Source organism: Sparus aurata, chromosome 7 (genome assembly GCF_900880675.1).
Source record: "Sparus aurata chromosome 7, fSpaAur1.1, whole genome shotgun sequence".
Classification (NCBI taxonomy): domain Eukaryota; kingdom Metazoa; phylum Chordata; class Actinopteri; order Spariformes; family Sparidae; genus Sparus; species Sparus aurata.
Genome location: NC_044193.1, coordinates 17,808,608 through 18,078,627, shown reverse-complemented (window position 1 = coordinate 18,078,627; position 270,020 = coordinate 17,808,608). Strand labels below are relative to the sequence as shown.

General features: G+C 42.1%; 12 protein-coding genes and 1 long non-coding RNA gene across 37 annotated transcripts; 7 read left to right on the top strand and 6 right to left on the bottom strand.

Annotated features, from left to right (window-relative positions):
* Nucleotides 1-2,280: 2,280 nt before the first annotated feature.
* avpr2aa (arginine vasopressin receptor 2a, duplicate a) lies at nt 2,281-22,427 on the bottom strand. The gene is made up of 7 exons (XM_030423726.1): nt 22,061-22,427; nt 20,974-21,051; nt 11,897-12,282; nt 10,082-10,327; nt 9,700-9,846; nt 7,655-8,198; nt 2,281-4,298 (listed from the first exon to the last, which is right to left on the bottom strand). Exons 3-7 carry the CDS (start codon nt 12,278-12,280, stop codon nt 4,099-4,101), a joined length of 1,521 nt encoding a protein of 506 aa, XP_030279586.1. The 5' UTR covers nt 12,281-12,282; nt 20,974-21,051; nt 22,061-22,427; the 3' UTR covers nt 2,281-4,098.
* A 21,309-nt stretch (nt 22,428-43,736) lies between these two features.
* Nucleotides 43,737-50,533, bottom strand: idh3g (isocitrate dehydrogenase (NAD(+)) 3 non-catalytic subunit gamma). The gene is made up of 13 exons (XM_030423034.1): nt 50,377-50,533; nt 50,066-50,113; nt 49,723-49,734; nt 48,498-48,595; nt 48,298-48,413; nt 48,140-48,200; nt 47,842-47,974; nt 46,438-46,571; nt 46,223-46,325; nt 45,974-46,120; nt 45,746-45,840; nt 45,165-45,225; nt 43,737-44,726 (listed from the first exon to the last, which is right to left on the bottom strand). The coding sequence occupies exons 1-13, from the start codon at nt 50,512-50,514 to the stop codon at nt 44,625-44,627; spliced, it is 1,248 nt and encodes a 415-aa protein (XP_030278894.1). The 5' UTR covers nt 50,515-50,533; the 3' UTR covers nt 43,737-44,624.
* Nucleotides 50,534-50,666: 133 nt separating this feature from the next.
* On the top strand, nt 50,667-57,464 carry fam3a (FAM3 metabolism regulating signaling molecule A). Its single transcript, XM_030423035.1, has 10 exons — nt 50,667-50,983; nt 51,573-51,604; nt 51,727-51,834; nt 52,166-52,189; nt 52,289-52,415; nt 52,771-52,829; nt 52,938-52,988; nt 53,101-53,185; nt 54,733-54,859; nt 56,185-57,464. The coding sequence occupies exons 2-10, from the start codon at nt 51,592-51,594 to the stop codon at nt 56,281-56,283; spliced, it is 693 nt and encodes a 230-aa protein (XP_030278895.1). The 5' UTR covers nt 50,667-50,983; nt 51,573-51,591; the 3' UTR covers nt 56,284-57,464.
* Nucleotides 57,465-59,133: 1,669 nt separating this feature from the next.
* Nucleotides 59,134-104,788, top strand: wnk3 (WNK lysine deficient protein kinase 3). 6 transcript variants are annotated; one of them, XM_030422361.1, is made up of 25 exons: nt 59,134-59,726; nt 69,874-71,074; nt 82,171-82,343; nt 83,188-83,408; nt 84,271-84,428; nt 84,639-84,727; nt 85,285-85,504; nt 85,722-86,046; nt 86,547-86,662; nt 86,797-86,988; nt 87,507-90,818; nt 91,051-91,094; nt 92,290-92,425; nt 92,513-92,629; nt 92,737-92,838; nt 92,930-92,978; nt 93,398-93,550; nt 93,646-95,774; nt 96,007-96,253; nt 99,082-99,167; nt 99,255-99,592; nt 99,705-99,940; nt 100,030-100,125; nt 100,213-100,376; nt 101,546-104,788. In XM_030422361.1, exons 2-25 carry the CDS (start codon nt 70,352-70,354, stop codon nt 102,119-102,121), a joined length of 10,002 nt encoding a protein of 3,333 aa, XP_030278221.1. In that variant the 5' UTR covers nt 59,134-59,726; nt 69,874-70,351; the 3' UTR covers nt 102,122-104,788. The 6 variants fall into 6 exon arrangements, with proteins under 6 accessions (XP_030278221.1, XP_030278222.1, XP_030278219.1 ...); XM_030422362.1 differs by having other exon boundaries at nt 87,504-90,818; nt 96,007-96,112; XM_030422359.1 differs by having other exon boundaries at nt 87,504-90,818.
* Nucleotides 104,789-105,884: 1,096 nt separating this feature from the next.
* phf8 (PHD finger protein 8) lies at nt 105,885-116,348 on the top strand. Its single transcript, XM_030423320.1, is given in 23 exon segments — nt 105,885-106,194; nt 107,036-107,331; nt 107,521-107,606; nt 107,695-107,821; nt 108,145-108,305; nt 108,421-108,562; nt 108,770-108,956; nt 109,058-109,220; nt 109,314-109,401; nt 109,808-109,914; nt 110,018-110,109; nt 111,138-111,227; nt 111,361-111,399; nt 111,401-111,643; nt 111,759-111,841; nt 111,931-112,100; nt 112,278-112,363; nt 112,967-113,088; nt 113,401-113,732; nt 113,855-113,950; nt 114,042-114,151; nt 114,237-114,597; nt 114,688-116,348. Coding segments are annotated over 22 exon segments (3,072 nt in total). The 5' UTR covers nt 105,885-106,194; nt 107,036-107,233; the 3' UTR covers nt 114,777-116,348.
* Nucleotides 116,349-116,968: 620 nt separating this feature from the next.
* huwe1 (HECT, UBA and WWE domain containing E3 ubiquitin protein ligase 1) lies at nt 116,969-159,507 on the top strand. 12 transcript variants are annotated; one of them, XM_030424175.1, is made up of 83 exons: nt 116,969-117,055; nt 118,902-118,971; nt 122,498-122,547; nt 122,736-122,805; nt 123,571-123,669; nt 124,427-124,633; nt 124,756-124,908; nt 125,004-125,066; nt 125,233-125,310; nt 125,435-125,485; nt 125,580-125,748; nt 125,835-125,935; nt 126,149-126,299; nt 127,293-127,420; nt 127,548-127,688; nt 127,826-127,931; nt 128,082-128,189; nt 128,270-128,371; nt 128,541-128,621; nt 128,833-128,939; nt 129,733-129,910; nt 129,998-130,089; nt 130,173-130,375; nt 130,531-130,588; nt 130,682-130,858; nt 131,028-131,273; nt 133,338-133,471; nt 133,555-133,667; nt 133,758-133,940; nt 134,043-134,259; nt 134,367-134,489; nt 134,619-134,856; nt 135,315-135,662; nt 136,019-136,081; nt 136,470-136,592; nt 137,264-137,359; nt 137,497-137,766; nt 138,198-138,350; nt 138,460-138,587; nt 138,667-138,748; nt 139,161-139,337; nt 139,483-140,034; nt 140,229-140,424; nt 140,591-140,758; nt 140,868-141,016; nt 141,082-141,169; nt 141,379-141,602; nt 141,705-141,916; nt 142,016-142,198; nt 143,164-143,336; nt 143,425-143,564; nt 143,757-143,832; nt 144,128-144,226; nt 144,350-144,477; nt 144,581-144,740; nt 145,031-145,259; nt 145,387-145,565; nt 145,670-145,759; nt 146,242-146,402; nt 146,524-146,566; nt 147,354-147,725; nt 147,943-148,153; nt 148,370-148,494; nt 148,586-148,806; nt 148,946-149,337; nt 149,523-150,183; nt 150,329-151,049; nt 151,145-151,236; nt 152,023-152,179; nt 152,284-152,416; nt 152,608-152,822; nt 152,916-153,160; nt 153,940-154,042; nt 155,008-155,157; nt 155,265-155,510; nt 155,602-155,719; nt 155,810-155,950; nt 156,038-156,325; nt 156,528-156,633; nt 156,916-157,033; nt 157,456-157,637; nt 158,341-158,531; nt 158,629-159,507. In XM_030424175.1, the coding sequence occupies exons 4-83, from the start codon at nt 122,761-122,763 to the stop codon at nt 158,729-158,731; spliced, it is 13,833 nt and encodes a 4,610-aa protein (XP_030280035.1). In that variant the 5' UTR covers nt 116,969-117,055; nt 118,902-118,971; nt 122,498-122,547; nt 122,736-122,760; the 3' UTR covers nt 158,732-159,507. The 12 variants fall into 12 exon arrangements, with proteins under 12 accessions (XP_030280035.1, XP_030280033.1, XP_030280036.1 ...); XM_030424173.1 differs by having other exon boundaries at nt 130,173-130,393; nt 133,761-133,940; XM_030424176.1 differs by having other exon boundaries at nt 130,173-130,393; nt 141,103-141,169.
* A 16,729-nt stretch (nt 159,508-176,236) lies between these two features.
* Nucleotides 176,237-220,305, top strand: l1cama (L1 cell adhesion molecule, paralog a). Of its 4 annotated transcripts, XM_030422895.1 has the most exons (30): nt 176,247-176,401; nt 195,370-195,402; nt 198,838-199,193; nt 200,523-200,537; nt 202,146-202,248; nt 202,747-202,949; nt 203,927-204,049; nt 204,495-204,665; nt 206,738-206,852; nt 207,197-207,381; nt 208,266-208,397; nt 208,508-208,654; nt 208,753-208,864; nt 210,523-210,683; nt 210,777-210,936; nt 211,112-211,236; nt 211,360-211,461; nt 211,827-212,024; nt 212,114-212,184; nt 212,275-212,500; nt 212,598-212,713; nt 213,575-213,791; nt 214,120-214,242; nt 214,528-214,704; nt 214,796-214,909; nt 215,015-215,164; nt 215,563-215,694; nt 216,677-216,749; nt 216,923-216,934; nt 217,329-220,305. In XM_030422895.1, exons 3-30 carry the CDS (start codon nt 199,064-199,066, stop codon nt 217,570-217,572), a joined length of 3,837 nt encoding a protein of 1,278 aa, XP_030278755.1. In that variant the 5' UTR covers nt 176,247-176,401; nt 195,370-195,402; nt 198,838-199,063; the 3' UTR covers nt 217,573-220,305. The 4 variants fall into 4 exon arrangements, with proteins under 4 accessions (XP_030278754.1, XP_030278758.1, XP_030278757.1 ...); XM_030422894.1 differs by lacking the exon at nt 195,370-195,402 and having other exon boundaries at nt 176,237-176,401; nt 217,329-220,303; XM_030422898.1 differs by lacking the exons at nt 195,370-195,402; nt 200,523-200,537 and having other exon boundaries at nt 176,237-176,401; nt 217,329-220,303.
* On the bottom strand, nt 219,730-225,410 carry ribc1 (RIB43A domain with coiled-coils 1). Of its 2 annotated transcripts, none has more exons than XM_030422901.1 (8): nt 225,133-225,410; nt 224,415-224,633; nt 224,059-224,276; nt 223,820-223,934; nt 223,413-223,531; nt 222,692-222,817; nt 220,728-220,894; nt 219,730-220,569 (listed from the first exon to the last, which is right to left on the bottom strand). In XM_030422901.1, exons 2-8 carry the CDS (start codon nt 224,611-224,613, stop codon nt 220,488-220,490), a joined length of 1,026 nt encoding a protein of 341 aa, XP_030278761.1. In that variant the 5' UTR covers nt 224,614-224,633; nt 225,133-225,410; the 3' UTR covers nt 219,730-220,487. The 2 variants fall into 2 exon arrangements, with proteins under 2 accessions (XP_030278761.1, XP_030278760.1); XM_030422900.1 differs by having other exon boundaries at nt 220,398-220,569; nt 222,581-222,817; nt 225,133-225,406.
* A 41-nt stretch (nt 225,411-225,451) lies between these two features.
* LOC115584935 (structural maintenance of chromosomes protein 1A) lies at nt 225,452-236,181 on the top strand. The gene is made up of 26 exons (XM_030422899.1): nt 225,452-225,891; nt 226,493-226,681; nt 227,125-227,237; nt 227,630-227,833; nt 228,224-228,462; nt 228,556-228,814; nt 229,063-229,203; nt 229,296-229,378; nt 229,492-229,591; nt 229,959-230,066; nt 230,191-230,376; nt 230,831-231,010; nt 231,113-231,259; nt 231,458-231,595; nt 231,687-231,803; nt 231,890-231,996; nt 232,087-232,228; nt 232,343-232,488; nt 232,598-232,751; nt 232,844-232,951; nt 233,171-233,327; nt 233,452-233,606; nt 233,755-233,906; nt 234,040-234,109; nt 234,217-234,327; nt 235,290-236,181. The coding sequence occupies exons 1-26, from the start codon at nt 225,783-225,785 to the stop codon at nt 235,368-235,370; spliced, it is 3,696 nt and encodes a 1,231-aa protein (XP_030278759.1). The 5' UTR covers nt 225,452-225,782; the 3' UTR covers nt 235,371-236,181.
* Nucleotides 236,182-236,555: 374 nt separating this feature from the next.
* On the bottom strand, nt 236,556-261,959 carry LOC115584933 (dihydropyridine-sensitive L-type skeletal muscle calcium channel subunit alpha-1-like). 2 transcript variants are annotated; one of them, XM_030422892.1, is made up of 45 exons: nt 261,530-261,959; nt 259,599-259,704; nt 256,994-257,133; nt 256,337-256,470; nt 256,041-256,193; nt 255,724-255,929; nt 255,458-255,561; nt 255,217-255,362; nt 255,053-255,134; nt 254,807-254,967; nt 254,393-254,618; nt 254,088-254,295; nt 253,887-254,007; nt 253,291-253,405; nt 253,105-253,204; nt 252,951-253,020; nt 252,457-252,589; nt 252,225-252,354; nt 252,027-252,086; nt 251,236-251,342; nt 251,017-251,104; nt 246,718-246,825; nt 246,543-246,595; nt 246,311-246,457; nt 245,861-246,062; nt 245,599-245,757; nt 244,031-244,141; nt 243,845-243,928; nt 243,110-243,157; nt 241,927-241,953; nt 241,708-241,833; nt 241,556-241,621; nt 241,340-241,431; nt 241,102-241,261; nt 240,864-240,991; nt 240,633-240,729; nt 240,395-240,497; nt 240,180-240,281; nt 239,963-240,096; nt 239,529-239,654; nt 239,145-239,356; nt 239,003-239,061; nt 238,857-238,903; nt 238,695-238,769; nt 236,556-238,131 (listed from the first exon to the last, which is right to left on the bottom strand). In XM_030422892.1, the coding sequence occupies exons 1-45, from the start codon at nt 261,709-261,711 to the stop codon at nt 237,820-237,822; spliced, it is 5,550 nt and encodes a 1,849-aa protein (XP_030278752.1). In that variant the 5' UTR covers nt 261,712-261,959; the 3' UTR covers nt 236,556-237,819. The 2 variants fall into 2 exon arrangements, with proteins under 2 accessions (XP_030278752.1, XP_030278753.1); XM_030422893.1 differs by lacking the exon at nt 243,110-243,157.
* On the bottom strand, nt 247,426-248,339 carry LOC115584938 (uncharacterized). Its single transcript, XR_003984625.1, has 2 exons — nt 248,095-248,339; nt 247,426-247,553 (listed from the first exon to the last, which is right to left on the bottom strand). It is a non-coding gene; the product is annotated as an uncharacterized LOC115584938 (long non-coding RNA).
* On the top strand, nt 248,418-249,889 carry LOC115584937 (kelch-like protein 10). The gene is made up of 3 exons (XM_030422902.1): nt 248,418-248,653; nt 248,902-249,388; nt 249,463-249,889. The coding sequence occupies exons 1-3, from the start codon at nt 248,532-248,534 to the stop codon at nt 249,574-249,576; spliced, it is 723 nt and encodes a 240-aa protein (XP_030278762.1). The 5' UTR covers nt 248,418-248,531; the 3' UTR covers nt 249,577-249,889.
* A 1,409-nt stretch (nt 261,960-263,368) lies between the features above and the next one.
* On the bottom strand, nt 263,369-267,113 carry tmem9 (transmembrane protein 9). Of its 4 annotated transcripts, none has more exons than XM_030423946.1 (6): nt 267,017-267,113; nt 266,623-266,769; nt 266,011-266,102; nt 265,573-265,681; nt 265,083-265,214; nt 263,369-265,015 (listed from the first exon to the last, which is right to left on the bottom strand). In XM_030423946.1, the coding sequence occupies exons 2-6, from the start codon at nt 266,713-266,715 to the stop codon at nt 264,857-264,859; spliced, it is 585 nt and encodes a 194-aa protein (XP_030279806.1). In that variant the 5' UTR covers nt 266,716-266,769; nt 267,017-267,113; the 3' UTR covers nt 263,369-264,856. The 4 variants fall into 4 exon arrangements, with proteins under 4 accessions (XP_030279806.1, XP_030279808.1, XP_030279805.1 ...); XM_030423948.1 differs by having other exon boundaries at nt 263,369-264,994; XM_030423945.1 differs by having other exon boundaries at nt 266,963-267,099.
* Between the last annotated feature and the right edge of the window lie 2,907 nt (nt 267,114-270,020).

The window sequence follows — 270,020 nt, the reverse complement described above, 5'->3', positions numbered from 1 at the left end:
CAGTCAAATTGTTGCAAATAAAAGCAACGGGGTGCAGAAAGGCCTACCTTTTATGTGAGGAAAAATGTCTTTCCCAAAATAAACTCCCAGCTGCTTTGACAGACAGAAAGTATGTTTAAAAAATGATCAGGCTGAAGGGGGAAAAGTGAGGCAAAGATAAGATGTTTGTGTTTTGGAGGCGTAATAAATGATCTGGCTCATTTTTCTTTTGCTGTTCACAAAGTAAGATGCTCCAGTGCCCCTAGACACTGGGGTTGGTTGTGTAAGTTGGTTGGGGCCAGAAATGCCTCCCAGTGTCTTGGAATGAGCTTATAGCAGCCTCTGCAGTCATCAGATCTGCGGAGGGGTCTGGAGTTAAGCAATGCAGACACATTGCTCAGTGCAGTAAAGCTCCCGGCCCCAGGTCTGATTTATGCCGACTTTGGTCAAGGCTGGGGGGGCTCCGTCATTCTTCAGAGCCACTGGATGTACTCCTTGGCTGACCCGAAATTGATTTGAAGTTCACCTATTTTCCTGCCCTTGTGACAGCCACACAGAGGGCTCATTTATTTCCCTTATACACCATCACAGCCATGGGGCCTGGCAGGAAGCTCTGCCCCCACTGTAATGAAGTAGTGACCTTGAGTTTAGACATCAACCTTGCTTCAGCCTGGAATCCATAAGCATCAGGATATTCAGCATAAACACACCCACAGTGACACACTGCAGGATTACAAAAAAGCAGTAACCTACCCTATAGACCATCTATCATATGCTTTGACAAGGAGGGGGTGATGGTGGTAATAGCTACTGTCAAGTCTTCCATCCTCTGGAAACAAGACAGAGTCACAGAGAAATTCTCTGCAATGATAGATCTAATTTTAGTGGGTGTATGTGCCAGCAAACTCATCCAAGAACATTCATTATTTAGCGGGAGTAATGCAGTCTAATGCACAATGAAAGTGTGCTCTGCCTCTCCCATCAATCTGAAAGACTGGATGGATGTGAAGTCTGACCCCTTCAGCAGAGAAGAATCATCCTTCGACCTCTCAAACTTCCTGACAGGAAGAGGAAAATACATGAACACCCCGAGGGTTTGGGGGAAGTTCATTTATTTCCTGATACAACAAAGTGAGGCGCAGGACGTTGTTAGTCTAGCGTTTGATTTGGCAGAGAATCAAAGCAGTGACTTGCATCGCGAGAGCGAATTCACAGTGGCGTGCTGAAAGCCCGAACACCCTGGCCGCACAGAGGAAGAGGTGAGGCTTCTCCTCTGACACAGACGAGGACTCCTGAGACACCATGAAAGCATCCCAGTATTGTCCTGTGGACACACAGAACACCGCTCTCTCATGAAAAAAGGATGTGCTGAACTAACTTGAAATGAGTCAGTGGCACTTTAAAGGAATAGTTCAAATCAAAATCAAAAACGCATTTTTTCCACTCGCCTGAAGCACTATTTATCCGTCCAGATAGTTGTGGTGTGAGTAGCCAAGTTTTGGAGATATTGGCCGTAGAAATGTCTGCCTTCTCTCAAGTATAATAGAACTAGATGGCACTCGCCTTCTGGTGCTCGAAGCGCCTAAAAAATAAATTTGAAAAACTTGACATCAGCGTCCCTTCCCAGAAATCATGACCCGGTTACTCAAGATACCTCATTGTGAGCAATTTCATGTTGGAGCGATTTTGTTTTCATGTCACCATGTAGAAGGAGGTTTGCATAGACTCACAGATGAGAGGCTAGCTAACTGAGCTAGCAAATGTTAAAGCCCACAATTAATGTTTGCATCATCACTGTCATGAGCAGAGTAACTTGTAGCTTTAGTTTCAATGCATTTGAGGGGAATTCATAATTGTTTTTATTTTGCATCACTGCACGCTGCCTTCCCAGTATCACAAGACGGATTTCAACATTTTTGTGCATTTCAAGCACGGCAGATGTGGCAAGACAAACCAGACGGAAACAGACGGAGAGGGAGACGCAAATGGGGAAAAAAGGAGTATAATGACAAAGGCCTTGAATGAAACTGAAGCAGGCCACATTGCCGACCACGCTGAAGCAGATTCTGAGAAGCAAGACATTCCCCATGAATGACCTTATTCAAGTGAACAGTTTGAAGCTTTTGGCTCCAAGACATAATACTTTTTACTCTCACAGTTTGAGTTTGCTTTGTGGGTGCAATGAGCAGCAGAGGCCCAGTGCCACCTAGGTCCATTACAGTCAAGAGATTACATGGACGATATCTCCAAAACTTGGCAACTCAAATTAAAATAAGTTAGATGTATGAATAGCACTACAGATAAGAGGGAAAGACATATTTTTTAATTTTGGGGATGAACTGTCCCTTTCGAGGACAGAAATGAACAGTTTGACTACATCCAGTAACTTCTAATCTTACTTTATACACACAGAACGTTATCACATCTACTATACAGTGGCTTATATAATCGTACTTCTTGTAAAAAGAAATATCATAACATTACTATTTTAAGTCATGCAGTGGAGGGGCATAATACATTACTCTTTATGCAGACTGAAATGTGAAATAAAAACTGTACATGAACATAAGGCAGTAAAAGGAACAGAATTATATATATATATATATATATATATATATATATATATATATATATACATATATATATATATATCTGTGTATGTATATTTCATTTATACATTAATAAATAAAAGGATATAAGAAGACATGGCTCGTGACATAACCTATGATTCCTGCTCTGTTTAACAATAACATGGCTGACATCATTCAGAGATTAATCCAGTGAGGGAGGCCCCTCTGCTAATGTGTCCGGACATTACAGGCACTTGGTTTGACTGCATGGGAGGATAACATTTCTGCTATTGAGACCTAAATTGATTCTACAGCTAAGCTTTAAAAAAATATTTGGTTTGACATCTCCCTTGTTTTTTTCTAGTACACATATCGGACCAGCATGATTAACATTCAAGATTTATCTTACACAAAAAAGTAATGATAACTATGTGCCCTACATTTTCAATAAATATACTTTACATTGTTCATCAGCGCACATGGAATGCTGTTGAGTGTTTATTTTCCTTCCACTGTCTCCGGATTATCGTTCACCGAGAGCGTATGGCAGGAAGGTAAATCTGTGTACCTCATATGCTGTGTTTGCACAAAATACAATCACATTATTGTGTCCCGGTTGGTTGGAGAAACCTGGCTTGTTTCTTTGTATTATCCTGGGTCTACCCCCTCCTCCTGTCTGCTGCATTAACCCACATTGCTCCAGTGTCTCGTAGGGCAGTTTCTCGACTACGCTGCGCTGTCCTCATGAGTGAATCTCCATCCATCCTGCTAACAAATCACTATTGTTCTTCGGAACTCCTGAGTGAATATGAATTCAGCCTCGAGCATCCTTCAGTAATCCACTTTCTGTGTTTTAACAAAGTTTGTTCACATTATTAGATTTCAACTGCAGCCTTCTCAGGGCCGCTCCTTCAGTTGTAACATCCATGTCATCCCGCCGTCTGTTCTCAGTCCAGCAGCTGTCTCGTGCACTCTTGCTGTCGGTCTGTGTCTCTCTTTCCATTTCCCTCAGCCTACTGCTTTGTTTTCTCTCCACCCATAGCTTTGTCTGCTGCTTTGTATATTAGGCATGCCGTAAGGCCATTAATGCCATGACCCACCCCTTGAATTCCTGCGGCTCTGCTCTGTCTGAGCAGGGCAAGTTTTTCCTCATAGTTCATGTGTTCAATCAACACACAGAGTCCTACTCCACCACGGCTGAGGTGAAAATCTTTTTTACTCTCAAGGCGATTTTGAATTGCAGATGCTGTCACTGACTGCCGCTGTACAGTATATTCCACAGTGCCCTCATAAAATGGTGTTGACATCTTCAATGACAGCCCTCCTCCTGCTCGGGTGGAGAGGACAGGTGATTACAGATAGAGGTCCTGTTGACAGTACAGCTGTCCTTTGTTGTTGGAAACATCTGGTAGAGGTCAGCACTCTCCGGAGGCGCTGACGGTGGCCGAGTTGTGTGCAACGGCACGTCCTTGCAACAGGGCGCGTGTGCACCCGTGCATGTCTTTTCAAACATGTCACTGTGTGTCATTCTCTGTCGCATCAGTCTCTGTCAGTACAGGCTGTCCTTGGTGGTGGAGGTGTGCGTGGTGGTGGAGTCATCAGGAAGGGAGCCCCGGCGGCCGGGTCTCGACCGACACTGCAGCAAGCTCTGCAGCTCTCTGGACACGCTGCTGGAGAAAGCTGTGTAGATCCATGGGTTGGTACATGAGTTCAGACTGGCCAGCAGCATCAGGATGGTGAAGGCTACTCCTGCAGAGGACAAGCGCAAAAACATTTCAACATTGAATTTGTTCCCTGTTTTACTCTTTTTTATTGTTCTCATGTCTGTCATGAAAAATCTGGTGCCTTCTGGGTATCTATGAGTGAGATCAGTTCTATGCAGAACCAAACCAAAATCTAGCAGATTTAACTATATTGATTTGATATGAGATTCAGCTTGATTAAATTGGGCCTTGGAAGATGTTTGCGCTCTGGTTTCTTATTTAATTATTATTTCTTATTATATCTTATTTTTACTCGGTTTAATCACATAATACGTGAACTTGTTTTTAATTTGCCTATTATAATTTTTTGTCCTTGTTTCTTCACCTTTTTTTGTATGCACTGTGACAGTCACAGCACTGTGAGCTACAGCCCTGTATGAAATGTGCTAGATAAATAAACTTTATTATTATTATAAATACATGCCAATGCAGAGACAAGAGCAACTGCTTGTAAATAAAATGGAAATTTTCGCATATACAGTTTTTGAGCTAGATAATTCTTCCAACTGGGGTCATGGTGTACATCACATTGTTCTCTCTTATGAAACAAACATTGATATGTACAACAACTGTCCAGTCTGAACATAAACTATTCATGAGTATTGTTTTTGTAAACTATTCATGGTTATTGTTTTTCATTGAATTTTCTCCAAGAATAGCAACAGGACTGTAAATATCTGACAAGTCCTGCAGACATCCCTTTTCAGTTTTTCCACCTCTAATAACTAGAATGCCACTCAGTAGAGTGCATATGTCTGCCAAAGCCCAACTAATCAGCATCAAATTGTAGTTTTGCATAGATACCACTCACTGAAATATGCTTTTTTTTTTTTTCTTCAAGATCCACACATTATTTCAGGAAGAAATGAAAAAGAATTGTGAAAAAAGTCCTGGATTCTGGCTCTATTCTGGGCCGAGACCCATCCTACATCCAAGTAGAAATCCATTCATTCAGTTTTTTTGTGTCCCTGCTTTCAAACCAACAACAAAACGAACACGGCTGAAAAAGGCACAAGTATTTTATGTAATAACTAGAGGGTGCTTATTTCACCACGGCCACTTGAGGACAAGTGATGAGGAGAAACGGATTTTAGATGGCAGAGCTGATAATGATCACCTATGCGGGCGGGTGTGTTTGTGTGTTTGAGATAGCTTGAGCTAGTTTGAGCTGCCTGCCAGTAAGGACTCACTCACGTTGATGCAAACGCTGTGTATATGCATGTCGATCGAGGATGTGTGCCTGCAAGCTTGCCTCATTCGTGTGTCTGCTTGTGATTTCCACTGTGTGTGTGCGCTGCTGGCATGTAATCATTATTGGTGAAATGTCAACATCTGGTGGTGTTGCAAAACCAGCAAGGGATATAAACTGGTTATTTACTGGCCTCTGTTGTTTGTCTTTAGCTTCAGATCAAAGGACACCCACTCAGAGCGTACTATCAGCCGCAGCTTACGGCGACAATAGCCTCACCTGCTCCATCACTGGCTGCCAGCAAAGACATCAACAGATCATGTTCCCCGTGCCAAAATGTGCAGAGGCCAGAGATGTAATCCAAGGGTTTCTGGTTTTGAGTCAAAACAAACATAGTTTTTGACCTTGGGTTTCACTCACTGTTACCACATCAGAGCTGGAGCTAGGTGTCTTCTGAATAATGAGTGAGCTCGTGTTTAGAATCACTACGACGGACATCAGCATTGATCACATCCGAGGTTGTTGTTAGGAAACAGACCTGCTTGTTTTGCCTATTTGTTTTTTGGCCGCCTGCAGTGCAAACCAGATGGGGTTTGAACATTTAGGGCAATTAAATGGATAAACTTGGATAAGGTGGATTAACCCATCTGAGAATAAACAACAAAGTGATTCACTGGTAATGGTTATAACCCAGATGTCTGTTTTTGTTGCTTTTTGAGGCTGAATTGCAAACACATACTTTGTCAATCCTCATGATTTTCCCCACAGACTGGTGTTTTTTTTATTGCCCTCTCCTGGTTTTCAACCGAGGTCACAATTCTGCTGTATTTTCTCCCAATTTTTCACACTTTTCTCCCTCTTTAAATATCGCAACCTGTTTCTGGCACTGTACAGCATGCTGTCTCCTCTACTGTTGCACCACGTCCCCCTCTGTGAGTAGGAGACGGACAGAGAAATGTACAGGAGAAAGAATATTTTAACTAATTTCATACTTGCTGGAGAGAAGAATTCCTGTTTCTTAGGTAACATTTTAAGTAAAGGGGCTGTGAAATCTGCCGCTTTGATTCTTCTGTCAATCATGGGGGTCGCACCCACTGAAGCTGGAAGCATGGGGCAGTGCCGGGCACAGACTCTCCCATCAGAGGGGGGAAAAATAAAGTTTACGCTGCCGGCATTCCATTCAGTCCTGCTCATTAGTGCATAGTTGGGTTCAGTATACTAGCAGGTAGTTTCTAAGTGCCTTGTCTGTGTTGTGTGCTTAACTGTGTGCATCTCTCGTGATAATTAGGTGATAACTAAAAATGCTAATTGATTTACATGAAGTTCATTGTTGTGAAGATGTGAATTGCAATCTTAGCATTCAAGTGTTTAGCACACTAGCTGAATGGATATTACTAGCCACATTTGAGGTTAGATTGCTATGAGGTTTTTGGTTAATGATAAATGATGCTCTCTTGTTTATCATGGATATGTTAAAATTATGGTTATGTAATATTGCTGTGATTTGAATTATACGAGCTATCTAATCTACTGTGATTGGTTTATCTAGGCTGGCAATGTCATGCATGATAACGGCCAGCTAAACAATGTATGTTTGACTGTGTATTAAGATTTTACTTACTTATTATTTAGTTTTGTCATTCTTTGAATGTCATCAAAAAGCAGGAAACACGGTCCTTAGAATCTGCATTTTCGGGGGTAGGACCTGAAGTCCCCCAGACTTCAAAATCCTCGCTATGTTTCAGTTGAATTTTGTGTCAGGAGTTGGAGAGGAAGTTGGTGGCGTGACGGTGGTTGACATTGTGTTTACATTTGTGAGTGAGAACTAGTGGATACCTTTAACAAGACGTCGACGGGACAATTTCCAGCCATGTTAGTGGCAACAAAACCGGATAGTTATGGCGAGATGTCCGGACATATTTCAGATGTGTTTGTGGCAACAGAACTAGGTACGCCAAAACATGATCTTTTTCTAACTAACCAGACCTTAAGCAAATTTTGAACATAAAAGTACATGAAGTTGCAACACTGAGGAAGATAACATTTAAATGTGTCAAATGTAAATTTTTAGCACATCCTTGGTTTGGAGGGATGTACGACGCCAGCGTTTATTCATTGTGGCGATTGGGTTGATATGCACTTCTGTGACTGACCTTGGTTAGGAGGGTTTGGGTCCCAGGCCGCCCACAGCTGGACGATGAAGAAAGGTGACCAGCAGATAGTATAGACCAGCACGATGACCAGGGTCATCCTCACTGTCTTGGACATGGCTTTAGTGATGCTTGGAGGTGGAGTGGCTGGAGGGAGAGGGGGTGCGTAGTCGAGGGAGCAGCGGGGTGAGCCTGAGTTCAGCTCGTAGGACGTGTATGACTCGTGGCAATCTGAGCTGCTCAGTATTTGCTGCTGCGTAGGCGATGCTGTTGTGTCGTGTTCACCACAGCAACTGTTGTATTGAATACCTGATGCTACTTGGCTGTTATGGTTGGTATTGTGAGGGTTGTTATTCACACCCTTTAAGAGCTGTCCTCCCCTCCCCCCTCCTCCTCCAGATGCCCGGGTCCCCCTCTCCCTCGCCCGCTCGTCCTCCTTCTTGAAGCCGTGGAAGCGGAACAGGATTTCGTTCTTCTTCATCTCAGCTGTCACCATCCTCTCTGACTTCAGGTAGATGTTGTTGTGAATCTCTCGGAAGATTCTTATCTGAAAAAAAAAAGAAAAGAGGAATATGTTTCAAGAATAAGCAGGTGATGAGAGAAACAAGACAGTCCATGAAGACATTCAAAGACTGCAGTCAAAATGTGTCGCCTTCCCCTCTGATTGCAAATACCAGAGCGCAATATTAATTTCTACTGCTTTTTGTTTTGCCTCCTTAATTGCTACACGTCTTATACTTGGAGAACTTCTGAGTTTTGTACACATGGAGGTTATAAAGTATATGTTGGGAGGCTCCACAGGTAACTTTTACAATATATATGAAAACTCCAAATCTAATAAATGTCATTACAATGCTAAAACTGAGCACGCTTCCACAATTTTTCTTATTAAAACCAAATTTCAATGCAGATTGGCTACAATTTTCCACGACTAATATATATATGGCAGATTTTTTGTTCTTTTGTATGTATTTATAGATTATGTTTTGATCTTTTTTAATGTTTGTTTATGTATGTTTAAAAGTATATATTACATTCTTCATTTTTTGTAATTTGCATTTTTCATTCACAATCTGTCTTTCAGTCTCTCTGAAGGGCGTAGAAAGATGAACAACATCTGAAAAAAGTCCCTCGCGCCTGGGAATATGAGGTGACACGTGGCAGATTCAGATGTTTATTTTGTTTGCATTTCTGCTTTTTAGAATGGGCCGTGACAGGAAATTTGACACGAAAGTGAGAGTGTGTGTTGGCCTTCACCATCAGACATAAACCTGTTTCAGACATTTTTTATGCAATGAATCAGAAATGCCACCATAAAGATGTTATTGCAGCGAAATGACTCTTCACGCTCCCCTGAGAAACTAAAAACAATATTTGAAATCAGGTAATATTTCAAGTTATGATTCATACCCGCAGCTAATTTCTGCTTTTTTTTGTGCTTGTTTTAAGTTTCTGTCAAACGTTGCTCTTCTTTATGACAGAACAGAGTAAGACAATGCAATCGACAAAGCCATACAGTTATACCATTAAACTATATGGACTTAATCAGCTGAGTCGGTCGACAGTTTCAGCATAACTTCCCCTCTCCAGGAACAACATCTTAAATACTTCTGAAAAAGTGTCTCTCGATTTGAAATTTGAGAAAGATAAAGGTCAAGGATTCTATGTTTGGCTGAGATCTGGTATATTCCACTTCCTGGCAGGAGATTCTCACAGTGGGCAGATTTTCTGAGCAGCCTTCTCAGCAGTGGTCTTCCAAGTGCCGTGTTAATTAGGGGAAATAGCTGGACCCTGGAAATATCTTTCCCTAAATAGAGCAGCAGTGCTGATGAGAGGCAGCCCAGAATGCCGGTCTGCCTTGGGATGCTACATAACACCAGCCAAAGTCCCCCATGGGTTACTGAACAATGGCTGCCAAGTGCGCCCTCCATGTAAACAAAACAGAATTTCATTCATGCCACACGCTTCATTATTGGATAATGTTGCCTGCAGCCAACCTGTGACTCCTTGTGGACTGTGCAGTGTCCAGCCAGCAAAACCAGTATTACCTGACAGATGGTAATGATGAGGGCAGGCAGGAGGAAGACTGCCACGGTCATCCAGGTGACGTAGGCCTTCAGCCCCCATGGCTCGGCAAAGTGACCCCAGCACTCGTACTCTCCGTGATTCACTTCTGTGCGAGAGAAGATGAACACCTGACAGACCGAACAAAAGGAGGTGGTCAGCACACCCGCAGACATGACTGTCAGCTTCCTCTTCCATTAGCTGAACTGCAATGACCTCATCAGGCTAAAAATAGACCAACATCTTGAGGTCTATTGTAGAAATCAGGGCGTGAACACCCGCCAAGCTCTCATTTCCTATTTCACCATGTGCCTGTGTGAGTGCGTGTGAAGTATTGTTTGCATATGCGTGTTCACCCCTCCTTACCTGCGGTATGCTGAGGACTAGTGCCAAGCCCCAGGCCACCATGACAGGGGTGTTCCAGCGGGACATTGCTCCCCCACGGTAAGCCTGCAATGGGCAGCAGATGGCATGGTGCCGGTCTACTGTCATGGCAACAATCATGTAAGAGGAAGCAAACATGCCCACAATCTGCAGGTACTTGATGGACCGACAGAGCAGGTCAGGCCCCTGAAACCTCTCTGTGATATCCCATATTAGCTGGGGAAGAACCTGGACACACAGAGTAAAGAAAACACAGTTATTTATATAAAAGTGGCAGTACAATTGAGAGTTTTTTTCCAATCTGATAATCTGATATAACACTAAAGGGAAAGGCTGGGGATATTCTTTATTTCTTGTTATCTTATCTCCTATCTCATTGTCAGCAAATGCCATGAAAATATGTTAACAATTAATTATAAATTATATCAAGCCTGGTTTAGCTTATCTCTGCATGCCACCGACCTCCATTGTTGTCAAAAACTACTTTCAAAAGCCTCAATGAGTCACACCATTGCATTGAGTGACACATTCCGTAATTACCATGAACATGAGCACTGTAGTTTATTTTGACTCAGGCTTACTCACGTACACCTGCTGCTACTGCTGTAAACACTTCCTAGATCTAGAGCACCAAATGTTCCTTAATCCGCAGCTTAAAATAGTCCCAAACAAATGTGCTTTTTTTAAAACTCCTGTTTGACTTTGATGAAAACTACAGTTCCCAGTTGTTTTAGGAAATGACAGAGAATGAAACCACATGTGGTGGTGGGAAAGTCACAAAGTATTGAACGATGGAGTAACCCAATGTTGGTTTTGGTCATTTTTTTTGTACGTCAATGACCCATAGACTGACATAAATTAGATTACGAACCAGAGTATGATGACAATTTTGTTTTTAGATGTTTTATTACTGAAAGTGTTTAAAAACAACCATGACAGAAATAGCCAGACATGATGTAACTATGTTATGGATGGAATGATGGAATGAAAATACCCTTTTTGCTGGAGACCCTGGATCTTTCTCAAGGATCCTGGGGGTCTCTTAACCCTACTTTTTAAAATGACTTTTAGGTCCAGTGTCTATTGGCATCTAGCAGTGAGGTTGAAGTTGGCAATCACCTCATCCTCCTCTACAGTGGCCACTTAAAACATGAAAACCACTGAGGCCCTAACTAGAGCCAGTCTTTAGTCTGTCTGTTCTAAGCCATTTATGGATCCCACTGCTATTGTTGCCACCCTCCTCTGGCAAAACTACACTATGAGTTAAGAGTTTGAGTCAAGCGTAGAGAACACAACCAACCAAGGCAATCAATCAGAGGCAGAGTAGGGCTCATCTTTCAAGGAAACCAGTGAGATCAATAATAACATGAATATTATATTCTATTCATTCTTGGCTACTGTGGAAACATGATGGCGCAACATGGCGGGCGTGGAAGAGGACTTACTTTGGAGAAGTAAAAAGGCTCATTCTAAGGTAACAAAAACACAAATACTTTCAGATCATTACACACTCATGAAGACCTAATTATGAATATTATATTCTAATAGACCCAAAACACCCCCTAAAGTTTCCTAATTACTACACAGTGGACCTTTAAAAGGGCTTAGAATGGTCATTCTGAGGCCGCAATTCAATTACAATTAAGTTAAGGTACATTTTGCAACAGGTGCCACTTCTGAGAGCAACAGTGTGCTTTTTTTTTTTTTTTCTTCAAGTGATGATTGCTTCATCAAATCAACTGGGTAAACTGCAAGTTTTTCTGTTTACTTAATGGTATCAATAAGTTGTGAACTGACCTGAAAGAGTGCCACCACCAGGTCAGCCACGCACAGGTTGACCATGAACACGTGCATTGGCGCATTGTGCTTTCTTCTCCTCAGCAGCACCCACAGCACGAAACTATTCCCCAGGGTGGTAAGAGCCAGCACCAATGCAAGGACTGTGATCTCTGCCCGGGCCAGGCCCAGGTCCCTCACCCTGGGCTGGGGTAGGGTGTGAGGCGTGGTGGTTGAACTATTCTCAGGGAAGATCCCGAAGAAGGATCCCCCGCCGTGAGAGCTATTGAGGGAGTTCAGTTCAGAGACAAACAAGGACGAGGAGGAGAAGTTGTTCCTTCCTGCAGCAGCCAGAGAGGAGAGGGCTAACCCATCCCAGTCCGTTTCCAAACTGATGCTTTCCATTCCTGCAGGACAGAAACCAATAAAATGTGTTATGTTTTTTTTAATTATGCAGTGGTGCAAAAACAGCCATCAGGAGTCACGCTGTTCAGGGTCACAAGCTGTTGAGGCTTTTTACAGTGAAGATTTAATCAACAAACATTTTAATTGTTCTGTGTTATATCAGTATCAAGTTACATGACCTTATCTAACCGCTTAGAAACTACACCAAAACAATTGGACCTTCTTCAAAAAAATACAAGTTGATGCAGAGATAAATGACAGAGACTGTTTATTTTTCTCTTTGTTGCATCTGTTGCATTTTTCAAATGCTAAAAAATGGGTTTTTTGTGTGTTTTTGTGAAGTGTTCCTGATAAATAATGAGAGCCAGAGGACCTTACCAATCATGCTGTCACGTGAATATTGTTGTGTTTTCGTGCTGCTGTCTCCAATTTTTAATAAGTCCTCAAGTGTGTTTATCCATCTTTCAAAGCTTCAAGTTCTGTTTGACGCAAGTTCCATGGCGGTTTATTTTCTCTCTCATATTTTCTCAAGGTTGATTTGACAGCTTTCTCCTCTATCCCACCACTCTTATTCTTTCACCTCTGCTCTCATAATCGCTCTCATCCCATGCTTACCCCCATACATTCCTGTTTTTTCTCCTGTTTTTGTTCCGTCCCCTCTCTAACTTTCTCCCATACAGCTGGGCATTCTTTTCTCTGCCCCACCGCCCTTGCTCACACTCTCTCTTGATCCAAATGAATCTTTACGTTTATTTGTCTTTGCTTATAAATAAATGGCTGAAAAGAACCAGAAAGTTGATAGGAATGACAATTTCAGAAACAGAGTCATGGGATGCTGGGGGGGAGCATCCCCGGTCAAATAAACTGCACGTAGGACAACGTCTGGGAGGGAAAATGAAGGCAGATGAAAGAAGAGTGGAGAAAAGGAAAAAAACGCCCCCAAAAATGTATAGAAATGTGGAAAGAGGACGATAAGATAAGGAAAGAGAAGGTGACCAAATATAACTGCGAAGCTGTAACTTATCACACTGGGTGTTAGAGACACTGTGGTTATTTTGACTAATGTGCAAGGAGTGGTTAGGTATACAAAGGTGCTGAATAGGTGCTTGGAAAATTTTCCACTTCTGAAAATAAAAGAGAAACTACAATAGGTGTCTAGAACAGGTTGCAACATGTAGTTAAAGAGGCCATTAAGATCGTGAGTGTTAAACTGGATGATCTGTCTCACATCAGAACAACTTTGTAAAGGCTTGAGATTTTTTCACCTTGTCCTCTTGGTAAAGGGATAATTTGAGTTCCCACCCTTTTGAAGGCCAGTAATAGGTTAAAAGTGTAAGAATTTATTTGAAAACGTTCCAAAAAATTAACCAATTATTAATAGAATGTGAGGAAGTAACAATTTTGATGTTGCGACGCCTGTATATTGTGTTGCATAGATAGGCAGCTATAGTTAGCAGCTATAGTTAGCAGCTATAGTTAGCAGCCATTAGCGGTTTATCTGGCTATATACTGCCCCCTCTCTGTTTTGAGTATGAATCCCACAGGTGGCCAGTTCTTACATATTGCACCTTTAATATTTTTTTAATTGCTCAGGTTAAAGAACTGTTAAACACACAGTATGTAGCTTTATGATAACGTCACCTTGTCTTCATTGTTAATTTGACCACTGTTACTGATGAAAATCTCAAAAAGACTCAGGCAGAAATGCGACGATTTTCTTCCTCACTGGCGTATAATCTGACGTTTCTCTGGAAGTTATACAACAGGTGACTTAACAAAGTACACAACTCCACATAATATTGAGCATAGGTCTTGTCATTTTTCAACATTTTAATCAGTTCAGCAATCCAATTTGTTCACAAAAACTATGATGTAAAATGTTTGCCAACAATATTTTTCACATGACTGAGACGAGACGCAGAACTAAGCATAGATCCTTGATAATAAAAACTTTGACAAAATGTGTGGTGGTTAATAGACATGACAAGATCAGACAAAAAGGTCGGCAAAAAAACCAAAACACAGTGCAGCAAAGGGAGACGGAGAAACGACCTGTGGCTACAGATTAAGATGGAAGAATACAACCATCCTGAAGAGACAGTTGAGGGTGTTCCACTGTAATAATAATGCCACGGTGAGTCAGTGTTAGCTGACTTAACTGTAAGTCTAATGTTAACTAACTTTCAGGATTTCAGGCTCATGTTAGATCAGTCCATGTGTTAGCTAACGTCTGTTCACTAGCTTCAAAGCTTGCGAGTGACACATGCAGACCTTTAAAATTAAGATTTTTGCATGCTTTGATTGCTTTATCATATACTGTCCTGTTTTTCGGGTAAAAAAAATATTTGTTGCTCTTGTAACATTTACATTTATGGCCCGAGAAGTTTGTTCATTTATATTTGGACATCAGCCTGATCAAACTCTCTGGCATGAGTGAAAAAGAAATTGCCAAAACACAAAGCTGCTGAGGCTTATTAGTCTTACTAAATGCTTTTGAAAAGACAAAAGGTTTTGACTAAGAAGTGGCTCACATGTTTGGCTTTTTGTTGACTAAAACTTGACTAAAACTACGAAGGATGAAATTGACTTAAATGTGGCTTAAACTAAGGTGCATTTTTGTCACAGACTGAAACTAAATCTAAAACAGCCGCCTAAGTGAACAGTGATTTTAATGCAGAAACGTTGCATATTAAACCTTATAAAGCTTACAATGACCTAGCTGACCATTAGTTTTCCATGCTGGGGCCAGATGATGGGCTGAACATACTCTAAGTTTCTGGCTGTCACTTAAAGTGATTTTATTATGTTTTTTGCACCTGAGTCTGCGTGCCAATGTCACTCCTATGTTTTACCTGGCTGCATGAGGGACAGTAAAGTTGAAGCTGAAGTCATGTTATTGTGCAACTGAGTGTGACTAACAAGACATTACAAGGTTGTTCTCACTCCTCCACTGAGACTTAATGGCCAATTTGCTAATAATATAGCGTACTCACTGCTGGGTGCGTGAGATAACACAGCTGAACATATTGTCAAATGTTACATGCTGGCTTTGCCAAAGGAATGTATTCAGATGAATGCATGACAGGCCGGGCCAGCTGGACCACTCAACCCAGCGTGAAGGTAGAGCCGCGGGTGACAGGAAGGGAATCTGAGTGGAACCGCTCCTCTTAAGTTGGACAACGACTCTTTGGTTTAAGTGAATCCCTGCGGCCACACCAGACAGCCACAGCACCGCCATAAATGGCAAAACCAAGCGCAGCCTTTGTTAAGTTCCTCTGTTGAACTGGTTCTGCTCGAATTGTTCCTGCCTAAAGCTCTTCTGGATCTAAGCTCGTAATATTCTCTCTTATTATCTGTTTATTATTTTCCCGTTTCAGATTTTAATTTGAGGTTTAGACAACGAGGCCTTTTTCATCAAGGAATCTCCTGGCCTCTCTTTGTGCAGACCTGAGGAGCCTTGTGCCCCTCTCTGTAATTACAGCATAATTCATCAGAGGATTCTTTGTGCTGCTGCGCTCCTTTTTACCCACATATAATCTCATTATGTATATTTGCCCATGTGACTTATTTCTGACCCTTTTTCATGCCTCTGTGAAGATAAGGTGTAATGACTTAGAGAGGTGATATAATACCATTGTGGCCTTAGAAATGAACCCCTGGTATTAGAATAATGCCAAATGAATGGCTGTGAATTTGTTTCAATAAAATTAAATAAACGGATAAATAAGTGGTAGGAAGAATTGTCAGTAATGGTGTCATCGGCTGATCATGTATGGGAAAGAGTGTGAGGCATTTCCACACAAACAGATCCGGAAAGGATTGCTCCATCTCTGCACTGATGGATTCTGAATTAGCCCCTGTTTTCCTGAACTCCTGAAGGACTTAAAGTATTTTCTTATGTCTCATTTGCATGACTTGTCCATCCAATAAATCAAGATGGATTGTCTTAAAATTGCTCAACAGCTCAACTTCAGGAGACCCACGCATAGCTGAAAACCTCTGGCAACAAAGTTTCCTCAGAGGAAATTCCTTCACATTGAGAAGGTAAATATTGTCTGCAGGACTATGCTGGATGCGGCTTAACGTATTCCTTTACGTACCCTGTCTCTGGAAATGTATTCTGATTTGCTCTCTCTTTAATAACGCAAGCACAGCACGGCATTCCCGTCCGTCTGATCGACTTAATGTTTGGCACAAATTATTCCATCTCTCTATGCTGGATGGACTGTGGACACTGCTTTTAGTAGTTAGTGGAGTGCATCGCTTCCTCCCTTTACTTTAAAGCTTTCACCATGATTAATGACGGAGTAGATTCCTGTCTTGCCTTTCTCTCTAGATGCAAACCCTCTTGCAACCATCCATTTTCATGTCCTCCCCATCCTCTATCGCTATCCCAGATCTACAGTGCCTCAGGGAGAACTGAAGCAGGTAGTTAAAGTGCGTAAGAAAACATTATAGCTCCCAACTGTTCAAATCTCTCAACATCTCAGTGCTCTTTTCTGGCTGTTCACACATGTTTTCGGTCATTTCCTTTGACAAACTACGTCAAGTTCTAGCTCTGTTGTGGATCTCTCTGTGTGAAAAGTCCCGTTAAACCATTCTTAAGCATGTAAGGTACCAAGAGATACATTTTTCAGATGAGATAATAATCACTTCAGTGTGATGTGTGTTTTTTGTAAAAATGACAAAAGAACCCAAAAGAACCCAAATGAACCCAAGCTTAGGGGGTATGTTGGTCAAAAATCTGATGTGACATGAGCACATACAGTATAATGATGAGATTCCCTTGCTGGAAGGATTGCATTTGATTTTAAGCAATGGAAACAATATTGGACAAAAACCTAAAGGACAATAACAGTATGCAAATGTTAGCACACTATTCATTGTGTAGAGTGTTTCTTTGTATATTTGTATGTTAGTGGAGCAGGTTCTCAGGGAAAGCAGGTGAACAGATTTAGGTTCCTGAGAACCGACACCACAGACAACGTGGTCATCATCGCACATCAGAAAAGCACAGAAGAGGTTGAACTTCCTAAGGAAACTTAAGAAAGGCTCAACACTAGGTCTAAATTCTTGGGATCTTTGTCAGAGGAGCGATAGAAAGCATCCTGGCTGCAAACATCACAGACTGGCTTTGTTTGTGCACGGCCCAGGACAGAAAGACCCTACAGTGGGTAATTAAAAGAACATTATTGGTACCCGTCTGCCGAGCATTAGTGATACCACTGAAGTGACATGTCTGCACAGCACCCACCCCAGCCACAGTCTGTGCACCCTGCTGCCATCTGGCAAAAGATACAGAAGTATCCGCTGACGTGCCACCAGACTACAGAGCAGCTTCTTTCCTCAAACTGTAATGGTCTGTAACTCATCCTCCACACTCCATTGTATAGAATTTTTTTCTATACTTTTTTTCCTGTAGTATCGTAAAGTAGCGTAAAGGCACTAATCTCATATGCATTATACAACCCTGGTGTTGGTGTTGGTCATTTTTCAGAAAAAGTTGGAGCTTTTCCAGGCATTTTCTGTGCCAGCACAACGTTTGAACCTAAACATAAGTTAAGCCACAATGGAAAAAAATATGTATTTTGAACTTGTCTTAGGTTTTGCTGAAAGCTACTGATCTAACCTTTGTTCTGGCAATTGGATGATCATTTCTGGCCTTTATTTACAGGTCTCAAACTGCCACTGTTGTCACTATTTTTTTTATCACATGGATATGAATCAGCAGACTCAAAACATATTTAGCATAATCTGCCCACGGTAAAAATCAAATTTGAATTAATATTTGACTACATTGCATTATTGCTGCGTGGTAATGTAGAGCATGGATTGATTGAAGTCTGCGACTGCGCCACACAAAAAATGTAACCTAATGATGACCTGAATAATGTAACAACAATCCATCCAAACCTAATCTACACTGTGAAAGCCTACATGACTCAATCAAGCTTACAGAGCTCGCTGACAGACTTTCACATTGTGTGGAAATGAATGGAATTCAATGGATGTCTGGAATGGAAGTCAAAATACTTTCAAATTTAGCTGTTTGCACTGTGATTGTGCTTCACGTGCATGTTTTTCTCATGATTTCATAAGAAACTACTTTCCAAGAAATTGAAAAAATAAACAAACATGAGTTTACTGTGTCTTGATATCTAGTTATCCTGCCTGTCTTCGGTTCTGTCTTGCCATCTCTTGCGTGGCCTGGAAACACATTGCTCTCATCTTTGTGCATTTGAGCACCTTATTTGCATTTAAAGACACTGACAGCGTGGATGAACCTGCCTGGCAGATCTAAAGCTAATGAGTAGCTAACGTGAAATGGTAATGGCAGACAAGCAGGTGCTCAGGCGCGAGGTGCAATACTCCAGACATAATGAAAGATCCATCACTTCCCCGCCTGTGTTGTGTGTGCTTGTCAGTCCCCCGATTAGTTCCCTTTGACCAAATTTGACCCAATCGGATTAATTAGGACTGATGTATCCTCATTTGCAACCTGGTGTGCGCTCACACAACCTGTTGCTAATTTCTTTCTCTACTTCATTTTTTTATTTTTTTCGCCCTCACCTTTTGTTTGTCTATTTGTTTTTCATTCATCCACCCTCTCTGCCTCACCTGTCCTAATCAATCCACCCTCTCCTGTCATTAAGAATCCAAACTACAAGCAGACGGTCTCTGACATGGTTATCGTTTTTTGTTCGGTTTTAATTATCGTCCTCATTACCAGACCTGGCAGCAGGAAACAGCCCAATTTGCGTCTAATCCGGCTGGAAATAAACATATGAATCAAGCATTAGTTCACACCGTGTGATATACTGAAGCTTTGGTATTCTGCTGCTTTTCTCAGAAGGGCGAAAGACTTTATTTGCATATGGATCAATAGATTCTTTCGCAATAAAGACCCGGATGAGTCATGTACTGCCACACTTTGGGCTGTGCAGCATTTCATCTGCATGATAAAGAAGGCATGACCACGCTTTGGTCTTTAAGCCTCGCATATCAGTAGATTGGATCCCCAAAGGTACTCCAGAATGCAGCAAAAGATCCCCATAAATTAGATCCCCATTGACACTCTCACATGCAGCATGAATTCCCCATCTGAACACCTTGCCTCAATGACAGATGGACACTCTGCATATATTTTCGATTTCAAGAGGCACCTGCAGTGCTTATTAAAAATCATATTTGTATCTCTGTGTTCCTCTCTTTCATGCCACTCAGGCTCCCCACTGCAGCCCACATGAGCAATACAAGTAAACACTTTCTCTTGCCCAAACAACCCATTAAATGTTAATCATGAGGGACCACACCTCATTGAACTCACTGATACAGTCATTACGTGCCCACATTTCAGTTGTATGTGTGCGGCACTGCTCATTGAGTTCTGTATTCACAAACATCACTGTGAGTTTATTTCCACAATACAGTAGTCGGTGGACAGATCTTACTGGCGTTGAAGAAGGTCCAGGTCCCCTTATCAGCACTGATAAAGCCTGTTCATAAGACCACTGAATGTTTTTCTTGTTATGTATCATTAACCAGTGTGCTGCCAGCAAGCTTGTGCCCTAAACAAAACAGGGACCTTTTTCATGTGACACAGCAGATCTAATATTCAGTAGAGTATTGCCCCTGAAGGGTGGAAAATGGGTCACAGTGTGACTACGTCAGCTAAAACAGGCCTGTGAGATGTAGTTTATCAGATCAGATTTGTGCCACATGATGAAATAAAGAAAAAATAAAAGCAGTTGGAGACCAGAGTAAATTGACTGTGAAAATAACAGTAATGGTGATGATTTTTCCTGATGGGGGCTACAATCAAGGAAGTCATTTTGTGGATATTTTAGATTGTGCCAAAAACACACACACACAAAAAAGTGCATGATTAATGGAAAAAACCCTGAAGCGCTTTACAGCTTGCAGAGATTACAAAATAATAATTCAACAAACTGTGATTTGTTGTTGAACTAACAAGTTAGTTTAATTGTGATTACACCAGTGGAAACTGACTGTGTGATTGTAGAGATACAGGCTTTTCACTGAGAATTAACATTTGTGATCAGAACTTCTCTGTAAAGGACAACTTTTCATTTCTAATTTTCCATTATTTATCGTCCAGTGTGTTGGATTTAGTGGCATCTAGCGATAGGCCTCACCTCACCAACCTCAATAGTGGCTGACGTGACAGAGCCCTCTCTAGATTAAAAGTTTAGTTTGTCCATTCTGGGCCACTGTACAAATATGACGGAGTCCGTCACCTTTGTCATTACAAAAGAGGCTCTTACTAAGGTAACAAATAACACAGTTGTTCTTAGTTTCAAATGATTATTCACGAATGAAAACACAATTATGAATGTTACACTTCATCTCTGACCCTAAATGCCTCGAAATCCTATATACCGGATCTTTAAGTAATTAGTTGTTCTGTTATAAAAATGGTTTAAATGTCAAAGCAATAACTCAGTTAACTTAAAAGCAGATGTGTGTGTACTATAAACAGGCAGCCTCACATTTCGTTTATTATCATCATTTTGATTTACCTTTTAAAATACGGGCAGGACAGACATACAGACACACACACACACACACACACACACACATACATATGGAAACAAGACACACAAATACACACACGCACATAAAAGAAGGAGAGCACCCCAAGGTGACCGTATATGCCTTTTGTCGTCTCTCACCTTGTTGTCAGTGCATGGTAAGCTTTCTCACGCGTGTCCTTTTCTCTCTCTTGGTGTATTTTGCCCCCGTCTCGGTGACTGTGGGACAAAAGCATTAAGAGCTGTCACCATTACAGTCCATTAACATTGCATGCTAGAGCAGATCACATTAACAAGCCGACAGTTCCCTGGAGCTTTTTAATTCCACTAAAAAACTTTGAGCATCACATGCATTTTAAGTTTGGCTCTGAAATAAATCATTTACAATCAATAAATACTTGACATTCTTGTAACATTCTATAATATATCTTCAAATCAGCACTGCAACACATGATAAATATGTATTCAAAGTATCAATTTTTAAGCTAAAGCTTTGTGAACAACGTGTCTACTTATTTGACAAATCAACCAAATGTGATCTTTATTGATCTGAAATAAGCAGACAACAATGTTCAGAAAATTTGTTTGGGAAAATCATATATATTATGAATCATTCAAAAATCATTCATTGTCATCTTATCATGTTATATACGCTTTTCTTTCATGCCGGTAATTGTTTAATAAAGTATGAGGCACATTTCAATCAATACATTCATTTGCTTCAGCCATAGGTGCACTTCAGAGACAGGTGTTCTGTTGTGGATCTGTTTCTAAAAAGATTTGTTTTCTTTATGCTCAAAATCATTGATTGTCAAACGACACAGTTCTTCTTTTATTATAAGGATTTTCCTTTGGGAAATGCAAGACTGAGTAAAATTTAAGTGAATTCAACAATAACAACATGGGCAAACTTATAAGAAAATTAAAACACTTCTGAAAAATAACAGTCAAAAGGAATAGTAAAATACTATATGCCGTGCTTAGGTTGCATGTCTTGTGCAGACATCAGATACTGCAAATATACGACGAGGTGACCTAGATCAGTAAACAAATGTGATTGCGTTTGAGAGTTTAAGTTCCCACACACCTCTAAGTTTTAATTGTTTTTTAATGAGCAGAGGAGAATTATTGGAGGATTATAACTCTAATTTCAGTAGCAATATCACTTGTCTTAGCCCTTCAGCAAGAAATCAAACATTCACCACAGAGTAAATAAAAAGCCACTTACTTGTGATCCCCTTCAGTGGTTGCAGAGAAGCTGCCCCAAAACACTCACATCCTCACTGCTGTCAACCCGAGTCCCTCCGCTCTGAGTAAAATCAGCTGACTGCTGAATGAATCAAGCAGGACGCACAAGAAATGCCACTTAATTCTCCTTTAACTGTCAGTGTGCCAAAGGGTTCTGTGCAAGTCCGTTGTGTGCCTGCTCACTGTATTGTCCTCGCTTTGTTGGACTTCACATGTGTGTGTCAGAGTAATCCATTTGATAGCCATGTGTGTGTGTGCGTCCCGGCTCCTTGTGCGTCATGTTATGCCTCTTGCAATGTGCTGTGCCTCCAGCGGCACCAGCAGAAATGAATCTGAGCTCCCGTCTGCTCCTACCTCCCCCCCCACTATCTCCTCCTCCTGGGTCAACCAGCCTGTCCTCATAGGGCTGAGGGTGGAGCATGCACAGCCAGCAGCGGAGGGAGGGTGTTAGACATACCTATAAAGTGTGTGAGTAAGAGAAAGAGGTGTGTACTGGCTTTATCTGCATGTGCATATGTGTGTGTGTGAGTGTACATGTGCAAACTTGTTAGGGTTAATATGTGCATATGTGAATGTGTGTATCAGTGTGACACCTCCCATCACTGTAATGATTTATGGCCCGGTGTAAGGCATTGATACACAAAGCCAATGTTTTTATTCTAAGCTCTGCACTGTTTTGCAGTCTCTTTCCTCTTGTCTTGTTGCTGGTGGTGGACAAGGGCCAGTCTACTTCAACCCATCCAGGAATGCTGTTTGGCTGAGTCAGCTGGGCCAGCAGCAGGTCACGCCCTTGGTGTACAGAGGGAGCAGTGAAGGTTACTATGAAGAAAAAAAAAATGTGCTGTCTGTCAGTTTTAATGTCAATGCTCTGTCTCACACGCACCAAACACACACACACGTGCACAAACTTTGAACACATGCACAGACTAACAGGAAGGTTTGCTGATGTACCCAAATTTATTTTGACAAGTTAATTGCAGCTTCCCTGAACTTTTTTCCCCAACAGCTGCAAAGAACAAGAAAACAGCAGTTCATTGCCATTTGCAAGAATTATATAATTCTCATTCAGTTGCCCCCAGCAGCACAGACACACCTAATATACCCATGGGGCACTGTCTGTCCATCAAGCCCAAAGCCATTGATCCCTGGCCAGCAGAGACCGAATTGTCCCATGATGTCAGAAAAGCTGGCGCTTTATCCTCCAGTGGTGCCGCCAGGTTCACATCAAATGTCTCCCTCCTCAGTCCAAACTGTCCTGTCCTGCCGCTGTGGAGGTAGGGCTGTAAGCTCCCTGAGAATCACTCTAACATGATTATCCTGGCTCCTCTGGTCTTAGAGGACGTTTTATCACAAAGAGGTAGAGCAGCAGAATTAATCCACAATCCACTTTGTCTGTTTAACAGCTTCACATGACAGCTGATGAGCGAGAAGAGAGGGAAGGAGCGAAAACAAAGGCTGGACAATGAAATGGAAACAGATGGTAGTTTGAGTTTTAAAGGGGCAATATTAATATTTACATTATTAATGAGGTAAACATATTTGTTTTTTCCATATCCACTGAATAAACAAGTTGTTTATTCTGTCCACAGAACACTGTTTGAAGTTAAAAAGATGGCAGGGTCCGTCAAATATAAACAAAGTAAAACAGTATGAAATTGGGTTGTCCTTTAAGGTGAGTTTGTTTATTCAGTTTATTCAGTCATAAAGACGAAGAAAGTAAACTACATAGTGCACCTTTATCACCCTTTGTAGAAAAGAACACACTGGGAGCACATCTACCTTCATTTTATTACTGTCGTCTATCATGACTAAGAACATCTCTTCATGCTCAGTCACAGAGCGGCACTAAAGTTTAAAAGGAATGTTGGGACCTTTAAATGTTTCAATCTATGACAACCTTTTCCTTTGAGATTTCTGGCTGGACATTCTCCCACATGTTGAGGCTTATTTCCAGCTCCTAGCATTGTGCCAGAAATAAAAAATGACAGCTGTTTTCCTCTGGGAGCTGAATCTCTTCTTGAAAGACCTTTTAGTGATTCCTCTCAGGGTTTTTCTTAATTTGAACAAAGGTGTTGACAAGTCTAAAACATCTTGATTTTTTGGTAATATGAACCAGCCATGTGGTCAACCGGGGGCCCTTGTCTGCCTGGGGAATAGAAAGATGGAGGCAGTCCTGGAACAGACAGATCTGAATCCAAAAACAGTCACTCAATCAAGTTCGCTTTTGGCTTATTCTCTTCAGTCTGTCAGATTCCGCAAACATGGCTACCCTGAGCACAGAGAAATGGCTTAACTGGATGTTCACCCAGAGGAACAAAAAGTCCGACAGAGCCATATGCCTTCCTGCAGGACGGCCGGAATTAGGTCACTCCTGAGGTGAAGAAGTACACGTAGTGCAGAACAACACCTGGTCTGACAAAAGCTGGCCCTGAGTAGTTCAGTCAGGAACATCTGAAGGAATCATTAACTGTCAGCCAACCCACGAATAACAGAGAGAGAAGAGGAATTTGGGATTCCTCTTGTGTGAATCCATAATAATCAGGAAAAGATACTATGGGATGATTATTCTGCCCATAAAGAGTAATTTTATTTCTATCAGAGGCCCTATTACTGTCATTATCTTCCAAGCTCTTTTCCATGAGATGCTACGAGCATGAATCACTTTTACAAACCTGTCACTGACTGCTAAAAAGAACACATTCCTCTTCAGTTTTGATGATGAAGTTAATGCTTTAATACAGAGTCACAGCAGTAAGCATGTTATTTGAGTAACTGTATCAATACCACAAATGAGCACTTCTTTATCTGTAGTGTTTGTTCACCTAAATCACATGTTGTAACATATTTTTATTTGAACAGATTTTAACTATCCTATTAATCTATCCTTTTCATGCAGTGAAAGTGAAAGGAATCTTTTATTTGGTGTTCAAGGAAATGAAAAAAAAGAACATTCGAAAATAAATTGGTGGGAACATCTCTTTCCAGAAGCAGTTTTCCTGCTGTAATATACAAAAAGGACATTTTCTTTGGTACTACCACTGAAAACTGTTCCCAGTTTGGTGTGACGCCGCCTTTCAATCAAATGGCTTATGCTTTGAGAAACAACAAAAAAATCCCATTGGTGTTATATAGAGGAGGCAGGAGGAATCTATTAGCACCATCAAGACAAAAAACTGAAACTATCTGCATGGCTAAATACCACCAGAGATAAAGGAAAAAAAGTGCTTTATTTATAATTTAGGTGAACTCACCCTTTTATGTATCCAGCCAGGGAGTGGCAATGAGATGTCTTTAAAGGGGACCCCACCGGTTTTACAGTTCATTTACATGTCTTTGTGAGTACAACTGGATATGTGAAAAAAAGTATAAAGCCCTCCAACAGTGTCAGTTGAGACTGAAGTCTGAAAGTGATAAAAAAAAAAAAAATCTGGGGATGTGGAAAGAAGCCAGGTTATCAGGCCTCCGTTGTCCACTTCTCATCTCTGCTTGAGGCGAGCGGCTCAAGGGCTTGAGGCGGCATTAGCTGCTTGAAGCGCAAGACAATCACCAACCAAGCTGCCAGCAGTTGAGTTGCAGTGGAACACACATTTACATACATACATACATATGCAAACACACACATGCACGTACACACACACACACACACACACACACACACACACACTGTCATCAGTTTGGTTTAAATGTGTGTCTTGCTGTTTTTTATGTTATTTTACAAAATTTTCAAATGAATTTGGAAACATTTTGGCAATAAGTATTTAATTAGTAACATAGTTGTTTGTCAGATTTTATTGGGCATTACATGATAAAAACAAAAGTGTGCTGAGTGACAAGATAACATGTGTTATGGCTAATTTGCACAGATTTAAATACACTGACAACATGGCTCACCCTTCGGTGTGCTCTTGGCTGAGAGGTATGACAACCATGGCTATATAAGACCTAGAAGCAAAGGAGACCTACAACGAGTGAACAGGCTTTTTTAATACCAGGTCGGATAAGTCATAAAGTTAAAACTATTCTTGATGGTTGAGTGCTGAGGATGATTTGAAGAGTCTTTGCAGTCTGGTGGTACGGCACTAAAATCAAAGTTTAGGCTACAGTTATTAATTCTACGTAGCTACAAACAGATACATTACCCGGTTGCTACGCCTCCTACCAACAGCTGTGATTAAAACAGAAAAACTGCAGTGAAAACATATTGCCTCGTTCTTCTTCACTTACCTTCAAATTGAAAACATGCTAGTCAGCTCAAGATCCTTACAACACGAGTGAAAACACTTCCACTTTTTTCACAGGGGCCGCCAGAATCAACAAGGAAAAGGGGATAAAGTTCCTTGTAGCAGCTTTAAAATGAACTAAATTCATTGATTCATATCCACATTGTCTTTTTACATTGTTGTGTTTTAAAAGTAAATGTGTACTGGCGGCTGTATTTCATGTCATACATCAATTTTTATGAGTCAATGAAATGTTTTGCATGATGCTAAACTAAAGAAAACACTTAGCCTATTAATGATGCACTTTGGCAGGATACGATATTGTGGTTGGGATCAACTTTGTTGTCTTTGAACCACAAGTGCTCTGTAAACAAACAGCGCGCTGCTAGAACACTTAGACGTTATGAATATGCTTCTTGTTTCCCCCCCGTTAACTTTAAAAGACAGATTGTCCATGACATCATTTGTTTATGAAATTTCAAAGCATTAAGCATGCAGTGGTGAGTTTATCCATCATATCATAGAAAGCTCTACATATGGTCACAGTATGATAGCCAGGACCACTTTTCATAGAGGGATACGACTATTATCTATGTGTGATTTGTCATTATGATAGCTGCAGAGGACATAGATGAATAAGGTGAATGACAGACCTGTGATTCTCAGTGCCAAGTTGGAAATTAATGAAGGCTGCTCAAGACTGATCTGATCCACTGGCCCTCACAGATACTGATGGATCACACATGGACGTCAAACAGGAAAGACAGAACGAAAAGAATTGACACCAAGCGCTCTAACTATAGAACAATGAACATTGTGTGGGCTTCAACAAATGTGTGGGAAAAAAGTAGAGAGATGGTGAGAACATGACAACAGAAATGAATATATATAGGCCATGTGTGCATGTGTAATGTCAGGCTCTGAGCCAGTCTGGAGGACCAAGATCTGCTCGATCCAGGAATGGATGAAGGAATATCAATTTTATTCATAAGTTTCCTGGAGGGGTTACTGGGGAAACAATTAAGGGTGAATCTGGACACAGCGTTGGAGGCAAAGCCCTGTTCATTCCTATTAAAAGCTGCTCAGTGATGTTTTGACTGCAAAACAGCTGGACTTCCCAGGTATGAAAATACCCGGATATTTCATGTTGTGCGGCCCACAGAGCACGCCATGCTCATTAGAAGAAGTGAAAAGCATTCATTTCCTGGCATTTCTGATTCTCAACAAAAACGTATCCAGTGTTAAACAGATGCTTCCTTCACAATGTAAGCATACGATAAAAAGTATTTTGGGGCCGCAGTGCATCACATGATGACGTTATTACGCAGTGCATCACGTGATGATGTGCGACTACGAAAATATGTTTAGTTAAATTTTTTTTTTTTTAGGTTGATTGAATTGTGTATAGTAGAATCACCCACTTCATGATTTCAAGTGAAAAGACTCCAAGACATTTTGAGTTAAATCCACAAGATTTAAATAAAGCTTGTATATTTACGTCAAGTTAATGAGAAAAGATTAGTAGACTCTGTTGGACTTTTTACAGGGCAGCCTATTCGTGATCCTTTGTTTATTTGCTATGGACGTGCCGGAGTTGCTCTTCCTCAAAAAACTGTTTCTGAAACACAGGCGATCTCTTTGCTTCTCTTTCATCAACATGCTGCATGTGACCAACTTTCCTGCCACAGGAATCCAACACAGACATCCCCATAGATATATAATGAAATATTACAGCAGATAAAAACACATGATGCCATCAAAGAAAAGCTGTGATGCCGGTTATATATTTGAGAGAAACTTTATTGCCCCCAGGATAATTCGCTTTGCACAAGGGGCATAAAAAAGTATCGAACAAAACATCTATAATCAAACATGACAGCACTTAATATAACAAATAATCATTGTAAAACTAGGCCATAAAACACATTTATCGGGGGAATCAATAAAGGACACAGAAAATATGAAACTGCCACATCAAAGTCTGTGGATCATCTTGGGTTACAGGGTCTTGATTTTTTGGAAAGAGACAATGATGTTAAAATTGCTTCCCCAATGTTAAATCTAGTCCGTCCAGCTATAGACTCCTGTCGGACCAAAGTCGTTGTCAGAACAGGCATCTTCTGCAGAGAGTTCTGGGACACGTTTTTTTTTTTTTTTCAATTGTCAAAAATTCAAACCTGTTTTCTTTCTCATCTCTCTCGTCTGTTTCTTCTCCTCTTTGTGGCCCCTCACTTAATTTGTAGGTCTGTTTTTTTTGTTTTTTTTCTGCACCCTTACTGCTCGATGGCAGTGATGGATTTCCTGTGTGCACAGCAAACACACAAAAGGCTCGGATAAGGGAAGGGTAAACAACAAAGCAACTGTATTGACAGGAAAGAGGACACAAAAAATAAAGAACCAGGTAGAGAAGACGCACAGAGGAGAGAAAACAATAAATACAGGTCAAAATCAGTGAAAGACAAGATGGCTGAACAATGTGCGGAAGAAAGCTTTTGTGTTTTAAACTCAGCATGAGGATGCTTTCAAAGTGTTCTGATCCACTAACGAGAGCCGTCTTTAGGATGTGCCATGTAAACCATCAATCAGGGGAGGCTGCAACAAAAACAAACTATGAAAGCTCTCTGCCCAGGAATGTTTTTCTCCCTCCTTTTCCTCTGCACGCATTATCTGTCCGTCCTTCCCCCCCGATCCTACATCCCCTCTGAAGAAGTGGTTGGGAACAGGAGAAAAGGGGATAGGCTGTAATTCAAGCGTGTAAGATGGATGGAGGGCAATGGAATGGTAGATATCTGCATCCTGGAAAAAGAAAAACAGACAACATGAGGAGAAAGAATTAGAGGGATTAGGTTGGAAGGAAGAGAGCAGGATAAATTAAGAAAGGAGGAGGGGATGGGGCGTGCTGTCTGCAAGTGTTTAGTGAACATAAAGCAAGACCTGGGAACACCGGTGACGTCACAGTGGAATAAAGTGCATGGTTCAGGAGCACTGTGTCCAACGAGCCTCTAACGTGATCGTCCAGAGAAAAACAGACTGTAAGCACAACGTGATGGTGTGGTCATGTGTGTGCACGGAGCGTGTACATGAGTGCAGTGTGGCGCATGTTTCCATACAGATGGAAGTTTGTTTAGAGAAGCGTGAGTGTGAGAAGTGGCTATGCAGATGGAGATGCAGATGTGGTGAATAGCACTCTGTGCGCTTCGGGGGTCTCTGGAATAAACTGGCGGTGTCAACGATGTTTCTTGCCGTCAGAACTTCGTCCACTTTGTCAATGTCAGCCAACACCCCCCACTGGATCTGGATTCATAACATGCTGTGTGTGTGTGTGTTTGTGTGTGTGTGTGCAGCAGAGGACACAGAATCCTTGACGACTTATTGCATCTTTATTTATATTTTTATAGTTCAGTGTGGACCTGTTTCTCTGTACGTGTGTGCGTCGGAATGTGTTTAGGTTACTGTCTACATTTGTAGGGGCCCCAGTCCCCAAAGGGTCCCCAAAAAGTAGGCGCTCGATTTCATACTTTTCTTTTTGCAAAGTTTAATGTGGATATCCACTCAGTGTCTCAATTGAAGCAATAAATTCCTCAGTGTGTCCCCTATTTCCCCCCCTTGATTTTGCTATGTGCATGAACCGTTTCCAAAATCCCCATTGCCACAAGAAACAACCTCCAAGTCATTAACCTACATGCTAAAAATGGCAATAACACTAACACCAACCTGCTTTCTAAAGACATGAACATAAACAAGCTAGCAGCTGTTACTTTTTCTTTCTGCCATTTTAATGCAAGGTCTCACCTCCCTTCAAACCAAGTTTCCCCAGACACTATTTTGCAGGGTCATCTTCACTAGATCCGAGGTTAAGTACTGTCCAGGATGATTGTGATTGGTTTAAAGACATGCAAATAAGCCAGAGCATTTTTCACTATCCCAAGATGCAAATTGGTGCTGGCACACCTTTCTCTAACACTTAAAGAGCTGAGTGGATAAGTTCAGTGCTATATTGCCAGAGAAGGCTGAGTTCTTCTGCTGTACAGCCATGCCAGCAGTGCCTTAATGTACTAGGATGCATTACGTGTGAAAATGTATGCTTGTCCATAACATCCTCTGGACTCATACTTTTCAATTTCCGCTGTTTAGACATGTTAACTAGTTTACAAGCAAGTGACAAGTATTGTTTATGAGCAGCAGTTCACCCGCTGGCTACCCGGAGGCTAATTCCAAGCTGAAGTTGCTTGTGGTTTTTTCTTATCTCACTGGGGGAAAAAGAAGAGATTTTGCAACAGGAGAATTCAGCTTCCTCTGTCAATATAACTCACATTTTGCTTCAAATGACTTTCAACATTTACCATCAATACTGATTTAAGACATCCATATCAAAAGATTATCCCTTTAATTCAATTTCACTTTCCTGTTCTCCACCGCAGCTGTGTTCTATTTGCTCTGGATATCTGTGTGTTTTGCTCATACGTGTATATTTAGCATGTATATGTACACACATTGCTCGGGCCATTCCTGAGTGGTTCTGTGGTGTGTTGGGGTGCGCTGTCCTGCTGGGAGGGGGGTTGCCGTCAGGGGTTGCCGATGCCATGGGGGGCTGTGCTTGGTCTGCGATAGTGTTTGGGTGGTTGGTGTGTATCGGATGGTGCCCCCTTGGGAGCCGTGACCCGGGGTTTCCTGGCAGATCATTGCTCTGTGGCAGGGTGGCCAGTGTTGTTTGCTTCGCCTGTCGGTGGTTTTGATGCTATGGCTGACCAGCACCTATGTCTGTATATATATGAAATGTAAATATAGTATATATGTTTAGTATATATACATACATACATACATACATACATACGTACATACGTCTGTAATCGTGTTTGTGTGTATGCATATGTATCTATGAATTTGTGCATGTATGCAATTTGTGAATGTATAATAATAATAATAATAATAATAATAATAATAACCATAATAATAATAATAATGATAATAATAATATCACATGTCTACTCAAGAATAAACCAAAATGATTACCCAGTCCTGGGGTTCTCTCTTGTTTTGGGAAATTTTAGTTGACATTGTATTTTCATGCTGCATAGTCCGAAAACAATTTCTCATTGATCACATTGCCACAAACACACAGAGAACCTGGAGTCATGCGGCATTCCAGCAAAGGAGTAATTGTTGGTTTCTGGAGCTCTAGGCCAAATATAATCAAGCTGCCACGTGCAGTCAGCTGTGTGCTTTGTACTTGATTGATACTTTGAAGAGAAAGGGAGGGTACATGGGAGCTTATTAGCTCAATCTTGCTGCGAGGCCACCTATGGCCGTTTACTCTGGCCGTGTACAAATCTTGATAGAGCGCAGATTCTTAACAATGAGGAGCAGCAGTGTGTGAGGAGAAGGATGGCAGTGGAGTAGAGATAACCACCAGAGGAGCTGCAGATATTTGTTTAGACAGATCACACCGAATCCTGGAACATCCTTCTGTAAACCCCATAAGATGGAGTGAGTTAAACAGTGCTACAGAAACTGGAAGAGACAGATGAAGACTTGCGGCTGGAAAAAGTGAAACAAAGCACCGACAATAGACTCATATCCATTTCAGTCAGGTGAAGGGGAAACTTCAGGAGAAAGTATTTATAGTGAATGGAAGCAACAGAAGAGTATGAAGGCAAGGTGAAACAAATATGTCTGGATGTTTCACCTATCAAACAAACGAAGGTGGAAGATGGCTCGTAGCCCAAATGTCGACACACACACACACACACACACACACACACACACACACACACACACACACACACACACACACACACACACACACAAACGCTCCCCTTAAAAGTGTTGTGCTTTCTATCAAAATGAGCATTTGTTTATGTCATATCAAGAAACCAGCGGAAAAAGAACTGCCCAAATCCAAGGTGGATGTTTACGTGCGTGTGTGTGACGGCGAATGCCCTCTCAAACATGCGTGTGCAACGTACCTACTTATCATGCGTTCGTGAGAGTACCGACGTCATAGTGTTAATGATGATTATGATGATGGTGTTTATTTATCTGCCGAGGTGGAAAAAGGTAGACAGGGGGTTGAATGAGTGTAGTGTGAGGGGCCGCCGGGAGCGGAGCGCAAGCCAGGAAGAGAGAGGGAGCAGGGAAGATGGAGAGTGGGGGAGAGGGGTGAATAGTTCTCTGTGTGGGGAGCGAGAGAAAAGAGAGAGCCTCTTGTGGTATGTTTACATGTCAATGTAGTTCCTCGTCTGATTGATCGTATCTGTGTGTTTGTGTGTGTGTGTGTGTGTGTGTGTGTGCCCCTATGCTATAATTTAAATGGGACCATTATGTCTATTATGCATTAAGTGTCATGCAATGATATGTTACCGCATGCAATTTCATTTAGTAAGTCTTTGGACACTGTAAGTAATGTCTGGCCTAGATTAAAAGGCCTGCTCCTGGTTATTACACCTCTGTGTGACAGGCAGTGTAAATCTGAGCTTGGCAAGGTGCTGCTTTGGACTGAGAGACACCAGTGGAGGTATATTTAATAGCAGAATGAACCCACTGTGCTTAATGGAAATTAAAGGTAACCAAAAATAATAGGAACTCCACAATAACCCAACTGTGTTTACATCCAAGATAAACAAAAGGTTTGTTCAGTGCTTGAACTGACCACTGTAAAGCAATCAGTCTGCTGAATTGGACAGATGTGTTGATACGACGGTGTTATCAGGAAACAACCCATTACCAGCAGCCGCACTCTGCTCCGCTTTGAGACACGGTTCACATAATATGGGAACAATTTCTGCAGCGCAGATCTCACTGTTTCCTGAGTTTAAATCCGCTAAGGAGCTATTAAATCAGGCTGGATGTCATTATTCAATAGGGAGAGAATGGGGGGGGGAACAAGAAATAAGAGAGGAATTCAGGGATGGAAGGAGTGGAGGAGATCACGGAACGGGGAATAGAGAAGGAGCCTTGTTTTTTTGTCTTAAAACAGGGTTTAGATGCACTGTTGACATTTATGCTCTCATCAGTGTTTAATCACCTGAAAGTAGCAGTGTTTTTATTACCTCAAGGCCCTGACACACAAAACTGACTCTCAAAGAACTGCAACGAAGGCTGCCTTTTGTTCTCATCAGTGTTTAAGCCACACATCTCCTGTGTCTCTGCCAAAAAGTTGCACCTGAACACACCGCAAAGACTACAGACAGCGCCCAACAAGCTGGAACGTTCTGCGCGTGGGTGGAAACAAATACCTCTCCACGGAAACACAAACCATTTTTTAACACCACCCTCCCTAATCCAGAATATGTCTGATAAAACATTGCAAATTGTGCTGGTGAAGGAAAGAGGAGAGAAACAAGGAGACAGTGTGCTAAATGGTTGCAAACATGAATACTCCAGCAATGTGCTCAAGGGACTTTACCTCTTCTCTTTCCATCTCCATCTCTTCCTGCACTGATCTGCCTACCTGAACAGCCAGAGCAATTTCTTGCAGTGTCGAGCCGCCACAGATTCTACATGCTCAATCAAACCAAATTTTTAGCGCCGCCATAGGGGAGAATGGGACGAAGGGGACTCGGTTACATTCTGCAACTTCACCGCTAAATCCTACACACTGGACCTTTAAGGAGGAAATTATTTGGTCATGATGTGAAAGACTCCGGCACGACAGCCTCACCCAAACCCTAACCCTTACCCTAACCTAACCATCAATACAAACTTTGCCCCTAAACTGAACGAAGACCTCGGAAATCATGTTTTGCCGCATTAGGACAGGTCTTTGGTGCTCATGAGGAGTATTAGTCCTGACATGGTCAGTGTTTATGCCAGACAAGGTCCCCAATAGGTAACAAAAAATGTACATGCACATACACACACAGACATCCTTGTTTCATCACTTGTTCGGACATTAAACAGACTCCCTTTACCTCTAAGCCCCTTCCTTTCTTAACCCTACCCCAAGCCTTCACCCTGAAATTTAATGATTTACGTTTTGGGATCTAACAACATTCGGGTCCCCCTTTGAATGCTGTTGGACCCCACACCGAGAGCGCATATGTAGAAGAACAAGACCACACACGCACACTCACACTCACCCACACACACACACACACACACACACACACACAATGAGAGACACAAACAACCTGCATGCATAAAAGAGGACGTTTAGGAAGATGGTGTTCGTCTCCTGTTTCAGTCAATGAAACATTAAGTGGGTCAGTCACCATAGTGTGTTTGTGAGGTGTCAGGTTTGTCTTCACGGAGAGGCCCTCCTCACTTGGGGATGTTTCAGTGAGTGTGTGTGTGTGTGTGTGTGTGTGTGTGTGTGTGTGTGTGTGTGTGTGCATGTCTACCTATTTCTGTTTGTTTAATGAAGTCTTCTCATGTGTTAAAGGAGTCTTAACACTTGATCAGTCTCAGGGTGTCAGCCTCACCAGGATGCTAATCTGTCAGAGTAACTTTGTTAGATCGCGTCTAGACATACACATACGGTTAATCTTGTTTGTGCTTGAAGAAACATCTTGCACAACTGTGAGCAGATAAGACTTCACATCAAGCAAAGACTGATGGTGCCAATCTGGAGCATATACTGTAGCGTGACCGTGTTCATGGCAACGTTCCCACAGCTTTTCAAGGAGCGTGACCCCAGAGTTCCCAGGGAGAGGAGTTGAGCGAGCTCTGGAAACACTGCAACAGTTTGACCATTCAGGCCATAAAAAGATCTTGGTTTACCAACTGGGACTCCTGGGACAGAGGTGTCATTTTGACTAAGGTGCTCAGGATGTTGCAACAAACAACTTCGTGGCGTAACAGACCTTGCGTAAATCGGGTGTTCCTGGTGACCCACCATGAGCTCTGCCTCTCTCTCTCCATCTGGTATTGCTCGCTCAGTCCGGGTTTTTTAGGAGGACAAAGCTGTCACATGGCGGTTATGAAGCCACATCAGTGGTCCAACTGGGATGGATGACAAGTTTCACTGATTGACAGCAGATTAACTGTTCTCTCCCCCATTTCCTTTCTGCTGGGATGGCCAGAGAGTTCTGTGAAGGAGCACATTTCAGTTCTTAGAAAAACGCCATGTGAAAACTTTCACTGTGCCTAACGGCTAGTTTGGCACGTAAGAATTCATTTAGGACAGTTGCTCTCCTGTTAGCAGTTCTGGGTCAGGCCTGTTTGAGCTGACCAATCAGAGGATGCTGGGTATTCAGAAGGGGGGGGCTTTAGAGACAGGAGTGTCTCAGACAGAGGGGGATTGCATGACAAAACCTTTGAGTATTAAAGGATGTAAACCTACTCTATTAGTAACCTGAAATGAAATGATGAACCTGAAAATGAGCTTAATATGTCTCCTTCAAGGTCAGTAGACTATATAGACATATAGCTTGCTGCATTAGGGATTGAAGGGAGGCTGCAATGTACACCAAAGTACACACAAAGTAAACCATCCCTGGGTGGCCCCAGCTCTTCCTCGCCCTTCAGCGGATATGAGTACAATAGGGCTCATATAGGGTAGAATGTAGCATAAACAACGCAGGCTGGCTCATAGTCTCATATGTTTGCCATCACACAAGCAATTAGCTGGAGTAAATCCACAGCTATAAATATAAACCATGTCATTTGTTGTTGATGTTGGGGCATTTTCTCAAGAGTGAAGACATCCTGAGGCAGACCACGATGTCCAAGTACAGCCAACAGTCTGGATTAACCTTTCATGAGGGAGTATATGGCTGAATGGGTGTGAAGAAGGGTGTAAAGAAAGAAAGAAAGAAAGAAAGAAAGGGATATATTTAGAATGTGGTCTTTGTGTGTTGTCTGTGAGTTTAGTGGAACAGATCAGGGATTAGGGCTGATTTATGTGTCAAATTTCCATGGAAAATGAGCCTTAGCATAGGGAGAGATCGGTCCTCATGATTGTCCCGACTGCCTGCCATTAAGTGTCACCCCGAGCCCTGTCTCTCTCCAGCATCTTGAAATCGACCTGCCTGCTGGGTGGACTGTCTCTCCTTAAACAAAAGCTTTACAAGCACCTTAAGAGAATCACATAAACACACATCTCTTCAGAGGATTCTTTCCACGATTATGCGTAATCGTTCCATGAGTGATATCGTAGTGTTGACACACAGGAGAGTGGAGGAGAAATGTTTGTTGGCTTGATGTTTGCTGAAATGAGCCAGAACACCACAGAGCCAGTAAGTATGCAGACACAGTGTGCACACTTAAAGTTAGTGCCCTTAAGTCCATATCCTGCGCATGAACTTAAATCCTTTCGAAGAAACATACATTACTTACTTGGAAAAATTGCAGCATGAGGTCAAAGCCAAATCTGAGAAATGAAGGCATATGTTAAATGTATAGTCTCTTTTCAGCCGGGCTCTGCGGTTTGTTTTTCTAAGATTAGGCCATAGGATGATAGGAAGCCATGGATAAGGACAGTGGAGGGGCTTTGAAGTCAGTGAAGCGAAGGGGCCGGGCAGGTATGTGCACTCGAGGGGCTGCTGAAAGAAACATCGGGTCAGTGGCAGTGAAAGAATGTGAGAAAAAAATAGTGGCGAACGTTCAGCCTCAATAACAACAGTGTCTATTTTGAGGATATCAGTGTTGAAATTCATTTAATTCATAAGCCAGCCTATTTATCAGTTTAGAAAAGACATACATGGGCATCTTCATTCCTTTGTGATTCTCACAGCTGTTCTATAATATAACATCAAAAGCAGGATAAAGGATAGAAATAAAAGTCACTGTTTCAATATTACCACTTTAATTTTAAACTGAAGAACTTGTCCTACGTGCTTAAACCTAATGGCAGTAGATCAACTGAGAACAGCTAATTCAGAGATAGAGGATGCTTATGGCCTCATTCCCTCTGGATTAACTCAAAGACGGACTTGACTATTCAAAGATGCCGAGATAAAACAGGTGATGGAAAGTAGGCCATTGCTAGACTGCGCTTTTGATATATATTTTCTTGTCTTAGTTGGCTTTGCAGTGGGTCACATCAGGTACGTCGCTGATTAACCTGCCTCGAGGCCAGATGCTCCTGCTGACGCCTGCAGTTGGTTCACGAGGATGAAACATGCCACAAAAACCCATCAGCGACACGAAAACGCATCAGCATAAAGTCAGCATAGTCATTTCTTTCATTAGCACATATTCAGTACATTTTTGCCTTGATATAATGAGCAGAGCATCAGAAACCCACTTAAGGTCTCGGCATTCCAAACCCCCCACTGACAAACAATCCGACTGGCTGTCGCAGTGAATGGAGACATACAGTATAATCAAATCTGTGTTTTCTGGTGGATTTAAAGAAATCTGTTCTCATCAAATCCCTTTAGAGATGCTTCATCCTAGAAGGGAGGGCAGAGTCAGCCCAGTCACCAGGATATTACGTTAGCAGTTGACGTTTCCGCAAACCGTAGTAACGTCCAAGGTTGACAATATAATGTGACTGGATGCGCCACCCTTGGTACACATTAGCCACCTGTTTCAGCAGAAGGTTGTGGTTTTATTACATCCAAAAAGGCTGCTGAATAGGCAACCAGAGTTTAAGTCACAGCACAGGATATGTTAAGGACACCTGGAGACATTTCTTGCCGTTTTAGTGGCATCAAAACCAGGTGTTTTTAAGGAGCCTTGGACACCTTTTCATCCGTTTTTGTAGTGTCAAAATGAGATTTTATTTTCATGGAGAGCAGTAGACATTTTGAGCTGTTTTTGTGGTGTCAAAACTGGGTATTTTTTAAGGACAGCGGCGGACATTTCCAGCTGTGCTTCTTTCAATGCAACCTGCTGTTTTTTAAGGAGTTGTGGACACTCTTCCATCTGGTTTTTTGGTGTCAAAAACCGTGCACTGTGTTTTTTTAAGGAGAGATGAGGGCATTTCCAGTTGTGTTTCTCAGGAAGTTGGATCATCTCCATTTGTGAGTGTGATGGCCAAAATGATGCTTTCCTAACCCGATCCAAATGGTTTTTGTGCCTGAACCTTAACAGAGCATAAACAAATAGTTGTGACAAAAGCAACATAGAGAATTCAAATTAAACAAACTGAAAATGACAACATAACATCGAGTCCCGTTTTAACTTACCTGCGGCTTTGAGATGTCCAGTTTTAACTTTATCTGTGTTTGTGAAAAGTGCTTGGCTAATATTCTGGCGATTGGGTTGGGAGATTAGGCCGTAGACGTCAAAATAGAAAAAGGGAGAACTAAAGACAAATGAATCCTGATTTTATTCCACAGCTGCTGATAAGGCAAAGAGTGTCAGTAGTGTTAGAAAGGATTTGTATTTTGATAACATTTAAATGTCATATTTCCCAGCTTTAGAGCTTTAGAGGCATTATATATCTCTTTTAAATGAAATGTTGACTCTCTTAAAGGCAGGTGTCTGGCAACAGGTGGGAACTGGGAGATCACTCGCACAGCTGAATTACCCGATGTGGACGGGCCTCAAGAGGTTTGTTTCATAAAGCTACACGACTGTCACTGAGAAATTTTCTTTGTTTTGGCAACCAAAAGAACAAACAGTTTTCAACGTAGCAAACGTTGAGCTGGTGAGTGGGGGGTTGCTGAGTTGTCAAAGTGCCAAGAAGCTCCGATTTCAGGGGAGCAGAGTTGTAATGACATCAGGGCAGTGTAATGCAGGTTGTCATGAGTGCAGCATGCTCGCCTTGATGTAATGTAACTCTGGCAGTGCCACCTGAACTCACGGAAAGGGCACAGATGGTAAAACATTTCATAGATTTAGAGATAGAAAGATCAAAAGAGGAGAGGGAACAGGGGAAATATTGGCAGAGCTGCAGGAATGGTTTCAGACGGAACAAATAGTCCGTCAATAACCAATCAATCACCGCCTTTTCTCCCTCCTTCTTTTTTGGTATACATCTGGCCAAAGTGCTGTGGCAGTCTCAACTGTTGATCTTCGATGAAAGACCGCATATCAACATTCTCAGAAGACCCAGCCAGAAACACAACCACTAATTTATCATAAACATAAAACCAAACAGAAATAGCTCACAGGCTCTCTTCGCTCTCGCTTTGCCAAAAGTCTTTCAGTGCCGGGGAGAGGGGAAAAATTGTGTGAGGTGGTTAAAGAAAAGTGAGCAAGACAGACAGGTTCCCATTTAGACACACAATGCAATAAGGCACCCCATACGCATGCTGACACCCCCCCACCCCCCCAGCCTCATGCAACATTTAACCACAGGCCAGAATACCAGGGCAGGGCCATGCAGAAGGGATTGTTGGTGTAGTACAGGTGGGATCAGTTTCCCTGCCTGGAGCTAAGAACATGCCTCCAGTAAAAGCATATACAGATGTGCACACATATATAAGACATACAGTATGCAGGGCAACTATGCACACACACAAACACACAGCTATGCCTGGAGCCTCAGGTTTCCTCCCCAGTGGATAAAGCAGAGAGCAGAGTGGACTTACAAATGCATTTCACAAGGCACAAGGTAAGTGCTGTAGTCACATAAAACAAGCATGTGCGTCTCTGCACAAATAGGTTTTGACCATGAGCTCAGAGCAGGGAGCCCCCTGCAACTATGTAGGGCTTAGAGCGGTATCAGGGTGGCCAAGTTTGCCAGGTCACACAGACTGTCGTAACAGCATGGATCGAGCAGCACGTTGTCTCAAACCTGCTCTTAAGACTGACCTTACAGAGGTAGTGCAACCCAAGCCGTTGGAGGGGTGCATAGTCTGCAGGCAGATGAACGAACAGTCCTCGAATGTAGTGGAGCAAACATATCAGAAGATGGAAAAATAAGACCATTTTGATGGACATCACTTCACTTTAAAGGTCCAGGATTCCAGAAAGTGAGATTTTTTTGATTATAAAGCAGGTCTTGGTCAGTCGTCCACCCAATGTCGAGAAGAAAGAAGCAAAACAAAGTTGGTGGAGGTGGGCAAGTACAGGTGTATGCCTAATCAGCTTAGTACACCAGTTGCAAGAAAAATACACTTTCTAACATCAAAGTATGCAAAGATTTTCTGATAGACACAGAAAAGAATAGTATGAACCAGATTATAATCAGAACATGGCACCTTTAAGCAGAGCTGCGATAATAAGCATCGTTATGATGTCACTAGGTGGTATCGTTATCGTGTTTAAACCTGCCTTGTAAGAAAATAGCAGTGTGCAGCTCCTGATAAAGAGGCGGGCAGGCGTCAGATGCTTTATTGGCTGCTTTCATTTTGAAAGATAAGGTGGCGATGGAGTGTGTGAACAGTAAACTGCACAGCAAACTCCCTGGTTATCAAACTAAACAGCTACATATCAAATGTGTCTTCCTCCCACTCCCAACCAAAACCTCACCATCCTCTCCCACCCTGAATTGGCCCGTCACCCCCTTATCCTCTGCACTCTCTCCCCATCGTCCCCCTGCATGCCATCCTTCTTGACCTCCTTGCTGCACCCATTTCTGCCAGTTAAACATCAGCACTAACTACTCCCAACTACTCATTCATAATTCTTCTCTGATTTGAGCTATCGTTGCAGAGGAAGACACTGAGGAGAGGACACACAGAGAGCCCAAAACACACACAGCCAGGGCTTAGTAGTAGAGAATAGCTGACCGCTGACGTAGTTTAATGTAGCTAAGGCATAGCTGTGTGGGGGAAACGAGCCCCATTAACAGAGAGCAGAGCTGGCTGACTAGATGCAGCTGTGCTCGGCTGAGCCTGATCACAGGCAGGTTGATTGATTGCAATCACCTGCAAGGCAGTGCGTAGAGCAGAAGAGCCGATCAACAAGAGAAAAAGAAAAGAAAGGCATGTTCATATGAAGTGGAAATTACCCATCGGGTCTTGGATTAGAGAGTGAGTGTCAGGGGGAGAGCAAGTGAACTCCGGATATGATCCGGAGCGAGCCAGGAGAGAGTAATGGCCAATAATAAAAGCACATGTTTTAATGTCTCGTGGTTTGACTCAACCTTTCGGATTAGCATTTATCTTAGAACGGCGGATGAAAAATACTAAACATGGTCTTTCAGAGAGGCGTGAGAATGAGAGGAACGAAGGAGAAGTTGGGCGGAGATGCTGCCAAAAAAATCATCTAGGCTGGTAAAACTGCCAACAGCTGCAAGTTTAGTGAGTGCTAGAGAACTCAAAACACACCTGTATGATGTAGACGATAAAAGAATGACAGGGAGAGGCCTAAAATAAGATCCCAGAATTTGCCTTTATCAATGTGGTTGGTCAAGTGTGTTTATTTACTATAGCCAAGAAACCAGACCGTAAGAATTGACAGTGTTACTTTTAAAGCGTCGCTTGACCCTAATTTCTCAAGTACAACTATTTAGTTTTGAGGCAGAAATTTTAATCAGCAAAGAAAGATCTTCATTGACTGATTCTTTATGCCTAAAAATAAATAAATAAACAAACTCTTCAACTTTAAAGGACAACACAAGTTCACTGTTTGACTTTGTTTATGTGTGGCGGACCCTGCCACCTTTCTAGCTTCAAACAATGTTTTGGGGACTTTATTTTCCTCGAGAACAGCTTGTTTACTCAGTTATGGAAAAAATAGATATTTCTTGGATAGATTTTTTGTATTATTAGAGTAAAATTCTGAGTTTGAATTTCTTCTCCAAAACAACATAGTGCCCCTTTCGCTTATCTAGGCATCTAGCCTTGCTGATAGTTTTGGTTCAATTTGTGCTAATATCAACCAGATATCAGTCTGTGTGTCAGCCGAGCAATAAAACAGAGACAAATAAAACTGTGTTTGTTTCGATGGCAACATTTTCAGTGACAGTGTCCAAGTCAGTCTGGATAATCGCAACATGCTGCGAACGGTGTTTCATGGGGTCTATTTTGAGCTGTGTGGATCATCCAGAGTATCAACATGATTTGTCAAAGCTGTGAACATATAATGAAATTCCGTGTGCCTCTTTTGCTTTGGAATGTCAGCACAAATCTCAGAGATAGAGATCTATAGAACTGGGGAGATAATACCAAAACTATCCGAGGGGGCAGATAACAATTGGGGTAGGCAAGATTTTTGTTTATTTTTATTTGAGCGAACCAACCCTTTAAAGGCAGATCAAACTCTACAGCATGTTGGGCCCCTTTCACAGCCTTTTACTGTACATGGGCTGAATAGTGGCCCATAAAGGTCAAGTGGCCGGTGGTGTGTTGCATCTGCCTCGTGGCGTAGCTCCAGCAGAAGGGTGGGGGGGGGGGGGGGGGGGGGGGGGGGGGTGAGGTGTGACGAGGGAGAGATTGTATATCTCCATGTACAGAGATGAGGAGTGAGGTGAGGTACGCTGAGGTAAACAGCCAAAGTGGAATAAGATGATGAGAAAAAGCTGGCCCGGAGTGGAAAACCTCTCACAGCAGGCAAAACAACAAAAGATTGATTCTAAACGAAAAAGAGCGATGACATTTAGGAGCCAACTCTCTGTCTCCGCTGAGTGAATAACTGACATGAGTAGAGAAAGAGAGAAAACAGTTAAAAGACAGCCAATTGGCAGAGGCAGAGGTACACGCGTAGTGATTCTTGCATATTTCACACACTGCACACCGGATGATTGCCCATGATTGTTGATTCCTGATGACAGCTACGTCCCAAAAAAAAAAAACGCAAGAGCCTCATCACAAGGGTTTTCTTCGTTCAGTATGCAAATGCAATAACAGAGGGAACAGTTTGTAACTTTCCCACAGAAATGGACGTATGATAAATTGGCAAACGCAATTACAATGGGATGTACCCCTGAGAATGCAGAGAGGCGGACTGGGATTGTTTGTACAATATATGTAGGCAGGAGGTCACTGCTGAATGATGTGCCACTAATGTCCTCCTCCTGCAGCTGCTGGATCAGGGGACCCACGCAGCGTTTCTTAGTACAACCGTGGGGTCCGAGTATTTGAAAAACTACAAGAAACCGCAATGGGCAGTTTGGTTTTACCAGGTGGAAGTATTATAAATTATTTGGTTTTATGCAAAATGAGGAGGATTTCAACAGAGAGCAAAGCCAGAATCCCTCACAGAGGCCTTAGAAACATAGCAAGAAGCCAACAGCCTGATTCCTAGAAATCACACACAAGAAATATCTTGTTCCCGATTGCATGATACAGTCTGCCTGCCAGAGATTCTTGCATCCCATTTTTCCCAGCAGTTTTTTTCACAATGCGGTTGTTGCAGTAATAACATGTATGTGTAGCGATCCAGTGCTAAATTCTGAATTTTCTCCTCGTCAGAAGGCGTATGTTACAGAGCGCACATGCTCAGCTTGCTCATGTTACAGTCTAAAAAAGTGCTGTTGCCACCTTGTGCTGAAATGCAAAACAGCAGCTTGTCATCCAATGTGGTAAGTAAGACATTGATGGGGCGTGAAATTGTAAAGCAAACGGAAGGATCAGTGAACTTTAAATCACTTAGAGCCAAGTGAGCTTTATCCCTAACAAGAGGTAAGAACTGAGCGGTGGCAAAGAATCAAGCTAAACCTTAAGGTAGAGTATTTCTTTATTGATAATATTTGTCTTATACTGTATTTATATCCAACCACATTTTCATATCAGGCTTCAAACCTTTACCTCTTGACCCATTATACTTTAAGACAACAGTATATTCTTATGATTTGATCCAAACTTAGCTGAAAAAAATATTATGGCACAAGCGTGACAGTTCAGCGTCAGCATTTAGTAGATGCACACCTCCACCAATGATACAGCATATAGGTAATAGCTACATCAAACAATTTTTTATAGTACAGATGGTCTGATGTGAACACACAGGAAAGTACAGTATATAACAGGCAACTTGATATTAAAGTTACAGTATGCCAAATAGAGGTAAAGGCTTTAAATGAAAAATGCACATTTTGGTTGATCAAAAAGGCTGTGACATAAGAGACGTCGTTTGGAAAATAAATAATGATCCCCATTGAAGAACATAGAGTGGATGATGTATGTACATATAAGGATATTTTATATACTTCTGACCCGAACAAAAGAGACCTTTTTGTGTTTCATAACAATTTGTAAGAAAAGAGATTATTCAGCTGAGTAAACCTGATGAACTCATGAAATATCACCTCCCCTTACAGTAGGGTTTATTATCTAACAGGAGTGATAATGGAATTTTATCAAAAGTAAACTGTTTAAATCAAGGTCATTATTATATGTGAAACAAGCAGGTATGGATAAAAGGTCCTTTGTACAGTCATGTGGTCAGTAAGCTGAGTGTATAAGACAAAAAAAAAAAACTTCTGACGTAAGCGACAAGACAGACACTATGGTAACCGACATGCATGGACATCCTCTCTCATTCTGTACACCTGTCCCAGGTACAGAGAGAGCTGTTCAAACTCACACCTCTGATGTGTGTGCATGTTTAGAGCTCCGTCGTGAGCTGCCCTCCACTCTGGATGATCCTCATGATGGTCTGGACCACCTCTGATGTGGTGCCCTGACCCCCAATATCAGCTGTGTGCAACTGCAAGAAACAAAAAAAACAAGAATCACCAAATGCCATTAAAATCTGGGATTGCATCTTATTCTATTTGTACGGGTGTTTTTCATTTTTTCTCAAGTGTCTGTACACAAAATGTTTTTAAGTACATATTTCAGCAAACCAGGAACCAGGCTGCCTTGGATGATAAGCAGACCAGGTCTTAAAATACACTCTAGGACTGTAATTAATGCCAATGCCACACAGTGTAAATGAGATTCCATACCGTGTAGCACTTCATAAGAGCTTTGTGACATTGAAAGGACACAAAGCGGCTTTGTGTGAATGTACTGTGATGCCCACTAGGATGCGTGCCAAACCTGCCACCAGGTTCTCTAAGCCTCAGTCTCAGAACAATGACCAGTGAGCTTCATGGCAGAGAGGCAGGTGAGGAGAGAGGCCTTTCAGTGACGGAAGACTTACCCTGGTTTCATTCATGGTTTTGAGGACTGCATGTCGGATCATTGTTGCGTGGTCATAAAGCCTGGAGAAGTTAAAGGAGAAAGATTTTTTTTTTTTTTTAAGTATATTTTTTTGGCCTTTGGCTTTTATTGGCAGAACAGCTGAAGATATGACAGGTAACATGTTGAGAGAGAGGGGGAGTGACACAAAATTCTAACTGATTACTGTTTACAGTCTGTCCTAACCCCAGTAAGGATTAAAAAAAGAACTTTCCGCTCAAACTAGACTTTCTTCATCACTAAAACTAGAGTTTTTAGAAAGCTGCCTGGTTCTGTCAACTGACTGCACTTTTCATGTGATTTCAGTTAATTCAATTCAGTTAATTTAATTTATAAATTTGTTTCTTCTTCTTGATATTCCATAAATCATAAATTGTAGTTGATTGAATAAAACCCAGAATTCCCCCCCGCCCTTTTTGTCATTTGTCCTCAGCACACACACAAAAACAAAATATGAACTGTGGACTTGGAGACTCATTACGCCCCTAGTCTCAACATTACCTCTCAGATAGAAACACAAGTATTTTATCTGAAAAAGCTTACTTAAGGTGGTCCAGCATCATGCAGCTGGCCAGCAGCATGGCAGTGGGGTTCGCAATGTTCTTGCCTGCAATACTCTTCCCTGTGTTCCTTGTGGCCTGAAAGACACAGTAAGGAAGAGACCAAACTTTCAGTCAAAATATACCAGACAGACATAATTTGGTTATTTTTCATTCATCAGGAAACAGAGGGGACGGTGTCCAACTAACTGTGAAACCGCCAAATACTCACCGTTTCAAAAACAGCATAGGCGTTGCCATAATTAGCCCCAGGCACGAGGCCAGGCCCACCCACCAGGCCTGCACACACGTTGCTCACAACGTTCCCATACAGATTGGGCATCACCATCACATCAAACTGATGGGGCTTGGACACCAGCTAAAAACACAAACAGACAAGGCGGCAGGTAAATCATTCGGGAAGGCATTATTTAGAAACTTTACCAAAGTCGAGAGGTGTGTCATCTAATTTTTTTTTCACCTGCATGGTTGTGTTGTCCACGATCATGCTGTCAAATGTGATGTCTGGGTAACCGGAGGCCACTTCTCTGCAACACTGCAGGAACAAGCCATCACCGAGTTTCCTGTTGGAGCAGAGAGGGAACACTCAACATTTCCAGCACTAACAAACTCACAGCATTACATAAGGCTCGGGAGGACAGACTTGCATTATACAGTTACGTCAGAGTAACTCACATGATGTTGGCCTTGTGTACAGCAGTGACCCTACGACGGCCTTTCTCTCTGGCCAATTTGAAGGCATAGTCAGCGATCCTGAGGGAGTTGTTCCTAGTGATGATCTTGAGACTCTCCACTACCCCTGATACACTCTGAAGCAAGACAGGGTGAAGGGTGACTGAATCATGACAACTTAAGTTCAGGTGCTTGCTGTTAATAATGCGGTAACACTGTTCTGAGTCATTTGTGAAGTTGCATTCATTTGTAACTGTGCAGAAGAGACGGATCCCTCTTCTGTGTAAATGATAATATCAGTCAAAATTGTACATCAAGGTAGAAAGAAGCCTTTTGCAAATTGCATACTGTTTTAAAAGTTTATATACAGTTATTATTTCATGAGGTGGATCTGTAACATGTATTTTAAGCCTCACCAATCACTTATCTCTCACTTTACTGGGTCAGAATTTGTACTGAGCATCCAAGGAAACCCTTGGGATACTTTGAAACATGTTGTCATGTAAATAGTTGTTGAAGAATGTTTCACAGTAATTGTAAAATAATATCCTCTCTTGTTTTTATTTTCTAGCCAATAACCAGCTGGTGAGGCTGAAAATACACGTACACAAAAATGGAATTAAAAATGCATTTAGCTGCAAGGGCCAAACTTAAAAAAACATAAACAATGAAAGTAGAACCATATGGAATAAGGATCCTTTTGTAATGTTCCCACAGAATTGGACACATGACAAATTGGCCAGTGCAATTACAATGAGATGTGCCCTTGAGACTGCAAAGAGAAGCAGACAGGGATTGTTCAAGGTCAGTGCTGAATGATGTGCCAATAATGTCCTCCTCCTGCAGCCGCTGGCCCAGAGGGACTGGGCAGTGTCTTCTCAATATGACTGTGGGGTCAGAGTATTTTAAAAACTAGAAGAAACAGTGATAAAAATTGTTTGGTATTACCAGGTGGGACTATAATAAATGAGAGCAAAGCCAAAATCCTTCACATCATTCTTAGAAACAGAGCCTGAAGCTTATAGACCTTGATTCCTAGAAATCACATAAAAAGTCCAACAAATATCTTCCCAATTGTGTGATAAAATCTGCCTGCCAGATATTCAAGGAATGTACAAAATGCTGACAATGAAGCACAAATTGCCTAACTCAACGTCCGGTGAATTCAACAGAAGTTTTCACATTTTTTTCAAGAAAATACTGGACATGAACTGGGAGGTCCTAGGTGAATTAATATGGAATGAATATACGATAAATAATCGCTGTACGTTAAAAGATGGGAAGTACTTCACTCCCATTTTAAAAGAGAAGAAGTTGTGAAGAATGAGAGACATGAAGAATAAAGAGGTGTCTGAGGGTGCATGTGTTTCAGTAGACAATCGAACTGATTATGTTGTGCTGTCTGACCTCGTGCTCCAGACTGCTGTACTCTCCCTCTGTGTTCTCCCTGATGATCATGATGTCAATGTTCTTGTGGCGAGTCTGAACTCCAGGGAGGGACTGGCAGTGCATCACATTCGCATAGAGGTCTAAGCTTGTGCTTTTGATACACACACGGAACAGGAAAGGTGGGGACGGGGTCAGGAAAAACAATGGGTCAACTGACAATTCCAGACACAAAGGATCAAATTATGTAAAAAATGTAAGCTATGTGAGGAAAGAGAGGCCTCATCAAAGAAACTGAATATTGCATTATGACTCTTACCGGAGGAGATTGTTCCTGGATTTGACAGATGGCGCCATGGTATGTTTGGTTTCTATGTTACCTGTCAGGAGTACGTTAAAGTTACATTTTGGTGTCATAGTCTTATTTTGAAATTAATTATGCTCAGCTTTTCATATTTGCTTCATATATTTGCTTACCTTTGAGGGCAATTCCATTACGACGGATGGCAGTGATGGCATTATTCATGTCATCGTCAGTCTCCAGAGCAGAGTTGACATTCACCACCTCAAAGTCCACTGGAACACAGCTGAACCTACAGTATGAATACAAACCACATGATGAGGCACTGATCTGTAGTCAGCACTTTGAACATGGTTTAGTTTTAAGTTTAACCAACCTGAAAACCTCTCTGACATGGTTCAGCAGCTCTGGACCAATTCCATCTCCAGGTATGAGGGTCACAGTGTGTCTGCCTCCATACTTTGCAGGAGGCGGCTGTAACAGTTGCATTTATACATAATTAACAATACTGAACTTAAAGAAAAACACTGGGGCCACTGCAAGATTTAACCCCACTACAAATCACATGTGTGTTTGACATTCAGATTATGATGTGTTAGGGGTGGTCAATATAATCTACCAATACTGGTCTATCTTTTGTTTTATCAAAATTTGCATTATGTTGTTTGGTACACCCCAAATATTAACCAATAAACTGTTTTGAGGGAGATTATAATGCAGAAAGATATGCTGTAATTTATAATAATTACATTCCCAGTGAAGTTTACAGTTTCAGTGCACTGATGTCATTTTAGACAGTAAAGTCAATTGTTGAACTGTAAAACACCCTACCTCCATTACATATCTTTGTCACAAGTGTTTGATATTCACCAATATAATCATACTGGAATATCTTTCTCCTTAATATTAGTATATCGGCCCCTAAAATAGAGTTACAGTCGGGCTTTTAGTTTGATTATGTAGCCAAAAAAGTATACAATTCAAAATCTCCCAAGCGGAAGATGAACAAAACAGATTTCCCAAATGGCCTCTGGTGGCCATCACTTAATAATATGGAGTAATGTAAAATTAGATTATTTTTTTTTATTGCACATTTTCTGAATAAATTCAGATTTTATAACAAGGTGAAATGAAAAATATATATTATCAGCCTTGAGGGTAGGAAATCTTTATAGAACATTTGGAATTATTTAGTATATATTGACAATACAAATAATCTTTAGTTACTGGGCTAGAAAATGCAAAATCCCCAGTACAGGTCTATGAGGGCAAAGCAACAAGGAGGTATGTTTGTGAGGGTAATGTTAAGCATTAGAATTTAACGGTGTTATTTAGAACTAGGCAATATATCACAACTGCTGTGAATGAATAACATTTTTTGAGATGAGTTGAAAAAATGTATTATTTTTGTTCGACATGTGTTATGACATGAGCTTACTGGTACTGTGATGTATACTTATATTAACAGCAGGTGTTCTGGTACGTTGTAAAAGATTTTCTTTTTCCACACCACACAGCAGAAAAGGTAATATTCTTTCTTGTATGTGAATTGTGAAGCGATGCACTGTAGTTCAGAAATGATATCAGAGTACAATACTTACTATATTTTCTCCCTGTTGTTGAAGATGGACAGCAAGGAAAAGCAGAAGGACAAGATTGAGTTTGACAGCTACATCCAGGCAAGTGAGTACAGATAAGTTTTCCTCCCCCAAGAGTGTGAAAATATAGATACAATAAACAGCAGTCTCAGATAAGTAGGCAACCACTGCCAAGAGTGCCCAAAAGCCACAAAGCCTGCAAATGAACAGTTTATGATAAGCAGTGATTTATGTCATCACTAGTACCATCTATAAACTAATTCAGTGTCACAGTATCAAATCCTCAAAACCACATCTATTAATTCTGATGAGCTTGAAACCCACAGAGAAAATCTGATTCACTTACTGTAAGTAAGGTCTTATTCCTGTGACTCGTCAGAGTTGTTCCAAATACCTGAAATACAAAATAAACATATAGTTTAGAGTGTGTTTGTGAATGGATTTAATAACCAGAGGAGCTCAACTTTAAAACAGCCAACTTCATCTCATTCTGTCCCTGTCTACAGTTAGGAGGTGGAAGAAGCCTGCTAGCTTGCCAGTTCATCTGTATGACAATAACCACATGACCTTGCGCTCAGATAATATAATGTACTTTAATACGGAGCCACACAACAACGACCACAAGCGACGTGACAAAAGCGGAGTGTGTTGTCTTACTTTAACCGTATTCCCAAGGCGTCCACCCCAGAAGGGATTTATGATTTTAGACATCGAGAGCACAGCACTGTGGGCAGCCATCTTGATGGTGAAGCAAGTAGTCGCGTGCACGAGGAGGAGCAGTTGTGCTCGCTCCATATTTTTTAAATTTATTATTATTCATTTTTTTTTTGGTCAATTGAAATATTTATTTATTCATTAATGGATTAATGGGTTTCGTGGGAATTCTAAGGAAAAACAGATGTGATGTATTTCATATATTTCACCATAATAGAAATTAACGTGAGGTAGTCATGTGATCATCCCCGCGCAGACTCAGTAGGCACAGACTGGGGGTTGGTAATATATCCGGAAGACAGGTGGGATAAGCCGAACATTTTCCATGCCTGTTTAAAGCGGAATATTAAGAGTTTTGCAAATGGTCGACTGAGCATTTGGCTGCAGTATGTCTTCTCATTAAAGGCTGCTTTATACCAGAAGAGCCTCCATGAGGAAACAGCGCAAGAAATAGTCAGAAGTCCCGGGTGGCAAGAGCAACAGCTCTTCTTTACCGTTCATTACATCATAGCAAAGGGGCAAGAAAAGGCAATACTCGCCTGAAACTACGGTAAGACATTCTCATTTGAAGTACATACAAGTGTAAGAATATATCGTCAAAGGAGTTGTCACTGTTATCTTGTCTTTGCAGCTGTTTAGTTTCACGTCTTCTTATTAGACGTCATGTCTGCAGAGCCATCTTACTCGACCACTGTAACAAACTCAAAGCTTTCTGTTTAAGATGTCGTCCTGAACTTTGAATGAAATGAGCCCAAAGTCACTGTGTTGCCAACGTAGGGATTTTAGTGGTAAAATGTACGTTATTGTTCACGGGTTGTTCTTTTTTTGTGTGTGAAAGAGTGCCCACTCCCTAAATGGTGACTTTACATGATCAACTGTTAAAAGCTATATACAAATGTACACAAGTAATGATATTGTATAATAACTTGTTTTGAAAATGCTTGAAATTAAATGTTCTTTAATATGGTATTTGTTTATTCATCTCCTTCACTGTACTGTTTATGTACCCATTGTGTGTCCTGTCTTTTAAAACGTCAGTTATTATAAATTCAAAATTAAAACATTTAAAAATGTTTTGAAAAACTGAACTAAACTTCAAACCCCCCTAATGTTGCTCTTTATTATTGGTCTCTCTCCAGGTTTATGACACTGTGAAACATGAGATTAACAGGTTGGTTTTATATATATATATATATATAAATCCATATTTCTTACATCCCAGTGTGAGCTTGTTAGTTTGCAGGTAGTATCATGTGTCTTGAGTAAACTGTCATGCCCTGTTTCTCTGGGCAGGCCCTCTTAGAGCCGTGGCTGTGCTGCTGTTAGTCGGGCTCACTTGGCTTCTAGCAAACACTTTATTTGGAGGGGAAAGTGGTTCATCCGTGCGGCATTTCTTCAGCGGTAAGAAAAATACTTCTGGAGTCATTGATTCATTAAGAGACAGACAACTACATATATGTGTATGTGTGTTCGAGGAATTGGGAAGTTTCTCTGTTTTTATATAATTGAAAATGTATTATCTTTAGGTTGTTTACTGTTTGTTTAGCAAAACAAGCAATTATAAGGCATCGCTAAGGGCTTTGTGAGACAGTGATGACATTTTTGAGAAAAATGCCAGACTAATTGATAAAGACAAGTTTCTGGTTTAATCATGATTGATGGACCACCAGTGTATACAATGATCAAACAAAGAGTTAAAGTTATGGGATTAATGCTGTGTATTTTGTTTTAGGTTCCAGTGAGGAGCCAACACCTGGTAAGTAGAGGAAACTGTATATAATGACTACGTTCCTGTCAGATATAATCATGATAATGCTGAATCTTTATTACCGCTAACTAATGTATCATATTTTAGCTGAATCCCGCCCTCGGAGGTATAAATGTGGACTCTCAGCTCCGTGTCCCCCAAAACATTTGGCTTTCCGTCTGGTGTCTGGCGCTGCCAACGTCATTGGACCCAAAATCTGCCTGGAGGACAAGATGTGAGATTCAGTGCTTTCCAGTTCCTTTCATCTATGTCTTTGTCTCCTGTGCTGTCTCTTTTCTTTCTTTTTTTTTGTTTGGGTTTCACGCTCTGTTCTTTTTTCCCTTTCTGCTGTCACAACCAGGCCTCCGAGTCTGTCTGTGGAGCTGAATGCAAGTATTCTTTTCATTCTGTCTGTCCCCCATTTCTTTGTTTTTTGTCTGTAGTCTTGGTCCTGTTCTATATGTTGTTGTTTTTGTAAGTGCCAGGTAGAGTATATATGTTTAGAGCTTGATTTGTTTCCGCAAGGCAAAGAAGTGTTCTTCTAGAGTGTTTCAGTGAATGCTTCAACCTCTTGTGTTTCTGTCTCACAGGTTGGTGAGCAGTGTGAAGAACAACGTTGGCAGAGGACTAAACATAGCTTTGGTAAATGGTAAGAGCGTCATCCTCCACCTTTTAACCTGTCTGTACTGCAGTCATATTTAAAGCTCCTGGTAACTGATGTTATTTTCAACATCTGACTGGTGTTTTTTTGCTCCAGGGGTGACAGGAGAGCTCTTGGACACAAAGAACTTTGACATGTGGGCAGGAGGTAATAAAAACCAGACACTAATGTAGAGTATGTATTTCCCATCTGGTACATATGGCTTAGTATATCTAAGCTATAATCCCCAGTGCGTAGCTCATTTGATGTTTGTTCTCAGATGTTTCTGACCTGTTGAAGTTTCTCCGGCCGATCCATGAAGGAACACTTGTGTTTGTGGCCTCATATGATGATCCAGCTACAAAGTAAGAACACCCCTCTTTTTTTTCTTTTCTAATAATCAGGGGACACTGCTACAGAGGATTGCATTTTGGGACAACCACTTTTATAAACCATCAGCTGATGCTTAATATTTCACTTTCTATCACCTTTCATAGCACATTTCAACTTTATATACTCCACATGTGTAAGAATCAGTAAACATATTGATTTATTGAATCGTCTTCAAATTCTCACATGTGATAAAAAAAAAATATTTTTTGCCACAACTTGGAGTTACACCAGCAGTTACGAGACTATTTATCTACCTACTATTTTCCACCTCAGACTATTAGCCAAAGTTAAGCCGTATCTGGCCCACAAAGATTTTGAAACAGTCATACATGCATTCGTAACAACTCAGCTTGATTAATGCAGCTCTCTGTATGTGGATCTGAATCAGTCAGCTCTTCATAGATTACAGCAAAATGCTGCTGCTCGGCTTTTAACCAAGACCAGGAAACATGAGCACATCACTCCAGTTTTAGCCTCACTCCACTGGCTTCCTGTCTGCTTCAGGATTGATTTTAAGATGTTATTGTTTGTTTTTTAAGGTTTTAAATGGCTTTGCACCTTCTATTTTAAGTGAGCTCCTACATGCTCACTCTGCGGTTAAAGCTTTGAGGCCGTCCTATCAGATGGTTCTAAATGTTCCCAGAGCCAAACTCCAAAGCAGAGGTGGCCAAGCGTTTTTGGTGGCTGCTCCTAAATGATGGAACAGTTTGCCTTTAGATTCTTGAGCTTGTGAAGCACTTTGGTTAACTTTTGGTTTTGGTTTAAATGTGCTATAGAAACAAACTTGACCTTGACCCTCCAGGCCTCCCTGGAAAACCACTTCTCCAAAACACATTAACGCACGCTGCCTGACTACACTGAGTGCTTCATTGCTCTCGCTGGCTCGCCGGGAGATATGTGTGAGCAGTGACTGAACCACTTTCAATAATCAATCTAGCGTTTTTTCTATTAAATACATAAATGAACAACTCTATTATGTGAAGGAGTGGAAATTACTCATTACAGCTACTCAAATTACTGTGTTCAGTCTTTTATGAGTATTATCAGAGGTGGATTTGACCACTGAGCCTTTGATTAAAGGCCTGCTATTGTTATAGTGCTTTGTGCTGACGTAACTCACTGCTGTCGAGCTAGCATGTTAGGATTTGGACACTCTTGCTGTAATTTGCTTCTATTCTTGTGAGACTAGCACACTGGTTCATTTGTTATTGAAGCCTTGCTGCCTTTCTGCTAAGAGCATGGGCATGATTATAAATCCCTCCCTGTTACCATCAATGGTATCATGGCTTGTCATGGTTGTAAAGTGGTTAAACCTCCTTGTTGAACCAGAAAATGCCGTTGAGATGTTGTTAAAGCCCAGGAAGAGCTCACTGAGAAATGGTAATGGCCTGCATGTAATTTCAATAAAATCTAACCGAGGTTAAGCACATGCATTAACCTATAACCCTCTTGTTTAGGAGACCAGCCAAGCCATGTAAATAACATTAACCTGCTGCTGTATCCTCACTTCTGGTAACAGAATGAACGACGAGTCCCGGCGACTGTTTGAGGAACTTGGGAGCACGGCAGTGAAGGAGCTTGCCTTTCGAGACAGCTGGGTGTTTGTTGGAGCTAAGGGCATTGAGAACAAGAGTCCCTTTGAGCAGGTATGTTACTGTTTTTAGTAAAGCTGAACAGTGGCTAAGAATTTATCTACAGTTTACTGTTTACAGATGCAGTGTAAAAAAGTTATTTAAAAAAAGCATCCTCCCTGTTTCATCATATAAAGTGCAGCACAAAAAGATTCTCCAGGTAATATTATGAAGACTTGCTGCTTACAGTTAGAATGATATCATGGTAGATGCAGTTACGTGATATCCAATAGATAAAGGAGAGGATACACCCACAGTATGTACTGAAATCACAAGAGGGCTGTCCACACCAAGAACGATCACTGTAACAGTATCTATAACAATAACGATGTGAGCATCCACACTGATGGACAACTTTCTGTCAATTGTATTCATGCTTTTGGCCCAGCCAATAATGGGAATTAATGGACTACGTAGAGGCCAGCCTGCGGAGGGTTGCCTCTGCTGAGCTTACCCACCTTTTTGAAATCCAACAGGGCTACTCACTGAGACATACTCCAATTACAGAGTGTGTTGGCACTAGCAAATGTGTCAAACATTTCAGTTTCAGACCGTGGAAAAGTGATTCACACCAGTGTATACATATTTAGTGTTAACAGTTTGCGTGTTGATGTTCAAACAACAGGATTTCCCCACATTATAAAAACTACAGAATGCAGTTTTATTAAGCTTTTCTACAAAGTATTATAGGATCAGAAAGGAAATACATAGTATCTGGGAGGAGATATGATGGATCTGGAAGCAAACGCTAGGCTAGATAAGGTGATCATGATGAATTTCCTTTTATAGGGGTTAATCATAGGTATCCTCACGAGTGACTTGAAAAAGCCTTAATTTTATGATTTTGCATCTTAACAAAACGTTATATAAAGTGATTCAAGTATTTTTTGGTGCCATTTTATGAGTTGTATTCATAGATTTTTTTATTATCTGAATATTATTGTGAATTGCAGGATAATCATGACAAAAAAAATGTATATTGTGCAAGACTAACTTACAATCCTGGCTATAGACGTTGCTGATTTTCCTTCTTTTCAAGCTTGTGCTTTTTTTTAAATTATGTTGCATGGTAATGCAATTAAAAAAGGGCGGTTTGGAAACTTCTAGGGTTTGACACATTAATGGGCTCATATGAGAGTCAGAAAATTATGAGTCTCATAACTTGTAGTATACTTTGGAAAGCTTCTATTGCCTTTACCCATACAAATGATCTATGACCATGAGGGTAAATTGTTTTTTGTTCAGCTCTCTGTATTCATCATCAAGCAGCTACTATGCACTGAGAAGCTGATCCCAGTGCTGTTTTTTCAGTTCTGTTTGCCTGTGCTTGTTCCCATTAGCGCATGAAGAACAGTAAGAGCAGCAACAAGTATGAAGGTTGGCCCGAGTCTCTGGAGATGGATGGCTGTATTCCCCTACGGGCACCACTGGAAGGATAACTGTGCCTGATACTCTCTCACATTCAGTACAGTAACAAATGGAACAGCAGCAGTGGAAAAGACTTTTAAAGAGCTGGTAAAGGAGCAAAAACATCCAAGATCTTAACTACAAAAAAACACTTTTATCCCCCCCCCTCCCTCGTGGCAGAGGCCTAAGCTGACTGTAAAGATTGACCAGGGACTTGATTTATTTAAAATTGCTGGAACCTGTCAAGGATTTGTCAAATAAGCGTTGTGAGCCGCTTTCGAGCTGAAATAATGTTTTTAGGGAGAAGGAAAATGTTTGTTTGGTTCAGGGGAACTTGAGAGGCCAAATGTTTGACAACCAAAGTGTAACAGCAACTTGTGAATGACTACAGCTGGAGTAGGTCTTCCAAAGCCATTGTCGGAAAAGGATGTATTTCCTCCCTGTAAGCCTGCCTGTAGGGTGTCAATTTTCTTGAGCAAGAGGAATATGAGGCGTCTGCTATTTGCACGACATTGGATGTTAAGCAGGCAAAAGAGAGAAAAAAAAAACAGTTGGGCAGGGCGTTACAGGATGCAATTGGTTTCACATTAGGGCTTTGGGAAACCTAATCCATGCCAGTATAGGAAAAATATCTAGGGTACGTTAGTAGTTTAAATACCCTATTAATCACAAGGTCTGTGGGCAGATTTTATATTTAAATGCGTTTAATATATTTTCATCGTGTGGTATATATTTCTGTGAAATTGTTATGCTTAGTGTTCGATGCCATTGTTTCCTTTGAACTTGATGCACTCCGATTATTGCTTGCCACATGTTTACATTTCTTTAGTTGAATTTAGCCTCGAGCTTTTTCCGTTGATGATGCTATTTATTTTTTATCTCACTCATAGTGTGGATTCACTATAACACCCACCATGTTTTCAATGTTTTTCTCAGGCCTGCAAGCATCTTTCACTGAGTGCTTTGTTTTAAGGAATCAACATAAAAGTGTGTGGTTGTGTGTGTATTTTTTTTTTTTATTCTAAACGTTGAGTGTGTCTTCTTACAAATCTCACATGTAGGAAATGCATACAAATAAAAACATTATTTTATATGTGTGTGTTAGAAATCCATTTTAGCTTTTTTTTCCCCTCCAAGTGTAAAGATTTTTCTACAAGGCATTAGAGTCTTTATATTGTGACAACAATGCTAATAAATAAAAATCCAAACACTACTCTGGTATTTTCTTAACTCCATGGGTTCCTCTGATGAAGTCAACTTGCCTGTTGGAAGAAATGCACCAGAGGGCGACAAAAGTCCAAGTCTCACTGGGGTTACTCAGTTCATCCTGCTCAAGGCATTTGCTTCACTTAGCAGATGTCGTGGTGGGATAAACACTGCGGACTGAAGGTGGAAGATTTCAGGTCCGACGGTGAATTCAGCCACAGAATAGAATCTAGTTGAAGGTTGAATCGACGGTCTGTAACGTAATGATGACAACCACGATCAGTGTCATTGTTCCGTTGAGATGTGTTATGGGCCCTTCAAGTGTCGTTGGAAAAAGTCGGGAATTCGTGTAGTTTGTATTTATATTTTAAATGAGTCCAGTGTAGTTAAAGCTGCACTGTGTGGAATACAATAACTGAATAAATATACCAGCCTCAATGGATAAAATAATTTACTTTCTAGCTTCAAACGATCCTCTGGGGACCTTGTTTTCCTCTGAGAACAGCTTTTTTTTTATTCAGTTGTGGGAAAATAACATTTACATAAATAACATTTATAATTACCTCATTAATATTGTCAACATTAACATTCTGAGTTTGAATTTCTTCTCCAAAACTATGTAGTGCTCCTTAAAGGGATGTGGGTTATGTGACAGTTATTGAGGTAGAATATTGATTTAGTTTAATGCCAAGATTATTATCTAGGCTCCATCATCATCATAAGTGCTATTATGTGGGCCAAATTTCATATTCAATTAAAGTTAAAGATGAGATCCACATCATTACTTCCACCTGTGGTACTAAATTGTCACTGCAGCTTTTTCTATGTACATTATGAGCAATGGATAATAATTAAAGAGCTTCTATAGCACTAGAAAAACTTTTTTATTAAGATTAAAAAAAAAAAAAAAGATTTTATGCATATAGTTAAACATGCTGACCAATTGTAAAAAAGTAACAAAGTACATTTAACGAAGTACACTACTGAAGTAAAATTGGGATGTACCTGTACTTGAGTATTTCCATTCTATGTTACTTTATGTGTACCGCTCTACATATCAGACAAATATTATACTTTTTATACCCTTGGTACAGTATATGCATACAATTAGATATATGTGTAGATAACTTTTACCTCTACTTATGATACTTAAGTACATTTGATATCAGATGCTTTAAGACTTTAATTGAGGTACTATTTGTACGGGTGACTTTCTTACTTTTACTCAAGTGTGACTTTTGGGTACATCTTACAACACTGTATGAATTAAACTATTCATAGAATATTACCATGGTTAAATAAATGAAAATAAATGTTAATATGAAATAATAACAATAACAATAATAACAGTAAAATGTGATTTAAAATATATAGAAAATATAGTAAAAAAGATCTCAATAGCTCTTCCCCTAATGTAACATGCACGAATTGTATCTACACTGATTTAATATTTTCTCTTCCTGGTTAAATAAAAAAATCAAACCACAGCAACCATAACAAGTTTTTTTTTTATTTTTTATTGTCACAGCAAAAAAAACCCAAAACGGTTAAAATGCTCGTTTGTTGTTGAACTGCTAAAGGTTACGAGCGGCACTTGAATGCAGCACCAGACTCACGTAACAACAGGCCTCGTACATGAACGCGCGTCAGCAGCGCCCTCTGGCGGCGCAGTGAGCTCACTGTCGGTGTCCGTCGTCCTCAGGATGATGAAGAGCCCGCGAGCAGGCAGAACGCGCACCGCACACACGAGAACCTGCTGAAGGCCGTCGGAGTCGTGCGTTGTAAATTATGTACATAAGTTCCTGATATTATTCGGGTTCACATGAATGGCCGGCCGCACAACTTGGAGCCTTTAAACCGAGAAGCGAGCGTGGAAATCTGTACACCGGCGGCAAACACCGTCTGGACTGGAACACGTACACCAGGAGCTCTGTGCCTGGACTCACACGGACCGAGACTCGACGGCTCCGCTGGGGATTCTCGACTCGACAGCACCGCGGCGAGCGGACCCCATACACAGAGAGACACATTTTGTAAAGCTTGTTTTTTTTTCCTTTCTCTCTTTTTTTTTGTAAATGTATTTTTTCAGCGGATGTAGAATATTTTTTGTAGGCAGAAAGCCCAGTGTAAATCTCGTGTAATAACGTTTGTACAAAGCTAAATGAATATAACAGAATACCAGTGAGTTAGCTAGCTATCGGCGCAGAGGGGCTCGGGTTTTTAAAAATAAATATATCGCTGGACCGACGAGCTACGATGCTGCATCTGGGTGAGTAACGTTAATGTTTGTTGTTACATTCAGTTGCAAAGGCAAATAGTAACGTACGTATCTCCAGGACAATGCTGCTCAATGAGAGATTATTGTTCTTATTTTATCCCGTCTGTTTTGAGCATTTTGGGTAACGTTATCCCTCCTCTCCTATGGCTGCTTAATACCTTTAAATAAATCATCCTGTGTACAAACACTTGGGTGCAGACCTGCAGGGGGGCGAGCTTACAGGCCCCTCGGACACCAACTCTCCAGCCCCTTTATGTTTGGTGATTAAATGCCATTAAACGCCAGGAGGTTGGGCGGCTTTTTGATTTGAGCTGGTGTCAGTCGTCTCAGTCCCTGTGCTGTCCCTCTTTCCCTCCCTCGCCCTGTGTGGTGATCGTACTTTGTGTCTTTCACCGTTTGCATGGCGTTTCTGGAGTCAGCTGAGCTGCCGGCTGGCCAATAGCTGCCCCCCTTGCAGCTTGCACATCCAGGCATCACTTTGTGTGTATATATGCTGCTGTAGCCTATAAATAACAGACATATTTCTTCAGAGCGTCTGTCACATCATCATGGGCTTATTTTGCTTTGAGCAATTTTTCACAATGAATGTGTAAAAATCATCCCCAGAAACTCAATCACAGGTTCAGTGTGTTGGATTTATATATGATCTATAACACCGAGCGTCCCCCATCTGCTTCTCCTGTATGGATATTTTACAGGTATACGTCGAAACTTTGCACCTGAGCCATGGCGATGCACTAAGTCATGAGGGAGGATGCTTCCTCTCCCCCTAAAAATGCTGAAATCAACACTTTGCTGATCTCTCCATCAGTCCAGAGGCCATTCGCATGAGCAGAAAGGAGCTCAGCTGTCGATATGAGCTGCAGGAGTAGTAAAGCCACTTTAGCAACATGTAATCCTGATTCATCATTGGCTGATTAAGGAGCCTTTCTCTCACCTGGATTAGAGGAATCCTTTGGTATGGGACGGCTCTGCTCGCTGAGAGAAGTGAAAGAGAACAAAAAAGGGGGGTTAGATAACACATATTCTCTCTGTCTGTGTCTCTCCCTCCCTCCCGCTGAACAGTACTGTGTGTGTGCTACCTACACTCCACTCTCCCATGCTTGACCTGGATTGGACAAAAGTCCTTGTTGTGTTTTTCAGCCTTGAGTTTTCCCTAATGGGACGAGAACAATAATTGTGTGTTTGATTCCAGTGGCCAGCGTTGGATATTTTTCATCAGATTTTGGAAAAAACGTCAGAAGACGCGCATGGAACCGACATGTGCTGAAGCCACTCGTGCAGTCATTGAGGAGAAGGAGTAGTTTTAATTAACTCTGACATTGTCTTTTTCTTGCTCAGTTGCACTCACACACTGATCTTAAATTACTGTGCTGGGTTCAGATGAATGATGTTTTTATTTAGGGTTATTTTCAAGATCTGCTCATTAATAAATTACCTTGTGAGCTCAATGTGTAGTGCTCTCTCTCCCTCAGCTGTATACATTGCATAGCACTTGTCTTGAACATTTTAATTTATTATAATAGTGCCACACAGTCACAGTCTGAGTTTGAGTCCCTCCTGTGTTCCACACAACAGCAGCAGACAACGTCGGCTCTTTGAGGGTTTACACCTGACACTTCAGGTGATGTATCGTCATGTGACTTGGCTCATGACAGTAGCCTTGCCTGTTAGACACGACCTAACTGAACAAGCACGGCCTTTGTTTTTACCTGCTTAACTGTGGTTCACAGCTGAGCTGCACAGTTCCGATGTAGACCCGTGATCCAGAAGAGTTGATGCTTGGAATGGAGTCCATTAGAATTTTGGCCAGCAGCTCTCAGACCTTGTGTTCCCTCTTCCCTGTCTCCCCACATCACTCAGCCTCCACCTCCCCTTTAAATCTCTGTGGGACTAATGCTGAACTGGAGAAAAGGACTGGTTCGATTTGAGTGTTGCATTAATCATTGGTGGAAAAGCTGTTGTTCCAGACAGGTATTGGTTTGGATTCGATCATCAGGACTGTGGGGGAACTCCACTGCTAGATCAGCGAAATACAACACCATTTATTCATTCTTCTCTCAGTTCCCAATCTCTAATCGAGTGTCTGTATCAGATTAACCTCCCCGTCTGGCATGTCAAAGCTCAATCAGTATAATCAACAAAGTGATAATATGCAAAGTAGTGTAGCCAGCAGCTGATGCAGGAGCATTATTTAAAGACTGCAACACATGCATACTTTTGATGAGGTGCTCTCATAACTTAACACTTGAATTACACCTGACAATGCACCTGTACTAACTGGTTTCTGACTGTGTTTCTCTATACATTTTCTAAATAATTTCTCTGAATAATTTAGCCAAAGTTAAAAGAAGCACAGGAAACAGTACAAACTGAGTACAAGTCTATCTATTAGTACAGCTGATATTGAATTATTGAGTATTTTATGGATTGTTTGAAACCGTCAATCACACTCTTCAACAACCAAATAGTATTTTAAATGCCGCTGAAATGTGTTGCTCTTTGCATCATGCATTATGGACATTGCGCTTGGTCCAACAAAACATTTTTAAAAGCTAATGAATAACATGGAAAACAATATACAACGTAAAACAAATCACAAGGCTACTAAAAGGAGCTTTCATGTTTTGTTGATTCTGGCCGCCCCTGTGGACAAAAGTGGAACTGCGTGGATCTAGACCTGGCTACCACATGCATTTGTTTTGAAAGCGAGTATTAGTATCACTATTCTCTCTTTTAAATACAGTTTTTGGCAGGATGCATGACATTGTAGCGATTATCTGTTTTTGTGGCTGTGTACGATTAATGACTCTAAAATGATAAACTTAGTTTTAGTGCTGGACTGTAGCACCAGATTACGGAACAGCTTTTTTCCTCCGGCTGTGAGATCCCTTAATTCATTTTCAGCACTTCATGCCTCATTCAACCTAGATAAGTGGGTTCCAAACCTGCTGACAGACATTTAAAATAACTACAATAACTATAGGAAAAAAAACCCATTCTTCTTGTTGATGGTCTCCTTTGCTTATCTAGGTCAAATGGTGGCATCAGTATTAAATAACCAATGAAAAGTTCCTGTTAATACATAATTAACAAAATACAAATTTTAACCGGCTAGTATTTCTGCTGCAGACTGGTGAGGGCAGCCGCGTTTATTTGTAAAGCTCGACCAATGTATCAGCCAGCCAGTATAATTCCCCAATATTAGACAGCAACATATTACTGTCGGGGTAATTTATAAATTTCACTTCAGAGGAAAATTTACTGTTTCATTGCATTGATGTAAGTTTTGACAAAGAAGTTTACTGTTACACTGTAAATCCTCCCGCCTCCGTTTCCAATCTATCCGTTACACAAGAGTTTGATAACGAAATCTGAGGGATCATCGCTTATCTATATATTTTGTGTATATGAGAACACCAGCCGATACATCACTATCTAGATTTTTTCTTTCCCCAGTATCAGTAGTGGCATCACCCACAGCAATCGAGTTATATCAGTCGGGCTCTGTTTAATTGAGTCGACTAATTCTCCACTAATTGCACATCTTAGAACTGATGCTGCTTACGAGTTTGCAATTTAATGTATAGTTATGTTAGTTAAGTTGATTTAATGCAACAGACCTTGTTCATTTAAAGTTTTAAAAAATGCTGACCTTTTTAAAATTGGTCCAAGTTTACTGAGCCACCACAAGAACAATTTTGCTGAGTAACAAAAACTAGTAAAAAAAAAAAAAAAAAAACCCAGAAGAAGTCCATCGAAATGTCTTTAATGTCCCTGGGTAAGACCTTCATATTGTTTGTTTTTTTGTCCAACCAATGGTCTAAAACCAACATACATGCAAGTGACGCAATCACATAAGACGCAAAGGTTGCAAATCTGATGATTGAGAAGCAATAATTGCAGAAGATGTGGCATTTTTGTTGAAAAGAAAAGTTAATAACCATGAATCGATTGACAAAATAGTCGATAATATATGTTTGGTTGATTGCCCGATTGATTTTACTTTACTTAGAGTACTTAGTGCAGTTAGAGCGTTAAAAACTCACTCCGCTCCCCCTGAGCCCACTGCGCCCAGTCTCACTGTGACACTGGACATAGCAACGGAAACTATTCCTAGGCTAATGTAAACGCCTCATGTTCTCAACCATTTCTAACCTCTAAAAGCATTCCTCCACTTCCTCTCCTCTTCCTCTCTTCTTCATCCTCTCTCCTCTCCTCTCCTCTCCTCTCCTCTCCTCTCCTCTCCTCTCCTCTCCTCTCCACGCACAACTGTAGGTGCTTTTGTCCGGGTCAAAAATTTAGCTATAGTCACTGCTTTCATTCACACAAACATTGGCACATATTTTATCAGGCAAAATCCCCCCCAGCCCCCTTTTTGTCTGTGCCACCCCCCTCTCTTTATCTCTCTCTTGTTCTCTTTCACACACACATTTTTCCCACCCCTTCTACTAGCCGGCCCCCCTCGCTCCATCTCTCCTTCCCTCTCTCTCGCTCTCTCTGTTTGAAACTCTGCTGTCCGCCTGCTCCCACCAACTACAATCCCTTCCTGTCCCCCTCGCCACTTTTTATTCACTCTTTTCATCTGCACGTCCCCCTCGATTGCAAAAAAACAGCGCTGTCTGTGCGCGCACACACACAGAGACCCCCGGCTCTTCCTTTGTCTGCCTGCCTAATTTTCCAGCAGCAGTTTGGTTCCAGGGGATTAATGTGTATATCCCCATGAAGTAGGGATGAAAAAAAAAAGTGCAGTGGGCAGATAGGGTCGCAGTGTATTTGTTGTGTTTGAAGTTATAGATCGTGTAGGGGATGCAAGACTGGTGTGTGCACTTTTGTTTGTCTTTGGCTTTTTTTGCTCTGTGTCTCAAAACTTTTGAGCGCAGATGCCAAAAAAGTTTCTCACAAAAACAAACCTTTGCCTTCAGTGTTTTTTGAGAAGAGGATAGAAATCACATCTTTGGCAGTCATGAAGCAAAGGTGTCAAAATGATTTTCACTGCACATTTCAGACGTGATTAGGCAGCTGCAGGTGTTCTCTCCATGCAGGAGCCTCACAGAAGCCTGGAGGGCAGGCGGAGTGCAGCACGTCAGATGTTCGGTTCTCATGTACTCCAGCGCTGATAGAAAAAATTATCAGACAGTGATTCTGACGTGTGAACTCGATATTTTTCTGCACGCTGGAGTCGTCAGAAAAGATGTTCGCCGCTTCAAGCTACAACTTTGATTTCGTTATCTTTAACTTTGGTGTACCACTTTTGCCCACATGGGCAGTTGCTTGGTCAATTTGGCTGGTGTCAGGAAATTCCTTTCAGCATTCTTTCATTGAAAGGGGACATGCGGTTTGGGTGCGAGAGAGGGTTTGCTTTGGATGTGTGTGTGTTTTTGTCTGTGTATAAAAGATAGAACGAGTGTGAGAGGCACAGAGAGAGAATGAAAGAGTGAAACACAATTGTTTGTTCAAGCCTGCTTGTGTGTGTCTTATATCTGTATCTGTGTGTGTGTGTGTGTGTGTGTGTGTGTGTGTGTCTATGTCTATGTGTGTGTGTGTATGTGTTTGGAAGAGGAGACTGGGCGGGTGTGAGAGACAGTGATGGGGTTGAACGTGTTTGATGTACTGTGATAACTCTGTCCGGTATGTGGCTTTCATGGGAACTCCTTGCCCTGGGGACATGGGCGAATAAGCTCCTGTTTAAAGGGCAACTTCCCTCTCTTTATCGCCTGTTGTTTTTCCCCCCTTTATGTCCCCCACATCCTGTTAGCCTTCACCTTTTTTAGTCTCACTGTAAGCTACAGTATGAAGTACAATGTGGCCTAATCCAGGTCAGTTCTCTTTAGTTGTGGTCACTGTGAAGTTAGATAAGTCATATGTTCTCTTTCTGAAATGAGTGGTTGATAGAAGATAGTTGTCGCTGGCTAATTGATCAATATGAAAAATAAAATAAAAATGGATATAAATGTAAATCTTCAGGTAGCTAATATCTGAGTTTAAACATTATCAGGCCTAATAGAAGGAATTCTGTGTGACAATATTGGACTAAGAGGAATTTACATGCTAATAGGGCCGTAATGATAATTGGATTAGGTTACTTGACAACTTTTAAACTAGTTTAAAAATCAATTAATCACTGTAAGTCCTTTATTGAAGACAGAAAATCAAAATGTTCAGATTACAGCTTCTTAAATATGAATATTGCCTGGTTTCTTTACTCCTCTATGACGGTAAACTGAGTATCTTTGGGTTTTGGACAAAACAAGATATTCAAAGACGTTGTCTTGGGCACTGACCATTTTCTAACATTTTATTGACAAAACAACTTATCGATTGGTCCAGAAAATAATCAACAGATGAATCAACAATGAACATAATCGTTAGTTACACTGGCATTACAGTATCATGGATTTCTGCAATATATATTGCAATATGACACAATACAGGAATTTTTACCAGAAAAGTTGAATAACTCAATAGAGGCGATGCCCCAATGCCACAGATAGTCACCATAGTTACAACCACTGAGTGGCAGAAAGGCTACTGAATAGCAGTGTTGCTAATACTCATCAAGTGCTGCAATCATAACTCTCAGCTTGAATACTACAGAAACACAAAAACACATCTAAAATGTGAAAGAGTTGAGTTAATATGCCTTAATCGACATTGCATCACCTGCAAAGCGACTATTACAGTAATATATATATAAAAATGATAAATTACCTCAAGCATGTTTTTTTGCATTATATTCTGTAAAATAATACAACACCGATATCTGTGATTGTCCAAAATGGTCAACCAATATATTGGCCAGGCTCTCGTCACTCAGTAACTTTTTGACATTTCACAGTCAAACAACTAATCCATGTGAAAATATTTGACAGATTAATGGATCAAATGAAAATAATCCTTAGTTGCAGCCCCAGTATTAGGTGTGGAGTGTGTTGTGGGCGGCCACTAGCTTGATAATTATTACCTCCTGTCTCTTGGAGCTTGTGTCTGTGTCTCGGGAATGCGGCCGGACAGGAATTCTTCTTGTTCTCCAGGAGCCTCCTAGCAGTTGGTTTCATATCAGCCTATTGTGTTCCTAATGTGACTGACAGCTACTAGCATTGCCTCTCGGACTCTTCTGCTTTGAGTCTGGAGAGACAACAGACTTGATGTGAGTGTTAATGACCGCGTGATGAAACATATAATAGCGGCTGCAAGCTGCTAGACGAGCCCCCCAGTGGTCATGGTGGGCTTTGCTCATTAAAACTGAAGAAAACGTCTGGATTTGCTGCTGTGACTTTGACAGAGCCTGGCTGTCAGTGCAGATTTCAGGGGGCCGGCGTCGACTGTATATGTGTGGTCCTTACAGCTTCATACCCAAGTGTCCTGTAACCCTAGACTGGAGTGCAGACAGTGCCACTTGCTCAGTGGTAAAGTAATATGTGTTGAGTTGTAAACTAATATGCAAAGTGAGTTAATCCCTTGACCTGGACTGCACTTTTTACTTTCATTTGCTGCACCATTACACTCCCAGGACAGCCATATGCCTTCATTACAGATTTTGTCGTTGTTATGCATTAGCACGCTCTCTTCCTGTAAGTTCAGCTGCTGTAATCACAAGCTTTGGGCTTTATTGCAACCGTAATTGCCAACCCAACCCTGCCTCTTAGATATCCTCTTAGTTCAGTGTCTTAATGAAACAGCTCTGATGCAGCCACTGAGAGATCACTGGGCGTCAGAAGGCGGAGGAGATATGATAACTCCCAGGGACAGATGGAGAGTGATAGAGGAGAAGTAAAGATGAAGATGTCACCAGGATGATGTACTCGCACACATACACACAAACCTAAACTGTGAATGAGTCGCAGCATTGCAGTGTCAGAGGAAACCTGCTGTGTTCAGTTTCAACTTCTGCTGGCAGAGGATAATACTGACCCTGCCTAAACGGTCGACCGGGTGTGCACTGAATAATACTGTGGGCTGATGCCTGCACTGATGATAATCGTAATCAGAGTTGTGTGTATTTATGAGCCCTTTGTTGCAGATGTGTGGTAGTCACTCCAGCAGAGTTCGACAGTCCCCCTGCGTATGAATTATTCACACTCAAGCGGCCCATAGTTCATCATCCATATTTAATGGTCAGGATCGCATACTTTCTGTTGACTAATGGAATACACAACTTAAGTCACAAGACGCTGATAAACACGCACTTGATGACTGATGAAGCCACGTGTGATTCTTCTCCACGCTGGCAGGATATTCCTTGAGGATGTCAAAGTTTAGCCCATAACAGAGATGAAGCCTTTGTTTGGCAGATTTAAGCTGATTAAATGGTCGCTCTCCTAAATGGGTTTTGGGATGTTCTTACCATGTATGGGTACAAGTTGGGTTGACATAGTTCACCACAGAGTTTGAATTAACATTAATTACCGCGGGTCATCTTTGCAAGTGGTCGTGGAAAAAGACCATTTTTGGACATTTCTACTTTCTGAGGTTTTTGCCCTGCATCTGATTACTGTAAACATTGTACCAATTATGGAATCTACTCACATTCTCTTTAATGACCGCCTTAAGTTTCACAGGCCATCAACACTTTACATTCTCAAGTGACATATGGTGTCTCTTTGCAATAGATAGCAGTGGCTTCCTTCGTTACAACAAAGAGCTGCTGAATCAGTTACAACGCTTCTTCTGTATTTACACACTATATATCCAATCCAGTTCAGGTTACACATTACAATACAAACTACAAGGAGATTTTAACTGGTTATGAAAGTGTCTCAATTTAATACTGATGCCTGTATTGCCCCTCTTCAACTAAGGCAGTCCAAGAGCCGGCTTTGAGCTGAGGCCTATTCTCGAAACAGCATTTCACCAGGCAAAGAACTGCTTATGTCAGGGGTGGGATTTTCATGACCAAGCACTAATTAAAACCTTATGATGGAAATTTTAAAAAAACAGAGTAGTGTGTTGTCTGACTTACATACAGATGAATGAAAAGGCTTTTCACCATGGATCAATACGAGTGCCGTCAAATACTTGCTAGCGAAAGGCTAGGGCTTGCAAAGTCACACATTAGGAGCTTACGTTCAGTGTTCACGAGAATAAAAAATGTGGTCGGTGATAACCTTTCTTCCCGAGGATAGTTGCCATTCATATTAATCAGCAGCACAAATGCATCGAACCAGTTCTGTTTGGATTCTAATATAAGCATGCAAAGCCCGGAGCAGGACATGTAAAACGTAAGTGCAGTCGACCGTAGTTGTTCCTCGTGATGCTGGGAAATATAAGATGTTCACAGTCATGTAATGACATGAATCTATATGGCTATGGTTCTATAGCTCATGGACAAGGAAACAGGTTCTCAGGTGGTTCGCAGTTCCAAACGAACTTGAGCACAGCCAAGAACTACCTTGGTTCACGTTGGTTGAAAGGGGGTATATATGACCTACATATTAGCAAATGGGCGGCTATAGCTGAACGGGTAGAGCAGGTCGCTAGTGATCGGAAGGTTGATGGTTCGAATCCCGGCTCCCCTGGGGTGGAGCTGAGCTGCATGTCGAAGTATCCTTGAGCAAGATGCTGAACCCCAAAATTGCTCCTGATGTGCAGTTGGCATCTTGCGTGGCGACCTCTGCCATCAGTAAGGGCCCTGTGATGAGCTGGCGACTCGTTCAGGGTGTATTCTGCCTTCACCCAGAGAGACAACTGGGATTGGCTCCAGTAACCCACCTTTTTATTTGAAAGACAAACTTAACAACAAAGGCAAACACCTGTTGTATTGTATTGCATTGTTAAGATGCTAAACGGTACTTTCCTGTTTGACTGACTTCCTGTGCAAACTGTCACTCTGCCCACTGTGCTCAGATAATAAATAACTAGGGATAAAAGGGCATTTTTATCTGAAAAAATAATAGCATCAAAATAAGGATAACATAAACATCTGCTTTGCAAAATGTGACTCTACATCAGGCCAGCTTTGGTCCTGCTCTAATGTATAGGGGACCCTCTGACTTTCCCTTTGTAATGTATGTCATTATTACAAATAGCATGCCACTTCCATCCTTCTGAAGAGAGTTAAAAATGGCAACAACATTGACAATAATTCTCTTCCCTGCCTGCCTGAATATTAATGTTTTGTTTTGTTTTTGTCTTGCAGGGTTTACTTGAAGACATTCACACAACAGTTTGAAAGAAACAACACTGCAGCTTCCCAACAGGCTTAAAAAAACTCCCGGTTCAGTGTGTGTTTGTAAGAGCTGGGAGACGTGCGGTTTACTTTTTTTTGATTAGCACTGCACCTAAGTGGGTTTTGAAGAAAATGTAGGAAATGGTGAGGAGGAAAGTGAGGACAGAAACTATTCACTAGCCGCTGTGGTCTCACCCACCTGTGTACTGTAACACTTCTAATAAAAGGAGACGGGAGACAGAAGGCGGAAGAAAAGGAGGAGAAGGTTTGATTAAGGTCGGCCTTTAGTCACCTGCCACACTGGAAAACAACAGCCTGCTAGACTAGAAGGGGCGAGTGGGTGACCACGGAAAGAAAGAGAGACGGGGACTGACGGAGGAGCAAAGGTTTGGAGGAGGAGGAGGAGGAGGAGGAGGAGGTCTAGGAGGAGTGGGAAAGGCCATTCCCCATGGCTACTGACCCAGGAGAGCCCACCGGCACCGAGGACTCCACGGAGAAACCTGATGGACAGAGGGAGGAGGACACGGAGCGGGAGGGCAGGGCTGACCCACAGAGGGGGAGGACACACAGCACCCCCTCGGACTTCCCCTCCTCCCAGACTCAGGAGAGGAAAGCTACAGAAGGAGAGGATGGAGGAATCCGAGGAGGAGGAGGAGGGGAAGCCAGTCATGCGGGTGAGGAGAACCAAGTCAGACCTATTTCATTCTCTTTGCCCTCCCTACCGGTTGACACTGGCCAGAAACGACTGAGGAGAGAGAAGCGCTTCTTCAGGAAAAGTGTGGAGATTTGTGAGGAGGACGATGATGTGGAGGTGCTCCCTGAGGCACCCCACAGTGCACCCCACCTGGAGCTGCGCTCCTCAGACTCGGTCTTCACCAGCACTGCCCAGCAGCAAGGGGTTGCTTCATCCTGTGCTGCATTGGGCCACGACCCATCCTGTCCCAGCTCCAGCCAGGAGCCCGGCAAGGATGCCCCTTCTTCCACAACCCCTCAGAAGGGGAAGGAGAGGGACCGGGAGCAGGAGGAGGAGGCGGAGATGAAGGCAGTGGCCACCTCTCCTGGAGGCAGGTTCCTCAAGTTTGACATTGAACTGGGCAGAGGAGCCTTCAAGACTGTGTATAAAGGCCTGGACACAGAGACGTGGGTGGAGGTGGCTTGGTGTGAACTTCAGGTAAGAGGACTGTTCTCTCTCTTTTTTTTTTTTTTACAATCACAAGGCCAAATATTAAAACATAGTAATAAATTCTGCATTAGCTGAAGATAGAGTAACGTGCAAGATAAAAAAATCCCTGACATATACATTGCGTTGAAAAATGTAGATAACCCTGAGCGGTAAATAGACGTACTTTATATCAGCAAATAGCATTTCCAATTTGTGCGCTTTGGAGAGCTTTAAGCCCAGTGTTGTTCTTTTGAAGTGAATCTTATTAGACATGTCCCAGGAGCTCTTCCTCCTGACATCTCGAAATCTCAGCATGTCGTCTGCTTGCTATTCATACTGCGAGACTGCAGTTCAGCAGAGACTGGGCTGAAAAGGAGGAGCATCACTTGTAGTTGAGTGACAGCACAAAGTGAAAGTGGTGGCTTTTCCTTTTCTAGGACTGTTATGAATAATAGAGTCGTGGGCTGTCAGTGCTTCTGCTTGTTGTGATAGGTTATCCTATTAGAAACAGCGTTTTCTGCTGTAGTTTGAATTATATTAATTCATTCACGACACCTCAGGGACACTCTGTTTTAGTTAAGAAATGTCTTGATAGGCCTGGAGGGTGTATGTTCACTCTGCCTTCTTAGTTTATGAAATTGGGATCAATCAGTCAGCATGCATCATGAGTTTTAAAATCAGAAATCTGTGTTCTTAAAGGATATGTCTGACACTTTATTGTTAATTAGGCAGGTTTGATAATGCTCTCGAGTATAGCCGAGGCTAAGGGTACATGTCACAGCTTACTTTGTCTATTGTGTAATATAGTGAGGTATGAAATGTAAATCGTCATGTGAAAGTGAAGCTCTGAATGGGAGGCATTTTACTGCACTCAGAGCAAAGAGATTGAAAATTGCAGAAAATGCAGATGTAACCCGAACAAACACTGCTGTAAGAACCTCTTTGTCATGTATGGACATTCCAGTGGGAGGGTAATCATGAAAACTGGTAAATATCTAAGACCACAGCTCTTTCAAAGTCTTTACATACTGGAGACAACCCGATTTATCATGCTGGGGAGTAATGGGAAACATTGTTAGATGGTGTGAATTCAACATGTGGTGGGAGACAGACTTGTGGAGGAGAGGAGAAATGCATCCCTCTGACTCTTGGCCCCACAATAGGGAGCTGTGTTGTGGTAAGCCATCTGATTTGACTGCTGGCTTTGTGTGAGAAAGTCAGTCATGTGTTTGGTTTGGAGATAATTCCAAAACAAGAGCCTTGGCTAATCCTTGAGATCAGACTGTCTGTTGGACTAACAAGCAGCAGGCGTGCCCCCATCACCTTTTCTGGTTTTATTCGAACACCTCAGTGAATCAGGTTCGCATCAGCAGGTGGCATCTGCTGCTTGCTATATTTTTCTGCCACAACTCCTGTTCAGTCCTACTTAAACACACAATGTGGGCTTTTTTTTCAAGAGTTGTGCTCTGCTTGCAAAGTTAGCCTGTTTCACCTTGAATAATAATGTCATCATTAATATATTTTGCCAGCCGACAGCATTCTTTAATGACACCAGCGGAGGCAGCCCAGTGAGCTCGAGAGCGTGAGCAAATCTGAGCTGGAAAATCATTTTTTTGAAAATGAAAGGACAGTAGGCTTAAGCTGATTTGTGCACCCATATTGAATCTGTGATATCCAATTTTGCCTCCGCTAATGCATTGGGTCAGAGTTAATCTCATGTAGAAAAGCTATTTTTTACTGGATATTTGTCTAGAAACATGAAGCTATAACCAGCTACATCAGTCAGAAATAAGTGAGATAATTAGAAAGACTTTATGCATAAATCGTAGTCTAATTAGATTGCATATACAAACAGATAGGAAGATACCATTTTAGAGAAAAACAGAGATTGTGACTCACAGAGTGATACCAATGAGAAGGGAAAAAGGCTGAGTGAGAAATGAGGGAGAGTCACAGGAGGTGATGGTGATTCGGAGAGAGAGACAGACAGAGGGGGAGACATCGAACCAAATAGAGGATTACCATGGCATCCCTCCCAGAGAGCAGTCGTGTAGCTAACACTAACTTACCACATGCAGAGAGACACATGGGAACACACACACACACACACACACACACACACACACAGTGGCCTGGTCACACGCCTATAGATGGATCCAGTGCCACATTCAGAGCAACATTCTAGTCACACAGGTCACATGATCTGTCCTATTTACTCCACTTAACCAAAGCTTATACAGTGCAAAGAGGCGTTAGCCTGGACAGTCAGGATATTAATGATTAGATATATTGTGTTGATGATGATGATAAATACATGGCAAGACAATGGTCTAGCGATACATGCTGATATCATTATGTATTTATTCATTGCTTTGTGATATCAGTTTCACAGAATCAGACAATAGCTGAGATGAAGCAATGTTTAAAAAAGTGTAGACTCTTAGCTTGACGCCTGTTTATCACACACGCTGACTGCAGCTGGTCCACGTCTGCCATCATTACATGTAAAATAGCCATAAAGTGGCAAAGAAATCTTCAGTCTGTGTCAATTAAGTTTACAGAAGTTTACACCACAAGGAGTCATGAATTAGTGACTCTGGTATTTCAAATTGTCAGGGGAATCTGTTCCCTTTTCTAATAAAAAATAGTCATATCTGGCAACATATAGGAAGCGGTGCGATATATTGCCCTATCAATATTTTGTTCCACCAGTAGTACAGTGGGGATTTATCTCGATTAATGATTTACAATAAATTGCAATATTCTTGTCAAGTCAAGTTTATTGTATCATACAGAATGTCTCACAGTGCTGTACATGTAATAAAAACAGCAAATAGACAACATAAAAAGTATAAAAGTGAATTAGTCGCATATATTACAAACAGTAATGAGCAGCTAAAGTAGCATACACAATATACATATATGTGACCAAGCCCACTTAGGCGGAGTGTAAGTTGCAAAGCCAGTGTGGAAAGTATGTAGGGCAGATGAAGTGAGGTCAAAGGTTGATGCTAAATTATGTGTTTTGATTTAAATATTGAAAGTCGACTGAGCTGGCCTTTGAATTTGTGTATGAAAACGACTCTAAACAAGATGAATCTTGGAAAGAGATGGCCTGTCCACCAACTGATGTTTTATTTATTTTTGGAATAGTTAGGAGAGCAGCAGTTTGAGATTGTTGAGCGCTCGCACGTATGTGAGGAGTAACTGGGGGTGATAAGTAGGATGGTGCAAGTCTGTGTAATATTTTCTAAGTTAAAAGTAGAATCTTGAAATCAAATCTGGCGTGTACATGAAGCCAGTGGAGTAAAAATCTAGTGTCTAAAATGCAGTGTTGTGCCTGAACGCATTCAATGAACGATCGTTCATGAACTTGTTCATATTTTGGGCGAACGTGAACTGAACGCACGTATTTCTGCCTGATGAACGTTATTGTGAACGCGTTCATTCTGGCGTTTGTGAACGGCGCGTTCTCACAGTTTAACTTTGTTCAAGACAGTGCCAGATTTCCATCGAGCCTTCCAGGCGAAAACCGGCTAAAACACACCGTGAACAGGCCTTAAGATGGAGCGGAAAAACACCCAATCTGGCTGTTGTGTATAAAAAGGACGCTGGACGAGAGGTTTGTGCAACTCGCTTTACTTTCGATCCAAACGAAACTTAACTATTTCATACAGAAACAGCTGCACACCAACCATGCAATGAGGCTTTACCAAATGAACACAGATTAATTCGTCCTGAACGGACAGAACACTGGCAACACCAGCCACCACAGAGACGCACCTCCGCATGCGTCATCAATGTGCTAAGCATGGGAAAAAAACAAATGAAGGCTTCACATCTGTTTTTTTATTGTGATATATCTAAAAAGTTTTGGAGTGATGTTGTCGGATCTAATTTTTTTGATGCTGCTAACTCTGTCCATTCTCTTACCCTTAAACATGTTATTTGCTATGTTAACCCAGAAGATAATGCTCTTGAACACATGATGAACTTTGTTATCCTATGCAAAATGTTTTATTCACAAACAAAAATTTGCAAAATCACTACCTAAATTTGCTCCTTTTCTCCTGGAACTGAGCTATTTGCTTAAATCTCTGATTTTGTTACATTTTTTAATTATTTATTTACTTATTTATGTATTATTTTATTTTAAATTTTTAATTTGTACTATATCCTGTACCACAAACCTGAAACGGCACATTAAACTTAAGCACCCAGCGAGCCTTTCAAAGTATGTGCAAGTGAATAAAAAATCAAAAGACACGGCAACGGCGAGCCAAAACAGATCCTCTACCATCCAAATTGCATTAACGCTGTACAGTAGCGGCTCCGCTGTCTTCATCTCCCAGCAGCAGCTGGACAACCTGGTTTTGCAGAATATTGTGGGAGAGCTGCAGTTTCAGTGTTAAAACTGATAAAATAATAGCTGTTTGTGGTTCTATATGGGCTGTGGCAATAATTTTGAAAAATAACAGCTTGCATCAACATATTGAAAAAAAAAAAAGAACTATGAACTAGTTCATTTTTGGAACTGTGAACTTAGTTCAAAATTTTTAGTTATGAACTATGAACTGAACTAGTTCATTTTAAAGTTTGTGAACTGAACTTTGAACTAGTTCATGTAGAAAGTGAACTTTCCCAACACTGCTAAAATGATTTGATTATGTCTGTCATTAAGACAAGCATGTTTTATACGCTGACTCAATTCTTTACGCTTTTATAATTTTAAAATTTAAACGACAGTCGTTGCCAATTAGAAGCACAGCTTCCAGTAATAAAATAGCCGGCACAGTAGACCCTCTGTCCATAATACCAAAACACTACGGACAGTGCAGTGCTCGTAATTTGCAGGCAATGAATGGGATAGCAGGGTTAATTGCCTGTATGTGACCAACCAATGCACCATTTGATGCCTTCTCCACTATCCTGTGAGACCACAGCCTGGGAGCCCCTTGCTCCTCTCCTACTGTGGCCACAAAGAGAGGGAAGCCAAGGGATTAGCTGTCCAAATGCAGCTTCAAAGAGTGTGTAATTAAAGTTCACAGTACGGACATCTCTCATCTGTCCTCTGCCTTTCCCTGGGAATTCCACACCTAAAAGGGCAGAGCTGTATATCTGATGTTTCTACAGCTTCAGTCATATATTTTGCCATCCATCACCCTAAGTGGCTGTATTTGTCCATGTCTTGTACATGTATTACATTTCTGCATTCAAGCTGTTTCTGTCTGTCCGTCTATGTCAACATATGTCGCTGTGTATGTGTCTGCCTGTCACCCTACCCCTCTCTTCCTCTCCCACCCTCCATCTCTCCCTCCATCACTTTTTGTCTGTGTGAGTGACCATGCAGAGTGATCCAGGGGAGTTAATTACAGTGGGTGCTGGAACAAAAACCCTGCATAGACAGCATAACTCGGGCAGCAGAAACCAGACTGGTTCAACCCAGTCATCCCAGACTGGACCAGCTCAAATCAGCCCAGCCAAGCCACAGTCACACTCATAGGACCACAAACACTAGAGCAGAGTCTGTAGTACTGAAGATTGCCAGGATAATGATTACCACCTTAAATATTTGATATCTTTAACATGTGTTGTTATAGAGGCTTTTGGAGTTATGCTTGCAGATAAATGCCAGCTTAGGAGGCTGCCTTCTGCAAACACCAGGCCGTGATTCTGAGTAAAAAGGCTCATCCTTGTTAAGACCATTAGAGAACTGGGACTTTGACATGGTTACAGGTAACATTAAAGGGACAGCCCACCTGTAATGCTCTTTATACATGAAGATTGTTTTAGAGCTCAAAAAGCCAAAAAAATACACCTGAAAAACTCAATAGCAATGTCTTGTTCTAGAAACCATGACCCGGTTACTCAAGATAATCCACGGAGCTTGCCGTGAGCATGTAGAAACTCAGGGCACAGAAGGAAACGTGCACCTACTCATAGACAAGAGACTATCAGACTAAGCTAATTAAGAAAGCTTGCATTACATCTCAGCCAAGGAGGACACCATTGATGTTTACATTCTGTGCTGTCACAAGCACAAGCCTCTCATCCCTGAGTAGATGCACACGTCTCTCTGCACTAGTTCAGTGTTCAGCCACTCTTGTTCCTCTATGTCCAATTAGGCCCCCAGTTTGGCAGCTGACATCTTGATAATTAAGCCATTGACAGGGTTGAGAGATACTCTCTGGTCACTGCCAGCTGCCAGTCTCTAGTTATAAACCATATCTGCTTTCGTTTCCCTTGATGAGAACAAGCAATGCAAGCTCTAATGAAAGTATTTTAGAGAAAAAATATCTTATTTACTAAAGGTTTTTTTTTTGTTCTGGGAAATAATTATTTGGCTGTAATGAATTTTTACAGCAAAAGGGAGGAGTTGAAGATCTTGGTTGTGTCTGATTATGAAAATCCAGATGGGCAAGGCCAGGTAGAGCAACAACAGACTATTGATGCATGACTAAAATTAGGAGAGACAAAATCAAATTGGCTACAGCTGAACAGACTAGACTAGGATGGAATCGATCCATCCACTCTGACCTGATGAATGCTCAACCAGGGCACTGACAGTTGGCGAGTGTCCCTCAGGCTGTTACCTAACCAGCTACAGAAATGTAAATGTATTGAATTTTTGAGCCATTACCACATAACACTGGTATAATTACTAAAACTACTATAACTATAAAACCTAATTAGAATTCAGTAAATCTGAAGAACCTATGAATGATCAAAGGTGACTATTACCTAGAGCATTACAAAAAAGAGAACACAACACAAAAAGGGAAGCTAGACTTGAGGTAGAATTGATCTCTATTAATAAACCTTTGCACACCTTTGTATATGAGGAGGAGGATTGTTTACAGACATAATATGACATAAAGCAAATATTTTTTATTGATGTGTGGTACCATAAATGAGATGTTGTCTTTGTATAACACAGGTCCTAAAGCTGTAAAACACAAAGATATGAAGATCTCCTGCAAACAAGTGGTCACCTAAAAACAAAAACTAGTGTGGTGCACTAGAAGCTCGGTGAACTTGGCCCACTGTCCGTGGGTTCTAATCCATCGGCCAGCCCCTTTCCAGCAATTTATCTTGTTAGTCTATTGTAGCTTACACTAATCTAATCCTAGCCACCCGCCACCTTGGATTCTCAAACACTGACATGCTTACTCCCACACTGGGAATACAGTACACTACTATTATAAATGTACAAATATCAACCTACAACAAGGTTAATGCTCCCCTACTTGTTGTTTGTGCCCTATTTTCCCCACTGTAGCTGAGGCACTCTCCTTCTTCAGACAAGAGTGTAGCCAGGGAAGCAAGTTCACCTTGTGTAGTCTGTATGATATCTGACACTTGTGCAGTGTTTGCCAAAATAGATGTTTTAGGGCTCACGTGCTTTGGCATTCATGACCCCTCAGCCTCTAACCATCTACCAAATGTGCCTTGTAAGCCCTATCCTGTACATTTCCTGTTTTATGAGGCTACTTAACCTGCTGCTTGACCTTCTGCACCACCAGATGTCTGATCCAAAAAAATCCCACGGTGCACAATCAGGTCATAGGTCTTACTTTGTTTACCAAGGTGTAGTGCTTAGACTCTGGTCACTGAGGCGCCATGTGACAACATGCATGATCAAACTGACTGTACTAGTTTGGACAAGATATAGGAATAGCAACACCCTGAGTATTACGGAATAAATCACAGTTAGACATGTGTGAAACTTCTCATGTTCAGTATTTGTTGGAACTGTATTGATATAGCAAACTGAAGTCTCAAAACTACCACACTGCTGAATCAATATATTTCTGACCATAGTTGTTAGTTACACTGGGGGCATGTCCCTACAACTTTTTGAAATGGCCAGTTTTGGCTCCATCACTTTTAAAGAGCATAATTTGTTAGAGAAGAATTTCAAATAGTTAACATTTCTTGGTGTAAGCTAACAAATGAGAAAGCTTTGCTCTCCATGAGCACCTGCTGAACTGGCCACTACGTATTATAGTGCGAAATAAATATATACCATTTTAACCCAGGACCTTATATGAAAAGAAAACTGTAAGCTAAGGCTAATGAACGCTTACAACATGCGCAGGAAAACTGCTAAGAGATGCACAGTCATGTACATCATATACTGAAAAATCGGAATGTAATACATTAGATTGGCTGATCAGTTAGCTAGCTAGGATGGCCAAAGGTTTGCATGGTGTTGCAGCTTTGGATGTGACTGATGCATATGGATGACTGTTACTTGAGGAGACAACATAGTTTGGATTTTTGGTATAGTGGACCTAAAGTAGCCTAGGCTATGCCCCTTCAATGTGCCATCATACAAATAATTTCCAGCCATGAATATCAACCCAGACCACACACTTAGATTGCTTAAAGTCACAAATGTTTTAGTCGACCAATTAAAAAAACGATTTTTATTTGAGCCCTTAAGTCCCCAACACTTTCCAACAAGCGAAGCCCTTGTTTCTGACAATCTCACAAACATTAAACGTCATTCATTTATTTGGGTCATATTTTTTGGTGTTCTTGTTAATTTCAGAATCAGAAAAACTTCACAAGACAAGGGAAAATTGTCTTTGACATGGCTCACACAGTACACATAGGAACATAGGAAGACCAGACATTTCATAAGGTATCATTATCGGAATAAACCTAATGAAAACAGCACCTTGTAGCTGCCTTGTGTATAGTCTCAGGTATTTCCACAATTACAGCTGCCCCCAGAAGTCCATGGTATAGACACTGGTATAAACTACACTTAACAACAGCTCTTGGCATTCACATATAAATATACACTTATCTGTATATCTAATTTATGCAAACTATTATGTTTATTCTTTTTATATTACTTTGTGTTTGAAAGTATTCACGCCATGAGGCTTCAGAAATGGAGAACAATCAGGCTGATTTACAGGAAGAAAGGGCTGTGTCATTGGCTCCTGAGCTGCACTTTCTCTACCTCACTTTCTGTCTGTTTCTCCCCAGCTTCCCCATTTCCATCTGATGGTTTTTTCCCTTTTTCTCCCGTGGTGTGCCATTTTGTTTGACAGATCTGTTTTTTGTGAGTTGCTGCTGTGCCAAAGTTTGACTTATACGCTCTAGCATACAATTCTAGATTATTGGCATCATTTTCAAGACTTTATTGTGTATTATTCACTTACATTTATCACATAGGTCAGTGTTAAGGAGGCCTCATAACAGCTGTAATTGTATTTGGGTGAGTTAAACTGTCTTGGCGATAGAAAAAGGACTGTGATTTTATAATGGCACTTGAAGAGCGAGTATAGCTGTTGTTGTGCCCCAGTCTTCAATATGGGTGTGTACGTGTGTGTGTGTATGTGTGAGCGAGTATGCGGATGGCGAGTAGGTTTGTGTGAGCCTGTCTAGACACAAGCTCACCAGCTGAACTCTTTGCGACCTTTGCCAAATGACGACCCTAAGGCTGTCTGATGCGACACTCAGAGGGAGACATGATAAACGCTGAGGAGGCAGCAGACAGGGACACACAGGCCAGAACTCTGTCTCAGCATGAGCCAGACAGTGAAGCAGACTGATGCTCTGACTGAAGATTGAGACAGAGGCAATGCTTCATCTCCCTTCAAAATAAAGCAGAAAGACAACACATGTAGATATGGTTAGCAGGACTGGAGAGATAAGCAGCATTGACACCTACGCTGGGTTAGACACACCTGCTCACGATCAGGTACACACAATTGCATAAGCATGCTTGCACGTAGCTACATGAGGCAGTTAGTGTTACAGGAAATGAGAACAGGGCAGACCTAGGCTGGCAACTTATTCTTAGCCATAAGAGTGCAACTATGAGCAGTCCTTTGGTTGATGCTACTTCCCTGCTGCGAGGGGAGGGGTGGAGGGAATGCTTCCAACGGTACTTCCAGAAAAGGACACAGAACCAGTATATACACAGAGAGCAAAAGATATATGGGAAGATGAAACACAGACACACAGGGTGAAGGTGCATGATGATATAAAGGTTGGAACTGCATCACATAAAAATATTTTTATTTTCATCCAAACATTTGCAGTACAATGACTCCATTGGGGGAGCCTGGTGTAAAGCAAAAAGCTGAACATCAATAGAATCGATCAGTGAAAAACCAGTGTTATGATGACTTCTATTTATAGTGAGGCCTGGCTGTGACACGGTGGTGGCTGCCATCCGACTCCCCTATAGATGTTAAGTCAGACACGTTGTTTGGTTATTTTTCTTTGCTTATTTTTTGCTTTTCCAAAATGGATTAAAGCTCTCTTCAAACTTTTCAGTACCATCTAATATTGCCCACGAACAGCAGGTCACAAGGTCAACAAAGGTCAAAAGACCACAGACCTGAAATGCTTTGTTATTTGTACACATGGATGACAACAGTTGTTTGTGACAAGTCTAAAAATAGGCCCCGGCACAGTGGGGACAGTCAGGATTTCATGAATGCTTTGATTACGAGCACTGTGTTTAATTATTTAATTTTATTTCACTATCACATTACTTGCGTATTCTTGAACACTATTTCCAAGTGATCTGATATTCAGGTGATTTAAAGATGTGTTTATTTTGTTGTATGTATACAGTAGATGTCAGCAGGGTTTAAGAAAATATAATTATGCATATGAATACACAAGTAGTAAGAGACATAATACAACATTACAACATTCAACTGCAGAACTGAGCAAGTGCATGTATGAGTCTTAGGTTTTAAAAATAGCCTATGCCCCAGTGTAACAGAATTAGTCAATGGCTGTCTCAGTTCCTGTGGGATGCTGCCAGTGTCAGTGAATTGGATTTCTGCCGCGTCCATTCTGTCCACCATACTAGGGATGTGTGGCAGATACAGTACAAATGTGTTTTATAGAGCTAAGGCTTGGGTGTTGTCTCAGCACTGCTGCAACTCTGTATTGCTAGTACCATCTAGTGGCAGTAGGTGTTAGTGCACATTAATGAATGTAGTGTCAGGTAGCAGTATTATGTTTGCACAGCTTGTGAAAATAAATGAAATAAATGTTTTGTGTTGGAATTGCCAGTCAGTAAATAGAAAATTCACACCAAATAACTTGTTGTGTTCCACTCACCGTAGGACCGCAAGCTGACCAAGGCGGAGCAGCAACGCTTCAAGGAGGAGGCAGAGATGCTGAAGGGGCTTCAGCACCCCAACATCGTCCGTTTCTATGATTCCTGGGAGTCTGTGCTCCGCGGCAAGAAGTGCATCGTTCTGGTCACTGAACTCATGACTTCAGGAACACTTAAAACGTTAGCACACCCCCCTCATATCTATTATTCTTTACTGGATGACAGCTCATTATCGTTGTCATTTGGTTAAGTCATTTTATCATTTCTATTAAGCGTAATCTTTTAGGGATAGTCTCTGATTGACATGAAATCCTCCAATCCTAATATCCTTGTCTGTATGTCTTGGCCATGTCATGGCATTAGCTTGAGTAAATGTCACCCACAGCTAGCCGCTGTCTACTGCAAATGATTATATAGTAATGAGGCACTCAAAATAACTGGACAATTCTTTGCTGATATACAGTATACATCATCATTTACATGTCAGGAAAGGACTGGAAAATGCAGTACAGTTTCTCTGACTGATGTCATCAGCTACAGTTCAAACCAAGCTGTACTCCCGCCTTCATAGTTAGCGAATATCAGCACCATTGTGTTTTGTAGATATTGGAGTATTTTGAGAGTATTTGTCTGAAGATTCCTTATATTTTAGTATGTTATACTGTAAATGGAGTTTGCAGTGGTTTGAGATTGTCCCAATACTATAACTGTCCCACGGTTTCATGGTGTCATGGTTTTACACAATTGTTATTATCAATAATAGTGACTCTGACAGCTACGAAAACAGAAGGTTTCTTTAGTTAATAATAATGTCCTAAAATACATACAAATGTATGTAAACTTGAACAAATATACTTAAAAACAAATGCTAGAATTCAGTAGTGTAGAAACATTTAATTGAATCAAATCAATCTAAATGTACTATGTAAAACGTATTTATTGATATCTAGTTGTCTTGTCAGTGGTTGTTTACAGTATTTTTTGAAGTCTGACTACAAATCCTGCTTTTGGTCTGTCTGCACAGTTACCTGAAGCGCTTCAAGGTGATGAAACCGAAAGTCCTGAGGAGCTGGTGTAGGCAAATCCTAAAGGGACTTCACTTCCTTCACACCAGGACTCCTCCGATAGTCCACCGGGACCTCAAGTGTGACAACATCTTCATAACAGGCCCAACAGGCTCAGTCAAAATAGGCGACCTCGGACTGGCCACTCTTATGCGGACCTCCTTTGCCAAGAGTGTTATAGGTAGGCCACATAGGTAGATCAACTATATACAAGTACAACGTCAGGCATGTCATAGGTTTTTCTCTCCCAGTATGTGTCTGCTCTGTTGACTTTATCCATCAACACTTTATCCTTTATATGTCGCAACAACCAGGTGCACTTAGAAGCTTGTATGAAACAACTGCATAAGTAGGCCTACATTAAATAGGAGAGGCCGCATCACTTTCACTGTCCTGTGTTTACAGGAGGGATGTAATTGCAGAGAACATCTCTCTCTCACTCTCTCTCTGTTTTTTCAGCAGAGCATGTGTGAATGTGAGTACACAGGGGGGTCGAGTGAGAGCAGATTATCCACTAGTTAATTAATCCTAGATGGCGTTGTTTTCTTGGTTGGATAAAACAATTAAAGCAAAAAAAAATGCTAACATGAGTCATCAAATATACCATACCTACCACCCAAGTAAAGTCTATGTGTGGAAGCACTCCGTCAGCAAACCCTAGTCAGACCCTATAGATATACTTTTCATTGCATTCAGCAGTGTACGGATTTTTATAGAGGGCCTCAGATGTCTCGGCGTATGGATTATTATTGACAGATTAACTCTAAAATCCATGTGGGCAACACTTAACATAAACAGAGACCACTGACGTGATGTTGGCTCTGTAAGCCAGCTTAATCAATGAACTGTGTGCACCATTTAGTCAAATAAAGTTTAACTCAGTATGCAAGAGTAATTGCCAGGAATATTGTTATCAGACTTTCAACTGAATGTTAATTCTTTCATTGACTCTGGGTATTCTGATTCTAAATTCAGATTTTAAACATTGATAGCTGTGAAACGGTATTTTAGCTGTTTAGTGAACTACCATCTGGTCTTCACAGGAACCCCAGAGTTCATGGCTCCAGAGATGTATGAGGAGCACTATGATGAGTCTGTGGATGTCTACGCCTTCGGGATGTGCATGCTGGAGATGGCCACTTCAGAATACCCCTATTCGGAGTGCCAAAATGCTGCTCAGATCTATCGCAAAGTCACAAGCGTGAGTCTCTCTGACTGCATTACCCAGCACATTTGTGGTGATGACATGTGTAGACCTAGTTCTTTAGTAATTCTTTATTCATTTTAAATGCAGCCCCATCTATCAAGCTCCAAGTTCAAAATGCCTTCAATGATTATATTCAATATTCCAAAACCTGATTGGGTAAATCCTGCTAGTTCAATTGATTAAATCTGATTTTCTTTTCGGCAGGGTATCAAGCCAGCCAGCTTTGATAAAGTGAATGACCCAGAGATCAAAGAAATCATCGAAGGCTGCATTCGTCAGAACAAGAGCCAGAGGTTAGCAAGTTTTATTATTCCTTTTTATTTCTATTATACCCATAACATGACATACTGCACTGTCTGAAGCAGAGCATGTGAGCGGAGCTGAGCGGCGAGAATTTCCGCTCCCCGCTTACGTGGGTGTTCACTCCTTCGCTCCATCGCTCAAAGTTAAACCAGACAGCTCCGCTCACCTAAAATTTCATTCAGGTGAAATCGCTCCATGCTCGCTCAAATTTAAAAGAGGGAGCAATTCCTGACGTTGCACCTATATGACCTGTCTGCTTGCTTTTCGAAATATTTTACAAACTCCATCTCTCAACGAATGACCTCTGATGTAGGCTAACCCTTGAAGGCACACGTGAGTCTGTGTGGACTTGTGCATGCCCTAGACTCGTGGAGAGCGGTATCAGAACGGAACTGGAGCGAAACGGAACCATCGCTCTGGCCTTTGGATTAAAACACGCTCTGCGCTCCGACTATATTTCGCACACTCCGCTCCCCGCTCGCTCTGCGCTCCGCTCACATGCCCTGGTCTGAAGCAGGATTTCTGATTGTTGTCTTTTGCCTGACAGACTCTCCATCAGAGACCTCCTGAATCACGCATTCTTTGGGGAGGACACAGGGGTCCGGGTGGAGCTGGCAGAGGAGGACACAGGCACCCAGGACTGTCTGGCTCTTCGGATTTGGGTGGAAGAGCCCAAGAAGCTAAAAGGGAAGCACAAAGACAATGAGGCCATAGAGTTCAGCTACGACCTGGAGAATGATAGCGCCGAGGAAGTGGCTCTAGAGATGGTGAGACTATGGGACAATCCTTACTTGTAGAAATGGGGGCAGTGAATGTCCAGTGTGGGATAGGATAGACTGGGAAAAGGCTTTGATGCTTCAAAGCTTAAACAAAGATCAGGTGTGGGAATTCCTTCAGCTCATTTATCAGTCATTTCAAGCTCCCTCCTTCTGACCTAGATTCACTTAGCCTATCTTTAGTCATAACTTTCTCTCTTTCTTTCAGGTGAAGTCAGGATTCTTCCATGAGAGTGATGCCAAAGTGGTGGGAAAATCCATCCGGGACAGAGTAAATCTGATCAAGAAGTCACGGGAACGTCGCCAGCAGCAGCTGCTCCTGCAGCAGCAGGGCTTTGAGGAAAGAAGAGACTCCAATCTCACCTCCTACACCTTTGCTCATCCATACTGCCAATCCTCACTTGGACCAGGACAGGCAGCTGGACAGATAGGAGGGGCAGGAGGAGGAGGGCAGGAGTCTGAGGAATTGCCTGAAGTGGACCAGCATGTCAGGCAGCAACATATATTCAGTGGGACAACACTTGGTCTGCCAGGTAGAGTGTGCACCTTCATGATATAGTTTATTTGCCAGGAGTTTATTAGAAAGGGATGCTAAGACTGCTATCAAATCATCCCAAAATTAACATCCTATGTCTTCTCTTAAGCACCTTTCCTTGATTTTGATGGTAAATGTCACAAAATCAAGTAGAGATGTGAAGGATTATTCATAAAGACTTCACAGTGCGAAGATAATCTGAGATGCCATTTTCTCATTTCCTTTAGTATAGAATAGTCCAGTGTACTGTATGGAGAATAAAAAGGAGACATTGGGGCACATTACCTTAGCATGTAGAACTGCAGCTTGGATACTTCTGGGTCATTTCACTCAGCGAGGAACCCTTCTAAGCAGAAAAGACTGTGTGATGGCAGTTTATGCATTAATAGACATAGACATAACAGAAGTTGAACAAATGTAAAATACCAAGTGAAAAATATGACATTGACAAGTATATGAGTTTTTACATTCCCTCTTATTTTGTACTGTCTTGTAAAGGTGAGAGCATTGGATCTGCCAGCTGTGAGTCTTATGCAAGTGGACAAAGCCAGGCGTACTCTCAGCCAGGGGAGTCATACACGCACTCCCAGACTCCTCTCCCCCCTACTGCATCTGTAAGTCTATGCAATGTTTTGTCTTTATTCAGTCAACGATTAATGGATCAGCTGATTAACTGATCCGTTAATACTTGATTGAATCTTTTGTATTTATAAATCACTTGTTCACTAACTATTTACTTGCACTACAGAGCACTGGTGCATCGGCACTTCCTCAGATGGTCCCTATTGGTGAGAGTGGAAGTGTTCCCATTGGCCAGAGTATTATTATGTCCAGCATGTCCATAGGCCAAAGTGGAGGGGGACCTGTTGGCCAGACATTTCTTCAGCCCACTTCCATGGTTCAACAGATATCCCCAAGTGTCCCTCAACAATATTTTCAGGTGAAAGGAGTGATATACAAATTTGTTTTTAAAATGAAAGCCATATTTACATTGGGTCTAAAACGTGTACTGTTACTGTTAATGGAAGTAAAGCTATGGTGCCACTGCTCTGTCGCATTTTGGGTTCTTTCCCCCTCAAGTAACTATTTACCCAACTACGATTCATCCTCATAATCCTCTGAGATCGTCTGACTGTATGCTGTTCAGGGTTTCCCCCCTGGAAATTAGATAGTGGAGGTGCTAAGATTTAATATATTGTGTAGCCTCTCTCTGCTCAGTTTGCATTTATGTTTTACTCAGTAGAAGTGCATTTACTTTCTAATTTTAGCTTTGCAGTTTGTATTTCAGGTGAGGCAGCCTACCTCCTCTATCAAACACTGTGGGAAACCCTGATCTATAATTAAATGTGTTGATGATTGATGCTTTTGCCAAAGCTTATGCTTACCTAATTGTTCTACTACTTTCTTTTCCCTCTTCTTTCAACACCAAATCATCATTCTGTCATTGTCACTAAGCAGTCACAAACATTACCATCAGATGCATTTCAAACTGCCACTCCCCATGGCTCAATGGCCCCCTCACAGTCTTACATACCCCCTGTTTCCCCACACGCACCCATTAACGTTCTCACTACATCCGTGTCAGTCGGTGATCCTGCTGGACTAGCGGGGAACATTGTGCCCCTCGCTCAGCAGACCCAACCCCCTGCCACTCCCATGCAGCTCACTGACATAATTCCCCAGGCAGCACCCCAGCCAACACAGCCCGTCATGATCCCTCAGCAGACTATTGTCCAACAACAACAGACAGGGATGGATCCCCAGACCTCCACCCTTCAGCAACAGCCACAACAGCAAATGGAGGCCCAGGCCACTCTGCTCGAACAACAACAAGTTAGTACCACTCAGCTACCAACCGAGCAGCATCCACAGAGCCTTTCAGCTACAGCTGTCCAGACACATCAACATGAGCATCAGCAGCAGATCTTTGTACAGCAGCCTGTTCCTCCTGTACACACAACTCCTCAGCAGCAAGTTTTACCTACACAAACAGGTATGGAGCAGCGAGCTGTGTCCTTGCCACAGCCGGGAGAGCAGCCTCAGACCTATAAACCTCAAACAACAGTGGATCCCCGTGAGCAGACGATGATACAACCACAACCACTACAGCAACAGCTTCAGCAACAACAACAAGCTTTGCTGCTTGAGCAACATCAGCCGTATGTCCAGCAACAGCGTGACCAGCAACAACAGCAAGCTTTGCTTCAACAGCAGCAACAACAATCGCAACTACAACTGGAGCAGCAGCAATCTCTTCTACACAAACAGCAAACTCTTATTCAACAGCAAGAGCAGCAGCAGCAGCAACAGCAAGGTATTTTACAACAACAGCAACAACATCAAGTGCTTTTACAGCATCAGTTAGAGCAGCAGCAACAACAGCCTCCTCTACAGCAACAGCAGCAGAACCAGATGTATCAACAAATTGGACAACGCCAAGCTGGAGTACAAAAAGAACCTGAGAGGCAACAAATTGTATTACAGCAGGCACAGCAAAAGGAACAACAATTGCAGCAGGCCTTACTCCATCAGATGGAACAACAACAGCAACAAGCACTAATACAACAGCATTTACAGCAGCAGGCAATTTTAAAACAGCATCAGCTACAACAGACAGTTCAGCTACAGCAACAGCAACAAGAACAGCAACAAGTGCAACTCAAGCAGCAGATGGAGCAGCAACAACAAGCTCTGCTGCAGCAACATTTAGAACAGCAGCGTCAGCAACAATTCCTGCTGCAGCAACAACAAGCTGAGAGACTACATCAACAGGCTTTGATACAGCAACAGATTCAAGAGCAGCAACAAGCAGCCATCATTCAGCGTCAGCAAACTGAGAAACAAGAGGCTGTCCCAATTCCACAAAGTAACAGTGAGCAGCAGATTCAGCAGCACGCATGTATTGCGCAACTAAACACCACTCAGTTTCCACCCCATACCTCGCTCACACAGCAGCAAGTGATGGAGCAACAACATCACGCAGCACTGATCCAGCAACAAGCGCTTGTTGCCCAGTCTCAGCATCACACCTCTGTGATGGAACCTCATATCCCAGTTGGAGCTCCAGCTGGCACCGAGGTGATTCAGCACCAATCTCAAATTGTCTCACAGGTCCAGGTTCCTATGGCCATTCAGACTACACAGATCCCTGTCCAGACACCTGCTATGGTCCAAGCGCAAGTCCTCACCCAACAAGGACAAAGTGATGCTCTTCCCCAGAACCAGGGCCAGGTCCCAGTCCAATTTATAGCCCAGTCCACTGTCCAAGCAGCTCAGGCCCAAGTTACTCCTCCAGTGGCAATGATCCAGGGCCAAACCCACATTATCCAGACTCAGCAAGTTCCGCCACAGACTAGTTATCCAGGACCTGCTGCTACCACACAGAGCCAAGTAACTGCTCAGCCATTAATCCAGAGTCAGCCTCTGCACCTGTCCCAGGCAAAACATGGTCAGGGTCCAGCGGTGGATATTCAGATGATGGGCCAACAAAGCCAAGCTGTGGTCCAGCCTCCAGCTGCAATGACTTCAATTCCCAGTCAGATCCAGCCTGAGAATGTTGTTCAGCAAAAGGCTCAAGTGCCAGGGCTCATGCAACCACAGCTCGAGCAACAAACTCAAGGCACACCACCTATCCAGGTGCATGCTCAGGCCGCTACTAGCCTTTTGACCCCTCAGTATGTCCCTCAGCCTACCCATCCCACCATGCCATATGTGCAGCAGGATATTACTCATATTACACAACAGCAGCAGCAGCAGCAGCAGCAGCAAGAGCCTGTTCTGCAGTATCAGCAGGCGATTCTGTCTCCTGGCACAGCTGGAAGTGTTGGACCTACACCAGAAAGTCTCAGTTCTGCAGTTGACCCTGCAAACTTTGTCTCCTCTCCTCATCCTGTGCAGCAGGCTGGACAAGCCTATGTTCCAGGCCAAACAACACTGCAACCAGTGGTTCAGTCCCAGCAGCAGCCCCACGGAAATACCACTGACCCCTCAGTCATCCAGCCCATCTCCCAGCCTACTATCCCTCAGTCCATTGGGCAATACCAGCAACCACTACAGCAACTTCCTCAAGCGCAGCAACCACAAGCTCCACCTCCTCCACAGGCCCAGATATTAGCACAGCCCATCCAAGCTCCCACCCATCAAGCACCAAAGCAGGCTTTGTTATCCCTTGAGGAGAGTCAGCTGTCAGCCCCACCTGCTTCACATCTGGTGACCCATCCCGCTGCACCGATAGTCACCAGTAATGTGGCTGGGCCTCAGTCCCAGACCAGGACCCTGCCCCTCTATAGTCATCTAGTGGCAGGCCCCCCTCCGTCTCCGCAGCATCAAGTGAAGCCGATGCTGCCAGCTCACACTCACACACAAACCAGCATTCAGGCCCAAATACACTCCCAAACACAGACACATGTTCAGACACAGGCTCATTCTCACACTCAGACACACACCGAGACACCTATCGCTGAACAGTCTGTCCTGCACCATGCTGTCTTTCCTGCACAGCAAACACCCCTCAGCCCCTCTCATACCTTGTGTCCCCCTACATCACTACCATCTCTTCCATCCCGGCCATCCTACCATCCTGCTGCTGCCCCTGTACCAGAGATGCCTTCATCTCCACCTGCGGCCCAGGTAACCCTACCCGGGCAGGCCGACTTTATCCCCACTTCCCCTCCGCCTGTCACTACTCTACAAGCGCTTGATTCTAATGCCCCCAAACTGCCCCAAGCCTCGCTGCAAGACTGTGACCTTTCCCTGCTGGGCATTGCTCAGGTACAGGAAGAATGAAAGTTTGCTGTGTTAATTACAAAATAATTTTACTTTGCTGACATACTGGCAAAATGATTAATTAATTCTTACAAAAATTAATATGTAAATATGTTAGTAAATGTAATATCCATTTTTACACTACAGCTTTCTTTGCATTTGATGTGTTTAATTGTTTTCTGTTTTTTTCCTGTGTGCCTGCATACTCCTTTGTGTCTGTGTTCACGTCATGCTATAGGATGGTCCGTACCTGTCAAGTACAGAACGTCATTCTTCTTCAGGGTATGTCTGATATCATTGTTGTCTGATGTTAGCTCTGTTTGCTGGTAATAGTCAGAAGTCTTTCAGTATGTCCATTTTCATCAGACAAAGCTACATGAGTAGATTTACTGGGAGAATCTGATCGCCTTAATCCGGAAACAGCTGAACAAGGCCAAAGAATGTACATTTTTGTGAGACTTACTCATGTGAGTGTTCCAAGATAAATGTACCCTTCATTAGTGGGAAAGTTTAATTAACAAAATGAAAATAATTAGTAAAAGGAAGTATTCACACCAATAAACCATAAAAAACATAGTAATAGTAAAGCTGTTAATGACATCATCAAAGCAGCGCTGCAATGTGTCAGAAATAAAGAGGTGGTTTTAGCAGCAAAGTGGTCCTAACATCTGGCTTTTGTGAATATGTACAATTGGCATTCACTCCTGGGTCAACTGACTCTGCAGGTATTTATCTTGTTCATCTTGGATCAGCTGTAATGTTGGCACAACACCTAGGTGAACATGCTAATATTTGCCACTCTTCAGGCATGATGCTATGAAATGTGTTGACGTTAAGGCTGCTGGCTTGTTAATACTTTTCCATCTGGTCCTGTCAAGCAGTGCTTGGACATTGTTCAGTTGGCGCTGAGTTTGAAAGAAGTAAAAAATAGCCAACAGAAGGTGATGTAACACTGTTGGTGTAACAGAGGATACTGGACAGAGAAAAGATCCTACAAACTATTGTAATGTTTCATTTCAGAAAATGCCTATAAAAATCAGATAATCTTTTGTTTTTCAACTATATGATATAATAAACAGAACATTATGATTAATTTTACATTAAGTTTGTCTATGTTACATATTTTATTTGAGTCAATTTGGTTCATTAATAACTCGCACCAGAACAAATCTGTTTGTACGAGTGGTTCTTCAATGAGACCAGTTGTCCATATTGCCCATACAGAGTGGTTAATGGCCTTCCAATGTGCATGAATAAGGCATTTAGATGTATATTTGATGTTATAAAATAGTGTGAAAATTGTACAGAATGTTATTAATACATATGTGTACTACATATACGAATATTGCTTTTAGATAATGTTCTTATTTTCAGCAACTTACAGACAATGCAGTTACAGTATGTGGTCAGAGTCCTGCTATAGAACTTGTCATTTACAGGACAATGTGTTACAACCCTTCTATTTTACCACCCACAGGTCTGTTCCAGCCAATGGAGAAGAAACCTGTCAGCTCCTGGCCAATGGAAAGCTAGATAAATTAAAAAATCAAAGAAGAGCTTCCTGTCAGAGGCCTGAGAAGGTTTCACATCAGTTTCAACTGAGCATGCTCCAGGTGAAAAGAAAATGTCAAAAAATAACAAACTTAGTTCCTAAAGTTAATGGACAAGTATATAATGTTAACTCGTCTTCCTAACCACAGGTGTCCGGCACTGGTGACAATATGGTGGAGTGCCAGTTGGAGACGCATAGCAACAAGATGGTGACATTTAAATTCGACATTGAAGGGGATGCACCGGAGGACATAGCGGAATACATGGTAGACTGCTCATGTATTTACACAGACAGCATTGTTTCCCCCCCCCCCCAAAAAAAAAAATTATTATATATTTTAATCATTGCTGTTTCTTTTGATTTTGCTCGCAGGTGGAGGAGGACTTTGTCCTTGATGTTGAGAAAGAAAAATTTGTTGAGGAGCTTAGAGCCATAGTCAAGAAAGCTCATGAACTTCTTCAAACACTTTCACTGGTATGTTGATTTGCATATTTTCATCAACCTTTTCTTGTTTTTGTTTTTTTGAGTGAATATCGATTAATTTAAATCATTTTTTCTTTATTAGACTGGATCAACTGACCAGCTGCATGTGAGCACACCAACTGGCTCTTCAGGTAAGTTATGATTAAGTTGTTTCTCATTCACAAACAAAGTATAACTACAAAATGAGAAAAAGCTTTTCGTGTAAATTTAATCCATCGTCTAAATCACCCTGAAACTGTGTTAGACTCGCTCTCCCCCCGGACTATGTGCTGAGACCCTATTTGTACTGTTGCTGTTCATTTGGTGCTGTTCTGAGCATTATTTGTGGCTTTTTGGTGGCGGGTTATATTTGGATCCATTTACTGCAGTGTATTGTTGTCGTGCGGTCGTTTCTGAGGTTGATAAAACTCCGTAAATTAGCGGTCTGCTAACTTGATCTCTCGAGAGGGAGTGTAACACAGTTTCACAGTGATTTAGACCATGGATTAAACTTACACTGGAATATCCCTTTAACTTTTAATAACAAGTAAAATATATTTTTGATTTCCAGTGGACTCGGTACCCCATTCTTCCCCAGTGGGACGCTGGCGCTTCTTTATCAACCAGACCATCCGCCATAGAGACTCTCTATCCAGCCAGGGAGCAGGGACACCACCACCCGCTTCAGAGGCGAGGATACCTCAGTCTCCCCAACCAGAGAAAGGTGAGCACTACCCACATCTGTTCTAATCTCTTGCTTATTAACATGAGTTGACAACATAACAGAAACTAACCGTGTGTTCCTCTCTGCGGATATAGAAGGGGAAGGATCCCAGGGTCTGGAGTCTTTGACTGGAATGGCCTCTCCCCCCTGCCCCACTCTCTCTGCCACCTCTCCTCCAGTCTCCACTGTCTCAGCCCCTGCCTCCATGGCCCCCTCAACACTTACTGCCCTGGCCCCTAACACCGCTGCCTCTGAGAGCACCTCTGCGCCAGCCTCCACTCTTGAAGCTTCCGTTCCTGTCACTGCTGCAGGCGGTCCCCTCACCCCAGCTTTTGTTGACCAAATTCCCAGTGCTCCCTCATCCATTAAAATACCTGCTGCTGCTGCTGCTGCTAACCCCACCTTGTCCACTGCTCCTACCTTTGTGTCTCCCACACCCACCACTATTCTGCCAGATGTACTCTCTTCTCCTGGAACCAGTGGTTGCTCAAATGTAGGTCAAAGTATAGGGGATACAGTGATGCCTACTTCCAGGCCATGTGTCCCTGCAGTGGATCAGTCTTCAACCACTTTTCATTCTCCTCCTCCTGCTGCTGCTACAGTGATCTCTTCAGCGGTAAGCCAACTTGGCATGGAGCAACAGACACTCACCCAGGTGGCCCAACCAGCCCCACAGCAACCCCAGCTGCAGCCACAGCTACAAACACAGCTACAACCTGAGATACAGCAGCAGGCACCAGCAGCTCAACAGCAAGTACAGGCAACACAGATTGATCAACAAGCACAACAGATACAGCAGCAAATACAACCACAACATCCAGTGTATCAAGAACAAATACAGCTGCAGCAGGAACAATCACTGCAACAGTCCCTCCAGCAGTTACACCATCAGCAACTAATGCAGAAACAAATAACGCTTCAGCAACAACTGACTGAGGTGCAGGTGCTGCCTCGGCCCGATTTGTTACAACAGTCTGTGCCTCTGCAGCAGTTTTTGCCCCCAGTGCCCCTACAGCAGACACAACAATCACTTTCTCAACACCAAACACAACAGTACGCCCCACAGCTGCTGCAACAGCCTCAGTTACAGCAGTCACCACAGCAGGTTATGGCACCGCGAGCGGCTGTAATGCCCCAACAGCAGGCCCACATCGATCACCAGCAGCAGCAACAGTTAAATCTACAACAGACACTACACTTACAGCAACAGCAAATGGTGCAGCAGCAACAACAACAAATGGTTCAGCAGCAGCTACAGCAGCAGCAGCAACAACTGTTTATTGGAGCTGTGGCTTTGCAGCCAGATCAAACCCAGATGCTACCCCTGTCAATAAGTCAACAGTTTCTTCAACAACCATCACAGCTAAATGTTAGCCCTGTACCACCACAGCAGATTCCACAACAAGCTCAAATCCCTGCTGAGCTGGCACATCAACACATACAGTCACAGCCACAGCAGCAACAAGAGGCAGTTAAAGCCATGGAGACGCCCCAGAAACAGCAGCATTTTCCACTGCAGAAGCAGTCCTCTCTACAGATGTCAGAGTCAGAGGTGTCCACAGGAGAGATAAGTTTCACAGAGGACACATGCAGCTACTCTACCCCATTTCACCCTCCTTCTGACTCCTCTCTGCCACCTCTGAGTCTGGGCACCGCTGATGCCCCCTTACCCTCCCTATCCCTCACAATGACACCATCACCTGCCCAGCCATCATCTGTGGCCGAGTCAGACAGTGAAGGCCCCCCAAAAATTGAATTTGTAGACAACCGCATAAAGACTCTGGATGAGAAGCTGAGGAACTTGTTGTATCAGGAGTACAGCAGCGTAGCACCAGGCGGAGGAGTTGCCTCTGGCCCTACATCAGCTGCCTCCACATCAGCAGGAGGAGACGAGTCGTCTGAGCCACAGTCGGTCCACCACTCATCTTTTCCCCCACCTGCCTCCTCCTCAGATACATCCCCTCACTCCTCATCCTCATCTACCTCCTCGACCACCTCCCGTTCCTCCTCTACCTCCCCTGACCCGGAGAGAGATGGGGTAGGAGTGGAAGCTCCCTTAGAAGTGCCCAACTTTGCGCAGCTGGGCCCTGTGGATCAACAGCCTGGCCCATCTCTCCCATCCACCTCTGCCTCTTCCACCCTGCCTACCTCTCTTCTGCATCCCAATCAGGATGACTCTGCTGGGCCCCAGCGCCCACCCATACCAGGAGAACCAACCATTCTAGTGAGTGAACATGACAGAAAAGATTTTGAATCAATATTCTATCGATTTTGTCTTTCACTGTACTGAATTTACATTATTTTACTGTTTATATTTTTTTGTATAGCTGTGTAAATGTGACCCTACTATGTTATGTTTCTGTGATATATGTCATGTTTAAATGTGTGAATATCCCTCTCATTTTGAACGTATCAACTCCAATGCGGCCACTCTTTAACTGTCTTAACTGTTCTAGGCTGTACCCCCACACTCTGACACCAGTACCACTGGAGACGCATCGTGGCCCCCCAATCAGCACCCGATCCCCCTCCGGCATGGACAGCAGAAGCACAATGCAGGAGGTGGATATTTTGGCCTAAACCTGACATGTCCTAGTATCAGAAATCCTGTTAGCAAGAAATCCTGGACTCGCAAATTCAAAAACTGGGCGTGCAAACTGCGCCACTCCGCCAGCTTGTTCAAGAAGCCCAGAGTCCAGCAAGGTAGCGTCCTCTTAGGGAGCGAGCAAGCGAGAGAGAGAGAGAGAGCGAAAGAGAGTGAGAATGAGTTGTTGGGGCATGGACCTAAATCTAATATCTAGTACTAGTTTTAACATAGTAAAATAACTTTCTTAACCATCAGGAATTAATAACTGTTAATGTTAAAGGATGTTAATGTTTACAGCTAATAAATCCTGTTTTTGTATATTGTGACAATAGTTTCCATGTAATGTCAGTGTTGACATCACTACATACATTATTGTGTTTTTGTTTCGTTCTGGTTTCTTTTTTGAATTTCCTTTCACTTAATTTGACTTTCTTGGCAATCTTTCTTTTTGCATGGGTTACTCACCCAGGGGCGAGAACAGTGGAGAGTAGAGGAGGGTGGAAGATTGGCACAGTGTAGGAAGAGATTGGCATCACAATACTGATGCCCGCCCCAGTGCAGATGAGCTCTGGAGCAAAAGCCCGGCTGTACCTGTGCCCAGGACATAACCCTTCATATGACACCCCCCTTTTATTGCCCCAAGTCCGCAAGCACGGCAGCAGCAACCATCTCACCTCCTCACCCCCACCTGCTGGCGCAATGTAGACAGCACCGCACAACTCACGTCAGATAAGATAGATGCTAAGTTGCTAAGCTGATATTATGCAATTAGAATATGTGTACGCTTTTTGTGTCAGTTTATACAGTATAGCATTGCTCCAAGAGGCTCTACTATATGCTGTAGTTGTAGCAAATGCATTTATGAACATTACTCTTTCACTTAATTTGCATAATTAATAATGCTTTATATTAAGGTCTTGTACTGTGTAAAGTAGGTAATAATGCTCTTATAAGTCTGTCTAAGGTGCCTTTTAACATCCAGATTATATAAGTGTTAATGATAACAAAGTAAATATGTTCATTTTTAGACTGTAAATAATTGATAAGCACTTCTAAAAAGAAAATAAGTGTTAACAGTTTATAGACAAGGGCTTTAATAAATTGCTATCGTTATTGCTATCAGTCTATCAGCTGCAAAAGAAAACTGTAATAAGTACATGGTGAACTACTAATAAATGCACAATAAAGTATGTTTTAACCTTAATATAGCAAAAAGATAGCTTATTAAAGGTTTAAAAATGGCCCACTGGCTTGGTGGAGGGAAAAACCTCCACCAAAAAGACACAGCTCTGGCCCTCCATCAAACTAATGCCCCTCAGTCAGTTCACTCTTGTTTTACCTCAGTTCCTATCACCCTCTTTGTCTTATTTACCCGCATCAGCAGGATTCTTCAGTGTTTCCACAGATATTACAGATTTCACTTTTACCTGAGGGAAAACACTGCCTCTTCTAGTTTTGACTGTGCAATGCAAAACATTTTTCCTCAGTGCCATAATGCTTAATTAATTATTGCGGTATACATCAGTTCCAGTGGGCAGGCCAAATATCATAGTGAAAGTGAGGTTTATAGGGAACCGATCAATAGGAGGATGATGTCGTTTTTCTACAGCCATTACACAGCGCAATCAGTATTTACTTCAGAATGACAAGCTAAAGCAAAAAAAAAAAATTCTATTGACATTTTAATTTCAATAAGTGTGTTTTTAATGCTATTATGAACTATGATAAGAATCTCAAAGTTTTTATTAAGATTCATAAGCAGCCTATTCACCATAAACAAGTTAATTATATGGGTTTATAAATGTCTTTTAATCTGACAAACATATTCTTGATGCTATTATTATTATTTCTATTATTAATATTGTTATTATTATTATTAATTCTTATATAGTCTTATTAATGTTAATAGGCATCTTATAAGGACCAATTAACTAACTCCTTATTAAAAGGACCTTAATATACAGTGTTACTGCATCATTTCTAGTATATATTGTGTCATTACCAGGGCCTACAAGCTAAAGTCAGGTTCTGTTATACATGGGTAGGCTTTTCATATGTTAAAGTGTTTCAGCCATCTTGCATGCGTTTGTGTTTCCGTGTGATCTGTGTGACAGTAGCTCAGAACTCTTTTTTTGCTACAAGTACACATACATGAGCATGTTATGTTGTGTTCTACACAAGTGTCTAATAATGGATCGTTATCAGTAAGTAACACCTGTATCAGGCTGCATATGTAAATGTTGGTTGTAAATTATGCAGTGATTATCCATGTACACAATTTGCTAATGTAGTGATCCCAAATATCAAACACACTGAACAATATCACTGTGGTTCTCAAACATGATATTGGGCTGTGTTGTCTGGTATATGAGTGGGAATATGGTGAGTCAGTGAGAATGAGAGAGTGGATGTGTGGGTGGGTGGGGGTACACTGTTGTTAACATTTAACTGCCATTTCACAGTATGTTTTTTTATTTGATCTAACAACTTACTATCATTGTGTTTTTTTAATGAAACAAGCATTTACCACCCCTTCCCACACACTCATTACATATTTCTCATCAGCATGTAATTTTACATCCACAATAAGTTACACCTATCCTTCAATTTATTGTTTGTAATGTAGAGAGTTGACTGCCACAGAACTCAACATATGTTCACACATTTTACAGACCTGCATGCAAGCCATGTAAGTCACAAAGTTGACGATATGTGTCATTGGTGGGTGATTTCTAACACTGTGCCTTTGTGTTCGTGCCCCATGTCTATCTGTGTGCATCTATATGTCTCTCTGTTGTGTATATTTTTTTTGTGTATTTATTGTCTGTCACTGTTGTATTTGTCTACATCGTCATTCATGTGCTCTTCACACCCGTGTCTCTGTCTTTCCTGTCTTTGGGTCCTTGTCTTCCCTTTTTGTTTTTCATCCCTGTCTCTTTATCAGATGGACGTTCCAGCAGTCAGGCACTTAGAGAGGAGAAAGAGGCACCACCCCTGAATCCACCTCACTCGCGCAAAGGGCGATTTCATGTAAGAGCAACTTCTCAGATTGTTATCTTTGTCACTCATTAGTCTCAACTTCATTGCAGCTAATGTCTCCCACCTCCTTTGCCACAGGTCACCCCAGTGCCCCAACCCTCTCCCCCAAAGGAGGCTCCATCGGGGCACAGCAGCGCTCACAGGAAAGTGGGACGCTTCTCTGTAACGCAGGCTGAGACTAGGAAAGAAGACAAACAGACTGACAGCTCCCCAGTGTCTCCTGATTTAGAGAGGGAGAGAAGGAAGTGTCGGGCAAAGGAGGGAGAGAAAGATGAAAGTAAGAGGACCCCAGCAATGGCTCACCTGCCACGAGGTCATGGGCACAGCCACTCACCCCTGGGCAGCAGCGATGAGGAAGATGAGAGTGAGCTTGAAGATGAAGATCTGAGAAAAGAACTGCACAAGCTTAGAGAGAAGTAAGTCAGTTTTTTTGATTATCTTATCTCTTAGGACCCTATTTAAATGATCTATCGTGCAGCCTCAGAATGCTCACCACCTACTCTCTGTTTTCTATCTCTTGTTCTACAGACACATCAAAGAGGTGGTATCCCTTCAGGCCCAGCAGAACAGAGAGCTGCAGGAACTATACAGACAGCTTCGATCCCTCAAAGACCAAAGGCAGAGTCTGCCTGCCTCCCTGTCCCGAACCCCTCCTCTTCCTACGGCACCTCCTCTCCTCTCTCCTCGTAGGCCCAGGCCAGCGAAAATCAAGCTCCGGCCACGGCCTCATTCTCACATGGATAACAATGGAGTTACGCACTCTGGTAAGGCTTTTTATCAACACTCTCTCTCTCAACTATCTTTTCTCAGTTGCTTGCTGTCTGTGTAACCGTTTCTTGTATCTTTCATCCAGCGATTCAGCAGTCGAGTGGTTTCTCAGGTGGTGAACAGAGTAGACTGCCTCTATACTGCAACCCAGAGCACCACACCTCGCTGCCTGCTAAAAGAGGTATGCTTTCTCATTGACATATCAAAGCTACACATAATTCAGTTGCAGTCAGTGGTATGATGCATACCCAATTTTTTTTTTCGACAGATCAGAGTCCTCTAAGAAAAAGCACATTCACAGATGAGCTGCACAAGCTTGTAGATAATTGGACAAAGGAGACGGTGGGCCCCTCCCCGCCCAAGCCATCACTCAATCAAATCAAGCAGATTCAGCAGGTGCAGGAGTTGGGAGGCTGGAGCCAGCAGACTGAGGTAGGAAGAAAGAAGGTTTGATACATGGTTGGGTGGATTGTTGATGTTTTATCTTAAATGTGTTGGATAAATTTGGATAAATATTTTGCGAGAGATGATTAAAAGTTAAATTCACCGAAAAATGAAGATGAAATCGCTATCTAATCAGCCTCATGACAGTGGAAAGTCGGGTGAAATTTCGTATTCCACGAAACTTTTCTAGAGCTTCACAGCAACATAAAACGTACAATGTAAAAAATCAAACAGACAAAAAAAAAAACCAAATATATCTGGCTTGATACAGCTCAACCATCTTAGGACATGCTCACGCTTGGCCCATTTGCTCCATACCATGCCGAAGCGCGTTTGTCCATTCTCCCCCTTCCCCAGCTGGCCTGCACTCACACTGCTCCGCCTGCAACTGACTTGAGCAGGCCAACCTCGTACATATGTCATCACGTTGTATCGTGGTTCGTGGCACTTTGGAGAACACAGAGTACATGACTAACTTAACTGTTGTTTTTGTCATAGGCTCTCTTACATTCCTGGATTTCTTGATTATGCGTTATATACATTACTACTCTTCATGTCCACATTGCGCAACAGTGTTTCTGCTCGTGCATGAGCAACCGTACTGTCCTGAAGCACAACTCAACTGTGCCAGGGCCAAGGAAGTGTACCGTTCTTGAGTGTGGTACAGAGCGCTCACACTAGTCAAACAAACTGGACTTTGGGGGTCAAATGCGCTTGGGCACAGTATGGATGCCTAGTGTGAATGCGTCCTTAATCACAGAAGCCCTGAGACCTCAAATTGATTTGAAGTTGAAAAGGGGGTGTTTGAAGTCTCAGAGCTCATGAACATGCTGCTACAGTGAAGATTTTGACTCATGAATGGATATAAACAATGTCTTTCTAAATCAGTTAGAAATCTCAGGGCTTCTGGAGACTTGGATTTTGCAAGACAAGCTAAATGAATTCATTTTATTCTTTTTTAACATAAAACAAGTCCCCATCTACATCATCTCCTCTTAAGGAGAGTGCTGCAACACTTTTTTGCTGAGAAGCTCCATAAAATGTTTTGTGGACTACGAAAACATTATAAATATTATATATTATATTATATATTTATTTCAATGATGTATTTGTGTGCTGTAATATTCCCTTAGCACTCACTACTATATTCCATACAGGTGGCTTCACCAAGTTGGTTTCCAGTGGCACCACTGAACCCCCAGGCATCCTCGACCCCTGCTAGCTTGCCTGCGGCAGCCCCTTCCCAGTACACAGGTGGAGGGAGCCTGTCCACCCCGCAAACTCCGGGACTACCCCCACAAACGCACATGGCTCAAGTGCCACAGATGCAGCAAAGTTTACACCTCCATCAGTCTCTTCCCCCCCAGCAGATGACCTATCCACAGTCCCCGCTCCGCCAGCAGGTACCGCAGACCCGGATGCAATCTCCGACACAATCCCAGTCACTACCACAGACACAACCCATCACCCAGCTGCCCCACTCACCACCTCAAAGCCAACCACTGCTGCCTTCCCAAATGCCCACATCTCCCGTGTCAACGGCTGGGCCTCTGCTGCCTGGCAGTAGCACCACTGCACCCACGGATAGCACTGCTGCTACTGGGGGGACATTTTGCTCCTGTTCCTCATCCTCTTCCACCTCTTCCTCTTCTTGCTCTACTGCTGCTCTACCTTCCAGTGCCAAAATTCACCCAACACCCCCCACCTCAACTCTTCCTCTGGGACAGAAATGAAACCAAGGCGAAGTGTGAGGTCAACATGAAGGTGCACGAGATGGAAATCCTAAGTGGATCAGGAAGTAAAGCAGATCAATTTGGAGTGTTAGTCCTGTTTATGCATAAGAGAGCTGTGAATGCAATGAATATATGGATTCCAGTGTACTTCTGGACGAGATGGGGGAGTGAATGTGAGAGACGATAGATTCTAGTATGTACAGACAGAGGGTAAATTGGAACACAGCAGCTGAGGTTTATGAATCATGGTATGTATGGGTGTTGAGATGTATAAATTCTTAAATGTATGAGTGTGTGCGTTTATGAGTGTGGGTGAGTGTTTATGGACTATCAGAGTACATATCCCTTTTGTCCTTTTACACAGATTAACGTACATGTATTTGTTTTGCAACCAACTCAGTTGGACCTGAACTCTCCCCAAGCAGAGACAAGAAGGACAAAATATTTGACAGTTGTGTTGACATCTTTTGTTCAATTTTGTCGATGCTTACAGTGAAAGGACTATCAATTTTAAAAGTGCAATTAGTAATGGTCATCTAAATTGATCAGCATGTATTGTATGGATTTGTCTGTAAGGCATAAATATTTTTGTAGAAGCACATTGATGAAAACATAGAGAATCTTTTCATGAACTTTTAAAAATGTAGGCCTGCAGCACAAGGTGTTTCAATGGGCAATTAAACAAAAATCCAACAACAGCATGTTACACAGTTATAACAAGTTATCCGGTACCATCATTACCAAAATGTGACCAAACATTCTACTGTTACAGTGAAGTGCACCAATACAACATGTGCTTCATTTGTATTATTTTATGTTTCGCAGCTGTAACATAGAAAGAGTCTGAATTACTATGAGTGATGTATTAATCAATTCTGATGAATTCATAATTTGATGGCAAATTGAAAAACGCCGTCTATGTTCACTGTTCAGCCCAAGACTGCATGACCTAATGACTAACTTGACTTGCCTGAGTGCAAACTGCTTGCACTCACTGTATATTCATGAATCAGACATTTACCATTTGCAGCCAATCAGTCACAAGTAAATTGGTTTCAGTAAGATATGCTTTCACATTTGACATTTTTGCTTTTGAGCTCTGCATATCAAAGTCTACCACTGTGTCATGCTGAGGAGGAACATTAAAAAGAAAAAAACTGCCAAGTTACCATAGGCTGGGGAGACCATATGGGTTGTTCCCATATTGCCTTTTAAAATTAATGCATTTTTGTGGGTGTGTGAGTGTTTTCCTGTGTGACAAAGCTTTGTGATAGTCCCATGGTATATTGCATTAAAATAGCATCCCTGTTTTATTTCATTCAAAGCGGCCTCTCAGATGTCACTGTACCCAACTGTTAATGTTTACTCTGCCTGTGTTTTCGGTTTGTTTCCTCAAAAACAAAAAAAAGTGAGAGGTTAGACCACATGCCGGCTGTAAGCTTGATGTCAATTGCCCGTTTTTCAACTTAAACAGACAGACTTATTTCTTTAGTGAACTCTAGTCTTTGACCATAGGCTGTCAGTGTGAATGCATCTGTCAGAAACTGAACTCTGGGCCATAATTGTGCTTCACGCACATTGCAAAAGGTTTACTCTAGTCAAAAATGTTCCATTCCTCAATTCCTAAACTCGCTTCATGTTTAGATGCAGAGATACACAGAGTAATATATCAGCAGCTGATATATTACGGCACATTTTATTGGGTTATCAGTACACTTAGCCATACACATATTTGAGTATTAATGGTCAGGCGTTAACACATTTTTTGGCGTAATAAGTAGCCTGTAGTCAAAGCAGCATTTCTGTTTTATTAATGATAGAGAGATTGTGTGCCACTGAAAACAGGAGATTGTACCGGTTATTTAAGACAGCTAAATGTGAGTAAAAACATTTAAAACATAAATTGTGAAGGAGGAATACTTTGTGCTAAAGGGTATGGTTGTTCAGAATCCACAACTGCATAATCTAGAATATAACACGGTTTTCTGTATTTGTTGCTTTTCAAGAATACCCACATTGTGACAGAGATGTAGGTCTTGATTAGTGAAGGTGAGATACTGTGCTGTCATGTCTGATACTAACATGTTGACTGCGAGCTACAGCTTAATGATCATTATCCATGATGTGGAGCTGGCTTTGTCCTTGAAGTGTTACCAAAATGTTATCTAAAAGATAAAGATTATTTTTGTATTTTGAAATGGGGTTGTACAAATTGTAAAATTGTGTTCTCATTATAAATCCGAGGTTATTTGGAACTAGAAAACACTGGTTTTCATCCCTGTTTACATGTGACTCCCCTGCCTTCATACACCTCTCTGTGTCCTGACAGGCCAGGGTCCTTTAAGATTATATTCAGAGAATTTGCTCATTTTTGACATCTTATGTCAGTTCTTAACCATGACAACCTGTTAGATACAGACAACATAAGCCTTCCTGCTAGCTTTAGGTCAGAATGAATAAACTTTAAAATGAATACATCAAAAACGTGGGGAGTCCCAAAATGGCATTAATGAGAACCAATGATAAAAGGACATTTGGGCAGAGAAACCTCAAAACATAAAGTACGTTGCTGGTTATTTAGCCTCTGTGAATTGTAACTAATTCAACTGTTGATTTTATTTATGTTTTGTAACTAATCAAAATAAATGATGTTAAACATCAAACATAGTGTGGATTTTTTTTACATGTCATAATTTTGCTCCTTCACACCACAGTAACTTAAGTGTGAAGTCCAGAAGGGCGACTTGGTTGTTACATTTAGGCATCACTTACAGTACATGTAATTTAGATGAAGTATACACTTCTGCCAGCCACTTTTGAAGACATACTTATGAAACACTTGATTTATGCAGTACAAATTAAAAAATCAATTTGCAGATATTTTAACTGTTAAATAGGGATCCATTACAATGAACATGAAGTCTGCCTCTGCTTTTGGTAAAGGCTAAGCTATTGCCCAGCAATCACACTAACACAAAATGGCTTTAACCAATTCAGTAATAAGCAGAATTTATAAAGTGTGCCCTGCATGAATACTGAATACTATGAAGTGATGATTATATAATTATTCAAATGAGATCAGTGATATTTCAAATTGAATCCATTTAAAATATCAAACAAACTGCAAACTGATTATTACATTGAACTAAATTGAATGGAATAATTCATTTCAAAATCTCAAATCTCATTCTCAAAAATGTGATGTGACATACAAATAACTACATGAGCAAAAACACTGGAGGAGCAAGGCAAAAATTCATCAATAAAATATTCAGTTAAGTTATTCACATGTTAATTAATAGATGTGCAATCTGTAAAGAGTATGTTAATGTACTTTTTGAGATAATAATTTGAGGTGTTGCTTAATCTTCCTTCCAATTGTAAAATAAAGGTGAAGATAAATCTTTACATTTTAGTGTGCATGTTGTTGAAAATTACCAAAAATATATCACAACTATGATGTGAAATAATATTTTGATATAAAAAAGTTGTGTGTTTGCATAGATCACATTGCATAAAATGTATTGCATTGGGCCTTCCTACTACTCCTTACTTGAGCAAAATCATTTTCATTGACAGTAAATAAAAGTGTCAATGAAATAAAAGTTGGTAAATATGTTTTCATTTATGTGTTTCTAGACGTTTTCTGAATTGTATTGATCTAACTATATTATTACAAACGCAAGAAGTTTGCAGGCTACTGTAACGTTTGGCAACGTTTTTTTTCCTGAACGCAACTCGACATTTGACTGTCCGCAACTTTATTGTTCTTTCAACAGCAGATAGCGACAAACAACGGTCTGACGCTACTGCCTTTGAAATGGCGTTGATGTAGTTCAAGATGCCGTTATTTGTAGTTATTATGGTCGTCTAGGTCGCTTCGGGTTCTAGCTTTCTGGGCCAGTGAATTTTTGGACCTGGACCCGATATTTGGGCATTACGGAGTTGAAATATAAATATGTGGTAAAGCAAACTGCTAATAATACGTTGCATAATAAGGCCGCAGCTAACCCCGGCCTTGAGTGGGGATTACAACGGCTTTTGAATGCGTGGCCTGCCGCAGCTAGATGTCGGTAAGTTGCTAGCGCTGAATATCAATTTGGCTTTCAAACGACGCTTCTTTTATTTGGATCAAACTTTTCAGTAGTATCGAGTGCATGAAGCGTTTATTTCAACGTTTAAACGTTAAATGAATTGCACTTTGTATTTTCTTGTCTTAAGTTTAAGTTAATGCTTAGGTTAGCATTGGTGGCTAACACGGCTAACGTTAGCTTATGTGCTAAACACGTTAGTGTTTTGATAGCAATACAACAGTCACTGGGCATAGCGTGTTTACAAACAGGGAGCTAACGTTACGATCTGTTAGTTAGCTAATGTGATCAACTGGCTAGCAGAACAAAAAAAAATTGTATCAAAATCTGTGAATAATATACGATCACTCTTGTCTCTCTAATTAATTATATGAAGAGTATGTCATGGTTTGAAACGTTTTAAGGTAAATGTTAAGCCACCGAAATAGATAGTTTCGTGATCTTGCTAGTTGTATACGCTGGCACTTTAGGACAACAATACTCAGTTTACTATTATTACATTACTATTAATAACCATGGCCGGCACCGTTAAAGTATACACAACAGTGTGTATGGAAGTTAGCCTTTCTGAGTGTTGTAAACAGTACAAGTGGTGCAAAGAAATGCAGAGTAAATATTGGTAATGTGTATATGGTGTGAAAAGTAGATGTTCATTGTATGCATGTATACACATCTGCATATATTTACTAATGTATATTCTTGCAGGAGTAGGTTTTAGTGTGTGTGCTTTACTGTGTAAATGAAAGAGCTTGCCATACAGTTGGATTATTGTCATGTCTCACGCAAGTTATTAACATGGTTTTCTTTCTTTCCTATATCTCAGCAGGCTTTCAGGGAAATCCCGGTGTGCACGTACCAGTAACAAGGATCTGGAAGTGAAGTGACAGACTTGCATCCCACCTCAGTTACACTGATATCATTACTAGTACTACATAGTTTATAAAGAAGCCTGTTAAAGAGTTCTTCCAATTTAATTTAGATTTTGACATTGAAAATTAGTCCCCACCCACACACAGGCAATATGGCATCGGTGCCAGTGTACTGCTTGTGTCGCTTGCCATATGATGTGACACGCTTCATGATCGAGTGTGACATTTGTCAAGACTGGTTCCATGGAAGGTAAAACATTTTCAGATTTAAATCTGTGCTGTTACAAATATATTCAAATGGTATGTTGTAGAAGTTATGGTGTAGTTATTATATCTGTTTTTATTAGTTGCATGATTCTTTTGGCAGTATTTGACTTATCACAATTAAGCTATCTGATCTGCGCATTCCTTGTCTGATACATGATCTTTTTCGATGTAGCTGTGTGGGAGTAGAGGAGGACAAAGCAGCTGAGATTGACCTTTATCACTGCCCCAATTGTCAAGTCACCCATGGGCCGTCTGTCAGTAAGTTACGTTTAGTTCTAATCCTGTTGGTTTATTTTACATAAAAATGCAGTTGTTCACTTCCTCCTATGTCTCCCATGTTCCACAGTGCGCAAACGCCGTGGAGGCAATAAACAGACAGATCATGGTGCCAGTGGAGCAAGAGATCCAAGTCGGCCTGTTAAAACAGGCAGCCCACAGTTTGTAAGAGAGCTACGGAGCCGCACCTTCCCAAAGTAAGTCTCTCCCAGCGTCACGCAAAGGCTAAAGTTTGCTATTTGTTTAACGACAAAACCATGATGTGCATTAAATGTCCGACTGGTTTTAGTGCACATCACATGTTGATTCAACAACTAAACGTGAGGTGTGAATGTACATTAAGATAAGTTTTTATCACATTGTTATTGCTATATTTTTGTGTAATAGTGTTGCTCTAGTAAAGAATTTACTCCAGAGCTTCTGGTCTTAGAGCCTATGCCTTACTGTAACATATTTGTAAAGCACATTTTGTGTTCATAATCAAAACTTGTGCATGTGTCTGTTTTTGTTACTATGACAGTGCGGATGAAGTCTTGCTAAAGCCATCTGGTGCCCAGCTGACCGTTGAGTTTCTAGAAGAGCATTCTTTCAGTGTTCCTGTCATGGTGCTGAGGCGGGATGGTCTTGGAATGACCCTTCCTCCAGCATCATTTGGCGTCAGCGATGTGGAGCACTACATTGGTATAGTTTTGACACATTTAATACTAAAATAAAATGTGTTTGCTTTTATGTGTTGGAAATAGTAACTAAGTCATCTACACTTTTCTCAAACTTGTTAATTTTATTCTAAATGTAGGTGCAGACAAAGAGATTGATGTGATTGATGTGTCTCGCCAATGTGACCTGAAGATGCGGTTGGGAGATTTTGTTGAATACTACAACAGCCCCAACAGAGACAGAGTGCTCAATGTCATAAGCCTGGAGTTCTCTGAGACCAGGTACACAAACATTCACTTTACGGACTGTTCAATTCATCGTTATACTGCAGTGTCTGGTTAGTTGAGTTTAATGTTATGTCTCAATCAAATTTAGTTGGACTCAAAAAAAAAAGAAGAAAGAAGTGAGAACTTTATTCTGTAACTGAAGTTGTGTTGTTACTGATGTGATATTTTAAAGACTGAAGACAAGTGTTGGTATTATTTCAGGCTGTCAAACTTGGTTGAGACTCCGAAGATTGTGAGGAAACTCTCATGGGTGGAAAACCTCTGGCCTGAAGAATCCGTGTTTGAACGCCCCAACGTGCAGAAGTACTGCCTAATGGGAGTGAAGGACAGCTACACAGACTTTCACATTGACTTTGGAGGCACCTCAGTATGGTACCATGTCCTGAGGGTGAGAGGAAAAACAAAATCATATTATTACAGTAACACTGACTGCAGAACACATTTTCTTTTTTGGTTTTAGTCTAAGAGCTTGCCTCTGTGTCTTTTCAGGGCGAGAAAATCTTCTACCTAATTTCCCCCACTCCAGCCAACTTGGCACTTTTTGAGCGGTGGAGTTCCTCATCTAACCAGAATGAGATGTTCTTTGGAGACCAGGTTGATATGTGCTACAAGTGCTCTGTCAAACAAGGAAACACCTTGTTCATACCAACAGGTAAGGTATTTGTTTTGTTAGTCACAAAATGTTTATAGTAGAGTTGTTAGTCTGAACAAAGTAATAATTACCCTTTTGTCATTTGTTTTCCAGGGTGGATTCATGCTGTGTTGACTCCAGTGGACTGTCTGGCCTTTGGAGGAAACTTCTTGCATAGTCTCAACATTGATATGCAGCTGCGGTTAGTTTCCTTAGGACTATTTCCATACTAGTTAATACAGTTTAAACTTGATTTTACTTTAAACCATTATTAACCAGGAAAAAAACACATGTGGCAGATCCTTGCTGCTTTGGTGGCCTTTTTGGTTTTATCAGCCACTGTCTTCCACAGTCATTATTCTGACTCTATTATATTATCATTTGCGGTATCTTCATGATTCCTCAGACATGGTTGAAACTTGAACTTGTATATGCGAATGGGCCTTTAGGTCCTTCAATTACTGTAGTTCCCCTAATTTCATTCCTATTTTTGGTCATAAATTGCATTTTTACATCAGTTTTCGGTCACATCTTTAAAGAGGTAATCCACAAGTTTGTGGCTATAACCACTGATGTCTGAATGTGCCTGTGCTGTGTTGTCATTTTAGAGCATATGAAATAGAGAAGAGATTAAGCACAGCAGACCTCTTCAGATTTCCCAACTTTGAGACTGTGTGCTGGTATGTTGGAAAGCACCTTCTGGATACATTCAGAGGTGAGTTCAATGAATTCAATAATGTTTGTATGTCTTTTTGTGAACAGCTTGAGTTGCCTATGTTTATTATTTGTTCTTAACTTTGTGCTATTCTGTTTCCCAGGTTTGAGAGAAAACCGCAGACACCCTGCCACTTACCTGGTTCATGGAGCTAAGGCCCTGAACAATGCTTTCCGTGGCTGGACCCGTAAAGAGGTTGGCAAAATGTCATTCAGTTACTTAATATTTACAGCTTTTTTAAATCTCAAAAGACTCTCTTAAATTGCAACATTAAAAGAACGTGTAGGTCTTAAATGAGGTGTAGTCAGGTGCATTGTTGGCAAATTGCTATCTTGAGGCAGCAGAAAGCAACTGCACCAAAGACCAACAGAAGCCTGGCCTATAGACAGTGTTGCAGTATTTTCCTGCTATCTAAAGGGTGCAATATTCAGTCAGATGCACCTTTCATGTTCATGCAGATGTTTATGTGCGTAGACTGCTTTCAGTAATTTTAAACTTGTCCATGCACGTAGCAATGTCACTGCAGAATTAACAGCACATTTAAGAAGCAAAGTCAAAGCTGTAGTGATAAACGGAGGAAATATGGAGTTTAGGATTTTCAGGAGGATGGCTGAGTTACTCCAAACAATTTCATTGTGTGTTTTAGATGTGTCAAAGAACACAGAACATTGACTTACTTCATCCTACAAATCCTGGTGGTGTGTCAGGAGATTTAAATAATCAATGAAGTTAAGCTGCTGGACCTCATGCTTAAATGCACTTATTGCCTCTCTTAATGAGAGATGCATTTATCGTTTTTGCTGCTGGGGGGTCGCATCATTTAACGTAATTATTTTCCTTATTAAAGTTGTATTATTTTACCCACCTGCCTCCTGCTGTTAATCAGAATGATAATTTCTATAACCCTGCTGGTCTGTTCTGTGAATCGCCACTTCACTCAGACAGATGCCCAGCAGCGCTGCTCCTCCTCCTCCACTAAATATCCATGCGTTCGCTCATATGCAATTTAAATTAGTTTTTTATGGGACAGGGGAGAGACTGGAGATGGCAAAAGAAGAAATAGCTCTCCACGAGAAAGTGGGTTTCTTAACATGTCAAACTATTCCCTTAAATTTTGAATTTAAACAAGATGTTGAATTAAAAATGGCTTTTATGTTATTGTAACTTTAACTGCAAAATGTTGGGTGAAATGAGTAAACTAAGTGTTATCTCCCTACTCTCAGGCTTTAGCAGAGCATGAAGTGGAAATTCCGGAAACCATCAATACTCAGACATTAGTAAAGGACCTGGCCAAGGAGATTCGTCTGGTTGAGGTAAATAATAGAATCACTCAAAGTTTGTGCATGTTTTTAGCTTTGTTTTAATTTTTTAAAATGTTTGCTTATTAAAATATCAATATAACTTAATTGGTTTTACTTACTAAACAGTACTGTACTCTTTTGATAGGATATCTTCCAGCAAAACATTGGCCGCACTGGACCCCAGTTTCCCTGGTTCACCACTCTCTAAAGCTCCCCTGACCACTTCTCAGAATTCAGGACGTCCCCCAGGAAAAAAGAAAGGACCGAAGCCTAAAGAGGGGATAGGGGGTCTTGCATCCCCAGGACCCAAGAAGAAGAATCAAAAGGGGCTCCTTAAGGCAGAAGCAGGAGAACTAGACCTCATTGAGATCCACACCAAACATACACTCAAGAAATTTCAACCTGGCAAATCCAAAAACAAGAACAAGGTATGACATTTGCAGACGATGGTGAAGACAGCTGGAATGCTTATTTCACATGTTTGATTTTACTAAACATTTAATCCTCATGTCCTCATCCTTCACTTCCTATCTGTCTTTCCAGTTGGAGTTGCCTTTGGAGGAGTTTGAAGGGAAGCTGAATAAAAGCAAACTGAAACTTGTGCTGACCAATGGAAAAATTCAAGGGTAAGCTTTGCAGCTGTTCCTTTTAAGTTTTGTGATCGTATTTGACTTTCAAATGTTTGGGTTCTTACCTGCTGATTTTCTGGCTTTAGTAAGAAAGATGGCAAGAGTAATGGTGCAGGGCGTGCTGGAAACTACAAACATCTTGCCATGGAGGGATCCAGTCTGTCTGACCTGGAGTCTGAGGATGAGCTGCAGATTGACGAGACCCCTCCTCCACGACGCAAACCTGCAGGGCCAAGCAAGAAAAAGAAACTAAGCGGTGAGAATTCAGTATAAGGAATTAGCTCTCTTTTACATTTCTTTAATTTCTTTATCTGTCGGAAAATCAGTGTAGCTGTTTGAAGGCTTGGACTGTTAAAACCTGATACAAGTCAGTATTATAGTTTTAAAAGCCAACTTGTTGCTGTAACCTAACTTTGTTTAGTTGTGCCATCAGGTCTTCCCAGGAAGCTGCCCAGAGCCAAACCGTGCTCTGACCCCAATCGCATCAGGGAGCCAGGAGAGGTAGATTTTGACATTGAGGTAAGATTATAATTGACACAACAATCTAAATTTCTAGGACCAATTCTGAACGTCGTCTTTACGCTTTAGTAGCCCATAAGTCAATCCCAAAAGTGATAAATGATACTTCTCTACTTCCAAATTTAGCATTGCGCTGGTCACAGCTCATCACAAATTATTTATTGTTATACAGGCTTAGGGTTTTGTTACACAGACATTACATTTGTTGTTTTACAAGACTATTTCCTGTATTCAGTTGGATCAAGCTGGTTCACTGCATATCCCAATCTACATATTAATCTTACTATTCAAATAATGAATTGCTGATGAGGTCACCAATTTTAGATTTGTATTTTGTAAATGCAAGTGTATCTGATTATTGTCAGTTATTTTTCCGTTTTATTATTTTGTGATAATTGCTTATTCACTGGAACAGATACACTGTTACTGAAGTTGTTGTGGCACATACTCTGTCCTCTGTCCAATGGAATAGACGTCTTGTGATTTGTAAGACAGTTCTTATACTGTGACATGTGCCATGCATTATCCCTGAGATAAGATAGGATTTATTATTCCTGCACTGGTTCAATAGTAACAATAGCATGTTTGTGCATGTGGCTTCAGGAGGATTACACCACAGATGAAGAGGCACTAGCCGCCCATGGAGTGAAGGGTGGTGCGGGGGGCATTCTGGACTTACTGAAGGCCAGCAAGCAAGTGGCAGGCTTGGACTCTGCAGCACTCAGGTTAGATCTCCTTGATCATTTGTGATTAATTTATAATTTGAATTATTTAACACTCAAATTCAGGATCTCTGTGATGGTAATTTTTTAATATGTTTATTTAAAAGGGCAGTTTGAGTTTTGTAATGTTTTGAAGTATTTTTTAAAAAATACACCTCCTAATCTTTGAATTTTAGTGACTGGATCAATCGTTTAGAACACAAGTAGGAAAAAATATCTCACTGTGTTGCTGCAAGAATCCATTAACCTTTGAAACTTGCATATTTCACATATTATTCGCTGATGAATGATTGCTCAACTCTCTTCTTCTCTCAGTGAGGAAGCCCCAGCCTCTCCCAGCACTCGTGACGCCATTCAGGGTATGCTGTCCATGGCCAACCCTCCTTCCTCCTCCTCATCTTCTTCATCTTCATCTCCCTTGTCTATTTCTGGTGGCTTGACACAGGGTTTAGGGAAGGTCAAGGATAAAAGTGGCAGGGCTGTATGGGTGACTGGAGGGGTCAAAAAGACAGCAAATCCTGAGAAGAAACCTGTCATCCAGCGGCCTGGAAAACGGCCAATTAAAAGGCCAGCCCGTCACCTAAGTGACGAGGAGAGTCCAGATGAGCAAGAGACTCTGGGAACCTGTTTTAAAGATTCAGACTATGGTAAGCAGTACACTCAACAACTAACACCTGCTGCTGTACAAATCAATACTAGTCCAAGCAATTAAGTTAAAAGCTTTTATGGATCAACTCTGTTTAATTGTGCAAATCAATCCTTGTTTAAGTTTACCCGTCCTTGGAGTCTGATGAGGAGGACCATGCTAACAAGGCTAAGATGAAGCGGAAGAAAAACTGGGATGACACGCCTTGGAGCCCAAAAGGTAGCTGGCTTAAAAATATCAATAAGATGGTTTATATTTGCTATTTAGCTCTCTGATCTTTGGCCTCTTCATCATTTATTTTCATTTATAGCCAGGGTGATGCCCACCCTTCCCAAACAGGAACGGCCAGCCAGGGAAGGGGCTAGAGTCGCATCTGTAGAAACTGGTCTTGCAGCAGCTGCAGCCAAGCTGGCGCAACAGGTGAGTTGGGCAACAAAGGCCGTTGTTTGAAGTGTGTGCCCAGTGAGTAAAAGATCATCTGTTATTTCTTTTGGATATGATTCAGGAGCAGCAAAAGCCTGCGAAAAGGAAGTACACCAAAAAGCAGCGTCCGCCTGCTCCTGTCGTCACTCCTCCCCCTGTTCAGACTGAGCCAGCCCCACCCTCACCACCACCTGCTGCAGAGTCTACAGCAGACTTCAGCCCAGACAGAAGGATGGACTACTTCTCTGCTAGTCTGTTGGATCATGAATACACAGCAGGACCAGGACCTTTCGGCCCTGGAGGCCCTAGAGGCAGCGGAGCCATGGCCCCGGGTGTATTCCTCACTTCACGTCGACCTTCACTGTCTCCGCAGAACAGCAGCTCTCATTCTGGTACATCCCCTGCAGGATTAGCCAGCCAAGGCACAACAGGTGTTGGTCAAGGTAAGCATAAACCTGAAGCAATGACAGCATCATCTCACATCTCAGTGATGGCAAATTTCTCATGCATTTTCCCCTCTTCCTTTTATTTAGGGAAACGTCCAAAGAAAGGACTTGCAACAGCAAAACAGAGACTTGGAAAAATTCTGAAAATACACCGCAATGGCAAACTTCTCTTGTGAGAGATGTTGGAAATGTGGTGGAAGACTTTTAAGTGGGAAGGAAGAAAATGGCTTTTGTGAAAGTAGGTCTGAAGGACATAGAGATAGTGATCTATATTTTGTACTCTAGATAAATTTGTTTACTGTTTTCACCTGTTATTGAACCTCATTACATCTTGTCCTACACCGTTTGCTTTACCCAGCTAAATCACAACTCATTCCACTTATCAATATCTGCACAAGTATTTTAACAGGCACATCTGTAGTTTTAAACCACTCACTGTAATGTGCTGGATGCGCACTTAAATGTCGTAGATAAATCTTAATGATCACATTTGATATTGGCAATGGGAAATAGTGACTTGCATTTCAAAGGGTGAACGTAGATTAAAATGCTAAAATAACCAGAACTCTAAATTAACTGAACCTAATGTTTTATTTAGTTTAGGCTGTTTAAGTGGCTTTATTTATGCAGATACATTCTCCTGTCCATCATGATTTTTAAAAGGGAAGAAAAAAACACCAATGTTCTAGTCGGGTAAAATGTAATGTCTTTATAGCCCTCACACAATCCCACAAACACGCCCATGAAGCTGTAGTGTTGTTAAGTTGACTTTTTACCTCATTACACACTTTCGTCTTTGGCATACTGATTACAGGCCACCAGTCTTTACACACAAACTGTAGTGTATGCACATGATCAGCTCTTTATATGCCACATCTGTTCAATGTCCAGTTCTTTTTGAGGAATTTCTCACTGATGTTTGTGTACCTCCATATACTGTAGCTCTACACACAAAATAGACAGCACTTAACAGATGCCAAGAGTAACATCATACGATTCTATTTATTGTGATCATATTTATTTACCAGCATTTTGCCATCTCTTAGCCTGTTATAACACAGAATGTTTTCCCCAGTACATCTTTTTGGTCCCTACTTTAATTATTTTCAACCACTTATTACCTGTATAAAAATTGTATCCATTGCATTGTCTGAATTTTTACAGTTTAAGTTGCAGTTGTAAATATCTGTAATATTTGTAATTTATATAGCTTCATTGGAAGAGCAAAAAAATATTGTGAGGAGGAGTCTAGTTTCCTGCAAATTGCCATAATTTGTGCCCCAAGTGTTGGCAGCTTCTTTGGGCCAGATCTAGAGATGTGCTTTCTCTCCACAGAATGTACTAGTGATAAAATGGCAGTAATTTAGATTTAACTGTGTGAAACCATTGTGAAGGTGCAGGATATGAATTGATATGTAAATATATGTTGTAATTTAAGTTCTTTTATAGTTCAAAAACTTTGAAATCTTTCTTAACATAACTTGTACATGATACATTGCTGTATTTGGAAAATATCTGAAATAGTTCATTTTTTATATTTGTACGCAGTAATTATCATGCTTAGTTTGTCATGTTGTCTTGTCAGTGTAATAGTGAATTGTTCTGAAAAAAAAGCCCCTGTTTTACTTCATCCATTTAGTTTTATTAATTATTGTTGATATTCACTCTTGTGTTGGTGTGTACTGTGTGTTTCAAACATGACGTGTTTAAATACGACCTGGAACAGATAAAATATACCTTGGGCAAAATTTTCCTTTTCACTGAATTTATTTTAGGAACATCAAAAGTGAGATGTGTGGCTTGCCTTGAATTAATGGGTTTTTGTTTACTGTGTGCACATAATTCAGTTTTTACAGCATTCACTGACGTGGGATTTAGGCAAAATATTTTGTATTGGAAAGGTCATCATTAAGATACAACAAATAATATTGTCTTTTATTAAACATATGTACTCTCTTCAATTAGAGAAATCAATTGATTCAATCAATTGATGTTAAAGCCACCTAAGATCTTACTTCTCAAATATCGTTTTCTCTGTTTTTTTGTTGTACTAATAATTGTACTATTTTCATACACAAACATTACTTCCATTGCTAAATTTTGATTATAACTCACCGTCCAAATAGGGGTCTCATGCAGTTGCTATTAAAATGTGCAGTCTTTATTTCCTCATTGTCAGTTTCATATTAACTTGAGTTAAAATATTTTTTCATAAAGCCTGGATAATTCTGCTGTGTGCTTTCGTGTGCACATCTAATCAGAATATGGATTATGGAAATACAAGTTAATAGCCGGTGTCACCTCTTTGAGACTCAAATGAACCAGCGTTTTTCGTTTCTGTACAACTACAAGGGAGTGCCCTGGGTAAACGCAGCAGCAGGTATTCTCGCGAGATCCCAACTGCCCTACCACTCGCTAGTGCAAGATGGAGAAGCAAATGTAACACGCATTCGAGGTAAGCATTAAGACTTAATGCACAGTATTGACATGGATTTTAGCTAACTGGCGGCATACATTTTTCTTCTTTAAGAACTAGTATCGATGAATCGCACCCACCACTGAGGCCAGAGACTACAAACTAGTGTCTTTTTAAGGGTAAAGTACCGATCATATGCTGTGTAAACCGCCATTTTTAATTTAGCCATGATCCAACTGATAGAGCATTGTGCGGAGCTCGCAATGCTAGCTAGTTAGCTCGCGCGAAACCCGCAAACATACAAGCAACACACACACACATACACTCATGTTCAGTGTGTGTGGGTATGCGCCTCTGTTTAACTACAAGTCCAGGATGCATCCCTGTTCAGTAGTTACTCACTTTCGGGAGTGATGATACAAATAACCGGTGAGAATTAAAATGTGTGTCAGGTTGCAGATTTGACTTTTCGTAATCTGCTAACGTTAGCCTTCAAAGCTGAATTGGAGCCGAAGTAACTAACGTTAGCATTAACTGCTATTGAGCCTAGCTAACGTCATCTAATTAGTTAGCTTTTAACTTTGCTAACGTTAACTCCACTATTGAGTTTAACCGTAACAGCGTAGCGTTAGGTAGCCAACGGTACCTCCAACAATATTGGCAAACACTGTTAGCAGTCTTTACATGGGTAAGACTAACCTAGCTAACTTGAGAATGATAAACGAGTTAGCGAGTGTCGTAATGTTACTTAAACTAAGGTACTTTCCACGGCCATTGCTGTATTTTCTGATGTGGATGAAGTGATCAGTTTACAACGTCAGAAGCTGGTATTAATGTTAATGCTGCGCTGTTATTTGTGAATGTAATTAACCCGGAAAGAGTGGTAAATTCGTGCACTAGGGAAGTATCACACTGTCAAATAGGCGTCTAACAAAAGAAACAGATCACATTTGCAAGAGCGTTTCAGTGTAAATGTAAAGTGAATCCGTGGTGACTGTCAGCATCCTCTTTGGTCCTTGTCATCCTCTCAATCAGAGAACACAGGGATATGGGGGAGTGGAGTTGATGTAAAGAATGCTGCATTGATTTATTATGAAAGAAAAAAAAAATCTACTTAATTTATTCAAATAAGTTCTTTGTTCCCACCCTAAAGTTGATACTTAATACCACAGCCTGCTGAAAAATGTTTTGCCTGAAAATATATGACCCTGTACACCAAATCTTGGGCACTTCGGGTAAATGTATGTGTATGTACGTGCAATATATGTTGTGGTTTTGATTGCAGTGGTTTAAGTGCCAGACCATTAAGTGAGAGTGAGGGTCTTAAATTCAGAATTATGGAGACATTTGCGTCTGTTTGATTTACCTAACCCTGGCATGCATGTGCACAGCGAAAAACAAGTATGCTTCAAGTAACCTAGTTCTATTGCAGACAAATCAGTTGAACTTTGAGAATGAGTGATGAGTTTCTAGTCCATGCTCCTTACAAAAACTTATAACCTATACATAGGATACCATGCAAGTAAATTGGTTCTTCTTGAATAAAGTTTTAAAATAACTGGACTGGACACATTTTCAAAAGTAAAATCTAATCTTAACTGTAAAACAGCAGAGGTCAAACATGTGCGGACATGTCCACTTAAAAAACAAAACCATGCAGACCCCAAAGATAGAAAGTTATGAGTGGGTTTTTAGATCATCAGCGGCTGAGAAAGCCGAGACAATTCTCTGCATTGTAACATTATTTCTTAACAGAGTTGGTTTGAAGTTGCCATAAATTTTTATTCTTTTCACAAGCTTTGTTTTTATGTAAACCTGTTAAACATTCAAGCTGCTAGAATTTTCTCAGTCTGTCGTGTCTGATTTGATTGTCATGTGTTTTCAGATAGATTAAAGAAACTGCAAAGCAAGCCAAGGATGAAAATGGTGGAGCTATTAAACCAAAGCAGTTTCTGGTATGTACTGCTAACCTATCTAGTACATATACTTAAGACAATTGTGGTGAAACATTTGAATGCAAAAGGGATGAGGTGATTTGTAATGAATATTTTCTTCCAAGCCTGTACCATCCTTGGGGAAAAAAAGCAATAACCACAAAGGGTTAATATTATGAACTACACATAATAAACTATATTTTCCACAGAAATTGTCAGATATTTCTAGCTATTACGTAAGGTATATCTAAATTTTTATTTTTTTACAGTAACCCAAACTTTTTTACATCCTTTAAAAATGAAAGTAGATTGTATAGTTTCTTACATGGGGATTTCAGCATTAACATTGCCAACTTATTTTTGTCTTCCGTATATTATTTATCACTCGAATGGTGTTGGGGTGATTTACTGTAATGTGTACAGCTGTAGTTCAACTCAGTACAATAGAGCTCAGTGTCACAGGATTTGTGCTGCAAATAGCTGCAGAAAATTAGGTTCTGATAGTCATCAACTCTTAGATGCTGACTGGTATGAGCATTTTTAATGCTATACTTGATAATGAGAGTAAAAGAATATTAGACAATAATTTAATCCTTGATTACAGATTTGTTTGTTATAACAAAGTATTTCTCTGAATACACTTGAGCTCCAATCAAGTTATTATAAATACAATTAATATTATTTTAATTTAGAAATAAGAAATATATTTACCAAAATGCATGTCATCGCTTTAAAGCAATTATGTGTTGTAATTTAGATTTGCACATCTGCCAATATACAGTACATGGAAATATTTGTGATAACTAGGGATATTACAACAACAGATATTGCTGCATGATCTCTCAACAGTATGGCAACACATGTAATGATAATCCAGAGATGCTGTGAATTTGTGAGTATTATAAGAGTTCCCACTGATCTAAATGTATGCTTTAAAGTTACAAGTGAAAAAGATAGGAATCAAATTTAAATATTGACAAAAGTTGATGTATCAGTTAAGAACAAGCCTCTAAAAGAAGATTGAAAACATGAAATAAATCATGTTGGGGCATAAATTAACATATGTTGGCCGAGTAATCATTCTGTAAAATATTAAGTGCTCTATTTTATTACATTTTTATGATGCATTAAGTTTCGTTGATAGGTGTATCAATCATGGATAACCATATCACTTCAAATATTATAATTGAGAGAGAAGGTTGCTTGACATCCCTGAACTTTCCACACCCTAAGTGTCAGTCATATACATTATACTCGAAAGCAATGTTATAGAAGTTGTCTCAGTTTTGATGGAATAACAATAATAATAGCAGTAGTAGTAGTAATGATGCTAATAGTTTATTTGTATTCATTTTTAACGTGTTCCAACATGTTAATTGATGTTAGTTCCTGCAATACAAAATCACACACCTCTGTATTTTGTCTTCTATTCTGTATTTCAGTGTTTTTGCTAATTTGAGTGCTATGGTCCACCAAAGAAGATTTCTTGAAATGTCGACATATAAACCCCCAAAACACCTGAAAAAATAAGGAGTGGCATGCAAACTGAGGCTCTTTGCTTCATTATCAGCTGGTTAGGTCAAAGCCAAATATGCTTGTAATTTCATGCCTTTACTTTTTTATGGTTGTATGAAATCCAGCAGCTTTGTTGACTGATTCTGGTTCAGTACTTTTGTATGTTTGGATAACTGTTCAGTCTGTTTCGTGTTTATTAGATGTAAGGCGGATATAACTCCATTCCTCTGGTTTACAGTTGTGCACCTGATGGATTTTGATGAAAATGATTTGAGGGACAATGTAGTCATTATCATTATTTTAGTGGATTTCCTCATTTTCTGTGGATGGTGTCAGTTGGAGACTCATGATGATGTTAAATGTTAATGTACAATGTTGTTCTACAGAGGGGCAGTTGGACTGCATCAATAAACAGTGGCTACTCTCTCCCAGCCGTAACGGTATTCACTTTTTGCACACTACCCAGAGTCATGATGACTGTGCCAACAGCTAGTGCCTGAGTGTTATGGAAACAAGCGCGGATACACTGCAAATTAATACAGCGAACGGATGAACACAGTTGTTTAGCGAGCCGGTAGCCTTTCAGTAAATTATCCTGAGAGAAATACTGCAAACAAAACTCGCAGAGTCACGTTAGACCCATCCGGCAATGATTCAGCGAGTTATTATGCGTTTCTGCTGGCTACTCAACCAACGGTAGCTAGCCTGCTAGCTAGCGCGTGCTACGACTGTCTAGCTGAGGAACCAGGGTAAGAACCTGAGCAAAGTAACCTTACCTGGTTCCAGGTATTTGACACACGCCCATCTTACTCTCGCTGGTCACCAAGTTATGTTTACAGTTTCGTTTTCGAGTAATAAAGAGATGATGCTGGAGTAGGGATTGCGGGCTTCTTTTGCGGCCTATACAGCCCCGACCTAAATTAGTCCAGAGTCAGGTCAGGACAGCATGGTGAAATTTGTGGGATCTGGATTGACAGCTGTGGCACAGATGGGTAAAATTGCCGAATTTTGGTTTAGATCATTTTTTTACGTTTGTCTTTAATTACACACAATGTCTTGTTTGTGACTTGGCTGACTTTTATACGCTCTGGTGGTATTCTAATGCTGAGAAGTATTTCAAGAAAAGATCGCTTGCTAACGTTGCCGGTAGCTCAGTGTTAGCTGGTCAGGAGCTAACATCGACTCCGTAGCAAACGTTACCGATAGATTTATTTGGTACGCTGAGCTTCCTAATGTGCTTTGTTTTGTTGGATGAGTTGTTAACCAATAACAAATCAGCCACGTATCGTGTTTGTTTACCAACTGCAGTCAAACGTGTGTTTAGTGACTTGTTAACATTGGGTAAATAACGTTATGCTGTTAGCAAGGGTGACGTTAGCTTGTTAGCTAGGTCGCTACAACTTTAACCTGTCAGCGTCAAGTCACTTTAGTTGATGATGGGCAAGCGTATAGTGAAGGTAGTGGTCTTTTTTTTTATTATCAATATATCACTTGGATTCCAAATACGTGGAGCGATAGACAAATGTTTATGGCAACCAAATAAGGCCCAGCCTGATTTAATTAACTTTGTGTCGTATGTTGCTAGCTAGCAACGAGCTAATGCTCTATCTCGGTCTGCTTTGTGATGATCAGTCTTCGCTAGATAACCTAAAACAAATCTATTGTCGATATCACCTTTAAACCAAGGATTATGATCAGTCATTTGATGGCTCATACAGATGTTTCTTTTAAGGAAAATACTCATAGCCCCTGACCTTGTGTATTGAGTGCCTGTCAAAATATAACATTAAAACTGATTGTCTGTATTTTGTCATTTACTTTCTGAACATCGTGTACTTATTTCCATATACATTGTCAGAATGCAGTGTTATGCATGCAGTTGGGAATTGGATGTTAAATGATTGATTCATTTACAGCTTTGCCAAACTGTCTGTTGTCTTGACGTTGATGCGTCTTATATCTACACTTTATTTTAATTCAGTTTGTGTTGAGGCATATGGGACACTGCTTGATTATCACTATCCTTTTACAGATAACGTGACTGGAACATGCTGTTAAGTGGGTATTGCCAAATCCTTTTCTGTAAGTATATTACACATTTCAAGCTGTATACAATTCAATATATGTATTTTGGTTTTAGAATATTTAGATGCTTTAAGGGCAGTATTTGGCTTATTTACAAATTATATATTTAAGTAGTTCTGCATCATAAAATAATGAAATTCAGCAGCATGTGTGGCTTTCTGATGTACATGAAAATTTTTTGACAGGAGCAACACACAGAGATTTTCGACAATGAAGGTCGACAGAAGCAAGTTAAAGAAAACTCCTACGGAAGCTGTGAGTATGGATAATACTTGTTGTGTTATCATTGTTTGCCTCACTAGTGCCTGAAGTTGGAATACCCAGACAGAGCTTTACTTTGACCAAATGTGATTGGATCACGTAATGGGGGCACAGCTCAGGTGTTTTTCTTTGTATCAAAGATCTTAAGAAAAGGGGTTTCTTAGTTTGATTTGTTGAGATTTGTGTGAACAGCAGTAGGCACCTGTCACCTGCACCTACTTTATCTAACCAGCTGACCAATAGAGCATTGAAACAAAGAGTAGGTAGGCAACTGCTAACCTTGGTGATAATAAGAATGCTATTCCTGAGGGTGTGTCACAAAAAAAAGCAGTAGCATGACAGTAAGCATCTAAGCAGCAGCTGTACATTTTCGCTAAGCATATAAATAACACATTAATCTCAACTCTGACTTTGCATTAAAGGAGAACAAATCATAACAGACACAACTGTAAAGCTGCTCTGTTAAGCTGCTATAATACTTCATCAGAACTTCTTGTCGGATGGTCGACTATGATGAGCCAATCCTTTTTAGTGCAGTGACACTTCTCAGCTTAGGGTGGAGATGCTCCTAAGCAGAACAATATATTTTGGGTCAATGTGGTTTGCCCCTGCAGTGAGTTCACAGAGGAAATGCAAATTTTATTATCTGTGGATGTTACAGCATAGCTACAGCATGTAATACGTGTTAGTAGAAAAAAGGCATATGTCGTCTCTGTGCTCTGCTTGATGAACCCTTTTGTGCTCCTTCTGAACCAACAGCCTGCTGACTGCAGGATACTCATAGAAAAACTCAAGGCATGCAGCGATGAGCAACTGCTGGTTGAACTACAGCACATCAAGACCTGGAATATTGGCAAGGTGAGTTCCAAGGAAAACACTGATAACATATCTGTTACTACAGGGATCCAGCTGATCGTTCAGAATATGGTGGATGTGAAGTGTGTTCCAGGAATTTGACAGAAACTGGGACACATTTTAGACTGCATGTACACTAAACCTAATTTGTAAAATGCTGCCTTCATGAAAATGTGTTTTCATGACACACTAGTATTTTGTAGAGATATCTGTCCACAATGAAAGAACTGAATAATAGAAAAAGGAACAACAAAACTGCATATTGGTGTAAACCTCTGTTCAGTCCCCTACTGCTTAATGCAGCCAATTTCACAATTTAGTGGTTCTCATTTACTTGTTTATAGATGTACTCTGGGAATACTTGCCCACCAGGATGCCTTGATTGTTCAAGAAGTAATTACTATTCCAAATTACAATTTGTTTCCTGAGCATTTTGACTATTCATGTCTCTGCTCCACAAAGAAGCCAAAACACATGAACAGTAAAAGGGCAGCTGATAAGAACAGGTAGGGAGGCCAAAGTCGATTCCACTGTGAATATAAAAAAAATTGAAAGTGTTAAAATATCTCCTGGTTAGTGGTTCTATGCTGTTTTGTATTTACATTGTTTGATCAGCTTTAATACTGTTGACTGTTACTAGTTGATTATATAATTGAGTCACTCTGAGCTACTATAAATGAGCTGTCAACATTGTTCATATGGAATATGTTACCTTAACTTTGTTGGTAATTGAAAATGATTTTCTGTCTGTCTTTAACAGTGTGAGTTGTACCACTGGGTGGATTTGCTGGACCGCTTTGATGGCATTCTGTGCGATGCAGGCCAGACAGTGGAGAACATGTCATGGCTGCTGGTGTGTGACCGTCCCGACAATGGACAGCTCAAAGCCCTGCTTTTGGCAGTGCTCAACTTCACTGCACTGCTCATTGAGTATAGCTTCTCTAGGCACCTCTACAGCTCCATAGAGGTAGGCTTTAAATCAGTACACTCTTTTCGACCACTACTGTTTTCTGCACTGTCACAGGGGTAAAAGTGAAGCAGTTCACTAACTTTACCCCCCTTTTATCTCCACTCTCTCCCCCTTTACAGCACTTAACCACCTTGTTAGCGTCATGTGACATGCAGGTGGTCCTGTCTGTGCTGAACCTGCTCTATGTGTTCAGTAAGCGCTCCAACTACATCACAAGACTGGGCTCTGACAAAAGGACGCCTCTACTGGCCCGTCTGCAACACCTGGCTGAGGTCTAGTGAATGCCATTGTTTTGCTATTGCCATGATTCCAGCTGTCCCTCAAGAGAAAGAGCTGTGGTGTTTAGTGTCTTTGTTCTCTTCTGTAGAGCTGGGGAGGAAAGGAGAATGGCTTTGGTCTGGCTGAGTGCTGCAGGGATCTGCCGATGACGGTGAGAATTTTACATAGTGATGTTCAATACATCTCTCAGTCAACCGTCTACAGCCATGGGACAGTTAGTTTTATGTGTATACATTAAGGCTGTCAAAGAGACTAATCAACCATTATTTATAAACCATCTTTCCTTACTATGCCGCCCCCCGTTGGTACATGAGCAGAAGTACCCTCCCAGTGCCACCACACTGCACTTTGAGTTTTACGCTGAGCCAGGCCCTGAGGTCAAAGTGGAGAGAAAGGTATAGACCAAGACATAAATTTATGAAGTCATGCAATAAAAAATAAATATCGTTTAGGAATATTATGTTGATGGCTCAACGTTTCCTAAACCTTTGTGAACTTTTTTTTTTCTCCTCATCCTAGCAAACAAGTAGTAACACACTACACTATATCCACATTGAGCAGCTTGACAAGGTACAGTCTGATTAAAGTTTTTCATTAACAGTCAAGTAATAACATCGTCTGCTTCAAGTTCTTCAGTTTACGCATGGTGCTCTATGTTGCTCAGATTTCAGAGAGCCCATCTGAGATCATGGAGTCGCTGACGGTGATGTACAACATACCTAAAGACAAGCAGACTCTACTGTTCACACACATTCGACTGGCCCATGGTTTCTCAAATCACAAGAAAAGGTTGCAGGCCGTGCAGGCCAGACTGCATGCCATCTCTATTCTTGGTGAGTGGAAAACTCCTTGCAAAGATAAAAATGACAAATGCTTTTGCTTCAAGTTTTAACTGCTGACATTTTCTGTTTCTTTGCAGTGTATTCAAATGCACTCCAAGAGTCAGCCAACAGTATTCTGTATAATGGCTTGATAGAGGAGCTGGTGGATGTATTACAGATTACAGACAAACAGCTTGTGGTGAGAAAGTAGTTTGCTTTTTCTGCTTAATCACTGTCATTGTGCTGAATGTCTTTTCTACACAGGCACTAGCATTGTATTTGTAATGTGGCATGGAATATCTTTTGCTGCTTTGTCAGACCAAAATCATTTGTGTACTCCAGTGTAGATGCAGATGTATCAACAAGTTGATTCTTGTTTTCTAAAAAAATGCATTTGATTTTTGCCCTTCAGGATATCAAGGCAGCATCTTTGCGCACTTTAACTTCGATTGTCCATCTTGAGAGGACGCCCAAGCTTTCCAACATCATTGACTGCACCGGCACTGCCTCCTACCATGGCTTCTTGCCTGTGTTGGTGCGCAACTGTATACAGGCAATGATTGGTAAGAATGTGGTCAAAATGTTTAACAGTAAACTTTGATGCACAGGAAAATGGGACAATTGACATGTATGCTTGTTCAGAGTGTATACAGGGTCTTAAATAGGGCTGCACGATATTGGAAAAAACTGACATTGCGATTTTTTTAACCCTGCGATATATATTGCGATATGAAAAAATACAGGATTTTTCATCAGATGACCTGAATAGCACTTTATGTTATGCTACATTTCAAAATGATCAGCATTTATATTTCATATGAGCTCATGCATGCTTGCGCCCTCCCAGAACTCCCATTCCTCAGCTGGCTTACTTTCATTTATAAAAATTACGTCTGTCTAATTTTCCTTCGGGTGCGGGTCGGGCATCACTAACAATTTATAGCAGGTCGGCGCGGGTGCGAAATGTAATTTGTGCTACTGTAGGAAAATGGGTCGGATGCAGTTTTAAGTATGGCGTGTACGGGCGGGTTTTCAAAATAAGACCTGTGCAGGACTCTGCTATGTGGTACCGATGTAAATAGTCAAACAAATTAATGGTGTTACCTCGTTGTGGCAACAGATGCAACACACTGTCGACACAGAACACGTGTTTGGTCAACATCATCCTTCTTGTAGCTGAAATAATTCCAGGTAACTGACGTTGCTTTTCTTTTTGGCACCAAGTCTTCGTTCTCGCGATTTTCTCTTGTTCGTTGCTCATTTTTCAATGTTGTTACCAGCGACTCACTCCATGTGCAGGGGCTGGTCTGCTTTGGCACACTGTTTTGGAACTAATGTAATTGGCGGATCGCTCTGCATGCACAGTGTGTCAGGTACCCTTGAAATTAGATGAGTTCATTTGCGTCCTACATCACAGGCTCTGCGATGTGACTATTGCACACACGTACATCACGATGGCGATGCTCAAATGATATATCGTGCAGCCCTAGTCTTAAAGTAATTAAAGTACCCTTTACACTGTTGCTCTGTATTTAATATTGGTTTCTATTCCCTAGATCCTTTAATGGAACCCTACCCGCACCAGTTTGCCACTGCACTCTTCTCATTCCTCTACCACTTGGCTAGCTATGATGCTGGAGGGGAAGCCCTTGTCTCCTGTGGCATGATGGAAGCCCTCCTTAAGGTATATCCAGATCCTACCAATATCTCATTACCAAATAGTAAAAAAGCAGAAACATTTATTTTAAAAAGTTTTTATTAGCTAAGTATGTGTACTAATACAAGGAATTCTTTTTTCTTTGGCTTTCTAGGTGATCAAGTTCCTGGGTGATGAGCAGGACCAGATCACCTTTGTGACACGCGCAGTGCGAGTCGTGGACCTCATCACCAACCTTGACATGGCTGCCTTTCAGTCCCACAGCGGCCTTTCCATTTTCATCTGCAGGCTAGAGGTTGGTGATGCACTTTGAATTTTCTATTCCCAAGACAATATTCTTCAGCTAAAAAGCCACTGAAACATTTGCCAATCCTCTGGACTCAGTTGTTCTTCTCTCTGTCTCTCTCTCTCTCCATCACTTTGTATATGTAGCATGAGGTGGACCTGTCAAGGAAAGAGTGCCCTTTTGTCATCAAGCCAAAGATCCAGAGGCCTAACACAGCTGTGGAATCTGAGGACATGGACACAGACATGGAGAGTAAGTAACTTTTATTAAAACCTCCCTGCAATGTATTCACCTTCAGAAATTAATATCCCAATGCCAAGGCAGGTAAGTTCAAGACTATTTATCAGTATTGCCAAGATATACATATCGAGTAATGATTGCTAACATTGTGTACTCTTGCAGTGTCAGAAGTTGCGATGGAGAGCAGCCCTGGACCGTCCACATCCTCTGGCTCGAGACCAGAGGCGGACCACCGAGCACAGAGCAGTGCTGCAAACACGCCTCGTGCAGGTACACAGTGAACCCAAATCAAACCCAAAACACTTCTGTCACAATAGGACTCTATCAACACAGACACTCTGTCTCTGCAGGTATGCAGTGTATCCCCCAGAGGGCAGCTCTGTTAAAGTCAATGCTAAACTTCTTGAAGAAAGCCATCCAGGATCCTGCCTTCTCCGATGGTATCCGCCACGGTGAGTCATTTGGCATCCCCTTTCTTATTTCACAAATGAACTCGAGATATATGGTTTTTTACTACTCTTGGGTATACATGTTAAACAGACTCATGAATTGTTACCTCAAGATTTCATTAAGCAAATGTTGGCTGTTCATGCGTGTTTGTGCAACCTGTTTTTCTCACAGTAATGGATGGGTCCTTGCCTACCTCACTCAAGCACATCATCAGTAATGCAGAATATTATGGCCCTTCACTGTTCCTCTTAGGTGAGTTCACAGAATCGCTTCAGAATAGCCATTCAGGTACTCTTCTTACTGTGTCAAATGCTCTTTCTTGATTTTAGAGATGCAGCTTTATGTCACATTAAATTGTATCAACTGGAAAAGGTAATTGAATGTGATGGCATTTTAGTGTTTGCTTTATTAATGTTCTATCCTATTTCTCTCTTTCCTTTATTTCTCTCCTTTGGTTTTTTAGCGACGGAGGTTGTGACGGTTTTTGTGTTCCAGGAGCCATCCCTGCTCTCCTCCCTGCAGGATAATGGTCTCACTGATGTCATGCTGCATGCCCTTCTCATCAAAGACGTGAGTTTCCACCACTGCTCTTGTGTGCTGCGTTTTTTTGGTCTTGTCTCTGACAGTTCATGACAGTTCAATTTCAACGATTACATATTTTTCATTGTGTAGGCAAATTAGCTGAATGTGATATCTACATTTCTAGCTGTCTCTGTGCACAGTACAGACAATAGATTACTTTTGTATTGCGCTTTTTATTCACTCTGGGTATTGGTTTACTGTCACTGCAAAAGGGTTTACCCAAACCCCTGCATGCTCTCCTACACAAACTCCTACAACTTAAAATTACCTTCTGTACTGTGTTCTGTTTTGAAGCTGGATGATTTAATGGATTTGAGATTGCATTGCTGTCCTTTGTGTAATTACATTAATGCTGTAATATGGCAGATTTGCATTAAAATATTTATCTTTTTCTTTGATAGATGGTGCTCTTAAGTTCCATTAACTAGTTATGTTCAGAAGCTTTGATGACATGTTAAACTGTTCAGGATGTGTGTGGTTAAATACTGTAGGCTATTCAGTTCCTTGTTTATGACAAATACTCAGATTAATGGGCTCTCTTGGTTGACCCGAGGTCAGATTCTGGCTTGTTTTCTAAACAACTAGATGAAGAATTATGTAGGTCATTTTGTTTTGTTTGAAAAGGTTACGATGGTGAGGCAGCACTGTTGAAAAAGCAGAGGTAGATGATTGGTCTTTCATGGGGAAAATGTTAGTTGTTGGTTCATAATCGTAACTTTCACCATCTTCCTTCTGTATTTCTAACTTTTACTGCATGTTTTCAAATATTTCTCTTTCCCAGGTTCCTGCTACTCGTGAGGTGTTGGGTTCTCTCCCCAATGTGTTCAGTGCCCTCTGCCTGAATGCAAGAGGCCTGCACTCGTTCGTTCAGTGCCAGCCGTTTGAGCGCCTCTTCAAAGTGCTTTTGTCTCCTGACTACCTGCCTGCCATGCGACGGCGACGCAGCTCAGACCCATTGGGTAAGTTGGACTGTTTGTGTTGTGTTATTCACATCTTCACCAGTCAAACTTGCATGAGTAGATGATATATATTTGGTTTGGCTACAGGGGATACTGCATCCAACTTGGGCAGTGCTGTGGATGAGCTCATGAGGCACCAACCCACTTTGAAGACTGATGCTACTACTGCCATTATTAAGGTATTCTACTTTGGGTTACAAGCATTTTTTCAAGTGTTGCCACATGTTTTGGTAGGAAAATTAAAGATTAATTGGTGTTACAGTTACTGGAGGAGATCTGTAACCTTGGTAGAGCCCCTGAGTACATCTGCCAGAAACCATCTATTCAGAAGGCAGATGGCACTGTGGCGGTGCCCCCGGCACGCTCCAGCCACGCTGCTGAAGAAGCTTCAAGTGAGGATGAAGAGGAAGAGGAGGCCCTCCACACCTTCAGCCAGCAGCAGGGGGAACCAGAGAGCAACAGACAGTCAGTGCCACTTGAACTGTATGACGCTGAGTTCATAACACAATAGAATAGAACAAAAAATCTTTACAGACTTTCAATTTTTTCCAAGTCATTCAACTAAATTTCAAATATTTTAGTTGGTTTTTCTCATTTTGATGTTATTTGGTTTATTGCAGGGTTGTGGGCACTGAGGAGCGGATACCCATTCCTCTAATGGATTATATTCTGAATGTGGTGAGTGTTGATCCTTGTGTTGATTCCTAGCTATAAAAAGTGCTGCTTGCCTGATTTCTTGTAACTTATTGATTACTGATGCATGGTTTCCAGATGAAGTTTGTGGAATCCATTCTAAGCAACAACACGACAGACGATCACTGTCAGGAGTTTGTGAACCAGAAGGGGCTGCTACCCCTGGTTTCTATTCTGGGCTTGCCCAACTTGCCCATAGACTTCCCCACATCTGCTGCCTGCCAAGCTGTAGCTGGTGTCTGCAAGTCTATACTGGTGAGCATAGAGGAAAGATTTCTAGAGAATCATTTTAATCTACAGTCCTAAAGTGACTTGATGATAGTTGATAATTATGTATTGATGTATTTATTGAAATTGATAAAGAAATGTCAGTTTGCTGTATTTAGACTGTGTTTTGATTCTTCCCCTAATTTCTTTCCTTTAGACTCTCTCACATGAGCCCAAGGTACTCCAGGAGGGTCTGTGCCAACTGGACAGTATCTTGACATCTCTGGAGCCACTCCATCGGCCAATTGAGGTGCCTGGAGGATCTGTGCTTCTCAGAGAACTGGCTAACGCGGGCCATGTCACCGACGCCACGTTGTCAGCACGTGCTACACCACTGCTACATGCTCTTACTGCAGCGCATGCCTACATCCTCATGTTTGTCCATACTTGCAGGGTAGGACAGGTAAATATGATTGTATTTTCCTCCAACCTATTTTTAATTTGATTACACAAAGTTGGCCTCTGTTATTCTGAGAAACGACTGCATCATTTATGGCAGTGGTTTTCTAACCTTTACCGGTCAAGAATACCTAGAGTAACACAAATTAGACCATGAATCTTTTTTGATCAAATCAGTCCCAGGGTCCCCCATCTTGATTTATGTTTCTTAGATCGTGTATGATAAAAATATTTTGGGGTGACTAACTCTCAATCCTACTTTACTCTTGTGTGGGCATATAAAATGTAGAAGTTCAATCTCTAGTTGATACAACAGCCCTAAAATCTATTGTTCATTTGCATATGCTATCTAATAGGGGTGGGAAAGATTTTCGATTCTTCAAAGCATTGCGATTCTCTCTAGAATGATTATGTCACAATGCAGATCAGTTAATAATCGGAATCTAAAACTAAAATCAGTTTGCCTGTAGCTACATTCGCTTCGCCCGCTGCGACATTCAGTTCGCCTGCTGCAGAACGCTACAGAAAGCACCTACTGATTCTCTGCTGTACACGCATGTGCATCAAACACACATGTGCAAGTTGTTTATGTTTGAGTGGTGAAGCAGCGACCTGTTGCAGATGCCAGCCAGAGAACGATCGAGCAGGCTGTGGCACAGCTTCCACCGAACTCTGAGAGAGCGAAGCTGATTACCAAATCCATTGCAAGTTTTATTGCATTGGATTTAAGACCATCTTCAGTTTTGGAGAACTTGGGTTTTCAGACAATGGTGTTCACTCTAGAGCCAAGATACAAAATACCATCTCGGCGTTACTTCACTGACACAGCCCTACCAATGCTCTACAGTGAGACTAAAACAGAAGTTTTAGACACTTTGCTCAAAGCGAGTAGGTAAGTAGCCATGTTTTAGTATGAGAGCTGATACATAGGTCCATAATGTGTTGAAATGCAAGCTGCATTGATCATTGCATTGACAGCTTTTTTTTAAATTTTCATATAGGCTACAGCATGCTCTTTTTCCCTCAGGGATATGCTCATTGCCTGTAACAGGAGGATGCTGTGTTCATAGAAAGTCGTATCTATTTTTGACAAAGAAAAGGCTTTTCTTTAATAAATTATTAGAGTAGGTAATTAATCTGTTTTTTTTTTTAATGATCATCACAAAAGTAGGAAGTGATTAGCAAACTGTTAGTAGCAAACTCAGGTTTAATTATTTTATTTTTTTAAATTGTGCATGGAAATATACACAAAAGAATTGTTGCATCGATAAATGGTTTAGAATCGAATCGTGAGGTGCTAAGAGATTCCCACCCCTACTATCAAAATTGTAATGGTACAAAACTGGTTGAAAATTAGCAAAGTTTCAGTTTAGAGGTTCCTGTAGAGTTTAGGAGCTATTGTAGTACAGTTTTCTGTGTGTGTGTCCCTGATTTGTTAGTCCAATGCACATGCACAAAGGGTATGCATTTGTTCCAATAGTTTCACAGTATTACAGTATGACAGTAATAACCGAAGGCCTTACTTTGCCTGAATTTGATGACCCATTTCAGCATTTTTCACTTTTTTATCCATCTGAAAAAAACACCACATTCAGTGATCTAGAGGACGATCTGCCTGTGCTCTACCCCCTCTGTCTACTGATGTTCGTATATGCTCGGCATAGAAACGCACACACTCATCTTCTATCAAAGTGGACATGTAAAACATTATGTAGACCAAATTTTAAGAGGTAATTCTGAAGGATAGTTGATTTTGTGATTTTGTCAAACAAAGTTTAAAACACTGCATAAACATAACTTTTGTTTATTACAAGAAAAATTCACAGGGTACCTCTTTTAATTTAGATGAATTTGTTGTTCAGTGTTTAACACCCTGATATAAACTACAATGGCTGTATTTAGACCTTTTAAACAATGAAACACGTGAAAATTGCAGGTATTGTCTAAGAATTCGGTTTTATTTTATTTATTTTTTTATTTTTTTTAAGCTGTGGTTGGGTTTTCATAATGTGCGATCATTTTAGAATTGTTCAGCAACTCTAAACGCTTCTGTTCTCTTTTTAAACAGAGTGAGATCAGAGCTATCTCAGTCAACCAGTGGGGCTCCCAGCTGGGCTTGAGTGTTCTCAACAAGCTCAGTCAGCTCTACTGCTCTCTGGTATGGGAGAGCACTGTGCTGCTGTCCCTTTGCACGCCTAACAGGTGAATGTCTAATCCTTTACCTCCGTTATTGTAACTGTGCTATCAGTTGTAACCCTGTAACACCTTTTGCCTGTACCCTACAGTCTGCCTCCAGGATGTGAGTTTGGCCAAGCTGACATGCAGAAACTGGTTCCCAAAGAGGAAAAGCCATCTGGCAGCACTGCTGCAACCTCAGCCTCTGGCTCCAGGAGAACCGGTAATATGACCATTTAATTTTGTTCACTGAAAAACAAGCATGTCCATGGAACAACCTCCAACAACCTTGGTGTCCTCTACCTTTATCTAGCAGAGTCTGAGGCAGTGTCTGTGGATTCATCTGCTGGTGGACTGCTGGAAGGCATGGGTCTGGATGGGGACACCTTGGCTCCCATGGAGACTGACGAACCCACTGCAACTGACCCCAAGGCCAAGTCCAAACTTACCCCAGCTATGGCCACCCGCATTAAACAGATTAAACCACTTCTCTCTGGTGAGACACACAATCAAGTTTTTATGGCTGTAAATATTTTAACCAAATGTCTCAAGTTGCCTTAAATCCTTGTGAGTCACTGACCTACGTGTGTCTTTCCAGCTTCATCTCGACTAGGTAGGGCTCTGGCTGAGCTCTTTGGCCTCCTGGTGAAGCTGTGTGTGGGCTCCCCAGTGCGGCAACGACGCTCACACCATGCCACAAGCACAGGCACCACCCCCACGCCTGCTGCCCGGGCCACTGCCTCTGCCCTCACGAAGCTCCTCACCAAGGGTCTGAGTTGGCAGCCTCCACCTTATACACCCACCCCTCGGTTTAGGTAAGAGTAGACTATCATCACCACTGTTTGCCAGTGTTATTTGTACTGTATGCATTGCACACAGGTGATATGTAATGCTTTTTTATTGTTTTTTTTTTGTCTGGCAGGCTGACTTTCTTCATCTGCTCAGTGGGCTTCACATCTCCCATGCTTTTTGATGAGAGGAAGTACCCCTACCACCTCATGCTGCAAAAGTTCTTCTGCTCTGGGGGACATGATGCCTTATTTGAGTAAGTGCTACACTACGCATTGACGTACCAAGATCAAGAACAGCATTTTATTGTAAAATTTTGCTTTTAATCGTATTTTTTTTTATGTACAAGTGTGGGGGTTTTATTGGTCGTGTTGCCTTTTTGCAGGACATTTAACTGGGCCCTGTCAATGGGTGGGAAGGTGCCTGTGTCTGAGGGGCTGGAGCATACTGACCTCCCAGATGGGACAGGGGAGTTCCTGGATGCCTGGTTAATGCTGGTGGAGAAGATGGTGAACCCAAGCACAGTGCTGGACTCTCCCCACTCTCTGCCAGCTAAAATGCCTGGGGTCACCCCTACCATGCCCCAGTTCAGTGCTCTTCGGTTCCTCATAGTCACCCAGAAGGTCAGTATCTGACCCACTGACTATAGACTTGCATTGAGTCTGTTGCTGCTGTCGAAAATTTGCCTTCAACATGGGAAGTCTCTTATATTGCCTATGTGGCATTCAAGTGGTTAATCCCATGTGAACACAGTTGCTAGGGAAATAAAAAAAGATGGACACTGTAAGAATTCTTCCTGCTCCCTATCTTTGTTGAATTTCTGATTTTTAATAACAGGTCAAGGAAATGGGAAACAGTTGGCAGGAGCTTTGAAGGGCTCCTTTGACCTATGCAACTTCAAAAATACCACAAGTTATTTTTCATAAATACTCCATCACTTGTTGATTAATTTGGACTTCTGGTCAACATCTGAAACACCTTTATCTTGAAGTGTCTTTGCATTTTCCTACCTAGGGATATTACTTTTACATGTACATATGTTCGTGCTTTATTATTGTAACACAGTCTCCCCTTCATCCAGGCTGCATTCAGCTGCATCCGCAGTCTGTGGAACAGGAAGCCGCTTAAGGTGTATGGTGGCAGGATGGCTGAATCCATGCTGGCCATCCTCTGCCACATCCTGAGAGGGGAGCCCGTTATCCAGGAGCGCCTGGCCAAAGAGAGGGAAGGGACGGTGCGCCCGGATGATGAGGCGGCTTCCACTGGTACTTTGGTACCCAGCGTTGCCCCTGGAGCATCTACAACAAGTGGAGAGACACCAGCACCAACTGGAACAACACCTGCTGTTCCAGCAGGTGGAACAGCTGATGATTCAACCAATTCCACTCCCCGCCGTGAGCCGCAGGTTAACCAGGCTCAGCTTACACAGGTATATTGGAAAGCTGTCAGATACACCTTTGAACACACTTTGTCACGATACTGGGCTTTTGTCTTTTGGGATAATAGTCCAGGAACTACTGGGGACAATGTGTGTATGTGTCTTTTTCCCCTTTAATCTGGTAGAATTGTTTGTAATTTGACAGCTTGTTCTGCTCACCAGCTGTGTTTTTTCCTGCAGCCTTATTAGTATTTTCAGCAGGCAGTTTTGTCAGCACAGGTTAACTGTATAATTGGGTATCTAGGTGGCCATCTGAGCAAAAGAATTAAACAGAGGTGGTGTGTGGTGTCTTCCTGCCCCGTATTCTGCATGCACTGAATCCTGGGCCACCGTTTGTTTTATAACAGGGAAGAGGCAGAGGGAGAGGGAGAGAGAGACCTGCACAGGTCCACCGACAGCATCTCCAGCAGGTATAAGAGCCATCAGGGAAAGGGGAGAAACTGAGAGGAGGGGTGGAGAAAGCCTGGAGAATAAGGACTAATAAAACAAGAAAAGGGCGAGAGAAATTTGTCCCAGATTATTTTGATTCATCCCTTTTTTTGAGGCAGATTATCAGGATAAGGATGTATAGGAAAAGGGTTTTTAAAAAGGGGGGGAAGACAAGTTGAAGAAGAAAGACTCCTTGTCCCTCATATCAAGCATCCTTGGCTTATCCTCTCAATTTATGACACTTTTATTCATTCTCGTTTGTGTGTCAGACCTCCCCCCACCCCACTTAATTTGCCCATTGTTCATGACACAATCTCTTGTTACTCCTATAAAAACACTTTTTCTGTGTTTTTTTCCCCTTTCTTTTAGCTGATGGATATGGGTTTCTCAAGAGAGCATGCCATGGAGGCTCTACTGAACACCAGCACCATGGAGCAGGCCACTGAGTACCTACTTACACACCCTCCACCACTTCTCGGAGGAGCAGTCAGAGTAAGGCTTCATAGACAGAAAAATACTTGCATTCTTAGTTTCATAATCAAATTCAGGCAGCTAACATTCAGTACGTTTACATGCACAGCTTAGTCAGATTATAACTGCAATTGTAAGAGTATACATGCTGGTGAGAAAATCGAATTATTGGCTGGAGCATGTCATACCCTGGTACGATAGATGGCGCTGTACCCATTTCAACTAGTGGTAATAGAGCTACCTCCGACTGACCTCTTTACGTCACCAGCAACAACAAACTTTGCCTCGGCTTTCGAAAAAGATGGCGTACGAAGAGCAAGACAAAGCTACATCTTTGTACATTTCATATATGGTGTACATGACAATTACACAACTAGATGCACAATGGCGCTCTTGCTTAGGGTTATTTCGGAGGAAAGACGCTGGCTCACGGCCCCGAGAAAAAGATCTCGAGCCTGCGCAGAACACAAAATCCGATCCGATCTGATGGAACGTATACATGCACAAGTAATGCGACTATCAATCGAATAATCTAGGTGTTTTAATCCGACTATGAGAAATCCGATCCGATTTCAGTCAGATTAAGGTGTATACATGCATCTTAAGAATCCGATCATAGTCGGACTAACCCAGTAATTCGGTTTTCTTGATTGTCATGTAAACGCACTGACTGTTTCCCTTGTTCCCTCTAGGATCTGACTATGTCTGAAGAGGACCAAATGATGAGGGCCATTGCCATGTCACTCGGCCAAGAGGTCAGCATGGAGCAGCGCTCTGACTCTCCTGAGGTCCGCCACCCTCACTGCTCAAATTACACGAGGAAAAATGCTCACTCTAAACTGTCTGTTGCTAAATAAAGCCTCCTGAATGAATAACGTAGTTTTTAGCTGAGCAGCTGTTGAGGATTTTTTCTGTGTCGCTTCAGGAAGCGGCACGTAGGCGTGAGGAGGAAGACAGGAGAGCCAGGGAGCGGGCAGAGGAGGAGGAGGCCCGCTGTTTGGAGCGCTTCATGGAGGCTGAGCCGCTGGACCCCAAGGAGCTCCATTCATTCACTGACTCCATGCTGCCTGGGTGCTTCCATCTTCTAGATGAGCTGCCTGACACTGTCTACCGACTCTGTGACCTGCTCATGACGGCCATTAAGAGGAGTGGTCCAGAGTACAGGGATCTCATCCTCGGACAGGTTGTCCACCAGGTCAGTGGATAAATGCAACTAAATATGCATCTGACAAATGAGTTTGATATTTTAGTTGAAAAGTCGTGATAGTAAGGATCTAATGATCTAGGAGGCAGTTTTGGATGTTGTTTATTCCTGTTTTGTGCTTCCTTTTTCCTTTTGTATGTCTGCTATTAAGGTGCCGGTCTTACAACTGCAGTAGAACACTATACTATCACGACTTTTCAATTAAAATATCAAACTCAGTTGTCAGATGCAGATTTAGTTGCATTCAGGTTAATCTTATTTATCAATGTGTCTCTAACTGTGAGGCATTTTGGAATTAGTGCTTTTAGTAATTGACGAATCTTGGATGCAAATGTAGCAAAGTAAAAATGAAAACCCAAAGCTCTTGACAATGGAAGTACATCATTCTTGTACCAGCCTGATTGTGTTCATGTTGTGTCTAGGTGTGGGAGGCAGCAGACGTGCTGATCAAGGCGGCTGAGCCTCTGACTACCAGTGACACAAAGACGGTGTCTGAGTGGACCAGACAGATGGCAACACTGCCCCAGGCCTCCAAACTGGCAACAAGGATTCTGCTGCTCACGTTGCTCTTTGAGGTAACAGGAACACAAACATTAATACAATTCTAGCCTTAAGGTATTTGCTTATTTTTTTTTTGTTATTGTTTGTATACACATACCAATCATTTGTTTTCTGTTTTGTTAGGAACTGAAGCTGTTGGGTGCCAGAGTGGTGGAGAACAGCGGAATTCTTGATTTGCTGATTAAGCTGCTTGAGGTTGTGCAGCCCTGTCTGCAGGCTGCTAAAGAACAGAAAGACATCCAGACACCAAAGTGAGTTTGGTACAAACCTACAAATCAATAAAGTGTGTGTGTTATGAATTTATATGATATAAAATGACTTTTTCTGCAGATGGATCACACCAGTACTGTTGATTATTGACTTCTATGAGAAGATGGCAGTCTCTTCAAAGCGCAGGGAGCAAATGAACAAGGTAAACCTCAATCTTATAAAACAAAGCCACAGATAAAGATTATAATAGTAAAGTTGGATACTTCAATTGGTATACCACATTCCAAGCACAGGTATAGACAAGCAGACATGTACTAGGGTTCAATGAAGAGAATAATATACAAGTACTTTTAATATGTTGGTATTACCACATCACCCTACAATAGGCCTCTTGTTTGCATGTCATTGCTTAGTTTTCTTTTTTCAACACTAAGTTATCAGGAGGTAGGCAAAACATGTAACCCTGTATCGCATTGTATGTAGTGTATAAATGCAACCATGTCAAGCTTATGATAAACTTTTGTTGTGTTGTGTCAAGCGTGTATTAAATTGTGTATTGTTTTTTTTTATGTACCCCTTTTGTACAATTGAGTTTTCTCTTTGACTGCCTTTAGTATCTTCAGCCAAATGGGAACAACTGGCGATGGTTTGATGACCGCTCGGGCCGTTGGTGCAGTTACAGTGCATCAAACAACAGTACCATTGATTCAGCATGGAGAGCAGGCGAGAGCAGTGTCCGCTTTACAGCCGGCCGCCGGAGATACACTGTGCAGTTTAACACCATGGTGCAGGTAAACACAAAAAGTTAAACATCTTTCTCCACTTCGAGAGAATAACCAGAAACTACACTCCATGGACTCTTGAATTTTATGGTTGTTTGTTACTAGAAATTTGCTATATTCCTTTGTTTGATTTAACACCACTAATATCGGACAGGTAAACGAGGAGACTGGTAACAGGAGGCCAGTGATGTTAACTGTCCAGAGAGTGCCACGCTTGCCCAAGCCTGCCAAGACTGGTAGCATTACTGACTCCGAGAGAGAAGAGGGAGACAGGAGCAAAACGGAGGAAACCCATACTGATCTGGACTCAGGGGCAGCAGTTGAGATGAGTGCTACCAAGGATGATTCCAGCCAGCTGAAGGAGACCACATCTGGCCCCTCATCTTCCCTGGAGTCTGACTACACTCAGGGCGCTGATATTGTCGTCCAAGGCCTGACTGAGGACATGACCACCGTTCTTATCCGTGCCTGCGTCAGTATGATCAGCGTTCCTGTGGACCCAGACACCCTCCATGCCACATTGCGCCTGTGTTTGCGCCTCACACGCAATCACCACTATGCTATGATGTTTGCTGAGCTGAAGAGCACACGGATGATTCTGGGGCTGACGCAGAGCTCTGGCTTCAATGGCTTCACCCCGCTCGTAACTCTGCTTTTCAGACACATCATAGAAGATCCAGCCACACTGCGGCACACCATGGAGAAGGTTAGTCTATTTTCAAACTGTTTAAAATGCGTTAGCTGTGCCGAGTCAAATTGAGTAGAGCTGGGCTGGCAGATGGAATGAAAAAAGGCAGTATACTGTTGTCTCAGCAATTTGGTTTTGCTAAATATAGTATTCTACATAATACTTTTTAGTTGATTTGAGAACATAAATTCCTAAAAAATCTGTTTCCATAGGTGGTGAGGTCAGCTGTGACCAGTGGAGCAGGTAGCACGACTTCAGGAGTGGTGTCGGGCAGCCTTGGGTCCAGAGAAATTAATTATATCCTTCGCGTCCTGGGGCCAGCTGCCTGTCGTAACCCTGAGTGCTTTGCTGAAACCGCCAGCAACTGTGTCCGCATTGCCCTGCCTGCACCCCGTGGGGCTGGTACAGGTGAGAATGCAAGCTTTTTGAGCTTTAGTATGAGTGGCAACTTTTGATTAGATTTAAAGTTCCAAGCTCTGTTATTTGGTTTGACACATTTATTTAGCTATCTTGGTGTTTCGATGTTTAATTTTTTAATTACTCTCAAAAACTCATACTCATCTTTTTTCTCCAGCTTCTGACGACGAGTTTGAGAACCTACGGATTAAGGGGCCAAATGCTGTGCAGCTGGTGAAGACCACTCCTCTGAAACTGTCCCCCTTACCCTCTATCCCTGACACCATCAAGGAGGTCATCTACGACATGCTCAATGCCTTGGCTGCCTATCACGCTCCTGAAGAACGTAATGCATGTTAATAAGATCCTGACAACATTTGAGTGCTTAATGTGTAACTTTAAAGGTAATTGCGATTTGAGCATTTCAGCTTACTGTATTTGTGTTTATTGCACAGCTGAGCGCCCAGAAGAACGTGCAGCAGCAGTACCTGGTGGACAAGACCTGTGCCAGATATTGCAGGATGTTGGTGATGACGTTTACCAGCAGTACAGACTCACCCGGCAGGGCAGTGACTTTGACTCCCAGTCTGCGTTCCATATCAATGTGAGTCTCAAAGACTAGTGTCCCATGCAGAAAATTGAAATGTGTGATCTCTAAATCCATAATAGAGCTGTGCCTCTTCCTCTCAGACTCAGGTGTTTGCTGCTGATGGAGGTGTGGCAGAGTCTTCCCAGTCTGGCACACCGCAAGGAGAAGGTGAGACTACCTGTGCAAAGTAACTTGGCATATCAGATACTTGGGTAAAATTTCTCTGGGTGTTTATGGCTAATATTTTTCGTTTGCAAATTAAGCACAATAAAGCAAAAGAAAAAAATTCAACCTAACTTTAATTTGAGCTATCATTTTATTTATGCGAAACAGTTTGTACTGTTTGTGATCTCATTTTGTCATCCCAACTTCCTCAGCTTCCACACCAGAAGAGATGCGGGAGGAAAAGAAAGAACAGGAGGGAGAAAAGAGTACAAGCTCAGAGGAGGGTAAAGCAGCCAAGGTAAAGGCAAGCAAGCCTCTAATGCCTACCTCCACCATCCTGAGACTGCTGGCTGAACTGGTGCGCTCTTATGTGGGCATCGCCACACTAATTGCCTCCTACTGCTACACTGCAGGACAGTCTGAGCTCATTAAAGAGGTGGGTAGTGAAACAAATTCTTGTCTGAGTGTCACGTTGTTTTTTCTGTATGACTTAACTATAATCTCTTAAACCTGTTTTAACCTCCTTGTATCCTTACAGGATTGCAGTGTTCTAGCCTTTGTGCTCGACCATTTGCTGCCCCACACTCAGAATTCGGAGGACAAGGACACCCCAGCCTTGGCACGTCTGTTCCTAGCCAGCCTGGCAGCTGCCGGCACAGGCACTGATGCCCAGGTGGCCCTGGTCAATGAAGTGAAGGCTGCCCTGAGTCGAGCACTGGCAATGGCAGAAGGTACCGAAAAACATGCCAGGTAAGCAGCATAAAAAGACGGGCGTAAACCAACCTTCTATTTGTACTGTAACATTTGTTTGACTTCCATCCTCACTTTGTCCTTAAATCTATTTCACAGGCTTCAGGCAGTAATGTGCATCATCAGCACTATCATGGAATCATGTCCCTCCACATCCAGCTTCTACAGCACAGCAGCAGCCAAGACCCAACACAATGGCATGAACAATATCATCAGGCTCTTTCTTAAGAAAGGGCTGGTCAACGACCTGGCCCGTGTACCTCACAGCTTGGATTTGTCCAGGTACATGATGAAACCACATTGATTTAATTTCGCTTACAGAGGATGTTACAGGAGGCATGCATCACAAGGTGTGAACTGTGGATTAGTCCGTTAAAGAGATCCTGTGAAGTTTAATTTATATTTACATTCGGTTACTCACTAAAATGCACTTTGTGTGTCCTTTAGGTTTAACAGATGTGTCAAATGCCGCTTGTTTCTGTATTTTAAATCTTGCATTGTTTTAGCATGTTTACAAGCTTGCACTCTTTTCCTAATATTTGTCACTACATTTATGCATATTTTAGCGTCTTACTGCCACCGGTTGATCAGCTGAGCAGTGTGACGCCATTGGCTGAACCGTGTTTCAAGCTTGTGTCCTCTTGTGCAAGATAAACAAAATGCTTGTTCCAAAACAGTTACTAGAAATTGTAAAACTCTTAACAGGAAGGTTTTAGGGCTGCACCCAACGATTATTTTTTTGATTATTCTATTGGCAGTTTCCCCCATTCATTTTAATGCGGGTAGTCTATTTTGGCAGTGTGTTGCCTATTCCGCAAGAAAAAAAAACACGGCCGGCTGTCGCAAAAAATTTGAAGCTGACTCATCTTTTGGGGAAACAAAGCCCAACATGACGTTGCGGCGGCCAATCACATAAGCTGGTGATCAGAAGAATATGTTATTTAGCATGGATAAAACTTCAAGTAGCTTCAAGTTTCACTTTCACTTTGGTTCGGTTTTGTCCCCAAGTTTTAAAACACTGTAGTGATCTACCTCTACTGTTTGAGCATGGAAGTAGTACTGCTTACACCCTCCGCGTGCCAGCATTAGCGTTACAAAATTTGACTTATTTACATAATCGATTGCGTCGCACCAGCCCTATAACCTTTAACCCAGACTTTTCGGCTTTGCGTGAAAATAAAAAAAGTATTAATACTGAATAAAATCTAAATTGACTCCATATTCTTCCTTTACATCATTTGCTTTAGTCCCAACATGGCCAACACAGTGAATGCAGCCCTGAAGCCCTTGGAGACTCTGTCCCGCATTGTGAACCAGCCTAGCAGTCTCTTTGGGGGCAAGGGAGGCTCCAGCAAGAACAAGGCAGAACATGACACTGTGGGCACTGCCAGGGACAGCAACAGCAACACTCAGGACCAAGGTATCCATGAGTCGGATGAGAAACTTAAACACTGTCAATCAAGGGATTTCAAATATGTCTGTTTGTTAATGTGTGGCATATTTTCCAGGAGAGTCTGGTGAGGCAGAGCCAGTGGAGGGCAGTCACAGGGTGCAGGGAACAGACAGCGACCTGATGGATGGCGAGACAGAGGGAGATACGGTGGTCATTGCTGGTCAGCCAGAGGTGCTCAGCACACAGGCTATGCAGGTCACTGATTTTTTATTACACACAGTACCCTGATAGTATTTCATCATGTTACCTCATAGGTAACTACCGCTATAAGTAATGGCTAAAATATGAAAGTGGGTCTTACCAAAGGTGGATGCTTGAGCTCAAAGTAGCAATGCCTCTTTCTCCACTTTAAGGCTGACATTGCCTTTCTATTTTGTATGTTTGTAGGTAGAGAATGAGTTGGTGGACCTGATTGATGAGCTGCTGGAGAGAGATGCTGGCACTGTCAACAGCACAATTATAGGTAAGCAACTTGATTTATTTGGGAGGGGACAGTGAGAGTAGAGGGTAATCGGGCAAGGAAAATTATAGAGTAGGTGTTCCCACAACCACTAAACCTCAATGGATAGTCGCTGGATACAAAGAAAAAAACTATAAAATTGCAATCCAAAGAAACACCTGCGCACTAGAATTACAGTCCCCTTTAATGTTATGTTTTTTAATGGTACTTTAAACCAGAGAGCAGGTAATCCAGGTTCTGCAAACAGGCTAGGGTACCCAGAGTGAGGTTATCACTTGTTGTCTCTTTTGTCAAACAGTGGGACGCAGTGGTGAAGATGAATCACAAGAGGATGTGTTGATGGATGAAGCCCCCTCCAATATTAGCCAGGCATCCACTCTTCAGGCTAACAGGGAAGGTAAGACATTGCCACATCAGAACTAAATGTATCAGTCATGGTAAATTACCCCAGTGTTTGCAATGGTTTCTGTTTTTAAGATCGCCTTGTAAGGGTCTGTGTATTTTTTTTCTCTTCCATCAGATTCCATGAACATCCTGGAACCAGAGGACGAGGAGCACACACAGGAGGAGGACTCTAGTGGCAGCAATGATGATGAAGACAGCCAGGATGAAGAGGAGGAGGAGGAAGAAGAGGAGGAGGAGGATCAGGTGTGGATCAATGCAATGAGGCTTAGTAAACCAGTCAACAAGACAAGTAAACAAGTTAATTGTTCTGTATACTTAAGACTTATCGCTGCAACTTTACCTCTAGGATGATGAAGAAGGAGATGAGGATGATGATGATGAAGGTTCGGAGATGGAGTTGGATGAGGACTTCCCTGACATCAATGCCGCACCACACATCCGTTTCGAAAGGTTTGACAGGGATGATGACCTCATCATAGAGTTTGACAACATGTTCTCCAACAACGGTAAGCAGGATAATTTATTGCTAACATTAAATCAGGTCAAATGTATTATTTGTATTGATTTTAATATTAAAAGAACAGCTATCTTATTTCAATTGAATTTAAGTTCTTGGTTTCGATTATCTTTGGACTGAAAAAAATGACCTAAAATCTAAATCCATAATCATTCCAAAAACACATTCAGCCATTCTTCCAAAGACTCCAGCTACACACATCGCACAAACGTTACTTGGGGTTGTGCCAGAGCTGTCCCCCTAATGTCTGCCCACTGTTTTCTGTTGTTTTTCCATCAGCTGACATCCCTCCCTCCCCAGGCAATATTCCCAGCTCCCATCCACTGATGGTGCGCCATGCTGACCACGGTTCACTCACCCTTGGTGTAGCAGGCACAAGCAGCCGCCTGGCGCAGGGCATGGGTCGCAGCCAGCGAACACTGCGCCAGCTCACTGCCAACAGTGGACACACCATCCATGTCCACTACCCTGGCAACCGCCAGCCCAACCCTCCATTGATCTTGCAAAGGTGAAACAATGTTACTTTTGATGGCTGTGTTAAACAACACAAAATGTTGCAACATCTGTTACACCACCATACTTTATGTGAAGATGCTAATTAAAATGTCTGACGCTCTTGTAATGTTTTTACTCAGACTGTTGGGCCCAAGTGCTGCAGCAGACATTTTACAGCTTTCCAGCTCTTTGCCGCTGCAATCTCGTGGTCGTGCGCGCCTTTTGGTCGGAAATGAGGATGTGCACATCATCGCTCGTTCTGATGACGAGTTGTTGGATGACTTTTTCCATGAGCAGAGCAGTACTGGGGGACAAGCAGGTGAGAACTACTACAGCTTGTCATTAATGTTGTTAATTTGATTATAATTTGTAGAGGATTGGCCTAAATTCCTGATGTATTTGTTCTTTCTTCTTTCTCTCTAGGCACCCTTTCCAGCATTCCCACTGCCTTAACTAGATGGACAGATGAGTGTAAAGTGCTGGATGCTGAGAGTATGCATGACTGTGTGGCAGGTAGGATGGTCTGATAACCCCCATTATTTAAGATTGAGGACAAATTTTATTGATTGCTGTGGGTGCTTTCTGAAAATGTATACATTTTTGAGAATTGGATTACTCGTAACTTCTTGGCCATCATATCAGCATTTTAGGTATAAACATCATCCAAATTTAGTAGCTACAATACTCCAGTAGATGGACAACATTTTGATGGCATTAGTGTTGAGCATGCAGACATATCAATTGATTTTATACGTGATTTTAAACATAATAGTCAGTCAAACAGTAAGATGATGTACTTTTCAGTAAAATACCCAGATTGACTTCAGGTCCAGCAAGTTTTCTTGGAAAACATGAAGCATGAAAACACTTTCAAGTTACATGTTTTAAGCTAAATTGGCATTAATTGACATCGTGACATGTTTGTGACATGTTAGACCTTTAAGCTACATCCGCCACCACTTAGGAGAAATTCTGACAATTGTGTCTGCTTTCAGTGGTGAAGGTGCCTATCCTGCAGCACCTGGAGAGTCTGCGAGATGAGGAGCTGGAAGAGCGTAGAGAGAAGAGAAGGCGGCAGCTGGCTGAGGAGGAGGAGTCTAAGCAGAATGAGAGGAGAGCCTCAGGAGCAGAACAGGCCAGGGAACAGAGCCTGCAGGTGGGAAAATGATATATGTTTGTAGGCTGTGCAGAAGAGGGAATTTTCCAACATACTGGAGAAGTGCATAAATCTTGTGCATTTCCATTAAATGCTAATGTCAATTGTTTTCTGTCAACAGGGCTCTGGATTGGGGACAGTTAATGGTGCAGAGAACACTGCAGGTACCGACGTTTGTATAGATTTTCTTCCCCCTTCCGTCTTATTGTTAAATTCCTTTCAGGTATCACCACACATCTCAGTGACGGGCACCCAGAGACGAGCAGCCAGCAGAGCGTGCTGTGGGATGAGGTAGTAGTTTGTATAGTTTTAGGATCACACCAGATCTGGGAGATAACTATACAGTCTACTGTCTTTCTTATGGCAACGCTATACCAGCTTGACATCTTCATCTGCTCAAAGAAGATCTACTCTTAACTTCCAATGGACTGAAAATATCTAATGAACATTGCATTTGCATCATTTCTCTTAAGTACAATGTTGCTTCTGTTGCATCTTGCATTCATTGTAACTTCTGCAGCTGGCTTTGCTGTGGTGAGGTAGTAAGTTGTGTTGTTGTTGGGGATCAGGATTGTGCACCCCGTTCAGGAGATAACTATACAACTTACTGCCTTCCTCAGCGGAGGCCCATGGCATCTATGTAGAAAAAGATCAATAACTAATTCACATATTCAGTTCTCTTTATGTGTGGTCGCTTTGAGCTCTCCTCTTTTGAACACCAGTCATGAATGCCTTTTAAAGGACTTGGAAAAAATTTAACAATATGCACCTGTAGCTGTAGAAAGACAGCCAGTCAACAGTGGTGCAGTAGTTCACTGATTTAACAAAGATGTTTTAAACAGGAAAATACTCATTCTGAAGAAATTAGGAGCAGTAGTTTTTCTTTAGTTTTTTCCCCTACAATGTTGTTTCTGTCTTCACATAAGGTTTTTTTCTCTCTCACTGTTGCAGAGGGTGAACAGGCTCAGGGTGGTACTGTGTCATGTCTGGACCCGCCCAGGGTCTCAGAGGGCTTCCTCACTGCCCCCCCATCTGGAGAGGTCACTCCCACCACACCTGCTCCTCACGAACAAGCCCTAGTCTCTCTGGAAACCGCGATCAGTCAGCAGGTCCACCAGCCAATTGCCGACCTGCTCCTGGCCGAGTCTCATGCAAGCTCACTGGCTGCTCTGGCCGGGACAGGCCTACCACCCTTGTCGGCAGCTGACAGACCAAACAGTGAAGCGGAGGCATCTCAGATGGAAATGTCCCCAGCACCCACAATCGGTGAGAGAGTCGGTGGAGGTGGTGGAGGAGGAGGAGCGTTGGATGAAGGCAGGGAAGGTAGACTAACTTTGAAGACTCTCTTTATATAGACTGGCCAACAGTAAGGACACACATCTGTAATGTAAATGATGTTGTTGACCATGCTTGTAGTTAGAACTGTCATAAAACTTTGTCAACAATATGAAATACAGATCAATTACCCAAGGAATTTTTGCAACATTGCATTGTTTGGCATGATTTCCTAACCATAATCCCCACTATTTTTTTCCACCAGCCTCTCTTAGTCCAGACATTGTGGAGACCTCGGAGCCTGCAGTGGTTGGTGTGTCACAGCTTGAAGGGTCACCCATGGATACCAGCAGCCCTGCCTCTGCCACTCTGGAAGAAGCTGCTACTAACCCTGCTCAAACTGCCCAGCTATCTCAGGAGCTGTCTGGCAGTGGGGAGAGTGGGCTGACCGACAGGCAGACGGATGCAGATACTGGGTTAGTAGCTCGAAGCGTCATCCCTGACCAGATTGATATAAAAAAGTAGTATCATGTTCCCTGGTACACCCAAGCCTGGCCAAAGCAAAATTCTGACCTCGGTTTCCAAACACACTCCCCATTTTGTCAGTTTGATGCTGTAAATCAGCTGAGTATATCAACAAACATTTGCTGCTTTGCAACAATTCTCTATATATATATTTTTAATGTCATCAGCTCAACCTCTGTCTCATCACCGGGGGAAACGATGCCTAGGAGTGATAGTGCTGACAGCCAGTCTCAGGCCATCCAGGAAGAGCCCCTCCCATCCACCAGCAATGATGACGAGGACCCACTTGCAGGTAAAATTATTGCTACCTTACCATTTCTGCCTTTTTCTTTTCTTTTTTTTATGTTATCTCGTTAATCTTTGTGATAATTCTCTCCTGGCAGGCATTAGTTTGCCAGAGGGTGTGGATCCCTCTTTCTTGGCAGCTCTTCCTGAGGACATCCGCCGAGAGGTGCTGCAAAACCAGCTTGGCATCAGACCACCCTCCCGTCCTCCTGTTGCTACCAGCCTGCCTTCCTCTACTGCACCGGTACTGGGAGGACCAGGGGTTACAGAGGTCAGCCCTGAGTTCCTGGCGGCTTTGCCACCTGCCATCCAGGAGGAGGTGAGAGACTCCTCACTAAATGTTTACCATTAAATACCTGTCAACTAGGACAAGAAGTATTATATGATTTCCAAGCAAATAAGTAAAGGAGTCACGGATAATCAGTCAATATAACTAAGCATGCCATTGGTTGTTTCAGGTTCTTGCCCAGCAGCGAGCAGAGCAGCAGCGCCGGGAGCTAGCCCAACAGCCCCCACAAGGAGATACCCCTCTGGATCCAGTCACTTTCATCCAGACGCTGCCCTCAGAGCTCCGGCGTAGTGTCCTGGAGGACATGGAGGACAGCGTGTTGGCCGTCATGCCTCCGGACATTGCTGCTGAAGCAGCCGCTTTGCGTAGAGAGCAAGAGGCACGGCAGAGGCAACTTATGCATGAGAGGTTGTTTGGTCATAGCTCATCTTCAGCCCTTTCAGCCATCTTGCGCTCGCCAGCCTTCACTAGTCGGTTAGGGAGCAATCGTGGCGTCCAGTACACCCGATTGGCTGTGCAGAGAGGTGGCACATTTCAGATGGGTGGAGGAACAAACCACAGGTGAGGGGAGACTGTGATTTAATTGGAGGTTTTGAAAATATGATTCCTTGTATTTTTGTTGAATGACACAAAGTGTGTATGACAGATATGGGGACTTGCTTGACTTTGTTACTGAAAATGTCTTCATCAAATCATATTGCATATGACCGACGAAAAAATGTATGTGTTATTCTTTGTTTCTACAGACCATCCAGCTCCAGTGTGGACTCCTTGTTACGTCTGCGTGGACGATTGCTGTTGGACCACGAGGCCTTGTCCTGCCTGCTGGTTCTATTGTTTGTGGATGAGCCAAAGCTCAACACCAGTCGTCTGCACCGTGTGCTCAGGAACCTCTGCTACCACTCTCAGACACGAGGGTGGGTCATTCGCAGCCTGTTATCCATCCTCCAGCGCAGCAGCGAGAGTGAGGTGTGTGTAGAGACCTCACGTTTAGAAGACTCTCGTGGCAAGAGGAGCATCCAGGGAAGCTGTGGAGGGAAAGGCTCAGCTACCTCCTCCCTCTCCTCTTCATCATCCTCTTCTTCATCATCCTCATCTTCCTCCTTGGAGCTACTGAACAGGGTGGAGTCTCGCAGCTCCAGTCAGCTTTCCTGGCTCTCTGTTTCTATGGATGCAGCTTTGGGCTGTCGGACAAACATTTTTCAGATTCAGCGAGTATCAGGTAGAAAGCATGCCGACCGGCATTCAGCTGGGGGATCTACAGGATCTGGAACACTGGGAGGAGTGTCAGGCACTGCTGCAGGTGTCACATGTGCTGGGGGTGGTGGTTCCACTGTCCATATCCACCCACAGGCTGCTCCAGTAGTCTGTCGACACGTGTTGGACACTCTTATCCAGCTAGCTAAGGTATGAGTCTACCTATCTTTGTACAAAACTGCATCATCTATTGTAGATGCCCTGCTTATAAAAACTTAAAATAACATAAAATATCAACATAACATCAACACAAACAACAACAAAACTGACTAAAGTTTCTTGTCTGTCCCTGCAGGTATTCCCGAGCCACTTCACCCAGCAGCGCTGTAAGGATCTGTCAGCATCTGCTTCTGAACTGGACTCTCGTCTTTGTTCAGTCACCTCTGGAGGAGGGGGTGGAACTGTTGGCTCCAGGTCAGGGTCGCAGTCTCAGAGCAACCCCAGTTCCAACGCCTCCAATGCCCAGAACTCCTTGGGCTCTGCTGCTGCTACTCTCCAGTCTCTGGGAATCTCCACTGATTTTTGGGACCTGCTGGTCAAGCTGGACAACATGAATGTCAGCCGCAAGGGCAAAGCCTCTATGAAGACAGTGCCTCTCGGGGGCAGTGCAGAGGCTGAGGGGGCTCAGTTCAGCTTGGAGACCTCCCCTCTAGGCCAGCTGATGAACATGCTGTCCCACCCAGTCATCAGACGGAGCTCCTTGCTCACTGAAAAGCTGCTGCGCCTGCTCTCCCTCATATCCATTGCCCTGCCTGACAACAAGGCCACCGAGGTGCCTGCTGGACACCCAACCCCACAGGCTGCCAACCCCAGTGTGGCAACCAGCTCAGGAGCCACAGCCCCAATCACAACACAGGGCATGGCGTCAGCCGGTTCTACCGTGCCCACTGTGGCAGTCCCAGGGGCCTCTGTAGGGGCTGCGGCCCAGGGAACATCCTCAGGGACAAGTTTAGCAGCCTCCCAGACATCCTCTACAACAATCTCTATACCCACGTCCACTGGAACAACCTCTACAGGTAGTGTTAATTATTTCCAAAAAATATATGTACCTGCATCTGTGAAATAGCAATTTCAGTATGAAAAATAATGGGTTTTTTTCTTGGTTAAACAGGGAAACAGAGGGCCACTGTTAGCATTATAGAGAGTGACAACAAGATGGCCTCCTCTGGACTCACAGAGAAACAGCTTCAACTCTCTGTAGAGGTACGGGGGAAAAGTGTCATACAATTTCACTCATGGTATCATCATGAAATGTGTGTGAATTCTTAAGACTTTTCATGGAAAGTGTAACTTTAAATATTAGTTTGATAACCTCTACTGAGGATCATCTTAGGCAAGCCAGATGGCACACTCAGGAGAGAGGTTTGGATGATGACAAGAGCAGAGATACATTTTGGTATGTGACTTCGTGTTTTTTAGTATTTAAAGAAGAATAAGAATATTGTCTTATCTAGAAGTCATAAAAGTGGCCAAATGTCAGATAGTAAAATGCTATCTGCTGCCCAAACACGGTATAATCGTTACATTTTCTATTAATTACGATGCTCTGGTTGATCAAAAAGCATTACTACCAAAACATAAATGCAAATATTTTGTTAAAGTTCTGTTACTGGAAGATTACTTCCAAGAGGACCATGATTACATTTAGATTTATTTAGCAGTGTCCTAAGGCAGGAAAAACAAGAAATGGCTTTGTGTGGGAACCTGTAGTATAATCCAGATAAAGTTCTGTTGAAAAAAATCAAAAGATTCAACCTTTTGGATATGTGGGTTTTCAGTGAATCAATATTTAAATGAGCAGTAAATTGTAATAAAATGTGTGTTGGTGATGTCTGCCACACCACCATCTATTTTTCCTTTGATCTACTCCCAGACACCACCTGGGCCCCTGTCAAATGGTTGTCACTGATGGGAGTTAGATGGATTGCCTGAATTGTCACATCCATCACCAAAAGACCTCTATTTTCTAACAACTCTTTTCCTTACCAGGTGTTGACATCTCACTCATGTTCAGAGGAGGGTCTGGAAGATGCAGCTAACATTCTGCTGCAGTTATCAAGGGGAGACGGTGCCACCAGAGATACTGTGCTCAGACTGCTGCTCAGTGGAGCTAGACACCTCGGATACACTCTGTGCAAACAGATCGGTTAGTTCTGGTCAACATTACAGATGCCTGTTGTCATGTTCCTATTGAAGCAGATTCAATTTTCCCTTTTTTGTACATTTTTTAAAATATTTACTCTCTCCCAGGCACGTTACTGGCCGAACTTAGAGAATACAACTTGGAGCAGCAGAGACGGGCACAAGCTGATTCACACTCCCCAGATGCCCCTCCTGAGGATTCCTCTATCACAGCCAGGCTGAAGGGCAAGATGACTAGCAGGTTAGCTAGTGATGACTCTGGGCAACATTAGGTTTTCAATACACATGCAAAGGCTGTGGTCGTTCTGTTGCGTCTAATCTCTAAATTAGATTAGCCTACAGCATGTAGTGGTGGTTCATCTGTTTTTGCATGCAATGAGATGCAAGGATGTCCTACAGCTACAATTTCCTTTACCTTGTTTGTCTTTGTTGGTTGGGGCACAGGTTTGACGGTTCAGAGAGTGTCGTGATTGTGGCGGCACAGAAGCGCACCCTCGGTGGACGTGAACTCCAGCTTCCCTGTATGAGCTCTCTAACCTCCAAGACGTCGACGCAGAAGTTTTTCCTGCGAGTGCTTCAGGTCATTATCCAGCTCCGCGAGGACACTCGGCGCGCCAACAAGAAAGCCAAACAGACAGGGCGATTAGGTAAGAGGATGTTACATACACACAGTATTCATGATATATATAAAACATCCTGTTGTGTCATGTGATGTGGTGTCTCCTCCTCTCACCGGCCAGGCTCCACCAGTTTGGGCTCAGCCAGCAGCATCCAGGCTGCGGTGCGTCAGCTGGAGGCAGAGGCTGATGCGATCATCCAGATGGTGAGAGAGGGTCAGCGGGCGCGCCGGCTTCAACAGGCACCCCCACCCACTGCCACTTCTGCCTCTGCCGCTGCCGCCGCCGCCGCCGCCGGATCTTCAGTGGCTGTCCCCCATGCCCCCACTGGTGCTGCTCCCCCTGCTGGCACGGCTGCTGCTGCCACGGTTAGCATGGGCTGCACTGATAGCAGGCATACTTCTACTTACACACTGCACACACTTGCAGAAGGAAACCATTTGGAAGCTGATAAAAAGCACATCGTAAAACACACTGTATGACCATCACAGTATAATTATTTCAAAGTTACTGTTGTGGTCAGCAAGATAAGTGCTACGATATTCCGACATGCTTCTTGTCTAATTTGGCTTTGCCTGTACTGGCTTTGTGCATTTTGTAAAATCATGAGCTAACCCCATTACTTGTAATGCATATCTGTCTCATTTGGAAAAAATAATCTATGGGTAACATTTCTTATGGTATTGCATTGCATCTGTAAATGACATAATTGAGTGTGCGGTCACCATCAGCCTGCTACTTCAACCAGTTTATGCTTATTGAGAACTGCTGCCATGATGAATATTGACAGCCCCATCACAAAGACAGATATGCCAGTGACCCACTGAGTTCTCTTTCACTGAGTTTGCATTGACATGTTCTAATGTTGAAATGGTCTGAATATAAGTGTGCTGCCTGCTCCAAACTGTTTGATCTGTTCCACTGATGTTGTCTGTTTGCTGGCTGACATGGCTTCATGCTTTGGCCCTCCCTCCTTCCATACTCAGTTCCAGTCCCTCTCCTCTCACAGTGGATCATGGGAATGTCATTATGCATGGCAGTATCAGTCAAGATGGTTACCATGACCAAAACAAAGTTAATAATTAATTGTTCCACGTTGTTGAACCTCTCTCTGCCTCTCTGGTCCTTCCTGGTTTGTTTCCTGTAGTCTGAAGTGCAGTCCATGTCAGAAACCCAGGCAGCCCAGAGAGATGACTCTCCAATGGACGTGGACCAGCCATCTCCGCTAGAGCAGGACCCTGCACCACTGGGTATGACTCACTTTCATACAGACAATAGTGCTTTTCACAGTACAATTAGTTGGGGCTTGCTAACCCTCCTCCAGAGCAGGGTAAGTCCTGACTTTGCGTGGGTATCCCCGTAAAATCAATGTAGTCCGAGGTTAAGAAGTGTAGTAGTAACACATTATAGAATGTTTACATTAGCTTCAAAGCACTTTTATGCGTAACCCAGGGCTAGTAGAAGTGCGGTGTGAATCATATAGCCCAAGTTTAGCTTAATCCTGGGTTTACAATCTGTATGAAAAAGATGGCCCAAGGATAAAAGTACTCTGTGTGAAAAACCCTAATGAGAACATAAAAAACACATGCTGATATGTTGGGTTTTTGTTTGTTTTATTAGTAAATGACCCACCACATCCAGTGAGCAATATGTCTACCATTCTCTATTTATAAGTCTTCATTGTTATGAGGAATTGCTTTTATTTAATTTATTTAGTCCAGCAGTTGCATAAGGAATTTAATTAATTAGAAATTGCATATTTAATTGGTTACATGGCACAGAATTGACTAGGAATGCATCAATAAAAATTACATTGTGACATTGTACATTTTAAGAACAGCTGTATGCTTTTTGTCATTTCAATGTCTAATTCATTTTAAATGTATTATATGAAAGGAAACATGTTGGGGCTAACATTTACTAACAGAACAATCTGATTAAGAATGTCCCCCTGTTAGTGAAAATGGCTTCTACGCTTTTGATCGCTTATATGCTTTATCATGATTGTAATAAATTGCATAAAAAAAAAAAAAAGAAAGAAAGGAGCTACTGTAATAAACCACGCAATTTTAACATTGATAAACAAATTTGGGCTTGTTCATCACCTCTGGAGCAGCTCTCTAACAGCCAAATAATGGTTTCAGTCTATTAGCAGGTATTTATGATGAATGATGTAATGGTTCTGAACATAGTGAATTTTTTTTTTCCTTTTTAGATGAAGAAGGAAACGGCCAATCGGAGAGTGAGGAGAGACTTCCAGACCTCCCACTACTCAGTGAGCAGCTGCTGCTGGACGAACTGTGGGACATGCTTGGCGAGTGCCTGAAAGAGCTTGAGGAGTCCCATGATCAACATGCCGTACTGGGTACATTGAATTCTCATAAGAAATCAATTTTTTTTATGCTGTATGTGATTCATATTGGATATGTCTCTTGAGGAATATGTCCCCCTAATAATGTTATCCTTCCCCAGTTCTTCAGCCTGCTGTGGAGGCCTTCTTCCTCGTCCATGCCACAGAGCGGGAGAGCAAACCACCTGTGCGGGACACCCGGGAGAGCCAGCTTTCTCACATCAAAGACGAGCCTCCACCGCTGTCGCCAGCACCCCTTACACCTGCCACACCCTCATCCCTAGACCCATTCTTTTCCAGGGAACCATCCTCCATGCACATCTCTTCAAACTTGCCACCAGACACCCAGAAGTTCCTCCGCTTTGCCGGTGAGGCTGAAAGATTTAAGGAGAGCAATACAGCTTAATACTCATGTCAAGGGTAATGGCTAACGGGACTCTTTTTTTTCCCTCGTTTTAGAAACTCACCGCACAGTGCTTAACCAGATCCTGCGCCAGTCCACCACCCACTTGGCTGATGGGCCTTTTGCAGTCCTGGTAGACTACATACGCATCCTTGACTTTGATGTCAAGAGGAAGTAAGCAGGATTATTTTACACTTTTATCTTACACAGTCAAATACACAAAACAATTTATTGAGAGTTATTGGTATTTTTCTTTCTCTGCAGGTACTTCCGCCAGGAGTTGGAGCGGCTGGATGAAGGCCTGAGGAAGGAGGACATGGCTGTACATGTGAGGCGAGATCACGTTTTCGAGGACTCCTACAGGGAGCTGCATCGCAAGAGCCCAGAGGACATGAAGAATAGACTGTAAGGCTCCATTGCCCCTCCATCCAGCTGTGTGTCCTCTTAATTCAGAACCACTCAGCCTCATACTCTTCTTCGTTTCCATTACAGGTACATAGTGTTTGAAGGGGAGGAGGGCCAGGACGCTGGTGGCCTGCTGAGGGAATGGTACATGATCATCTCCCGAGAGATGTTCAACCCCATGTACGCCCTGTTCCGCACTTCGCCAGGTGACCGCGTCACCTATACCATCAACCCCTCATCCCACTGCAACCCCAACCACCTCAGCTACTTCAAGTTTGTGGGCCGCGTGGTGGCCAAGGCAGTCTATGATAACCGGTTATTGGAGTGTTACTTCACCCGCAGCTTCTACAAGCACATCCTGGGCAAGAGTGTCAGGTATTTGAGCTTCTGGCAGTTGCAGCCAAGTACGCTAATTTTCAAAGACTGTTCTAACTACACTAATTATCCCAACAAACCATGACTTACTGAGTGCTGCACTAAATGATTTTGCCAACAAGGGAGCAGTGTAGCTGCCATATTTTGCAGTCTGTTTCTTGAATGTGGTAATAATATGGATGTCTCTCTGTGGCATTATAAGGTACACTGACATGGAGAGCGAGGACTACCCATTCTTCCAGGGCTTGGTGTACTTGTTGGAGAACGATGTGTCCACGCTGGGTTACGAGCTGACATTCAGCACGGAGGTTTGTGTCTGTTCTCTAAATGTTTCAATTAGCTGCAAGTGGAAAATTGATTCTCCTGCTGTATCCTCTCCTTAACCATTGAAATTAGGATTAGCCCTCAAGGGTTTGAATCCCAGATGCTCTATGTGCTTGTGAAATAAGTGCTGCAGAAGTGTAATTTGGAATCTGATGGCCTTAAAAAGCTGTTAATGGATGCCATCTGTGACTCGCAGTACAATATGAAGCTGAAACTCTGCAAAACTGAGCTACAGTGAAAGACATCATATGCTCATGTGTTTGTAGGTCCAGGAGTTTGGGGTTTGTGAAGTGAGAGACCTCAAGCCAAATGGAGCCAATATCCTAGTCACCGAGGAAAACAAAAAAGAATATGTGCACCTGGTATGCCAGATGAAGATGACAGGTGAGATTATGGTTACTACACTGCAAATTTAATTTCTCTTTAGCAGTTGGGCTGTAATAATACTCAGTGTGACTGACAAACAAGTTGTGCTGCAAATAATCTACATCTCCAGATATTATAATATATTATTCTCAGTGATGCACTAGGTGGCAGCGCTCCTAAATTTGCAGCTGATCATCATGCAGCAGAGAGCCAAAGGTGTTGCTTTCTGGAAGACGGCTGATTTATCACAAGCATTACCTCCAGCTGCTGCTTGAATAAATTATTTAGCAAAGCTTGGAATTTTCAGCTGCTTAATTGGATTTTTTTTTTTTAAAAGCCACCGACTTAATTGGAAGAATAACATTGGTCGCATGCCAAAAAAAGAATATTCTCACTGCCACAGAATGATCCCCGAGTGAATACTATTACTTGTTTTCTAGGTGCGATCCGCAAGCAGCTTGCAGCCTTCCTTGAGGGATTTTATGAGATCATCCCCAAGAGGCTGATCTCCATCTTCACTGAGCAGGAGCTGGAGCTGCTCATCTCTGGCCTGCCCACCATCGACATCGATGACCTGAAGGCCAACACTGAATATCACAAATACCAGTCCAGCTCCATCCAGGTACGAATGAGTGAACACACATGCAACGTTATAGTTGGTGTATACATAACTGGGACATAACCCAGGAGTTTTCAAGGTTTCTTCAACTCAGTCAGTTTCTGGCCATAACAACTTTTCCCTTAAGGCCCCCACACACCGCCCAGACTCAAACCAACGGCCAACTGCCTTTATCCGACCACTCTGTTGCCTCTTGTCTGACCCGTTCGGCAGAAAAGTTGCATTGAACACACCGCTCCGGCGTGATGCCAGCTCCACAGTAGCGTGTACGTTCTGCGTTTGCATGAGATGCAATAAGTGGGTGGCGCTACATGAAAACAGCAAATGACGGAACGGAGTGCATAGAAAAACAAAGCGCGCACAATTCTGCCCCTCCCACACACCGTGCTGATTCACTAGCACACCACCAATCAGAATGGTCATACTGCTAGCACACAGCTAATCAGAAAATCCAATGGCTCAGACGGCTAACGGCCAACCTTCTCAGACTTTGCATGTTGAATCGGAGCAGACGACGTCTGCGTGGCACCGAAAGCTTCCAATGCAGCTGAATACACGGAACATATTTGTTCCCGACCTTGTCCGAGTCTCCCCAAACACTTCAGACATCCAACGGTTGGGCCGGTGTGCTCTTGCCTTTAGACAGAAAAATCACATAAAATGACATTGGAACATGTTTATAACTCAACTACTTTTGTCTTTTTAGATCCAGTGGTTCTGGCGGGCCTTGCGGTCCTTTGACCAGGCCGACCGGGCTAAATTCTTACAGTTTGTCACCGGCACATCCAAGGTTCCCCTCCAGGGTTTCGCTGCTCTGGAGGGCATGAACGGCATCCAGAAGTTCCAGATCCACCGTGATGATCGCTCCACTGACCGCCTGCCATCTGCTCATACCTGGTAAAGACATAGCGAGATTACAAGGCATAAATAAAAATATAACAATCCTGAAGGCACAAACTAATTCCGACGTTCTCTCTCCTTCTCCCACCTTCAGCTTTAACCAGCTGGACCTCCCGGCTTATGAAAGCTATGAGAAGCTGAGACATATGCTGCTGTTGGCCATTCAGGAATGCTCAGAGGGATTCGGACTGGCTTAAACTATGAGACTCTTAACACACACCCACAGACACACACAGACATGCATACAAACACTTGATTTAGTTTTGCCGACTCCTGACACATTCACACTGATAACCTTTGAACGCACGCACACACGCACACACTATCATAGACATTACTGGATTACTTGTTGAATGGCCTAGACTTACTGGTTTCTATTCCATATAAAACAGATAAAGCCAGCAAGTGAAACGGACTGATTGACATTGCGTACAACACAGAGAGCCTCATGTTGACACAATTGTGTCTCCCTTCCCAATTTAATGGCAAATGCAAGAGTGGATTCAGAGGATAAAACATGGACTAATATAAGAGACGTTTTCTTCATTTAGTTTGATTTCTCTGTACAAAAGGTTTGGGAGTTTATTATGTTTAATCTTTTTTGTTCTCTGGCTGTGTAAAAAGAAAAAAGAGAATGTTGTTTGAACAGGATGGTTATAAAACCTTTGGGGAAAAAATGTTGGTGGTTTCTTGTTGCAAATTTGTGACCTCACAAGCCTTGACGACAGGGAACATTTTTATGGGGGTATATGAACAACTTGAGAAGTTTTGGAGATATTCACAAAAATGCACTTTTCAAAGTTTTGTGGCATTTTTAAGGAAGGATGGTACAAAAAAATGAAGAGAAAACCTGAAGGAGAGAAAAAAAACAATAACCATAAATTCTAGAGTATTTTTGGCTATTAAATCGCTGACCCAGCCTTGAGCCTTTGAATCAGAGTGGAATAACTACATGAATAAATGCATAAAATTGCGTCTATTGTCTCTTTTAACAGTGTTTTAACCATGACATGCAGTCAGTTCATCTCACCAAAATTCAATGTGTCAATTCTGTATTTAATCACACGAAAATACTTGTCAATTAACGGACAATTCTAAAAAACTATTTTCTATATGCAGTATTTTGATTGTCAGTTCCTAAATTGAGTTCTGTGACAAGTGAGACCTGTCCCATAGTTTATACTCACAAAGATCTCAGCGATGAATGAGACAAACTGTCCCTGATGACAAACTCATTTAAGTATAGTAACATGATGTGTAATGACTGATGCCATCCTGGAGCATGTTTCTCATGCACTGCCTGAAGTCTTTAGTTTAAAACAGTAATTTGGCAGCATAACAGGAGGTCATTGCAAGCAGTGCTGTCATTTCCCAGGCTGACTTTGGTACAGTATGCCCTTCAGTCTCAAGTAATGTTTGTACCCTGGATTATGTCACACAGTCCAGTGTCCCCCTGCCTTTTAACTTCTGACTTAACTGAAGATGACAGAGCACGCAGATTTAATTTTCTTATCATGGTTTGGGCTACAAAGAATGTATTTTGACCCAGGGTGATGTCTCAGGTTTAGTCTTTTCCTGTTCATCCAACGGTAATAGATTTTACAGTGAACATTTTAACATGTCAGATGGAAGACTACAGGTGTATTTGCTAACATTTAAAGCAAATGCATTCCATTTAGGAACATGATGGCCCACTGGAAGATTTAATTGAACAGTTGAGTGTGTTTCACCTGCATTTTATGACAAGTTAAAAACAAGTCTACTGTGAAAAAGGACCATTGTCTCTGTTTTGACCAGAAGACTGAAGATGATGCTGCGACTTGCCTTGGTTTCCAAATTTGAAGACAGCGGAAGAATAGCCTCAGGATGAGCTCATGAACTATTAACAATTCACACAAACTTGATGGATATAGAAAAAGGCCTTTGTTCTTACTAACCTAGTGAGTTACTAATTTGGGTTGCACCATAAAAGATTCACAAAAAAATATTTTTGCTAGTAATGGTTATAATATTTAAAAAGGTTGCAAAGAAACATCTGAGGCCATGTCCAAACAATAGGAAGATAAAGTAAATACAGCTGGACTCCTAAACATCTGGCAGGGCAGGTTGGTAAAGTCAAGTGAGTGCAACTGGCAGAAATGAGTTAAAATGAGATTTACTTATCTCAAAGCCAATTGCAAACTAAGTGTAAAAAATGGGTTTGATTTTGTTTTATTTATATGTACATACTTGTCTCAGAGTTTGTAAAATTGGTGCAGGTTAGATAAAATGGACATTTTCAATTCTGCTGCTAACTAGCTAGACGCCTATGGTGACATCTTGCAAAGTGAGCTATATTGTGTTATTCTGGAAGAATGTAACATATAAACCCTCTAAGTTTACATTATTAACCAGAATGTGTAGTTGTGAAGTAAGGGGTCATTTCTATATTAGTTTTCATTTAAACTCGTACTTTTAAAGCTAAGGGGAGACAGATTTGCAAGCGAGCTAATGTTAGCTTTGTCAGTTGGTACAGTTAGCTAGCTTGTGTAACAGTGACGCCTGTCGGTGAATGTTAGCAGGTGTAAACATTTAGCAACATCTCTCTAGCTACATGAGAGAGAGAGGGTGTATGATGCAACAGATTTGATTTAGGTGATGTTTAATTTCCCTTTAGCACAGTAAACACATTATACCTGTATTAAGTCTGCAACTAGCTCATGAATTAGCTGGTTCTTGTTTTCTTGTCACACAAAAAGGGGACTTGATGCAATGTGCAGTGAACTGGACCTCAGGCCCTTCAGAAATTCACTTTTAATTAGGGCTGGTAAGACTGAAAGAAAAAAGAAACTACTAATAAGATATAGACATGAAAATATAAAGGATAACATATATATAAGTATATAAGTTATACTATATACAACGCATATACATTGCAAATGTACACTACCAGTCAAAAGTTTGGACACACCTTCTCATTTAATGGTTTTTCATTATTTTCATGACAGTTTGCATTGTAGATTCTCACTGAAGGCATCAAAACTATGAATGAACACATATGAAATTATTTAGTGAACAAAAAAGTGTGAAATAACTCTAAATATGTTTCATATTTTAGATTCCTCAAAGTAGCCACGCTTTGCTTTGTTGACAGTGCTGTCTTCTCTCAGTGAGCTTCATGATAGTAGTAGTCACCTGAAATGGTTTTCACTTCTCAGGTGTGCCTTGTCAGGGTTCATTTGTGGAATTTCTTGCCTTCTTAATGGGGTTGGGACCATTAGTTGTGTTGTGCAAAAGTCAGGTTTGTACACAGCTCACAGCCCTATTTGACAACTGTTAGAATTCATATTATGGCAAGAACCAGCAAGAAATCAGCTTAGTAAAGAGAAACGACAGTCTATCATTACTTTAAGAGCTGAAGGTCAGTCACCGCGGAAAATTGCAAAAACTTTGAATGAGTCCTCAAGTGCAGTCACAAAAACCATCAAGCGCTACGACGAAACTGGCTCACATGAGGACCACCCCAGGAGAGGAAGACCAAGAATCGCCTCTGCTGCTGGGAATAAGGGTGCTTTGCTGGTGACACTGTTGGGGATTTATTCAAAACTGAAGGCACACTTAACCAGCACGGCTACCACAGCATCCTGCAGCAACATGCCATCCCATCCGGTTTGCGTTTAGTTGGATGACTCCAAACACACCTCCAGGCTGTGTTAGGGCTATTTGGCCAAGAAGGAGTGTGATGGTGTGCTGCACCAGATGACCTGGCCTTCACAGTCACCTGACCTAAACCCAATCGAGATGGTTTGGGATGAGATGGACCGCAGAGTGAAGGCAAAAGGGCCAACAAGTGCTCAGCATCTCTGGGAACTCCTTCAAGACTATTGGAAAACCATTTCAGGAGACGACCTCATGAAGCTCATCGAGAGAATGCCAAGAGTGTGCAAAGCAGTGATCAAAGCAAAGGGTGGCTATTTTAAAGAGTTTGAGTTGAGTTTTGAGTTATTTCACACTCTTTTGTTGACTACATAATTCCATATGTGTTCATTCATAGTTTTGATGCCTTCAGTGAGATTCTACAATGTAAATAGTCATGAAAATAAAGAAAAAACATTAAATGAGAAGGTGTATATATATATATATATATATATATATATATATATATATATATGTATATATATATATGGATATATATGGATATATATGGATTTACGATATATATATATCGTAAATCCATATCGTACTCGTAGTAGTCCAGGATGGCCTACTTTGTTCATTCATAGTTTTGATGCCTTCAGTGAGATTCTACAATGTAAATAGTCATGAAAATAAAGAAAAAACATTAAATGAGAAGGTGTATTTATATATATATATATATATATATATATATATATATATATATATATATATATATATATATATATATATGTATATATATATATGGATATATATGGATATATATGGATTTACGATATATATATATCGTAAATCCATATCGTACTCGTAGTAGTCCAGGATGGCCTACTTTGGTCTTTTGCCTGAACAACTCCCTCTGCGGCTGAAAGGTCAGTTACATACTGCAAACAGACAGAAGCATTAGAACTGGAAATAAAGAAGCAGTGTGCGCTTCTCTTTTGTTTAAGTGTAGATGATCACAACCCACTACCTGCAAACAGTTCACGTGCTTCTTAGAAATAGACTTCAATCCAAACTTTTCTGGCAACCGCTCCATTTTCACAGCAGATAAACACAAAGCTGCCCACACACTGTTCAATCCCTGTTTTCATCGAGAAGAAATAATAACTTAATGTGCTCCGTGTAGCCACAACGACCATACATCTGTTTGTTCTGCCTCTCTGGGTTTCTTTCCCCGTTTGGCCCGGCCCTTCGCTGCTGTGCTAAAGCCCTTCCATGTCCACACTTTTCACCTGTCGTCCCCTCTTTTCCTCTCCTTCATCCCCTGTGTATCCATCTTCTCCTACCTGCTCTTGCGTGCAGAATTTGTTCCACATGAGGAGCCCCTACAACAGTAGAAATCGAACCCCCACCACCCCCGCCACCACTGCCGGTGTTCCCCTGCTGCGTCTTTAACCCTCCCCCAACCCCGCTGAAAACCTTCACACAGGTTGCAGAATAGGGAGCGTCCATGTCTGATTTGGTGTGTGCTGAGGCATGATAAATGAAATTACAGCGCTGTCATGCAGGGATTTTAGACCCCACAGTAAGCCCTGGCTTCACAGCACATTGGCCAGCCAGGTTTTTGCCCCCTCAACACCCGCCCCCACCCCCCTTCGTGCATGAAGCACAGATGCAATTTTCTGTTTTCCACGCTTGATTTTGCATATTCTGTGCAAGCATCTGTTGCTGCGTGGGGGCTTTGATTTGCAATTTAAGAAGAAAAATAATTTACTCATGCAGGGAAAAAAGATTTCACAATACATTTCCTCACAAATGGGCAAACCTCTCTGCCACTCGAGGGATTTTAGATATCCTGTTGAAGAAATTACGTTGCAACCCTGGATTCCTGTGACTGTCATTCAGAGATGGAGATATCAGTGGTGCTGTGTAAATTGAGCTGTGGCAAAGTGCACTGTGCCAGCCCCTCCACTGGGTGGGGATCACTGGACTCCACCAAGTGAACAGGATGTTCCCTGTCACGCTTTCTCCGTGTCTGTGCATTCTGGCTTCCAGCAAAGTCACTCAGTGATGTTTTCCCTTTCATGCCCCGGGAACAAATTTTGGGGCGACTGTTGTGGGAATTGAAATGATTTGAGTGTTTGGCGCCACTGATGTCTATAGCCTGCATGTGTGTAACAGTGTGACAAAGTCAGAATTTTTCATCCCACGGTAACTGAGCCTTCTTCATACTACACTGTGAAACATAAATGGCCAATTGCTTAAAAGGCAGCCAGATATCTACGAGACGGTGTGACGGCTACAGGGGAATTTAAAACTTGTTGACAGTCAACAAAATGCGCCGATAACAGTGATCCCTCCTCATCAGTGACGGTGGAGCTGAGGAGGAAATGAAGGCCGGTCGAGTTCATTAATAATGACTACTTTGTGTATGAGCCCAGAAAGCTCTCAGCCTAATACATTTCACCGCTGCTGTCCTCAGTGTCTCCGGAATAAATCACAATATTACAGCCTCACTCACATTGCAAAATGATAAAAGGCTTCTTTTGCACCGAGCCCAAATGGGCACGGGGACAAAATCAGTTCATTAGAGTAATTGGTTTAATGTTTCTAATTAGCTAGAGAGATGTTTATACTGGGAGAAAATTGATGATGTTGCTTAACCCTTTCTTTGCAGAATTCCTCCTCCATGTCTGCACCTTCCCCGCTTCTTGATCCTGCAAGGAATTATGAGCATGGAGGTGAGGCTTGATGAGCATTCATAATTAGTTTACACTGGCTTCATTTGCAGCAGGAACCAGTTAGCAGCGTTGCTATTTGCAGGGTGTGAGCACCACGCTGACAGCTTGTCATTGTTTTCTCCACATTAATTCAGTGTGGTTTATTCATGATAGATGTTCCAAATATAAAGTATCCCAGTGGAAACTTGCTAATCAGACTCATACAGCTGGCATAATTTTGTTATTTTTCTTCCTCGCATTTCTCTTTCTTCTTCTTCTTCTTCTTCTTCTTCTTCTTCTTCTTCTTCTTCTTCTTCTTCTTCTTCTCAGAATTGCTTGCTGCAAAATGTTGTTTTGAAGCCTGTTCACCGGATGTATAGCAAGGAGTAGTTTGACATATCAAGGTGGACAGGAGCAGCCCTCGTTTTGACAGCAGCGAGACGGGTTGGGGAGGGTGTTATGTGCTGTTGTGAAGCCGTCAGGTTTGTCATCACCTCCTGATTAGGCTGCTGTCTGCGCCTCCTGTGAGAACGGGGTGTCGGGAAGGAGAGCAGCAGAAACTAAATGAACGTGGAGCTGATCCTCGCATAGCTCCACATTGTCCTACAAGTGCCGATATAATTGTGTGTCTGTGTACGTTTTTTAGGGAGAAGTGGAAAAAGAAAAGTCTGGCTCAGATGGGTGCAGGTAGGCTGGCCTTTGGTCACTGACACACACGCCGGGACCACATCAGTCCAGACCCAAAGCAGGAGTGACAGCCCATCTACTGTAAAGGTCATAGTCTTTATTACCAGTGAGCTTCCAAGTATATGCGGTCACTATCTGTTTACCACATTGCATCTGCAGCCCCCTCCTCTTTCAGCCTCTCCCTCACCTCCCCTCAGTGGCACAGCAGTGGGCACCTTGTGACATTTTACAGGAGACGAGCCACTGCTTGAAATTCAGCCCTGTCATATCGCACATCATGCAATGTGGTCAACTACTGAAGGTTATCGTTCGGGGAAGTAATAATGTTGAGCCGCCGAGAGAGGTGTAATATAGCAGGAGGCAATAACTGCAGTGTGCTACTGGGGCACCCTCTGAAATAAACAGTTTATTCATCTGTAGATAAGAAAAATCTCAATCTCCTATGGGTGACATTTTCATGGCTACCTCATTACGCCGTGTTAAAAAGATGCAAATCACGGCATGATGTAATTCCCACACGGTGCATCGTAATCCAGGCTAATGGACGGTAAAGGGTCGTTTCTATTTTAGGCGGAGAGACGCCTTGGAAGTGAAGGCAGTAAACTAGCATGCGTCATCCTTTACTTTAACAGTGTGGTCTGCGCACCACCAAATTCCATGCAAAACCTTAATTTGAATATCAATGATGAAAATTTGAGTATACATAAGCTGCAAATTGCTATTTCCCTTCTGACTGGCTGCCCTCATTCTGCTTATCTGGCAACAACAACTACAACAACAACAACAACTTATCTTTGATGGTGCTCTAACCTTTGGCGCACCACTGTGCATTTGTCTGAGGCTGACTCATAGCTGCTTACATGCAGTTAAAATGCTTAATGAGATGTGTTCTGGTAAGCAGAGCGCTGGTCATATCTGGCAGCCGGGGCCACTCTCTGAGAATGAGAGGAAACTAAATCAGAGTCATTTCCCTTCAATTAGCGAGTGATTAACGCCAGGTCAGAGACGGCTGGCTGACCTTCTGGCCACCTAATGACTTTAACCGGATCAATGGATCTCCAAACGCCTGCCACATCAGCTGCCCAGGAGCTGTGCAGTCAGTGTGTGTAGGAGAGGGGAGTTGTTGAAGCTACCTCTGACTGCCTACTTCTCACTTTTTTTTCTCTGTTTGGCTCTGTTGTCCGTCACCTCTCTGTTTCTCTCTCTAAAACTGTCACGTCAATGCTCCTTCTTTCCTCTTTTCCCCCCCTCATACTGTTGGCTCACTGCTATCTTTTTAATCTTTTTCTGTCACTCTCTGTGGCTCCGAGCACCTCTTCGACACTCTCAACATGTTCTCACTTTGCTATGCTTTTCTTTCAACATGGTGTTGCCTGCACTGTCTAGACCAGGGCTGCAACACATGATTATTATCAACATCGACTAATTATTTGTAATATTTTGTTTTTGAATGATGTGAAAATGCCCATCACAATTACTCAGAGCAAATGTGCCCCTTTCACAGCAGACATTTTGTCTTATTAGAGAAGGAAAGGCACAGGTGTTCCCACTGAAATGTCTTCTGCCAGAAGGCCTAGAGTGATGTCTTGCAATAGCTCGGTCCGTAGGGTCGACCCAGCACTCATCTGAAACTAGTGTGGGGTGCAGATAATGTACGCGTATCATGTATCAGTGGCCGAACTGATAATGAAGGTAAATCCTCATTTGGTAAGTGACTGGGGATTATTCATTTAACAAATGAACATCATCCTTTTTCTTATGTGATCAAAAACGTTTAATTCAAAGGCTGTTCTGTAAATATTTTTTAAATAAATCATAAGTAGAACAACTTTTGATCAACCAAGAGGTGTTGCAATATACCAGTATTGACAAATACTGTGATGCCGTGATAGTGCACACGTGCAAATAATTAAGAACCTGCTGATGTTAAGCATAAAATCCAAAAATGGTTCTGGATTGTCCGTCTGTCTGTCCCATTTTGTGAATGCGGTCAGATTTGGCACAGATGTCTACTTGCACTCAAGAATGAACTGATTAGATTTTGGTGGCCAAAGGTCATAGGTCAAGGTCACTGCGAGCCCTTGGCCTCCCATTCGCGATATCTCAGAAACGTCTTGAGAGAATTTGAAAGCACAGTCCAATGTCAACCTGATTAGCTCTGAGTTGTAAAGGTTAAAGATCAAGGTCACTGTGTCTGTGGCCATTACTCAACAATTTATTTGATAACTATGACATTTTAACACAAACGTGTAGTAGGATAAAATGAGTCATGTTATATCCAAAGGGTCAACTTCACTGTGACATCATAATATTCTTTATTTTCTTGTTCAGGACAAAAAGCAGCATGCTCGGTGCATGGAGCCATACAACTGCAATGCGATAATTCTAGTTTTATCAATAGATAACAAATGATTAGTCACGTCTCAAAATAGTTTTTGATTCAACTAATATTGAGAAATCTGGCCTGACTAAGTGACCGGTATTGACCTTTAAATATGAATGTGTTATTCTGGTTTGGGGTCTGAGAACAGGGATTGAGAAATACTTACTAAGCACACGCACACACTCAACCGTATGGAGTTGGCAGAACTTCCCAGAACTTTGAAAAACAGGAAACCTACACACCAAACCGACATGCATGATTTCAGCAAACAGAACAGCACACACACATACATGCAAGAGTACACACACGCACACACGCACACAAGCTTTGGAACAATTGCTGGAAGTTACATAATTATTGGGAAAGATACGGAACAATAAAGGCAAAGATCATCTTCACGTTTTGGTGGTGGTCCAGATCATCACTAAGAAACTGTGTAAACAGCTGAGGTATAAATGCTTGGTCAGTCCAGGAATAAACAGAACCCACTACATTTTGCTACAACATATTTGCGTCATGAAAACAGGTCTTGGCAAAAAAGGAGAGCTTTACGATCTGTGTCTTGGGCTGGGCGACATTGCAAAGCAGCCGCAAAAAGGTGAGATATTTCTTGCATATTTCCAAAAATTGCCTCACATAAAAGTGGTTATGATTAACCTGCCTGTTGCTGAGTATTGTAGATGGAGGCAGATGAGATCAGTGTTAACCGCTTTCTTCTTTAAGGCATATGAGGGCCTCACCAGCACAGCCTCTGTCCTCACATTCACTGTCAGACCACTTATTTAATGATAGCATCCTCCTACGTGGAACAGTTGTTGAAGGTTAATGCTGCAAATATACCTTTCACTCCAGAAGGACTGTTGATTTTAAGCATCTTAGAAGAACCACTAAGTGTCTTCATCTGTGGCTTGGACACGTAACATTTTTACCACACTGATGAGAAGATATGAGCTCTTTAATGGGAACCCTTTTATCTGTTATAAATAATGCCAGGCAGCTTTAAGGTCATGTGCTTTATTAAATAATAAAATAAAAATTGATTAAACATTAAAAAGTATCATAACAGAAGATCATCTTGATAAATATTATTTAGCTTAAAGTTGTTGCACTTAAAACCTTCGAACAGCTGAAGAAGGAGGAGTTTTAGTTGTAGCAGGTAAAAGTGCTAAAAATCACATACGTGTGGGAAAACCATCCTCTGAGAGCTTTGTTAGTTTATTCAGAGATTGAGTTTAAAATGTTTGATGTCTTATGTCAGGGTTGGATTTTCAATTGGATTTTAGATGGAATGTGGAAGATAAACTGCAAGAACAGCTTTACTGATCCATTATTGATAAAAGTATGTATTATGCCAAATTATGGTTGCAGGCCATATGCATCTGTTGCTTTATTTTATTACAGATGCAGTAATCCAGCCATCTGTGATAAACTGGTTGCGTGACAACATTTCTCTATTTTTCTTCTTTCTATCTATTTCTTTGTCGTTTGTTTGTCTCGCTCCATTTTGCTGAATTTTGTTGTGATTTTTGTGTTTTGCTTGGGTGGTTGTGTATCTTGTGTGTCTTTTTCTCACGTTCTTCGTCTGACTGATGATGGATTGGATTTGTATGGCGCTTTTCAAGACACCCAAACATACAGCAGTTATACACATTCACATGAGGCGAGGTGGACTGAGTGTGCAAGCGTTGAAAGGGGAGCATTTCGATGTCTGTGTTTATTCCTGTGCTTGTGTTGGTTTCATGTTTTTCATGTTTTTACGCTCTCGTCTACCCAAAACCAAACAATACAAACCACGAAGGGAAAAAAAAATTACAATTCACACAGAATATTGTCTTTCTGTCTCTGGATCCCCAACGTTCACACTCGTATCTTGCCTCTGGTTCTCTGCTCCATCACTTAGTAAGAAAGGTCATGAAAATATAGAGGAAATCTGTTCATTTGAGTTCCTCTTCATAAGCAGTTAGTTAAGTGGATCAACAGGTGGTGGGTCTGGGAGTATTTGAATGTTACTTACTAAAAACCTCACTGTCCATTTTCTCTGGAACTGATTTTGCAATGAACCTCATGTTTCTGCCAAATCATTATTGGCCAAGACTTAACTGATCACTGATTTCTCACAAACTGGAAAATGCATTTCTTTTTCTGTGTTCGACCATCTGTGTCCGCTCCGCTTCTTTTCCCGTTTCTTTTCTTCACTATTTTCACATGCACATTTTTTTGTAAGATTGAATATTTCATTATTATCTAATTACTTCTGTCAGTTTGCCTCAATTGTTTTTCCTCAACTTCTGCAGCTGTTGCACAGAGCCGGCCTGCTGCGACCTTTTTCTTTTCCCCTAATCCTACTGTTTCCATGCTGCCTGATAGTCCAGGACTGGAGGGCTTATGGCTTACTTTCTATTGGGGCTGAGCAATATATTAATATGATATTGATATTGTGATATGAGACTATATATTGTTTTAGATTCTGGATATTGGTCCAATGTTGTCTTTTCCTGTTTTTTAAGGCAGAACTATAGTAAAGTGAATAAGTTTTCTGTTATCACCAGACTGTTGTACTTGTTCTAATATAGTTATTATATCCACATAACTGATGATTACTTATAAAAAATGTCATTGTGTTAGTATTTTGTAAAATAGCCAATAGACCGAATCTCCAGCAACAGTCACTTCCAGTTTATAAACTGACAGTTGATTGCATTGTTGAGACATTTAACATCAGCAAAATTGTTTATTTATGTTGTCATTATCAGCTGTAATTGTAGAAGTATGTGGCAGTCTGAGGTAAAAAGTGAAAAGCGCTAAAGAAGCTCAGTGTGGGAACATTTTCGCTGGAAAAGCAACAATATCAAATGTAAGTTAAAATGTGTGATGCTACTCTTGAGTTTAGTAGTACTACCTGAACTATACTGCACCACATTAAGAACAATTACCCTGCTGCCATGGCCGACGACACCCCAGCTACAGATCACATCGCTACTAGCCAGAGGAGATAGTGTGCCCTCCTGTTGGAGATATATACTGCACATCAGTTTGGTAGAGGGCAAGGGATTCAAATAGTTCAGTAATGTTACCTCAAGCTTGAGCACTTTATGACATGGAAAGGTACTGTGACTAAACACATGGGAATGAAGTTGGAGAAGAAGGTTGATGAGCTAGAAGTCAAGCTAGCCAGGGTAGACAGGCTAACATTAGCTCTGACTAGCGACTGCTGGACAGCCCTCACATGTCAGGCAGCCTTGCTGCGTTGTGCCGGAACTCACTGAGTTAATCGTATTACAAGTAAAGTGTCTTTTGTATTCTGCGTCATTTTGTTGTTGTAATAATTGACCAGTTAGTTACCGGTTGATGGGTGATGGCTTTTTGAAACTAACATCCATTATCAAGATATATATTGTTTATCGTGATATTGCCTGAAAATATTGCATTTTTATGTGTAGACCATATCACCAGCCCTACTCCCTATCTTTCTATTGAGGACATGACAACAAAATCTGGTTTTGTGGCATCTTTTTTTGGCACTTGTTTTGCATATTTACGTATCTGCCACACAGTGTCCAACTCTAATCTAATCTGGTGTTCGTGCCACCTCAGTACTTCTCTCCCCCTCTCTCTCTCTCTCTCTCTCCCTCTCTCTCTTGCACTCGCTCAACCTCCACACCCATACCGCAGCCATTTACTATATTGCCTCCATCCCCTTCGCTTTTTAAGCTGATGGAATTGTCTCTCTCTCTGTATTTTGCTGACTGCATCTGTTTTTCCTGCAACTCCAGACTTTAAGTTGTTCATTCATAGCCTTCCCTCCTCCCTCCCTCTCCCTCTCCCTCTCCACACTCCCGTCTTCCTCCCCATATATCATTCCATCTCTCCCGCAAGTCTGCCAGCTGACTCACTTACAGTCGAGTCGGGAGGAAGGAAAATGAGCAGGAGCTTCTGCAAGGGCAAGTGAGAAGTCTCTCACAGATGACTGGTTTTGAGTGAAGGCCCCGGCTGGTGGGTGCTGCATGAGGGAATGACAGCTGAGGTGAATTTCTCCTTACAGATAAGTTTATACGTCAGAAGTCAGGGAAGAGGATTTCTCTCCAGCTTGGGTCTCGCTTACATGAAACTCTGGCTACGAGCAGGTGAAACAATCAGAAGGGAGAGACCATATCTGTATTGACTGGTTTAACAGAGACTTCCTACAGGCGTTTCCTCCATCTTCTACTTGCTACTGCCTTCTAAATATTACAGTGTTTGTTCTGGTTGTAATAGCTCTTGGAGATGAAATGGCTCAGGCAGCAGTTAAGAACATCACATTGGCCGTTAAATCCTAATAACTTCCTGTTGATGAAGTGATCCATCTTCCCAGGGTAGAATAAGGACACCAAAAAAAAAAAAGACCGTTGCTGTAGTTAAACATTTTTAAGGGCTTGTACATAATTTTGTCCCCTATCTGTGCAAATTAAATCTGCCACACAAAAGGTTGTGGTAAGAAAAGATAATCCTTTTTTAAATTAACCAGAGAGGAATTTCGTCTGTTATGACGGCACAAAAACAGATTTTACAAAAAAATTATTGTTCTAATCATCATATTGCTATGGTCTGTCAAAAAAAGGATCCAAATGCAGGACACTGAAGAAGGCAGTTTAAAAAAAAACAAAAGGTGAACATTATTAACAAAGCTGAAAACCCCAAAAACTGAATACAGGCAACAAAAAGGTAAGCGAAGGAGAATCCAAGAAAAAAACTAAAGAAAAATATAAAAACTAATGAACTGGAAAGCCACAGGGAACAAAGGCATGAACACAGAGGACACACTAGGAGTAACGCAAGAATCAGCCACAGGGGATGCAGACAAACCAAAAAAGAGTGAAGGCAAAACACAGACTTAGATATACAGCATCTGTATCACAAATGAAACCAAGGTGAGCCCAGAAAACTGTCAGGAATAAGACAAAGACAGAAAGTGTCAAGTGAGAAGTGACACACGAGGTGAGGCTTTCAGGATACAACAGCAAACAAAAAAAACCCCAAAAATTCAGTACCTTGACAAAAACTCAAAAAAAAAAGTTCAATTAACCTCTTTTTAATTTGAATTACGTCACATAACATTCTTTTCTTGTCAGCGGAGAAGTTTAAATCTGCCAGGTTTTGTCTTTTGCATAAAATCTATTTTCTAGACAGCAACTAGTTTTCCTGCCATGAATAAGTGCATACTAAAGAATGTATTCACCTAAATAAGACATTGTTCTTGTTTTAGATGTAGTTTATTGTTAAAGCATAATAGAATATGTATTAATCTTGATAAAGCAAAGTACGGAATCTGAGTAAAGGTTTAACAGTGAGATTATTATTAAGTTAGTTACACTCAGTGACAGTGTTTAAGCAATCTATAAATTTAACAAGTTTCTTACAAGAACTTAAAAATGTGCTGTATTCTAACAATACACATTTTAATGATGCTGTCGTTAACACATACATTGTCTTAATAATGGTAATAAGCATCTTACAAGGACTTATAATGGCCTTATTAACTATTAACTAATGCTTATATGAAGGACCTTAATATGAAGTCCATCCCGTGTTCTTCTCTAATCACCCCATCCAGTTTTTGTCTCCTCTCCTGGCCTCCATCCAGCCACAGTTTTGACCCTGAACTCTCCGCCGCTCTCCAGCCATCCGACCTCTCCTGAGGATAGTGGCAGAGGTTCTCGCCTACCTTAACTGGCCTCATCAATCATTATTCCCATGCTGTCTGCTCCCAGAGCAGCTTTTGTCTGCATGCCTGGCATATCCTCGGGCATCGATGGCAGATGGACACGCTGGCATGCTTAGGTTGGAGAGGCACAAAGACAAACTACAGCAGCTCAGCGGGAATGGGGTTTTCTGACTGGACGTGGTGCTGCCCCAATTACCTGAATTGTTCTGAGTACTTTATTTTTAGGAGCAAGTGTTAAATGAGTTTGTATATGTGTGTCCTTATGTCCGTGTATTTCTCACACCAACATTTGTCTTCATTCTTCATTTGCTTCAGGACGAGATCTAAATTCATCTTAACAGCAATGGTTGTGTGATTGTACTTGTGGAAGGTCAGTGCTTCCCAGTCCACAACAGTTGAGTATCATGAAAAACAAAAGATATCAAAAGTGCTCTACAATAATGTAAGAAATACAATAAGATGTTCAGAATTAAAACAATCTATTTGATATGTTCTCACAGGACTGAGATTCTTCAGCAAGTGTAGAGCCTCTGTGACGTCACCCACTGGTTTCTGGAGACACCTTGATTTTTTTCGTTGTGCGAGAAGTGACCAGTGGCCATTTGAAAGAGAGGTTAGAGCTGGTGAGGACATCCTGACTGCATCTGACTGAGAACTCAGGGAACTGTGGTAGCACCTCGTCAATCAAAAGGTAGCCACGCCTTAAAGCAAACCCTGCTTTATCATCTATTTGACTCTAATTGGGACCATAATTAAAAAAAAAAACAAGCATCATGCTGTATTGAAGAAGACTTAAAACTAGTGATTGAGACCATAAAATCATTAGAAAACTAAGTTAATAAGTAGGGTAATTTTCTTATAAGCATACATACATTGAAACCAGTGCATTAGCTCCCTGCTGGCAGTTAAAAATAATATAAGTTTTTGAAGGGAATTCTACATTAGTTCCACCTTCAGGCACAGATGCTCCATCCATATTTTAAACAGTCACTTTTCTCCAGCCATGCTAACATGCTGATATTTACCATGTTAACCATTTAGTTTAGCATGTTAACCGTTAACCATCAATTAAGTATTTACAATTTCATGGCAACCAATCCAGTTGTTGAGATATTTCAGTCTTGACGACCAACTAATCAATAAACCAACAGGCAAATATTACCAGCAAGAGAGCGATGCTGCTGGTGTGGCTAATAAAAATACCAACAAGCATAAATGTTTACAGCAACACAGCAACACAGAATAAATGCCATCATGTAGTCACAACAACAACAACAACAACAACAACCGTGTAAACTGGAAAGCTCTGCAGATGGTATTTATTGTAGTGTTTGTTTCAACTTGCTCAGGGACTGCAGATGGGAAGTACATAGTAGTTAAGACTGGTGCAAATAATGTGATTTCTTTACTTGTGAATGTTTTTGAACGTCGTCCCTTTCAATGATAGGAGCTATTAAAAGAATCATCGTAAGGCGTTATTTCTAAAATGTCAGTGTCCTTCCAACATAGAGGGGTAAACTGTTCAACAGCTTGCAGGCAGCAGTGGGAAAAGCTCCTAGAGTTTTGGATTTAACTGCAAGGGTGGAAGAGGGGAGTAATTGTTCCGAGGATCTAAGGGTTTTGGGGGTTGGCATAGGGACTTTGGAGGTTTTAAAATATGAACTGGCACCAGTCCGTGCAGCGCTTTTAAAGGCAGATAAAAGCAGATTGAGTTTTGTATTGCTGGATTTTGTATGAGCTGGCAGGGAAATAACGCCAACGGACTGACACATAAATTCACAGTAATCAAGATGCAAAGAGACAAAGCATGTGAACTAAAGCATCTGTTGATCTGTATCATCGTGTGTGCTGGATCACAGTCCCCACGATGACATTTATCTTGTCACAACAACAGCAAACACACACAGACAACCCCTGGATTACCCAACCCTTTATTACCCTGAAATCAGTGCATCTCGTTGATCCCCCCTCCCCCCCGACTCACATAAGAGACGGCAGTAATTCCTGACACATTTTTATTCACCAGCATTACGTAACAATCATCCCAGTCATGCCTTTGATTATACCATAATGAACTGAAAGCCCAGTTGATGTCTTCGTGGCAGAATGAATTAAACAAGCTTATAAAAATTGAGCCCAATGGAGCGTGGACATTACTAACACAAAACCCAATACTGTCATTATTTCACCTTTGTCGTCTGTGTGCTCCTGTAATGGTGCAGGAGGAGGAAGGAGAAGAAGTGCTGAGGGGCCATGGGCTGTGTGCTATATGCTAATGCACAGTATGAATTATAATGCTTGGAACTGCATGGATGGATATAAGAGCAGTAATAGGAGCAGCTTCAAGGATCCAGACTGTATACATGGATGAAGAAGAGGGCAGAGGCGATAGAGTACAAGAAGGAAGGAGGAGGAAGAACGGGGGGGTACAATAAAGGAATGGTCAGAATCCATAGAGAGTGAGGTGAAGAGAGAGCGAGGGAGGGAACAGAGGAGGAGGGAGGGAGGGAGGGAGGCAGGCGGGTAGAGAAGAAGGGTGATGTCACCTCTAACAGGCAGCCAATGAGAGTCAGGGAGGGAGAGAGAGAGAGCGGCCGGAGGAGGGTGTGTTTTTCTATCACTGCAGCATCAGCAGAGAGGAGAGGGGCACAATCAATTTCATAGAGAAGAAGAAGAAGAAAAGGCACAAGTAGATAAGGAAGAGAGGGAGGTAAAAAGGGGACGCAAGGAGTTGCCAGAGGACAGAGACATCACTGTGAAGGTAAGAGGATGTTCTTGCGAAGAGATGGACAGTTTGTCATTAGACAGAAAGAAGAGCGGGAGGGAGCTGGTGAGCGGGTTAATTAGACTGTTAGGTGAAGGTGGCTTGTTATGGAATCGCACCTTCGCCTCGTCGTGCACTGGCAGTAAAAGATGATTCTGGTTCATGTAAAACACTTTAACATTTAGATTTATTCCCTTTGGCAATTTCTCCTATCCTCATCAGGTGTGTTGATGCTTAGGAAAACTATTTAAAAAAAAAAACACCCCCCCAAAAAATTAGACACATTTCAAAGCATTTTTTTTTTCCAGTGGTAGCGGGGGGTTGTGAAAATTTACACCAAACTGTAGTGCTGCATTACTTTGAACTGTCAAAAGAAATTTGGAGTAATAAAGTCATGTGTCGTGGATAACCTGTTGGTGCAGATTACTTTTAGAGAAATGTTTGCTTCTTTTGTTTTTATGTGTTTATCTTGCTGATTGAACATTCAGTGTGTCGCATGCAACAGGGTCTCCTCTGACATTAATATTGAATATACAGCAGTGCTGTGTGCCATTGCACCGCCTCACTGAAGACATAGCTGGTCAGATTACAAGATTTACTATCTAAAATTTCACTTCTAATATGATCGTATGAATGTTGCGATTTGTCTTCATAGAAAGAAGGTATGTGATTTTTTTTTAACAGCTGTGAGGTGTATTGAACTTCACTTTAAATCTGTTGCATTAATATATATTGTAGCAAAAAAAAAAAAATCTTAACAAATGTGAAAAATATATGATGCCAATAGGCTTAAAAATGATTTGCTGTGCCGTTCATGCTTCATTGGGCATTTTTCTGCAAACTGCAGGTGATTTCTCAGGCTAATTCTACGCTTTGCCTCTCCTTCTACCTCACTACTTTATTATGAATATTCGTTTTCTCTCCACATTCCCCTCCCCCAGCTAATAGCTGTGTGGCTTAATGTTAAGTACTGCCCATGATTGCAATGTGTAGCTACAATTTTCATTGATGTGGAGGAAGAGACTCAGCTGTATGGTAAACAGCACAGCACAGCGCAGCGCAGCAGACTACAACAATTTTCTAGTCTACCAATCTTATCTCCTGCAGCTGCAGTGGGTCTGTCTTGCAAGGACAGTGCCAGAGCTGGGTAACCTGAAACTAAAGACCTTGGAGAGAGAGAAAAAAGGAAGGAATCTAAAAAGAACTGGAAGAGGGGGAGAGAGAATAGATTCAGATATCAACAGGAGATGGCGCGTGAGAGAGATATGTATACGGAAGGAGATATCAGGGGCTGTACAAATAAGGGTGGGGCAGCGCTCGCAGCAGACTGTGGAGGTGTGCCCATGAAAAGGAGGCACTCACCTGGCTGTATGCCACCCAGCTGCCTGCTGTCACCCTCTGCAGCCTGTTACACATCTGTTCCAACCAAAGGCAGAAAAAAGACAATGTTCCAGCAGTTGTGTTCATGATGTAGAAAACTGTATTGCCAGAAGCAGCTGCTGAAGGCTGTGAGCTGGTTTTTCATCTGTAGGTTGTATGTCTGGCGTTTTGCTGGTAATGGTGTTCTGGTTCTGCATCTGCTCACATCATAAAGATCTAACCTGATTCACAATAATATCACAAAATGTGCACGGATGTACAGGTGTACATATCTTTGTGCTTCTGCTCATATCATGCAAGTGCTTGTGTGTGCTGGTGGTGTAGCGAACCTGCGCTCTCTCTCCCTCCCTCCCTCCATGCCTCAGTAGCCTGCAGCTTGTCCCAGATGAACCCAGTCAAGGGACTGGAGGGGAGGGAAGGCGCTGCGCCTGACAATGACTTGTTACCATCTGTACAACATCCATAAACACACTGCACTGCACACATTCACACAATAGATCAAGATGCAGCTGCTGCTGAAGAGGGCGTGCTGGAGTGAATGAGTCTATGCGTGTGTGTGTGTGCATCTTCTCCGTGGCAGCAATGCTCCAGAGACCCACTGCTGGTCACATTATCATACTATTTAATGCAGTGGAGTTCGTGTGGCAGCGGCAGCAGGATCTCTAGACGGCGTTGGGAGCTGCTTGTGTAACACGGATGTTGTCGGAGTAGCTGGCTAGACTTGGGAGTATATGATTACCCTCGCTACAGTATGGTGCAGAATGTAATCTCCCCTCTGACGCTGGCTGGTTAATTGAGCTGTTCCATCAAAGAGATGGATGGAAACAGGGATTTATGTGAGAAGAGAGGGACAGGGTGACCAGAGGGATCTGCAATGAAAGGCGAGAGAACAGGCAGGGGAGGATGGTGTAAGCAACATAAAGAAGACAAAGGAGAAGAAAGTGGACTTCCTCTTGAGAGGCGAAGCACTTTGCATCCTTTAATGCATGATCACTGCTATAGGTATTGAAGAGAGCAGAGAGAGAGGGAGAGAGAGGGATCAACTTGGATATAGAAAAGGGCAAGGTCACAAGGGAGGATGGGCTGTGTCGAAAGAATGAAGCGTTCAAACGAAGGGGAGAGGATTGAAAGGAGGATTTCTAAACATTACATTTACAGATGATAAGGAGAGAACAGCCCTGTGATGGTTGCTCAGATACTTGTGTTTTTTTCTGTATTAATTTTTGTGGGATGATAACGTCAGAGGCTGGCCTTTTTCCAAAAGCCTTTAGTCCTGCAGTTGAAGTGGAGAGCTGGTGTTGTGTAGGAGGAGAGGAGTGATCTGCTCTCAATCTGCCAGTTAGGAGCAACTCCAGGGAAGAGCAGCGCTGCACTGGCCCTTCACTCCTCAGCAACCTGTTATAGCCTCAGGGCACCTTTTGCCAGTCACCAAACACAAATCGACACGCATAAACACATCTGATTCTTCACAGGCACACCACACGCAAACAAACACAAATGCACACTGCAGAGATCCTGTTGCAGTGCGCCAAATTAACGATTCTCTAATGTTGGCTCCCTGGCCTGATTGCTTAAGCGTCTGCTAGTGATCAAAGACCGCACTCGCCACTTTCTGGGGGATTCAGCCATTAAAGCAGCGACGGGGTAAAATACGGGTTAAGAGCGAGGAAAATATCTCGTAGACTGAAGTGTCAACAATAACTGTTTCATCTCTGGCTTCCTTTTTATCCTCCTCTGAGAGTCGTAGTTGTAAAGTTACAAACTCACAAAATCGCACATTCAAAGGCTTCTGAGCGAACTCTCTCCCCTGAGTTATCTTCAAGAGAGTGTGCGTCTTTTCGATGCCCTGCTTGCACGCGTGTGCGATCTGTTGCATGTGCACCTTCAGGATGCTGTCAAGATGGAGAGTCAACACCCCTCATCCCCTACACCCCTCCCACACATACATACACACACACACACACACACACACACACACACACACACACACACACACACACACACGCTCCCTGGTTGCAGCTTGGAGGCTGTTTGATTTAGACTGTGCAGATGGGAGTCAGCCCACTGGGTGTCAAGTGGGGGATCGTGTAGACATGCTGTCAGGGTTTGGTGGAGAATACATTGTGGTGATTTAGGGAGCTAAGGGTCAGGTGGATTGACGGGCCAGCCACGGGTATATGATTATAGAGAATTGAGGAGGAGGGAAGGGGGCCTGCAAAAGGGGAGAATGAAATTTGCAGAGGTGAAATGAGGCAGGCAGGAAGGAAAACCTAAAGATGGAAGGGATTGATTTAGAAGACAGCAGGACGGTACGGAGATGGCGCAGCGATAAAGGCTGTTACAAAAGACGAGACAAAGTGGAAGAGGATTGTCATGGCAATTTCTCCGAACCACCTTGTTCCAGTCATCACTTAAGAGTCATGTCCTCTCTTCTTAGACAGCCAGAGCAAACCCTTCAACCTGGGTAATCCATTTTTCTTTTACTGCCTCTGTATCTCGTTCCCCTTCTGTTGCCGCGGTGCAGCTCTTTGGTTTCACTTGTCATATCAGTATTCATGCAGTGTTGGACAGAGAAACCCACATCGGGGCCTTAATCAAAATAATGACTAAGACTCCTATTAGCCTTCCCAGAAAGATGCTCTCAGACAAAGACTCATAAATCCAACCCTATTATACAATTGAACCTGTGATGGAGACTAGGGCACAAATAGAGGCGTCATGTATGGAAATGAATTTAATTTGGCAGAGTGAATTACCTTATTACAGCCTTGCTGAAGTGATGGTATGAGGGAGGAGAAATTGTAGAATTCCCCTGGGTAGGAAATATGATATTGGCCGTTAAAATTGCAAAACTGGAAGCCCACAGTGGATATTACTTCGAATCAGGAGAGAAATTAATCACGGCCAAACCAATAATCCAATTGGAGGTACCAGATATTGTAGAAAAATATCTTAAAAATGAGAAGGGGAAAAAAAACCTTTTTTATCAGCTTGTATTTATTACAGAGCAAAACATTTTCTAATTCTGTGATTTAAATTTCTTCAGTGCCCATTGATGAAAAATAAGAACCAGCCTAGAAAGCAGCAGAAAAGCAGCATTGAATACAAATCAGGGGAGATATAAACCTCCATATCTGACCTCTGTGTCTCCTTGATGCCTCCCTCATCTTTTTTTCTCTCTCTGACTAAATTATGTCTTTGTCTCAGCTAAACAGAGAAATCCCCTTCGCGTCACTTCATCTGGACCCCAGTCAGCTTTATCAAAAAGGCTTTATTGTCCACATCATTGACTATAATTGGACTGAATTGACCCTCTGTCCAGTGTCTCCCCCAGTTGCATCCATGAAGTGGTCTGTTGATTGTCAAAGATGTCTCTCTGTGCATTTATGCGTGTGCCTGACTCATCAAGAACAGTGGCTTGTATGTGATGTCCCCATGAATGAATTAACTGTACATCAAATACACTGTGGATGTATTGCTTTTCATTTGTGCAAGATAAAATCAGGGCTCCGATGGCCGAGTGTGTTTTTATGGTTTCTGGTTGAAAATAGTTAAATTAAAGAGTATTTAATAGCCTACCTTTTACTCTCACACAAAGTTGTAAATGCTTTTATTTCTCCTCTCATTCTTTCCACCTTAAAGCTCGTATTTAATTAAAATACAGGAGCTTTGAGCTGCTAATCCGCTAATCTTTTCAAAATCTTTTCACGATTTAGACTACAATTTATCTTCAAGTCCCTAAAGAGTTAATCAGAAACTCAATTAGATACTAATTTAATCATAAAAGCAAACTACATTATTATTACTATTGTTATTATTATCAGTAGGAGTATTAGCAGTAACAATATAAGTAATAGTAGTAATAGTAGTAATTGTAGTAGTAGTAGTAGTAGTAGAAGTGGTGGTACAAACAGCCTCTAATTGTATAGTATTTTGTAGTTAGCTCAGTAAACAGTTATTGGTTAGCTTACGACCATAATACATCTTAATCAAAATGTCTGAGTTGAACTGGTAAACCAGGCAGAATTATGCAGTTCATCAGTTTATTATTGTTATTAGATACAGGAGATCTAAGCATTAGCTAGTGTAGTAGCTATAAACAAAATGACTCACAGCAGTTAGCTTAACATGAAGATAACAGCCTACTTTTTGACAAAAATATCCACTTTGTGTGTTGTTCTGGAATCGCACTCAGTATGTCCACTGACTTAAGTATTGATTCAGAATCAAAAGATTGAGCTCTCCCACATCTTTTTCTGTGAGAAAAATTGCAGAGGGTATAATTGAACGCAAATAGCATTATAAGCTAATAGGTTTTTTGCTAAGGACAATATCTCAGACCAATGTGACCATATTGTGATACCTTGGGGAATTATTGTCATTGTACCCTCCTGGCTTTGATTGCATTGCGCAGACTGTTTATGAAGGGGACAAGACAGCATCGGTTTACTAATTTATTGATTTGTTGCTGAGAGGCCAGCTGCATTTTTAATGAAACTTGGGGCCATGTTGTTTCTCAGTACTGTAGGCTACTTCAGCACTGTTCCTTTCATTTAAATTGAATCATACTCTTTTGGTAAACTTTTCACAGGCTCTTTCAATACTGTAGGAATGAATTTCTTCACTTGCACTCTATGTTTATCTCATTGGTTTCCTCTCACCAGTGCTTCACCATGTCCTTGGCATGACTTTCATTATATCGGGTTTTTTTTTGCCTTTGCTGATACTTCAGCTTAGCAAAAACAATTAATTCTGACAAGCATTAAACTGTCAATGGAATAGCTGTGTTCAGCCACCATTCATACTCGCTGGTGCAACTGTTGCACAGATAGGATTTGTGTTGACATGTCTCTGTTCCCTTAAAATCAGGGACTCCACTGCACTGAGGCTTATTGTAGAGCATATCGGGTCATTTAAAGCATCACAGAAGCACATCCAAGAGTTCTCAATAATGTTCCCTGGAACTCTGAAAAATTAAGTCTGGGAACTGTTTGTTTCAGTCGTAGATTAATTAAGCCTGATTAATTGCAGTGATAATATCGGAGGCAGTGTCTGGTATGTTGGAGCCAAGTGACGCGTCTTGGTTTTTTCGAGGCTTTAGAGTGAGTGTGCTGAATTGAATGTGACTGTGCCTGGCACGCGTCATCATGTGACACGCAGTGTGGTTTGATAGTGTTTTGAATCCATCTCAAAGGCTTATTTATTTGTGCTGTTTACATTGAAGTGTATTGATTTTGCTTCACTTGGCTCTTCCCCGACTCTATAACTACACTTCATTTGAGTTAACCATAATCGAAATAGATGGGGCATGGAACAAGAGCATCCACACACACTTGAACAGATACAGCATCCTCGAGTACTGCAGGTAATCTAAGTAAACAGGCTGTCTGTATTTGTCTTCTCGATGTGTCTCTGTGATGTTGTGACTGTAGTTTCTTGCAGGCGCTTTATCTGCTGTGTCAGCCATGATACATTCATTAGGGTTGGATTACAGGGAGTGGGAGGGGATCAGGTTTTTGAGTGGGTTGTAATCCCCATACACTGGCCCTAATTTAATCTCACCTACTGTGCCATCCTATTACACACTGCATCCACCACGCGCACGCAGGCGTTGGCTGGAGGAGGAGCAGATGAGGGGCATGGAAGGTTAAAACAGGGTAATGTCAGACAAGAGGCATGGAGACAAAGAGGGAGGGTTGTAAGAAAAGAGCCACAGAGGAGGGAAATTGATTATGAGCAGCGGGAGAGAGACATAGCAAGAAACAAAATGTCAAGGAGTGACGAAATGTCAGAGACAAAAGTGGAGATAGATGGGATTTAGAGAAGGCTGATCTTTAATTTTGCTTTCGTCAGTATTAACAGACCTGTAGCCTTGTTTCTTTCCATTTGTCTTTCAGAAAGCATATGAAGGCACTTTTATGTACAGAAACTCATATCCTATTACACATATGTAGTATTTTGCTTTATGTATGTTGCCTGTATTGAGATTGATGGTAGCGATAGACAAGGAACATGGAGAGCAGTTTTCTCATTTTATATGATGTTTGTCTTAAAGACCATGTTGTTTTATCAATACTCCCACCAGTATTAGACAACCAATACCACTCTTGTTATAGCCCGATACTTGATAGTTTCTCCCAATTAAATAATGTTATCTAATGGTCATAGATAAACTGTATAAACACTGGGCAATCATCCAGATGCCCAGTGCCCCTCTGGGGCTTCTCTAACCACAGCTCAATTTCTTTCCCAGTATTTCTTTATATTTTGTATCCTTGTCTGTTCCTGGTATCTAGGACACCTACAGGCTCATAATTATAAGTTAATGATCCATCATGTGCCTATAAATATACATATACAACCTCTTTAGTGGGAAAGTTGGCATTGAGTCTTGTAGCTCCTGTTTCACGTTGACTTTTTAGAATGCATAAGCAAAATTCTCTCACAAAAGTGACTTCAGAAGTCATGGTAATGTATAATAAAATGTCAAGGATATGTGTGTGCGTGTGTGTGTGTGTGTGTGTGTGTGTGTGTGTGTGCATTTTTGGAAAATGTTGTTTCTACATCATTTCCTGACACATTGATTCGCTAGCATTTAAAGTGGAAACAGACAAGCAAAAAAGTAGTATTATAGATGGCGTCACTGTCAAAAGGAGAACTGGATTGTTTCTCAGAGTCACAAATAACAACAACACAGGACAAAATGTGAGTTTATTCATTATTTCAGGCTATAATGGAGACACGAAAGCAGATAGAAATAGTGCCAGGCTGCTCTAAGAAAAGTGATGAAAATGCCCTGATTCGACCTTATAGATGACTACATCTTCTCTAACCACGCACAACTGTAGCCTCAGCTTGTGATGAAGATAGCCAATAAAAATTGTACTAATAAAATATGACATGCACCAACATTATAATAGCCTTTAGCCTTCTCATTAACACCACCAACACCATCTTAATCATAATAATTGACATTGCACGTTGTATATTTTATGTGACCTGTTTTGTCACATTTTATAACACAGTCTCAGCCTTCTATCACACAAATTCATCATTATTGGGTTGAAAAAAGGAACCTATTTCAGTTTGGCAACCTGTCCACTGTGCCTTCTGACTATTTTGGGATGCCTCATTAAATTCATTTGGACAAGTTGCAAAATAATTTGCATGCTCGGGAGACTTAAAACTGTGAAGTAGAAGTTTACATAACCTATCCCGCTGTTTTCTTTACCATTTATGACCTACATCCCTCTCGTCATCCCTCCTCATCTGCTTATAGACAGAATAAATTAGGCCATGCTAGTCTGCTACACACTGTCTCCACCTGAGGAGGTGGATGTCTCAGGATCTGTTCTTGTTAGCCTCTTCTAAATGCAGACTTTGTGTTTTTAAATCAGGTTTGTGTTGGAGTCGTTGGAGTTTGCTCCCTGAATTGATCAGGGGTAATTGGGCATGGCGCTACACTGAGCCTCGCACAGTGCCTGAGCTGCAATAATGAGACTCTATATTTAGCTATAAAACTGTCTGTTTACATCAGCCATCATGCTCTGTTGCACAGCGGGGAGAATTGAGCAATCGTGTTTTTGTGGCCAAACTTGCAGGGCGCTCTTTGGTGTAACCGTTTTTGTAAATCATTTGTTGAAATCTGCTCAAGAGAGGACTGCAGCGGGAAGTGATAAGGAGACATGGGGCGAGGCTTGTTGTTAATACGAGGAGAAGATAAAAGGCCCCGGTTCCCAAGAGAAAACACGGGAGCAACAAGAAGGAAAAATAGATTTATTCAGGGTTGCAGATGTCACATCGTGGGAAGGAGGGAGAAGACGCAGAGCAGAAAATAAACCACATGGAGAAAAAGAGACACACTGGAGAGAGACAGACAGAGGGCCCGGACATTGTTAACGAGCTTAACGAGGTAATTATAAGCAAAGACCTCATCCTCCAGGCCTTACACGGCTGGGTGGGGCAGGGGAAGCAGGAGAGAGAAAGAAAGGACGTTTATTATCAGTAACCTTTTAATAATGTTGATTGTACCATTAAAGTGTGATCCAGCTCGGGGCGACGAGCAGGAAGTGTGAGGGTGTGGAGGTTAAGATGGGAGGACAATGTGGGAAGATAGAGAGGGGAGAGATGTGGGGAGCAAGGAGAGATGGGAGGGTAAAGGACAGGGGATCCTGTAGCGATTAAAATGTCAGTATGTGCAGAGGCAGAATGCACACCTGCCAAGCACACAAACATGCACACACACATACGCAGCTCACCTGCGTCTTCTCAGGCTGCGTACATATTGACTCTGCGACACTAATTAGATAAGAGGAGCACAACCCCAAACACAAATAGCAGAAGACTGAACTGACAGGATGAAATCCGCCGCAATGACTTCATTCTCAATTCTCATACATCATCCATCTTTATATGTCCTCGTAACTCTTGCTTTTCACTCCCCCCTTCCCTTCTGTCTTTCAATTTCTCCTTCAGTCTCCCCCCCATCCAGTGGTCCAGACAGTCTGTGTGTTTTATTTATTACAGCTCTGTTTTGACCAGCCTGTGGTTCACAGAGGGACAAACAATCCAACAGTAAATGTTAGTGACAGGGCTGTTACTCGCCGTGCTCGCTGTTCCCTGTGTTTTTTTGGCCCCTCGGCCTCCACAAGTGTCAGAAAAGCTGGTTTCACCTCTCAGTTTGAATAAAGGGGAAAAGTGTCTGAGATGTCTGAGAACTGTTGTCATGCAAAAAGCTGTGTTTGTTTGGCTGTTGCTGGCGGGCAGGAGGTGCTGACGAGCTAGGTGGGTGTCCTATATAGGAACCTGCACCATCAGCACGTTTTAAGCTACGCTATCATGGGATGGAGATGATTTAGATTTCTGCCACTGCAGCAGGGGATTTAGCTTATTAAAACATTGCCACCGGTCTATTTTCTCCTTGGGAAGGTGTGTATCTGTTACTATATGTTTAGCTGTGGGAGTATACACCAGAGAATCAACAGCTGGCCGCAAGCGTCTTTGTTTTGTGTGTGTCTACAGTATAGATGCGGATTGTCAGACCCTGTTGGCCTAACTCTCTATGAAAAGCTCATCAACTGGTTGTTTAGCCACAGGGAAAGGTCACCACAGCTTCCTCCGCTTCCCTGTGGCCTCTCTTTCTTTGTTTCCATCTGTATTTTTTCCTCTACCCCTTCTCGCTTTCTCTCTCCCTGGAATTGGGGCCGAACCCTTTCTGTCATCTCTCATAACTGAGGCAAAACGGGAGGGAAAGAGAGATGAGGGAGTGCGGCGGAGTTGCGGCCACAGCTGGGGCTTCAGCGTGCCGGGGCAATACCCCGTGAGGAAGGGGGGGGGGGAGAGATGCAGGCAGGAGGAGGGAGAGGAGCAGTGAAGCTCTGCGAAACAATATAAATAGAGAAGAGATGAAACAGCATCCTCACTTTTTCTCGTTTGCTTATTCACTCTTTCTGCCTCCTGGAATAGATAATACAACACCAGATATACTTGTCACTCCCTTTAACAGTCTGACGGGAGATGAGGCACACACACACTCGCACGCGCGCACACACACACACACACACACACACACACACACACTGATGCAAACACTGGCGGGATGGAACAGGTTGTCTGTTTACTCTTTCATTTCGCGCCTTGCTGAAAATTGCAGCGCGTTCCGGAAAATGTCATGTCCTTGATCTCTTTGCACCACTACACACTGGTGGTGCGTTGGAGGGGCTGGAGCCGACGTGGGGAGGGGGATTTGCAGAGATGGGGGTCTGCAGCAGAGACGGGCCTGCGCGCCTCAGATAACACTGCAGCTTTTGATGGAGCCCGGGCCTCCTCTGTTGGAGAGCACAAGCGGCTCCGCCTTGGATAGATCTCCGCCGCGGACTCCAATGGTAATGATTGGATTTAGTTACAGAGCAGAAATGGTTTGCTGATGATAATGATAACAGATGCGATGGGAGTTAGTCAGCCACTTAGGGTCGTGGGGAGTGTATCGATGCTGCGCCAGCCTGCAAATTTCCCCTTGGACTGGATAGTCTTGCTCAGGCTTGATAGAGGTTGATGGCAGAGGTTGATAGAATGCTACCTGTAATTGCATTGTGTATGATCATGGCCGGGTGGTTGTAATGATGATGTACTGCAGGACAGACGGAAGCCAGTATTCCATAAGCTTCCTTCAATAAGAAGGAGAAGGAGAAGACTGTGAGGGAGGGGCAGGGTAAAGAAGTTCAGAGAGAGAAAGGGGGAAGTTTCAAATTGATATGAGGAGTGAGACGCAATCAGCAGGGAGCAGAGAATAGAGAACTGAAGTGAAAGAGATAGAGCAGCGCGAATAAAAGATAGACTTTCTGCAAAGACGACAGTCAGGAAGGGAGAACTCTTTCAAGTGATGGTAGCATGTAGACATAACAGGGGAGATGGAGAAAGTCAGGGATGGGGAAAGAGCAAGAGATGGAGACACTGGAGACGAGAGATGAAGGTGGAGTATAAAGTACAGATAGATGAGAGAGAGACGGAGGGAGGGAGGGAGAGAGGGGATGGGGGGATGGGGTGAGGAAGATGAACATGTCGAAGGGGGAGGGGAGAGAAATATTTGCTGTGTGCGGCTGAGCTGGAGTCAGGAGGTTGTCATGGTGATAGCAGGGTGAGAAAAGGAAAAGGGAGGCAGGGGTATTGACACCTAGACACACGCACACACACGGACACACGGTACAACACACAAAATGAGTCATGCATAACAACAGTGACCTGCCACATCCTAAGTAAACACACCCTCACACTTTCTCACACACATGCACGGGGCTCAAACAGGTGGCGGGCGCAAGTAAGCTGAGATCGATGTGTGAAGCTCAGCAGTCATGTCACCATGCAAACCCTGTTTCCTATCTCTCTGCTGCCCTTCATCCCCACTCAGCCCTATTTGAATGGCAGGCAAATCCCCTCAAACTGACGGACAATTACTTCAACCAACCCTCAGTCTGCTGCTGCGCCCGTGGGTGAGTGTGTGTGCGTGTCTTCACATGTCTGAGCTGTGCCCTGTTCCCGTGTGTATTGATGACACAGACAGATGAGAGAGGCATAAACAGGCTGATGTTGAGACTAGCAGCAGCTTCAGTGAAGGCATGGTTTTCTGAGCCAGTGCACACACTTATATAATAATGATATGGATATTGATAAAAAAAAACTTTATATGGACGAAAAATGCTGTATAAAAGCACATTTCCATGCTTTGTCTGCAAAACATTCACTTTCTTGCGTCATAGGATCTCTAGAGTGTTTAGAACAGCTGATGTTTATATGAACTGAATACAGGGTCATTACTCTGAACTACTGTTTATAGAGAACATCAATTTACTAAGATGAAAACAAAGATTTTTTACCTTCAAAATGAATTAAACTTGACTTAAAAAATGACGACTTTACTAGAAGCCAGAAGTTCTGCATGCCTGGCTGAAAACCATTTATCTTTCAGAATCTGACAGATTGACTTGTCATTGCAGCGCGGTAAGGGAGTGCAGGGCACAAAAGAAATACAGCAAAGTGCAAACACAGCGGGAAGAAAAAGAGATTTCCTTATCAGACGACAAACAAATCGATTAAATTGCCCAGTCAGAATGTTAGCACTTATATAAGATGTGGTTTTAATTGTGTTCTCGCAGAAAACAGAGTGCCGGAAGGTGCAGTTAGGGCAGACAAATTGTCCCACAGTTTATGGGACTGTCATCATTTTTTACATTTTAGTCTGAGCTTTGGGGAAGAAAAGCTACAATATTAGTTATTTTCACTTTGCTCCTGCTTTCCTCTCTTTTTGTTCACACACACCATCACCCCCTTCCGTTTCCACTCAGAAGACATTTACTAGCTGTTTACGTCTCCCGCCTCATCCCCGGAAGACCTTGTATTTGATTAGATGTGGGGCACTTAAGGGGAAGTGCTGCTTTTGCAACTTTTAACAAAGTTAATGGGATTGCCAAGAAGCCGTTGTCTGACCTGGTTAAACGTCTTGAAAGCTGGAATCTCTAGGTCCAGTGAGCTGTTTCCGCTTACCTCTACTGCAGTCAATTCACCTGATACTCTGACTGGTTATGCTCGAGTTGTTTTGGTTTGCTTCTGTTGTTACAAGATTTGCAATTGTTTGTGTTTCTCTCTTTTGCATTGCTTTGATAGTGATCGTACTCTCTCTGCATGGGTGCAAGCATGTCTGATGTATGAGTTTTATTCACAGACTTACTGGATTTTCATGTCTCCGCAAGTCTAGTCCTTGGCCTAGAATAAAATAAGAAGTAATGAAAAAAACTGGCCACTCTCCCACAGTCGTTGAACCACTGGGGCCCGTCTATGCAAATGTGTCAGCAAAGCACTTTGTGTGACCTTGCCCTGCCAACAGCTCATTTCCCTGAAGTGGTGAAAAAAAGACAGGATTACATCCAACCTAAGGAGGCCCTGTCAAATGTTGCTGGCAAAGTCTCAATCTTAGCAGTAAGCTTTCTGAAGGGAAGCTTAAGGACAGGAATTACCTTTAAATGAAAACATTGTACATGTTGAGATTTCTTCGCAACGAAAGACATTTCTGAATTTCGCATTGGGCGAGTTTAATCTTCAGTAAGAGTGCATTACACTCAGAGACAAAAGCACCTCAAATGTCTAACCTGTTGTGACGGAGGTCATAGGTCACACACACACACTCCGCCCCTCTCCTCTCCCCTCCTAAGGGTGTGGCGTGCCGGTTCTCCCTGCGGAGGCGGCCACGTGTCCTTGCATGTCACACGAGCCTCCTGCAGCTGTGTCCTCCAGAGCTGTATGGACCACTTATCACCTGACCCAAGGGACCACTCCCTCCTCCTCCTCCTCCTCCTCCTCTCTGTCTACTGTACAACTGACTGCACAGCCCCTCCTCAGACATCACTACCTGCAACAGCCAATGCCAACCTGCCCCCACCTTCACATTCCACTTGATGCAACCCAGACACACACACACACACACACACACACACACACACACACAGTGCACACATATGCTTCCAATTTGCACCTGAGGCTTATCAGATAACCTTAACACCGTTGCCTTCTCTTTGAAGCTCACACAGCTTCTTCTTCTGCTGCTCTGCACTGTATTCATGCATAACTGACTGATAAACAACGTGACTTGTATGGAAAATTCACCATAAAAGTCACATAAATGCATATGTTTTGTGCCCTTTTATATATGCCGTGGCTTGGATATTCAAGCATCTGCTTCAGTGGCTGATTTCCCTCTGGTGCCGTTGCACACTGTTTGTGTTGTTGTTAGCTGGTTTGTCATCTCCAACCGTGTTAAGCTGCTGCATCTGGTTTCAGGGCAAACACTGACAGATACTATACTGATGTCAGCTTCTTTTTACTCGCCCGCCTGGCTCCAGTTCGATCCCCAAAGGCTTTACTCGCACACTCTCATAAAATCTCCCTTCTCAACCGTCTGATCTCCCTCTAATTTGTCTCTCTGAGGGATGAATGGCTGCATACAAACACGTTTACTGAAGGATCTCCGCTGAGCTTCCCTTCTCCAAACAGCACATCAGAAAGGTAGAGAGGGAAAACAGAAAGTGGCATTGAAGGTCAAAAAATGCTTGTCAAAAAAAAAAAAAAACACAACTGAGGCTGCTCCAGAGGAACAGGAAGAAAGGGGAGAGGCTGACTGTGAGAGATAAAGAGTGAGAGAAAGCAGAGGCTGTAGGATGGAGCAGGAGACATAAAAAGGGAAAGAGGGAAGGTCACTCCTAATAGCTCTTCCACGTAATTTCATAATGTCATGATTGCCCCTATTTACTCCCGCTAACGGCATTAACCATCTACTGTATGGACACTAAAACATGCCATTAAGAAAAAAAAAAAAAAAGCATCCTCATGAGCTTCACGCATTCATCGTTGCACGTTCCTTCCTGCTGTACACAGAGTGCATAACAATGTGCCTGTACTAATGTGGTGTGCACGGAGGGCGTTTGTATGCATCGCATCTTATATCTTCTGACTGACACACAGGGTGTGTCCGTAATTACTGCGCTTTGTGCTGCAGGCGCAGAATCTGACTGATGCTGCTGCTAATGAAGCAAATGACGCCTGCAGGCAGCAGTGCAGCAGTGTGAGGAGAGTTTACGCATGTGTGTGTACATACAGAATACATATGTTCCTCATTAAGTGCACGGAAATGATTTTATTTGTTTCCTTGTCTGTGTTATTTTTCCCCCACTGAGACTAAATAGTCTGTTATTTTTTCCATATCTGTTGCCTTTAGATTGCAGATGCCTACATTTTATGCCCATTTAAAGGGACATTTAGTCCCAAAATAAAAAAAAAATTATAGAACTCAACAGCAATGTTGCTTTTGAGAAATCACGACCCAGTTACTCAACATAATCCACAGACTTTGTTGTGAGCAGTTTCATGCGGGAATTGTTTTTCTATTTCTATTTCTTTCTTTTTTTAATTTCTTTTCTATCACACTACAACGTGTCAACATGCAGATTGAAGCATCAGCTATTCATGGACAAGCAGGTAACTCACTAAGCTAACTGAGCCAGTTAGCATTACAGCTCAGCTATTAATGTTAAAAACGCTGTCAGGAGCACAAGCCTTTCATCCATGAGTAGATACCACTTCCTTCTGCGCAATGATACGTCGTAGTTCGGTAGAAAGATAATAGTTCCTACACGAAACTCTTTACCTGTTGATATTTATTATCTATCTATTATCTGTCTATGGATTCTCTTGGGTAACCGGGTCAGTTTTTTTAAATCTATTTTTCTGAAAGTGCCTTCTAGTTCCATTATATTCTAGAAAAGGAGGACATCTCTACGATATCTCCAAAAGTCCACAACTCACACCATAAACAATCAAGATGGATAAAAAGCACTACAGCTAAAAGGAGAAATATATAATTTTGATCTTTGTTTGAGCTTTCCCTTTAACCATTACATATGAAAGCCTACAGCCCTGATTTTATCTACCTGAACACACACACCTAACAGTCTGCTCCCATTCAGTTTTCTTTTTGTTTGCTGATACCATACCGCTCCATTTCTCCGTTACTAATTGGCTGACTGACTGACTGACTGACTGACTGACAGGCGAGCCATAAGCAAATTACCTTATCAGTTGTGGAGTGAAGTGAGCAGCCGCAGCTAACATGCTAGAAGCAGAGAGAGCCAGAGGCTGCACTCCATCTGCACAACCAGCTCCATTAGCTGACAAGAGAGATTAGCTGACCTGCGGACACACAGGCTGATCTCCACTGATACGCGCGGCAACACACATGCACACAAACACACACATTGAGGAAATCTGATACACAATTATATTAGGGAAACACCCCTGTTTTTGATCGTTACAGAGCTTTTACTGGTCAGTGATCCCACAGCCACATCTGTCACTTACACCCCGTCTTTTTTTCTTTTGGTTCTTCCCATCCCTGTTTACTCCTTCACACTCTCTTTGTTTCCACTCTTTATTAATTTTTCAGACTTTTTGTTGTCGACTTTGTTGACACCCCCCACCCCTCCCCACTCTTTGATCTCCCGCCGGTGTTGCCCTTCTTTCTCTTCTCTTTCTTTGTCAGTTTTCCTCCCTCCGTCCCCTCCTTCCATCCATCCACCTCTCCTCTCTTTCTCTTTCCTCATGGATATCTTAATGAGTCCACTCCCTTCTCCTTGAATTATTCACCACTTCCTTTATTCTACCGTTCCCATTGTGTCTTCAGGGGAAAAACATCAATGAATAAATCACACCAGAGGTAGCTGCCTTTGCGGTCTTGGCAATAGGAGGGACGAGTCAGTGCGTGATTGTTGGTGTACAGAGGAGAGAGGGAGGGAGGGGAGAGATTTGTCGAGGACTTTGGGAATCTTGTACTTCAGTTTTGTATTTTAACTTTCACTTGGATGAGCCTGCAAATGATTTTACCTTATGAATCTTTGAGCAACTTAAACGCTCACGGCCAAGCCTGTGTGTTTTGTCTGTTGGTCTGTTCAAGTGTGTGGATGCGCTGTGAAGACATTTAGTATTTGTACCTACACCTGAGCGTGCGGGTGTTAGAGGAACGGCCTGTCAGTGCTCGCCAGCGAACGTGCGTGCATGCGTACGTGTGTGCGCATACGTAAGTAATACCGCAGACCCGTTAGTGTCCATGTGTGTGAATAACTGAATTTGTATGTACAAGGGGGGATGCTGTGTGGAGACCCTGTTGTCATGGCAACCAGGATGGAGAGAGAAAGAGAGATCGAGAGAGGGAGAAAGTGGGCGGTTGCCCTCACGTCTCCTCTGACAACCTTTATTTTCACCAGCTTTGTGTCACTCCAATATTAACCCCTAACCCTTGACACAACCGAGGGGGGAGTTGAGGGGGGCGGGGTCTCCGAATGCGATGCAGGCGTTTGCAAAACACGGTGTGCATTCTGTAGCTGTGTCTGACACTATTGGGAGTAGCAAAGTATTTTAATGACCAAGCTTATGCTAATAGTGGTATTGATAAATGTGCTGTCTGTTCATCCAGATTCCAGATAAGCTGTGGCTCTGCAGCTTGGTAAATTTCCATTTAGAGTTGACCATGGATCATCGGTGCTACTTGGCCTTTTAAACAAAGAGTACCGGCATGAGGGAGATATTGGTTTTCCCTCTGTGCTTTAAAGCCCCTTTTCCATTAAAGTTGCAAATATTGAATTAGTTAGCCGCGTTGCCCATTGTCCAAGCCAGAGTGCTACCGCAAGCAGTTTATTAAATTGATGGAGAGAGAGAAGGTGTTGAATACAGAAAGAAGAGGAGAAGTAGAGAGGAGGAGGGACTGGGAAATGTACTGTGAAAAGTGATCGGAGGGGAATTGAGGAAAGCTTTTAGTGTCAGCTACCAGGGGGGCTGAGAGAGGAGAAGGAGACGACTGATAAAAAGGTGACAGCAAAATGGGCACTTATCGTTCTTGGGCAGTCCCTATTATAAGGCTCGGCTCCTCGCTTTGAGAAAAAGTGAGAGGAGCTTGTAAGAAACGCAATCTTCACTGCGATGAATGATGAAAGACACATCTGCGCTGAGAAGTGAATCGTAGAGCAGAGCGGGAACAGGTAGCCAGTATTATTTCACATGATTTGTGGTATTTTTCTGCTGTAGCGACAAAGTGGGCCCGAGACTTGTCTCACTGCAACAGGCTCATGCATTAAGTATGACCCTGCCAGAGAGAGGAAGACGGGAGGGAGTGGAGGGGAGAGTCAGACGGCCGCGCAGCCAGGTATGGACGGCATCAGTCTGGGGCCAGACCAAATGTATGGCGAAGGGGTGCGGATGAATTATTAATTTGGGTGAATTTGGGGCAAATTTTGCCGACAGGAAGGGGATTTCTATGAATTATTCACTCTGTAGGGGGCCTGATCATCTACCCCCCATCAGTATCACCTTGTCTCTCAGACCCCCTCCTCACTTTTACTATCCATTGACCCTTATAATCTCTCCCTGCCTTTTTTGCTGTAATGCCCACTAGTCCGTTAGTCTTAGTGAGTGCTCTCTTTGTTTATGTCTAAATTGCTCCATCTTCTTCCTGTCTCTTTCTTCATCTCTCTTCCTCTGTCTCTTTTCAGCCTGATGTTTCAACAGACAGACAGACCCTGGGGGTAAGAATAAGGGGTAAAGGGGGGCATGTATTCATTTATTTTTCTCTCCCTCCTCCTTCCATCCCGCATCCTCTCCCCCTACACATCTTCACAGCTGGAGGTAGTTAATATTTAAAAGCAAGGCATGACAGGACACAAGACCTGCAAACATGTTTAAACATGCACACACACACACACACACACACACACACACACACACACGCTCATACAGCAATGCAGTAGCATAATATATCCGATCAAAGTACGGAGAGGCTTTCAGAGTTGATATTTTGCATTAGTCACTTGTGTTGAGAGAAAACACACCAGGCTGCACTCAGCAAAATAGCAGCTCCTCACACGTGAGGATGCGAAGCAAACAGTAAAAGTCTCTCATGTACATGTGGGTGGTTGGCACGATGGTGATCAGAACATGCGTGAAACTCTCGACATAATTTGACTCTTGAGGTTTGATCTGGTGTGTGTTTTGCCCCCTCCTCCACAGATAAGAGAGCCTATTCAGCACTGACAACGCCCAACATGTCTACTTAATCCTAATTGCTACTGTTTTGCAGAGCGTGGAAGGGTGCAATTTTCTGTCTAATGGATGACATGGGGGGTAAACAACACAATAGCGTGCAGCAATTAAATTCCTCTAATGATAGTAACACTAACAGCATAATACAAAATTGTTGCGTTTTTGTGAGCAAAGCGCCTCAAAGCAGGAATTCATGAATAATTGAAGGAGTTGCAAAATTGATTTGGTCGATTTGCTGTGTTTGATATGTGGCCTGTTGGCAGCTAATTTTCTCAAATCGGGCTTTCTTCTGGAAAAAAAAGAAATGACCACGCCCTCACATCTCCACATAGTGCTGCTCACTCTGCAATCACACCGTGATTGAACGACTTCTGATGGTGCCAGTTGACATCCCAGCGGTGATAATAGTTTTTAAAAGCACTCAGAAACACTGCGACGGGTCATCTCAGCCCAGCTGCAAGCAACCATCCCAGGAGTGATCTTTGACCCTGTCCAATGAAGCAGGTAACAGGGCCGGGATTGGATCTCTGACAGCTGCACAGCGGCCACCCTGAAGAAGTGAAATCAGGCATCTGCTTCTATGTCAGTGTCTCTCACCCTTGTGATAATGGAGCGCCACAAGGCTGCGTGCTGTGCACACAGCTTGGAAGTGTGTGTGTGTGTTGTGTGTGTGTGTTTGTGTGTGTGTGTGTGTGCGTGTGTGTGTGTGTGTGTGTGTGTGTGTGTCAGGCCACATCAGCCTGTGCTTTCAGTGTGTTTGTGGTGGCTGGGTTAGCCTTGTTACATGGCAACCTACCATGCCACTCTCCTTCTGTCTGTCTCAGCCTTTCTCTCGCCCACAGTCCCTCCTTTACACACTCCTCCCAACCCATTATAGTGTTCCCCTTTACTGCTCCTACTCAACATGACTGGAATATTCTTTGGCAAGGTCTGCCTCCTGACTGGAGCCCACTGGACCATGCACTTTTATTTGTCTGATCTCTTCTGTCAGGCCACTGGAGGTGTGCGTCTGTCTGTCTGCCTTCCTTTCTGTCAGTCTATCCATGCATTACAAGCTTCTTTGTATGCCTGTGTGTCTCTGAATGTGTGTGCATGTGTGTGCACATGCGGCACACTCCCTTGGTGAATTGTGATTGGCGGCATGACAAGCTACGGCGTGCCACATCCTTAGTCGATGTCCTGCCTTGCTCAATTCGGCTCTCCCTCCCCGCTTCTTTGGAGGGGGCACTGATTGGCAAGCTCCCACCTTAGATCGCATTAACACCAGTGCTAATACCCTGACTAGCCTCGCTTCATTCATCTGCCTCTAATGGCATTTTGGAAAGGTCGGTTTAAGGATCACTGTAATTGGCCCCCTGTCTCCGGAGAACAACAACCAACTAAAGCGGCTGATATGAGGACAGGGAAAAGATGAGAAACAAGAAGCAAGTGAACAATTGATGCGCACTGATTGGAAGAGCTTGCACATGTGTGTGTATGTGCGCGAGTAGATGGAAAGGATTAGCGTCACAGCTGTCACCCTTTGTCATCCGTCCTCCTCCACATCCCTCCACTCCTCCCATCACCTCTCACCCTCCCTCCTTCACTCTGCCTCCCTCCTCCCTCACCTCCGCCTCTCCCTCTCCACTTTCCTCCTCGATTCCACTTTTCCTCTTTATGTTCCCCTAAAGTCCTCCCACTTCACCCCTCCTCCCTTTCCCTCTCTGTGTGCTTGTTGTTCAATTCTTCTGACAACGAAAGCAAGTTAGCGTAATGGCTCATTTAATCCTAATGCTTAGTTTAAACTGCCTTATTAAGAGCTCAGCTCTTGTTTGGTCTTTAATTTAATCTAATTTGGCTCTATTGATGTAGACAAACCCCACACCCCTGCTTCTCTTGCTGAGATATTGTTCAATGCATTCTTCAGCGAGTGGCGTGGAGATGCCCACAGTATAGTAATTAACCTTCCACTGGCAAATGAGTGATAATGACGTCTCTCCACCCTTTTATCAATTCCACTCTTCTCCATCAGTCTCATCTCCTCTCCTCCCTGACCTTCCCCCTCTCTCCAAGGTCACCCATCACTCCGTTGTGGCACTGCCAACAAAACAGCTCTGTGTGGAGCCAAGAATCTTTCAATCAGTCTGCCATTACTGCAGAGCTGCCAAAGACGCATCCTCTCTCTATTATCTCCATTTTCTTTTGTCTCACATGTACGTCTTAATCATGGTGTGCTGTAACAGTTCTTTGTGCGTGATACTGAGTAGTGTAAACAGTCAGCGGGCTGCGCCACGTGGTGCCGCGGGGGAGGACAGCCTGCATGTTGTGGCGAGGACCGGATCCAAGGGTACAGATGGAGAACGGATAGACTCCTAGCAGGGGTGACTCGCCTTGCACACCGCGACTGATAGCATCTTTATCGCACACTTATCACAGCATCGTAGTCGCCCAAGTACACTGAGAACTGTTCAGTTCGGGTGACGCAGCCATGAGCAGCCAGCCTAATTATCAACTATTTGTTTGTCCGTCTTGCGTATTATCCGATTTGACACTTCATCAAGCCGCATTTGTCTGTCCACAGCCCATCTGGGAGCTGGGAGGCTCTGTTCAGCTTCTTGTTGTGGTATTCTGTCCATCTGTCCTGCGGACTGGCCCCTTCCATATGGGCCATTGGTCACATAATTAACCAAATGGAGATTTGTTTTACAGGAACAGGTTCGGAGATGGGCATTGTTGGCGTTTTTTGTTGGGATGTGTGATTTTTTGGATCTTGATTGGCGTGTTAACTGCACGTCTCGGCCTGTGTATAGGTCTGACCACATGGTGCAGGGTAATTTTTCTCCCATTCTGACACATGGCCCCCTCTCTGCCCCTCCCTCTTGCTTCTCCTCTTGTCCTCCCTTCACACCCCCCTCTCCCCCCCACTCTCTTTAATCTTTCAGAGAGGCGACCAGCAGGAGGGCGTGGACCTGACTTATAGAAGACAGTGGAGAAAAAAGAGAGAAGACAAGGGGGACCAAAGACAGACAAGGCAAAGCCGAGGCCTCCTGGAAAAGAAACACAGCCTCACACTAGTTCTGCACAAGTTCGTGCGTGTGAGGTTGCCCTCTGTGTGCGTTTTACTGCACGTGTGTGTGAGCAGGTGGGACTTTGATGGGACAGTGAGCAATGCCTCAAACGCAGCGACAGCAGGTTGGCAGTAGGGGGCAGTGCTCCTCACGCCTCCTCCCCCTCCTCCTCTTCCTCCTCTCCCTCGCCGCCCAGCCCAGCCGAGCAGTGATACACATACCCCCCAACTGTGAGTACAGATTCGTGTCGTACCATTCATAACAATGGTAGCTGAATGCTTCCATGAGGTTCAAAGATCTGTTTGTTGTGTTAATTACATTGTTGATTCATCAAAGCGCTCTAATAATGATCTTTCATCATGATTAATTAGTGCAAATGAGGAGACATGAACATGTGTTTTCTCTTTCGGTAACCTCAAATGTTCAGGGTTGGATTGCGCTATTATGCTCGAAATTCAACCCTGTCTGAGGTTTCTTTGGTTCGCACTCATCTGTGCCGGTGGTGCGTCTAATTACTTTGTAATTGATCCCCTCATCCTGCATGGATTAGTCCCAGTATTGATCTGGTTTCCTTGGTGCAAACCAGAATCTGATTGGGGAGTAATTTAATCAACAATTGAGTTACACAACAAAAATTCAGTAAGGTTTCTCCTCACTCGCCCTCATTTCTTCCTCCTCCTCGATGCAATATGTGGGCATTAGAAATACAGCTGAGCTTGTGGCCCTGCAGGGAAATTGATCTCCATCTCCTCTGCTGCTGCCGGCCTGCCCACAGAGCTCCAATGGAGGGAGCAGGAGGGAGGGAGGGAATATTGTTTCCACTGCTGCTTCTGTTTTGCACTCTTTATCTAAGACTACTTGCAGTGAGTCACAGTCCTTCACCGCCCACGCAGCTTTCAGGAGTGTGTGTGTACAAACAAGCGACAGAACATGCGCTCTCACGCACATAACTCTGTAAATGATGATGAGATGCAGTAAATCTCCCAATCGAATCCCAGGAGAGTTGGGGTGACAAGGGGGGCGAGAGGGCCGAGGAGGATGAAGGAAGAATGATGAGGAGGAGGAAGGAGGAGGAGGAAGGAGGAGCAGGGCAAAGATGTAAAAGGTCAAGGTGTCCCTTGCCTTTCAATTAGTGAGCCTCGGCCATGTCAATGAGAGTCACGATGGGGATCAATAAAGGAGATGGGCTAGAATGTGTGTGTCAAGGAGGCCGGGGTTAAAAGCCATGCCCCATTACAGGAGACATTACACTGCGATATTGTACATGTATCATAATTGTTGTTCAATTATCTATCTATCTATCTATCTATCTATCTATCTATCTATCTATCTATCTATCTATCTATCTATCTATCTATCTATCTATCTATCTATCTATCTATCTATCTATCTATCAATCAATCTATCTATCTATCTATCTGTCTATCTATCTATCTATCTATCTATCTATCTATCTATCTTTGTATCTTTCTATCTGTTTTTGGCTTTCTCCTTGTTCACTGACACTAAAATATTTTTTCCTCTTTGTCTTTACTCTTGCCTCCACTGTGGACTAACAGACCACATAAGTGATCGTAAGTGCTTTTGACTTTACTGACGTCTCTCTGTCTTAATGCAGATGCTGGCAAACCTTATCGTAAACACTTTCATTATGCCGGAGAGGTTTTTTTTTCACCATCCAGCCCACTGTGTGCTGCACGTTAATGAATCTGGCATTAGCGTGCACTTGCAGTGTTATGCTTCTGTGCGAGCGTCCATCTTAACGCATCTGTTATTGTGCATATGTGTTTGCATTGTGTAGATGTGTGTTTGCGCTGCGTTGTGCACATGTGCCCGCTTCTCTGTGCGCTCCTTCTGTATGTGAGTCTGTGTTTAGCCTCATTGGTTCCCAATAGGTGAGTTCCCTGTAGGAGCAGGGAGCAGGAAGTGTGAGGAGCTGCTGTCTGCGAGGAGACAGCAGGGCTGTCAGATCAAAGAGGCGGGGAAATAAAGAGGAGTTAAAGCACTAAGCACCGGCTCCTCTCCTCCTCCTCTGCCAATAATGGAGCAGCGCCTGCAGCCCCAACTTCAATTTGATCAGCTGAGGAAATGGGCTTATTTCCTGTATCAGTGGGAATTCTTTCATTAAATTCTCTCACTCGTCCTATCTGTCTCTTTCTAAATCTCTTTGAGTGCACCCCTTGTTTGTTTTCCTCCCCTCCATCTTCCTCTCTCTTTGCTCTGTTTCCTCTGTTGCATGTGCTCCTCCATCCACCTCCCCTGTCCGCTTAGCTTTCCTCTCCACCGCCCTCTTCCCATCCACAACCCCCACCCTCCGTCTCTGTGTCCTCTTTTACTCATTTACCTTCATAATGTAAATTCAACTCAGACTCGGGCCCTGTCTCTTTTCGTTCGAGTCAAATTAAAGACTCTACCAACAAGCTGTGACCTCCATTTGAGGCTGTGTGTCACCGAAGCTCTGTGGAGGAAAGAGAGATTTAAATTTCTGTCTATAAATATTGAATAGCAGAACATAAAAACATGACTTGGGCCATAAAGCATGCGAAGAAATCAAACACGCTGGTTCAATACAGCCAAATCCCAGCATGTAGGTTTTTATTAGTCTGTTATCGAGGCTTTGCTTTATGGTTGTTATGGACAGTGGTGACAGAGAAAGAGAAACCCCTTCTGGCCGTCATTACTTTTTCCCCTTTCGAAATCCCTGCTTCATTTCCCCGCAGACTCGTTCCTGTCTCTCAGTCTCACCAGGAGAGCTGCGCCGTATATCTCTTTTGCACAAACTCTCCCTTTTACATTATGCCATATCAATTTCCTCTCATCTCAACCCATTTTCTCCTGCCTGCTCTCTTACTCTCACTATTTCCCTCGTCCTACATTTCATCTCTTCCTCTGGGGAGTCTTTTTAAGTGATACTGACTGAATATACATATCGGCAGTTGTTAAAGTATGAGGGTGAGTGGTATCTCCGTGGTATCTTTTCTGTGCAGTTTGCTAAGCCTACCAGCAGCCGCAGAGATGTGCGTGATGTATGTGTCTTTGTCATAGCTGGAGTTATTACAGCAGAATGAAAGCAGGTCATGCAGAGGAGGACTGCAGTGTGCATGTGTCTCAGTCTTTTTAAACTATACAGGTGTGTAACAGCGCACAAGCCTGCTTTTTAACTCTGTGTTTGGTCCTTGCAGTCAAGAGGCCTCCGGTGATCACCACACAGCCGGAGTCTGTCACCGTCTTTAGTGTCGAGGACCTCGTCATGAGATGCGAAGCCAACGGCAACCCTTCGCCCACGTTAGTCCTCTCACACACGCGCACAAACTAAAAAAGAAGCTATGTTAGTCATGGAGGAGCCTCATCCCAGGTTATCTTTTTTAGACAAGTGAGAGCAGTGACCTTCCCTCTCCTTGTTCAGCTGACATCTACATATTAGTATTACATGAGAGCACAGATTCTCCCAGTCAGACTTCTCATTCCAACTAGGGATGAATGTCATTAAGCCCTGGAGCAATCTGAACAGAGTGTCTTAGCTGCTCTGAAGTGGAAAAGTGCTCCAACTGGCGAGGAAAAGATGAATATCGCAATTACACAGCACAAGCTTATGAGTCCCACTGGGGCGTCTCGTGTAAATTTTGCAGTAATTCATTAAAGCCACTGACATGTAAGGACATCTTGTATGTGTTAAAACTGTTTTCTTCAAAGGCATGGAAATGATTTTTCTGACTTTGATACTTGAGCGAGCGCAGCACCACCAGTTTTTTTTTTTACAGATTTTCTTTTTCTCTGCTCAAGTTTCCGATGGACCAAGGATGGACAGGAGTTTGACCCAAGCAGCGACCCGGAGCTGAACGTTTCTGAGGACACTGGCTCATCCGCGTTCTTCACACTCAGTAATACTGTGGACACCCTGAAGCAGTACCAAGGCAAATACGTCTGCTACGCGTCCAACGAGCTGGGGACTGCCGTCTCTAATGAGGCCATACTCAACACTGATGGTAAGAGCGTGCTGACGGCTTATTAATCCTTAAGCAACCGCTGACCAGTCATTAAAATTTGATGGTTAAAAACTCAGATTCTGACATGCTCAGTGAGTATTTGCTGATTTGTAATGATCTGAGACATGAACCACAGCAGCTGAAATAGCATCGGACTAATCAAACATCCTCTGATGTGTCTTCAAACAAGCTGCATCACATCAGAGGAGCTACATGTCTTTTATAGATGCCAGTTTCAGTGTAAGCGCTCCTGTGAATGCCTTCAAGGTCCAGATTAGAAGCGAGCTGTGTTCTTGTTGTCGGTTTTATCAGCAATAACAGAGCGATTTACAAAGCTGTGAAAGCGGAGAGGCGCCTGCGTATAAACCTTTCCCTTGCCCTGCTTTATAGAGAGCTCATTTGTTAGCAGATGGAGGCTCACACCGAGAACTCCCCGTATACCGCCACCCAGAATATAATTACATGCAATAACATGATAATCAGCATGCACTCACGTACACACACGCACACTAACACACATGGGCCCCTGGGCAAAAGTAAAGAGCACCTCTGTGTATCCATCCACCTGTGTGACTGCCTCTCTCCTGGGCGACCTCCTTCCTTCACAGTTTCCCTGACAACGGTTTCATGTGAAGTACTCTTCAGCAGCTCCTGTGGGGTTATCAACAATGAGAAAAGGGGTGGGGTGGGGGGGCAAACACATATGACTCACAAATGACGTCATTCCACTTCTGCAAGACAAAAGACAACCTGGCGCCTTCTCTGAACACGCCTCTCCTTAAATCTTAAAGTTCCTCAAACTGGGATTTTATAGATAAAACCCCTCATTCACTGCATTGTGTGCGTGAAGTCAACACATGACATGAATCGCCTCAGGCAAACTTGACATGATGCTGGAAATGTGTGCACAGGTGGCTGTGTACATGTTTGTGTACACACTAACATGCGTGTATTTTTCCTCCCTTGCCTCCCTTTAGCTCCCCCGTCCCAGCAGAAAGAGAAGAAAGTCAGCGTGAAGGCTGAAGAGGGAAACAGTATTGTTCTGAAGTGTAACCCCCCACAGAGCTCCATGCAGCCTATCATCCACTGGATGGACTGGAGTGAGTACATAACCTCTCCATCTCTCCTTTCATTACATCCTTCCTGTCTCCTCGATAAGTCTGCCACTTAGACACTCTATCCATCCTTTCGTTGTCCACTCTCCTCATATCATAGAAAGGTAGTTGGTAGGTGATTATTTATATCTCATGATATATCCTTTTCCGTCTCAATGTCCAGAATATCCTTCCATGAATGTATCTATCCCTGGATGTTTTCAATTTCTGAAAACCTCTTCAGTACCTTTTGTAGACCGAACAGAGTCTATTCTTACCCCTTTTCTCCCACGTCTTTTTATCATAATTTTCTCTACCTCTCTCATCCCATTGTATCTCAATGGCTCCCTCTGATATTTCATCTCACTATTATATTTTGCTGTTAAGCTCCTCTTTCTCTCTCCCGTTTCTTTCTGCTGCCTCTATCTGTTATCGTCTCTTCTCTCTGCAGGGCTACATCATATTGAGCTCAGTGACCGGGTGGTGGTGGGGAAGGATGGCAACCTATACTTTGCCCATTTGACAATTGGAGACAGCAGGAATGACTACACCTGCAACGTCCAGTACCTGGCAACACGCACCATTCTGGCCAAGGAGCCCATCACTCTCAATGTCAGCCCTTGTGAGTTTTGCTTTGGATAATCTAATATAAACTGACCTGAACTGAACTGAGTGACAGAGATGCATCTTTGGGCAAAGACTTGTTTTATTCGTTAAATTACAGGTGTTCAAAACTTTTCCAAAAATGTAATTCAATGGAAAGTCCAGGCCACAGTATATTAAGACCTATATGTAAATGTAAAACAAAACAGCCCTTACTTCCCCTAATGTATTCTTAAACAATTTAGAGACTTAAATTACGAAACGACATTTTCTCACCTACACCTCCAGTGGTGGGGCGGCTGTAGCTCAGTGGGTAGAGCTGATTGACTGGTGATCAGAAGATCACTGGTTCAAATCCCGGCTCCCCAGGGCGGGACTGAGCTACATGTCGAAGTATCCTTGAGCAAGATACTGAACCCCAAAGTTGCTCCTGATGTGCAGTTGGCACCTTGTGTGAAGGCAGCCACTGCCATCAGTAAGGGTCCTGCGATGAGCTGGCGACTCATCCAGGGTGAACCCTGGCCTACGCCCATAGAGTCACTGGATTTGGCCCCAGTAAGCCCCGCAACCCCTTAGGGGGGAAAAAGCGGCAACATCCCGCAACCCTCACGGATAAGCGGAAAAAGAAAACGGAACGGAACGGAACCTCCAGTGGTTTCTAGACAGACAGATAGGTGTGGGTTTCAATATGCCTGCAGCTGAAATTTCGGCTGCCACCTCACCGACAGAAATGACAGTTTAAAAATGCAACAGCAACATCCAGAAGACGTTAACGCACTGTCAACAGTCTTCTTTAGTGTGAAATAGGTTCAATGCAGATCTGTGACGCTGCAGTTAGGCACAGTGCTGATAACGGCTAAATGCTAATGACAGAATGATAAAATGTTTACAATAGCTATGTTAAAATGCTGTTATTTAGCAGGTATAATTCTTACCATCTTTAGTGTGTTGACATGCTTACCTGTGAGCTGAGGTAGACAGGAATGTCATTAATTGGCAGGTATCTGATCATGAACAGATCAAAATTTTGACCTGATGATGATGCTCCATACAAAAACCCAGCATGGTGATTACAATTCATCCCGAGGGCAACGTTAATGTCTGTACTAGATTTCATGGCAATCCATCCAATAGCTGTTTTAAATATTCTTTCTATAAAACTACATACTTGGTGTCTTTGTGGAGCGTAAAGTCAGACAATAACCAAAATCATTAGCATTCAGTGTCCAGGACCCAGGGGTGTATATACTAAAGTTGTATATATATATACAACTTTTCTATCATGAAATATGGTATATTATATATATATTATATATATATATATATATATATATATATATATATATATATATATATATATATATATATATATATGTTTTCACTGTTCTCAATACATGTATTGTGATTACATGAAGTACAGTCATTTTTTAAAAATAGCCTGGACTAGTTGACAGTCACCTTCCTCAAATACCAGTGGTCTTACTCGTTTTCTTTATTTAAGATACATTTTTTACAGTAAAATACTGTTTAGGGCTGTACATGAAATTAGAACTTGTGATGCAGTATGATAAATATTCACAATGACAGTTTAGGAACCGCTGAGGCCACAAGAGGCCACATAGTTAATACAAAGTCAACTCACCCCCATGTGGTGACATGTAGTGCTGACTGAAGCAGCACCGTATCCAGTAGATGGTCCCAGAGCCGGCAGGGGGCCCATCACCCTCCTCAGTCCAGTGGTAATGATATGCAGCTCACACTGAGATGTGGCTGCCAGCATCTGTGGCCCAACTAGAGGTCAGAAGGATGAGCACATGTTAACATGAGACCTCTCTGTATGTGTGTGTGCCTAGAAAATCTGTATGATGATGCGATGTTAGACAGCTAAGTCTTCTCCACAGGATTCCACACCCTGCATCTGTGTGTGTGTGTGTGTGTGTGTGTGTGTGTGTGTGTGTGTGTGTGTGTGTTTGTGTGTCCGAGTCTCAAAAGTGGCTGCTCTGTCAGCAGCACGGCAATTTGAAAATTACCCATACATATGTATGAATCTTTCTCTGCATCCTCTTTGTGTTTCAACCTCTCTGTCTCCAGCCAACTCCGTACTGCGGAACAGGAGGCCCCACATGATGAGACCTACTGGAAGTCACAGCTCTTACCATGCCCTCAGGGGCCAGACCATTGAGCTTGAGTGCATCGTCCAAGGCCTGTGAGTGTCTGCGTGTGAATAGATGTGTGCCCCCATCAATCACAGAACTTGAGCCACTCCTTTTAATCAATCCTACCTGCCTCTCATCCATCTTTCCCCCCTTCCCCTGCCTTCCTACACTCTCTACATTCCATTATCTGTCTTTTGCTGTCTCCTGCTGACTCTGCCTCTCACTGCCTCCTCATTTCATTTCTTCTCTTCTCACCCTGCATGTCTCTTTCTCTCTCTGCCTGCCTAATTTATTTATGTCCCGCTTTCAAACAACATACTTCATTTTTATTTCTCCTCTCTCTGCCCCACGTATCCTTTCCTCTTTCACATCCCCTTTTTCTCCTCCTCTTCAGTCCAACTCCCAAAGTGTCGTGGCTGAGAAAGGATGGCGAGCTATCTGAAACTCGGACCGCCAAAGATATGTTCGACCGCCGCCTGCGCTTCAGCAATATCTCCGAGAGCGATGGGGGCGAGTACCAGTGTATAGCTGAGAACTCCCAGGGGAAGGCCACACACACTTATATTGTGACTGTGGAAGGTACGTCACATAAATTGCGCGTGAAGTAAGGATATTTTGAGAATCATGCATTGTGATCTTATATATGAATGTCACTCCAAAGTGCTAAATTATTTGCCACCTTTATTCTTTAGTTTAAAAAGTACTTTGAATTTGCAATTAAATGAAGTCAGGTCACTTGCAAGAGTCAGATGACAAAAAACTAAAATAAATTGTCAGAAAGGACATAACAGAGGCACAGATGTCACATTTTAATATGTATCAAAACTGGAACTGAAAGTAAATTATACACATATCGAGATGTATGTGTAAAATGGATAGTACGAGTGGATTGATTTTAAAAGTGTGATACCTTGGCTTTGATGCAGCATGCAGAGTAAAAAGTACAATATTTGCCCCAAAATGTAGTGGAGGTGGAGGTATAAAGTAGCAGCAAAATTGGGAATATTCAAGTGAAGTGCAAGTACCTCATAATCGACTTAGATACAGTAGTTTCGTCTATGTACTTAGTTGCATTCCATCACTGCCTACTATCGGTCAATGTCCTGCACTTTCTGTCATGCAACCCAACAGCATCTTTTGTTTGATTGCAGCTGTTAAAATTCACCTCTTCAAAGCTTTAGAAGCGTATGTGCCTGAGTGATGTCAATTAAGTCATTTCCTTATGACAAACAAAGGAAGAGACAATACGGCTGTCACAAGCTGAGTAGTGCTCCCCATTATTAGTGAATCGACCTGGAAGTTTTGCCTTTAAAGCAGAGCAGACCATTTTTGTGATTAGTCACCACATTTGACATCTTGTAGACCTGTGAATCTCAACGCATCAGTCTTACTAAGGATTGTAAAGGTTTGATACTTTATGTTTCGCTTGTTCTGTTTGGAATTAAATATCCTGTCCCTTTTAGCGGCTCCCTACTGGACCAATGAACCAGTCAGTCAGTTATACGCCCCAGGTGAGACCGTCAAACTAGACTGCAAGGCGGACGGCATCCCCACTCCTATCATCAGCTGGACCATGAACGGCATCACCCTCTCAGGTCGGAGCACAGACCCCTCCTCTGTGAATGCACAACACACAACCTCAAACACCATGTGTGTGGTTTGACTGTGTGTGTTTTGACTGTGTGTGTTTTCTGGTTTTTAACAGCAACTGACAAGGACCCCAGACGTTCCCTGACAGCGGGCAGATCTCTGATCCTAAAGGACGTCAACTTCGGAGACACTGCTATCTACCAGTGCCAGGCCTCCAACAAGCATGGAACGATCCTCGTCAACGCCAATGTCTTTGTCATAGGTGAATGTTTGCTTTGTACATGTCACTTATTTAAAAGTTTTCTGTCTGTGTACTTCTGTGTGTGTGTGAATCACATCTTTTTGTGTTTGTTGTTTCAGAGCTGCCTGCCCAGATCATGACTGAGGACATGAATATGTACACATTTACAGAGGGGTCGAAGGCTTCACTGGATTGTGAGACCTTTGGCTCTCCTAAACCTAAAGTCATATGGTGAGACCCTCTTACCCTCTTGTACTATATTGTGTCTTCTAGTGTGCTGTCTGGCAGATTTTATATATCACATAGGTGGTATTTTTGCGTAGGTAGCTCATCATTTGCATAAATTAACAGCCAAATGCTGTTACATCTGGGCTGTGACTGTGGATTTTGTCAGTGCGGTGGGTTTCCAACCAGGCAGGCTTTGTTCTTTCTGGCTAAAAAGCCACACTGAAGTGATGAATTCATCAGCACCTTCCATAGTTGAGAAAGTTTATTTCTAACTCGGCTTCAGTTTCTAATTTTATTTTTAGTTCATTTGCAACAGTCTGAGACCACATTGAAAGTCTCTAATATTGTCATGTAAACCTGGAAAAAATAAGAAAGTCTAAGGGTGCAGAAAGAAAGAGAAAGTATCAGAAGTTGGATTGTTATTCTAAGCAAAGAGGGGCTTTCTCAGCATCAAATCATGACTAGACTCCAAGTGTGCAGTGCAGGGAGCTCTAAAATGAAACTAGATCAGTATTATTCTAAGCACTATCAGGCAGACACCAAGTGACCACACCATCAGAAGCTCAATACTTCACGCTTAGAGAAACACAAAAGCAACTTCATCACAGATACAGACTTAAAACAAAACCGAACCCCAATCATCAAAGTCCGTACAAAAGAAGGTGGTCTCAGACGATGAGTAGCAGTTTCAAAAACACTTCGCAGGAGGTGAAACGAGGCTGCACACTTGAGATGGGCTAAGAAATACCAGGATTTCACTATGGTTGGAAAAAGTCCTGTTTACTGATGAATCTAAGTTAGAGCTTTAAGTCAGCAACAGAAGAGTGTATGTCAGGAGATGAACAGGAGAGAGAATGATACCACAGTGTAACAAACCCAAAGTGAAACATGTTAGTGGGAAGACCTTATCTGACTCTGGATGGAATTGACTCCGCCCTGACAAAAGAGAAGTACCACTCCATTCCTTCAGTGACGTGCAACACCCTCTGGTTTGATCTTTGGGGGGAATGATTCATACTGCAGCAGGATAATCACTGCAAACACAACTCAAAGCTTTGTAAGAACTACTAGAGGAGTCCTGACTGTCATGGATTTTCCTCCAAGCTCTTTGGATCACTATCAAATCATGCTGGGATGACATGAGTCATCAGGTGACTTGTTGAATGTTCAATGCCAGCTCCATTGCATGCTGTCAAGGTATTCTGGAATTGGACATGGACATTTTACAAAGGTTCAAATTTTCACCAATGTTATGTTATCATTTGTTAAAAAAAATAGAAAATCGCATTTGAAAAAAATGCAAAATAAAAGTATTCTGACTGAGATTTTTTGACCCCTCTGAGAGGAAAAAATGACTTATGGTGATACCTACCCTATATAAATATCAATAGTTATACAAACAAGTAAAGATTTTGTAATGTCATCCAATTCTCAAGAATTACCAGTAATGATTAAATTGATAGATGTGTACAATTTACATTGAAATGTATGTGTGTAATTAGCAAAGCTAGTCATTCTCAAAAAATCTTTTGGATTAGGAAAATCTCATTGAGGTAAGTGGATGAATTAAGATGTGATAACAAGTTTGATACAATGTAAAAAAAAAACCCTTTATAATACTAATGTGAGTTTTCGGATGCATGTGTGTTTGTCTTTTCCAGGGAGAGCGCCAGTCTTACCCCCCTACTGGCGGACCCAAGAGTGAACCTGCTCACCAACGGGGTGCTGGAGATCTCGAATATCACCCACGACGACGAGGGCCGCTACACCTGCTCCGTGCAGAACAGCACTTTGTCTATCAGCGCCGAGCTGGAAGTGCTCAGTGAGTGAGACTCTGTGTCCCTTAGCAGCTGATGTTATTTGCACCTAATGTAGCTTTTCTCAGAATCATCTGTCTCCTTGCTTTCTCCTCCAGACAGGACAGTGATCCTGTCACCTCCTCAGGCTCTGAAAGTGCAGCCTGGGAACACGGCTGCTTTCACCTGTCTGTCCCTCTCTGACCCCAAACTCGGCTCTCCGCTAATTCAGTGGAGAAAGAATGATCAGAAGCTCTTCGAGTCCCACAGTGACGCAAAGTAAAAAAGCATTCAATGCATTAGAGCACTGCACATATTCCCATGTAACAATATTTATTTATTAATCCATATTACATAAACAAACAATTACAACAATGGTTGTGGTAACATATATAAGAAAGCAAAAATGACGAAGAGAGTAATGAGGATAACAATGATGACCGTTTGTCCTCAGATACACATTTGCAGGACCAGACCTGATAATAGCTAATGTGGACGAAAGTGATGAGGGCATGTACACCTGTCAGGTCATCACTAAGCTGGACATGGCTGAAGCCAGCAACACCCTCACTTTGTGTGGTAAGATCACAAAGAAAACTGTGAAATATATGCAAAACTGTCATTTTTTTCCAAAAATTAGACTTATTTAAACTTGTGGTGTCCAGGTTGTCGTAATAATGATGTCATTCTTGTTTCCTTCAGATCGTCCAGACCCTCCTGCCCTCCTCCAGATCACTGATGCTAAGCTTCGCGCAGTCACCCTCAGCTGGACTCCTGGAGATGACCACAACAGTGCCGTGCTAGGTTCAGTACAGACATAGAAACATAGATACCCACAAATCTTCACACACCTGTCTCCTTCTTCTTGTTTTCTGTTCCCTTTCTTCATGATTAATGCCCAAAATACTTTGAGATAGTGAGGGGGATATTCACTGACACTCATAAATTCAAACACAGAACTTTTCATCTTGTCTAATTCCAACACTCAGCGCAACAAACCCATATCGTTTATCTCCCTCGGACAAAATGAAAGGCTGCTGCGTTTTAAAATTCGATCTGCAGCATCAGACCTCCGTTAAGCTCAAAGTGTCACTCACTGTTTATTTATGTTTCATTTTCCTCCTTTTTTTCCCCCATTCCTCCCTGACTCTCTCTTTCCTTCTCTGCAGAGTATGTGGTCGAGTTTGAGGACCAAGGTTCGAAGGAGAGAGGCTGGGAAGAGCTGAAGAGAGTCTCAGGAAACAAGAAGGGTGCTAGCCTCCCTCTGTGGCCCTACATGTCCTACCGTTTCCGGGTCATTGCCATCAATGATGTGGGCAAGAGTGACCCTAGCAAGCCATCGGAAACCCACAACACACTTGCTGAGGGTAAGAGCTAGTGTTTTGTAACCGCAAGTTTTCAGGCTCAAAATGAATGCACTCACAATGCTCTACACTGAACTTGTTTCTGATCACAGCTCCAGACAGTAACCCTGAAGATGTGAGGAGTGAGTCCACAGACCCAGACACTCTGGTTATCACCTGGGAGGTACATCAGTTACCGGAATGTACAATTCATCAAAACATATATTTATAAAAAGCTTTTGTGCCTTATTGGATGCTCTTTGCTTCTCTGCAGGAAATGGACAAACGTGACTTCAATGGACCCAACTTCAGGTACCGGGTGCTGTGGAGGCGAGTGGTGGGCAGCGGGCCTAACTGGCACACCAACTACACAACGGCACCATCGTTCACAGTCAGTGACATCGGCAACTTCTCTGCCTTTGAGATTAAAGTTCAGGCTGTCAATGAGATAGGGGACGGACCTGAGCCAGACCCCTTCATTGGCTACTCAGGAGAAGATGGTAAAATAAAAACATCTCATCTTCTTCTTTTTCTGGGGATATTTTGCTTAGTATTTTTTCGCACATCTCACCCATCTTTCCTGTCATTGTCTCTCAGTTCCATTGGAGGCTCCCATGGATGTGGGTGTTGTGCTAATAAACAGCACTACCATCAGAGTGACCTGGGCAGCAGTGGATAAAGAGACGGTCAGAGGACACCTGCTGGGGTACAAGGTACTGATGCTGTATCTCTTCTGTTGTTTTGAATAACACATTCAGGCCCACTCCTCATGAATAACACATACGCTGGGTTTAGAGCAGAGGCAGAAGCGAGGTTCTGAATTCTCTCTAGTTTAGAGGTTGGGAAGAACAAAGCCTTTTTTCATTTTAGATGATCTCACCTTCAAAATGTATCATACTGCAGTCGTACTGCTTCTCTTCTCTTAGATGCATGTGTCCATTCAAAACCATACTCTATACGCCTTTCAAACAGCTTTTAGCAAACTCAGTTTTAATGCAGCCAGAGGAAAATGTCGGTTCACGTGTGACTACATCACTCAACAATTCTGCTTTAAAACGACCAGACTTTGTTATATATATTGTTGACATGTGTGCTTACATTATACTAAATGTTTGCAGCATTGTTCAAACTCAAAGAAATCCACAATATTACTCAACATCATGAGTGTTTCATTCAGTTGTTCATCATTATATCTTCCACCAAGACTCGAATGATACTGAACATGAATCAAACTTATATCACCTCGCCTCTGAACATGTGCGCCTGAATCACAACAGATACACTTGTAGCAGCAATGCTGTTTGTTGAATGGTGTGTTCACCACCAGCAGAGCGGCCTCGCATTAGTGTTTGCTTGCCCCAAAGAGCCAGATTACCTTACTGTACACTAGCCACTAAGCTAGCAAGCAGCGGCACGGGCAGCGGGTGTTTGATGTCGTTCGTGTGGTACATTTCCCCTTCAGCTTCAGTCGGCGGTCAACATCAGTGTACATAAACAGAAATTACATACCGTGCGTTTAAGTGTAAGACACGGAGGAAACATGTTAAAAATTTCAAATGATTTCTCTGTTTCAGATCTACTTGACCAGAACCGGCTCAAGGGCCCACCACAGAAACCGCAGGGCCAGGGAGCCGGAGAGCACCGTAGTGGTTGAGACTGGAGCTAATGAGGAGCAGAAGGTGATCACCGATCTCAGACCATACTCCCACTATGCCCTGGCTGTCACTGTATTCAACAGCAAGGGAGAGGGACCCCCATCTGAGACGCTGTCCTTCAAGACTCAAGAGGGAGGTGAGAATGAGAAAGAGTGGGAAAAATTGTGGGTGGAAGAGGGATGCGGCCGACAAATGGTGGGAGGTGATAGATAAAGTGGGTGAAGAGATTTAATCAGAGACAGGGAGAGACAAAGCTGGAGCAAGATGGGAGGGAGCGAGGGAGGGAGGGATGGTGGGTTACAACGAGGAAATGACACTGAGATCCAGAGAATGGCAATGAATGGAAGGAGGGTGAAATTGAGGCAGAAATAATATTGAGCAGCCAGGTTTTGGGGGAATACAGGTGACAGTGGATATGTTTTAAGCCATAAGCCTTTTAATCAGGCCTGTTGTTTTGCTGCTAGTTCCTGGTCCTCCTATGTCCCTGATGCTGGACAGCCCCTCTGAGACTGAAATGACCCTTGTTTGGACGCCCCCTGGCGAGCCCAATGGAGTCCTCATTGGATATCTTCTGCAGTACCAACAGAGTGAGCATCGTTTACCCCCTTATCCCAAAAAATTACCTTACATAACATTGGGCACATAAGTTCTTCTCTTTAATAAGTGTGTCAACATTGCAACAAAGACATCGGTGAAAACATCAGTAGTGCGAATGACACCACACAGTACATTTCCAGCTAAGTCAATAAGACTAGAAAAATGTCAAAAGCACAGCCTCCTAATGATGCTCATCAGTCAGTCATATGTCACCCATAACGACGTGTTGAAGATCAAGTAGTGATTGAGTGTTTTTTTGCCGGCGCTGTGGTCAGTTGTGGAGAGTGATGACAGCCCCATGCAGGTGGAGACAATAGACGATCCCATTGTCACCCACCTCACCCTGAAGGGCCTGGACCGCCACAGCCACTACCGCTTCTACCTGAGGGGCCGCACTGCTGCAGGGGATGGAGAGCCCATCAAGAGGGAGGGCGCCACCACACTTGATGGAGGTACAAAGCTTCACTATCACAGATCTGACACGTAGAGGACCAAGTCGTTACTAGATTAAGAGTTTGATTGCTTTGACTGCATGTCTTGCAGCGCCTCCTGCCAACATCAGCCTGTCTGTTGGGGAAAACTCAGTCAATCTTAGCTGGGTGGCTAAGAAGAGACACAGGAATGTTAGCTTCCAGGTGCACTACCTCAAGAAAGATGGTACAGTACACTAAAACCTCATTACCTTCAATCTTTTAGCCCATCATGGGAATAGCTTAACGACCTTAAACGATGAAAAGTCAATCATGGTTCATGTCTCTGCAGATGACAGTAAATGGAAGATGACGGAGAAGGTGAACTCCTCACAGTCTTTCTACCAACTCCAGGGCCTGACTCCGGGCTCTCATTATCATCTACGCTTCACCTACAACAACAACACCTTCTGGGACACCAACATCAAGACAGACGGAACAGGTACTCCGAGCGCTCTGCCTTCATTCATCTTCTCTCCTTTCATCTTCTCTGCTCTCTCCTCTGGGCTTCCCACTTCTAAATATAAAGCCTGATCCTGCTGAGGGTGTCTTGCAGTTCTCTCCACTGCCTGTGAAGTGCTTTCAAAGACTTATGTAAAAAAAAATAGAGAGCTTGGTTAGCCATATGAAATGATCCATTACTCGTGTTTGTTTGGCATATTGTGCTGTTTTCTTTGGTTCCCAAGTGAAATGCCACCCTGTCAGGCTGCATAATGCGCTGTCTCTTTTGCTCTAGATTCTACTCCTTTTTTTATCCTACCCTTTTCATCCTGTTTCCACCAAAACAAAAAATGTACCCGCTCTTCTTTCCTTCTCCCTCTTTTTTTTTCCTCACTGAAGGTGTGACAGAGATGCAGCCCAGCTTTGCCACGCAGGGCTGGTTCATCGGTGTTGTGAGCGCCGTCGTGCTGCTGCTGCTTATACTCCTCATCCTCTGCTTCATCAAGAGGAGTAAAGGGGGGAAGTATTCAGGCAAGTGCAATGAATGTTAGGCATTCATCAGCAGAGATTACTCAACTGTTGATGAATACAAAATGGTAAAGGCTTTGAACAGCTATTTTTCTGTTTCTTTTTAAGAATGTCCTATACCCGGTCGTCCTTCTAAGGCTGTTTCCACGGACAATACAATGTTAGACTACTGCTGAGTCACGCTCTAAACAAGCTCAGTGGGTAACATTGAACTGTCTGGAGCCATAAAGCTGTCTGATAATGAAAACGACACTGCGGTAGAAATAGAAGCCAAGCACTTACAGTAATGCACCGCAGTAAACAAGATTATTATTACTGGAAAGAATTAAATAAGATTGCACCATGTTTAAAATTCTGCCCAAACAGCTCCCGGTGTGATCCATGCAGTGGATTCAACTTCAAGTGATCGGCCAGTTTTCACTAGTCCAACTTTCCTCCCAGCAGCACTCACATCAAACATGTAGTGAAACATACCTCGGAGCCTGCGCTTCCTCACTGTGATAATGAAAAAGAGAGGCTTTACCCCAAAAAGGACTGCAAAATATGAATCACAAACCAAAAGAGGAACTGCAGCCTGCAGGTCACCGTCTGCCTGGTCAGTGGAAAGCACCAGCCTTTTATCTCTTTCCTCCTGAGAGAGAAACACGTGGCTGGCTCCTTTTAAGTAGACCTTATAGTCTGTGCTAAAAGCAAGGATTCATTGATTAATAAATGCGACCATTCTGACTAATTAATTATTAAAGTGTTTTGAATTTTAAGAGTAATTTTCGTAGCGGTAATTACTACGCTGAAAGTCACTTGAGAAATCCACATAAATCAACAGGTTGTGCCTACAGATCAGGCCGAATCTTTTTATCTTCTTTTTTTCCACTTGGTGTTATCTCGCCGTGCGACAGAATGTCATTATCCATGTCTGAGACAGTGGCTTAGAGAGAAACATGGATGAGATCTTCCTGATAATAAAATCCAATAATCTCCTCCTCAGTGAAAGATAAAGAAGAGGGCCCGATGGACTCAGAAGCGCGGCCTATGAAGGATGAGACTTTTGGAGAGTACAGGTTTGTCATCTGAATGCACATCGTCTCTTTCAGTGTTACATTATGTTCCTGCGGATCATTTCAATTCTGAATCCTGGCACAGCCCTGACTCCCTTGGCACTGTTTGGTTTTGCTAACCCTTTGTGTTCCTTTCATTGTCCCTCTTCTCCCCAATGCTTGCCTCTGCTATGCAGATCTCTAGAAAGGTATGCTGTGCTGTGATTTGCTATCCCAAACCGGCTTTTTTATTATCCCAAAGCCTTTTGTACCGTCTGACTGCCCTGTATCTTTGGTGTAATCATGGTGAAATGTATTACCTTTATTATTGTTTAATCTGCTGACTATTGTCCTGGAAATGAACGTTAGAAACTGAAAAATGGCAATCAGAATATCCTATAGCTCAATGTGCTGTCATAGATAGTCTTATTTTGCCAAACCAAAAATAATCCATTTAATTATAATGTAGGTAGTAATTTTTCACATCCTAGAACTTAAAAATGACTTAAAAGTTGCAATTATACTGTTAGAACTGTTGCCCTTCTCATATTCCAGCATGCCTCTTTATAATATGTCTTGCTTTGACCTCTTCTGTGCTCTCAGTGACCTCGAGGAGAAGCGCACAGCCAGCCTGCCGTCCCTGGGCGAGGAGAGCAAGCTATGCAGCGAGGACAACCTGGACTTCAACGGCAGCAGCGCCATCACCACGGAGCTCAACCTGGACGAGTCCCTGGCCAGCCAGTTCAGTCGGCCCAGCGAGGGGCCAGGAGACAACTCCCCGCTCAACCCCACCACAATCACTCCAGCCACCAATGGCATGCCCAACTCAGTCACCATCCTCGATTAACCCCCCACCCCCACCATCTGCCGTGGAACCATCAGACCAAAACATGTCAACACATACGTGCCCATACGCTCCTGTTCCCTACTGACTCGCTGATCCGTAATTTAACGACCAATACACAATCAATATATTGACTATTCAGATGCATCTGGCCGTCATCTGATCGACCGGACTTTTTTGACCAAAGGAGTGTCCAAAGTAGTGGACAATGTGATACAAGTCTGACTGACCTGATGATGTCCTTTGACCCCCCTCACCCTCCTTTACCTGTGTGGTTTACAGCAGAGCTTAATGACTAACATTCATTTCTCTCCCTTTCCTTTCTTTTGTTTCTCTCCGCAAACAACTCTATAGAAAGATAAATAACAGAATGTTGTACAGGTAGACATATCGGAGGGATCGTAGGTGTGGTCCCATAGAGATGCAGAGTCGTGCATTGAAGGAGGAGGATGATGGTAGAGCCTAGTGTGGGGGAACAGACGGCACACGCTGCTGTAAAAAAGTCTTGAGTCTTAGATATGAATCATTCCTTATATGATTTCGCTCGTGTTTTGTACGTCTAACGCCATTTGATGTCTAAGATTGTACTCGCCAATGACATTTTTTATTATTTTTATAAATGAGTTTTAATACAAAACATCCTTTTTGTTATCTTTAATTTATATCATCACTTTTTTACATTGTTTTCTACACCATTTGTTGGAGAGAAAAAAACAACTTCTCTTTATTGACACATTTCATAGATAAACGTTGTTTTAATTGAAACTAAGTGAAGCCAAGTTTCTTACTATAACATTGGATGCATTATGGGAACTTGCTGCGAAAATGCTGAGTAGCATCTGGTGTATATAGCTGCATCTACATCTATCTATTTAGCCATAATACAGTATTATAGATATGTACATGCTCCTTCTAAGTTCCTGTGCCTGCTGGGTCTGCATAGATCACCAGATCGATGTCATTACTCTCTCGCCTTCCCACCAGAAGTGTAATGTCATTATTGGAGATGATATTGTAATTTTTTGTGTCGAGACCTATGTGTAGCTTTCTGTATCTCTGTCCTTGTCTCTTTCTAGACTGTATTAAAAACATTGTTGTCTCTAATTAACAATCTTTTCATACCTGTCCATCTCATGCCACACAAACTGTTTGAGGGAGCAGTATTTATGTATATTTACAGATCAGAGAGTGGAAACATTCTCAAGGTTTTATTTTCAGACACTCATCAATGCAAGTGTATACTGCAGACAGGCGTGATGATGTATAATAAAGGCAAGCAGTTGGTATTTACATCAAACACAGAGAATGTATTCTTTTTAAAAATGGGCATGTAAATTGTATTTTACATGCCACTGATGAACACAGTTTTGAGCTTCAAAGTACCGGAGAGATAACAGTGGTTATGAAAAGACCTGTAAGGCCCGTTTCCCCCCCCCCCCCCCCCACAGAATGTAAATACAACCCTTACAGTTGTTTTGATGATCCCAACCATGTTTGTTATAAAAATGTGAAAAATGTGCAGGTTTGAAACCACCTAATTTTAAAATGTTGCATTTTCCTTCTTTGTACTGTTGCTATGAATTCAAGCTTTCCGTTTTTGACTAACAATTGCAGTGAGATTTGGCTGTTTTAGCAAAAATAGTTCATAGTTGAGGAAAAAAATAAAAATAAAAATGGGAGAAAATAAAAGATCCACATTTGTTCTGTAGATGTTTGCAAACATTTTAAAATTTGAAAAAACAAAAACAAAAAAAAAAACGTGTACATTAGTGTCATTTAGTGATAGTAGTAGTTACATTACGATGAAAGCTAAGATTGCGTTCATGCCCATAACCATCCAGCGATGCATCGCAGCGCAGTGAATATCTGTGGAGTTTTTGTCTGATGCAGTTATGAGAGGCGGGGATGCAGCAGGTCAGTTTGTGCATACCACAGGGAGTACCTATATGCAACGTTGCTGCCTCAGTTCTCTCTGTTCAAATAAAAGCTTGACACTGGCCAAACATCACCTGACAGTCCCTGAGGTAAAGCTTACGGGACGTCTAAAAAGGCCAATGGCAGTGAAGCAGGTGTGTGTAAGCTCCCTGTTGTTGGTTATTCAGACACACTCAGGACAAATAAAGCTTTTAAAAAAGAAAAAAATCTATTTTCATACAGGAGCGGTGAATGACACAAAATATGCCAATATTCTAACTTGACTATCTGCTGCTAAACATCTGTGTTTGTCAGTGTTCGGGGCAAATGTTAGCTTTGAATGAGGAATGAGTGCACACACACAGATACTCACTCGACTGCCACTCACTCTTTGCTTTTCATGTGTCGAGGGGAAAGCTGAGGATGCTGGCCTTTGCTTTTCCACTGCTGTCCCCCCCCCTCCTTTTTTTTATAGTGAAAAGATAAAAACCTCTTAAAAAAGTGGATTGGTTTGTTTAGAGAAGCATCTTCAGAACTCAGACAAGCAGATTTAAAACAACAATGCCTGAATGGGAGGGGAGGGAGAGAACATAGGGGTGGAAGGGAGTGCCCGAGTGTAGATGTGCCTCTCTGTGTTGTGTGGGGTGCACAATTAGCACAATGGAACTGGTGGTATCTATATGTATCATGGGGTGAACAACATGTCGGATGGCGTTGGGTGGATTTGTACCACACGTGGGGCCAATATAACTGTAACTGCATTATGAATCTACCACTGTAACTGGATATATGACTGAAAAATAAAGTACGTGGAACAATCTGTATCAAAAAGGGTTCCTTTGTTGTCATCAGTATCTGCCGATCAACTCAAGGCATATGTGTACGTTGTAAGCAGGAAGTATTGATCACTCAGGTTCAATTCACATTCAGTGCGAGAACAACAATCAATAGATTTTATTAGCACATTGTCACAGGAGGATAAGCCTGTGTAAGGTCTGCAGTGGTCAGCGGGAGCTGGTGTTGAATTGATTAAAGTAGCTCTTGGTGGGTTTGTTGGTGTAGAGCTTCTTGTTCAGGTACTCCTGACTGTGGCAGACAGAGACACAAATAAACACAAGGTGAGTAAATATTTCCAAGAAAATGACTGAATTCTACCGAAGAGTGCTAAATCACCTTCTCCTAAAATACATTTGCTGACTACTGCCTGAATAGTTGGCGTAAGTATGTCTGTGTGCTGTACTCACTATGCCTGCTGCTCTCTGGCCAGCTGCACATTATAGCGGTCTGTTTGAATATTCTTCTCTCTCCTAAACTCTGCTGCTCTCCTCTCCTCCTCCTCTGCTTCTCTGGTCAGCCTCAGAAGCTGGAGTTCCCTGGCTGCATCCTGAGCCTTCTCAGCTTCACGTTGTCTCTAAAGATGTACAAATAAAACAATTCTCAATGCAGAACCTGAGGAGATTTGACATGTGGGATACCAGGTTTAAAAAATTATTTCAAAAAAAGTTTTCTTTCAAACCCAGGGACCTGGCCAAAAAGGTTGCAAGATAAAATTGAGGTGTGCCAACATGGCTAATAGGATAAATCATTTTTCTGCAACACATACATTTTTTTCTGGCACTTCAGTTAAAAAAACAGAAAAAGAAAGAAACCTTTAAAACAATTTAAGAAGGGATGATACTAGGGATGCACAATAATGATAACGTGATGTCGGTATTGGCCAATAAAGGCTTAAAAATGAGATAGTGACAACGGCCTGAAATTAATATTTCTACCCATACATGGACAGGCCGACAACATAAAACTTTAAATATGAGCATGTGTTGCAAACCCATAAACTAAATAGTTTTTCTTAATTTGACAGTGAATGTGTCCTTATTTATTAGCAATGCAGACTTGATGTTCTGTTATCAATTAGGTCTAAAAGGAATGTGCATATATCAGTATCAGCATTGGCAAAAATCCAATATTGTGCATCCATAACACCCCTGTGGTCACAACCTTTAGAAATATGCAACCTGTGAGGACAGTTTCACAAATAATCATAGACATGGATGACAAATTGAAGGTAAATCCTGAATAAATTAGTGGAGATAGAAAATACATTCAGATCCATAAAGGTCAGTGAAGTTTGTCCTTTAATTGTCACCAATTTATGCTCCAATTTTAAGTAGTTGCATGTAGGGATGGAAATCTTAAGCAGTTTCTTTAATTGATACTCAGCTGCCATAAATATCCCTTATTGGTTTAATTGTTAACAACATATAACATATGAATATAATTAAACACTGATGACATGATCTCTGTCTGATGTGAAATCCGACTAGGCTACATTGGGCCTTAACAGAACAGATTAAGTAAACATGTAGCTAATTGAATGATTAAATAAATTACACAAAATAATGACTTCATTCTAATTGCAGAGCTCCCATCTATCATTATTCAGAACTGCCAACAAAATCCAAACCATATGGAGGCTCCTAAATGGCTCAAATGTATTAGTTTGTATAGTTTGTAATTTCTGTATTCATTAAATGACAAATCACTTCAATTTCAATTAACATTTTCTCCTGTCACGATTGTCAGTTTAAACATTTTAAATCAGCTCAATTCTTAACAAAGATCAATTGATAAATAATTGGTCGTAAAAAGACCAATATGTGTAATCGTCCATCTCTCGAACTCATACTTTAAAGTAGTATGTATGGGGCAGCATAATACCAGATTAACCACTAACTGATGCTAACTGTAGCTGCTGTAGGTTAGTTTGCTCAGTTAGCTCGATTAGCTCGGTTAGCTGTTTTGGTCTATACTGGGAGCTGGGAGGGTTATTACAAGAAAAGATGGGCAGGAGCCAGCGGTTTAGCATGCTAAATTCGGTAAATATCACTACAACACAACAGACGTCTTCACATTCTGTCAGTAGTTTTTAGTTAATTTTGGAGCATTTGAAACTTAAATTCCTACATATTGTACCTTTAACATCCATGTTGTGAGTTTGGAAGGAATTTTGCAAAAAGGGTAGAGCTGAAGTAGAGCAGAGTGAGAGGCGAGTGTGTGTATGGAAACTGCATTGTCTTTTATAAAGTGACACCAGTACCTGTCCCTGAAGACGCTGTTCTTCTCTCTCCCTGTGGATGGCGCTCAGCTGTTCGGGACTCATCCCCTTCCACCTGTCTATGAGAACCCGGGGCGGCCTCCCTCCTCCCACCTCTTTCTTCGCTGCCTCTGCACACTCTGTCATCATGTCAGACGTCAGTGTGTGCAACAACTCTGCAAGGTTCTCCCTTTCCTCCCTCCTGCGCTGCTCCTTCAGTGTCTCTGCCTGCTCTGTAGCCTGTGGGGGGGGGGAAAGGAAGTGGTAACACTGATCCACAGACAGTTGATTGAACATGCCCTGGATGATTAGAATAGCATCCTCTAATATGTGGTTACTTCTAGCATAGAGCCAAGACTCAGCCATATGGTAAACGTCCCCCAGAGAGATCCACTCTGTCAGTGTTATTTGCCCGTGCATTACGCATGCGAGTGGTTATTAGAGAAACCACATAATTGTCGTGAAAAATAGCACGACCTGAAGGACTTATAATGATGCCTCCCAATGGAGGTTTGAGCTGAGTGCATTCAGGCAAATGAAAGGGAGAGCTAAATGGCTGCTTCTAAAAAACCGACAGGGCCCACGCACCCATCAAAGCAGTGCAACCATCCAGTTGCTTGGTACAAACTAATATGATGGCTACCTTCCTGCAGCAAGTGCGTGTGCACGCATCACTTAACATTTTCAATTAGCGATTTTAATTCCACAGTCCCACCTGAGAACAGCACGTCAGAGCTCCAACCCCCATTGGATTTCGCTGTGAGCCTCCACATCAGCGGGTGGCATGTGTGTGCATCTGTGTGTCCATCTGTGTGTGCACATGCATGTACTGTACCAGAGCTCGATTGTAGTTGTCGAGCGAGATGCGGGCAGCTTTCTTACAATCCTCCTCGAATGCCTGCAGCTGAACCCCCCTAAGGTCCTGAAGCACCAGCTCTTTGCTCACGAGCACCTCTGTAACACACACGCACGTGTTGGAAATCACTTATTGTGTGTTTTTCACACCTGCAGCAGCCATCTCCCATTGAACAAAGCTCTTCAGCGACACACTCGCACATGCATAATGGCTCTCAGGGATGAGCATCCATCAATGCCACCTGGCAGTAAGAGCTGTGCGTAGGAGTGTGTGATTGTTTGTGCAGGAAAGCATGAAGCATGTGTGTGATTTGCAGAGGCTACAGGGTACACCATGTTAGCTCATCAGTGATCATGGTGTGTGTGTGTGTGCCCGTCTCTTTTCACCTCTGTGCTTGTCTGCCATGTGCTTTCTCTCGTTTAATTCCTTCTGTGCTCGCAGATCTCTTTCTGTCATCTTCATTTGTTCTTTCCTCCTTTGATCCTCTCCAGTTCCCTCTCCCTGTATGTGAAACAAAGACACAGTGGAGGTGGTGCTCAGGAGGTGGTGTGATTATTTATTTAAACCATTCGATAGATTTTGTTTCACTGGTCTTTGATGTACCTGTCCGTTGCACCATGCCTACCTGAAAGATCTGCATACTGGCAGGCCCCAGCTCGCCCTCTGGAATAGTGATGCTTATTGCCCCCTTCAGGCCACACTTGAGATCAGCATCTCGAGAGTCCTCCACACGCTGATTAGTGGCCCAATACTGGGTCAGGTCAGTGTGCAAAGCTGCCCGCTTCTCTTCTTCATTAATGTCTTGCTGCAGCAGAGCATCATTGTGATACTTTCTCAGCTTATCTGCAATGTAAAGAAAATAAATAGCAAATCAATGCACATTAAAGGTGATTTCATAAATGGAGACAGAATTCCCAATCGGAGACTCAGTAGTCCCTATTAACTCTGAGCCCTCCCTGGCTCTCATCCCATGCAGGTTACCAAAAGCCTTGTCACGTTGCATCTCCATGTGCTGCTGATGCTTTTTCTCCTGAACCTGTTGGTTGAGAGCATCAACATCAATGCCCATCACACGATGCCGGGTGTTGAAGATCCGGGCCTTCCGTGTAGTCTCTGCAGACCTTCGCCTCTCCGCAGCCTTCACTTCGGACTGGTCTACAGGCAAATCCAATTTGTACATTTTCTCAAGTTCAAATGAGCCTAAAGAGGGGAGACACAACAAGACAACCCTGGTTATGATGGCTTGTGGAAAGAAATGATTGCAATTTGAATGAATTAACCTGATGAATTCATCTTAAAGGTGCACTATGTAGTCTTGCGGATGAAATTCTAATCGGAAGAGAAAGATCTTTGTTGACTGTTTTTTTTTTTGTAATGTCTAAACAAACTCAATTTGTTTTCATGACTGAATAAGCTGAATAAACAAACTTGACCTTAAAGGACAGCACAGTTTCATACGTGATACTGTTTACTTTGTTTATACTTGGCAGACCCTGTCACCTTTCTAGCCACAAACTGTTTTCTGGGACCTTATTTTCCTCTGATAACACTGTCTTTTACAGAGACATAAACAATTATCAGAGAGTATAATCAAAGCGAATGACAGTGAAATCAACTCTACAGGCAAAAAATAAATACAAATAAATGATGAATACACAATAAAGGATAATAGAGATAAGGATTTCAAAGCAGCACTTACCTCTGACGTTGGATGTGGATTAATTAGATCACTTTTTTGGGGGGATTTTGGGTCCAGGTTTCACTTCAGTCAATGAAGCTGTTATGCTATTCGAGTAACGTTACTGTTGTGTTTGAAGGTACGGTAACCATGGCAACATATCAATTTGCCGCTGCACGCTTTATTTAACATAAATCCCAACAGCGAGTCGTGCACATGTAAGAAAAGGCTAAAATTAACACAATGTATTGTTTGCTGACATACTTTAATGTTCTTGATGAAGTATTAGGCACAATCCAGGGAGGCTCGTAAAAAAAGCCATTCCTACACGAGTTCTCGCGATAAACTGTGGGGTTTCGTGTCTCGCGCGCTCGACGGTCTTCCTGTCGGATTGTAAAATGGCGCATTGTTGTCACCACCGCATCGCGTCTTTCTGATTACGATTATGAATATATTTAGACTCCTAAACTAAATATGCACTTCATAATGTGACTTGTGCGTAGGCCAGCAACAGACGGAACAGAGAGGTTTATTCATTTGCGTGCATGCTTCGTCTTTGAGCTCGCTTGTCCGGTAGACATCGGTTGTTAGCATTAGCTAGCTAAAATTTTATTAGCTGGCTGATATTCAGTGCAGTTTTTTTGCAAAACAGCTGCACAAATATAACGAAGATGGGTTATTTAAAGCTGATAGAGATCGAAAATTTCAAGTCGTACAAGGGAAGACAGATCATCGGACCTTTTCACAAGTTTACTGCAATCATCGGACCCAATGGATCTGGTATGTTATGATTGCAAATAAAAGCTCACGGCTAATGTAAAATGCAAGCTGCTTGCTAGCAGTGCCTAGCGGTAAACAGTGCAGCAATACACCGCTGTCTAGATATCACAAATTTGAGTTTACACATGCAGTTTATGTTTGTGTTGTGCATCTGACAGCATTTTCACAGCCTACTCTTACAGTTATTCAACTTCACCGTTCTGAATTCTGATATTTATGTCAATGTTAGTTGTGTTATGGTTTGTGACTATAAACTAGCAATGTTGTGAGAGTGCAGATCAAATTATTTGTTGTGCACATGACTTTGTGTAAAGGTTAAATATCACATTGCTTCCTTTTTTTTCCGAGCAGTTTGTCATCCAGGTAATCACAGATGGGTTATATCCAGCGTGATTTACAATGACACGACTCACTTTTTAATGATCTGATGTGACTCGGCACCACTTTGACATAGACTGAACAAACAATGACTTTAACTGAAATGTAGTCGTTATAAAGGTCATAAAGTTAAAACGTAGATTGTTCAGTTAAATCTGCATTCTGTAGTCTCATGTTAAAGTTGCATAGAAATCTAATATAAATCTGAATGCTGTTGTTATAGGAAAGTCCAACCTTATGGATGCCATCAGTTTCGTGCTGGCAGAAAAGACCAGCAACCTGCGTGTGAAGACTCTGAAGGATCTAATCCATGGAGCACCTGTAGGGAAACCAGCTGCCAACAGAGCCTTTGTAAGCATGGTGTACCAGGAGGATAACGGAGAGGAGCGGTCCTTCACAAGGGTCATCATTGGTATGAACTGCCATTCAAGGTCATACTACATTGTATGATTCAGTTACTTTATTAACTAATAAATATGTTTCTATTAATTTCTGTCACTTGAACCGGCAATAAGAAGGCATTAACTTTGCTGTTCATGTATTCAGTGTGCTTTCCAGTTTATCCAAGTTCAAGGAATTGAATTTGAAGTAATGCAACACATGATAAATTGTTCTAATGTCCCATGAGGGCTTCAGTAAGCTCATATTTTTAAGTATAGCTGCACAATATTTTTAAACATTGCCATAACAACCAGCAAGTACTCGTTTTTGAAAATTAGGCATCTTTACATTTTATTGTACAGCCCTCTATTTTATGACAATAAAACATACAGCCATGAAGCGTCTTGTATGTGGTTTAATAAGCATGTTTACATTTTTTAATTTCTTTTAATGTGCATATTTTGTGTGTTTCAGGTTCCTCTTCTGAGTACCGCATCAACAGCAAGGTGGTGAGCTTGCCAGAATACAGTGAAGAGCTCGAAAAACTTGGTATTTTGATCAAGGCTAGGAACTTCTTGGTCTTCCAGGTGAGACTGAAATCCTAGTAATCACTATCATTATAATGTATTCATTTATGTTCTTTAATACTTCTGTGCTAGACCACAGGGTAGACTTTTTTGCTTTGCAGTAACTCAGTACAGTTTGTAGGTGTTGTTCTGCATGATTTTACCATGCTATTGCATGTGTTAAATAAAAATTGCACAAATGTAACTGAAAGTATGAATCACTAATGATTAAGGCTAGCTTTGTTTTCTTTTCACGCCAGTACTCTTTGGAGTGTGGTTAATGTAGCCATACAGGTGCCCTCAATGAGCATCACAGATTGAAGTGCAACTCAGCCAGTAAGAGCAGAGACACTGATGCTGTTTGTAGTTCCTATTGGCAGCCCCTGTTTCATCTGTGCTTATTTTCCCACTAGGGAGCTGTGGAGTCTATTGCCATGAAGAACCCCAAGGAGCGTACCGCTCTGTTTGAGGAAATCTCTCGTTCTGGAGAGCTGGCACAGGAGTATGACCGCAGGAAGAAGGAGATGGTGAAAGCAGAGGAGGACACGCAGTTCAATTACCATCGTAAGAAAAACATTGCTGCTGAGCGTAAAGAAGCCAAGCAAGAGAAAGAGGAGGTATGTACAGTGCGCTCAGTCTAAATGCAGTATATCTGGAATTACATTTCTATCTACTTGTGTCCTGTTTGGATTAGAAATTAAGTGCTTTCATGTAACTTTTTGCTCCATAAGTTTAAAGTGTGATCATTGTGCCTCACAAGGAAATTATTTTGCAGCAGGATGCTACAAAAACACAAAAAACATGACTTACTGCATATTTTGTGTTATCTCTCTTATGTTGGGTTAGGGTTAGATTCAACTTCACTGTCACTGCACTGTAGTGAGACAGTGAAATGCAGTATTTGTCTATAACCTATTTTTATTGTTTTGAAACTTCCCTGTATAAACAAGGACCCGTATACAAAATAATGTACTTTATCACACAAACTGTTCCAATTGTTCCACCAGGCGGAGCGCTACCAGCGTCTGAAAGACGAAGTGGCCAGGGCCAGCGTTCAGCTTCAGCTCTTCAAGCTGTACCACAACGAGACTGAGATCGAGAAGCTGAACAAAGAGCTCGGACAGCGGAACAAGGAGATTGATAAGGATCGTAAAAAGATGGACCACGTGGAAGAGGAGCTGAAGGATAAGAAGAAGGAGCTGGGTAGACTGATGAGGGAGCAGCAGACCATTGAGAAAGAAATCAAGTAAGAGACAATCACAGCTCACTTACTGACCTGCTGTGAATCTAATGCTTTTTAAAACTGAGCACTTTGTTAAACACTTAACTTTGCCCACAGAGAAAAAGACTCTGAGTTGAACCAGAAGAGGCCGCAGTACATCAAGGCCAAAGAGAACACTTCACACAAGATCAAGAAGCTTGAGGCAGCACGTAAATCATTGCAAAATGCCCAGAAGATGTACAAGAAACGTAAGGGGGACATGGATGAGCTGGATAAAGAGATGAAGGCAGTGGAGCTAGCCAAGCAGGAGTTTGAGGAGCGCATGGAGGAGGAGGCGCAGAGCCAGGGCCAGGACCTCACCCTGGAGGAAAACCAGGTCTGATGTCAGAATATTGTACACATTTAAGAGCTACTCTATTCATTTTGAGGAATTTGTTATTTATAGGATTTTGTTGCGATAAAACTGAAATACTGGCATGTGAACAAAAATGTAAATGTACCTTCCAACCTATTTGAATATATTCTTGTATTGCAAAATCTTTGTTGTGATATCATGAAATCAGATCAATCTTACAATATAGATGCTTTTGCGTGATCTGATTTTTCTCTCGTCTTTGTGTCCAGGTCAAGCAGTACCATCGTTTGAAGGAGGAGGCCAGTAAACGTGCTGCCACACTGGCACAGGAGCTGGAGAAGTTCAACCGCGACCAGAAGGCCGACCAGGATCGCCTCGACTTGGAGGAGAGGAAGAAAGTGGAGACAGAGGTACATAAGATAATTATGGCAGCAAGTCTGCCTGTGCCAGAATAAATTGATTTTTTCTGATGTGAACCATGTATTTTGTCGTTTCTCTCCAGGCCAAAATCAAACAGAAGATCCGTGAAATTGAGGAAAACCAGAAACGTATTGAGAAGTTAGAGGATTATATTTCCACCAGCAGGTATGCTGCTCTCATCTTTTCAATGTTTTTACAGAACTGTGTTGAGCTTATTGATTTCATAGGTTTCTCCATTATACTCCTTCATCACACACTTTTGTCTTGTTACCCCTCAGGCAGTCACTCGACGAGCAGAAGCGCATGGAGGAGGAACTGACAGAGGAGGTGGAAAGCGCCAAGCGGAGAATCGATGAAATCAACATGGAGCTAAACCAGGTACTCAATAGAATCTGTGTACTGTAGTTGTTAGAGATGTTTCTCTAACAAGACCTTGAGTTTATGTTTGCATGGAGCATCTATAGCTAACCTGTCTGTGGAAGTGAGCAGCAGAAAACTACATTTCTTCGTGTGAATCAGTAGACGTTTGCAGAAAATGTCACATATCGGGGAAAAGCACCCGCGTGACTAATAAAATAAATGATGGGTAGGTGTGCCAGTAATCCATGCCAGTGGGCCAGCATGCACAATACTGGGGAATGGCTTTGGCACTCCCTGTTGTTAATGTTATTAGTGTTTGACAAGTGAAAATGTCAGCTGTGAAACAGTCCATAACGAATCCTATTATTATTGGCGTTTGCTGTAGGTAATGGAGCAGCTGGGAGACGCCAGAATCGACAGGCAGGAGAACAGTCGCCAGCAGCGCAAGGCCGAGATCATGGAGAGTATCAAAAGACTCTACCCTGGCTCTGTGGTAAGGCTATTGTGGCAGTATTCAGTACAACAGTGATTAATGTTCGCTATATTTAATAAAAGTGTTCAATAAACTCAGAATTTTGGATGTGTAATAAAAACATTCCTACTCTGTCTTTCCTCAGTATGGCCGTCTAATCGATCTGTGCCAGCCCACTCAAAAGAAGTATCAGATCGCTGTGACCAAAGTGTTGGGCAAAAACATGGACGCAATCATTGTTGACTCGGAGAAGACTGGCAGAGATTGTATTCAGTACATCAAGGAGCAGAGAGGAGAGCCTGAGACCTTCCTCCCTCTCGACTACCTCGAGGTGAATACAAGCGCTACTTGAAAGTCTTTTAAGGGTGTATCACAAAATTAAGTGAAAATGTCAAATTTAAACAAACTCTATAAAGAAGAGGCTTATGTCAGAAGTATTAATTCAAGTGGAACTACATTTGTAGCAAGATTGAATTTGCCTTAAAGCGTCCTTAATCAGTCTTTCACTGCTGATGAACATCCACATAATTTGTATTAGTTCATTTCAGAGCCACTAATTGAAATACCATTAATTTGAGTGTTAGTTTACAAGCTTTGACAGCCACTTATTTTAAGTCTCACGCTATTAATTTCTTGCTCAATAATAGGCATCAGTTTTTCTGCTGTTATGCCTCACACACACACGCACATACACACACTCAAAAAATGTAAACTCAAAGGGAATTTTAAATAGCTTTATTTTAAAACATTCCATAATTGTTTTGGGTTTTTTTGTCTCGTCAAAGGTGAAACCGACAGACGAGAAACTGAGAGAGCTGCGAGGAGCCAAACTGGTCATCGATGTCATTCGCTACGAACCTCCTCACATCAAGAAAGCCCTCCAGTATGCATGTGGCAACGCCCTGGTCTGTGAGAATGTGGAGGATGCACGAAGGATTGCTTTTGGAGGGCCGTACAGACACAAGGTACTTCACTTCATTTAGGTCATTGACTGAAGATGGAAATGTGGTAGGTGTGAACATTTGTCTGTTTCCCTACCTAACCTCTCCTTTTGTCCTTGTGTCTAGACGGTAGCCCTGGACGGTACTCTGTTCCAGAAGTCTGGAGTCATCTCTGGAGGAGCCAGTGACCTGAAGGCCAAGGCCAGGCGCTGGGATGAGAAGGCAGTGGACAAGCTCAAGGAAAAGAAAGAAAAACTCACAGAAGAGCTCAAGGTAATTTTAAATTACAAGTACCTCAAGTAAGGAGGTTGAGGTGTCCTGATAACTAACAAATAAGAGGAAAAGCACAATGATGTTTGGATCCCCTGAATAACTCTGAATGTCGTTTTTGATCTGTTTTGACTGACAACATTTTTATGGATTGTCAATCAAGGAAAACTCGCTACCATTTCTACTGGTTTTTCTTTGTAGGAGCAAATGAAAGCCAAGAGGAAGGAGGCTGAACTGCGGCAGGTGCAGTCTCAGGCCCACGGTCTTCAGATGAGACTCAAGTACTCCCAGAGTGATCTTGAACAGACAAAAACCCGCCACCTGTCCCTCAACATGCAGGTACAGTCTGGCTACACCTCAGTGTCTCTTCCCTGTTCATAATTTCCGTGGCAACTGGTGCTTTAAAACCTGTTTCATTTGTGTCATGCAGGAGAAGTCTAAGCTAGAGAGCGAACTGGCGAACTTTGGCCCTCGCATCAACGACATCAAGAGGATCATCCAGTCCCGCGAGAGGGAGATCACTGACCTGCGAGACCGCATGAATCTGGTGAGACTGACACAAAGTGAGCTCCATTTTGAAGCACTTCTATGTTGCATTTCACCAATATCAGTATAAATGTATTTGCTTTCCAGGTGGAGGATGAGGTGTTTATTGAGTTCTGTAAGGAGATTGGAGTGAGGAACATCAGAGAGTTTGAGGAGGAGAAGGTGAAGAGGCAGAATGAGATTGCAAAGAAGCGGTGAGTTTAGCAATAAGTCAGTTCTCGTACACATTGTTAGTTATCTTGTTGCAGGTGTAATCCAACAATACATGCTTTTTTTTGCTGCAGTCTTGAGTTTGAGACCCAGAAGACCCGTCTGGGTATCCAGGTAGACTATGAGAAGAATCAGCTGAAGGAGGACCAGGAGAAAGTCATGATGTGGGAGCAGACTGTCAAGAAGGACGAGGCTGAAATAGAGCGACTCAAGAAGGTGAAAACATCAAGTGAAGGATAAAAACTTAACATATTTATTTTGTCCTTTATTTTGTTTTCATGTGAAGTTAATGCTCACCTGTTTGTCTTTCTGTCATTTTTCTTCTTGTAGGAGGAGCACAGACACATGAAGATCATTGATGAGACAATGGCCCAGCTACAGGACCTGAAGAACCAGCACCTCACCAAGAAATCAGAAGTCAATGATAAGAACCACGACATGGAGGAGATTCGCAAAAAACTGGGTGGCGCCAACAAGTCAGTGGCTGCAAATACACACACAAACTTCAAAAATTCTCATGTCATGTAAATCTGAATATTACCAAAGAGTCGGTTTGTACTAAAAAAATCTTTTTCTTCCTTCCAGGGAGTTGACTCAGCTTCAGAAAGAGGTTACGGCCATCGAGACCAAACTGGAGCAGAAGCGCAGTGACCGTCACAACTTGCTGCAAGCCTGCAAAATGCAGGACATCAGGTTGCCTCTACGCTCTGGAACAATGGATGATATCAGCCAGGGAGAGGTACACACAAACACGCTTATGCAGGGTCCAACTTTTATACCAGTGGGTCTGAAACGGAAAGTAATCATCCTTCTTTTGTTTTATCCTTCCAGGGGAGCTCCCAGAATGATGAGTCGAGCAGCCAGAGGACGTCTAGCACTGTTCTCGCTAAAGAGGCTCTCATTGAGATCGACTACGGCAACCTATCAGAAGACCTTAAGGTAGTTTGAACACTGCGCACCAATGCCTTTCATTTAAACACTGCAGTTTGATCCTCCCTTTTAGAGTTCGGAAATGTTTAGCAACCATAAACACTTGAACATGTTTAACCATACAAAAACAGAAAAAGAGACATTTACAGCATAGATATGACATTTATGGTTAAAATACGCTTATGAAGTACACTTAAAACGTGTAATATCCTGTTTGACTTCCTAAAGGATGCACTGTCAGAAGAAGAGATCAAGGCAGAGACAAACACACTGCAGCAGCGTCTGAACGAGCAGCAGAGTATCCTGCAGAGGATCAGCGCACCCAACATGAAGGCCATGGAGAAGCTCGAGAGTGTGAGAGACAAGTTCCAGGAGACCAGTGACGGTGAGATGACAGAATAACGGCAGAGGCCGGGATTAAATGAGAGGGATAAAGGAAGTGATGCAGGTTTACAGCACCTTTCTAGAGCTGTAATAATCTCATGGATTTGTTCCTGTCCTCCCCTCAGAGTTTGAGGCCGCTCGTAAGAGAGCCAAAAAGGCGAAGCAGGCCTTTGAGCAGATCAAGAAGGAGAGGTTCGATCGTTTCAATACCTGCTTCGAGTCTGTGGCCACCAACATTGATGAGATCTACAAGGCCCTCTCACGCAACAGTAGTGCTCAGGTATGCCTCAGTGTTCTTTTCCTTTTACAATAACCTGCATACATTCAGTAAATTTTAGCGCATCCATAGATCTTTTACCAACTTTATGTATTAAAGTATTATTATCAAGAGCAAAACCGTTTGCATTGAATGTGTCCCTCCCCTGTAGGCTTTCTTGGGCCCAGAAAACCCAGAGGAGCCATATCTAGACGGCATCAACTATAACTGCGTAGCTCCAGGAAAGAGGTTTAGACCCATGGACAACTTGTCTGGAGGAGAGAAGACTGTCGCAGCTCTGGCACTGCTATTTGCTATTCACAGGTAAAACAACGGAGGAGTAAATAAAAAATAAAAAACATTTTTAAAAAGTCACATAATTCACAGTCACAGAAGTGTTTATTTGCACTGCTTTAAAGTTATTCAATGTTTAAATTTTGTTATTTGTCATCTCTAGCTACAAACCTGCCCCCTTCTTTGTCCTGGATGAGATTGACGCTGCTCTCGACAACACTAACATTGGCAAGGTCTGTTCACAGATGGTGTTTGATTCGGTGGCTTGTGCTTTTTTTTCCAAAAATCAACGCTGCACATTAAATGCAAAAAAACTCATACATCCCTCTGTACCCTCAAGGTGGCCAATTACATCAAAGACCAGTCGGTGCAGAACTTCCAGGCCATTGTCATCTCTCTGAAGGAGGAATTCTACACCAAGGCAGACTCGCTCATCGGTGTTTATCCAGAGGTGTGTTTCTTAATATTGTCTATACAAAATAGAGCCACACAAAAAAAAAAAAAACAAGACAACAAAATTAATTGAAGCCATGAAGCTTTGACAAGTGTATATGTCAGGATATCTGCAGATCTCGAAGGGTATTAAAAAGATTTTAAGGTTTACAAGGTCTTGAGTATTTTAATGCATTTATTGTTTATTATATTAATATATTGTCCTGCCTGTAACGGACAGTAACATTAGCCATGAGGATTTTTTCGATGTAGTTGCAGGCTGTAAGTACAAGTGAAACTGGTGTGACGGTGGATTTTTGCATGCATAAGGGTGTTAAATCCTTTTTGCGTTTGGTTGGTAACATCAGAGCCACTGTAGTGTAGCTGTTTGTAGCCTAAACTTAAATTAGCTTTAATTAAGGATTTTAAATAGGTTAATCCTACCATCAAATTTCTGACACTTGTTAGGGTCTAGGTCTTGTTAATTGATTATTATATAACTTAGAAATTATGTTGTCACCGCTGGGAAGTAATGACAAAACGCTGACGTAAATGTTAATACATTCATATACTTAGTAATGGGTCCTTTCGTTTTATTTTTTCTTTCATTCCATGACGGATATGACTTTGGGAAAGGTATTAAATTGTATTATATGTGGTAATACAAATCTGGAATAGTCAAGTCAGTTTTATTTATGTAGTGCCCAATCACAACAAAAGTTATTTCCTGACACCTCGCAAGACCATATGCTTTAATAAACAGAAAGTTGAGGAAAAACTTTTTTAATACAGCAGACAACTTTCAGAATAGGTTTTAAATTTTAAGTCATATTTGGAAGATCTAATTTAAAACATAATAAACTTGCTAGTAACAACAAAATGTCTTGAGCTGTTAAATAAATGCACATCTGTAACATCTGCTGTATGTAAGAATGAAATATTAAGGGATTTTCTTTCTCTCTTTTTTTTTTCTACTCACAGCAAGGAGACTGTGTCATCAGCAAAGTGCTCACATTTGACCTCTCTCAGTATCCTGATGCCAATCCAAATCCAAACGAATAAGACGAGCACTCCAAACACTGGAAAGTCCATCAGTGACTCTCTCTCGATTGCTAACGTATTCTGTAGTCACAGGTCATGTATCCATTAGGTCCCACATGTTATTTTTTTCCTATTGTTTTTTTTAATGATTATGTATTTTTGAATATGCTAGATTAGTGGATTAGTGAGGTTTTTTTTTTTTTTAGTTGTGGGGGGTCGTTCTTTATAGACAACGACAACCAAGGATGTATGTACATTTATATAAACCAGCCCTTCTCAATTTGGCCGTTTAAGAGTGATTATAATAATCAATAAAAATGTATTTTAATCATGTGAACATGAGAGGGAATCCAACCTTTTTAACAGACTGTAGAATTTGTATCACATGATGAAATGTCCAAGCAACTGTTTGTTCTCAGAGCTTTTATAATGTTCATTGCCCTCCTTTCAACCGCGTGCTACAAAGCATTTGCCTGTCCTCTGTTGTGTGAACTAAAAATGTATTTGCAATTTTCATGTGCTACCTTTTTTTAAAAAGATTAATCAGGAAACTGTTGTTACAGTATGGTGGATACATTCCCACGCGTGATAGCTAAATAAAGCCCCTTAGTTAGCTGCAGCTGGCGGTGCTAAAACGAGATCATGGAGCTTTGTCAAAACTGTCATCAGGAAATTATTTCTATTTGAATAATGACCGTCTGTCTTTATATTCGTCGAGTGATATTCCAAATCGGCATTACGTGAATCAAAAACTCAACATGAGACTTTTCTGTCAAGTCTGTTTTATTGATTGCTCTGCTTCAATAAATAAAATCTGAATTATTTAAGCTCCTTTATTTTGTTTACTTTTTTTACTTAGTAACTAAAGAATGCTCTGTCCCCTCTGTGCATCCATTTTAAGGCACTTCCTTCCCTTTAGTTAAGACCTATAGTACAGAATGTATGTTGCTGCTTTAGTTTCCATTCCATAAGGGGGAGTCTGTGCTTTGCAAGGCAAGACTATTTATAGAGGCTCTCAGTTTTCACACGAACTCCTGCAGGGGGGAGCATCTGAAGCAGGCACCTACCTTCTCCCCAAGGCTCTATCTGCCCCAACTTTCCAGCCATTTACATCATTAGTTTGGATTATTTACTGCGGCAAACTCACCTGTGTTGTTGGATGCCCACCTTTGGTTTACCAGCAGAAAGAAAACTAACACAGTAAAATGAATGTTTGGATGATTTATTTCTTTTGCCATGGTGAAAACACCACTAACATCAGCCAGAATGGCACAGATTCAGAAGTGACTCTAGGTGAGAGGTTGAGCTGTAAAGTTCACTCAAACTATCTCAGAAACCTAGCAACATAATGTTTGTATGACAGCAACAGGCTGATCAGGAGATAGTGTAAAAAAGAAAAAAAGGCCAGTCACTGTTTGGCACAAAACATGAAACCGACTGCAATTAATTATGCCCAAGCAGTTATAAATAAAATGAATTTCAAGCCCAGGTGAGCTATTAAGCTAAATCCACCATACTCCAGGTATGCTGAAGAGACATAAACTGTTCGGGTCAAGCGAAGTGTCCCCAACTCAAAAGGTTTGACATCTTCATCTTGACATCTTCATGTAAAAGAAAAGACACATAAAACCTGCAGCAGCAGCAGCATGACTTAAAGTGACTTGGTAAAAGATCATATGCGCTGCTTGACTACAGTAAGACTAAATTGAACAAAGCTAAATCCTTAGATCATTATTTCATAGTTCATATGTCCAAAATGAGAGAAAAAAGACATTTCCTCTTTAAAGAACGCTGACACCATCTGCACATGGGAGCAGAGGTGAGCAGGAGAAAACCTCAGTAATAAAGACAGCAGGTCCTAATTGTCCGAGGACGCTGCTTTACCAAGAAATAAATAAATGCTTGAACTTTCATTGTTATCAGAGCACCAGAGCCCTTTTAAGAGTGTGAACTGAATACTCAGTCAAACTTTTCTGGGCCTGGATGCACAGAAACTCAGTCGTTGTCTCCTCAAAGTGGAGTCCTTTCTCAGTGTCCTCACTGAACAGCAGCACACTAACGACAGCTGCCTGTCTCGTATGTTCAGTGAGTCATTTCAGTCACTTTCCTGCCTCCTTCAGTGAGGCTTCAGTAAGACACTCAGCTCACTCACATGGTTGTCCCATAAGTCATATGGAATGGATGACCTCAACAAACGCTACAAAGAAAGAAGTGCGTCAATCTGTTCGCTATGAGATGAGTTTGTGTTTTTATTAGTTTCGATTAATCTGAAGTGTAAGGGGATGTTTCATCATCAGATATATTGTTTCTCCTTGGTTACGTTTCAACCACACTTGACAATATATTAAACCTGAGCCAACCTGCCTTGAGCCAGGCTAGTCGATACAGATTGTCAAAAGCTTGGTAAAGTCAGGTGAAGTGGAGCCACCTGCAAGTGTACAAAAAAATCACAGTAATGTAAACTCAACCTCTAAACTTTGGAGTCGGCCTCAGCCGCCTCCTGTAAGGAGGGAATCTTTGGGATTGGACGTCTCTTTCTCCTCACAGCCGGATCTGGCTGGCCTGTTTGCAGTGCTGCCGCAGCAGAAACAGGAGGAGGGACCGGGATGGGACGTCTCTTTTTCACGGAGGTGACACTGTCGGGGCGTTCACTGAGGATATCTTGAGCCATGCTCTCCAAATCGTTCACAGATGTGCGGATGGCATCAGCCATTTGCTCCTTAGCCACTGAGACAAAGCTGGGGTCTCTGGCCAGGGAGGCTATACCACCTGTTACTAGAGCCTGGAAAAGAAAAGAAAAGGCAGTTTATTCATTATCACCCGATAAAGGCTTTAAAAGGACCTCCAAATGAACATTTCGGCTGATATGACAGGCTTTAACATGATCAAAGAAGACAAGCATTCTATGTCTGCATCTACCAGCAGGGCCATAACGATAAGACTAGACCTAATCATAAAGGCTTCTTTTGTGGTGGTCCATTTTCTATGTCTGGGCATATATATGTATCGCCATCAGCAGGTGGCCAGAATGAGTTTGAAAGTATCCGAAAAATACCAAGAAATCCACAGATTCAGTCATAAATCAGCGTTCATACATCAGCTCATTATGTGATGTTGTAGCTCTCAAATTTAATGCACTCAGTTCTCAAACAAAACAAAACTAGAAACTGACTGTTCACTCTTTCAGGACAAATACATGCGGTTCGATTCAGGACACCAGGCTTAATTTGTGTCCAGGAAATGACAGATCTGACAGTGGACATCAGCACATTTCCTGCTGATAGAGGTGGGAATTAATTAGTGTGTGATTAAAGAGGTGGCCGGTCTGAGATCCTTCTTGCTTACCTCATGGACGAGCTGGTCGGCTGCAGGATGGGAGCTCTGACTCTGACTGTCACCGTAGTCAGGGTCATAAGGGAACTGCAAAGAGAAGATATGCTTCCATGTGTTGTCTGTACATGTTTTTTTTTACCATCATTTATACTGGATGAGTGAATAAAATATTACCTGTGTTTTGTCTGTTCTCACTATGAAGTTCCAGGAGCGCATGTTGCCTAAATGAGGGTCAATAAAGAATGCAATAATGAAGTTGCACTAACCTGTATGAAAGATGTTAAACAAAGAAAGTTTGATTGATTGATTGATTGACACACCTGGGTCTGCATCCTCACTGGAATTATAAAACTCTCCAGGACTGCCTTCTCTGTCAAACCTGAAAGACAACAACAACTGTCACCCATCACCTATGTTCACACACGTCCTCCATAAATCAATAGGTGTGCGTTGGGCTCTCACTCGAAGGCGAAGGCGTTGTTGTTAGTGTTGCTTCTTGGCGCTATTGTGGGGAAAAATTCCGTCGTGGGATCCAGGCCGGAGGAGTTTGGTGGAGACTCCGGCTGGCTCTCAGAGAACTGGAGGGGCCGCTGGTGGGTCATCTGTTGGGACTGCGTGTTGGCGGGCTCGCTGGTGAAGGAGTCCACCCGGTTACCGAACAGACCGTGTGAACGCTGGAAATGTAGATTCCAGTATTAGTCTACATATTGACCAGTCACTCCTGGTCATTCAATCCAAAAATTTGTTTAAATTAAACTAGAGTGACAAGATGTCCTAACAGTGATAATGCAGAATATGTGCATGAATACATTGTATTTATTTCAATTCACACAAAATGGTTCTCACATGGTAAATGGCCTCCTCTCCACTCTCCTCCATAGCTCTGTCCATCTCTTCCTCGTTCTGCAGGTCTCCTGAAATGGCTCTGTGCATCTCCGGAGCCACTTCTTCATCTATGCTCCTCAGGCCCGCCTGAAAAAAAGACAGTGGGTTTGAAAAAAATGTAGCGCAAAGGCAACCGTAGTGCCGAGTTCACAAGGAGAGGAGAGACGAAGCAGAGTACTGGTGTAAGAAAAGCAGGAGGTGTTACACTTAGGGATAAGTAAGTTATGTGATTTTGTTAAACTTGCTGATACACATTTATTTACATAATAAGAGTATTATTATCACAACAGTCTTTATAAAAAAAAATGGTTGAGTATATCTGAGTGATTTCTATAATGCAATAATTTAAATATCATAATAATGACGGTGGTTTTGACCCCATTCTGACTGCTCACCTGGATCTCCGGGCCTGACGCGCTCTTCTTAGAGGGCCGGTAGCCATAGTACTCCTCCTGACGCTTCAAGAACTTACGGAAGTGGTCCTGGAGCAGGAAGGTGGAGTAGAACTTCCCCACAGTCACTTCATCATCTATAACCAGACGAGTCACAACGCTCTCAGTGTGAGAAAGACTGGATTATTTTACAAAGGTGAAATTCAACCACTAGACTCACCTCCTATAGGCGGGATGACCTGGTCCAACAGTTTCATACTGGTGCGTTTCCAGATTTGCTTTATAATGGCTCTCAGCTCCTCGTTGGCCTGCTCAAAGTTACCTGCTCAAAGAGGTTAATTAAAGATGTTAATGGAATAACATTATCATAAAGTTGAAGCAAACTCAAATGTCACAATATGACTTGTAATCCATACAAGTTTTGAATGTCTGCACCTTCTGTTTTGATCTTGAGGGCTGTCCTAACCAGAGCAAACAGGGTGGCATTGAAGGTGACGGTGCCGTCACTGTTGAGAGGCATGTTCATACCGACCAAACGCTACGGACAGGAAATAGCGAGAAACTGAGTTATTATTTTTTTCCCTTTTTATAATTTTATCGACAAATGTTTTATTATCATTTATATTTGTACATCTATATTTTTTCGTCAATGTCATTGACTCTGTTCATGTACCTTGCACGCAGCACGATGAGGACAGAACTTGCCAAAGCCCAGTGGAGGCTGAATGCGTCTCAGCAGCGTCACCACATCCAGATGTTTAATTCTCCCCCTGTTAAATTAGAGAAACATCTTGTACTTGTAATATGTCTGAGGGCACCCACTTAAATCTGACCTAGTTCCTGTGTGGCATGAACATAAATAAAATAGAGGTAGTAAAGTTTCATGAGCGGTGCTCAGGCTTACGTGGCTTCAGGGTCATATTCAGCCCAGATCTTCTTGAACTCATCCAGGTGGTGCGGACCAAGAAGAGACCAATCACGGGTCAGATAGTCAAAGTTATCCATGATGACAGCTACGAACAGGTTGAGGATCTGAAGAAGGCAGAGAATAAAGACTATTCTGTTGGGTGATGATCACTGAAATTGAACAACAGATAATAACGCAGCTAAAGAATAAATGTTGACTTCCTGATGCTGCTTACCAGGAAAGCACAGAGACAGTAGAAGCTGAGGAAGTAGAAGACAGCAAAGTTGGACCCGCAGGTGTACTCCTCTCCTGGCAGGAAGTCAGACTTGGGGTCACACTTCTTCCCATACATGGAAGCCATCATGACCTCCTGCCAAGCCTCTCCAGTAGCACATCTGGATACATAAAGTGAGATCTTGGCTCAGTTTTTGCAACCAGTAATTTTGACCAGTGATCCTGGCTCAGAGACTCACCGGAATAACATCAGAACAGCCTGAGGGAATGCCTGGAAGTTGTTGTTGCGGTTGATTTGGGTGCCGTCCACTAATGCTACTTTTCCAAAGATCTGAAAGGTTGTTACAATCTCAGTCAAAATCCAAATTCAAAAAACTTAGTCTAAACAGAAACATATTACAATCTTCAGGAGTTTGCAATGTTTTCATACAGAAAATAAATATTAAATACTGTACCTGCATCCCGATGACAGCGTAGATAAAGAAGAGCATCACGATGAGCAGAGCCACGTGAGGAAGAGCCTGTGGAAACAAACCAAACAGCCACCTCATTCAAAGTGGGTAAAAAGTCAGGATGAAAAGAGTGAAAATGATGATGTGTGGCAGACCTGGAAGGACTTGATGAAGGTCCACAGCAGGTTACGGATGCCCTCGGAACGGTTCAGCAGCTTGACCAGACGCATGACACGGAAAAGTCGGAAGAATGTGATGGAAACTGAGGCATTTTCAGACGCCTACAGCGGAAAGAACCAGAGGATTTGAGGATAATAACCATAGAAGAACAAAAAGACTGCCGGTTTTTAATCATAGGAATGTTTAGGGCTTACCGCAATTGCTTGCATAGGATTCGTTTCCTGCACAAAGAACATGAAAAGATGTTAGAGTGTGGTTACATGAGCTGTATATGACCGGAAGTTACCATATCACTAACAAGGGGTACATAGCAGACATATTATTGATCAGCTGTTAAATGTTATTAAGGTCTAATCACAAAATAGGGTTAATATTAGAGACATTTTTCCACCTTTGATGAGTTACAAAGCCTCCAGGTCTTAGTTGCTGAAAACTAGAAGAACAGCTGCTATCTATAACTCATGCCAAATAAACACTGTAAATGCACTTAATAGACAACATCTAGCATCAACATCTTTCAGCCAATCCAGCCTACATTAAGTCAAGTAGTGTCATTTGTAAGAAATGGCCAAAACTATGGAGGGCAACATAACATAACTGCTGCTCACGATGGCAATCTTTGGCTGTGCAAACTAGATTAGTTAGCTAGTAGCTTAGTTAGCTGTGAAGCTAACTCACTCTGTTAGCTGACGCTTATTTTGACCGAACCAGAGATGACTGTGAAAAGACACAGTAAGACTTTTTTGGTGCGTTTTATTCAAACTGTTGAGTTGGTATGAAACGTGTTTTTTGACGAGTAAAAGAGGCGGCAGCTATTCTTAGTAAAAATAGGTCCTTTCTTGACATTTAATGAGTTTCTTTTTATTACTTCTGAAACTAAGTAGCAAACTGTCTGCTTTTACATGTCCCAGCTTAAACTACAGGGGTTGTCAGACAATTGCCTCTTGTGGCAGAAGGGGGTAAAGGGAGACAAGACCGGCTAGCTGGTTAGCATGCTAACTTCAGTAGACATCTCTGCAACACTGTAAAGCGGTTTAACTTCTACTTCAATGCTGTTGTTTCTTCTTTTTTTAAATTCTGGTCATATCTTACAAAATGCCACCTTAACACTTGCTGTGCTGACATACAGTATTTCTGTGTTGAGTTGTAGCCCCTTGTATATAAAGTTGAGCCACACAATATAGCAAAAACACCTTGAGGTCTCATCTTACACTTGCTCTGTAAGATCAGACAGTAGAAACACAGGTGTTTCTCTGACAGTTTAAGGCCACATGTGGTTCAGTACAGCGGCGCTACAAGGTTAGTAGAGAACATAGTGGAGTGCTCTCACAGCAAGGCTCATGCAGCAGTGCAGTGCAGTGGAGATCAGATATTTACAGCACAGCCATGGAGACAGTACAGTCCTCCACTGGAGGCCAGGGCAGTCTGTGGAGAGTCGACAGATGAGTGAGGTGAGGTGCATGGAGGACGGAGGAGTTGAGAGGGATTAGGAAGAAGAGAAGGGAGCAAAAGAAGAGGAAGAATATGAGAAATAGGCTTTCGACTGAGAAAAATTGAATTTGGTAAAAGCTTGTGTTTATGGATGAAAAGGATGAGTACAATGCTGTGCAACAATGTCAGGAAAGAAACTGTCACTGACAAAGAGAAAATATTGAGTATGTGTAGCTTAAGCATAAAAAAACCAAACAAAATCCTTAATTAATACAATCATTTGAAAGTGCTTGGACAACATATAGAAGACAAAACATAATAGAATATTACTGAAATATTGTTATGAATCATTGTTGTAATAATGAACAGTTGATGGTTTGTTGATGAAAACGGCACGTCTGAGGTTGGACAAGGCACTGAGGAGGGTGAGAGAGTACTGACAGTACTGACCATGTCCCGAGAGCTAGCACCAATCAGCTGTTGGGCCATGATTGTACGCTTCTGGGTCAGAGCGTTGAATAAACACATGTAATCACTTCAGTTAAAAATCACACCATTGACCGGGAACGTCTCATTAAGACAACGCCATGGGCTTCCATACACAGCACCTGCAACGATTAATCTGATATCTCAGGAATTAATTTGGGCTGATTTAAATAATGTTTAATGATATGTACTCACATCGACTTCACTCAGGATGACGTCAACGACACTACCAATGACAATAACGAAGTCAAACACGTTCCAAGGGTCCCCGAAGTAGCCCTGCACAGAGAGGGAAAGCATTGCTGTGACAGGAGGACGCCAGATGGGACGGAGAACCACTTGAGAAACAATCATTAGTGCTTACTAATGCTTAGTGCTTACCCTCGCTTTGAAGGCCATGAGCTTGAGAATCATCTCCACAGTGAAGAGCACGGTGAAGATCAAGTTCAGAGTGTCTGACAGCTTGGTCACATGGTCCGACTGGTTACAGTGCTGTTTCGAAGTGGAAAGCGAATATTAATCTCAGCATGTTACAACTGTAGTATTATTAGGATAATTACATATAACATGAACTTTGCAAAGGTATATGCACACAGATCCATCTACTAAATGTAATATTTGTATTCTATATTAATCTTATTTATTTGACTATATTTGTATTATATTCAGTTCTATATTTCTCTTGATTCCTACGTTGTGCTGCAACTTCTTTGTTTTGTTTGCACACCGTTTTGTTGCCTTGTGTCAAAATAGTTTCTCCTATAGGGGATTAATAAAGGTACATCTTATCTAATCTTATTTTATCTAATCTTATATTATCAAATTTCATCATATCCTATCTTATCTAACCTTAGCTTAAACAGCTGAGTAATGTAATAACTTAAAGCCCTTGAAGACCCAAATCTCAAGTTTTTCTCCATGATTTTAAATATTCATGTCCAGAGACGCAACATCAGAGTCAAAACAACATCGGTAGCTATTATTTATGAAGAGTTTAACCACCCAGAAATTCACTATTCTGCTTCATCGCGCCTGTGTGGGTGTGTTTTCATAAGATATGATTGACAGAGAAAAAACAAACCAACCACCAACCGTCATCACATTCTGATTCAAATGTTGCTGAACCCCTGATTCATGTGTGGAAATGCATGATGTCGCACCCACCCATTTCAAACCAGTGACAAGAGCACAAACTTAAAAAGAAAAAAACAAAAAATGCAGAATTCTTATGAAGCTTCTCTAACTTTTGCAGAGATCAGTTTGCTTACGTAGAATCCCTGCATATACAGCGAGAAGCTGATATAGAAAAGGACCTTTAAAGGATCAGTCCTGCTTATTATAATTTAGGTCTTATTTGGGTTGTAGCTTTGGCCCATCATCATACTGTTAAGTCACAATTACATTGTTGAGTAATATAATCACGTGTTCATCAGATGCTTTGCTCTAGTCTGTATTTTCATTCAATAAAGTTGATGAGGTAAATTCAATTAAATATACTGTATTTGCACTGTTTTCAATTGAGCATATGTCAAAATTGATGATGAAATGATCACATTATATCCGCAACAAAAAGATTGGCCTTCAAAAAATAATGAAATCCAGCTATTGAAACTTTCTGATCTCAGCCACTACGTGTATTGTCCAGTCCTCTCTTACCATAGCTAAAATTTATATGCAAAGTTAAGTTATGTAAATGAAGTGACAAAGAATTATGTCGGGCTCCTGCATTAATGCGCTCTTAATCCTCACCAAAATTAATTAGTCTGGGATTTTGCTAGAAAGTCACAATGTCCCGTATTTTAAATACAGTTTCAAAGTTTCCACTTGATCGTTAATTAAATGCTGTGACAAACACTGAACTCTTCTTCTCTCAAAAGATACTGACTATTGACACTGAATTTGTCTGTCGGCGGCCTCAATACAATCTCAGACGGCTTTAATTTGCATACCTGCATCCCCAGACACAAGGTGTTGAGCATAATTAGGAAGAACATGAGGTACTCGAAGTAGCAGGATGTGACAATGTACCAGACTCTGTACTGGTAGGGGTTTTTGGGGATGTAGCACCTCAGAGGACGAGCCTTCAGGGCGTACTGCACACACTGACGCTGAGAGGGGAGGCAGACAGTGGGTTAAAACACATAATAATGAGTCATTCTGCATTTGAGCAACATGTTTTTGATTTAGATTCACTGAGAGGTCTCCATGTACCTGGTTCTTGTCCAGCTCACAGTCTTTATACTCCTCCTCGCCCTGCTCCTGGAAAGTGACAATGACGAAGCCCACAAAGATGTTCATCATGAAGAAGGCGATGAGGATGATGTAGATGATGAAGAAGATGGAGACATCCACGCGGTTGTTGAAGACAGGCCCTTGGTCTTCTTCATCTGAGTCAATGGCTTTGTATAGCAGTCTGGGAAATTGGTAAATTGGCAGGACAAAGATCAAAGATCAGAGATACAATAAGGCTAATTTGCAGAGATGAAAAGTGTAATTCAGCAGATTAAAAAAGATATATTGCCTCTTTCACCATCTCCGGCTCCAAATAATGCAATTACTTTCCGACTCAATATCCACATAACAAGATGTTCTGTCTTTTAACTCAATCGAACAGACAGGATGACAAAAATGCAATTTATCGAATCAGAATTGATTGCTTACTTTGGCCAGCCCTCAAATGTGGACACAGTGAAGAGAGCCAGCATGCCATAGAGCACGTTGTCAAAGTTAAAGTCACTGTTGAGCCATTCTCTCTTCGCCAACACTGTGTCTTGTAGAGAATTATCGATGTGCTTCCAGAAGTATCCCCTAAAAGCAGACGCAGAGAACGATCACTTTGAAACACCTTTTTGACGGATGAAAATCTATGACGTGTGAATGACGCTTATCTTACTGGCATTCCTCCTCAGTCGTCTTGGACACATCTGTGCAGCTGTAGAATTTACCCTAGAGGAAGGGGGACGGATTAGTGACACATTCAATGCTTTAGTAGCAAGGCCTCTATGTTAGAGATTCATCTGGAAATATTGAAGTATCCTACTACATATGGTGTCAACATCAAAACTCACCTTGAAGAGTTGCACTCCTATACAGGCAAACATGAAATTCAGCAGCATGGTGACCAGGACGATGTTGCCGATGGTTTTGATGGCCACAAACACACACTGGACCACGTGCTGTCGGTGAAGACAAACAAAACAAATGGTCACTTAACACTGTGAGAATTTTACATTTTCACTACTTTATATTTTTACTTGACTACATTTCAGAAGGATATTTGTGACTTTATCAACTTAATCTTTAGGGCCCGAGCACTGAATGGTCAAAGGCCTTGGGGTTAAGGTTGGTGTCCTACCAAGAACCGTCTCTGCATGTCCTTTCAATTGTTTTTTATCTCTCTGCTGCCAATGATCAATAAAAGGCATAAAATGTTCCCTGTTAAACCAGTAATTCCAAGGTCCCTGAAAAGCTCTATTTACTGCCAGTTAAGTAACTGTGCAATTCTTTCTACAAGACAATCACTGCCAAAACAGTAGAGGACTGACACAGCATACAACATCAGCAGCCTGACCTGTTGGCCAACACTGATCTGTGTTTATAATCAGTCAAGAAGCCTCTGGAAGTCCTTCCTGTATATAGTTGTTTATGCTAAGTGTGATGTATACTATCTGAACGATAAATGGTATACTATTTTTTTTTGTTTTAATGTATCACATGAAGTGTAGGAACTGAGTAAGATGGTTGCTTATGCTGTATGTGTCAAGAAAAGGCGTTTGTCATTTTAAAGGCTTTATTCAAACAAGTTGGAGACGATGCAAAACAAGGAGTAATTACAGAATGACAAATAAAAAAGGTCTCAGGCAGAGTTCCAGCACTCGATGTGATTGCTCCAAACGTAGTTGGCCTGTAAAACAACAGATGGGCAACATGATTAGATAATTTTATGGAACTATTATAATACTTAAGACATTTCTGGACAAAACTGTACACATGCTCCAGTTTAAATATTTTTTTTTTTTTCAAGTAGCAGGCTTTCATGTTTCTTTACATTTTTCTACTTACTGTGTTTATGGTTATGCACCAAAACACACATTTAAATTGTGAAAAACTACTCGGCAAGAAATGTGACACTGATTAGGGTCAAACCTTCATGCCTGATCGATATAATGTTACTATACAAAACAAAGTAGTTTAGTTGTAGTTGTAGTTTAGTTGTAGAAAAAAAAGCACCACTTGTGTTCTACTTTAGATGCCGTCCTATCGTGTGCTGTGTGCTAACGTTACCATAGCCAGCTGCTGCTAGCTAATCAGCAATAAGTTACAACATCAAAATACACTCAAAACAATGTCTGAATGCTAGCTAAACCAGCTTGACAGCTATCAGTGCTAGCAATGGCTGTGTTGGTTGTTTACGTTCAGTATGATAATATAAGGTGTTTACTTACAGGTGAATGAGACTTGAGGTAGAAACCTGTATGAAAACGATGCACCGCTTCGTGAGGACTCGGACTCCGTCGGCGGTATTCGGCAGTTTTCGGACAGTGCGAGGTTCATCGTTTGGGGGGAGAGGCTTCGGAGAGAGTCCTGAGTGCAGGGGGCGTGGCTTACCGGCTGGATACTTTTAAAGTCTAGCCTGGTTTTTGACGGTTTTTGCAAACTTACCGCCCCCAGCTTTAAATGAGCTGTCAGTCAGTATCTCATAACATAACAACATAATATAACATAACATAACATAACAACATAACATAACAATTCTGGAATGTTGTCATGACAATAAACAGTTGCCAACTCTCACAGACAACTAGAGACACATATTGAGAGTCAGGAGAGACACCTGCACCCAATATTTCAAGATTTCAGGTTCTCATATTGAAGAGATAAGATGGAGTCTGTGCTTCATGAGCTCCGTCTGGAGCAGCATCTATGTGACACGGTGATCAGAGTGGACGGCGTTGAATTTCAAGCACACAAGATCACCCTGTGTGACTGCAGTCCGTACTTCAGGTGAGCAGGTTTATAAGTGTTAATACTGCTAAATTTACACTTTTTAAATATGTAGGAAAACAGCTGGAGGGGTTAAAACGTGCAACATAACCTAATATTAATGAGAGAAAGTGATTCGTGGAGACATCAGTTGAATTAATGTAGCAGAAAAACTCATTTTACAACGATATTGTATTGTAAGTTTACTTTCTGCATATGTTGAGCATACTCTAAAAATCCCTTCTTTGTGCCTCCTTCCTGGCCCACAGAGCCCTCTTCGCCTGCCGGTCAACCACAGACTGTCAGGTCTTTGACATTCCCAACGTGTCACCTGAAATGATGAGGCTCATCATCGAGTTTGCCCACACTGGCTTTGTTCCTGTGACACAAGAGAATGTACAGGAGCTTTATATAGCAGCTGACCAATTCAATGTAGACGGCATCGTACAAGTCTGCAGCAACTTCCTGGAGGAGCAGCTGTCCCCACAGAACTGCATTGGCATCTGGTGGTTCACAGACGTCTACTACAACCCCGGACTGAAACACAAGGCCTACCTCTTCATGCTCAATCATTTTAAGGAGGTTGCTGCCACCTCAGAGGAATTCCTGCTGCTCTCTGCGCAGGATCTTGCTAAAATCGTTGAGAATGACAAACTCAATGTGAAACAGGAGAATGAGGTGTTTGAAGCTATCGAACGTTGGATCGCCTACGCACCTGAGGAACGCAGGGAAGACATCTTTCTGCTATTGTCCGAAGTAAGTGGGTGATGAACAATTCTCTTGGACTCTATTTTAGACTATTTAATTCTAACCTTCATGTCTCTGTGTAGGTCAGGCTGGCTTTGATGGGTCCAGGATACATCGTGGACAAGGTCACTGACAACAAACTGGTGAAGTCAGTTGGAGACTGTTGTACCCCCGCAGTAACTTCTGCACTGCCGTGATCGATAACCGCCTGCTTGTTGTCGGAGGCTTCAATGGTTTCACCACCACCCGCGGCGTTGAGTGCTATGATGTCGAAGCGGTAGAGTGGTCTGGTGTTTGTAACATGGAGATATCACGTATAACTTAAGCTGCTGTGTGGTGTCTGGACTCCCCAGCACGGCAGAGTATGCTTTCCCTCGTCCATCTCTACAATTCTCCAGTGAGGATGGAGGATGGGATGAGGATGGAGTGCAGTTATCTATGTGACTGTATGCTGCACTGCCCTGTAAATACATGTCTAATTGCATTAAAACTATTGTTATTCCAATAATTACAAAGATCAGCTTTATGTTATGAGACCTCTAACAAAGTCGTCCTTGCACGAACGTGATACAACCTTGCCACCTCCAAGCAAGAAGGGAAAACGTAATACTGACAACCCTCCTGACTATTTGTTTCCACTGCTGTGTGACTTATCAACACTTGGAATTACTCATCCAAGGCAAATCTACTCAGTCTGTGAGGAAATCATCTCCACGAAAAGCATATTTTGAGCAACTTTACACAGGAAGAAAAAGCATTCTGACTTCCTGAAAATGTATTACATATCCGAAGAGGTGCTCTTGATGCTGAATCTCTGGCTTAACGGCGAACAAGAGACGATAGAGAACTGGCAGGTGCAAATGGAGTTGATCAAAATACGTCAGGCTGTATTACCACAACACAAGAAGTGCCTACCCAAAGTTATAGACATAGTCCACTGTCTTGATAAAAAGGTATTGAACAAGCCCAGAAGCACCATCATCCTGTTCTCAACTGGGGCCACAGAGAAGTGGTTTCAGCCGCAGCCAAGAACTGTCAGTAACTCTGTAATAATGGCCCGGACCTCGTCGAATTTAACTAAGGTTGAATTGTTCAAATGAGTTATATTAACAGACATTGACATTAATCTAAGTGGTTAACCAATTTCTCCAGAACACAAGCCTAAGGAGATTCGCATTCCTTAGAAAGGATTTTAAAGGTGATGCATAGTCCTCTGAGACTTTTTGATTTCAGTGCTCTTTCCAGACTTTAGGAGTCAAAAGAGGATCATGGACATTACACTCTTTCCTACATTAAAATCTGAAAAATGAACACACATTTGTTAAGCTTTTTTTTCCTCTCCCATGCGTCATGTCACAACAAACCCCCCAGATTTATCTTGTCACTACAAGCATGCTGCAGCTTGGTAATTAAGTACTATTACATCGATACCAAGTGCTGTATTGTAGGATACTGAACATGTTTCAGTTTCTTGAAGTTGTTTCCCCTCACCTATGATACAGCACATAGAAGTACCATGACCTGGATGATTGAGAACCTTCATCAACATATTATATCAATAGTTTTACTTAAGTAAACGATCTGTTTACTTCCCCCTCAGTGGAGGGGGAATAACTGTAATCATGCCTATTTTGTACCTTTAACCCCTTGGCTCTGTTGATGGCCCTGAGAGGCCTCAGCACCCTCAGCACCCTGAGAATCTTCACCACGGAGATAGCACTGGATCTGCATTGACACATGACAAAAGCAGTGTTGATATTAACATCTGGAAAAACAGTTTTATTTGCAATTTTGGACATAAGATAAGAGTAGGGACGTTCTACATCTAATATGGCAATCTCAAAATGTTCACTCACTCCATTCCCATAGAAAGCAGTGAGACTCCAACCACAATCAGATCCAGGATGTTGAAGGAGTTTCGGCAGAAGGAGCCCTCGTGCATGAATGCTCCATATACTGTCATCTGTAAATGACAGATACAACGAGAGTCACATCCACAACATTGAACCAAACACTGTGTGTTTGTTTGTTTTTTTAAGACAAAGATAAAGAACCCAAGTTTTTTTACACAACTGTTCCCCAGATCCAAATCCCAGCTTCTAAAATGAGATAACTTGCTGTTTTCTTTGTATATAATTTTTTTTTTGACCAAATGATTTGTCTGTTAACCAAGTCCATGATGGACAGATTAAAATAATAATTGTGAGTTGCAGTTTGTACTTTAGCTGGGCAATAGCTACTATCATTGCAAATTAAGCAATTCCTTGGTGTTCTAAACATTATATCTTAGTGGAAACAAGACCTGCTCAGGCAAACTTCTACTCTCATAAAACGTTTTCATTATTATTTCATTATTATGAGCGTTATTATTCCTCATAATGCTGTTTCAGAGGCATTTTCTCTGCCAGCAATATCAGTAGAGACTGTGTTGTTTAGTTTTCTGTCATATCCCCTTTAAACATTATTAAATCTAAACACATAAAATATCAGAAAAAAAAGTTTATTATTATTAAATCTAAACACATAAAATATCAGAAAAATATATAAAATATAGCTTCAGGACAAAAATACCAATATATGTTACCTACTATCTTGACTGGGAGGAATCACATTGGTTAAAACCAGTTATGGCAACACAGCACTTTACCTTCAGTACAATCTCAATGGTGAACACAGACGTGAAAACGATGTCAGCATAGGCCAAGATCTGCAGGAAAAACACAAAGAGTTGTTATCAAATGTGTCCAGTCTGGCATCAATAAAGTAATTCTATTCTATTCTATTCTATTCTGTTCTATTCTTCTGTCAACAATGTCCAATGTGAAATGGTAGACATGATTGTAACCTGGTTTCTGTAGGACTTGGGGTCGATGGGGTCCTCAGCTGCCAGGGAGATGGAGGAGAGCAGGATGAAGAGAAGGATTAAGTTGGTGAAGGACGAGGCGTTGATGATCTTGTAGCACAGTTTACGGAACCTGAATTCAGATGGATATACAAGGAGATATCATCACTGTTACGTTATCATGACGCAGTATAAGAAAACACGGAAACACCCAGGTGGTAGGTCTGGTTCCTACTTGTTCTGAGGGCCAAAAATGAAAAAGGAGCTGGCTTCGGGCAAAGGAACGGCTTCTTCTTTCAGCTGCAGGTCGGCCATCGGTCGGGGCCGAGGGCTGATGGGGATTTCAGGCTCTTCCTCCTCATCATCACCTACGATGTGGGGGAAAATATACTATAGTGTAATGACAGATTTATTTACTGCTTGTAGTCATGTTAGTGCATGAAATCTCCTGTTGTAGACTTTATATGGTAGTCACCAGAGTAGTGTGAAAACAGCCTAACTTTAGACTCTGCTATAAACTTGGCTCAGGTAATCGGCTGAGTCTAATAATAATGAGGGGTCACTATACTTATACTGTAACATATCCAACACAGCAACCCTGGTAAGCCAGTGTAATGAATATGAACTCCTGCGATCAAAGACCTCCTTCTGCTACAACTGAGAAATATGGGAGGTTTAAGAGTCGGAGCGGTTCGAGCAAAGTTCAGGTTCGGACAGTTTTTGTGTTACCTGGGAAGTCATCAGGTGGGAATGGGTCTTTCACTTCATTCACATTGGACTCAAACTCGTCAATTTTAAGCTGAAAGAGAAAACAATATAAATGTATCATAGTGACTCCTGAAACTTTGCCTGTGTGTGATATGACACCAGAAACAAAGCTAACCTTGGCTGTGGTGGGCATGTTCTCCACCTTGGCTCTCTGCTCTGCCAGTTTCTTAGCTATCCTCTCCCTCTCCTCGTCAGTCTTATCGGGCATTTTAGACCTGGAGGGTAAGAGAGGCAGGAAATGGAGTAGAGTTTAACTATAAGGAGACAGATTAGACCATCCCAGACTTTTGGCATTCATTACCTAAGTAGTTTTCTCCTCATCTTCTCTTCCGCCTTTTCTTTCTGAGCTGAAGTCAGACTCTCAGCCTCTGCCAGGTTGTCGACTGCGATGGCCAAGAAGACATTGAGGAGGATGTCTGACGTCTGAGCTCAGGAAAACTTTAATGTTTTTTTAAACATTATTGATATTTTTAGAATTTGTCTTTTGTACAAATGTCGTTTTTATTATCAGATTAAAACTTCTGTTCGTAAAATCGATTTTAATTAGCCTCAACTGTACATCATGTTGTGCTAATTAGCAAATGGGGGCTTGCTAACTTGCTAATCTGAGATGGTAAACAGGATAAACATTATAGCTGCTGTGGACCTTAAAACATTACAAAGATATCTGAAATATTAAAATCACATGAATCACAGTCAAAAAAACTAAATGCTGACAGAATAAATCATACAAACATGAACAAAAAGTACCCCTGAATCATAAACACTACACCTAAACTTCACCTAGTACTTCAAAACAAAAAAGAAATGAAAACAGCAGATCTAAATCTGAGAGCAGCTAACAAGGCTGCAAACTCTTTCCATGGTTGAATCATTATGAGTGTATTTGAAGGATACAGTTTCCACAGACAAAGAGGACAATAAAGTAGATGGAGACCAGGATGCCAGGAATCTCAGGCCCTCCGTAAGCCATAATGCCATTGTACATGATGGAGGTCCAGTCCTCTCCTGTTAGGATCTGAGAGATAGTCAAGTGTTAAAAAGCAGGAAACGATTCATTCATGTGAGCCATAAAAGGATGCTGCATGGATCCCTCACCTGAAACACACTGATGAGGGCCTGGGGGAAGTTGTCAAAGTTACTGCGTCTGGGTCTGTGGTCAGAAAAGTTGAATTTCCCCCCAAACACCTGCATGCCCAGGAGCGAGAAAATGACAATGAAGAGGAAGAGAAGAAGGAGCAGGGACGCGATGGAGCGCACAGAGTTGAGGAGAGAGGCCACAAAATTACTCAAGGAGGTCCAGTACCTGTAAAAAGGTTGGAAGGAGAGAGCTGTGAAATAACATTAAATCACACAACAACTAATTTATTAAGACACGGTCCTTTGAGGGGGACATGACTTACTTTGTGACTTTGAGGATCCTCAGCAGTCGAATACACCTGAGCACAGAGAAACCCAGTGGAGCCACGGCTCCTGCAGAGAACATGATCATCTCCAGGATGCCGCACAGGACCACAAAGAAGTCAAAGCGGTTAAACAGAGACATGAAATATGCTCTGGGACCCAGCGCATACATCTTCACAAACATCTCTATGACAAACAGCACCAGCAGGACACGACTGGCCACATCTGTGAAGATACAAGAGGGGAGAGATGAATCGATGAAGTTGGGAGTGAAATAATTTAATGTATGAACAAAAATGGTTATATATATATATATATATATATATATATATATATATATATATATATATATGTACATATATATATATATATATACATATATATCTATATATATCTATATACTCATCACCGACCTTGTAGGGAAGTGAGTGAGTCAGACTGATGGTGGTGCTCTGTTGCTATGGTCAGGGTATTGAGGAAGACAAGGAACATTATGAGCCAGTAAAAGGCCTTTGTTTTTATGTAGACCAGACACTTCATCCTGAAGAAACGGTTCCAGCGACGGGCCAGGCGGCTAAACAGAAAAATAACCCTGCCTTAATGTGCCAAGTCACGGCGAATATTGCATGTGAACATTTACACATTTACAGCAGACTCACTAGTAGTAGACAATTCGACTCTTGCCTTCCAGGTCGTACAGGCTGTCTGTGTCTGAATCTCCACTGGTTAAAGGCAGGAGTCCTGACAAGAAAACAACAGGTGTAATTCAACAGTATCTCCACAACTGGTTCGGTGCTGAGGTGGTTCACTTCACAGCGCTGACCTTTGCCCTCTCGGTCGGCATCCAGGACTTCAGCGTGAGTGATCCACTCCATGTAGCCGTGCAGGTCTTCGTCCAGCTGCTGACGCTCTCGCAACTTCTGGAACTCTCCACGTGACCTGGCCTTCTCTCGCTCTTTGGTAAACTCTCTGAGTGCAAAGAGTTACAAAGCACATGTGATTATTTTTAAAGGTTGTTCATGTGAAGAGATAGGTGAAGGAATAGAAGATTTTAGTTGTCTTACCCACTGAGCACACCCAGAACGAGATTGAGCACAAAGAAGGAGCCGATCAGAATGAGGGGAACAAAGTAGATCCAGGGCCATTCATTTCCTATAGCATCATTAACCTGAGAGACGGAAACAATGTATTATATTAGGTGTACCATTTACTTTCAATAAATATATACTAAATATAGACAAATGTATCGACAAAGGTTTTGATGGCATGACCACAATTCCCCAACCCTGAAACTGAAAAACATTGAGGCGATGTTCAAGCAGTCGCTGACCCAGTAGAGCACTTTGGTCCAGCCCTCCATGGTGATACACTGGTAGACTGTCAGCATGGCAAAGCCAATGTTATCAAAGTGGGTGATGCCGTTGTTGGGACCTTCCCAGTTCGGCCGACACTCAGAGCCATTGATCATACAGCGACGTCCGTTACCAGCCTGAGCGCAGGGAGCAGGCAGCTCACCTTCTGCTGTGGCGTAGATATCTGTGGGTTAAACAGACGAGATGAATACAATTTTTTTTAATGTAGCTTCAGGGATTTTTTAACAGATAATATATTAGGTGTGACTATAGCTGACAACATATTTATGCATACTTGTGCCAGTGTAATAGCAGGTCTTATGCATTTTGCACTTGAAGAGCTCCAGTCCCATGATGGCATAGATGGTGACCAGCAGAAAGACCAGCAGGGCGATGTGCAGCAGAGGCAGCATGGCTTTGAGGATGGAGTTCATCACCACCTGCAGGCCTGAATGGGAACAGTAAAACCAAAACATTACGACAAGAACCTGACAAACATTTTTCCCAGCAGCGTTTCCAGAAAGCGTTCTTGACATATACTGTACAGTATTTCCAGTGTAACATAAATACAGGGTTTTTTTAGGCTCTTACTTGGGACTCCAGAGACGAGACGTAAGGGCCGCAGCACTCTGAAGGCTCTTAGTGCCTTCATGTCAAACCCTCCACCCTTCTCCATCGGCACTCCTGCTATCTTATTGATGGTATCCAAGGCAAAGGTGAAGAGACTGTAGGAAAAGATTAGAGAACCATAACTGCCAACCCATACAATAACCTAACTGTGCGTTACAAAATGGGCATTCAGAAGAAAACTATTCCAGTTTTGATATGATTGTCATATATGACATTTTCTACACTTCAAATTTAAAAGTACAATATGTAAGAATTGGCATCCTGTTGAATTTAATACATAAAACAAATAAGGGGCCAGCATATCACCAGAATAAAAATAACAGTTGCTAACTTAAGCTGCCGTTAGCTTGTTAGCTCAGTTAGTCGGGCAGCTAGCAGGTCAGACTGGAAGCTTGAAGCACCAGGGGAGTGTTGGTGTTAACACCGCTAAAACGGGAGCTTTGGACCAAGATGGGCCGAGGCTAGCTGATTAGCATAATGTCCAAACTGTTAACTGCTAATTATTGAACGTTATCAACTGAAATTTCTACATATTGAACCTTTAAGTGCTCTAGGCATTTCTTAGATGTGGTCAACGGGGAAGCTGTGTCCTCTGCTGCAGCTCTGAGCTCGTCTTACCCCATGAAGACGATGACAAAGTCCAATATGTTCCAACAGTTCCGTAAATAGGCGCCTTCATGGAACACGAGCCCATATGCCACTATCTTCAGAAAGCACTCTAACGTGAATATGATCAGGAAGATATACTCCAAGCTCTCCTGCAGAAAGACACACAGACAAATTACATTGTTTTAAACCTCACAACCTTCAGGTTTAATTCTTTGGTAGAATATTGAATATTTTGAGTAAATGACAACTTTGGCATTTAAGCAGCCCCTCTGGGGAAAAGGAATAGACGTCGCTGGTATTAGATGAACTCATTAGCTTTGACAACCTCTCGCAGATTAAACATGACCTCATAAGGTTTGAACAGATGGGTGGCCCATGAGTCACATTGTGATTAATGAAATAAATTGAGCCACAATTGAACAAGTAAGAGCCTTGTCACACTGTACGAAGCAATCTGTTTGCAGAAAATGTAATTATTTTGGAGGTGGTCAGCAGATAAAGATCAGGGTGATTAAATAAAATTACTGTTTGAAAATGAGGCTTGTATCTGTTTTTATAATCAGTGTTGTTGTTTTCAGAGGAAACATGGAGGTGCTATCAAAACACTCCAACGCACATATTGGCACACAAAAGCAGCTTGAAAACGTCATCAATAGGGAGACTACTTCTGCTTTCGCTCTTCATTACCATTGTGAATACAGATGATGTAGGAGCAGAGGCTGTAATATGAGGACAGTATGATAGAGTCACAGGTATCATCGAGAGAGTTCATTTGAGGCACAGTATACTATAAATTATATATGATTGACTGTTTGATCCTTTTGAACAAATCAGTTTGGCAGCAGACCCGAAAGCGCTAATCAATTACAACCTCCAAGGCCAAACTTGGAAATACGCAGGCTAAAAAGAAATGAAACTAAGCGGGGCAACAAGTAGAGCTGCGCCTCAACGCTGCAGCGTATCAATGTTACAAACCATCATATTTTATGAACCTGTGAGTATGAGTGGTTACATGAGGCGACATGCATCCACCTGCGTCAGTCGGGTGAGTGACGCTCTCAGGGCTGACCTACTTCTAACAGCAATTGGCGGGGGGTGAAGCTGACCTGCTCTTCTTACATCGCTCACCTCTGAGGAATGGTGCAGTGAGAAGTAAGAAGGATTTGGCTGGGAGGCTGGTGAGCAGGGCCAAAGCAAAGATATCACACAAGTGGGGTCAGTTTCAGGTCCAGATACCTGACGACTTGATGAAATTCTGTGGGGTGCAGGTCAATCAGCTGGGCTCCAACAAGATTAATAGCTTTAACCTATTGATGTGTGGAGTTTATTGACTGAATGGTGGAAAGCAGGCGATGGCTAGCTACAGATGGTGTTATAAATTGACATTTGAGCTGTCAGAGATCCACATATCAAGTCTCGCACAACGAGCCTCCTCAGTATCATAACACCAGTGTCTATACAGCCTCAAATATCTAGATATTGGCAGGATGTGTACAGTCTGCAAGAGCAAACATATCTGGTGCTCACTACATCACAAGTTCACAGTCCGACAATCCCTGAGTCGTTTCGTTTAGTCCCCAAGCTATAACACACACTCCTATCCACGTCCTCACAGCAGTGTAAACACACAGCCCCTGTGAGGCTGAAATATGACAGCAGAAGCATCCAGGGGTCGAACATCTGCACCGGAGAGAGACTGTAAATCATCTGCTATCTAGACTAAAAGAAGTCATGAGACCCTCCTCGATTTTTGATGTAACAAAAATAAGCTCAGTTTAAGTAGCTTGTATATTTCAACCTGTTTGGGAGGCATTTCACTCAAAGTACAAATTTATAAAAACAGATAGTAAAGCAACGCTACACAACTTTTAAAGTAATTCTGGATGAAGGTAGTTGATTGTTGAGTCTCATTCCCACATCGTCAAATACCAACACTGTGGGTTCAGGTTCTGGTCCGACGCTAAAGACCAGCTTTCATATTTGATGATTTAGGCATGAGAGCTTTGATTGACTCCAGTCCCCCGGGGACCCTGCAGATGGTAAATGGGTTGATATGAGATGGGTGGTAAATGGATGGATGGATGGATGGAAAGAGACTCAACAATTAACCATCATTCCATAGGAAGTTCCATAGTGTTGCTTTAAGGCAATTTTAGCCATTTAAAGCTATTAAAGACATTTCCTGCTTAACATCTTTGCAATTTACACACATCATTTCATGCTTTTTATACGGTTATTTTCTTTAACAGCCAGTTTCTGGACAGAGAAGGATGAACTTATCACAGTTGGAGGATAAAGTAAGAGCACATTGTTTGACAGAATGCTCTCTGCAGACACAGATGGGACTCCAAATAAAGAACTGAGTTGTGTCTGGAGGCATTTAAATGGGGCTTGGCACACAGCTGACCAGCTGAAACACTTAGCTATAAAGTGAGTGACTTTGCAGGCTCAAAGCAGTCATGGTAATTTGTTGGACACAGCTGCACTGTTGTCGATTGCCTGGTCATGTTGAAACAAAAGACCGGGAGTTCCTTGACCGTATGGATCATGACCAACAAATGCCAATACCACATTCTGAGTCATACACACAAAAAAGGCATGTGTTGATACTCACCAAGTTTGCGTTGGTGTTATTACTGTCTTCCTCAGGCATGGGCAGGAACACAGCCAGAGCGATACAGTTTGCAAAGATGGTCAATAAGATGATGATCTCAAAAGTTCTAGACAAGGAAACTCAGGAGCATAACAACAACATGAGGAGGACTGATGCAGTTACCCCCAAACCAAACATGAATCCACCTGGAATAATTCATGGTGATAATATTTGAGTTATCATGTACATTACATGCAGTGACGGAACGTAACTATGTAACTAACTTTGAGGTACTTGTACTAGAGCATTTTAAATGTTAAGCTACTTTACACTTCCGCTTCACTACATTTTGGAGGTAAATGTTGTACTTTTCACTACATTTACTCGATATCTTTAGTTACTAGTTACTTTACAGATTGCATGCTGCATTAGCGCCAACAAAGAGATGTTTTTGAATGATTTTTTTCTGCAATCTGGTAAAAAACAAAAACACTGATTCTGATGATCAGAAAATGCTGAATATTGGATAATTGGCAAGATTGAAAAGGCCACTGTCGTTAACACCAACGGCAAGTCAGCAGTAAGTGTACAGTTTATACGTACATGTAAACACATTTAATTTTCTTTTATATCAGATACGTGAAGACTTTAACGCAAGCACTATTTTTGTGGGTGACTTTCACTTTTACCAAAGTAATATATTAGCACAATATCTGTACTTTCACTCAAGCATTTTGTGTACTTTCAACAACACTGAGTACTGATGTCTGGTTAATATTAACAATGGAAGGGCAAGAAAAACTTCAATAATTTGTCAGTTTCTTTATCTGTGAGCGTTTCTTGTGATGTAGTGTGATGAAACCAACCAAAAAAAATCACACAACCTGACCAAGCTAACGTGGGTCAGTGCCTGTTAATGCTGCCTGAAACATCATCCCTATAACAGCCCATTGGGTAGCCAGCAAAGCAGTCACACTGAGTGTAATCTTGTCTGCCGTGCTGCTTCATTCTCGTCCATAGGGGGCTCTCTCTCAAAGAAATTCCCCTGCCTGGTCAGCATCATGTCTCCCTGTGATGCCGTGGAACAGCTGCACAGCCCAAGAATATGACCAATCCATTTAAACACAGAACGCTCATCAGGAAAAAAAAGATGCTTGGAGTTTTTTTTGTTTAATTGTACAACTTGGGAGCACTAGTAGAATTCGAATAAGTAAACTAAGGAGGATTAAAGAGGTTTTCGTCCATTTTTCTAATTTGGCTCTAAATACAGCACACATTCCCTGTGTTATGGAATCACATACCAATGTGATTAAACTGCTGCAGTAAAAAAAAAACAAAAAAAAAACATGACCTGCCAGAGCATATGGACACAGCTGTTCAGTAAAACTACAATAATGTTATACAATTTTCATTCACTGTTCAACTCCGTAACCCATCTGTTGTCACTGGATAGATATACCTGGATGGTCCTTGGATGTCAGGCTAAAAGCAGGAAACTCCCCATAGGTTCCATAACATCACTCAGCAGCATGCCTTGTGTTCATGCGTCAAGCCCTCATAGAGTGACAGCATTTCAGCACGGCTCTTTCCACATTAAAAGCAGAATGTCAACTATCGGGATGCCAAGAGGTGGCCAAAAGTGCACAGATAAGTTTGAGAAGCTCTACAGGTGAAAATATGAGGGCTACAAACTTGGACTTGGGCACAAGGCTGCCAAATACATAACAAAAGTCTTAACACTACAGGGATCGCCTTACAACAGATTTAAAAGAGACTAAGCCTCCCACAGGTGAACTACATGGCTGATAATTGACAGGCCTGCAGACACCTTATTTCTGTAGCTGTCCTAACGAGAGGCTTGCTGCTGTAATAACTGTATAATACCTTCCTTTAAGAGTAAAGTATTGTGTGTGTGTGTGTGTGTGTGTGTGTGTGTGCGATATAAAGGATACTTCCACTCCACAATGTTGATGCAAGCCTTGCGGAAGGGATTTTTCAGGGTGAAGAAGAAGAGGGATCTCGCAGGTCGAGGGTTGCCCCCCGTGGCCTGCAGCTTCTTCAGCTTCTCCCTCTGCTTCCTCTTCAGTTCCTCCTCATTCATGATGACCGGCTTGGCTTCTGCGTTGGACGCCATCTCGAAGCCTCCAACTGAGACAAGCTCCCAGTCCTGTAGAAATGTGTCCTCTCACTGTATAATCCCAAACTGAGGCAATCTATAGCTCCCCGTTGTGAAGGCCCCCTTTAGGTTCCAGACCTGCCGATCCTTCATGCACTCCTCCGCCACCCTGTCTTCCCTCTTCTCCTCTTCCTCTGCCTCAATCCCACACACACAGAGCCACAGGCCTCTCCTCCTGGCTGAGGGCCTCTGACAGAAAAAGCCCCCTCAGTAGGGAAAAATAACAGGAGCCCAGAGTAGCTAGAGGAGCAGTTGGCCCTGCTGCAGTTTAAATTTAGATTGTGTACCAGTGACAGGCCATGCTTGGGGATGGTTAAGGGAGTAGGGGGGGTAGAAGGTTGACGATGGGAGTAAATGAGATGAAAAGGGGGGTTGGGTCAGGGCAGCAGTGGCTTATGAGAGCACAAAGAAGGGGAGAGACACCGTTTGTGGGGTCTTACACTAGTAGAATATGAGCAGTAAGCCCCTGAACCTGCACTTCCTTTCAAAACAGACTCTGCCGCTCTGCTGCTGCACACTTGGGTTGAAACCTAAACTGTGGCAAAATAAGGAGCAGAGAGAGGACAAAGCACTGTGACTGCCTTCGCTGTGACACTGTGCAGGTGGAAATATTCATTGCAGGAGCAAACCTTCACAGTGTGTTTACATGTGGGGCATTTTTTTCCATGTGAATACTTAATGAAAGAAATTTAAGGCAAGGTGAGGTGGTTGGTGATATGTCACTGTAACGTCTCCAATTACACATTTAGAGGCAGTATATAAACCTTAGTTAAAGGGTCTGTAACACACTATTATGTAGTTGTAAGCAGACATAAGAGTTGATGTATTTAATACTGCCTATAACTGTCTTGAATGACAATTAGTAAAAGACTGTTGTAATAATAAAATATGTTTTCATAGCAGAAGCTATAATTGCTGATAAACACTGTACATTACTAAACAGTTAAAGGTCCAGTGTGTAAGATTTTTGTGGTATCTATAGCTAACCAACTGGACACCCCTCGTCACACCCTCCCCTATGATGGGTGCTAACAAAACAAAACGACAACAACAACATCAACAAAAAAGCAAATATTCCTCTCTAGAGCCAGTATTGGTTGGTATGTTCTGGGTTACAATAGAAACATGGCGGTGTAAAATGGCTGCCTCTGTGGAAGAGGACATGCTCCCTCTCTAGATATTGAAGGTTCAGTTTAAGGGAACAAAAACACAGGTGATTATACACTGATGAAAACATGTTTATAAATATCATATATTATCAATATTAATTACATAACTACAAAATGCAAATAAATGTTTAGGAAAAAAAAAAAAGAACTAGCCCTTAACAGATTACTGGATAGTGCGATGTCCTTTTGGAAATAACAGAAGTGTAGGAGATACAACAGTTTAAGACTTTTATAGAAATAACATAATCTTCCATAAGACAGAGGTGAAATGGTTGAAAGGTTTTCCCAAAAGCTGAACACATCATATGTGAGGATGACTTTGATGATGTGTTTGTGTGCAAACTGTGAGCCTACATACTGTGTACTCTGTCGCCCCCTAGTGCCAAACAAAAGAATACTCCCAAACATCTGAAGGAATAAAAAAAAAAACATTTTGTACTCAATCAGAACATTTTGGTCTTTTTATTTCACATCAAGCTGAATGTATAGACACATGCAGTGCAAAACTCCAGTTAGCCTGGAGTTAAATAAAATTACAAAACATTGATACCAGTGATATCAAATTACATTTATAAATCAGTCAAAAACACTTCAGTGATAAAAATGATCCATTACGGACAAATAAAATTCAGTACTTCATGTTGTGCATGAGGTAATGTGAATCAGTGATCCTCTCTTCATCGTATTAATAAATTCCCCAAGTGGAGCTTCAGTAGTCGGATATGAGGGGGAATTCACTGACACATAACGACGCACACTGCACTTCAAAGCCATGAGGCATCCCAATTCTGACACACTTAACCGCATTATCAGCAGCTTTACTGATTTAGGACATTCTCCAGTGGCAGAGATTGGACTCAACTGAGGACAGCTTTAAAGCTCTGTTAATGCCCTGTTCTCCATTTCTCTCACTGCATGGGAAAGTACGATACATTAAACTGCAAAATGCAGGACACAAATGTGGCCTTCCTCACTGAACAAACCGTTTTCCAATCAGCTTCCACTGATCGATTTAAGATTTCAGATAATTTGCAGCTACTACTTGATAGACAATATTCTCGCCAAAACGTATAAAGACATTTCTGTAACTATTGGTTATGTTTTACAAGCTCTGCATCTTTAACACTTGAGAGGCATGTTTTGCACTTACGTTCGCTGTAACACACTTAGCCACATGAGGAGAGAAACAGTAGAAGGCACACGTTTGGGCTATCTTAAAAGGAAGCAATGTAAAAGCTTTAAAATGACAAAAAACAAAATGTACAATCCGTTAATAACTCTATGGGTGCAAATTATACTAATTATGCCCAGGTTACTATTCACAGTATAAGGGGACAAAATACATGATAATAATAATAATTATTAGAAATAAATTATTATCAGAGCTAAACTTGTAAAGATGTGCAATGCTTGGCAATAGCACAGGTAGGGTACCATTTCTAACCTAAACTGACATTTCACAGACATAAAGTTTACCTGTCCTGAGGCAAGTTTATAAATTATATTACAAGAAAACTTAATATTGTACCAATTTTGCAAAAGCAAACAGGAAAAACTGTCACACGGAAGCATAAAGCTATTCACAGTCTGACTAAATTGATGAAAAGGGTTCTAACTTTATCAAGACATTCAAAATCTGTTGCATTGAAAATTGCTCAAATGATTGAGACGATTCCGAGCGGTTAATAGTGTGAAAACATGCAGTTTCTTTCACAACTGCAACTAAGCCTCACGTCTTACATTTGATAAATTAAAAATATCTGCTTGTTAGCTCAAAATGTTGACATGTTTCTTAGTGAGGAAATATCTATTCAGAGGGTGCAGTGCACAGCAGTGACGAAGAGGTTAGTGATAGTGCAGCTGGTGACAGTGTAAGAGCACTGAGCCCGGAGATGGTACCTACTCTAACCCTGGCCTGAGGTCACCTGTAGGGTTTAACTAAGCATCTTGTGGCGGTCAAAAACAGTCTTGCGCTGTTCCTGGACCTGCTTTTTCCAGCGCTGCTGTGCTCCCTCGACACGCTCCAGCACTGTGTTTCCTCTGGCCTGGGGGTCCACCGGCGGACGCATCTCCTGAACACACACATACAAAAACTAAAAATTAATTCAAGGACATCACATTCATATGAAATTGAATAAATGCATGTGTTTGCATGGTTACCTCAGAGTCCTCCTCATTGTGCAGTGGCTGCGTGTACGGGTCATGTTTGCGGATTAGAGGATCTACCAGGAGCAGGAACAGCATGTAGAGCAGCAGTGCGCCAACAACAGACAGGTAAATGATAATGGTTACCTGGGACACAGAAAGAAAAAACACATTTAGAAATACTAAGACTGTTGGGTGTTAAAACTAACATATTTTTTTTAATTCTAGATAGGAAAGACTGTGAAAAGATGAACAGAAAGCCAATTACTCTATTTCATCAGTACAGAAGAAGCAAATGTGACATCAACTGTTAACACTGACACTGTAGTTTATACTTCTTTGAATGGCACAGACAAGTTATCCTTCTTCATGGTGTTTGAATGATTCAAATGCAACATAATATTACATCAACCCTGTTAATCTTCTGTGGTGTGACTCAAGATATAAGGCTGAATGAGATACGCTGCCAGAAGTCTGAATAAAACCCAAATAAAGTCAGTCGTACCTTGATGGTGTTGCTACTTCGTTCCTCATACTTGCACTCACACAAAAGGCAGTACGCTTCTACATCATGGCCGGGCACCGGCATGGGCTCCACTACATGGAGGCAGTTACTGGAAATACATCAGTGTGTTAGACATTTTTTTCACAAATACAAGGTCTTTACTTCTACAGTAACAGATGTGTGGCACTGTTCATAGCAATAAGGTTCTGGGTTTGAATCTGTCAGCCAGCTACCAAAGTCCAAAGACATGCAGGTTAGGTTAATTGGTAACCCATAATTGCCTGTAGGTGTGAATGTCAGCATGAATCGTTGTCTGTCTCTATGTGAGTCATGTACAGTGTCAGTTGGGATTGGGTACACTCCAATCATTTTTACTTATGCTACTTAACAAGGCAAAAACAAGATGACTTCAAAGTCTACATGATGTGTTTCTCTTACCAATCCTTCTGGGAGACATTTCTGTTATATATGTGGCCAGAGATGTTTCTGTATGGCGGGCAGATGCACTTGCAGCGAACATCTTCAAAGTTCTGTAACAATAAACAAATAAATTGCATTGATGTGAGACCAACTGCTGTTTTATTACTATAGCTCAGCTATCTTTTTGCCCATGGCACCCACATGTTTTTCCTCCTGTTGGGTTATACAAAAAAACAAGGTATGTACAGGGAACTGCATAGGAAAGTTGGTGCATTTGTTTTGTGCTGCATACGTAACCGTAGACAACTTCTTTCTGATCATATCAAACCTCAGTTACAGAAATGTTTCGATTAAATAGGAAATCTTGCTCTCGGATTTACCTAATTAAAATTAAATCAAACACATTTCGTATTCATAAACACACCCCAAAAAAGAAAATAACTAAACATCTACAAAGTTACTGGTAATCTTCACACAAATCGTCCAAGTAAATGTATTAGAATGACAAGAAGTGTTAGTCCAGTCTTTCAGATAGATAATTCATGTATTTTTAAGTTTCTTTGACAAACGGATTCAGATATAGGACAAATGCCTGTTTCAATCAGGTTTCGGGCTGCGTGTATGTTTTACCTTCGTCTGAGCAAAATCAACAAAATCCAGCAGCAACAAGGCCACTACTACAGCTCCAGCAAAGGTCCATGATCCTCCCCTGCCAGACGACATTTTCCCTCTGGCAAAGAAGACCTGCTCGACGGATGCAGATCCACCCGCAATTCTCTGTGAAGACACAACAACAACCACAACAACAAGAAGTAACGTTACATCTGTCAATTTAATAACAGCGACAACGTTTAGCTAGCTAGCTAGCTAGCTATCAAAGAATCAAGCGACACAAAAACACAACTGCGACAACATTTAAACTAAAAACGACCCCTTTGATAATACAAAACAAGCAGAATACTTTACGTACGTTGTTTTTGTGGGTCAAGTGTTTTTGCTATGCATGTAGGATGTAGCTACGCACCACCTAGCTGTTTTAAGAATACAGATCGCTCATATGAATGTTGGTCGTCCAACTTCCGGGTTGTAATACGTCATGATGCAAGATGAGGCACGTAGCGACACTGCCACCTACTGGACAAAAATACAGAAGCAGAGATGAGAATTTAATTTAAACCTTTTACTCCATGTTATTTAACAGCTATAGTCACAAGTAACTTTACAGACTAATGTCTTACACACACAACATATGATAATGCAATATATTATGTACTGTTATATGAAGAGGCGTATTACGTGGGAAACAGTGGTTCCAGCATAGGTAGGGCTCTTTGAAAGCCTGGAACTGGTAGCACTAGTATCATTGGGCCAAATAAATGTTTGACGGACTATTTATTTTTTCAAAAATATACCTGAGCTTCTATCTGCATCTTGATCAGTTTTACTGTTGTGTCTACAAAAATTATTGATGCAAATAATCTCACAGAAATGTAAAAATAGTTTATGCCCTACATTTACTAAAACCAGTCACTCTGTCAGTAATAACAGATGATAATCCTGTGTTCTCTGATTTTGAGCTATCCTTTTCTAAATTTGTATTACACTACTTCTATGTTGCGCCACACTAATTTGCTTTAATTCTGTCAATAAAACGTGATTTCAGTGAAATCTGTTGTCTTTTATTTTGAAATACTATCCCAATCTAATTCTTGAACTGTAAGTGTGTAAGAATAAGATGGTATTACTTCTTTGTGTTATGGCTAGGATCTAAAACCTTTCAAAGCCATGACAGAAATAATTTTAAAACAGGATGATGGGATTTTAGATTATGCAGACTGTCTTAGATGTGTTATAAATGCTTCTTTACTGATTCAATTTATAATCACTGCAGATACACGTGTTTACTTGTTGATTCAGTTTTTTGTGCAATGTGTTAGAAGGAGAAGGGGTCTCACTGAGGCTCCATGCAGTATGTACAAGGCCCTGATGTATGTGCCACACTGCTGGCTGTGGTCTGAACAACCCAATTTATTTACAATAACAAAACATCAATATTCTGTATTTTCACCACATTTTTAAACATAGGAATGATTCATCAAAATAATTTCCCATATCTCTCAGTCAACACCGTTCTTATGTCAAATCCTGTCTCTCTGGTTGAATTTCAAATGCCTGCAGCTTCTTGACCCAATCAATACCTCTATTTCCCGGTAATCCTGCTTTCACATCTTTCTGTACTATAAGATACTCGTACCTTTAATAAGCCATAGAAATCAATGACTCACAAATTCAGCTGAAAACACTTGAGCTTGTGGTCACAGAGATCAATTGAGACCATGTTTATTTCTCTAATGAGCCATGATATCAGTGTGAACAACACAACCCCATCCTCCGTGTAACCTCAATCAGTCCCGTGACCCTTGATTCAACCATGTAAAACAACATCTTATTGTATACAGTTTCTGAAGTAATATATTTGGTTTAAAAGTTTACAACTTATGTGAGCAGATCGCATTGAGGTATATGAGATATTTATTAGTGGAAACAAACTATTACTTATAGACTGTTAAGTAGGTTAATGGTTTTATTAAGGGTAGACAGTAGCAAAAATCAGTGACTGTGAATCATGGGAGACTACGTAAGAAGCTACTCATGTGCCTTTCGACAGACGATATCAACAATACGAATGAAAAAACATGCTTTGCATTTTCAAAGGAAACTTCAATAATGGCATAATTAGAGATTGTGTTATTTAATAATTTACTTTAAAAGACAAAAAGATGAAGGACTTTGCTGTTACATCTGGATATAAGGTGCTATTTTTTTTGTACCCTCTGGTGCGCCTATGTTCATGTTCCTCTTGGACGCCCCCGTGGCAGATAAGACATGACAAAGTGCCCTCAGGGGTGCCCTCAGTGACCTTTCTACTTGCTGGTGCCCCACCGAGAGCAGCTGGTGCCCTTTTTTTTTTTTTGCCCCTGCCCCTCAAACATCTTGTGTCCGCCAATACCTCTTGTGCTCTTGTCCTTATTGTCAGCGTAATGTGTGGCTTTATTGGTTAATTGATTTTCATTGTTTCAAATGTGATAAGTAAGTATATTTAGATGTGAGTGTGTCCCTTGTGGAATAGCACTTTGGAGGTATGGCTTTAAAAAACAGACCATTTATTCATTCAATCAATCATGCATTTGTTAACCTATGCAATAATCATCACGTATGTTTGTAGCCATAATGCATGTCTTACCATAAACCATCTCATAAACTCTCCCTGTTTGTGACTTACGCGAATCCTCTACTTGTATTTCATCCTCTCAGTCCTGTCATTGTAAGCCACTTAGTTTTCTGTCTTCTCTGATGCATGGCTGCCCTTTACACCCTCAGGCCAATTACAGCATAAATGACACTGGCCAGAGCTCAGTGCCAGGTCTCATTATCGGTTCAGAGCCCTCATGAGGAAGAAAAAAAGGTGATACGGTTCCTCTTAGGTAGACGAAACAAATATTATTCATCTGAGAAAGAAAAAGAAATCGAGTTATCTTATGGAAAACAGGTTATCAGCTCTAAACAGAACTGTAATGGACGCAGACGGATACAAATGCCTTGACAAAGTCTGTGCGAAGTGGACTGAGCTTGCACTCTGACTACAAAACAGCAAAGGAAAATGATCCATAATGGAAACACTGCAGAGAAATCCAACTTATAAACAAACTCAGAAGATGTCAAGTTCTCTTATTTGTCAGGGTACCTGAAGGTATTGACTGAATCAAATTATTCAGAGCATTAATTTTCATGGGACTGAAAACAGCGGGCAGTTTGCCCACTAGGAGATGCTATAAAGCCCAAGGCAAAGCAAACTGAATCCAGACCGGCAGACTCTGGAGCGGTCAGCGGGGATGTAGGAGGGCATGTGATGTAAAACATGGTTGAATATGTTGTGAAATCCACAGGTGAGGCTGCTCCAAAAACACATGAAAACAACTTTGATGTTGTTGAATTTATTATGTACATTCCATTCATGGCAGAGTACA

Excerpts from the sequence above, each read along its gene's own strand:
- ribc1 (XM_030422900.1), bottom strand. The coding sequence starts at position 224,613 with ATGTACAAATTGGATTTGCCTGTAGACCAGTCCGAAGTGAAGGCTGCG. Across the intron at positions 220,895-222,580 it reads AACAGCGTCTTCAGGGACAG|AGACAACGTGAAGCTGAGAA; the intron begins GTACTGGTGTCA and ends GTACATCTTTAG. Across the intron at positions 220,570-220,727 it reads GCCAGAGAGCAGCAGGCATA|TCAGGAGTACCTGAACAAGA; the intron begins GTGAGTACAGCA and ends TGTCTGCCACAG.
- l1cama (XM_030422895.1), top strand. The coding sequence starts at position 199,064 with ATGCCTCAAACGCAGCGACAGCAGGTTGGCAGTAGGGGGCAGTGCTCC. Across the intron at positions 206,853-207,196 it reads GAGTGCATCGTCCAAGGCCT|TCCAACTCCCAAAGTGTCGT; the intron begins GTGAGTGTCTGC and ends CCTCCTCTTCAG. Across the intron at positions 212,025-212,113 it reads CCACAACACACTTGCTGAGG|CTCCAGACAGTAACCCTGAA; the intron begins GTAAGAGCTAGT and ends TTCTGATCACAG.
- wnk3 (XM_030422359.1), top strand. The coding sequence starts at position 70,352 with ATGGCTACTGACCCAGGAGAGCCCACCGGCACCGAGGACTCCACGGAG. Across the intron at positions 92,979-93,397 it reads CACACCAACTGGCTCTTCAG|TGGACTCGGTACCCCATTCT; the intron begins GTAAGTTATGAT and ends TTTGATTTCCAG. Across the intron at positions 99,941-100,029 it reads CAATGGAGTTACGCACTCTG|CGATTCAGCAGTCGAGTGGT; the intron begins GTAAGGCTTTTT and ends TCTTTCATCCAG.
- LOC115584935 (XM_030422899.1), top strand. The coding sequence starts at position 225,783 with ATGGGTTATTTAAAGCTGATAGAGATCGAAAATTTCAAGTCGTACAAG. Across the intron at positions 233,328-233,451 it reads GTTCCAGGAGACCAGTGACG|AGTTTGAGGCCGCTCGTAAG; the intron begins GTGAGATGACAG and ends TCCTCCCCTCAG. Across the intron at positions 234,110-234,216 it reads ACAACACTAACATTGGCAAG|GTGGCCAATTACATCAAAGA; the intron begins GTCTGTTCACAG and ends TGTACCCTCAAG.
- idh3g (XM_030423034.1), bottom strand. The coding sequence starts at position 50,514 with ATGGAGCGAGCACAACTGCTCCTCCTCGTGCACGCGACTACTTGCTTC. Across the intron at positions 48,201-48,297 it reads TAATGGAATTGCCCTCAAAG|GTAACATAGAAACCAAACAT; the intron begins GTAAGCAAATAT and ends TACTCCTGACAG. Across the intron at positions 45,841-45,973 it reads CCTATGCTGTTTTTGAAACG|GCCACAAGGAACACAGGGAA; the intron begins GTGAGTATTTGG and ends TGTGTCTTTCAG.
- LOC115584937 (XM_030422902.1), top strand. The coding sequence starts at position 248,532 with ATGGAGTCTGTGCTTCATGAGCTCCGTCTGGAGCAGCATCTATGTGAC. Across the intron at positions 248,654-248,901 it reads GACTGCAGTCCGTACTTCAG|AGCCCTCTTCGCCTGCCGGT; the intron begins GTGAGCAGGTTT and ends CCTGGCCCACAG. Across the intron at positions 249,389-249,462 it reads TCTTTCTGCTATTGTCCGAA|GTCAGGCTGGCTTTGATGGG; the intron begins GTAAGTGGGTGA and ends GTCTCTGTGTAG.
- avpr2aa (XM_030423726.1), bottom strand. The coding sequence starts at position 12,280 with ATGGAAAGCATCAGTTTGGAAACGGACTGGGATGGGTTAGCCCTCTCC. Across the intron at positions 10,328-11,896 it reads TGGTGGTGGCACTCTTTCAG|GTTCTTCCCCAGCTAATATG; the intron begins GTCAGTTCACAA and ends CTGTGTGTCCAG. Across the intron at positions 8,199-9,699 it reads TCATCATTACCATCTGTCAG|ATAAGAATCTTCCGAGAGAT; the intron begins GTAATACTGGTT and ends TTTTTTTTTCAG.
- tmem9 (XM_030423946.1), bottom strand. The coding sequence starts at position 266,715 with ATGTCGTCTGGCAGGGGAGGATCATGGACCTTTGCTGGAGCTGTAGTA. Across the intron at positions 266,103-266,622 it reads TTGATTTTGCTCAGACGAAG|AACTTTGAAGATGTTCGCTG; the intron begins GTAAAACATACA and ends TTATTGTTACAG. Across the intron at positions 265,016-265,082 it reads ACAATGAGGAGGACTCTGAG|TTTTTGTATGTGTGTGTTCA; the intron begins GTAACCATGCAA and ends ATTAATTTTTAG.
- LOC115584933 (XM_030422892.1), bottom strand. The coding sequence starts at position 261,711 with ATGGCGTCCAACGCAGAAGCCAAGCCGGTCATCATGAATGAGGAGGAA. Across the intron at positions 245,758-245,860 it reads GTGAGCTGGACAAGAACCAG|CGTCAGTGTGTGCAGTACGC; the intron begins GTACATGGAGAC and ends CTCCCCTCTCAG. Across the intron at positions 241,262-241,339 it reads GCTGTTCTGATGTTATTCCG|ATGTGCTACTGGAGAGGCTT; the intron begins GTGAGTCTCTGA and ends TTATGTATCCAG.
- huwe1 (XM_030424170.1), top strand. The coding sequence starts at position 122,761 with ATGAAGGTCGACAGAAGCAAGTTAAAGAAAACTCCTACGGAAGCT. Across the intron at positions 133,472-133,554 it reads TCCCTTTGCACGCCTAACAG|TCTGCCTCCAGGATGTGAGT; the intron begins GTGAATGTCTAA and ends TGTACCCTACAG. Across the intron at positions 151,050-151,144 it reads CACTGGAACAACCTCTACAG|GGAAACAGAGGGCCACTGTT; the intron begins GTAGTGTTAATT and ends TTGGTTAAACAG.
- fam3a (XM_030423035.1), top strand. Across the intron at positions 51,835-52,165 it reads CGTGCGGCATTTCTTCAGCG|GTTCCAGTGAGGAGCCAACA; the intron begins GTAAGAAAAATA and ends ATTTTGTTTTAG. Across the intron at positions 54,860-56,184 it reads ACAAGAGTCCCTTTGAGCAG|CGCATGAAGAACAGTAAGAG; the intron begins GTATGTTACTGT and ends TGTTCCCATTAG.